We start from the raw sequence: 213,074 nt of genomic DNA, 5'->3' as shown, positions 1-213,074 counted from the left end.
AGAATTGTAGGACTGAAGGGACCTCAGGGGTCATCTAGCCCACATACCCCCCTGAAATGGAAGAAGGCAGCACACACATTCACTGGTTCCATGGACGGAGTCCAACTGGAGGGGTGGCTGGGTTTTATTCTAGCTCCACCAGCTCTGGGAGTTGATGTGATTTCAAAATTTGCAGAGAACGAAGTTAGGGGAAATGGGTTTTAAGTGCTTATGCTCACAATGTTAAGTAATTAAACCAGAAATTAGCACTTGCAACTGTAAGTATCTTATTTTTCCTTCTTTTAATAGTTTCAATGGGGGGTTGACAAAAAAATTTCCGCACCAGGTACCACCTGACCTTGCTATGCCATAGGGTCGACAACTCTGGGAAATGGGAGGCAGAGGGATCTTTGCACCACGGTGCCGGATATGCTTAAGATGGCCCTGTCCCTGTAGCCTCACTTCTCGCAATGAGGCACCCGCCAGAAGGCCCTTGTATCTGGATATCAGTGTCTGGGCTGAATGATGTGGTGGAGACACTCCTTCAGGTGTACAGAGCTGAAGCCATTTAGGTCAGCACCAACACTTTGAATTGTGCTCGGAAATGTACTGGAAGCCAATGCAGATCTTTTGGGACTGGTGTTGTATGGTCCTGTCGGCCGCTCCCAGTCTGGCAGCCACATTCTGGATTAGTTGTAGTTTCTGAGTCACCTTTAAAGGTAGCCGCATGTCGACCACATAGCAGCAGTCCAAGCAGGAGATAACCAGCACATGCACCACTCTGGTGAGACAGTGCACAGGCAGGTAGGGTCTCAGCTGGCATACCAGATGGAGCAGGTAGATAGTTAGTTGCCCTGGACACAGAAAGCTACTTAGTCCTACAAGACTTCAAGCCAGGATTCTGCCCCTTCAGGATTTCTCCAGATGCCAGCTGAGTGCTGAGTGACAAAGCAATCCCAGACACTTGCTGTGACATACTCTAATCTTATGAACCTGGGTTCTATGGGGCTCTTCCTGCTTCATACTGCATATTGTTCAGCCCCTCATGGCTTATGGCAGGGCTTGCCAACATGGTACTCTTCACCTGTTGTGAACTACATCTATCACCTCTGATCATTGGTCAGGCTGGCTGCAACGGATGGAAGTTGTAGCTCACAGCATCTGGAGTGTACCACATTAGTATGGCCTGGCCTGTTGTATGCTCAGGTTCCCATCTAGCTGTAGATGGATACCTCCTTTTCCTGCTTGCGTGTGCTGCATTGCAGTAAAATACACTGTTTAAAAACAACTTGAATTCTTCTCTTGATTTTTTCTTGCACATTAGCAATTGCCAGCAATTATATCCTATTTCACAGGTTCCGACAGGGTAGAATAATAAGAGAGTGCAGTTCCTAGACCATGGGTAGGCAAACTAAGGCCTGGGGGCAGGATCCGGCCCAATCGCCTTCTAAATCCGGCCCGGGATTATTATTTTTTACATGAGTAGAATGTGTGCTTTTCTTTAAAATGCATCTCTGGGTTATTTGTAGGGCATAGGAATTCATTCTTTCCCCCTCCCCCAATATAGTCCGGCCCCCCACAAGGTCTGAGGGACAGTGGACTGGCCCCCTGCTGAAAAAGTTTGCTGACCCCTGCCCTAGACATTTGAAGTTGAATGAAGAAGGTTGGGTTTCCTGCATGAGATAAATAAATCAAATCTCAGAGCATTTTGCTTCCTCCTTGTCCTCCTTTTTTTCTGATGGAGATTGAACTGACTTTCAGCAGCTTGCCAGTTATGGTGGTTTGTGATCTAGCTGGACCTAATGACCAATGAGGCTCAATGAAGAGTTATGACATCAGGTAGTTAGTGGCACACACTTGCCTGCCTGAGAAGCTGCATGTCAAGGCAAAGTCACCACTTCTCATTCACCTAAGCAACACTTCAGCTCATGCAGCTGGCATTTTCTCAAAGCATTAACATCAGAGAATACAACTGAGAAGAAAACAAGACAAGGAGCATTAGAGCGTGTGGAAAGGAGATTTTGCTGCGTCCCACCCATCTCATGAAACAGAATGTCTAGGAAAAAAACTCAAGATGATGATATTTCCAACAACATTCCTGATGGAGCCGATTTCAAAAATCTATTGAAACTGTTTCAGAAATTAGTTGACCAGACAGTTGCTCAGAAAAGGGATGAAAGATTAGGCTTGTATATAAAAGATGCTGGTAAGTAATCTGGTTGTACACGCAGAGGGGTGGAATTTGGGGTGATAAATGGATTTACCCTTCAGAATGAATTAAGTCATCCTAGAAAGAGTCTACCATTTCTCCCTTTCTTGCCCAAAACTTTCTCTAATATTGGGACCCGGGAAGCCAAAGATCCCTGCTGTACTATTTCATAAATTGCGAGACAGAAAAGGGATTCCAAATGAAAATGAAGACAAAACTAAATTCTCCAAACACTGATGATGATGGATTGCAGCACGCAGTGATGGTTGGAAAAGTATCGAAAATAGCTGTACTGATGTGTTAGCTTTTGTATTCTTTTCTTTCATTGCAGAGGAAATTGATTACGATAAATTCTTTGCTGAAGTCCAGAGGCTGTTTGGTACAGATGTGAAACCACAAGATGTTAAAACCTTCTATAGGAAGATTAGCAACAATCCTGATGGGCGTACGGAATGGTGCGAGGTAGATACGTGTTAATAATAATAATAATAATAATAATAATAATAATAATAATGTAATTTATACCCCGCCCATCTGGCTGGGTTTCCCCAGCCACTCTGGGTGGCTTCCAACAAAATATTAAAAACACAATACAGCATTAAACATTAAAACTTCCCTAAACAGGGCTGCCTTCAGATGTCTTTTAAATGTAAGATATAGTTGCTTATTTCCTTGACATCTGATGGGAGGGCATTCCACAGGGAAGGCGCTACTACCCAGAAGGCCCTCTGCATGGTTCCCTGTAACCTTACTTCTTGCAGTAAGGGAACTGCCAGAAGGCCCTTGGTGCTTTAACTCAGTGTCCGGGCTGAATGATGAGGGTGGAGATGTTCCTTCATGTATACAGGACCAAGGCTGTTTAGGGCTTTAAAGGTCAGCACCAACACTTTGAATTGTGCTCTGAAATGTACTGGTGTTGCTGTTTGCGGTGCATAAATTTGTCTTGAGCTCAACCCTAGGTCAAACCAATCCAATCTGCATTCTCACATATGAAACCATTTACAAGAAAGAGAATGCTGATACACTTTTACTATTACTACTGACACAAGATACCAATCTAAGTTAAACCGTAGATTAGCTGATGTCCCTCACTGACCTTAGAAGTCAAGGAAGGAGCAAAGGCCATGTAAGTGCCTCCTCAGAAGCCAGCACAGTCATGGCAAGTTGCTCTTTGGTTTACTGTAACATGCAAACCAGGCCATTATAATAAGGTTACCAGATTTTTTTCAAAGAATCCAGGGACAAAAAGAGAAATCAGTTGACCGGGTGACCAGGCTCTCTCGTTCCTGGCTTGATTTGGGTCACGGGGTGTGTGTGTCAGCGGTTCCCCCTTGGCAGTGGCAGCCGCAGTCTCAGCAGCTCAGAGCCATCCTGGTAGCACAGTTGGCTCTGGTTGGCCTCAGGAGCTGCCCGCTGCCGTGGCGCCTGCCATTTTCATAGATTCATAGAATCATAGAGTTGGAATAGACCACAAGGGCCATCGAGTCCAACCCCCTCACTGGAACTCCCCATATGATGTGTCTTGTGGCGTTGAACCAATCACACAACATTCATTCCCTACTAATACATCTACAACACTTAAAATATAAATCCGGGGACATTCCAGGGACGGATTTTGTCTGGGGACGGATTTGTAAATCCAGGGACTGTCCCCGAGAAACGGGGACATCTGGTAACCATACATTATCATGAAGGAGTCGGTAGGGTGAGACCATGGGGATCAGGAAAGGCTTTACTAAGTGAGGCAGCGAGGATGAGAGGGAGCTATCTTCTTGGGCAGGAGGCTGTCCCAGCACAGAGAACGAACCATTTTTTTGGCCCTTGCAAGTCTTTTGATCAAGTTTTTCCTGCATTCCTACTTATGGAACAAGAAGAACCCAAGGAGGATAGCAGCTCAAGCGAATGATTGAAGGGCTTGCAATCTGTTCAACATTGCACCCGCAGTAGATCATCTCCTCTGTGACTGAAATAATGCATAGTTAGCTCCTAAATATTCGGAGGAGTTGCCTTTTATAAGGAGACTGAAGTGGGCTTTGTGACCATGAAAAGCACTTCATCAGGGAAGTGAACTCTTGACAATTTCTGCTTAACTGATGTTCCAGGGAAGCGCATGAATTTAGCTGATAAAGGCAATTCTTATAATTCACACCATTCATTTTCTGGCTGCTGACTAACTTTATGCTGCTTCAGCTCATGGAATAGTAATCACTGGAAAGTAGCCTGTGGTTTTTGGTGAGGCTTTTCTGAGTGGGAAGGGGGATGATGTTACGAACAAGTGAGAATATTACCAGTTCAGCCATGCTATATACGTAGCACACAGGTTCCAGGGTTATGGGATACATGTGTCTCAAACCACAACTCCCAGCAGTGTATCTTTTGCACTGCTCCAACTTTGCTTTTGTAGAATCATAGAACCATAGAGTTGGAAAGGACCCAAGGGTCATCTAGTCCAACCCCCTGCAATGCCGGAATCTCAGCTAAAGCATCCATGACAGACGGCCACCCAACCTCTGCTTAAAAACCTCCAAGGAAGGAGAGTTCACCACCTCTCATGGGCCTCTGTTCCACTGCCGAATGGCTCTTACTGTCAGAATGTTTTTCCAAATGATTAGTCAAAATCTCCTTTCTTGTAACTTGAAGCCATTGGTTCGAGTCCTACCCTCCAGAGCAGGAGAAAACAAGCATGCTCCCTCTTCCATGTGACAGCCTTTAAGATATTTAAAGATGGCTATCATATCTCCTCTCAGTCTACTCTTTTCCACACTAAACATACTCAGCTCCTTCAACCATTCCTTATAAGGCTTACTTTCCAGACCCTTGATCATCTTGGTTGCTCTCCTCTGCACACGTTCCAGCTTGTCAACATCCTTCTTAAATTGTGGTGCCCAGAATTGGACACAGTATTCCACATGTAGTCTGACCAAGGCAGATTAGGGTGGTACTATGACTACCCTTGATCTGGGCATACAGTACTTGCTTGTATACAGTAGAGTACAATCACCTTTTTTCATTTTGCTGGCCATGTCAGCCATTTTGTGCTGGCATCCACAATTCTGTTGTCAATATATGAGCACTGGTACCTCATTTTCAAAGCTTATAAATATTCATAAAACTTAAATAAAAATGAACTCTACAAGTGGTGCTCCTAAACCATGGCTTTTTCCTGCAGAAAGTAGAACTTGTACCCTGGAGTTCTTTCATCGGCTCCCTCTGATTTTCATGTTTAAAGTATTATGCTGCTAGGGCAATGAAGCAGCTACAGAAGCACTTGATAGGCTGCTCTCCATAAGGTGGAATTTGATTGGCTCCAGAGGCAATTTGGGGTCCATAAAGTTCTCTTCAGGTGAATGTGCTTCTGATTACAGTGCCTTTTTCACCAACTAGATCAGTAGACCGTAGCTAAGTGGTCCATGTATTACACCATTAACCTTTTGAAAGCTGCATTTAAATCATTCTTTTGCCTATAAATCCTTCTTGTCTTCTCTAGGGTTGGAGAGGAATTTAAAAGAGTGCTTTGCTTAGTTCTTCATGTAAACCTTTGCTAGCAGTAAGAAAAAAGGGGGGAAGGAATGAGAAGCTGGAGCCTGCAAGAAAGGGGAAGACAAGATTTGATCTCTTTCTCCATGGGGTGTGGATATGAGGGGTTTGCCCAAGAAAGGATGCTAAGAGGGAAATGTTGCGGATTCATCATTCTGTACCTTATTGGTATTGCTATATCATAGATTAGATGTTCTGTGCAGACAGATTCTATATCTGTCATCACAACAATCCTTGGCAGTAAGTTCTTACTGACCTGGAACTATGAGTTGTATTCACATAGTTTGTGCATTGGTTACTGCAATAAACTGCATGTGGGACTTCGGTTAGTGCAGAATGCTGCAGCAAGATTGCTGGAAGGAATCAAACCCTGTTAGCCTTTAACACGTCTGCTCAGGGACCTGAACCAGTTGTCAGTTTACTACTGGGTCAAGTTCAAGGTGTTACTATTAATATATAAAGCCCTTAACAGTTTGGGACCAATTTACTTGCAAGATCACCTTTCCCCATATATGTCCATTTGACTGCTTCAGTCTGAGGAACTGGCTCTGTTACAGGTGACACATCGTACCTGTTCATCATTTGTAAGAACTTGATATTATAGTGTGGCAGAACCCACCCTTTGGAACTCCCTGTCTATTGCGATCAGGCAGCCACCTTCACTGTGCTCTTTTCAGAGCCTGCTAAAAACATCTTGTGTTGAATTTGCCTTCTTCCACTCATGCAACAATGGATCAAAATGATGGTAGAAAATTGGATACAGAATTACAAGAAAATCAAACGACATCAGCCATGGAGGTTAAGCATCATTAAAAGATAAGGCACTTTGGCTGCAATGCTAAAAGGCCCTTAGGATTTGGTTACATAGCTGAGAAATGCTCAAAGTTTATCTGTTGAAACCACAGCTAAATTTGCTTTTGAAGGCAATGGCCATTTTCCGCAAGGGACTGAAATCATGTTTCTGTTTTCCCTGTGTCTGTAAATCAAAGGCAGACCAATACACTGACTAGAAAGCTTTTGAAATGACTTCTTCCTGTAATGAGCCATCCCATATTTTGTGTGCTGAGTCTGATTTTCATTTCAGTCTTGCCTGGAACCTAATTTTGGAGTCCTCCTGAAGGCTTTCTCCTGGACAAAAAGAACATAGCTTTTTTCCCCACCCCCCATCATCTTGCTTGTTGTTTCTATCAACCATGAACACAGTCTGATACAGCCTAGAGAAATTTCCTTACTCCAAGGGGTGTCAAGTAATCGCTGAGCTGGTTCACATGTAATACTAAGCCAAACTGTTTCTTAGCATGAATTTGCAGGTTCCCAAAGAGGAGACAGCAGTCTCCGAAAAAAAAATTACATATCACTTGGAAAGACAGGCAAACTAATGCCAGTGTACTGGAACAAGCAAAGATCACCAGTGTCAAAGCAATGATTCGTCAGCATCACCTTTGTTGGACTGGTCATGTTGTTTGGGTGCCTGATTATCGTCTTCCAAAGCAACTACTCTATTCTGAATTTAAAAATGGAAAACATAATGCTGGTGGTCAACAAAAGAGGCTTAAAGACCCTCCCAAGGCAAATCTTTAAAAAAATGTAGCATAAACACCGACAGCTGGGAATCACTGGCCTGCGAGCGCTCAGTTGGAGAATGAACTTTGAAGACGCTCAGCATATCCTTCTGGGTTCTATCTAATTGTTCAGTTAGCTAAAATTGCCCCTTGATTGCATAAAGATTTTTTTCTTTGTAATATTCTTCTTTGGCCAGCTTTTCATAAGCCCTTGCCTCTTGCCCTCCTGTGCCTCAATTATTGGTCCATTCATCACCAGGAAAATGGTCAACTTCCTGACACTTCATCCTGAACAATATGTGCTGTGTGGCAGTGGTGACCGGACAGTTGCCTTCTATGCCCTCAAGCCTTGTTTTGGAAAATAGAGTTTAAATTCAAGATTCCTCTAATTTTGAAAGTATGTATGCCTTATCTCTGCATAACCACTTGGGTTCCAATGTTTACACCTTTCTATCTTGCATTAACAGCATTTAGAAGTGATGCATTAGAGAATAAAGATGTCTGTAGTGTTAGCTGTGGAAAAACCCAGAATTGATCTTTCAGTCTATCACATTCTCTATTGGAGTGCAGCAGTTGTGAGGACACACACATACATAGAGATAAATATAACTGTGGCAAAATATAAATACCCTTCTGCCTCAAGTAACCTGGTCCTGAACTGTATAGAACTTGGCCTGGTAGCAGACTGAGCGCCATTGCAAATCCCACAAGCAAGGTGCTACATGCTGTTAATAGTTTGTCCCACAAGCAACCTAGATGTGACGTTCTGTATCAGCTGCAGCCTCCAAACCAACCCCAAGGGCGGCCGCACATAGAGCAGAGTGCAGTAATCCAGCTGTGGTTGAGCTATCTTGATCCAGGATTGGCTGTACAGTGGTACCTCGGGTTAAGTACTTAATTTGTTCCGGAGGTCCGTTCTTAACCTGAAACTGTTCTTAACCTGAAGCACCACTTTAGCTAATGGGGCCTCCTGCTGCCGCCGCGCTGCCGTAGCACGATTTCTGTTCTCATCCTGAAGCAAAGTTCTTAACCCGAGGTAATATTTCTGGGTTAGCAGAGTCTGTAACCTGAAGCGTATGTAACCTGAAGCGTATGTAACCCGAGGTACCACTGTAGTTGTCTTACCAACCAAAGGTGGCAAAAGGCACATCTAGCCGCATGTGCCTCCAGTGACAGAGCTGGCCCCCTCCTCCCCACCCAACTAGCATGAATCAGCCATGAAAGACAAGGATCCAAAGGTAACGTTATTGGGCACATACTCACAGGCACTCTGTCAATGTCATTAGGTTGCAAAACTTGAAACTGATTGCATAAAACATGGCTTGATGTAGCATTGGAATTTTTGTTTGAGAATGCATCAGTCATGGCATCTAGCTAGCTACAGAGATCGATGACTTCACCCTCAAAATGCCCAACAAGCAACTCTTGGATGGTTTCTAAGGTGTCCTGGGTGCCAACCACTGATATGGATGTCAACAGCAACAGACCACCATGATGATCTCTGCTGGCCATATTCTCGAGGAAGCAGTGAAATAGGCACAATTATGCGCTCTAGTCATCTTTGTAGTGGGACTTCTGCCACCTGTTTTCTAGCCATCATCTGACTACTTGTTGTTGTTTAGTTGTTTAGTCGTGTCCGACTCTTCGTAACCCCATGGACCAGAGCATGCCAGGCACTCCTGTCTTCCACTGCCTCCCGCAGTTTGGTCAAACTCATGCTGGTAGCTTCAAGAACACTGTCCAACCATCTTGTCCTCTGTCGTCCCCTTCTCCTTTTGCCCTCAATCTTTCCCAACATCAGGGTCTTTTCCAGGGAGTCTTCTCTTCTCATGAGGTGGCTAAAGTATTGGAGTCTCAGTTTCAGGATCTGTCCTTCCAGTGAGCACTCAGGGCTGATTTCCTTCAGAATGGAGAGGTTTGATCTTCTTGCAGTCCATGGGACTCTCAAGAGTCTCCTCCAGCACCATAATTCAAAAGCATCAATTCTTCGGCGATCAGCCTTCTTTATGGTCCAGCTCTCACTTCCATACATCACTAATGGGGAAACCATAGCTTTAACTATACGGACCTTTGTCGGCAAGGTGATGTCTTTGCTTTTTAAGATGCTGTCTAGCTTTGTCATTGCTTTTCTCCCAAGAAGCAGGTGTCTTTTAATTTCGTGACTGCTGTCACCATCCATCTGACTACTACTGATTTTTAAATATATGTAGAGTTTTAAATATATGCCATCATTTCTCCATGCAGTTTAGGTTCCTCTTATGTGGTGCTGCATTTTGTTTTGCTTGTTTTAGATCTTTGGATATTATATACTGGAGGGTGATGCGCTTGCTGCCCAGCTTGATGAAGAAAATATGGTTTTCCTGGTATCCAAAAAGCAGCGGATTTCAAAAGCAGGTAGGATCTTTTAATGTTCTCTCCCCTTATTGAGCTTCTGCATAATGTGTCATCAGATGTGGGCAGAACAATATATTGCCCCTCCTCCTCTCCCAGTAAGCAACATTAGCCCGCCCGCCGGGAAGTCAGAGTAGTGGCTCCACCCATTCAGTGAACAGCTTCTGGTTGCAAATCTATACACACTTGCTGGAGAGAAAGCTCCATGCGCTCAGAAATGTTTATGTCTGAATAGACCAACCCAGGATTGAACTGTGCCTGCTATTATAGGGTTCCTGTTAGACTCTTATGTAATTAAAGTAGATTTCCCAAACAGTTTGTTGATTTTCTTTTTTTAAAATCACAGCATTTCTGTTGTAACTCTTGAGTTGCATTTTTCTCCAGCCAAAAGACAACTAGCAAACCCCTGCATTGGCAACACCAAAGTCGCACCCAAGAAACTCCCTATATGATCATATTGTTAATATAGCAGAAGTTCAAAATCAGAGCATGATGCTTTTTTATATATATAAAAGTATGTTTTTATAAGTCTCCAAAGATGCCATGTTATATATTTTTAATGCATTCTATGGCTCTGCTGCAACCATCTGTTCATTTGTACTCACCTATGAACTGCCCTTGACATAAACTACTTGTAATTCTATTGTAAATGCACTCACTGGTCTTTAGCCATTACTTATTTTATTTTATTTTACAACATTTATATACCACTTACTCAACAGAAAGGCCCTAAGCAGGTCACGAAGAACAATAGTAATTATCTACTTAAAATAAAGCATTAAAAACAAGTTGACATAAAAGTTTATAATTATTATTTTTTAAATATCAGTTTAGTTCTCACTGAGTTGGTATACTTGCCTCTGGACTGCACCATTTCTTTACAAGTAGGGATGGGGGAGAAATTCTACGGTATTTGTTCACATTTAAAGGTGGATCTCCCTAATTTGCACTTTCCAAAACAATTACATACGATTTTGCAGTGTAGTTTTCCAGCCGACTAACATGTACGAAAATGCATATATTTGGTGAAAACTACAAATTTCTAAAATGAATTATATTAGGGGAAATTCCTCTGCAAAGACATGTCTGTTAGGCAAAATTCCATATAGATGTGTATTTCGCCTTGTTACTAATTGTGTGCATTACCTAATTCCTAGAAGTTTTGTTGTGCAGATTTTAGAATGTATTTTGTCTTTGGCAGGAGTCAAGAGACGTGATGTAATAAAGTGCATAGTGAAAGTACCACAGCTGGATTTTTTAGTAGTAGCATCACAAAAAGGGATGCTGTCCGTTTTCTCCAGCCAGGTAATTTTTGAAGTAAACTAGATTTGTTTTCTCTATGGTACAGAGCACTTTCTAATATGAACAGCTAATTACAATTGTAAATGCATCTGCCCTTTGGTTATATATGAGTGAGATAGTCAAGCAAACGTCTGCAATACAAGAGATATCTGGCTTCAGGTTCCTGAAATACGTAGGCATTTAATACAATTTTCATATTTTATTCAGGCCCAAATTCAAACAAAGTAAGAACAGGTCACTAGAAAGTGTTCTGTGGAAGCTTAATTGAAGTAAATGGCCATTGCACAAACTGAAAATGTGTTATTGCCCAGGCCACCTTAGTTTGGATGATGCATTAGTAGGAAAAGAAGCTCTTGGTATATTGTTTGCTTTCTCTTCCTTCTAAAACATAATGCACCCATCCTTTCCCACTCATTCAGACAAAGGCTTTCAGAAAAATGAGTAGCATACACAGACATTTAATACATATTGTTCAAAAAATTGTATGACTTAGAAACCAGTTCTCAGCATCCCAACACTCTATCGTGACAAAGATGAGAATTATGCAGGTAAAAATTCAGGATCATCCAGATAGGAGCAAGCTTGATGGTCAATGGCTGGGATCTCCAGGAGCAGGTTCAGTCTGACAAGTTAAGCCATTTCCACAGCAGGGTCCTCCATTTCCTTCCTTGTTGAGAATGGTAAAAGCCTGCAGCTGGGCATTTTGGAAAAGGCTTTGACAAGGGGCACCCAACTCCAGCTTCACATCTTTGTGGAGGGACCTGCTGGGATGACATAAGAAACTCTAATGGAATTTACAACAACGATGTAACCAGATTTTTTTTCAAAGTATGTGATGGAAACTGCTAAGAATGTAAAACATGGCAGTTCTACGTACCTGCTCCTTACCTGCTCCAGGTAAACCTAGAAGAAACATCTGTGTCAGAAATGGAGGGGCAATTCAGTGCTGGCAGTAGTGAGCTAGGTAGACCAATTATCCAACTTGGGAGAAGGCAGCTTCTGTCAGAGGCTGGTCCATTAGGGCAAATGGGGCACTGCCCCACCATCCTCATTCTGCCCTCAATCAGTCCCCACCTGCCTACCTTTTTGTTTATAACCTGTCCATGGGTGGCAATGCCCTACACCTTCTTCCTTTTGGGTCTCCGTTTTGCCCTTGCAGAGCGCAGAAGGGAGGAAAATGTGGGCAAAAGCAGGATTGGTTGGCTCCACATCTGCCCATCATGGGCTTAGGCACCACCCGCTGGTGGCCTCCCTGCCTTCCCAATGGGAACCAGCACTGGAAGCTTCCCATTTTCCTAAAACAGAATATTAGAGTACAGGAGTGTACCAACATGGGAATCAGTATGACCGCGCATGAATTGTGTGTGGAGGTCATGAGATTATGTACATATGTATGAGATTATGTATGGAGCCAAGTGAGGATTCCCAGGTAAGATCCTCCCTCTATTGTGTGGGCAGGTAGTCCCTCCCCTACCTGGCCTGGTCTCCTTGGCAACGCTTCCCCCAGGTGGGATTGGACAACTGACTGAGGTAGGTGGAGACCTCCAGGTATCCCACCTGAGGGAAGGCAAGGCCAAGCCTATGCTGTTGGAGCCGCTCCAGATCTAGGGGCTGCACGCGTCCACGCAAAGGGCGCCCCCCGTTTTAAGCGGGGAGCGGTCATTATGTACATATTGGTAAGCTGGTGAAAACCCATGTCTCAAATTTTATTAAAGATTTTCTTGTTTTACGGAAGTATGTGTAATGTCTCTCATATTTTTTCCATGTAACATTTTTACAAATCAGTTTCATTTGTTGAGACATTAGGAAGAAAAGGGGGGGGAGAGATGGGGGGGGTCGGGTGGTGATGTTTCTATTTTGCTTAATGTATGTAGGGTTTGGTGTCAGCGTTGTTCGTGCCGGTTCTCTGCTGTTCACTTGGTGGTGAGAGAGGTTGGGGTTGGCCTAGGGCGTGGTTGTTTGTTTGTGATTGGCTATGGTGATCTTTGTTTTCGTGTGTGAGTGGGGTGGGTGGGTGTTTTAGATCAGCCATATTGATTTGTATGCTGTTGGTGGATTATTGTCATTGTCTTGTTGGGCTGTGGTGCTAAAGGGGAGCCATACTGGGGTAAAGGCGTCGTCTTCTGTTTGTCCCCGTGTCAGTTTCAGTTTATTTGTTAATTTTTCTAGTAAGGCTGTTTCCCATACTATTTGGTACCACTGGTCCATGCTTACTCCTGACAGGTCTCTCCAGTGTCTGGTTATGGTGTTTCTGGCTGCTGAAAGTAGGTGGGTTATGAGTGCTTTGTGGTGTAAATGGGAATTGCTGTCTTGGAAGATGTTGTCTCAAAATAATCAATTCCATAAAACGTTGGCAGTTACCACTTGTATTTCATCCTTTTTTCTTTCTTTTTTTGTAACCCATTTAAGTGAGATGTTGGAAGAGGGGGAAGAAAAGCTATGCTAATAAATCTCCCAAGGATGCAACATCCTTTGTTTAAATGCAGCAGTAAACTACTCTGGCAGAAGGCACAAATATGAGGCTATGTGCTGTTTATTACCTTTATACTTCTGTAGCTCTTGTGCAAGTAGCCTATGAAATGTCGTGACTATGCAGTAATGCAGCAAAACACACCCAGGGTTTCAATTTAATTAGGACACAATACGCATCATAGGCATGTACAAGATAATAAAAGATCCTTGCAGGTGATTAAACACTAAAGCAAGGCTGAGACATTTGGGAACTACTGAAGGAATGTGGGAGAAAACCTATTCAGTATCCCTGTACATTATATGTCTTTCACAGTTCTACGAAGAACTGCTCTAAAAAATAATCCCCCTCAGAGAGCTCCCAGCTGCTACCTAAGATTTTCCACTGATGTCACATTGACATCAGTACTTCCATTTCATTTCCAAAGCTCAAAAAAATATTACCTTACTTTTTGAAAGCTCTGCATGGAAATTTTGAGTCACATTAATATAACAGTCCCTGCTGTTGTGAAAACGGGAATAGGGTATGAGTGTGCCTACATCTTTGGCAGGTTATTAAGGATATAATCACACATGAGAATAAACCACTTGACTGATAGCTCAGTTGGTTGGAGCGTGGTGCTGATAATGCCAAGGTTGCAGGTTCGATCTCCGTATGGGACAGGTGCATATTCAGGTTGGACTAGATGCTCCCCGGCGTCCCTTCTAACTCTGATTCTATGACTGTGAATGAGCATTCTGACAAATGGGAGGTTTCTCTTTGCAGTTTAAACCCAGTTGAAACAAGAGGCACTTGTGTGAAAAGTCCCTTAACATTATTTATTAAATTTGGATGCCGCTTTTCATCCAAAGACCACAGGACAGTTTACAACATAAAACTACAAAATGAAAATACAATACAGGGTGGCCCAAAAGTCGGTATACTGTACTGCTTTAGAATCCACTTTCTTTGTTTTTGACTCAAGCTCTCACCATTCACAATATCAGTAAAGAAAAATAATCCATTTATTTGTTTGTTTGTTTGTTTGTTTGTTTGTATTAGTATGCCTACTTTTGGGCTGCCCTGTATACATAACAACAACAACAAACCAACAACCCCCATCCCACAAACGCATTTAAAAAGCCATAGATTGTTTAATCAAGCAAATGCCTGGTTGTAGAGAGGCAGTCCTTGAGGTATCATGGCCCTGAGCTGTTTAAGGCTTTATAGGTAAAAAACAGCACTTTGAATTGGTCCTGGAAACTGACTGGCAGCCACTGCAATCAGGCCAAGTTTGGTGTTATATGCTCAACCCGTTTTGCCCCAGTGAGCAACCTGGCCCCTGAATTCTGCACCAGCTGAAGTTTCTGAACCATCTTCAGAGGCAGTCCCACATATAATGTGTTGCAGTGATCTAACACAGAGCTTACTAGAGCATAGGCAACAGGCGTTAGGTTATCCCTGTCCAAATAGGAGCGCAGCTGGACCACCAGCTGAAGCTGATGGAGGGCACTGTGTGCCACTAAGGCCACCTAAGCCTCAAGCAACAGCAGAGGATTCAGAAGTACCCTCAAGCTACATACCTGCTCCTTCAGAGGGAGTGTAACCTCATCAAGAGTAGGCAAACTCCCATCCAGCCTAGGGAACTACCCACTGACAGTCTTATCGGGATGGAACATCAGTTTGTTGGCTCTCATCCAGTCCATTACTGGGGTAAGACACCTCCACTGCCACACCTGCGGATGTAAAGAAGTTCCTTGATCAAAATGTTCCCAGCATCAATATGGACATAGCTGATCATTTGACACATTTGCTCATGACGACAAACATCTGGAATACAATGAAATAACAGTAAAAAAAAATTGTCTTTTTATTCTAGAAATTATCTCACCACGAACATTTACCCCCTAAAATAATTTGAGGAAATTGTTTTTTAATGAGATAAATAGTTTACCGTCCACTTTTTATGACTAAACAAATGATCTTCAAATTTCCTGTCTTCAGCGAGATTCAGAAAAATTCCCATATTAGAACTGCCTAAAATCTCTGTAGTACCTCTAAGAGCAATATTTTTTTCTTGCACAAAACAGAATAACATTCAAAATAACCGTTAATATGTCTCAACATTTCTCTTTTTCTGCTTAAATTGCATTTTGTAGGCAATCATCAATAAGTCCATTTTTTTAATAAAAAACAAAAAACCAAGCTCTTCCATTTTAAAAAATTATCTCAATGGTCTGATGTGTTTTCATGAGTAACAGTTCAGTTCAAAGCCTTTGGCATACTGCAAATATTTGAATATGCTTCAGAGATGTTTGTCACAAACAATACACAGGGAAAGCAAACCAATGTCTTTGATACTTTCAAGTACACCAGCCAATTTTATGATTAACAGCTTTGCTCTTGGGAAGTTTTTTTCCGAAACCAGTTACTGGAAAATTTGCAGCCATCTTCCACTGCAGATGCCTAAAAATGAGCATCTTACTGTAATTTAGATCCATGTTCAATTATTTTTAATATCCTGCCTGTATCAAATTGAAAGAATGGCAAGACAAAAATCAAGCTCATATATATATAAGCAGTGCTTTTGGTGACAATACTCACTGGTATAGAATCCTGCCACCTCTTTTAATGCTGCCCATGGCAACCACCTCATTTTTGGGTATGGGCACCTCATTTTTAACTCAAGGAAGCACTGCATATGAGACTGTGGCACTGTGAGTTTACTAAAACAATGTCTGCGTGTGCTCTGCGTGGTTTTGATTTTGTCGCAAACATGCTCTAGCCACACATGTATTCTGAGAGCAGAGCAGGGGAAACACTGACTGCATCTCACACTTCCTTACCTGGTTCTTGAAATGTTTACCTGGTTGCCACCAACCCGAGTTTAAATAATATTATTTTTCTTGCAACTGCATCTCACTTACTTCTATGATTTTTCCTTGATTTTCCAGATGAGGATCCTGACGAGCACAAGCATTCCCGTAAGTTGACTCTTTTTCTCAAAAATTCAATTACAAATTAGACATCAGTGAAGTGAAACAAGTACCTGTGCATGTTGGTGTTTGAAGCTCCCATATAATTTTGCATTGTGAAATACACTGGGTTTGATAGCTTCATTTTTTCCCATTTGAGTATGAAAATACTATCTATGGCATGATTATCTTACATATTTAGGTCAAAAGATGCATTAAAAAGCTGATGTAATTCATGAAATCAAACCTATTTTTTGAGTTGTAAATAGTGGCAATAAGATTATTTTTGTAGTTACTCATCCATCTTTAATTTACAAAAAAAAGTTGGGACAAAGCACTGACCACATTTCTTGAAAGCTTGATTGTATTCTGACAGCAACTTCCTGCAGTTTAGGAAAGTGTAGCTGCAATGTTACATATACTTCCTTGGGAGTAAGTCCACTGAACAATTCTGAGTAAACATGCAAGTGACTTGTTCAATGACTACCAAGTAGTTATTTATTAAAAATCATGGTACCAATGACAAAACAGAAACAGATCTGTGCATTTACACACATACAAACAAAGTTATCTCATTTTAAACAGTATGAGTTGTGCAGCTGTGTTTCTTTTATGTTACCAAAATGCTGAGAAACCAAACTTAACTGAAATGTACTCATAACTATACAGGTGATAGTTGCCATATTGTGTCAGGGCTATTCCCACTACTACAAAGGGAATCCACCTTCGCATCATTCATTCATTCACCGTATAGATTTTTCCCCATCGCTACAATGAAGAATGCACTGCACATTCCCTTTTGGAACACCTTTTTGCCATTTTGGTTCAGAAAACCCATCTAAACTACCACAAACTTTTGATGCTGTGCTGCTAATCCCGCTTGGAGTTAATAGGCGTCTGAAGACAGAGTGAGGTTCCTTCAGATTAGGTGCATCATTTATCTGGGGACTAACTGCTGCCAGGTTGTTTGAAGAGAGTTGAGCTTGCTAGTTAGAGATTATTGTATTTAATGTCCAACAGCTGCTGCTGGCACAACAGTGAGTAATAAATCAATTCATTAGGATAACTTCTCTTCCCTGCTCTTGATTATGGGGCAATATAATTTTCTCTTCTGACTGCATTCCCCAGGTGATCATATTACTTGAACTATGTTCTTATTATAAACATTTTTCCCATAGCAGGCCTGCCGGTTCCTTGCTGTACTCATTTGGACACAAATTATATAATTCTGCCATTGCAACTGATTCTCTTTTAACATGGTTAGATCTGGTTCATAATCATCACAGGCTGTAAACAGAACTTGAGGTTCTGCAATAATTTTGACAGCTATAGCCTCTTAAATTTAATTTAGAATCCATTAGCATTTCAGATTGCTCTATACAAATAGCAGAGCACAGGGCAATATATCTTTGTGTAGCACCCAACACACAATATGAAATTAATTTATAGCTGTGTTGAAGCGCAGAAATGTTAAATGGTTTCCATCATAATCGGATGCAAGCAACTACAAAATGTCTGAAACAGTCAACGTTTCAATTTCAGCTTGATTCTAGGGATATTGAAAAGCTAGGATGCGCATGTAATCGATTATGAAAGTTATATTATAAATTATTAAAATACTTCCACATCTTTATTCCACTGGAATAAAACTCAACTTTTACAACTGTAGTTGATACTTTGACTATAAATATTCCTTGAATTCTTCTTCTTTCTGTAAATCTTTCCTAAGGAGACTTTCAGACATCAATTAAAGATAAAGGTTATTTCTTTGCAAACTAGCAAAGAGGTTGATTCTGCCAACATTTCTCTTTAATCAGGACACCTCCTGGATCACAGGGTGTGATTACCTGAGTCAGCTCAAGCGTGTTGTTGCTGTGACGGAAAGAACCATCATCATCTGGGATTATAAAACACAGGGCACTGCCATGGTAAGACACTGAGTCATGCAAGTGTGTGTATGTGCATATGTGTTTCTGAGGTAGGGGGACAAAACAAAAATCCAAAGAATTTTTTTTTTGTATTGTGCTACAGTTTAACTGAACTATTCTACATTCTTGTTAGCATATCTCATACTGAAGCATTATAGCTAGTAAGCAGCTGTATAGAGACTGGAGGCTGGATTCAGTTCCTACATGCAGCAAATATCCTATCAGATCATGAAGGGATATAAGCCTGGGCAAGAGAGCTGTAGCTTCTCTGTCCAATTAGGACAAAAATAGACTTGACATGGGAAATCTGTGATTGGACAGTCTGGTAACTTTGGGGGGGTGTTATTGTTAAAAGTAGCAGCAGGGGACTAGATTGGGACTACAGCACTGGGGGGTGAGGATAATTCTTCCTTACCATTTCACTGTTTTAAATGGCCCAGCTTCTGTTGGTCACAGCTTCTGTTGGTCACAGACAGGTACCCAAAGCCTCTGCTCTACCACTGTGCTACAGCACTTCACTTCTCTCTTTCTCTCTCTCCCTCTCTCTCTCTCTCTCTCTCTCTCTCATACACACACACACACACACACACACATTCTTTTACAGTGGTACCTCGGGTTACATACACTTCAGGTTACATACGCTTCAGGTTATAGACTCCACTAACCCAGAAATAGTGCTTCAGTTTAAGAACTTTGCTTCAGGATGAGAACAGAAATTGTGCTCCGGCGGCACAGCGGCAGCAGGAGGCCCCATTAGCTAAAGTGGTGCTTCAGGTTAAGAACAGTTTCAGGTTAAGTACGGACCGCTGGAACGAATTAAGTACTTAACCCGAGGTACCACTGTATCTGGATAGTAGTAGTAATAATAATAATAATAATAATAATAATAATAACTTATTATTTATACCCCGCCCATCTGGCTGGGCTTCCCCAGCCACTCTGGGCGGCTTCCAAAAGAATATTAAAATACTACCATACATCAAACATTAAAAGCTTCCCGAAAAAGGGCTGCCTTCAGATGTCTTCTAAAAGCCTGGTAGTTGTTGTTCTCTTTGACATCTGGTGCGAGGGTGTTCCACAGGGAAGGCGCCACTACCGAGAAGGCCCTCTGCCTGGTTCCCTGTAACTTGGCTTCTCGCAGTGAGGGAACCTCCAGAAGGCCCTCGGTGCTGGACCTCAGTGTCCGGGTAGAACGATGGGGGTGGAGACGCTCCTTCAGATATACTGGACCAAGGCCGTTTAGGGCTTTAAAGGTCAGCACCAACACTTTGAATTGTGCTCGGAAACGTACTGGGAGCCAATGTAGGTCTTTCAAGACCGGTGTTATGTGGTCTCTGCGGCCACTCCCAGTCACCAGTCTAGCTGCCGCGTTCTGGATTAGTTGTAGTTTCCGGGTCACCTTCAAAGGTAGCCCCATGTAGAGCACATTGCAGTAATCCAAGCGGGAGATAACCAGAGCATGCACCACTCTGGCGAGGCAGTCCGCAGGCAGATAGGGTCTCAGCCTGCGTACCAGATGGAGCTGGTAAACAGCTGCCCTGGACACAGATTTGACCTGTGCCTCCATGGACAGCTGTGAGTCCAAAATGACTCCCAGGCTGCACACCTGGTCCTTCAGGGCACAGTTACCCCATTCAGGACCAGGGTGTGCTGGTCCCAGGGGGGATAAGGTACTATTACCGTAGCCCAAGATCAGTCCAGAGTCTCTAGCAGGGTAGACGATCACTGGAAGAGATGCGAGGTCCGAGACAGGGAGCCGGGCGGGGTAACAGGAACGCTGGTAAGGCAGAAGCAGGTCGCCAGGCGAGGAACAGGAACACTGGAGAGTCAGAAACAGGAAGCCGGGCGAGGAACAGGCACACCGGGAGTGCAGATCAAGGACTGGGTAAAGCAGATACTCCACAACGACGTTGCTCCCGCAACCTGGGACCGGGCTGCCTGACCTTTATCCTCTTCTAAGGCCGGGGGCAGTCCCGGCCCCCAGAAGCCCCGCCTCTCTTGGCCTTAAGGCGAGCACTCCTCCTGGGAGACACCAGTTCCCTTCGCCTCTCTGCCCTAAGCCTCTGCACCTCTGGGGCCAGAATGGTTTCACCTGGTGCCTGCTCTTGAGTTTCCTCAGCATCTAGGCCTTGCCCCAGTTCAGCCGGCCCTGGAGGCGGGGACTCCTGTGCCGGCTGGGATTCCTCCGGATCGCTCTCAGACTCGGAATCCCAGGCCATCACACCGGGAATCCTCCACACCTGCCCGCCTCCTGTCCCCCAAAAACAGTACTTCTGTCTTGTCAGGATTCAACCTCAATCTGTTAGCCGCCATCCAACCTCCAACCGACTCCAGGCACTCACACAGGACCTTCACCGCCTTCACTGGTTTTGATTTGAAAGAGAGGTAGAGCTGGGTATCATCCGCATACTGATGAACACCCAGCCCAAATCCCCTGATGATCTCTCCCAGCGGCTTCATGTAGATGTTGAAAAGCATGGGGGAGAGGACAGAACCCTGAGGCACCCCACAAGTGAGGGCCCAGGGGTCTGAACACTCATCCCCCCCCCCACCACTTTCTGAACACGGCCCAGGAGGAAGGAGCGGAACCACTGTATAACAGTGCCCCCAGCTCCCAGCCCCTCAAGACGGTCCAGAAGGATGTTATGGTCGATGGTATCAAACGCCGCTGAGAGATCCAGCAGAACTAGGAAACAGCTCTCACCTTTGTCCCTAGCCCGCCGGAGATCATCAACCAGTGCGACCAAGGCAGCTTCAGTCCCATGATGAGGCCTGAATCCCGACTGGAAGGGATCCAAATGGTCCGCTTCTTCCAGGCGTGCCTGGAGTTGTTCAGCAACCACTCGCTCAATCACCTTGCCCAAGAATGGAAGATTTGAGACTGGGCAATAGTTGGCTATCGTGGCCGCATCTAAAGATGGTTTTTTAAGAAGCGGGTCTGGGAAGGCTCCCTCACGGAGGGAAGCATTCACCACCCCACGAAGCCCATCGCCCAGTCCTTCCCGGCTAGCTTTTAAAAGCCTGGATGGGCAAGGATCAAGGAAACAAGTGGTTGGTTTCACTCGTCCAAGCAGCCTGTCCACATCCTTGGGGGGTAACAGATTGGAATTGATCCCACACAACTTGACTAGACAGGACTCTAGCACTTTCCCACCCCGGCCCTGCTCCCACGGTGGAGTCTACCTCTTCTCGAATCTGAGCGACTTTATCTGCAAAAAACTTTGCAAAGTCATTGCAGGAGATCATGTGGCCCATACTGGGCCCCGATGTCGCAGGTTGTTCCGCTAAATTGCGAACCACCTGAAAGAGTCTCCTGCTGCTGTTTTCCACATATGCAATAGAGGCGGTGAAGAAAGTCTTCTTCGCCGTCGCTATCGCCACTTGGTAGGCTCGACATTGAGCTCTAACCCGTCAGATTCAGAATGGGTCAGATTCAGAATGGGTTATCCGCCACCGGCGCTCTAGCCGTCTCAACGATTGTTTCATTGCCCTCAGATCCGTGGAAAACCACGGGGCTGTCCGGGCTCCATGCAATTGGAGAGGGCGCTTTGGAGCCAAACAGTCAATAGCCCTGGTTAACTCCACATTCCAGCGGGCCACCAGGGAATTAGCTGAAAGGCCATCAACATGGGATAAAACATCCCCTACCACTCTCTGGAAACCATTTGGATCCATTAAGTGGCGGGGGCGGACCATCTGAATCGGTCCCACCTCCCTGCAGAGGGGAAGGGTCGCGGAGAAGTCCAGTTGCACCAGGAAGTGATCTGACCATGGCACTTCTTTGGTTTCGCTTTAACTTAGTGTCAGATCACCAACATCCATAGAGGTAAACACCAGGTCTAAGGCATGCCCGTGGCTATGAGTTGGGCCAGACTTATTCAGGGACAGCCCCATGGAGGCCATGCTTTCCACAAAGTCCCGAGCGGCCCCTTGTAAGGTCGTGTCGGCATGGATGTTAAAATCCCCTAGGATAACCAAACTAGGTGTCTCCAGGAGGACATCCGCCACGACCTGAAGCAGCTCAGGCAGGGAATCATTGGTGCAGCGGGGAGGTCGGTACACCAATAGGAATCCTGTACTGCTCCTATTGCCCAACTTCCAGAACATGCACTCAGAGAACTGGGTCTTTCCAATAGGACGCCTGGTGCAAACTAATGACTTCCTAAAAATCACTGCAACCCCCCCTCCCCGCCCACAAGGCCTGGGTTGCTGTGCGTAAGAGAAACCTGGTGGACAAGCAGCGGCAAGGACGGGCCCATCTGCTTCATCCAACCAGGTCTCTGTCACACATGCCAGGTCAAATCCTCCATCCACAATCAGGTCGTGGATGGCAGTGGTTTTATTCATCATTGACCTGGCATTGCACAGCAACACTTTCAGGTCATGTGGGTTTCCCTTGTTGATTCCAGTATCCTTCCGGTCAGGACCAGACCTGGAGGCAGGGATAGTCCTCAGACAACGACTAAGCCTGCTTCCTCGGTAATGACATGGTCTGGTCTTAGCGTAACTCCTCCTCCTACCCATGATCACTGAGATCGGTTGTCCGAGTGCATCCCCCCCGCCCCCCGGGGAACCTGCCCCGGCCATTTTGTTTGCTGGGACCCACTCCCAGGCAGCCCTGACCCCTCCCCTTAAAATCAAATTAAAGCGTATACAAAAAACAAACTAACAGAACAATAAAACTATAAAAACAAAAAACAAAGTTACAAACACAACATAATTAAATTAAACAAATTCCCACACCCAACTAAACACCCACCCCACCCCACACACCCGAGGCCTCCCTGGAGCCCCATAAGTTGCGGAGGTGAGTATGGAGCCCGTCCCCAGGCCCAAGGTGGAGAATGGGCTTGCAGGGGGAGCGGTCCTCCCCACAAACTCACAGCAGAGCGGCAGCAGCCATAGTTACCATAGTTTCTCCCAAAGCATTCTGGAAATCATAGTTTGTTGATATTGCTGAGAATTCTCCTGACAGGTCCCTAGTGTCCCCCTTATAGAACTACAGTTCTCAGGTTTTTTAATGGGGGGGGGGTCAATATTAAACCTATTTCTCTATGGCATAGGTATAACTCGGGGCTACAAACTATTTGTACTGATCGTAAAGCAGACTTTTTTGTGAATGGCGTATTATCAAGTATATTTATTTCGAGGGACAAGGCAAGCACATCCTCTGTCCCCTTTATTATTTGTTTCCGCTATTGAGCCACTAGCTGCTGAGATAAAGGAGAATCAAGAGATTAAAGGGATACAGATAAATAAAACAGCAAAAAAAAAAAAAAAAGCTCTACGCAGATGATACCGTGTTAACTGTAGCAAAGCCTATGCAGTCTTCAACAGTACCAGAGAAACGAATGTGGAAGTGTGGCTGCATATAAACAAAATAAAGCAAAAACAGAAATGATAGGAGTAGATACTGGAAAGGAGGGGGGGGGGGACAAAGGGATAATTTTGATTTCCATTGGTCTACTAAACCAGTGCATAACTTATAGAATTAATGCAAGACCTTCAGGAATGCTGCAAAAATAACTATGAAGAGTTAATTAAGGAATGTCAGTTGCTTACTTAGGCATATTTGACAAGTTAGTATATATATCTCACAGGTTGCAGCCAGGACTTTCGAACTATCTTCTCACATAATTTTCTGAATAGCATCTTTAAGGCAAGAATACTTCTTGGTGGATTAATAGAATAAATGCCAAAACATCTAATTGACAATCTGCTTTATTTCATAGGACAATTGTTTTATCATCAAACCCGTGGAACATTGCATTATTTGTGTTTGTGCTGTTCAGCGACCAGCAGAACTACTAGTGAAGGATGACATCTTACTGGGGGATGATGGGGGATACGTAAATATGTATACCATGACCAGCGATGACTTCGGCCTAAAGCAATCTAAAGCTAAAAAGAAAGCACAAATTATGGTTATCGATTCTAGGAAATTCAAAAGGTAAGTCCAGATACTTTGACAATTCTTGAGACTGAAAGTTATTGTTTTTAAATAGAGCCCATGATGGGAAGTTTCCACACTTCTTGACACAAAGAGAACATAAATATTGTATAGAACAGGCATCCCCAAATTTGGTCCTCCATCATCCCTGACCACTTGTCCTGTTAGCTAGGGATGATGGGAGCTGTAGTCTCAAAACAGCTGGAGGGCTGAGTTTGGGGATACCTGGTATAGAACAATGGGCCAGGTTTTCCTTGACATCAGTAGGCTACGGTTAGAGCAAACCATGAAGAATCCCGTTTCAAATTATTTACTTGGTATAGAGATTATAATTTATATTCCATTTGAGCTCAGTTTCTTATATATGTAGATATTTGAATTAGTATTTTGTTTTATCACGCCCAGCATTAGACGCAAGCTACATGAGGACTGGGTTGTGAAAGTCAAATACTTTCCGGCCTTGAATTGTTTTGGATCCTGCTCTTTGGACAGTGTTCATTCTTTGGTTTTGGATGACCTGAGAAGACTTGAAGACAACACGTAAGTCCTTATAGTACTATATATTATTTTCATACAGATAGTCACACGTATGGGTTAAGTCAAATTGAAAACTTTAAAGGAATTGTGAGTTATATGAGCTGTGGGTTTTTTTTAATGAAATCAAAATTTGTTATCTAAAGCCTACCAAAGTGATCTTTCATACAACTATTTTGCAAATTAGGATGCACTGTTGGTCTGAAATATTGGTTTCTTTCTTGTACACCTTAGAAGTGACATGAAATTTCATTCAGGTAGGTAGCCGTGTTGGTCTGATGCAGTCGAAATAAATTTAAAAAATTTAAAAATGTCCAGTAGCACTTTAGAGACCAACTAAGTTTGTTCTGGGTATAACTTTTTGTGTGCATGCACACTTCACAAAAGTTTATACCCAGAACAAACTTAGTTGGTCTCCAAGGTGCTACTGGACAATTTTTTAATTTTTTAATGAAATGTCATGTTTACAATCTCAACAGTCATTTGAAGATTTTTGTCTTTTTATAATACTAAAGAAGATATAGTACATGCTATAAAGTATAAACAAATAGGTAATTCTCAGAAAAAAGCAAACATCAGCATTAACTATCACCCCCCCCCCAATATCATTCAAACACACAATGAATACCATAACATTATAAAGTTTATACACACACACACACAATGTAGAGTCAAATACAAAAAAGGGTTTGCTCCCACTACATAGGACTATAGGAAGTTGCCTAATACCAAGACAAGCCTGTCAGGAGTGCATGCAGGAGCCAGGCACTGTGACTGGTAGGGCTTTGCAGAACTGGGGCTTTCCTAAGTTTGTTCTGAAGAGGTAAGGCGCAGCTGCACAGGTGAAGCCGATTGGTAACTCACAGCACCTGGTGGCAAGAGCCGGGAAGGGATATAAGGTCAGCATTTCCCTTTGGCTTTTTGCCACAGTAACACGCTTCCTGCCTTGCTGCGTTTGGCTTCTTGACTCCTTGCTGCCTGACCCTCGGACCCTTGGCTTCTGGACTCCCAGCTCTCTGACCCTCAGACCCTTGGCTTCCTGACTCCTGGCTTCCTAGCTCCTATTGCTGCTCCCACCCCGCCGTCTTGCCCCCAGTCCCAACATCCTCAACCGGGACTTCGACTGCCCGTAAGCCGGACCGTGACAAAGCCATTGGTTGATCTAACGCAGTACTGTCTGCCCCAATTGGCCGTGGCTCTCCAGGGTTGCAGGCAGGCTTCTCTCCCAGCCGTACCTGGAGGTGCTGGGGATTGTACCACTGAGCTGTGGGCCTTCCAACTTATTATTATTATTGAATGAGGGAGAAATAAAGGAGCAAAAAAGGGCAGAGCTTCTGCCCCAGCGAAGCCACCAGAGCAGAATACTTATTTATATGGGGTTATAGAGATAAAACAAGGAGACAGAGTGAGAGCCATAAGAGAAAGAACTGTGAGAAAGGGTTAGGTGTGGAAGGATGTCTAAGCTTCCAGCCTTGGTGGCGAGCCCAGGGATAGCAGACGGAATTTACAATTTTTATTACTGAAGGGACTTTGTGATGGGGAGGGGTGGGTCCTTTCCTCCCTGAGGGGTTGAGGACTCACCAGGCAGAACCAGATCTGATCCTGGCTCCGAGGGCTCCTTGGTGATGTTTCGGGAACAAAAAACTGGACAATTATGTACTACTTTGGCTAATGTTACTCATTACTCCTTCCATTTTGGAAGAGAGAACAGGCTACCACCCTTGCATAAGACTTTATAGCCTTATTTAATCAAATGTTTTCTTGTCATTGCAGACCTGTTAGGGAGTTCTCAGTACCAAGGGGAGTTAACGCTTTCACATACTGTGGAAAAGCCAATATTGTTGTTACTGGGGGTAGGTAAAAATGCCTTCAGTCTACTAAATAAGTCTTGGTGATCGTTTCCAAAATTTCTCAGTTGCTAAATAATTGCAATGTTATTGCTGCTGCCTACAAAACATAAATTATTATTATTATTATTTCTATAATTCCCTCATCCAAAGATCAGAGTGTTCCACAACATAAAAACACAAAAATGCATACTATAACAACAAACAAAAACAATACCTCTCACAGGTTAAAAGGCCACAGATTGCTTAAGCAGCCAAAGGCCTGGGAGAAGAGGAATTTTTTTGCCTGGCTCCTAAAGACAGGCAACAAAGGCACTTGGTGAGCCTCCTTGGGGAGAGCATTCCACAAGTGCGGAGCCACCACAGAAAAGGCCTGTTCTCGCGTTGCCTGACCAATGCCTCATTTGGTATAAGGCTACTTCCTATCTCCCTGTGCTGCATCCTGACAACTATGTACTGGCTGCAATTTACATCAGTCTCTGGATGAAGGCAATCAAGGCAATCCTGCCATATTTTAATGTGAAGGAGAAGCAGACGGTAGACATAGTCTTCCTATATAGTATCATTTCAGACTGTTGGTGTTTCTCCTAGTTGTTTGCCATGTTTCATGCCTGGGATGACACAGGTTTGTTATAGAGAAAGTGAAATAACCATCCCAAATTGCAGATGGAACGCCTAGGGTTTGCTAGGTTAGTATTCAACATCACAATGAGCCTCCAGTTGTTCAGATCAGCAGTGTTGTTTGTTGAACAGTAGTGAGCATGTGGAATAATTGACAATAAATACCATATTGGCCTGAATATAAGACTCACCTGAATATAAGCTGCACCTTTAAAATTGGAGGGAGGGGGGAGAAAAAAGAAAAAATACCCGAATATAAGCCACTCCATTCCAGGCTGCATATGGGGGGGGGGGGCACGCTGCATTGCCAGTGGCCTTTCCCCTTCCTCGCTGTCTCCCTTCCTGGCCTTGGGGGAGAGGATGGAGGACCATGTGCAGGGCACTGTTTGCTCCTGGTTGCATACTGTAAGGTCGCAAATATAAGCCACACTTTTAACTTTTCATGGTCGGAATTTAGGGGAAAAGTGAGGCTTATGTTCAGGCCAATACGGTATGTCTAAAACTGAGCACATATGGGTCCAGCTATAGCACTACTCTGGGAAACTCAATCAGCAGAGAAAAATAAAAATGTCTGATGCTAAATATAGTTAGGTTACTGATATCCTCTTATTGATTAGCAGAGAGTGTGGCTGAAGTATTCAACATTTTATTCCCTGTAAAATAAAAATTGACATCCTAGCAATATTTTTTACTAAATTACACAAACATTTGCTGAATGCATTGATCGTGCAACTAAAACAAGAACTTATTTAAGAAATGAGTCAGCTGCTCCTAAATACTAATACTTGGGACTAAAAGCAATTTATACTTAGTATTAATTGCTAGGCTGTCCATGGCTGTTGCCGTACAGTTCTAATAAAGTGCTGTCAAGTCTTGCCTGTCAGTGGAATAATGTTGTTTTAAATCATTTGAAAAACTGAGTTATAACTTAGTAAACCTTTGCTGATAAAACTGTCTTTTCATCATTTTGCTCAGAAGTATTGGAAGAAGGTTGAACAGAGAGTGTATTCTTTTATTGCTCATCATTCATGTCAACATAATTCTTAGAAGTCATAAATTTAATGAATGCTGCAGATGTCTAGCTGCCTTCAAATCCTTTTTATACATTGTTATGCTGCCCAAAGTCTGCCTAACACTTTCTCTGAGCCAGTTCTATAGCACATGCTGTTTTTTGACAAATACAGGGAACTATGTAATTGCTTATGATTTTTCCCATTCACACCTACCCACACCTGATCGTCACACTGTTCTCTGTTTGAGGGACAGCTGCTTCCATGTGTCATCATCAACACCACCAAAAAAATCATCCCTACTGCCTGCCTGCTGGGCTGACATTTGAGATGAAAGATGCATAAGAAAGAACAGAGCTTTATTCTTGGAACTCAAAGAAGTTTCAATGGAAGTTGAGTGCAGTCTTATGCCTAGTCACGGAGACATAATAGTGATACAAAACAACCTTTTTAACTTTGTGCCTTCCCCATGCTTTGAACTACAGCCACCATCATCTCTGACTATTGGCCATGCTAGCTGGGGCTGATGGGAGTTGGAGTCCCAAAAACCTCTGGAGGGCACCAGGTTGAGAAAGGCTGGTATAAGCGTTTCTCAGGTTATTCATCAAAACATGGTGGCTGCTTCCTTACCCTAGGAACAGTAATGGTAGAAGAAGATGAATGGTTTAGAAAAACTAGCATTATGCTAGACTTTCTTGATTTTTTCTTTAAAATGCAAGGTGTGCATCTGTAAAGACTGACAGCAGGTTTTCCTTTTCAAGTACATGTATTGTAATTGGCTTCCCAAACACATGGCTGGGAAATGAAGCACAGCACTTTGCTGTAAAGGCTAACAGCAAACATGCTGTAGCCAGAGCCTATCCAGGTGCCAAATAAATCATTTTAAAATTGTGTTACTGAAACATTTCAGTAAACCAGCCACCCCCGTCTAAAATAGCTAGTCACAAAGTATTAGTTTGAGCAATTTATACATTCTTTGGTTACCTGCTTTCTAGATGTGCCTATTTTTTTCAACAGAGGATCAATCAGTCCTAGTCAGAACAGGCTGACACTGTGATAAGATGTCAGGAACAGAGCATGGTTCCTTAAAACCTCTGCAGTCACTATCAGGGTAGCTGTTGCTCCCCCTAAAAGAGATGGGAGGAAGAAGAAGAGGAGTTTGGATATGGTATCCCACTTTATCACTACCCGAAGGAGTCTCAAAGTGGCTAACATTCTCCTTTCCCTTCCTTCCACACAACAAGCACTCTGTGAGGTGAGTGGGGCTGAGAGACTTCAGAGAAGTGTGACTAGCCCAAGGTCACCCAGCTGCTGCATGTGGAGGAGCAGAGATGCGAACCCGGTTCACCAGAATACAAGTCTACTGCTCTTAACCACTACACCACACTGGCTCTTGTTAAGTTCAAAGGAATCATATGCATGGGAGAAGGATCACCAGAGCTGCATGAAACGTGATGAATAGAGACTCCAGTGCCACAGGGTGGTAGTCAACTAAGTTTTACTCAGAGAAGGCACACTGAAATTAATGCATCCTAGCCCTAATTTCAGTGGGTCTCTTTGGGATATTCTTCTCTCTATTGCTCTCATATGCCTTCAGTTTGACTGAAGATGGTGTGTGCTTCCGTTCAAGGAGCGACAGGGGTCTGTTCCACCTGGCATGTCTCCACGCCAAGACAAACGTGCAGTGGATTCTCATCCAAGAGATGTTGTTTGCAGATGACGCAGCCTTCACAGCGCACTCTGAGGAAGCTCTACAGAGACTCATCAACCACTTTGCCCAAGCCTGCTTGGAGTTTGGCCTCACCATCAGCCTGATGAAGACCAACATCTTGGCTCAGGATATTGCCAGCACTCCACACATCAGCATGGGTGACCACACTCTTGAGGTGGTAGACATTTTTGTCTAACTGGGCTGTAGCATAACCAGCAACTTCCATTGACACTGAGCTGTACAAGCATATTGGCAAGATAGCGAAGGCAATGGCTCATCTTTCCAAAAGGGTATGGAGGAATGTGATGCTAACAACTCCCAAGATGAAGATCTACCAGGCTTGTGTGCTGAGCATGTTGCTTTATGGAAATGAATCATAGGCAACAACTCACTACCCGCCAGGAGCAACGTCTCAATGCCTTCCGTGTGTGCTGCATCAGGAAGATTTTGGGCAGCACATGGTAGGACAGAGTCTCAAACAAAGATGTGCTCTTCCAAGCTCACATTCCCAGTATGTTCGCACTTATGTCTCAGAGACGTCTATGCTGGCTTGGTCACGTACACAGAGTGGCAGATGGCAGGATCCCCAAGGATGTGCTTTACGGGGAGTTGGCTTGAGGCACCATGCCTGTTGGCAGACCAACTCTGCTATAAAGATGTCTACAAATGTGAAATGAAGACTTGCAACACCAAGCTTGCCGTGGAAATTCCTTGCAGATGACCACAGTGCCTGGAGACAGTCAGGTTGTGTATCCACATCAATGGCCACAGGAGGAATGACTTCTGGGAGTAGCCCAGAGAGAAGAATTGTTATGGTGCATCCGTAACAGCAAAACCGGATGCCTTCATTTGCCCCAGCTGCCATAAGATATGTCTCTCCTGTATCAGTCTCGGCAGCTGGCACTGTAACTCTCCAACAGTTTGACTTAACCCTCAATGGTGGACTCTTCCATTGTCCCTCAAGAGCAACGGAGGCCAACAACTAACTCTACATAATATTTAGAAGAAAACCACCCCGAGTGGCACTGCACAATCTGTGACTGTGCTGGTCAGACACGTAACACCTACTACAAAGGTGCTTAATATACAGTTATCTCAGCAGGAATAAGGACATAGAGAGGAAACAGAATTCTCCCCTCCCTCCCATTAGACCAGTTAGCTAAGAATTCCCATGTGGTACTTGCAATATCAACACAGTATTACATGCAGCTACAGAAGAAAGTAATACAAATCCCACAAATTTGCTTCTGACAGGCTAATAGCTCAAACAAACACAGACAGACAAAGAGCTTTCCCACCCTCCAAAATGGAGGTTACATCTTAAAATGGCAACATGTTGGTTTGAGATGCATAGAAAAAATAATAACCATACAAGTGTAAGCACTGCCCTGCCCCCCACAAACTGCTAAATAATATGGTAATAATAATAATCTCATATCATGTACCAGTCTGTGATGATGATGATGATGATGATGATGCCACAGTATATTAATAACTCTACCAGTATTGAGTTGTTGTGCAGCCCAGGTAACAGGCTCACTGGTCCATTCCTTTCTCCAGGAGATGATAAAATTCTTCGTTTGTGGCATCCTAACATCAATACGAAGCCAGTGGGGAAGCTGATGGGACATTTATTTAGCATAACAGAGATTGTCACCAATGAAAAGGACCAGCACATTATTAGCCTTTCGACTGCAAAGGTAAACTACTTTTTCACTTTGTCTTACTGAGAGAAGCTGCTGCTTTCTCCTCTCATCAGTCAGTAAAAAATTTATATATATATATATATATATATATATATATATATATATATATATGCTTTCGTAGATTTTCACGGGTACAGGAATGCAGGTTTTGGTGTCCTCGGGTGTCTTCCCGTGTAAAAGATGGGGTGTCTAGGCGACGTTTCGACGAGGTCTCACTCGTCATCTTCAGGCTGGTGCTTTCGGCTTCTTGTTACTGGAACAGAGCAGGATCTCAGTGTTTGAGTTCCTATAAATACTGTTGAGGAGGTGTGGTGTATAGCCTCCAATGTTCTGGGCAGAGAGGAAGTTCCCAGGCTAGTGTGCCTTTTCTTCTTTTGTTCCTTAATTACTTGAGGGATATCTTGAGTGATTTCTTGAGTGATATCCTGAGTACCACTTAGGTGGGTCATTAGGTGTGGATTAGTTGCTAAGGCCTTTGTGTCTTGACCTCTTGAACTTTGTGAAGAGTTTTTCTGAGAAGATGGCTGTACTGCACTTAGTTGTGCTCTGGCTTGGCTTCGTGTATAGGGGCGAGCTGTGGTTTTGTGGCCTGTGCCAGCCAGATCTGTGTAGGGATTGCAGGGGGGTGCAGCATCCGGAGGTGCCACCATGGTTTGGCTACTGGATGGTGTCTGTAATTTATCTGTGGAGAGGGTCTGGGTTTGGGTCTGGTGTGGTTGATTGGTGATGGCGTTCTGTGTGCCTCTGGCTCTGGTGTCAGTTTTTGTGGGGAGGGCTAATTTCCAGATGTCTGGCAAGCGGGATGTGTCGTCACGCTTGTTCATGTTGTGAGGGTGTTTCTCTATCTCGATGGCTTCCATGATTATTCTCTTGTGGTGATGTTCCATGTTAAAGAGCAATTTGGAATCTGCAAAATTAATTTCGTGTCCTGTTTCTTTCATGTGTTGGAAAAGAGAGGAAGTTTTTTCTTCTTTTTTGACGGCATTCTTGTGTTCTGCAATACGTGCATTTATTCGTCTGTTTGTTTGTCCAATGTACGTGGCTGGGCAGACTTTGCAGGGTATTTCATAGACCCCTTGGTTTTCCAACTGGATTTTATCCTTGGGGTTTCTGAGGATATTGGCTATTTTTTGGTTGGTGCAAAAGGCTGTTTTGATATTGTGTTTATGGAGGATTTTGCTAATTTTATCTGTAGTGCCCTTGATATAAGGATGGTACTCAGGATATCACTCAAGAAATCACTCAAGATATCCCTCAAGTAATTAAGGAACAAAAGAAGAAAAGGCACACTAGCCTGGGAACTTCCTCTCTGCCCAGAACATTGGAGGCTATACACCACACCTCCTCAACAGTATTTATAGGAACTCAAACACTGAGATCCTGCTCTGTTCCAGTAACAAGAAGCCGAAAGCACCAGCCTGAAGATGACGAGTGAGACCTCGTCGAAACGTCGCCTAGACACCCCATCTTTTACACGGGAAGACACCCGAGGACACCAAAACCTGCATATATATATATATATATATATATATATATATATATATATATATATGGATGAGACAATCCACAATTTTTCCTTTGAGGTATCTTCCGCCTTCTAGTTCATATAGATATAGGCAGTGCTTTTTTCTTCAGAAAATGGTCAGGGGTACTCTCATTTTCCTACTCGTATTGAAATACTGCCCCTCAATAAGGCCAAACTTAGATTCACAAAATGTTTAGGGGTATGTGTGCCCCTGTGTCCCCCCCAGGAAAAAAAGCACTGAATATAGGAGGTAGTCAGCTGTACAGTACATTAGTCCAAAACTACTCTTTTCACTGTTTCCCCTGTCTCTATTTTAATCCCTTTCCCCCAATCAAAATGTTGAATATATTGGAAAAGCCCAGGGAAGCAGGATATAAACATATGGGAAATGGCTGCATGAAGAAAGGGATACTATAGAAAATCTTGTTAGCATATATCCATTTGCAAATAGTGAAATTGTTTATTTATCCGGCATTTCTAAAAAGAATCTGCATTAACATCATGGTAACTCCAATACTTTCTTTCCTCTTTCTTTAGTCCCAAAGGGATTTAATGCAGTCTAGAGTCTGGTATGACCTAGCCATGAGTTTGAATTTCTCTGGAGACTTCAGAGAAAAAGTAAACAAACAAACAAAGAACAATCAGTGCAATCTTGATCCTTTCTGAGTTTTGCACATATATTTTTCACTCTTGATACTTGTACTGGAATATAACACTTAAAAATAGTACTGGAATATAAGTTTATAGTGGTGTGTGTTTGGGGGGGAGTAGGCTGTATGTCAAGACCCTTCTAGTGCCTGAGCCCCACTTCTAATTCTTGGAATAGCTTCCCGGTGAGGTGATAGCCTGGGTGATGGGCCATTAAGGGGAACAAGGGAAGTGGATCTTTGCGAGACGGCGAAAAGGTGGAGGCCCCTCCCCCAGCTGATGGGTAGTTAGAAAGACAAAGTCTGAGAGCCGAGAACTGGAGTGATGTGAGGTAGGAGCAATGCTTTTTTAAATAATAATTTTTATTAAATTTTCCATTTTAACAATCCAATCAAATCACATTAAGTATTCCAAATTATACAAATACATATCATATAGTCCAAATATTCTGCCAAATTATAAATTTTTGTTGGGGCTTCCCATGCTTCAAGTTCAGTGGGGCACTAATCCTCTTATGTTTCTACTGCCTTGAGTTTCCAATATTTCCTTCTTTAAATCTCCCTGTTGTTATCCTTCCAGGAGCAATGCTTTTTTCTGAGTTTGCTCAAGGGTACACAGTACTGGCACCCTTTCCCCCCAATGTTAAGTGTAGCACTTACTGTAACTACCGTATTTTTCGTCCCATAGGACGCTCCGTCCCATAGGACGCACCTAGTTTTTTGGGGGGGAAATAAAGGAATTTTTCCCCCTTTATTCCCCCCCCCCAAAACCAGGTCTGGGAAACCAAACCAGGTTGGGGAACAGCGGTATGGTGGCGCTCCGCCTCCCCGCTGTCCCCAGAGCTTGTGGGGCTGGCCGATGTCTGCCCGAAGCGCAGGGCGCTCTGCTTCAGCGCGCCCCGCGCACAGTGCAGCAGGCTGCTATCCGCAGCCTAGGGAGCCCTGAGGGAACTCCCGCAGGGCTCCCCACGCTGCGGATGTCTGCCTGGCGGGCGGGACGCTCTGCTTCAGGGTGCCCCGCGCGCCGGGCGGTAGGCTGCTATCCGCAGCCTAGGGAGCCCTGAGGGAACTCCCGCAGGGCTCCCCAGGCTTGCTGATAGCTTTCTGATTTCCCCTTCATTTTTGGAGGGGGAAAAGTGCATCCTATAAAGCGAAAAATACGGTACTTCATGGTGATTACCATGAAGTATTTTTCTTTAAAAAATGCACCAGGTAGGAGGAAAGCTGCAAGCTGGAAAGTGAGAGAGTCAGAGCAATGTTATAATATAATATAATATAATATAATATAATATAATATAATATAATATAATATAATATAATATAATATAATATAATATAAATCATAATAAATTAATAATAAAAATATAGCAATGTACCTGCCAGGTGTAGCAAGGAGATACATCTTACTATATCCCTATAGTATCAAAAGGGTATTTTCTGTTTTCTCATCAGCCTACCATTGCATGAATGAGCTCTTGGCAAGCCCAGCCAGAGTCCACTGTATTCTTTGTTTGTATCAAGGCAAAACAAAAGCCTTCTGGAAACTATTAGAGGGAATTAAGAAGACTTAGTGTTGATGATGCAAGCGCAACACCAGAGTGGGGAATTGAGTTCCAGTATCTGCTTCCCTACTTACGTTCCATTCACTACCTGCTGTGACTCTGCTCTCCTGAGGGTGAAGAACAGCAGCATTCCTTGTCAGATTATGGCTGCGAATTAATTTGGCCTGATAAAGCTGATAAAACGGGGGCGGGGGCGGGGGGAGTAATTAAATCAATTAAAAGTGTGTAATTGAACAAACCTGAGGAAATGTGAGGTTGGCCACAATTCAAAGAGCTCACATCCAGAAATGAAGAGGCGTGGTGAACGGACTCAGCCCCTGAAATGTCAGTACATTCTGTTATCCGCATCCGTCTCTCCTGAGTGGTGAGAGGTTTTGAAGATTACCTGAGATGGTGGTGTCGTTGTGATGTATGGTTTAGTTACACATTTACACAAGCTGAGTATAAGATGGTAGGGCTCACAGCATTAAAACTCCAGCTGATCATGCTCCCCTATTAGGTTTTTTTTGGGGGGGGGGGGGTTGGAGCAAAGCCATGCTTTTGAACTTGACACAGAGAGGAAGCCAAGCTTATGTGTCTTCCCAGCTCAAAATGAGACTGGCCCAGATTATCTGTGGTCTAAAAACAGATGGAAGCAACTCAGGGAAAACCCAGAAAGACAACCATTTGATGATGACATCATGTGGCTGCCCCATATCAGTGAACAAAGTGCAACAATTCCACATTACGTTTCCAAGGGTGCTTCCAGAGAATCTATATACTGGGCAGTCATCCTGATTTTTTTGCAGGGAGATTAGACAATGTTGGCTATTTAATGAGTATTCTGAGTTGTTTGCAGGAAGGTTTGTTGATGTTGCATCAAAGCAAGTTCTCATTCTACGCAGTGCATTTTCTCATTACTTTCCTTATTGCGAAGTCTGATACCTGTGCATTTTTTTTATTGTCCGAAATGCAGAACTTTGCGTTTGTCGTTGTTGAACGGCATTGCGGGGGGGGGGGGTGTCCAGCTCAGTTTTCTATCAAGATCATTTTGAATTCTATTCTTGCCTTTTGAGTGTTAGGTTTCCTCACACTTTTGTAACCTTCACAAATCTGATAAAGATTCTATCAGCTTCTTCATCCAAGTCATTGATGAACATGTCAAAGAGCATCAGTCCCAGCCCTGAAGGATCCCACTTGAAACCTCCCAAAATTTGACAATGAACTATTGATAAGTGCTCTTTTTCTAACCAAGATACAGTGCAGAACTTTTTCAGATCCTTTGCTTAAATCAAGATAAAACTGTCTCCACAACATTCCCATACCCACTTAGTAACCTGCCGTATTTTTTGCTCTATAAGACTCACTTTTTCCCTCCTAAAAACTAAGGGGAAATGTGTGTGCGTCTTATGGAGCGAATGCAGGCTGCACAGCTATCCCAGAAGCCAGAACAGCAAGAGGGATCGCTGCTTTCGCTGCACAGTGATCCCTCTTGTTGTTCTGGCTTCTGAGATTCAGAATATTTTTTTTTCTTGTTTTCCTCCTCCAAAAGCTAGGTGCATCTTATGGTCTGGTGCGTCTTATAGAGCGAAAAATACGGTAATCAGAAAAATAAGGTAAAGGTACCCCTGCCCGTCCAGGCCAGTCATGTCCGACTCTAGGGTTGCACGCTCATCTCGTTGAAGAGGCCGGGAGCTGGCGCCGTCCGAAGACACTTCCGGGTCACGTGGCCAGCGTGACAAAGCTGCAGCTGGCGAGCCAGCACCAGTGCAGCACACGGAAACGCCGTTTACCTTCCCGCTATAAAGCGGTACCTATTTATCTACTTGCACTTAGGGGTGCTTTCGAACTGCTAGGTGGGCAGGAGCTGGGACCGAACGACGGGAGCTCACCCCGCCGCGGGGATTCGAACCGCTGACCTTACGATCAGCAAGTCCTAGGCACTGAGGTTTTACCCACAGCGCCACCCGCATCCAATCAGAAAAATAGATTATTATTATTATTATATTTTATTTGTACCCCACCCATCTGACTGGATTGCCCTAGCCACTCTGGGCAGCTTCCAACAAATATAAAAACATAATCACTTCCATTCGTAAACATCATAAATACTTTCAGGGTGTCATGTTATAAATGTTACTATTCTAGACAGTATAGTTGTAATGTTGCAAAAGTCTGACTTTTGTAAGCCATATCCACAATTTATTTTTAAATACTCAGCTTCACTCGGTTTCTTCTGGTTTAGCCGGATTCCAGCCAAGTGGCCTTTGTTCACATTGTCCAACGCTATCCATTGAAATGACATTGCAAATTAGACAGATGTTTCCCATAGTGCACTGGGCTCAGCAGGCTGCTTCTACTCACGGAGAGGTTCTTTGTCGAGAGCAAGCAGCAGAGTGCTGTGGGTTTAAATAGAAAGCTGTGGGGCCTATCTGTGAATACAAATCTTTGATAAAGGCTTACTGAATATAGCCATTCTTCTCCACCCCCCACCCCATTGCTCTCTGGATGGAAGACTGACGTACATTTTATAATGGAGACTCAGTCGCAATAAATAGGGTGTGAACTGTAAGAACAATCACAGCAAAATTCACTGTTTGAACAAATTCTAGACTATTTCCTATCTACATCTGGCACTTCGGCCTAGAAAAGAAAATGGACTGAAATGGGTCAAGTGGTGAAAACGTACATTTTTGTTTTTACATATTGGTTTTGTTCAAAGTAGCAGCAGGGAACAACCTTTGTCATGTTGCATGAAAATGGGGCAACGCGACCCACCATTTTTTTCCTATTGAACTCAAGGAACAAGACCTACAGCAGGCATGGGCAAACTCGGCCCTCTAGCTGTTTTGGGACTACAACTCCCATCATCCCTAGCTAACAGGACCAGTGGTCAGGGATGAAGGGAGTTGTAGTCCCAAAACATCTGAAGGGCCGAGTTTGCCTATGCCTGACCTACAGTGTATAGGATGTCAACTTTAAGCATGTATTTAACTATCTCCTTGATTTTTACATATAATCCAGAGGGCAAGACTTTTACATACATACATCATTTTATTTGTATGCCACCTTCCCATTTAAAGCCATGCTCAAGGCAGCTTTCAGCATGGGGGAGGGGAATACCTGAACAAATTAAGCATCAAAAATACAAAACTAAATTGATTAATTTCCACATAAATCATAAGATACAAAAAATATATATAATCAGTAGCAGCAACAACCCTGCCTCCCTCTCTTTACAGAGAGACTCCTAGCAACTCTTAAGAAATTCATTATGGTTGGAGGTCTCAGGACGCCAAGTGGCGTCTATTTTTACGTTTGCCAACTGAAGAAACAAAATGAGATTTGGGCTCCTTCCCCTAATACTGGCAGCCCCTTTCTGCTACTACTTGACTAAATATTAAAGCCATTTCCATATATTAACAAATTAAAACCAGCAAAATAGAATTCTGAATGGAGCCATGTGATATTCAGACTGTAATACTAGACACAGAGGCTCCACTGAACAGTGATCCACTCCATGTTTTCCAGTTGTGTAACATACTAGAATCTGGAGCAGTTCAAACCCAGGACTCAGACCCCATCTGCACTATACATTGAAAGCCGTATCCTACCATTTTAACAGCCATGGCTTCCTCAAAAGAATCCTGGAACTGTAGTTTGTTAAGGCTGCTGAGTTTTCAGGAGACCCCTATTCCCTTCACAGAGTTAGAACTTTCAGAGTAGTTTAACAATCCATCCCTTGTCCTAGGGGACTTTGCTTTAAGTGTATAGTGCCTCAGTCTCTCCCCTCTCTCTTCCCCAACCAGGGAAGCTGTCTTGCTATTAGAAAGCTATGAAAGAGTCTAGGAGGCCTCACTTTTGACTAAAGTCATTTTAATGAAACCATGATCTGCCCTGAGCACTGTCCTTGTCTGTTTTTTTCTGGGGCCCTTGGAGTCTTACACAAAATGGGACTTACTGAGAAAACATACAAAGAATTACACCCTCTGATTATTTAAAATGGCTCCTTCAAATCCGAACAATACAGTAGCACAGCCAGAATTCCATCCATTCCCTACGTAGCCGAGAGCCAACTGAATGGGAGAAACATTCTGTGAGAAAAGTAACCCAGATAGGAAACCTGTACTCTCCAGGAATAGCTTTCAGTGTCATAATTGTTCAGCTAGCCTGTAATTTTCATTTTTACTTGCATTAAGGTCTCCATAGACTTCTTGAATTGTGTAAGTGGACTACAGTGCTATCAGAAAGGCTGTAAAATCCACAGTCAAAACACTGGTGAAAGCCAGACAATTTTCATGTAATGCCGAATAATAATATTCAATAGTTCTGATAGTATCTCATCCCACTGAGATTAATGCGACTTGAGCTCTGATCACTGTTCAAGATGTCAGTCTCCAGGATCAGATGTCCTTCATATTCTTTACAGCATTAGAGCTAATTACATCTCTCTTAAATACACATCTCCGTCTTTTTCAAGCATTTCCAGGTACAGGGGAAAGCAAATAATTCCTGGGCAGGATGAGCTCTTCCACTGGGCTTAGTTAGCACCTTGCTCACACTCATGTGTTCTCCATAGATGAAACAAAGCATGAGTAAGATCAGTGGGATCACATGCAAAAGCATGTGGAATCTCACACGAGGTGCACTTACTTTGATACAGTGTCAACAGTACCAAACTATGCATGGATTCATAGTTTTCCGTTTCAAAAACCAGCACTCACATGGCGGTCTACATGGGTCATTTGTTACTTTGCCCAGGCAAGTTCTCTAATTTGTCAGAACTTAGAATAGCGCTGTTCTCTATAAATAAAAGCCTTCCCCCCAAGCGGTTTGTCGCTGGTCACCTCCATAAGTCCCGAGCAAATGTGCTGGCATTTCTCAGCTGCTCATTGTGCCTGACCTCACGCAGCCATGCGTGTGTGTACATTGTTACATGCACATGGTGACGCTGACTCCCCAGCCCGCTTGCAGCAAACTGTGTCAAAGTTACTCATGTTTAAACTTGTCACTTGCATAATTGCTGCAGCTCATGCCCACAGGACGAGGAAAAAGATCAAGGTGAAAGTGTTTGTTCCTGTCTCTCTCTGTAGGAGCTTTGAGACTTACCTATGAAATGGCAACTTTCTCTTCTGAATGGCAAAGGAATAGTGTGCCCGTCAGATACCACGTAATGAGCTCAAACTGCTATATTATTTATCCATTGCCAAATAATTTATGGCAAACTATCATGCCTTCCATGGAAAAGCATTGTGTAAGACCAAATTCTCTAAACTCATAATGGAATTCTGTTCATAAAATCCTGAAGCTTAGAAAATTGTGTATACATGGCCATCGGGTGCGAGACCCAGAAAAGTTTTACAATGCAGATTAGTAGGGCCAAGATTAGAGCTTTAGACTTCCTATTGTTACGCCAACCCTCAATCTCTTTTGAGCAGTGCACAAGCTTCCAGGCGATTCCAAACACTTACCCTGGGTAGTGTTTGAGAATCGAGACACAGCACAGACTGTAGTGACTTTGAGATATAATACGGCTTATTCATATATATATACAACCTGAGCGTACGTGGAGGGAGTTGCAGATCTTACAGCATTGTCATCTCAAGGGTGACTTTCCCTGCTTCTGCCAGCTGGAGTCCAGAGCAGCCGGCCATATTCCCAAGTCTCTGGGCTGCCGCCTTCCTAGCCAGCAGCCAAGATGGTTCTGGCCCTCCAGTCCCCACTTGGAGTGCTGACCTGACTTCCTTTCTTCTTCCTAGAAAACCCTGCCAAAACCTGAAGCTCCTTCCTGTCACCTCACACCCCTCCCGGCCACCTTGGCAACTTCTGTTTTACCAAGAGCTGGGGGATTCCTTTTGAGGTGACCTCTGCTTATTGTTTCATAATGAGCTACATTCAGCTAGTCTAGTCTGGCTAGTGAGCATAGGCTACATACACCCAGGAGAACTGCTGCAGCTTGTATTTTCCTTTCAGTGTACCAAATATTATCTCAACACTACCATTTCTTGATTTCTACTCTTCACTAATAAACTCTGGCACTCCAAATCTGTAACACTAGAATAGAAAAATGCATTGCACAAAATACCTACTTTCTAAAAAAGCTACGGTAAATCAGAACTCTAAAGCACGGATCATAGGGCACTTGCTAAGGAGTAAGGCTGCAAAAGTCAGCCTTTTTATACCTACCCACCCATTAATGCATCTTTCTTGTTGGTAAAATTTCCTTACCACCCACCAGTGCTCAACAGAAGGAGGATTCAGCTTGTGCTATAGAACCCCTGCCGCCCACCTAGAATCCTGAAACGCCCACTAGTGGGCGGTAGGGACCCGGTTGACAACCCCTGCTATACACACTTACCTGAGAGTAAGTTCCATTGAACAGAATGTGGCTTACCTCTGAGTACTGTAGTTATATGTATGTTTACACTGCACATCTCATTGAAATCTGTCTTATTGATAGACACAAATAGAGTTGCTATTCTATGGTGGAGCTGGCAACATGGTGCCCTCCTGTTATTGGCCTACAACTCCCATCATCCCTGATTATTGATCAAGTTGGCTGGAGCTGATGGGAGTTGTAGTGCAGTGTCTAGAGCAGGCATAGGCAAACTCGGCCCTCCAGATGTTTTGGGACTACAACTCCCTTCATCCCTGACCACTGGTCCTGTTAGCTAGGGTTGATGGGAGTTGTAGTCCCAAAACATCTGGAGGGCCGAGTTTGCCTATGCCTGGTCTAGAGAGCAGCTTGTTGGCTACACTGTGCTATAGCATTTTCACAAGTGATCCTGGGAACAGTGTTTTGTCTAGAATGTGCCACATGTTACTATGCATTCAATAATATAAAACAAAAGAGGCATTTTAAAATTTAAGGTGCGTCTACATTTGAATTAGGGGGACACGGGTGGCGCTGTGGGTAAAAGCCTCAGCACCTAGGGCTTGCCGATCGCAAGGTCGGCGGTTCGAATCCCCGCGGCGGGGTGCGCTCCCGCTGCTCGGTCCCAGCGCCTGCCAACCTAGCAGTTCGAAAGCACCCCCGGGTGCAAGTAGATAAATAGGGACCGCTTACTAGCGGGAAGGTAAACGGCGTTTCCGTGTGCGGCTCTGGCTCGCCAGAGCAGCGATGTCACGCTGGCCACGTGACCCGGAAGTGTCTCCGGACAGCGCTGGCCCCCGGCCTCTTGAGTGAGATGGGCGCACAACCCTAGAGTCTGGCAAGACTGGCCCGTACGGGCAGGGGTACCTTTACCTTTACCTTTACATTTGAATTACTGTTTTAAAAATGCAGAAGAAACCCTTTTAAAGCACTGTTTGTTTATACAGCTGCATATATTTAAATTGGATCTTAAAGGGGAAGAATCCAGTCATAGTTAAGCTAATTTAAAACCATTGATTTCATCAGTGACCAGACCGTAAAAAAGTCATTTCCACTGAATGCATTCCAAGTGGTTCTTATTTAAAGTTGATTTGAGCATTAGAGGCAAAATCTGTCTTCAGTCTGAGTGAAACCATAATGACATTTCATTCAAGTTTTGCCCCCATAAAATTGATTGATGTTATATTTATGTTTTTGCTACTAGTTTCCATCTTGGTGCTAGAGAAAGTGATTTAAAATGCAATTACTTTTAGAATCCACTGACTTTAATCAAAATTTAATGTGTCCTTCCCTGACAAATTGTGGGAAACTCTAGGTCAAGTGCATCCTGGGGGGTGGCAGGCTTGAATGGAAAAACGAAATCCAAAATATAATTTGGATAAAATATAATTTGGTTAAAATATGGTGGTTCCGTTTTTTTGTGGAACAAGACAGCATGGTGACACAATAAACTCTTTAGCTGATGAAGAAATAAACCATTTATCTGCCTTGGTGGTTCAGTTGGGACAGCATGAGACTTTTAATCTCAGGGTTGTGGGTTCAAGCCCCATGTTCAGCAAAAGATTCCTGCCTTGCAGGAGGTTGGACTAGATAACCTTTGTGGTCCCTTCCAACTCTACAATTCTAAGATTATATGATTCTAATTGTTAAGTACAGTCAGTTTAAGAGTGAAAATCCGTTTAGTACTGGGGTGGGTAATCATCTTGGAGACTTTGCATTGTGTTTGTAAGTTAGTGTAGGTCACTTTTTGTGAACCCCCCCCCCTGATAAATACAATTATTAATATTGATAACTACACACACACACACACATTTAAAAGTAGGAAACACTGGGGAAAGGCATTGTGGACACCAAAATATCTGTTGGCACCCTGACATCATAGTGGGATACCAAAGGATCAGAAAATTTAAAAGGGGGGGGGGGATTTTCAGGCCACAAAAAAGTATTGAAAATCAGCTGTGGCCTGCAGACCATGGGCTAGCCCCCCTTACTCTAGGAATTTTGAGATTCTTGGTCCATGCATACACAGCTTAGGCAAAGAAAGTGGCTGAAAATGTCCAGTCTAAAGCAAATGTACAGTATGCATGTACAGTGGTACCTCGGGTTAAGAACTTAATTCGTTCTGGAGGACTGTTCTTAACCTGAAACTGTTCTTAATCTGAAGCACCACTTTAGCTAATGGGGCCTCCAGCTGCCGCTGCACCACCGCTGCACGATTTCTGTTCTCATCCTGGAGCAAAGTTCTTAACCCGAGGTACTATTTCTGGGTTAGTGGAGTCTGTAACCTGAAGCGTATGTAACCTGAAGTGTATGTAACCCGAGGTACCACTGTATAGATGATGGACGTGGTACCCTTGTCCATAATTCAACTGTCCCATAGATTTCAGTGTAGCTTAGACAAAGGGAAACACCTTCAGGATTTCTGGCCAGATATAAGGTTGCTTAGTAATAGGCAAAGAACAACATTTTGCACATGGCAGTTTACACTATGTATCTGATGCTTGAAGTAGACATTGCAGAGGGACGCACTGGTGCCATCACTTCTCTCCTCTCCATATAATATTTAATAATGTAGGATAGTTTATTAATTTCAGTGGATCTACTATGATACAAAACCACTGCACTCCTAGTTTCTCTGTCATTTCCTTGGTTGTTGTGTTTATTATGACACGTTGTTTCACTAGACTTATAAAAGGCGAGAGGGAGAAGTAGAGATGGGGTTTCTGTTTTTGGTGGGAGGAGTTCATCCTCTGTAACAGGCTGTTTTGTACTGATGAGAGTTTTTGTCCATTCAGCTCTCTCTCTTGGGAAGAAGCAGGGAGCAAGGAACCAAAAACAGGTAGCTTATGACAGATGTGCTAACAAAGCCATACAAAGCTATTAGGCAGCCATCTGGCTCTCAGCATGATCCCCAATCTGATTAACTCTGTTCAGCCAAGAGCCCCCAGAACGTTAGTAATTTCACAAATTGAGTATAAAATGATTGCTCCTTGTTTTGGAACTTCTCTTTAGACAACAGGCAGGCTTGCAAACAGAAGGGTGTTTTTAAACCATATATTGCAATGATGAGGCGAACACACTGGTACATCTATAAATATCCCAAAACATTAAATCCACAGCACATGAAGATCTGTGGGGACGTTTTATGTTATATGTTAGTTTGTTGTTCCTGAATTCAATGTCTGGAGAGAACTGTCCATCAAGCCCTGCATTTAATAATGCTCATGAGTACTGTGATCAGCATAGTTTGGGCGCAGTGTATAGGCATCAATCTCTGACAATATCTTGTTCTGATGCAGTAATTGTTACCATTTTTTTTTTTTAAATGCATTGACTTTTAATTGAGAAATCTGTGGCACTGAAACATGAGGTTGTGGTCTTCTAAATGCTGTTAGTCCTGCTGAATAAAAGGCATTAACATTGCTAGGAAATGCGAATTAGGTTTTGCCCAAATGATGCTGGTAGAAAAAAAAATAAAGAAAGTATCCATGCTGGCTTTTAAGAAAAAGTGAGAAATAATGCTGGTTTTTGGTTACCAAATCAGTTATTTTCAAAGCTTATTTTTCAGATAAAAAATTAACAGGTAAGTATCAAAAGCAATAGTTATAAAATATAAAATAACCCATAATTCAAACAAATCATAAAGAAAAATATTAGCATAAAAACCCAATTTTTTTACATATAAACTTTTTATTTATTTTCCACATGTGGTGTACCTGATTTTTATGCTAACAACCACTAGAATTAAAACAGCAAAATCCCAGAATGAGGAAATATTGCACTGAAGGCCTTTTTAAATGCGCATATAAAACAACACAGTGAGGAGGCCTTGAACTGATTCCAAGTCATATACATAACTTAGGCAGTCTGGGCCTTAAAAAATTTTGTGTGTGTGTGTGAGAGAGAAGTTCTGTCTTGTTGCATTGTTATTGTTTGGTTTTTGTTTCTCTTATGCATTGTTTTTTTTACCTACTCTTTGGAAACCACCCAGATGACTTTGTGTTATGGGGCAGCAAATGAATTACATATATAAATAAATGCAGTTATTGTACCACAAGATAACCCATCTTTGTTTTCTTTCAGATTTTCAGAGTGTGGGATATCCAGACACTTTCCCTGATGCAGGTCTTCCACGATTCCCAAGCAGGGCCTAGAGAGACACAAATCTTTACTATGGTATTTGACAATAACCATGGCACACTTATTACAGGTGTGTTTGTCTAATCATTAGGAGCGAAATAACCTCTTCAGATATGAATCTGGGGTGCTGATACATAATTGTGAAAAGTAAATGGATGGCCTTCCAGCTGCCTTGTTTAGACCAAGAGTAGCTACAGAAATGTGAGGAAAACAAACTGGTGGCTTTAAATAATTAAAGCAATCCCAACCTATGATGCTGATAATTCAAAGCCACAAACATCTTGTGTCTTTTTGTCCTTGAGAAGCACTTATTTGGCATCCATTAAAATCTTGAACATAATTATTATGTGAAGTACTTTACTTATATGAAGTAAAGTCTGAAAATAGATTTATCATAGTTCATAGCCACAGAGGCAGAAATTCCTGTAAGATATGTAACGTTGATATACTTCTTCCTCCTCCTCACCACTACAGTGTTTTTAAAAAATTCATTACTAATATTAATTAATTACAGGCCGTGTTAGTCCGCCGTTGTTGAAACAAATTTAAAAAAATCCTTCCAGTAGCACCTTAGAGACCAACTAAGTTGGAAGGGATTTTTTTATTTTGTTTTGATTAATTAATTAGTACCCCACCCATCTGACTGGGTTGCCCCAGCCACTCTGGGCGGCTTCCAACATAAATAAAAACACGATAAACCCTTAAACCTCACAAATCTTCCCTATACTGGCCCTATACTAGGGCTGCCTTCAGATAAGAATACTTGATGGGTCACTGAGGTCAGTGATAGTTCACCGTAACATCTTCCCCTCTCGTTTTCCCATCTTGAAAAAAACGTACAGTACATACGGTATATTTGTCTTTCACTTTTGGTGAAGAAGTGCACTCACTATTAATCTTTCCATAGGTGTTTAGTTCTGCTGTGATATGTGGTGGCCTTTGATTGTGCAAGAGACTCAGTCTTTATATGTTGTATCCTCTCTGCTTTTTTAGAAAGGGCAGGCTCCCATTTTCATTCCTCCTGCCACTCAACCACTCTCTTCCTCTCATACACACACTGCATGATCAAAAGTTCATGGTAGTCCTTGCAGAGTCAAGCAACATTCATGATGGGTCTCACAGTCAGGCATCTGCAGCTTATCAGCGAGGTCTGAGGTGGCAGGGCAGTTGGTGCTGTGTGGACACGCCAGCAAAGCCAACACAATCTTTATGTGTGGTTAGGGCGTACAGGAGTAACAAAGTGGGTCCTGGCCACATCTTCACTGGCATGCTGCCCTTGGAGGGCTGGCTGACCCTCAGCGGAGCCCTTGGGCTGAAAAGGTTTACCCACCCCGTCGGACATGTTTGCCAGAGTGGCTGACAATAGCATGCAACTGGATGCAATAACCCTTATTATATGATTCACAGGATCAGCTGTGATTGATATTTATCCTCTCACGCGAGTTATACAAGACACGAAACAGGTTCCCCAGACGCATGAGAGGAGCATCAATGTGCTGATTTACAACAAAGTCTTTCGCCAAATTTTAACTATCTGTTCCGAATCAATCGTAAAGGTGAGTATGAATCCTGCAAGCTTTTCAAGTGCAAAGCAAAATATTTGCACAAAGGATTTAAGAGCAAGTAGGCTATCTGGGGGGCTTTATCTTCCTACATATTGGCAAGCCAGGTATGGGGGACCAGGTGTTGCTGGACTTTAGATTCCATCATCCTTGACCATGGCTATCCTGACTGAGGCTGATGGGAACTGAATTGAGAAGGCCACAAGTTCCCGATCCCTGCATTAAACCCAGGAGAAAATTTTTAGAATAGGAATTCTTAGCTTTTTTCTTTACACTTTCTCTTTTCCCTTTTCTTAATGTTTACTATATATATTTGAAGAAAGTGACCACTATGTAAATATATATCTGTGTAGGTTGAATTCCATATAATTCACTTTATCTTTAGGTCTGGGAACTGGAAACAGGCCAACAAATATACCAGATTGAGGATGCCCATGGACCTAATGTTGAGTTGACATGTGCAGCAATTGATAAAAATGGATTCCACCTTGCCACTGGAGCATGCGATGGTAAAACTGTGTTATAATTGCAGATTGTAATATCACCACATCTTTATATAATTGCTTTGTGATGAGGGCTGTAAGAATACTTAACTGGAACCTATTTTCAGTATTCTAGGACTTCATAATGAAGACCAGTTGAAGGCTGCTTCCTATATGACAAAGAGAAATCTCAGGTGCTTCCATGTTGAGTGACATTCCTTCTGCTTTGTTGCATTTTTAGGAACTGTGAAGACTTGGGATTTTGGAAGTGGACAGCAACTTAAAGTTTTGCCTTTAATCAGGGAAAGCACAGTTAATGAACACTGGCTGATGCAAATGGTTTACCTGAAGGCTAGTGGAAGTAGACATGTCATCCTGGTCTTGGAGTACAGTGGGACTATCAAAATTGTTCAGGTTTTGTTATAGCTTGTTTTTAGTTGGTTGGTTGGTTGGTTGGTTGGTTGGTTGGTTGGTTGATCAATGAATTCTACATCCTTCAACCTTAGGTCCCAGAGCAAGTTACAACATTAGAACACAATGTTAAAAACCATGCTTGCACTAACAGGAAGGGGTTGAATTCCTCCCATGGTTTCAACATATCCAGTATATCTCAACTAAAGACAACCAACCATGCCCTGCCCTTCCAACCTCTCTCACTGCCAAGGAAAAAAAATAAATGAAAGAGAACCTACCCAAGTGACACAGATGCAAAAACCTCACACATACACTAAGTGTTGTTGTTGCTGTTTAGTCATTTAGTCGTGTCCGACTCTTCGTGACCCCATGGACCAGAGCACGCCAGGCACTCCTGTCTTCCACTGCCTCCCGCAGTTTGGTCAAACTCATGCTGGTAGCTTCACGAACACTGTCCAACCATCTCGTCCTCTGTTGTCCCCTTGTCCTTGTGCCCTCCATCTTTCCCAACATCAGGGTCTTTTCCAGGGAGTCTTCTCTTCTCATGAGGTGGCCAAAGTATTGGAGCCTCAGCTTCACGATCTGTCCTTCCAGTGAGCACTCAGGGCTGATTTTCTTATGAAGGGAGAGGTTTGATCTTCTTGCAGTCCATGGGACTCTCAAGAGTCTCCTCCAACACCATAATTCAAAAGCATCAATTCTTCGGCGATCAGCCTTCTTTATGGTTCAGTTCTCACTTCCATACTGGGAAAACCATAGCTTTAACTATACAGACCTTATACACTAAGTAAAATAATGTAAATTCACCATCCCCCTTCTCCCCCCTCTCTTCTCCCCCAGCCTTATACTGTATGCAACATTAATATCTCACATGGAATGTAACTGATCAGTAGAAAATATTCTACAACCTGGAAATAGAGACAATGAATGTACTTTTGTATCCCAAAAAAATCTTTAATAAAAATCCTTCTCCCAGTGTATCTGAAGTGCCTCCCCAAAACAAATAATTACCGTAGGTTAGCCTCAGTTAGAAAACCCACCACCCCAAAATATTTATATTTGAAGAAATAAATCATACCAAGTTGATTCTCAAATTTTTCTGTGCTAATATTCTTTCAACTCCTTGTTCTCCTAGGGTAATGAAGGTGAAGTTTATCTATGCATTACTTGGGAGCTTCCTGAAGCAGTATCACTTGCTCTGCAAGGCAATCCACTCATGTCCCTAAAACTGAGTCCCAATGCCAAGAAAAGTAATGGATTTTTTCCAGATGTTCAGCTGCTGCTTGATAATGTGCCTGTGAAAAAATCAAAGAATGAGGTGAGTATTGATTGGCAAATCTGTCCATTTCAGTTTCTCTCAGTTTCTCATTTTTTCCAAACTTCATTTCAGTCCGCCACATATCCATACCAGTTGACCATTAAAAAAAAAATCCTCATGAAAATTGAGCATTTTAATTCAAATTTATCCTAATATACACATTTTTGTGTGCAGTTTTCCCTAACAAAATGCATTTGTAAATGTTATTTTCACTTTTGCATGCATTTCAATGCATAGATTATCACTGAATGTGCATTTTTGTATATATGACTTGCCTTGTAGCTTAAATAGCAAAATTTGAAGAAGTGCAAAATTTGATGCGTGGCTGTTTGCTTATTTGCTCTATTGTTTCACTTTGCTTGTTGTTCCAGTAAGTGAGAATTAGATGGGTTCACATTAAAATGCAAACTGAAGTGAAATTATCTTCCATCCCTAGAGGTGGCTGCATTTCCAGACTTTTCAAGACCTGCTAAGAAGGAAGTGTCTTGCAGCCTGGGTACACATTATACTCACCACTGAGAAGCAACCTCGTTTTTACTGTTGAGAGATCTCTTTGGAGAGGGACAGACAAAACTCAACGGGATTATAGAGAGCAGTGCAAGGGACTTTTGTTGAGTGGGTGGAAAAACCACCTGTCAATGTTTGCCTGCAAGGGTGGGGACAGATAAAGATCTGGCCCACTGGGCCAAAAAGATCCCATACTCTTTCTCTCCAATTTTCTCTGCCTCCAGGAGCCTACTTTTCATGTAGGCAGCCTCCTGTGCCATATGGTAATTTTCTCTGGACTGGGTGATGGGAAAATGCCATGACACTTTTGTTTGCTGCTAGCCATGCTTAAATGCACAGTGATTGCATAGTCCTGTGTTTTCACAGTTTGGAACAAGGATTTTAAGAAGCAAAGGCAGGTATTTTCTATCCTTTAAAATGATGAGACTGTACATACCGGCTTTTAAATACAATTTTAACAATCGTCTTCTTTTGCCGTCTTTCAGTTACCTCTGAAAACGGAAGTGAAATGCTTTGACCTACTAAGAGTGGAAGGTTATAATTTGTTAGCTACCGCAAGTGCAAATGGCGCAATCATCATGTGGGATTTTGAATCTGCCACTGCCAGGCACATGTGAGTAATGAAAGCTGTGAGAGGGCTCTTGCCACAATGCTGTCCTTCATGCACCTTGGCTGATCACGACTCTGAGTAAGCAGAGAGACAGACAATTGGGAGCAAGCAAGCGAGATACATGAAGTGGGGAACTTGGGCAGATCATCTCTTACTGCTCACACTGCCAGAGGAGACCAGCTCCTTGCCTCCATCTTGGCTTGGGTCATATGAGCCACTGGGCAGAAGCTATGTGCTACCCCTTTGTCCTTGCTCAGTTCAACATCTGGAAAGGGTTGAAATTAGCTCCCAACCAATGCATCCTTCAGTACACACCTAGAAGGCAAAAAATACTTTCTTTACAGATTTAAAGCTGGAAACACTGTCCAAGATGGAGAAGAATTATTAGGAATCAACGGGTTACTGTTCCTCTACCGAGGTGCTGTCTCAGAGAGGTAGGTGGACTATATATCAGGCATGTACAAGTCATATTAGGCCAACTTTTGCTAACTTGGAGTCCTCCAGGTGTTTGGGGTTGCTTGGAGGGCTCAAGGTTGGCAGATGCTGCATTAGATCTATACTGGGTTAAAGAAACAGTGAGTGAGCTAGGTCTTGGATTTAGGTGAAACTGATGAGCGTTTCTCCAACCTAGTGGTGGCAGCCAGTGTTGCACAAGCAGACTTCCACTAATGCAAGTGGGCTTCTCCTTCTTCCCCCCATTCCTGTGTTTCTTTATTACTGTTAATTGTTTTGTTTTTTTATAAATTTTTTATTAAAGTTTCCATAATTTTTATAACAACAAAGACAAAACAAAACAATACAATAGACACAACAAACAAAAAACAAGTACAATTTCAAAATCTTATTTTCTTATAATTTACTTCCCCGACTTCCTCATACCTCCCCTTTCTGTATTCCAATTTCTAATCAATTATTCAGCAAACCCTTCCCTTATTTTAACTTAAATTTGATCTTATTTATTCTCTTTAGCTTATCCATTACCGCTGATAACCACTTATTTTTTAATGCAACATCATTTTAACATTCATTGATTTTACAATATTTCTTTAAATAGTCCTTAAATTTTTTCCAATCTTCTTCCGCTGTTTCTCTTCCCTGGTTTCGGATTCTGCTCGTCATCTCTGCCAGACCCATATAGTCAAACACCTTCATCTGCCTCTTTATTACTGTTAATTGGGGCAAAGATTTTATTTATTTATTTGCTCGGGAGGGAGTTCCACACAGGGGTTCCCCAGGAAAAAGCTCTGTCCCCAGTGCCCACCAATCTAATTTTAATGGCAGACCAACAAGCTGGTTCCCCAATAAAGGCAGTCCTTCAAATAACCTGGCCCTAAACAGTTTAGGTCTTTAAGTTATTGGTCCAGCCAGTGCTGTCTTCTCCAACAGACAGCAGCTCTCTTAAGTAGATATGGCAGGCACTGAGTATTCAGTACTGGGCTAGATGAACAAAGTCTAACTTAGTTTTGTATATGCCCCTGCTAAGGTAGGAATGTGGGGAAGGGCAATCAGCTCCTTGCATGTTTGGCCTTGTTCATTCACAACCCATCAGGTTACATTTCAGGTTGGTATTGGTGTTGCTCAAATTCCACATGGCAAAGGCAATTGCTTCCATTCTGTCCCATCTCCAAAACATTTGCCATTTAAAGTCATTGGGGAAATCTGCCAGTCTTGTTTTTGAGTAGGCCCTCATTGCCAATACAATGTATTCTTTAGGTATAAGCTTCTGGCATTTCTGTTTGGCATTCTCAAATGCCTATTAACATTCTTTGGCACCTAGAGGCTCTCTTTCAGTGTGCCAGTGTGGTGTAGTGGTTAAGAGTGGTAGTCTCGTAATCTGGGAAACTGGGTTTGTGTCTCCGCTCCTCCACATGCAGCTGCTGGGTGACCTTGGGCCAGTCACACTTCTCTGAAGTCTCTCAGCCTCACTCACCTTACGGGGTGTTTGTTGTGAGGGAGGCAGGGAAAGGAGAATGTTAGCCGCTTTGAGACTCCTGAAGGGGAGTGAAAGGCGGGATATCAAATCCAAACTCCTCCTCTTCTTCTTCTTCTTCTTCTTCTTCTTCTTCTTCTTCTTTCACAAAGGAAACTTAGCGATACTTCCACCGACAGTTTAGACCAACCGAGTGATGTCAACACTACACAGGAGGTGGAAAGCAGCTTTGCAAGCATAAAGAAGGTATGTCCTTTGACGTTTGTACAGCAGCCAAAAACACTTGTAAGAATGTTGTGCATGTTCACAGTTAGATTTGCTAAAAACTAAGGCAAGACAGCAAAGCGTGAAGTGTTTATCTTCATAAAGGCAACATGGGAGAGAAAGGAGTGTTAGCACATGTTATTCTCTCATACAGAGTAACCATACAGAGCTGCCTATAGACATAAAATGTAGGGCTGCTGTCATGCTGCAGTTTGCGCGGTCTCCATAAGGTGGCTACGGCAACTCCAGTGTGACAACAGGGTAGCAGGTGGCCGAGGTGCATTGTTTAACGGGGAAGGCAGAGGTGCTTCAAAGAGCAGCTTGGCAAACAGCTCTGTGAAGCGCCTTCCTCCTCCATTAAACACAACTGCAGTGAGGTTCAACAGTGGAGGGAGACAGTTTAGCAAATTTGGTCTCTGAAGCTCCTCCCCTCCTCCTTTAAAACCTGGTGGGGCTTGTGTCAGCAAGTGGTGGTGGGGATAGATGGGGGCATGGCTAAGATGTAAAGGGAGGGGCATTTGGTCAAGTGTAAAGGAAGGGAGCATTGGAGGAAGGAGTTTGGTGTGTAATTTGGGCTGGTGAGCAGACTGAGCAAGGGCAGCAGCCCCCAGTACTCTCGTGTTATTTCAGATGCACATCAGCAGCATTTCCAGATATAACGAGGAATGCTCAAAGGGCCAGTGCATGAGCAGAATTTCCCTTTCTTCAAGTCCCATTTTAAGAATAGATTATTTGTAGCAATTAATGATCATTGCTGGAGACGGGGTGAGCAAGCTAGGCCAGTTCCCTCTTCCATGCAAAAAGTCAAATATGCAAGCATGTTTTCAATAATCACTACAATTATTGTGATGTGTGCTTCAAAGAATGCTGTACTGTACTGTCTGCTCAGTATCAGAACATGTGAGAAATATGATAGCCTCTGTACTAGCAAAAGCTGGAGATTAATGTTAGGTAAAAATGTCAAAAATGCAAAATGCCACATTAAATCATGTTCTCTGGTTCATAGATAAAGAAGCTGAGATTAGGGGGAAGTGAAATTAGACGCTGGCAAAAACCAGCAGACTGTGCAAGCCTGAGACTTTGCTTGGGCTCCTCCTAGCTCATGCAGAACCATGGTTTAGCATTAAGTGCCACAGTGGCCAGTAAGAACAGGGATTTGTGCACATGCACAGTGAGCAAGTTGAGGATAAGTATGATTCTACAGGGAGACTGCACTGTGAAACTGTGGAATTGCAATACATTAAATGGTGGTGGTGATTGCTGTTAAACGTATTACCTGGCTTTCACCCACAGGTTACAATTAAAAATCAGAATTAAAATTTATTACTGTCACAGGAATAGGTTTATAGGCTATTATTTGTGGACTCTGAATCTGTCAGCATTTCTGGGAATGGAAGTATTTTTTTCTTCTTCCCAGTAGTCAACAACTAGAGTTTACTCTTTATGCAAGCTATTTTCAGTTCCAAACCTCTGTTTTAATATGCATGCTATTGTTTAATTTCAGGAAGCTGTTAAAAGTGAAACTGATACCAAAACAGAAACTTCAGGTATGAACTGGAATGTCAGAGTTAAGTTGCAGAAAATCTTCTAATATAAGACTACGTTTGAGAAAACCTTTTTTTTAAAAAAAAAAGCTATCAGAAATTAAGCAAGTGGTTGAGTAAAAGAATAGTTAAACATGTGTAAATACCACAGAAAAGATTTTGAAAACATGCTCATTCAGTGAATGACACAGAAAGGTTTTGAAGAAGTCCTTATTCAGTTAAATGTTTGAGTTTGCTTATGCTAGTGGATAACTGAAGTTGCCAGAATATTATTATTTAAGACTGGTAAAATGAAGGATTAAATCTTATATACAAAGACTAGGAAACCCATGCATGTTATCTTTGAGCAATTGCTTACCAGAACTGATCCCTTTCTGGAGACCATGAACTTGCATTGAATTGTGAACTGCACTCACTACTAGACACCCAAATAATGATCATGATTATTTACACAAAGATGAAACAAATAGATTGAGCCTTACTTATCTGGAAGCTCTTTTGTCACTATCTACTTGTGTCACTTTCAGTTCAAGTTAAGCTTATGATTGTGCAAGGAAATCAGAGACTGAAACAAGTTATACCTCAGCAGGATACTTAATGACTTAACCAAGATGTAGAGTTCCATGCAAATCTATACCCCCTTGGCAACCACTGCCCTGGAGGCTGTTGATGAAGATGCAGACATTGAAATATTAGTATAAAACACATTTTGCCATAAAGCATGTGTCCATGTTCAAAGGAAAAAAATAAGCACTATTGTGATGGATTGAAAGTTCTTACTATTTATTGAACTTTTCGTTAGTTGCTTGTTGCATGAAAAGATCTCCAAGCTATTTAAAACATGTGCAATTCACAAACCATACATAAAACAACATACACACCCCAGTAGAGAGCTTTGGCAGCCCCCTAACAGGGAAAAGAATGTCATAGTCCATCCGAAGCATGGACAGGGGGAGATTCGTTTTGGCCTGACATTCAAAAGTTGACAGTGAAGGTGCCAGGCAGATGTCATTGGGAAGAGAATTCCTCAGATGGAGAGCCAAAACTGAAAAGGCCTTCTCCCTATAATCAATTATGCTTTCTTTTAGAAGCAAAATTTACAGGGTCTCCCACCTTGGAGAACAGAACACTGGGATCTGCTTTATTAGAACCTCCAAATCAGGAAACAGAACGTCGTTCAAGACCTATACTTGCCTCTGGCCATGAAGATGGTTTTATTTATCTCTGGACTATAACGGTAGGTCCTTTTGCATAACTGGATTGTGGTAGAAAACAATGGGTTCAAGCATCCTTGTATTGTGCTATCAGCCAAAGGATGTACAATCCAAAAAGATTATTCTTCTACATCTCCTGTCCTCTTTCTCCGTTTTTGTAGGAAACACATAAAATTATATTACTATTTATGCTTCATCAACAAAGGAAAGGATTAAAAAATATGTAGAACAAAAAAATCATTGTTTAGAATTCATTCTGATCCAGCTGTTCTTCCAGCAGTAGCCTCGGGAAAGCCACAAAATGGGGCATTTGGGGGGCAGGGGTTCCGCACCAACAACTTTGGATCTGCCCAACAGATTCCTCAAACCACAAGTAGTATAACACAGTTCACACTCACAAGGACGGATATTAGCCATTCATAAAAAAGTTTAAGATTAAGATTAAAAAATTTGGCACTACACTAAAAACAATATCTGATGTCATTATAGAAAATTCTTGTGATTATCAATAATCAGCTAACATTCCGTTCCGTCTCTTGTGCGAGAGGACGGCTGTTAGGAATTTAGCAACCTGTAGGGTAATATAAGGATCCACATCTTGAAGTACCCAGGCAAGCTGTAAGTCTACTGGTTTGTCAGCCATAGGCTGGATTATGGGGTTTAGAATACTAGCACGGGCTGAACTGTACAAAGGGCAGATAAACATAACATGATGTAGAGATTCAGATGTTTTCATTTCACAAGCACACATTGAAGGGACTTGGCCCTTAGTGAATCTATGTCTCAGCACGTTTGTTGGAAAAACATTGAACCTAGCTCTAATGAAGGCATAACGGTGAGACACAGCCATAAGCGATGTTAAGTAGGACGGAGCGCGGTAGATAGGGGTTATGCCGAAATTTAACGGCGAGCAGGCTCCACCACCAGCTACGAAATTTTGGTATAGCTCCACATCATCCAGCCTTTGATTTATACACCTTTTTGCCACATTTAGATCCAGTTTGAGCAATTCAGTGGGCGAGATCTCATAGGACAGCAATTTGGCATGGATTTTTCCTGACCACAAATTTGTGAAGTCATCCCGCCACATGCATTGAATTAGATAGTGGTTCGGGAGTTTATGCCATAGGGATATCCAATAGATCAAAACTCTCCTCCATATGACTAACTCCACTGAGGGGATCTTCATTTCTAAGCGGATCTGGCTGTGGTAGCAACCCCCACCCCCACCCCTGTGAGCATGAGCAGCAGGGTTTAGGTTGTGTTAGTCAAATCTCACTGCCCTGCTGATCCCTAGCCAGGAGTCAGGATTGCTGTGTTAGCCAGGGTGCTAGTAGACTGGTGTGACTCCAAACCCCTAATGTCAGAAAACGCTGCTTTGTTAAAAGAAAGTCCGATTGTGTTTTTGTTTGTGAAGGGAGATCTACTGAGAGAAATTTTGCCTTTCACAAAACATCCTCCAATTCCTTTGACAGCACTGTGCACTGGTGTATCTTCTAAAACACTTTTTGCCGCTAACAAAGGTAAGAAACCATTTATCAGTTAAGGCCGTCATAACAGTTTGAAAGCATTTAAAAAAAAAAAAAAAGATGGGTGCAGACAAGAACTGAACCCTTTCCAAAGCCTGGCCATCGGTCAAATTACTAAAACTATGTCAAACTTTTGAAGATATGACTCCAGTTAACTAAAGAATATCTGTAAGCACTCAATACTAAGCACATGCAAGTGTGAAATAAAATTAAAAAGAAATCCTGCATATGTCTCCTCAGAAAGGAAGGAAAAGGAAGGGAATAGAGGGCTGTAGTCTTAATTACGTTGGTTTAAACATGCATATAAATGCTAAGCAAATAATACTTTACTTTGAGGAATCCCTGAGGAATCAGTGCTCAGCAACAGGGAAGCAGCCAAGTGCTAGATCTTTTTCTTCTTTTTAAAAAAATATTTTTATTAGTTTTTCAGATATATAAAAAGTGCTCGGCTACTGTATAATGTCAAATGAACAGTTATTCTTATAATATTTTTATTAGTTTTCCAGATATATAAAAAGTGCTCGGCTATTGTATATTGTCAAATGAACAGTTATTCTTATCCTGATACAAAATAAATGGTAAATCATGTAACAATTTCTTTAAACAAACAACACAGAACAAATCACATCTTGCAAAATTAGGTCTGTAAACTGGGCACATAATCCAGATTCAGTAATAATTTAAATCAGAACCAGAATCTTAAAACTCTACCATATCAAGGGAAATAGACCACAACATTAATTTTACATTATGTTTAATGTATTAACCAAATCTTCTCATAAACAAAAGGGGCTTCTTGACAGTGGTACTCCTTACCTGCAAATAAGATAAAATTGAACCAAACTGTTACAAATTATCATTGACCTTTCTGAATCTGAACAATCTGATTGTAAGGTGCCAGCCTCAAGAAGGCTCTATCTGAACCTGTATAATCCTATTATTAATTTAAAGACTAATCCAGATCCCATCCTGGTCATTATTTACGGATGTCATAAGCCATGAAATTATCTGTGAATTGCTCCTGATCCATATGTGTAAATATTATTTTTGATGGGGCATTTCTCTTGCAGAGGGGCATGTTATACGGTGGCATATTGGCTCCTTCTTAGAAGATCCACAGGATACCAACAAGGTGAGGCAGCTGTAAAACAAGTGCTTGCTTTTAATTCACTTATTACATGGGAAATAGGTATCCCCTTACCAATGCCATTTTGCCCATTTTCTTTCCTTGCTTGCACTGCAAATCAGAACTTTCATGTTAAATAAATAAAATGTAAAGAACGGTGAAGGTCTAGTATAATCCTAAAAACATGAGGCTTTGTGTTTGACCCGGGGTTTATGCTTGGACCAGGGCTTACTGTATTCTAGAAAATTTATAAAATCTGGCACATGTTTGTGATTTGACAAGTAATCCAAATGGTCAGCCCACCTCACCCTCCAAAAAATCCATTCTATAATCACCATTCTATAATATAATAATCCATTCTATAATATGGTGGTATTTGTTACCACACCTCACTAATTATCTGAATGAAGGGTGTTGTTAGGGATAGCCCAGAGGGCCTGAACCGTGAATCTCTCTTGGCTGGCCTTCCCTTTCCTTCCCTCTCACCTTTTAAAAACTTTTTTTTAAAAAAATATAATTACTTGCTTGCCTTTAGGGCAGCTATGACTGGTGCCACCCACGATTCCCAGAGGCATTTTATACAAAAATTATCCTATGCAAGTTTGTGTCATGGGCCTGCGCCCTGGGTCCTGTACTCTAGGAGGGCCCTCCAGCCAATAGGCCCAAGTTGGCCCCACAAGGATAGTTTTGTGACCTCTTCTGATGGGCACAAGGGTGCAGTTATATCCTGTGTTTGTTGTGTATATCTGTTTCCCAGCCGACAACCGTGGCACTGTCCATGCCAACCTGCATGGAATCCCTTGCTAAAACAATGAAAGAGCAATTCTGAAGCAAGAAAGGGTGTGTATCAGAATCTCTGGCGGAAACAGGAAGGTTTTCTTACCATCGTATTAGGAGGGGATCCCTAGAAACTGCTGCTAAAATGAGGAAAGAAACCATTGCCTTCTAGCAATTTGGCCCACAAGGCCGATCCTGATAAGGATCTGGCCCATGGAGCCAATGAGGTACCTAGCAACACTCCTGGTCTGAAAATGGAGCAGCGTTTTTCTGTAGCTGTGCCTGAGGCCTGATGTCCATCTTTGATGGAGACACAGACAGGCCTGTTTCCTGCCAGACATGATGTACTTCCACGCTGGAGGACTGAACCAGTATTTATTTAAAGCATTCATTTTCCACCCTTCAATTCAAAATGTTCAGAACCGTATGCAGTCTGCACTGGTAGCAAGGTTCCCTGATCATCTAGGTGGTTTTACTGCATTTAAAGTTGGTGTGTTTTGTATTTTTTTCTCATTTTATCTTGTACAACAGTTTGAATCCTTCCAGCTGTGAACCTGTTTCTAAATATGTAAAAGTAAAATAAAGAGTTGGTTAGCTGTGTTGGGATGACTTACCTACACCTGTTCACATCAGCTGCTTGAATGTTAGAGCTTCTCAACGCCCACCAAAGCTGTCTCGCGTATTGCTAACCTCTCTTATTCTGCAGCATATAAAGCAACAAATTTGCTGGAGAGCTCATTCCGCCAAAATAGTCAGCTTGTTCTATGAAGAAGAAAAATCCCTTGTGGTGACTGCTGCTAGTGATAGTTCTGTCAGGTTAGTTACAATTAGTGGCAAGCATTTGAATTTGGCCTATGCCAGAGTTGCTTTGTCCGCTTGATGGGGCATTTAAAAGCACATAGCTTTCCCCAGTGAATCCTAGGAAGTGTAATATGTTAAGGGTGCTGGGAATCGTAGCTCTGAGGGGTAAATTACAGTTCCCAGGATTGTCTGAGAGGAGCCATGGATTCCAAAGTGGTATAAATGTGCTTTAAATGAATGGTGTGAATGTGACCTCTGTCACAGTTTTGCACGCTGGCAAATAATATCACAGCATGGCCTGGGATACTGTATGGAAAACTGCAGAGAGGGCCAGTTCCAGCATTGAGGGGCCACTCAGCAAATGCCGTCCATTTGGCCTTTCTCCTACTGGGCCTCTCTAGAACTTTTTGCTGGCTATGGCTGTCATTTTGGATTTCTTGGTACAGAAAGTATTGATCTGATGTGTAGATATCTTTTCCATTCTAATTAATTCAAGAGGGTTCTGGAAGCTTCTCTGTGTGAAAGAAACAAGCAGAAGCTTCATGGTATTTGGGTTATTTCTTCAGAGAAGCTGAGTACAGCTGCCTTAAACTGGTTCTGTTACCTCTTCTGTCAAGGTCATGCTGACTATAATAACAGGCCAGAAGGAGCCTGGGTTTCACTTTCTCTTTCTATCTCTTTCCTTCTGGTGTGGTATTCTGTATATAGTGTTAAGGTTTAATCTTATTATAAGTTATTGTAAGTTTAAGTTAAGTCTGCTGCAACTGGATTTCTTATGGACAGGGCCAATCCTGAATGTATTAGATTTGTGACCATTATGCTCATTATGCCTTCAGTAGGAGTAAAGCTCTGCTGGGTGAAATATAATTGCCTCTGGTCTATTTTTTGGGAATCCTGCAACGTGCTTAAGTTTTTACTCGGCTAACTATAGGTTGGAGTTCTGCTCTGGATCAATATTGAGTAGAATTCCATGTCAATGGCAGCCATGTTTTTGCTCAAAAGTTGAGTTGACTTCCAGGGTACAGTATAGAAAAATCATGGTCATTTGCCCCCCAAAATATGGCCACTGCTGAAAGCCAGTGAGAGTTGTTTGAGGGGAATTTTTTGATAGAGGGCCCAGGGCAAACATCTACCATGGGCCCTGTTGGAGCACTGTGATCCCAGCAACTGCCAAAGATATTATTGTGCCTGACTGCAGCTTCTGCTCCTGGTGGACATGCTGAATAACTATTTTTCTGTGGGCTGCCACAGGCTAACCCCTACAGACAAAGAGGTCTTTGAGCACTGGTTCTTAATATATTATGCTGTGAGCATTCCAATTCTTCTCAAGTGGAAATCTGTTTCGCTTTTGGTTAGTATTTGGTTAGTAGTCTTCTGTTTAAAAATCGATATTGTTTAAACATTTCTTTATTGGCCTTCTTCCTCACACAGGCTCTGGCATGCACCCGATGGACACTACATTGGTTACTTTGGTCAGCGCAGGTTGTTTGAACTCTTGGAATCCGCAGATATCATTTTGCCCTGTGACGTGAATGAAATCCCCTTCAGCATAAGAGACAACAGCAAATATATGGATAAAAAGCAGAAGTTTGAATATCCTCTGGTCCTTGACAGAGAGAAGTAAGATTGGCCACATATTAGATTGCATGAGGAGAAACACCTGCAGTTTCTATAGGAACTTGTGTATAAGGCAAGGATGGGAAACTTGTGGCCCTCCAGCAGCTGTTGGACTCCAACTCCCATCAGCCCCAACCATCTTGGCCATTGGTCAGGAATGATGAAAACAACATCTGGAGAGTAACAGGTTCCCCATCTCTGCTATATAGAATTACTACAGAATACACTGAACTGAAGCTAAACAATGTGGGTTGTGGCCACAAGTATGGACCCAAATATCCTTTCCACCCACCTACCATCTCACTGTCACAAAACTTTTGTCAGTCACCCCCTCCCCGAAGCTCAGCAATGTCTGTGAAACTCCACAGATGCCACAGCTGATCTGAAGGACAGTGTCCCCGAAACCTCTCCACAAATCAGCAAGGGGTTAACTTTCTTCATATTCTCTCCACCCTGTTCTGATACGACTCAAAGATAATTATTCACATTAATAAATGAAGTTGTGTCTTTTTAAGCAGCTGTTTTTTTAAAAAAAAAAATAGCTGCCAGTTACCTTTATGCCTTTGTAAAGATTTCCACAGCTTGCTCGTGAAATGAAATTAATATTTCAAATGAGTTGTGAGTGCACATTTAAGGTTTAAGAGAGGTATAAATAACCGCCCTTTTGGGTTAGAACCTGTGAAAGCTGTCCTTTGTAATACACATTGCAATGAATGGTAGTCTATAAATAAATAAATGACAACAGTACAATTCAGCAACATGGTGTTAGGTTTAGCACTTTCACTATGCGCATTTAGGGCCCATACTCCTAAGGCAGGAGTCAGCAGTTCCTTCGTCCACAGGGTGAAATCCCCGTGTCCCACCTGCTTTTGCACTGCATTTGATAGATGTACTTACTACCAGTTCAAATGCAGATATCCCTCCTAAGCACACCCACCCACAACTATTAGGCAGCTGAAAACTTTTTTTTATTGTTTAAAGCACTGCTTGTATGTTTATGCCATTAAATGTTGGTTTATGTCCTTTTTTTAAAAGGTAACTTTTTAAAATGGAACAACTGCCCTGCAGGGTAGGGGTGAGGTAATTCATGATATCACAGGCACCTGCCAATCAGCTGTCAGCTTCTGCAAACTAACATGACTTGCTTCCCCTCTTCTCAGTTCCGAAGACCCCACCATTCACATTATATATGTGGAGCATTTACATCCTTTTGAATTTACCTTTGTAGAAAAGATGTATTTCTTAGTTATGGGGCCATCCATGTACAGAGCATTCCTATGTATATTGACACAGAAACAGGTCCCTTTGTGGTCAGTGAGTCTTACTGTGCTTCCGGTTGCAGCCTGAAAAGGGCAAAGCTGTACTGCTTTAAATTTTATTGCAATTATTTTTTTATTGCAAGTTATACTTTATTTTTATCTTGCATGATATCTTGCAAGTTTCTTTTGTTTTGTAAGTACAACATCTTTCCCTCTCTTCTTTTCTAGATGGAAGACTCTGACCAGAAGCTCCTTGTCATTGAAAAAGCCTGGCCCTTTTGAAGTTGATCAAGATTTCAAGTTTTTCAAAGCCCTGGCTTCTCCTATGGTACTAAGAGTCAATTGTCATGTCAGAACTCCCTAAAACTGCCATTACACAGAATCATAGAATCGTAGAATTGGAAGGGACCCAAGGGTCATCTAGTCCAACCCCCTGCAATGCAGGAATCTCAGCTAAAGCATCTATCACAGATGGCCATCCATATCTTTAGTTGCCAGGTGAAAACATTTCCCCTTAACCAGACCTGTGGCTGAATAACATTCTATGTCCCTTTAAATGTGTTTGGGGGGTTTTGGTTTCTTCTTGTTGCTTTTATTATGTACTTTGTTTTCTCATTTTTGCTCTGTGATCTTCAAAGGAAGGGTCCTCCATCTGTAGAGACAATGTTCATTCATGAAGCCACTCATAGAAGTGGACCATGCTAGATAGAGTTGCATGTGTGGACCATGCTAGATAGAGTTGCATGTGTAAATCATGATTAACTGAATTTTTGGGGGGAGTGTCCATCCCAAATACAATGGGTGCTTCCAGTTTGTTGCTACTTTATGGTGCAAGCCATTCATAGATATCACATGACTCCCCCCCACAAATAATCATGGGAACCATAGTTCAGACCCCCTGGAGCTGTACTTTCCAGTACCCTTAACAAGCCACAGTTCCAGCTGTTTTAAGGCATTTGCCTGAACATGTGAAGACTGCATCCATGCATGGGGTGGGGGTAGATTGTCACCAGTTCTTCCAGTGTCACCAGACAATGCAGACTCCTCTTCAGACCCTTGCCTGTTAGCATGAAGGTCAGAAGAAGGTTTCGGAAAAGCACCTTCTGAGCCCTGATTTGACAATTTTGACGGTAGCACCAGATTTTATTTGATTTTTCATTTGTTGATACATGTTTCTGTTCAGGTAACTAGGAAGATCAGTATTGGCCATAATGTTAAATCACTGAATGTACTAAATGCTATACAATTAGATGTGGTGGGCTTTTTATTTATTTCATTATAAGTATTTGTTTTTGAGTTTTTTGCTGGAAATGAAAATACCGATGGTATTGTTTGTGTCTTCTAGATTAACAAACACCCCCTGGAAAGTTTCAAATCTGGCAGCAAAGATACTGGTGTTGTATTTGGGTCTATACCTATATACAGGGTGAGTTCAAAGTAATTTGCTTAAATAAATGTTTCGTAATGGAAGAAACATTAAAATTAAGCAATGTCTCGGATTGTGAATTGCTACCATTTGCTTCTCATTTAAGTATCTCCTTTTTACTGAGCTTGAATTATTCCTTTTCTGCTCTGAGTTTTGTTTCCTTCCTATAAAATATCAACTGTCCTGTAAGATACATTTTGGCTCACCTATTATAGCAAGTAATATTGGACTTTTACTAAGGCCTTGAGCATCACATATGGGCTATAAAACACCTGCATTCAGCATGTTGTCATAATGCCAGGGCTGTCTGTAGATGAGATACTGAGCCACAGTTATATCCAATCCTATGCCTACTTACCCAGAAGCAGGTCCTGCTCAGTTCAGTGGGAATTGCTGCCAAGAAAACAAGCATGTGATCACAGACTTAGACTGCAATCCTGTACGCACTTAACTGGAAGTAAGTTCCATTCAACTCAGTATGTGCTAGTCCCATTAAACTCAATTGAGATGGAGCTTACTTCTGACACACAGGATTGTACTATATACCATATATTTTGACCTGGCTGTGCACATTGCTCCTCAGCTCAGTTTTTCCCCATCCTAGCACCCTCCAGATGTTTTGGACTACAACTTTCATCAACCAGCATAGCCATTCTGGCAAGCGTTCTGCTGTAGTCTAAAACAGCTGGAGGACATCAGGTTGGGGAAGGCTGCCTTGAGCTTTCTTTATCTAAGGAGAACCAATTTTTGCATTCCACCTTAATACATGCTGTCACCTTCCCTCACCTTCTTGTTTCCTCCCGCTATCCTCAGAAGACTTGATTATGCAAACTCAAAGAAGCTCTGCTTGTTGTTATTATGTGAATGAAGAAATCCTGGGTTCAGGCTCCCAACTCTTCCTTGAACTAAATGGCCTTAGGGAAGCCACCATCTCCCCCATACCACAATATAGGCATTAGGTAAGGGCTAGAGGTGCCCTTCTGCTAATGGAAGGGGCTGCAGTCCAGCAGAGGCTCCTGCTCATGGAAGGAAGAGGACAGGCAATTTCCACTGGTTCTCCTTGCAGCTCCCTGCACACATTGCCATGCTGTTCTAGAGGGTTCTCATCTCACAAAGCAGATTTTCAGTGGACGGGGAAATCAGAGAAATTTGCCTCTCCCTCCTTATGTAAGTGGGAGTGGAATGCTGAAATCAATCCTGTTAAATTTTATTGTAATAATCACTGAGCTATTTTATGTGAAGTACATTGAACATTAACAAGTCCTGTATAAGTGCTATTGTTACGATCAATGTTGTCAAATTCATTCACCTCTATTCCAGTTCTGCCACTGCTCAATATCTGCCTTTCCTTCACTCAAGTTTTTTGCCTTCCCATCTTAGTGATACTGTGACTCTTCCCGCTCTCATAGAATCTTGGAAAAGGCACTCAACTGGCATTGTCCTAAGAGATGTTTAGGACTGATGTGTGATATGATATACCAGGCATAGGCAAACTCAGCCCTCCAGATGTTTTGGGACTACAACTCCCACAATCCCTGGCTAACAGGACCAGTGGTCAGGGATGGTGGGAATTGTAGTCCCAGAACATCTGGAGGGCCGAGTTTGCCTATGCCTGTGATATACACTGGATGTGAATAGGCAATGAGAAAAGTTTCCAGGAAAAAAAGCAAACAAACATGAACATGGCTTTGGCTAGACTTTGCCAATATGGTGCCTTCCAAATGTTTAAGCCTTTCTCCCAGCATCTCTGACCTTTCATGGTACAAGTGTTAGGTAAGATGAAAACTGCTATTGTGTGCTGGGGCCTAGCATGACAGAGGTTTGTCCCAGTTGGCTCCTAGATGCTCTAGACACTTGAGCCTTAAAGCTGAGCCTTAAATTCATTTTTCTGTTACACTGTCAGTCTTCCATTACCCGTTATTAGTTTAAAAGAATTTTGTGACATGCTTTCTGACAGAGAAGCAATAAAACCTGAAAAACATTCGCTTCCATTTTTTTCCAACTCTGCAGTTACAAATCAGGAATATCACTGTTACAAAGTCACAGGGAGTTAAAGACGAGTAAAAATAGAAATATAACACATTTCAGTAGTTCTATTTGGGGGAAGTACATTATTCCAAAAGCTGTGTCTTGTTGACTAAGCAGCCATAAAATGTTGTTCTTGCCTTTAAAATAACGCTTATATATTTGAGTGGTGAGAAGCTCCAGGGGCACAGCACTTACCCAGGGTTGGTTCTTTTTAGAAGATGTTTTTTGGAGGTTTAATTGTGTTTTGTTGTACTTGGGTTTATTTACAAATACGCATGTTGATCATAAATGGGGACACACATTTAGCCAAAGTTTAGCCAACATATAGGCAAAGTTCACTACCCCTACAACAGATCTCCATAGAAACAGCCAACACCCTATGAAGCCCAAAACTCTCTTCACACACCAACACCTGAATTGCCTCTTCCTTAGCTGGGAAGGCAGAAGAACTGCTCTCTTCTCTGATCAAGTTTCCTATTCGAAACATTCCCAAAATCTTCCTGCATGGAAAACCAATTTTCTAAATATTGAGTTCCCATGACAATAGACTGCCTGTAGTTTACCTAACAAAAGGATGGATTGGCTAACAGGTTTGACCAACTTTAAGCAACCTTTCTGATCTGCTCCTTTCCAATATTAACAATATTTGGCTTCGAATACTGCAAAGCAGATTCAGAAGTCGAAAATTTTAATACAGTATGACATTTTGTTAAGGATTGGAAATTTGGCAGTCTGCTGAATAAAAGACTGGCACAAAATCAGGTATGGTCCTGATCCTGACACCCTTTACATCTTTTCCACTCCTTCCCATACATACACTATCCCATGTCTGAGACTTTCCTGTTGCTGATAACTAACCCACAAACGGTGCTGCGCTCATGGGACAACTGCTTGGAAAGCTCCAATTGCATCACGTATGTGTTGTTTAATAGGAAAACACCCTAACAAAATGTGCACCAAGCTACAGAAAACCCACATTCTAAAATGTTACATGGAAAAAACAAACAAAAAACGAGGCACTACACTTCTGTAAAACAAGAAAATCCTTAATAAAATATTTAATAAAAAAAAAGAAGAAGAAAAAAGAAAACCCACATTCTCCATTTCAACTCTTAGTCAATTGGGATTTGTGCATTAAGGCCACAGTCCTATCTATACCTGCTTAACTGAGAAAAGGTGCAATTGAACTTGAGTGTAGGATTGCACTGTGAAAAAGACACATCTGAAAATACGTTATATAGAGCTAAAAACAAATAACAAAAGTAATTGCAGAATGTGACTCTCTCGCTTTTCACTGGGGTACAAAATGAAAGTCAACAAGGAAATATTAGACTTTTTTTTAACATACAGGAAAGGAAAATTAAGTTCACACATATACAATGGGAGATACCTGGCATGAGCAAACCACCTTTCTAGAGAAAGATTTAGAGAGAGTAATATATGAGCAATTGAAAATGAGCCAAAATGCAAGCCAAAATCACTTTCCACCTCTACAGAAGTAATAGAAATCCTCCTTCATTCAGCACAGCTAAGTGTTTTTGCTACCACAAGCTACTCTTCATGTAGAAGACAGATTCTGTCAGGGCAGGCTAAAGGCAACAGGTGTATCTTGCTTATAGAAAAGAGATTGCAATCCAAAGCACTCTTAAAAACTTATATGCCGGGTTTTTTTGGTTTTCGTTTTAAACTTAATTAGTGCTTTTCCCTTATCAATCTCAAAGCAGTTCACAGTGTGCATTAAAGTAATTAAGATCAGCAAGTGACAACAATTAAAACATCTAGGTAGTTGCATCACATAATTTCAGTAACGACAGCAGCCAGTCAAGAAATGCCATGGGGAGCTCATTCACAAAATGGGCACAACAGTGCATATTAGAATTACTTATAGGGATAGAGAAGGATTTACTTGATTTGATCCAGCCAGATCCTGATTATCTGGATTGGTTCACTACTCTACTTTAGTCCATTTTAGAATCTGCAGTCGTGGGGGCTGAGAGCAATAAAGTGCCTTCAAGTTCTGTCACTCTCAGTGGGGACTTGCTCTGTTCTACTCAAAGTGCACAGCAGCAAAACCAACCAACCAACCATATGCTAGTAGCTGGATTATTTCTGGAATTTTTTATAGGTGGTGGATTTAAAATGGACAAAGGCACCACTGGAGCTCTCAGACTACCTTGTAGATGTTTTTATTTCATGCTGACTTAAAAGGATTTCCCTTTTAAAAATCAAACAAGACAGGTGTAGTTCTGTCCCTTTGTAGAAGTGGAACAGACAGGACCGCAATGGGTCTCTCCATCCTTAATGACTTCTGAGCAAAAAGGCGCAGGATGGATCTCAAATAAGGAGGGTGGTGTTTGCTGACAGCGAATACTAACAACAAAACAAGGCAGGGAGACAGAGGGGGGGAGACAGCTGTACATGTTGCCCACTAATGACAGCACAAGAATGAATGGTTTTAAAACGAAGGGAGGCAAATACAGAGAACATGCACCACTTGCAGCATCCATGTTCTGGAATAAACATCCATTTTATATGGTGGCAATGGAACTTACAGTTCATGGGTGAATTCTTTAGAGTGTAAAATTGATAGGGGCTTTGAAGAAGAAACAGTACCTCAGCAGAAGCAGCTGTCTTGAGGGGGGCTGTTGGATCTTCTTCCTTGGAGGTTTTTCAAGAAGAGGCCAGACGGGCACAAGCTATATTGTCTTGGGGGAAATAGTTGAAGAAGGTAATTAGCTGGGATTCTTCAAACCATGTAGATGTGACCAAAAGAATGACACTGTTCCAAAAGCAAAAGCCAGAAGAACAAGTTTGCTTTTTTTTGGAAATTATAACCCGACACCATATTGGTAAGATTTTTAGGTCACTACTGGCTGGGTTGCCAAAAGGCTATTTTTGTAAGCAGGAAAATGTTGGTGATGGAGTGGTTTCACTTCAGGCTATCTGTACACCACAAATGGCAAAAATTGGCATGAGAGGACAGGTATATTGGTATAAAAGGCTTTGTAGTCTAGAAGCGTCTGTAGATTTATTTCACAAAGTTCATTATGGCCCCTTAAATAAACGAACACCAACATGACTACATAGGCAAGCAATGTTATCATTCTTATGAGTCCTATCTTGTTGGCACTACTCAGAAAGTAACTTTGAAAAATAACAGATAAAAAACCCGTCAGTTTAACTCTCACCTCAGCACCCACAGCATTTATTTCCCATTCTCAAAAACAGCCAAAGAGCCTTGAAGCACTCTAAATAACTAACTTATTATGGCATAAGCTTTCATGGACTTTATCAGAAGCATGAAGATAAATCTCAGTGGTCAGTCATATGAAGAAGAAATTTATAAGTTGAATGGCTATGAGATGACTAAATTAAAGTCAATGAGACCTTCAATAAATGTTATAAGCACACCTTTAACCTTTCACGGTACCAAGTTGGTGATAATTACTGAGGTTATAGTATTAACAACTGTAGTGGGCAGGGAACCATTCACAGCAAACAGTCATAGATAGCACAGATATGTTGGTATTGACCATTTAATTAACTTGTGAATTATTTATCTCCATTTCACCCACTGCAAGCTGAAACTGCTTGATGCATTTTTGCGTTGTATTCTTCCATTAAAAGTATTCCACAATGGCCACCATAAGGTCAATTACAGAATGTCCCAGGAGTTGGGGATATTTTCTCACTGGTTTATGGACAATCCATTCATGATGTCAGATTTGTGGCCATTTGTGCTTTTGCATAGAGACTTGTCATGTGTGTCCTATTTAGAATGCAGAAGAGCATTGTTGGCATAAATCACACCTACCTCAGCTATGTATGTGTTAATTACATTTCCCTGGCAAATAACTTCTATCTCAGCCTCAGTTTACCTTCTGAAAAAGAAATTATAATATTGACCTACTGCAAGGGGATTGCTGTGAGGCTGGACATGATAAATGTAAAAAACTTGTACATCAAAAGTGTTTTATATAAATAACAGCAAGAAGCTGACTAAGGGATTTTTCCTTAGTGCAGATTTCACAAATGTTGCACCTGTCCACATAATTCTTGATTTTTTTCTAAATTACTTGTAAAAGGTTGCAACTCCTCCGAAGATTAAACCTATTCATACAAAGGATCAGGAAGACTCTGTTGACAGTATTGGCATGAGAAGCAGAATTATTTCCCATTCAGTAAGTGTACTGTTTCTTCGTGTAGCATGCATGTTATGTCTAAGAATGGGAGGCGCGTGGAGGGAGTTTCTGGATTTTAAATTTCAGGCAATACAACCGAATCTGCCTAAATTCAAACAATTCACCTTCTGAACTGACACATCTGTTTGGCTACTTCTTGGTCAATTGGCTGTGGGTCGTTTGTTTTGAAAAAATGAAATTAAGATTGGGACAAATAATAAAGTGCAAAAAGCAAAACAGTAAACTGTTATAACATGGTTATAGCATTCTTTTTTCATCACAGTGAACCTTCAAAGTCTACAAGCCAGGATGGGGGAGAAATCCAATTCACTTTGCATTTATAGGCAAACCTCCCTAATTCACCCTTTCCAAAACAATATGTTGAAATTTGCCCTTCTCTGAATTTTGAAAGGCAGTTTCTAGCCAAGTGATATGTAGAAAAATGCAAATACTAAAGTGTGCATATATATTTGTGAAAATAACATACAGAAAATAGTTATAGTGGGGAAAATTTGCTTTGCAAAGATGTATGTGTTAGGGGAAATTGCATACAAATATATGTATTTTGGGTGAAATTTGCCCTAAAATGCTGGTTGGTTTTTACAACGATTTGGGGGGGGGGTCACAATGATGTGGAAATGTGGAGATCCGAACTTAAGAGTGAAAAAATTACAAAATGGAAAGAAACTGAAATGGACAGATTAGCCCATCCCTCCCTCCAAGTAAATATGCCCCCCCCCCACGAAATGCTGGCAAAGAAGTACAGGGGAGTGTATTGCCAGTAGTGTAAAAGTGTAACAGATGGGAGTGTAAGAAAGCAGACATATTCTAATGTTGCTCTTCTCATCTGCCAAATCAGAAGTTGTCTGACAGGGCCCCATTAGCAGTAGGGTGGAGCAGAGAAGAGACCACCCCTTCTTTCCTGCAAGGCAAGCTGAAACCATAAAGCAAGGAAGACTGACTCTTGTGCCTTTAAGTAGTACTAGTTTTTCAGCATTAGCTGTAGGGAAACTACTTACCGTTGCTGAACCTTTCTACCTGTTTAGAACCCCACAAACCTCTATGTTTAGAACACCACAAACCTCTTGACTACTATGTGCTTGTAGTCAAGCTGCTCCCACTTGCCCTATAGTTCCCGTCAGTCAACCTCCTTAAGCTAAATCCTAGCCGCCTTCCTTTAAAAACTCATATGTCTTTTGCAAGATCTGGACCAAAAGCAAGCAAAGCAATTTAACAAGAGGGCTGCACAAGAATCACGGAAGGTGGGAAGAGAGATTGGGCCTTCTGATTGTAATAGACTCATGTGTGCTGGTACCGCCTTTGATATTCAGGATCTTGTGCAAAGATTGGTATAATGCTCACATACTATTTGGGTTACTTTGCCTTAAAATGGGCATAAGTAAGCATTTGTTCTGCTCTTTCTCTTACAGCCATCGCGTGTCGCCGCTGCCAAAGCTGCCAAAGCTGCAAAAACCCTTCAGGCCCCTCCTTTCTAACCTCCTCTAATGCCAATCCAAGTATGAAAACCATGAAACAGGAAGATGTGTTGCAATGAACATCGGTGAAAATAAAATCGTGATAACACAAAAGGAAAGATCACTGGATTTTTGTATCTGAAACACTAGGCATGCACAAGCCGACAGACATCGATTTCAGCAGTTTCTTTTCCCGTTGTTAATATCATTGTTGTACTCCAACAGAGGAATTTTAAAGTGAGACTCCAGCACACTATACCTGAACTAGAACTAATAACTAAATTTAATTCTGTTTATTTGGGCTTAGATGGAAACCGTGGCTTCCTGTTCCACCTCAGGTGTTGATTTACTGAGCAGTGCTAAAATGATTGTGTTTTCACTAGTTACTGCTGTTGGGAATAATTTCTGTGTTTGTTGGTGTTAATTTAGACTTGAGTTGAATTGTTACAGACTGTGCTTTTTGCATGTCTTTGCCATTTTTACCCCAATGTTTGCAGTTTTTCCTGTCCTCTGTACACTCATACCTGCCAGTTGAAGATACTGTGCCTCTGATGAACTGTACTCTGGTCCATGAAAACTTATATGCCATAATAAAGTTACTAGTCTTTAAGATGCTATGAGGCTCTCTGTTGGTTTTGCTGCAAAAGGCTAAGATTACCCTTCTGGATCATGTTGAAAACTTCCTGCCGATTGGGATGCAGGTGGCGCTGTGGTCTAAACCACTGAGCCTAGGGCTTGCCGATTGGAAGGTTGGCGGTTCGAATCCCCGTGACAGGGTGAGCTCCCGTTCGGTCCCAGCTCCTGCGAACCTAGCAGTTCAAAAGCATGTCAAAGTGCAAGTAGATAAATAGGTACCGCTCTGGCGGGAAGGTAAATGGCGTTTCCATGTGTTGCTCTGGTTTTGTCAGCTGCTGCTTAGTCATGCTGGCCACATGACCCGGAAAAACTGTCTGCGGACAAACATCGGCTCCCTCGGCCAGTAAAGCGAGATGAGCACCACAACCCCAGAGTCGTTCGCGACTGGACTTAACTGTCAGGGGTCTTTTACCTTTACCTAATCCTGCCGATGAGGCACTGGCAGGGGAGGGAAGTCACATTCTCAAACTAGCTTATATGCAAGTACAGTACACACTTTGTATTATGAGTGCAATAAGATTTGTCTGGCATATAGAATAGCCAAGTAAGCCAGTCTTCCTGGCACTGAGAGAGAACCCAACATATATAAATATTTCTGAGAAAACGAGCCTGTGTTATATCCCTTCCAAATACATGAAACAAATGGGGACTCAGGGGAAATCTTTAACTTCTCATGAAAACTAGCAGTGACAAGGTAGATAAACCATTTTCCTTCCTTGAAATAAGAAGAGGGATGCAAGTCCACTCACATTACTGGGCCTCTGTGTTCTACCACGCTCCCTGGGAGCAACCCAGAGGAACAATCTGCCCATGATGCAATCCTTCAAGATGGGCACCTACTTGCTAATGACACTGGAACATGGGTTGGGGCTCTTGTCTTCTGTCCCAGACCCTGCTCCAAGTGAGTCCTGCTATAGATGGGTCACCCTCTACTCTTGCTTTCCCCCAACTTGGTTCAGATGTTTTGAACTGCAACTTCCAGCAGGCCCAGCCATTATTGTCAATAGGCAGGGGTGATGGGAATTGTAGTCCAAATTATATGGAGGTTGGGAAAAGCTGCCCTGCCCAGTCTAATGATGGACTTCTTGCTACTTATCACTGTAAATGCTTTGCAAAATGTAACACTTTATCAGTCATCAATATTTTAATATTACTGATCCATGTTTAAGGGATTCTTCTTGTCTTAATATTATCCTAATGCGTAATTTCTTAAGAAACATCAGTCGATTGATTTACATAGGTATCCATGCCTCCCATTTCAAGGCAAAAAAAGTGTTCACAGAGTGGCTATAAAGTAAGCAGGGGTAAAAATTCTGTGACCCAACCATCTACAAGTCACCTACAGTAGCTGTGAAACTTCAATGTAACACTGTTGTTTTAAGTGTGAACAGACTGGGTTAAATGCTTTTCGGATTGTGCTTCTGGTACTAGCTGGTAAACCTGTGTGTAGGAATCTCATGTCAAAATGCTTTATGCAACACCTCGGAATTTTGTTGAGTGCTGGTTAAGATGTGTTCACCCACACATTTCAAGTGCACACCCTTATTCTGTGCGTGAACTGGCTCTCAGATGAATGCATGGAGTCCTCAGCACCACTTAAGCATCCATTAAAGGTCTCCCAGGTATGTTCTGACCTTGCTTGACACGACCGGTGTGATGCTTTGTGATTACATTTTAGATTTCATCTTCCTGTGGAGAGAGAAAACAGAACCTAATGGGACTTATGTGCTTCTTAAGGTCATTTTTATAAAAGTTAACTTCTAATGGAGAGTGTGTTGTTACGTGCATTAATCCCATAATACTTTTCTATACACAGAAGAATCCTGGCTGTGTTTTGTAACCTTGAAAATGCCTACTTTTGTTCCTTCCTTATGTCTTGTTTTTATGATACTGTTCCACTGTTTTTATGTTTGTATTTTTTGTACACTGTCTTAAGAAATCTTAGACATTTTAGAAGTTTAGAAATTCATTTATTCCATAAAATTTGTACAGCACTTGATTGTTTTTTTAAAAAATTGAAGCGGTTTTCAAAAAGAAAAAAGAAAACCAAGAAAAATTGACACCAGTACTTTCAAACAAAACTGAAAACAGATTATAATTACCTGAACTTTCAAAGCATCTGGGTACGCTTGTCTAAACAACGTTTTTAGCAAATAGCAGGTGTGGAAAGAGTACAGTGAAGGTGCCTGCTTGATCTCAAACGGCAGGGAGTTCCAAAGTATAGGTGCTGCCACACTAAGCAATCAGATTCTTACAATGAATATTACTGGAACAGGTATTATGTGGCACCTGTGGAAGTGCCAATTCTGTCGATCGATACGATCGAATGAGCGCATGTGCGGGTAAGGCAATCTCGTAGGTCTCATAGAAATGCTTTTAAATAAATAAATAATGCTGACTTGGGCTGTGTGTACACACTTCTGAATACTTTGGATGCAGTGCACACCCACCCCTGGTTTGGGAAGCAATGTACACAGGACATTAGTCACAATCTGTATGTATTCTGTATCTATCCTGACATTTCTTATGAAATACAGTGGTACCTCAGGTTACAGACGTTTAAGGTTACAGATGCTTCAGGTTATAGACTCCACTAACCCAGAAATATTACCTCGGGTTAAGAACTTTGCTTCAGGATGAGAACAGAAATCGTGTAGCGGCAGCACAGTGGCAGCGGGAGGCCCCATTAGCTAAAGTGGTACCTCAGGTTAAGAACAGTTTCAGGTTAAGAACAGACCTCCAGAACGAATTAAGTTCTTAACCTGAGGTGCCACTGTATTGCATTTTGATGCATTTCCCCGCAATCCAGTTTTGGTTTTAATCAGGAAGAAGAATGACCTACCCACCCACCCAGACAGACAGAAGACAGACATACACACCCCCTAGTAAAACAAGACAAATAATTGCAATAAAAACAGCACCAGCCCTTTCATTCAAAGCAGTCAGTTCCCAAAAGCCTGTTGGAACAAGAAATTATTCACCTGCTGGAGGAAGGACAAAAATGAGGGGGGAGTTCCAAAATCTAGCATTTGTTGTTTTAAGTACTTTGGGGTTGCATTGGCAAAAAAAGACTAATAAGCGTAAATAATAATAATAATCTGCACAACCCTGTTTTCTTTGGTAATAGGTACAGTCCTGCAAAACAGCTGACCTCCTAGGTTCAGACTTTTATCCCTGTCATCATAGCTGCATAAAACTTCCTAATTAAGTAACTGCCTCTCATTCTTTGTGTTCCATAATTTCAGCTGCTGCTGCTTTCTATTAATCCTGTCAAAGGCAGCAAGAAGGTCACCAAAAGCCACATACAGAGGTTGTCGATTTTGGAACACTGCCTTTTAACGAGGCCAGATGACTCCACGCCACCCTCAACACACAAAGAGAAATTGCATTCCAGTAAAAGAAACTCGGTCACCCCCACTGACCAGGCTTGCTTTGCCTTTCTGAAATTTATTATCTGGCACAGCCATTAAAAGCTTTCCATGTTCTTCTCCCTATGTCAGAAATTGTTTCTGCATCTCTCCCTTTTGCTCCTGTTCTCAGCAGGGAAATTGTACGGCAAATTGTGGCCAATTGATCAAAATGCCAAGTATGAGGTAGGGCTTCAGCAGTGCTTGGGTTTAAAAACAAAATGAAAAAAAGAGGGTGTAAGAGAACTTAAGCTGTACTTATGTCAGAGGTGGGGAAGCTTTTTCAGCTGTGGACCACATTTACTCTTGGCATTCACCCCGAGGTGTGGCAAAAAAAGTGTGTGTGTGTGTGTGTGTGTGTGTGTGTGTGTGTGGCCATGCCATACTCTCACATACCACACACTACACAAGCCACACTATACTCCCTCTGCAGCTCGGAGAAATCACCAGGAGTGGATTTTGCTGCTGGTGGTTGTCAAGCACTCAGGAAAGGTCAGAGTCCTCAACTGCATATTATGGTATGGTAATTATAATGATCTTTGCAGGCCAGTGTCAGCAACCTCTAAGCTTCTTTGCAACCAATAAAAGCCCATACGTTTTGTCAATTTGCGTACTTTTCCCCTGACACATCCCTGTTTCACAATCTTTCAAGCGTTACAGCAACACATTGATTTTAAACTGTGTAGGCAGCATTTGACTAAGAGCTGCAGTTTTCAATTGATGCCCTAAGACTGCAAAAGCTGCAGGTGAGGTGCGAAAAACAATATCTATATTTGAACCACCATATTTGCATATTTGCTGTGGGACATCTTGCACACTTTACATCACTGGTAAAGAAGTGACAAATGTGAATATATTTTTGTCCTTCGAGTGGGTTTGTTAATTTACACCTACTAGAAAAAGAAAGCATTTTGCATATGAGTGACAGTAATATGAAGAAGCCCACAGATGAAGAGTGGGGAAAAACAGTGAGTTCTCTGTTTTCTCACAAATCTGTGAGTTGTATAAAATCTCACTACAAGTTAAACACCCAAAACATTAAAGTGGCTAAGGAATGATTTGTTAAATGACCGACCCCAGCTGTAAAGTTTAACAAAAATAATGACCAGACTAGCCAAGTTAGATTGATGACGTCTGACCAATCTATGACAAGTTATTGCAAAGCTGCATACGTATTGATGGCTTGCAGGCCTATGCTCAGTGGAGCTTGCTTGCAAGTAAACATTCATTGTATCAGACGATATTTGAACCAAGAAGCAAATTAAGCAAATTAGCTTTGTAATGAATATATGCCAGCTATTTATTATATTGATGAAACTGTAATGTGTAAGAGTCCATGCTTAAAAGAATGAGTATAATGTGGTTCAGAGTTGATACTATTTTTTGTATCTTTATTTATTTTAGACCTTATTATGATTTATGTGGCAACAGTTAAATTTGGTTGTGTACTTTTTGATGGTTTGCTTGTTCTTTATGACTACTTGAACTTTGGAAAAGCCAGACCTCCCAAATGTCCCTATTTTTCAGGGGCAGTTTCGGATTTATAGAAGCCATCCTGATTCCTGAGTTGATCCCGGAATGTCCCGCTTTTCCGTAGAACATCCCTATTTTCATACGAGAAATACTGGAGGGTATGAGGTCATCCAACCCCTGAGCCATCTGAAGGCAATCCTGTATAGGGAAGTTGTTTTTAATGTTAAACGTTTTAATATATATTGTGATCTACCCAGAATAGCGGGGGGCAACCCAGTCAGATAGATGGGGTATTACCGTATTATTATTATTATTATTATTAAATAATATTTTCTTTGGAGAAATGTTGAAGGGTATGAAAGGCGGCATGCAAATAAAACGATTGACAAATAAAAAATAAATAACGGAGGGGGAATAGAACGAAACAGTCCTGTCCACCAGGAATTTGCCCTCCTCACTAACTACATTGCCCAGCAGGCGCGAGGTTATATTTGGGAAAACTGGGCCACGCTCCTGGCGGCCGCGTTGCATGCCGGGCGATGTAGTCGAGAGCAGGCGCCTTCGCTTCCTCGGAGGGAGGGAGGGAAGAGAGAGCGGGAGTGCGCATGCGAGGAGGAGGAGGAGGCGGGGCCTGGAGGCTGGGAAGGCGCGCGGAGCTTGAAAATCGCCTTTACGGTTTCCCGCGCTGCGCAGCCGGCGCTCTTCTTGCTTAGTGGACGGAGCCGGTCCGGTCCGGTCCGCCGTCGCTGTCAACGGGCGCTTCCTCCTCGGTGCTGAAGGTACCGGGGCCGGAATAGGTAGGAGCTTAGCGGCGGCCGCAGAGGGGGTCGGCTGTACGTTTCTGAACGCCCCACGAGGGTCGAGTGGGCGAGCCTAATTTGTACCGTTTTCAGAGGGATACCCTGCCAGTGGGTCGTGGAGTGGGTGCGTGGGCGGAATCCAATATACTTTCCTTTTCTGAGAAAAGCAAATGCACGATCTTGGCTCTCCCACTCCGCACACAAGGGTAGTGTGTTTGTTGTTTGTTTAGGCCCCGAACAAGGATGCACAAACTTCCGAATCTACTTGCCGAATTTACTTCGATGATGATGATTATTATTATTATTATTATTAGAACCCGGAGAGCTGCCAACCGAAGCCTGGTGCAAAACACAAACACATATATACATGCAACTCTGAACCCATTGTTTTGTTCTGAGCACCAGAACTGAAGAGAGCTCACAGTCCTTTAGTATAAAAATCCACTCCTGATTACCCCAAGCATTATTCATTTCAGCAGTATATTTTTGGGGCGATGTAATCACTTCGTGTCTGCGTGGGAAATCTTTGCTGCTCAGTTGCAAATCACCCAAATCAGTCAATAGTTACCACCAGCTCACTCCTGGATTACAATGTATGTAAATAAGTTTATAGTCTCCTCTGCCCTTGCAGCTAGAAGGGATTGCTGCCTGATTCAGCTTGCTTACTTGGAAGCAAGTCCCACTGAACTTAATAGTGTGACTTGGACTGGGGGGGGGGGGGGATCCCACTATCCTGATCCAGTTAAGTGGGCTTCTTTATATTCATTGATTTCAATTAGCACATGACTTGCAGTACTGTATTTAAAAGGTGGAATCTTTTATGTGAAATTACATGGGGGAGTGGGGAGTGGAAGAATTCTGCCATCTAACCTTTATGCAAGTGCTTCCTGCCAAAACAATTGTGTTGTGAAAATGAACATGGGTTACTTGTCCTCTGCATTTTTGTGGATCAAGTTCGACATTGGATATTAACATCCTAGGATTTAGGGGCAAGGGGTTTGAACTGTCAGATTTCCAGTCACTGATTCTTTGGCAGAAGGGGTACTGCGTATGCCAACTCAGCAGCTACTAGAATCCCTTGATTCTTTCCCTGAGTTTGTTTTAATAAAAATTGCCCAATTCAGGTCAGATGGGATCTTACACATTGTATAGAACAGGGAGAGATGGAAAGATGTGGATTGGTGAACATCAGATTTTGCTTCACTGTTGTGGCTCATAACATTTATTCCAAAGACTGTTTCAAACATCACGAAATCATTAAATGAACAGCTGTTCTATATGGCACTGAGTATAGAAAATCACATGTATTTTGCAGTGTGTATGCATGTGAGGGAGCCATTGTAGATAGCAGCTTCCCAGTGTGTGTTTATGTTGCCCATATATACACAATGGAGGGGGGAGCAGTCATCATAAGCTCAACCTAACCTATCTGTACCAATGATGAAACTTGCACACTAATTTATTTATGAATGTATTTTGTATCATTTGAACGGTCCCTTGAATGAAAAACATAGGGTAACTATACAAAATTCCTGGCAGGTAACTGTAACTCTAGGATCTCTTACATTGGGGTCAGCACTGAGTATTTTAGCCATGCTCAACCGTTTCATCTCTTGGTGGCTTCATGCTGATATTTGGTTTAGTTGCAGAGTGTTGTTTTGTTTTTGTTTCTCAAGGACTGAGGTTGTATTGACTTTGTTTCCTTCCTAGTTTCCTGGATTTGACTTCGTAACAATGGGGATCCAAGGTTTGCTCCAATTTATCAAAGAGGCTGCTGAATCTGCTCATGTAAAGAAGTACAAAGGACAAGTAGTAGCTGTGGATACTTACTGCTGGCTCCACAAAGGAGCCTATGCATGTGCTGAAAAGCTAGCCAAAGGAGAACCCACAGATCAGTAAGTTTAAAGCAATTTGACGGACAGATTGGGTGTTCATGGGTTGTTGTTGTTGTTGTTATATACGTATTGTTGCTTTTATGTTGATCTTTCCTGAGACCTCCAGGTATAGGACGGTATATACTGTATTGGCCTGAATACAAGCCTCACTTTCCCCCCCAAATTCCGGCTGAGAAAAGTTAACGTGTGGCTTAATTTCGCAACCTTACAAAAAAATTGCTTTTTTATGATATCGTTGCTGAAACAGACATACGGTAAAATGGAATGGGTGTGAGTGCCTGCAGAATTTTAAGGGAGCGGCTTATATTCGGGCCAATATGGTAATTCAATAAATAAAAAAGAATCATAAAATGGGGAAATATTTCCTGTAAAAGAGTGGTGCTGAACTTTTTTGGGGGGTTGAGAACTACATTCACTCTTGACTGATACTTTCGTGGTTACATGTGGGTGAGGCCCCCATGCCCAGGAATGTATGGGACACATAGCACCCCACTCCAGCTGAAGCATGCAAATGTTGTTGCTCCTTCCCCTGCTTGATATGATGAGCTCACTATGACTGTAGGGAGCAATTGCTACCCCCATTCAGGTCGCTGGGCTAGGCAGAGTGACTTGTTATTTATTTAAAGCAATTGTTATTCCACTGCTTAGCACAAAAAAGGCTCCCCCAGTGCAGCTCATAAATGTCAGTGATAAGACAGACCATTCTACAGGACACTACAGAAAAGGGAAAGGGAAGGCTAGGGTTTTCTTGTGGCAAGCAGAAAAAAATTGCATTGGGAACTGGATCAGGCCCCCAGGCCAGGGGCTAACCTCCTGCCCTCTTTGTTATTTTATTAAATGGCACAAGGCAGTATACAGCCTATAAACACAGTACTACAATAAAAACAACTTGAAATGTCAAACAGATCAGTTAAAGCTGTTTGGCAAAGAATCTCTAATTGGAGAGTTATGTCTGAATATAGTAATACAGTTTTTAGAAGACAGTTTTGACTTGCAGTCTTTTATTTGATGTGTAATGGTCAGGGGGGAAATATATGTGGAAAATACTGCCACTAACAGATCTCGTAATCAATTAGCAACAGTTGACAAGAAAAATAGGAAAAGTACATAATGTGCTATCCAATGCATAAATTAAATTAAAAGGAATAATATTAATTTGTGGTTGTGTTTTAAGTTGCTTATGACTGCTGCAGGCTACTTAAACCCCATTTAATCAATAGAATGTAAACAGCTGGCACTCAGGATTGCAGCTAAAATGAAAGCAGTCTGAAAAATGTGGAAATCTCTGTGATCATCTTTGGCCACTGATACCCATAAGTTCATATGTAAGATGAAATTATGACTGTTCCTCTTCTATATAGGTTTAATATAATTACCATTACTGTTTTTTCAACTAAATTCACATCATTAATTTCTGTTGGCTAAGTACTGGATTAGGCATGGAATTGTTACATTTTTATCCCAGCTTTCCTCTAAAGAGCTCAAGGCAGCAAACCTGGTTCTTCCTCACCCCATCGTATCCTCACAACAATGCTGAAAGAGGCTCTGTGTCACTCAATGAGCTTCATGGCTGACTGGGGATTTGAACCTTTGTCTCGCAGTTCCTAGTCCACTGCTCTAGCCATTATGCCACATTAACTCACCTTGGATGCTGTCAAGGTATCTTAATCTTGTGGATATGTTGGAATTGCAAAGCTAAGTGTGCCTTGACTCTTTATAATTAAATTTCCCCTAGCAGTTTACATTTTAGGATTAAGGTGAACATTTCCTAACTGATATATGGCAACTGTGTTTGTTTCTACAGATATGTAGCTTATTGCATGAAGCTTGCTGACATGCTTCTGTCATTTGGGGTCAAACCCATTCTAGTATTTGATGGCTGTACCCTGCCTTCCAAAAAGCAAGTTGAAAAGTCACGACGAGAGTAAGTCTTATGCCTCCCCCCCCATTAGAAATTCAAATTGGTGATTTGCAGGATATGTGTGCTTTAAAGACAGTAGCTTCCTTATGAAAACAATTCAGATGTTATCGTAGTGAGAGCAGAATTTATAAAGCAATGCAGTGCTGAAATCTAAGCAGACATCCGTAATGCTGCAGTGTGGCATATGATCCTGTCAACAATAACATTAGCTAAATTTGCAAAACCTCTCAGTGCTGAACACATCCTACAACCATCTCAATAGCGAACACATTCAGCTTTAACAAAAGTCAACAAATAGAACTTCTACTCCTGTATCACAGACTTTCCTTCTCCCTGAAAAGCTGCTCCAGAAAGTTCCTGAACCTGCTGGAACAGGTAAATAGCATGAGGCACTGCTTTTGGAAGTGGAAATTGAACTTAACAAAGTACAGCCATACCTTGGTTTTCAAATTTAATCCATTCCGGGAGTCCGTTCGACTCCTGGAACAGCTTGAAAACCAAGGCGTGGATTCCAATTGGAAAATCATTTGAAAACCGGAACAATCACGTTTGGTTTTCAATTGTTTGGGAGCCAAAACGTTCGAGTTCAAAGGCTTCCGAGGTTCCACTGTACTTAGGCACAGTCATAGAAATCTTGCACCCTAGTTAAAACCGTGGGGTTGTATTCTAGTAACAGTTTCAGTGCAGTGAAATGCTTATGTTCCATTTCCTTCAATAGGGACTTCCTTCCTAAGGTTTACACAATATATTTTATATATTTATGCTTCTTCTTTTTACATCTGTCTTTCAAGCTCTTACATAGTAGACTCAGACACCATAGTTCAGGCATTAACAACCCTGAGGGCATAAAGTGTAAAGGGAAATGCTCCCACGGTCCCCACTCAGTCCATCCTGACCTTCCCATGCCTGGGGGGTGGGGGAGACTTCTAAGCAAGCCTTAGATCAGAAACCCTAAGAACACAGGGTTCCTGATCATCTAATCGCCCAACATAGGAAGTTGAAACACACAGCGACATTGAGTGTCTAGGTTGTGTGTGCCTCCTTCAAGGCGCTGCCCTCATGCTTTCTTTGAAATGCTCAAATAGGGTTTATGCACATGTCTCCCATGTGTATTGCAATGCTGGTGCTGTCCACCTGTTCAGTTATGGTTGTGTGACACTGAGGCGATGGGTTTGTTTTTGTTATCTTGAAGAAAACGGCAAGCAAACCTCCTGAAAGGGAAACAGCTGCTTCGTGAAGGGAAATTATCAGAAGCCAGAGAATGTTTTGCACGTAGCATTAATGTTACGCATGCTATGGCCTGCGAAGTGATTAAAGTAAGTCGCCTTTTAGCTGGTAGGTTGTTGCTGCTTTCCCATTTTATATTTATTGGCAGAATAACTGCATTTCTTATAACCCTGATGTTTGCATAATACAGGCTTTGCAGAAGGGATAGTGACTCAAAGTTTGTAGTGTTTGTTTATTCAACCATTTGTTGTAGTTAGTATCTGAGTAATAGGAGATATGTAATTATATATTATATATAAAAAATAGGAGAGAGAGATGTTTCTCCTATTTCTCATTGAAGGAGCAAACCCATGTCAGGGCTGCACCATTTCAGACTGCAGATGAGGGCTCATAATAACTGCATTGTTCCCTGTACTCTTTCCCCACCGACACCACCAAAAAATAAGTTGTATCAATTAAAGTAGCCTGGAGTCCTTCACTGTAATGCATCTCTTTTCCTTTGGGAGCAGGAATCATATTTGTATTGAGAAGCTTTCATATTATATAACCCCACAGCTGCAATCTAAAGTGTTACTGTCTGGAAACTGTTTACCAACTCAGCGATCAATGAGCCTAAATGCAGTTCTTTGTATGGAAACTTATTCCATGCAAAAATCCTAAATTCTGCACCTAGGAGAACTTCAGGTGGTCAGGAGAGGCAACTAGGACCATGCAGGGAAGAACTAGGGACTAGACCAATTGGGGAGGGAGTGTCACTTGTAAAGCACTATAATGGGGGCTTGAATTGTTTTTTTGCTCTTGCAGGCTGCCCGAGCCCGGGGAATAGATTGCATTGTTGCTCCATATGAAGCGGATGCTCAGCTTGCCTATCTTAACAAGACTGGCTTAGTTGAAGCTATAATTACAGAGGATTCTGATCTTCTTGCTTTTGGATGTAAAAAGGTAGGAAAGATCTAGCAATTCGTTTCTAAAAAGGACAGCACTAGGGCTCAGCTATACATGGAAACCCAGCCCTCTAATCCTATATTTGATTTATTTATTTTTTCTTATTATAAAGTCTTTTATTGCAGCCCTTGAGAAACGGGGGTCAGACTCTGGTGCATAAGACCTCCCCATTAAAGGCGGCAAAAGGGGGCCTTAGCAGAGAGGCTTCATTTGACGAGGTCCTTCATGTACTTCCATCCATTCTGGGTATATTCACAGGCCCTGGTGGGGGTTACGGAGAGAGCGCCGATTGTCCTCTGAACCTTTGAGTTCCAGTAGCTGCAGAGAGAGAATTCAGTCTTTGGGGCAGCCAGAAGCTTCCAGCCAAAATATTTTTCCCATTCTTCCACAGCTGGGGGGGAGCACTTCTTGGGCTTTTCAGAGGGCTCGGGCCCCCTCGTCACCCCCGCTCAGCAAACCTTGGCTGTAAACCACGTAGATGGCCCCCCCATCAGGCCGCCTTTGACCAGGAACTTGACAATGGGGAAGATGCGGGGAGCCATGACTGAGCGACGTCTCCGCGTGCGGTGCAAGGCCCCCCCCCCCTAATCCTATATGACCCAGGGCAGCTATTATTCTGTAAGTGTGCAGTGAGGCATGAAGCTCCTGCTTAAAAACCTTCCCCAGCCATGAATTTGCATGGGGACCTTAGGTCAGCATCTCTCAGTGTTGGCCTCTACTTCCTCCGTCTGGAATATATTGAGAATAATATTGGTCTCCTGAGAGGTCCTGATTGCTGAGAATAACGTAAGCGAAGGTCTTTGTGCATTCAAAAAAATGCCATATAAATGCTAAGTATTACTGACATTAGGCAGGCTGTGACCGTTGGACAGAATTTGACAATGTCTGTAAGGGGGAACAGGATTGCTGGGTTTGCAAACGTCACAGAGATGCAACAGGTATGTAATAGAAAATGCAAAGTTGCATTGCTTATTGATGAAAAATTGTAGTGTAAAATATACAAGAAGTTTATATGCTGATGACTGGGAAAGAATTCTTTGTTGGGCCACCATTTGTAGAAATAGTACAATAATACAAGGACTTGTCCGTTATTTTGTTTTAAGGTATTTCTGAAAATTGACAAGTGTGGAAACGGCTTAGAAATTGACCAGAGTCGGCTTGGAATGTGCAAACAACTTGGTGATGTGTTTACAGAAGAGAAATTCCGTTACATGTGTATTCTGTCTGGTTGTGACTACCTTCCGTCTCTTCACGGTATTGGATTAGGCAAGGCTTGCAGGCTGATAAAAATAGCCAATAACCCTGATATTATAAAGGTAAAGTTTATTGGCTCTTGAGTTAACTTTATGTTTTCCAAAAGCTCCACAGATAGTGAGGCCAACTCTGGAGAGGAGGAATTCTGGGGAAAATACTCGATTGAGTTATTATGTAGATACCTGTCAAAAGAAATTTGTTCACGTAAATTGGGAAAAAATATGTTTTGTGGACTCTTGTATGTTGCATGTTGACTAAAGCTTAACTCTTCCTTGTTACATTTACATATAGGATCTTTCCAAATGAGTCCATTTGGCTGAGATAGAAATACATTTTTTGGTTTTAATAATTGTAAATGAGCCAAGATTCGAAGCAGCCCTAGACTTTAACTATATACAAGCTTTATCATTATTAAATGATTTATCATTATTTTCATACTGGCAACTATAAAAGGCCACAGTCCAAACTCTTGTTTCAGAAATCATGCCTACTCCTCAGCTTTCCAGGATGATATTTTTTATTTTGTTTTGTTTGCTGTACTATTTGAAGAGAGGGAGAATAAAGGCAGAAAATAACATTTGGTCCAAATTTCCAGTGTACGTCACTCACTCTGAAAAGATACTTGGGACTCTGGGGAAATATCAGATCTGGGTGTGTGTTTTTTAAAAAAAGGAAGTTTGTCAAAGGTCTTAAAACATTACTCGTCTGCCCCATGCCTCTTTTCAAGAACCATTTCAGCTTTGGAGTAATAATAATAATAATAATAATTTATTATTTGTACCCTGCCCATCTGGCTGGGTTTCCCCAGCCACTCTGGGCGGCTTCCATAGAAACCAAAAACCCCACTAAAATATCATACATTAAAAACTTCCCTGAACAGGGCTGCCTTAAGATGTCTTCTGAATGTCAGGTAGTTGTTTATCGTTTTGACATCTGATGGGAGGGCATTCCACAGGGCAGGTGCCACTACCGAAAAGGCCCTCTGCCTGGTTCCCTGTAGCTTTGCTTCTCGCAATGAGGGAACCACCAGAAGGCCCTCGGCGCTGGACCTCAGCGTCCGGGCAGAACGATGGGGGTGGAGACGCTCCTTCAGGTATACTGGGCCGAGGCCATTTAGGGCTTTAAAGGTCAACACCAACACTTTGAATTGTGCTCGGAAACGTACTGGGAGCCAATGTAGGTCTTTCAAGACCGGTGTTATGTGGTCTCGGCGGCTGCCCCCAGTCACCAGTCTAGCTGCCGCATTCTGGATTAGCTGTAGTTTCCGAGTCACCTTCAAAGGTAGCCCCACGTAGAGCGCATTGCAGTAGTCCAAGCGGGAGATAACTAGAGCATGCACCACTCTGGCGAGACAGTCCGCGGGCAGGTAGGGTCTCAGCCTGCGTACCAGGTGGAGTTGGTAGACAGCTGCCCTGGATACAGAATTGACCTGCGCCTCCATGGACAGCTGTGAGTCCAAAATGACTCCCAGGCTACGCACCTGGTCCTTCAGGGGCACAGTTACCCCATTCAGGACCAGGGAGTCCTCCACACCAGCCCGCCCCCTGTCCCCCAAAAACAGTACTTCTGTCTTGTCAGGATTCAACTTCAACCCATTAGCCGCCATCCATCCTCCAACCGCCTCCAGGCACTCACACAGGACCTTCACCGCCTTCACTGGCTCTGATTTGAAAGAGAGGTAGAGCTGGGTATCATCTGCATATTGATGGACACCCATTCCAAACCCCCTGATGATCTCTCCCAGCGGCTTCATATAGATGTTAAAAAGCATGGGGGAGAGGACGGAACCCTGAGGTACCCCACAAGTGAGGGCCCAAGGGTCTGAACACTCATCTCCCACCACCACTTTCTGAACACGGCCCAGGAGGAAGGAGCGGAACCACTGTATAACAGTGCCCCCAGCTCCCAACCCCTCTAGACGGTCCAGAAGGATGTTATGGTCGATTGTATCAAAGGCCGCTGAGAGATCCAGCAGAACTAGGAAACAGCTCTCACCTTTGTCCCTAGCTCGCCGGAGATCATCAACCAGTGCGACCAAGGCAGTTTCAGTCCCATGATGAGGCCTGAACCCCGATTGGAAGGGATCCAAATGGTCCGCATCCTCCAGGCGTGCCTGGAGTTGTTCAGCAACCACACGCTCAATCACCTTGCCCAAGAATGGAAGATTTGAGACTGGGCGATAGTTGGCCATACTGGCCGGGTCTAAAGATGGTTTTTTAAGAAGCGGTTTAATGACCGCCTCTTTCAGCGGATCTGGGAATGTTCCCTCACAGAGGGAAGCATTCACCACCCCGCAGAGCCCATCGCCCAGCCCTTCCCGGCTTGCTTTTATTAGCCAGGATGGGCAAGGATCAAAAAGACAGGTGGTTGGTTTCACGCGTCCAAGCAGCCTGTCCACATCCTCGGGGGTAACGGATTGAAATTGGTTCCATGCAACTTGACCAGACAGAGCTCCAGCACTCTCCCGCCCCAGCCCTGCTCCCACGGTGGTGTCTAGCTCCTTCCGAATATGAGTGATTTTATCTGCAAAAAACTTTGCAAAATCGTTGCAGGAGATCTTGGGGTCTTTACAAGGCCCCGATGTTAAAGGTGGTTCCGTTAAATAGCGGACCACCTGAAAGAGTCTCCTGCTACTATTTTCTGCAGATGCAATAGAGGCGGCGAAGAAAGTCTTCTTCGCCGTCGCTATCGCCACTTGGTAGGCTCGACGTTGAGCTCTAACCTGTGTCCGGTCAGATTCGGAGTGAGTTTTCTGCCACCGACGCTCTAGCCGTCTCAGCGATTGTTTCATCGCCCTCAGCTCCGAAGAAAACCATGGGGCTGTCCGGGCTCCATGCAATCGGAGAGGGCGCTTCGGAGCCAGACAGTCGATAGCCCTGGTTAACTCCACATTCCAGCGGGCCACCAGGGAATAAGCTGAAAGGCCATCAACATGGGATAAAGCATCCCCTACCACTCTCTGGAAACCATTTGGATCCATTAAGTGGCGGGGGCGGACCATCCGAATTGGTCCCACCTCCCTGCAGAGGGGAAGGGTCGCGGAGAAGTCCAGTTGCACCAGGAAGTGATCTGACCATGGCACTTCTTTAGTTTCACTTTTACTTAGTATCAGATCACCCACGTCACTAGAGGTGAATACCAGATCTAAGGCATGTCCATGACTATGAGTTGGGCCCAACTTATTCAGGGACAGCCCCATGGAGGCCATGCTTTCCACGAAGTCCCGAGCGGCCCCTTGTAAGGTCGTGTTGGCATGGATGTTAAAATCCCCTAGGACAACCAAACTAGGTGTCTCCAGGAGAACATCCGCCACGACCTGAAGCAGCTCGGACAGGGAATCCTTGGTGCAGCGGGGAGGTCGGTACACCAAAAGGAATCCTGTACTGCCCCTATTGCCCAACTTCCAGAAAGTTGTACATACTAGACAATGCTTTTAGAGTGACAAAACAATGAGCATAGATCCTAATTCCGTGAATGGGTTTTTGATCCTTCCTTTTCCTGGTGCAACCGCTGAAAATCTGCTCTTGGAGTTTGAGGGAACCTTGGGAAGGATGTGAGGGTTGGCATAGGGAAGGAAGTGTTGGCGGACATTGTCCTCTCTGTTACATGAATGGGTCCAAGCAATAAATGGTCCAAGCCGTTGTGCCTGCTGTCTCGCAAGTATGCTGTGCATTGCATAACATGCCCTTTTCTCTTCCAGGTCATTCGGAAAATGGGGCAGTATTTGAAGATGAATATTTTGGTACCAGAAGAATACATACAAGGTTTTACTCGTGCTAATAATACTTTCCTCTATCAATTGGTTTTTGACCCAGTCAGGAGACAGCTTGTTCCTTTGAATGCTTACGAAGATGGTGTTGATCCAGAAACACTGCTTTATGCAGGAAAGTATCCTTTATCAAATAAAAATAATAATGTCTTTATAGTCTCTTCCTTTTCATGGGGTCTCTGGGATGCCAGGCAAAGTTAAGCACTTCTGAGGCTGTGGTCCTGTGCATACTTACTTGGAAGTAAGCCCTACAAAGCTTGAGACCTTTCGCTGCAGGGTTAAACATGCCTAAGATATGGGTATAAGTACCAACAATATCAGAGTTAAGATCATGCGTAGAAATCTTTGGAACTTATAAACTCCTTAAATTTGACTTACTGGTGCTAGCCATTGCTCCATTTGAAAAAAAAATGGGTGCCTTTAAGTATGTTTAAAATATTGAGGAATGTAATGTAGACCTTCCTCCGCATTGTTCAAGTCAATTTTGCAAGGAAAACTAGCTGTTTAATGGCTTTCTAACATTGAATAAAGTTTGATATAAGTGAGCTATTGAGTGGGCCATCTGATCTCTTGCCTAAATGTAGAAATTCTTACAAGTGGTTTTTCATTCATCCAATAGTTCTTAAAATCTCAGTTAAAAGGTCCTAAACTACCATAATTTTAAGAAGGCTTTCTAAGCTGTTTAGCGCCTCCACCATCCATTATATAAATGGTGGCTATCTTGAAATCTTCAATTATCATGGACTCTTTTACTATAAAACAGAACATAACTGTTGTTTCTAAACCAGTTCATTTCATAGATTCCGTTTAGCACCTCTTCTTTCCTTTGGGAGAATGCTAAACTTATATAAACAGTAATGCAGCTTCAAATACCTCAGGCAACTACGAAACTATTGCCTACAAGAACGACTGCTCCTACTCTTAGCACAGAGTCTTCCAGGGATAAAGTTAAGAAGAGCTAATTCTGATGTAAAGCTTTAATATCTTGGCTAAGCTGTTGTGCAAAGTGGTTAGGAGGCATTCATCCATTCAAAGAAGAAGATGTAGAATTTAGTTTTGATTATATAGAGGCTAAATCTCTTTATAAAACGCCGCTTTCAAGAAAAAAAAGCATCAATAGAAGAACTGCATTTCCCCCTTAATTTGATTAACTTAGGCACATCGGTGATAGCGCTGCTTTTCAAATAGCACTTGGAAATAAAGACATCAATACCATGGAGCAAATTGATGACTACGACCCTGATGCTCAACAGGTAGTGTTTTACTTCTAAATGCCACATCACCTTTAGAGACTTTGCGAGGAATGTGAAGTTGCATGTTGGCCTGTGGTTGCACGCTCAAAGGCAGGCATCCCCAAACTCGGCCCTCCAGCTGTTTTGGGACTACAATTCCCATCATCCCTGACCACTAGCTAGGGATGATGGGAGCTGCAGTCCCCAAAACAGCTGGAGGGCCGAGTTGGGGGACGCCTGCTCAAAGGACTGTTGCCTGGATGACCCAAAGCAGACCTAATACATCAACACTTCCTCCTCTTCCCATGGGGATAAGAGGTGTATGAGGTAACAGGAAGAGCATTGTTGCTTTCTAACCACTTGTTGGCTTGATTATGTCCCTGGATTGTTCCTCCCACACTGGCCAATGGCCAGCAGTAGATTGATGGAACAGAATTGAAGAACGATCAAATTATTTGCATCGTTTTTTACAGTCTCAAGAGAAACAGGCTCCAGTCATTCTTTCCTCTATTGTACATCTTCTTGTTTCCCTTTCCTATAGTCTATACAGCCCAGAAGTCGTGGCTGGGACGACAAAGAGCAGCCACCCAATTTAAAGAGCATTTGGAGCAGAGACTACAAACCTGGTTCCACTGCCAAGATTACATCAAATTCAGCCTCAATGTTGGAGAAACCCACAACCAGAGGCCTGGAGCGACTAGTTAACATGAAAGGGCTGAAGCATCCCAGCAAAGCGCTATTGGCAAAAAGACCAAGGCATGGTATGATAGCTAAATCTCTAAAGAGATTGTATGTGAAAAAGAAAACCTTCCTCTTATTCTAAAATATTCTCGAAGGCTTAAGACTTGAAAGTTTTCCCCTCATAACATATTTATTTTGTTTATCCCTTTCTATAAACACTTTAAAGGAATAGGATTCTTTAGCATAGAGAATCCGATCAGTTTAACAATGGTTGGTATATATTTTTAATATCCCGTTTTTGCATAGCAATCCAATTTTCTGCTGCTGCTGCAAACTAATGTATTAAAGTAATATTTGGTGACTTAACGTTTGTTTCTTCTACACTGAAAGGGAATCAAATTAAGATCAATATATCTACATTTCTTAATGGTTTTCTTCAGTTTTGAAAACTTTTTTAAAAAAATATTCCTTAGTCTTTTTCTGTTGTGACCTAATTACAATGTGTATTTTTCATATATATATTTAGAAGAGCTGTCAGAAGGTGACCTGCTAAGCCAGTATTTTTCAAACACCAAAAAACCTAAGATGGAAAGCGGTGAAGATGGTGAGTATCCTGGGTTTGTTGGTGCCGTGTCTGCGATTGCTGCTTCAGAGGACTCTTGCAGAGACAAAGAAAGTTCAAGCTCCCATCCTAGGCTTAGAAATAAATTTGCCTTCATCTTGCGGAAGAAGAATGAAGAGAGTGATGCAGTTGTTGTTGTTCCGGGGACTAGAAGCAGGTATGCTTTCTTCAAGTTCAGTATGTAAAAAGTTACATTCTTGGGGAATTTGACTCTGCAGTTTCCCTTCACTACAAAAAGTAGAAGTGGCATACTCAAAAGCAAAATATAATATAAAAATATATAATATATTCAGCACACTAGGCTACCTTCTAAAAGACCCTAGGGGACACGTCAGAGAAAGTGACACAATAAATCTAGTTGGCAAAGTCTTTGGTTCCTTTGAAAAACTATTCACATGTAAATAAGCAGTTACCTTTACATGCTCATAAATTATGTACATGTACAGTACTAGAATTTGGATTGATTTGCTTCTTCATATATCCCCCCCCCCCCCCCGAAGGGAAGCTGAACAAGGGCAGGATGAATCATAATCTGGTCAAAGCAGCCTCTGGACCAGCTTTACATATAAAATCCTCTTTTTAAAAATTGACTTAGGAGTTAACAACACAAAACAAATGTGACGTAAATTGCCCGAGGAGCAATATTAAACTGGCATCTGAAAGTAAAAGTCAAAATTAACAGTGTGCAGAAGCTTTAATCTGGTGGCCTCTTGAGACCCTTCCCAACTCAAATTAGTCAAAACACACTGTAATATCAACTGGGGAGGAGGGTGTGTCAGTAAGAGGTTGGTAGGTCAGGTGAAGGGTGGATTTCTACATCTTTGCATCACCAAAGTCCCCAGTGATTTTATATTCTCGTTCTGCATGTCCCACTCCTCCCATACAAAGCAAAATTGAATATGAAAGTTTGCTCTTGGGAAGTACTGTACATGGAAAATGATTCCTTGGTATGTATGCCTACATACATACACACACACACACACACACACACACACACACACAAAATAGATTTCAGCACATTCTAGATAAGTGCAAATCATCTGGAGAAGACATGGGAACCTCCTAGTGTTTTCAGCAAAAAAAACCTTTTCTTTAAGGTTGAGAGAGTGATTGGGGATTACTCAGCTTGCCTTTTCCCACAGCAGAGTGTTACTGCTCTCCTCAAATAGTTCTCCATATTTTATCCTCTCCTGACATTTCAAGAACTAGAGCACATTTCTGGAAGACTTTGAAGATTTCACTTAACCCAGAAACAACAAACATGCCCCAAAGTCTGCCACTTGATTATGAAAATGTGTTTTTCTTTTCCAACAATGTCAGCAGCAGCAACAAAATTACCCAGGGCTTCCGTAGTGCACGTTGTGTGCATCAGGTTCTTTGTTTGGTTATTCATTAAAATATTTGTATGCCACTATATATTCCATTCCATTCCATCATTAGTGTGATTTACAGCAATAAAACCTTAAAAACAAACTTTCCATTTGCATTTCCTCTTTTTGCACTCTTTTTGCACTGTCCATTGGTTACACATAGAATAGTGTATCCTTAGCACATAGTCTGACAGTTGTGTATTTAATTATACGAACGAAAAGTAAGAACAACGAGAGGAAATGAACGTGGCATCACAAAATGCCGGCTTGTTTTCAAGTTGCTACTGAATGGATGATGAGCCTTCTAGCACACTCATCTGCAGGAAAAAAATGTCACGCCAGTGCTTTGTGGTATATAAAATACTGCCATGTTCAGTTTCTGAAGCAGGGTATTAGTCACTGCTCTAGGATTATGCCGGTGGACTGTGCAATGAGGCTAGAAAGCAATCTCTGGCTTTCTGACTATGACATCTGTGATCTCCTATACTGTGTTCAGTGATGCCTCTAATACCTCCACTAAAAGCCCGTTCTCTTAGTATGCTCGTACAAAGGAGGTTTTAGTTATGCTGGCACTATTAGGTGGAGAGTCTTATTGGTCCATCAGTGTTGGTCTTCTGCCAGCTCCTGAAGAAACACCTGTTTAGGCAAGCATTCCCCACCCCCCAACCAAACATGTGATTTTACCGTTTTCACTGTTTTAATTATATTTTTAATTAAGGATGCTTTAATGTTTTGTGTACTTGAATTATCTGTTGACTTTATAGCTGTAAACTGCTTAGAAGCCATTTTGGCATATGAGTGGTATATAAATTAGTAAATAATAATTACTGCCGCTACATTTTGCAACACAATCAGTTGAGTACCTATCCTCTTAAGAGCTGTGAGAAGCGTAGGCCTATCTGTTTGGTATAATTTATTAACGTCCAAGTTCCTCCTTGTTTTACTTAGCAAGTGTCCATAATAACAAACGAATAGTATCAGTGACACCTTAACAAATATTCCTAGTCGCTTCCTTTTGGTGGATTTGTGCTGTTTTAAATTGCAAAGAGTCCTTCATGCTTGCAGCCATTTCGCTTTATCCCTCCTTCCCATTTATTACCTCTGTTCTTCCAATGCATGTTAGGTTCTTCTGCAAAGCGATGGATCAGCCTGAGAATACATCAAAGGATGAAATCCATGAATCACCGCAGGGCAGTGAAGTGGATTCTCAGATTGTGGAAGCAGGAAATACAGTAACAGAGGATCTTGGTCCTTCCTCTTCAGAGAGTGGAAAAACTAGAACTGCCTTGCTGTCACCCAGGACAACACAGACAAGCTGTTTCAACTGGACTCGAAGCTTTGCAGATAGGCCTGGGACACCCAGTCCATTGCAAAGTATAGCATTGCTACAGCAGTTTCGCCGACGCACACCCAGCAAAGTCACACCCCAGAGTTGTGAGGTGTCTGGATCGCAAACGCTAAACACCACGGCAAGTAAAGAGTCGGATGAAGAGTCTTCCCCTTTGAAAGAACTGCAGCGCTCATCAGAACAGGAGCTTGACAGAGTGTCGCAAAATAGCCTGGGCACTTCGGAATATTCATGGATGACCAAGAAAAAGGCTCCTTCTGGCAGAGTAAGATCATTACCCTGTGCTTCAGTTAAGCAGTTAATTAAATTGCCACTTGCATCTCAAGGGAATAGTCTACAGCTCTTATTTATTCCAATACATCTGGTTCTCCACTGTAAAATGAGTTCTGCCGAAACTCTTGGTCCCCCTGCCGGTCCGTCTGGCTGTTGTTATCAACCAGTGTGTCTAGCCCTATGTACCCCACCCCCATGTGGTTGGATTTCTTCTTTCATTAACCTCAGCCAACAGGGCCACTAATAAGGATAATGGGAGTTGTAGCCCAGCTCTACTGTAAACCAAAATACTGATTTTACTTTACTAAGAAAGACAAGAGCAACTTACATTTATTATTTTATCTTTGCCATTGGGACATATCTTCAGTCACTTAACTTTTAAAAACAAGCATGAAATTCTCTGTTTAGATTATGATATACAAGCCAACGTTAAATTATATATAAAATAACACTTGCCTTTTTCGCTTTTTTTGTACCATAGGAACCTGACTGCAGTCCGGAATCAAAATGTAATTTGAATTCCCAAATCTTTCAGTTCTGTGACTCATTGTGTACTGAAAATAAGGATATGGAGTTCAATAGCAAGGTATGTCTTTTTTTTCCTCTTTAGTTTTTTATGTTCAATTTTTCTGTTCTTTTCTTTTTTGGTATGTAAACACATACCTGTGCATTGAAATGCAGCGGGAGCACAGCGGAAGAGATGAAACATCACCCCCTGCCCCCCCATCTCTGTTGGCTCCTTTAAGAATAGCACATGTTGGAGATCATCACATCCAAGCTCTAAGAAATCTGATTGTCATATCTGTCGCTTGGCACTTTTGAGGAACTGTCTGCTGGCTATATTATTTATTAATGCCTTGGAAAGTTTTATCCTATCTGACTCTGGTTTATATATTTCAAAATAAACAGTATCAATTTATAGGTGTGTAAATTATTGCTGTTGCCTATTTTCATAATACATTTTTAATTGTTAGATTTTATTATACTAATTGTTTGGATTGCCAGGTTATGTCTTGAAATGAATATTTATTAGGCTATTTGTTGTAAAGATGCAATGGTATATATTTTGCTGTTGTGTTGTGAACCACTTTGGGCATATTTTTGTGGAAAAGTGGCATTCAAATAGAAATACAGTGGTACCTTGGGTTACATACGCTTCAGGTTACAGACTCTGCTAACCCAGAAATATAACCTCGGGTTAAGAACTTTGCTTCAGGATGAGAACAGAAATCGTGCAGCAGCAGCACAGCAGCAGCGGGAGGCCCCATTAGCTAAAGTGGTGCTTCAAGTTAAAAACAGTTTCAGGTTAAGTACAGACCTCCAGAACGAATTAAGTTCTTAACCCGAGGTACCACTGTAATGAGTCTTACGGGTAAGACCTGGATTGTAAATTTTTAGAACTAGGGACCTCGTCTGACATTTATTTTATCTGCACATATTTCCTATTGTGACTGTTACAGATCAGAGACTATCCCCGATCTTATTTCTTTTCACACCCTGTGATGTAAATCAGGCTAAGAGTTTACTCAAGGATGCTGTTTGGATTGTCAGATTATGCCTTGAAAAGAATAGTTATTAGACTATTCGTTGTAATGATGCATTGATGTGTATTTTTGCCCACACGTTCGAATAAGCCAGTCACACATAATGTATAAAATTGTGGAACTGTGGTTTGCTCTAACCAAAATTAAGATGAACGAGAATGAAACTGTGGTTTTCAGATCCTTGGTTATTCACTAACCTGAGAGTTGCTGCAGTGTAGTAGTTAAGAGACTGAGCTGGGAATCGGGAAGTCCCTGATTCAAATCTAGCCTCTGTCATGATTTAACGGGGGGGGGGGGGGCGTTAGACAAGCCACTCTCACTCAGTCTTGTAAGGTAAGTCGCTGACATCGTCCCTCCCCACTGAAAAATCTGCAATATTGTGGGGGGTGGGGGATAATAATATCAACTTACCTTACAAGGTTGTTGTAAGGATTGCAACTAAATAATGCATGTGAAGTTATTTGGACACTTAATATATTAATTAAAATTATTCTCTTGTGCATGAAGGAGGAAGGGATGGGGAATACAGTGGTACCTCAGGTTACAGACGCTTCAGGTTACAGCCTCTGCTAAGGGTTAAGAACTTTGCTTCAGGATGAGAACAGAAATTGTGCGGCAGTGGCAGCAGGAGGCCCCATTAGCTAAAGAGGTACCTCAGGTTAAGAACAGTTTCAGGTTACGAATGGACCTCCAGAACGAGTTAAGTTCTTAACCCGAGGTACCTCTGTACTAGCCTGAGCGGCTGCAGCTCATTTCCAGTAATCTAAACCCTGGCTGAGTTGTTGGATTCTCCAGTTTCTCTAGTATGGCTCCCTCATTGCATCAGTCATCTTTCTATTTCTTTTGGGAAGACAATATAGGCTGTGGATTCCCTGGTTAATGATAGGCTTGAACTGAGAACAAATTCTGCAGTGGTTCTTTGTGGTGCAGATGGAATTTCATTACTGGCAATGACGCCAAAAAGCTCTGAGAAACACCCTTCATAATAAAGAAGGCATGGGAAAGATTGTACTGGTTGATGTAAACATCTCTGGATTTTTTATGTAATTGATTGCTTAAAGGAGAAGCTTCTGTACAGGTCTAATGAGCATCCTCATGACTAGTGTTTACTAGCAGGTCATATATATATATATATATATATATATATATATATATATATATATAAATATATGAGAACTTCTTTATAAAACATGTTACTAAGACTCTAAATAGCATTCTGTATTCTTCAGAATTATAGTGACCTCTTGTGGTTAGTGACTTCACTGTGTGGGGACGGATTCCTTTTCCTAAAAGTGTGTATAGACATGCTTGCACAAAATGCTTTCTTAGGGATGGGCGCACAACCCCAGAGTCTGTCAAGACTGGCCCGTACGGGCAGGGGTACCTTTACCTTTACCTTTTTATATATAAATGCACACAGAGAGAGCTATTTAGAAACGGACAAGTTTTTGTTGGTAAAAAGATCATTTGGGAGAGAGGGGTCAGAATATAATGAAGCTCTAGATTGAGTTTTTGAACGAATTGCACTTGTTGGTGGTGCAATGTGATCATTTTACTGACAAATCATAAGGACTTTAATGGAACAGCAGCTGCTATTTCTCTCCATCTCCAGGTTCCTGGATTACTTAAAGCCAGTTCTGCGAAATCCCACGCTGTGACAGAACACAAGAGATTGCTGCCTGCCAAAGTTAGTGGTCTGAGCAAGAAAACAGCCAGTGCAAAGAAGAAAAAACATCACAATGCTGAAAATAAGGCAGGGTTGCAGGTGACAATTAATGAACTTTGGAGGACCTTCCAGTTTAAAAGGTGAATGCTTTTCCTATATCTCAATACGACAGTTTCCTTCTACTAGATCTTCATCAACTTTATTTAAATATTGCATACTGATGAAGATGATATATGACCGCTAAGCACTTTGTTAGCTTTTGTAAACTGCTTTGTAATAGGATCTCAATCAAGTGTTACATAAAAGTTGTGAAATAAATAATTTAAAAGTGTCTTTCTGGCAAAATATTAGCTGTTGCAGCTCTTGAAGTAGGCATGTTGGCATCATCAGACCGCTGAGATTCATAAAGGCTACCTAGACTAGTTCAGACTGCCCAGAGTGGCTGGGTGGTATATAAATAATAAAACTAGTGTTAGTATTAGCTGAAGGAGGAAGATTGAACAAGAATGTTATCAAATAGACCTCATTCTCATTCCTCTTCACCTAAGTCAAGGAGTAGATCTTTGGGATTTTCCTCCTACTTAGCATATTCTAGCTGGGTAGAAATAAACATTTTCTAGGAAGCAGACTTTGATCTTCTCTGGTTGTAGAATATGTCTCGTAAATAATTTTTAAACCAAGTATAAAAAAAATTAATGGACATTTGGGCAGATTTTAAATCACTTGCAGCTCCTGTCAGAATGTCCTATCAGAGGCTCACAATGCTATAAATACACTTTGAACTAGATAAATAGGTACTGTCTGTAAGCACTGTTAGTTAGTACTTCTGGGCACTAACAGTTTGCTTTCATTTTGCAGGGATTCTGAAAGGCTACCGTCCTGTAGAAAACCAGAGCCACTGTCTCCAATCAAAGATAACCAAGATAACATCCAGCTCACTCCAGAGACAGACGATGACACTTTAAATAAACTTGAATTCAGTCATGTACAGCGGAAAATCTTTAAATGAACTGATCTTGCAGATATGAGCAAAACTATAGCCATTGACCAACGTAATGTCCAGGCCAATTTGCTTCTGGACACACAAATCAAAATGAACATTTGTATATATTTGGATGTGAGCTGTATATTTTAGTCTTATCAGAGATCTTGTCCACTTCTGTTTTGAAAGAAGTAAAATGAACTACAATGTTTATATTTGCTTTAATAAAATAAATTTGGCTACAAATCTATTGCTGGACAAGATTTATCTATCCAGTATAAAAATAAAAGCCAAATGCTATTAGAGAACAAGCTCAAAAGGAAAGTGAGCTTGGGGGGGGGGGTTAAAAAGTTGTGGCTATTGGTTCTTTGGTAAATATACCACTTCTAGATGGCCCAGGAAAGGGGGGAAAGCTTAAGGGAAAGTAAGTGTAAAAGATTTGTTGTGTCCTAAGGTTCTCGAAGCTACAAACATGAGCCTGACCAAACTGCGGGAGGCGGTGGAAGACAGGAGTGCCTGGCGTGCTCTGGTCCATGGGGTCACGAAGAGTCGGACACGACTAAACGACTAAACAACAACAAAGGTTAACGGAAATTGTAGATCACAATAATTTATCTGAAAGCCCATTTTGATCCAAAGGGCCACATACAGCAGTAGGGCTTTTGAACGTCGACCCCCTGTCATTTTTGTTGAGAAGCACACCCCCAGGTTGCAGAAGGAAGCCGCTGCTATAAAACATGCTTGCTTGCAGAAGCAGCTTCTTGAGCTTATGGAGAGAAGCAACTCATGGTAGAGGCTGGTCCATCAACCTCAGTCTTCTGCCCTTAACTGGTTCCTTCACCCGCCTGCCAGGGGGGTGGCATTGCCCGTCTGCTGCCTCCTCAGTCTCCTTTTGTACCCAGGGGTATGCTTCAGTACAACTAATGTTGGAAACACTTGTTTTTTTTATAATATACTGTATTTTATGAAGGGGGGGCCTCTAGCTGGTGGGCCAAAAACAGCCCTCCAGGCCATTCTTTTTGGCGATCAGGACCCTCCCCAGGCAAAGCAACTCACCAGCCATGCCCCACACCCTTCTCAAGTGCCTGCTTAGGCTATTTCCTTGAACCCTGATTATACTTCTTGCTTAACTTGTTTAGGGAAGTTTTTAATATTTAATGCTGTATTGTTTTTAACACTCGATTGGGAGCTACCCAGAGTGGCTGGGGAAACTCAGCCAGATGGGCGGGGTATAAATAATAAATTATTTTTTATTATTATTTATTATTATTATTAACTTGGTGCAAAGAAGGCTGGATGAGAGTCACATTTGTCACTCCAATACCTTTTTGCCTCTTGCCTCCCCTCTACCCTCTGAGATCTTGGGGTGAAGGGTGGTATACAAGGTTAATAAATAATAATGTAGCCCCTGGGATGCTGGGCACAATCTCTGAATTGGCATCTTAAGAACAACTTGCAGAATCCATGAATAGGCCATATTAGAGCTGGTGCACTTGTTATCTTTTTTTAATGAGAGAATGGATGGACTAAAACTCACTGCTGCTTTTGGCTTCTGGAAACTGGAGAAGGTTCTCTTCCTCCAGAATAAAAAAGAGCAGGCAGGGAAGTTCACTCCAGGTTTATCCATGTGAGTAAGAACAGTCTTGGACGATCCGTGGCTGTTGGTGCAAAGGAATCGCTGCCTTTTCACCCTGGCCAGTTCCCCCATTTAAGGCTCTTCTTAATACCACAAGTCGGACCTACACTGCATGCCACATTTTGATGTATCATCACTTTCTAAAAGGAGTGCTCTTGTTCATGGAGCCAGCCAGTCATGCCTGCCTTCAGGACACTCCATTCCCTCTCCCTTTCCTTTTCTGTTTTTATTTTCTAACTAACTCGCAGCATTCTGTAGCTTTGGAGTACAGTGGTACCTTGGGTTAATTCATTCTGGAGGTCCGTTGTTAACCTGAAACTGTTCTTAACCTGAAGCTCCACTTTAGCTAATGGGGCCTCCTGCTGCCGCCGCCGCGCGATTTCTTTTCTCATCCTGAAGCAAAGTGTATGTAACCTGAAGGTGTATGTAACCTGAAGCGTATGTAACCTGAGGTACCACTCTATGTATGTAACCTGAAGCGTATGTAACCTGAGGTACCACTCTACTCATCCTGTAACCTGAAGTGTATGTAACCTGAAGCGTATGTAACCTGAGGTACCACTCCACTCATTCAAGCTTGGGGTGGGGTTGCAGCCTGACCTGGTATGTTTTAAAAGCTTTTTGTACTTCTGCTCTCCAAGCCTTTTGATACATCCCTCTTGTTTAAGTGGTTCTGGTCCTATCGGCATTCACCACCTGAGTTTGCTTTTAGAGAAAGTGATGTTTTGCATAGAAATAATTTTGTTTAGGGACGCGGGTGGCGCTGTGGGTTAAAGCCTCAGCGCCTAGGGCTTGCCGATCGAAAGGTCGGCGGTTCGAATCCCCGCGGCGGGGTGCGCTCCCGTTGTTCGGTCCCAGCGCCTGCCAACCTAGCAGTTCGAAAGCACCCCCGGGTGCAAGTAGATAAATAGGGACCGCTTACTGGCGGGAAGGTAAACGGCGTTTCCGTGTGCTACTCTGGCTCGCCAGATGCAGCTTGTCACGCTGGCCACGTGACCCGGAAGTGTCTCCGGACAGCGCTGGCCCTCGGCCTCTTAAGTGAGATGGGCGCACAACCCTAGAGTCTGTCAAGACTGGCCCGTACGGGCAGGGGTACCTTTACCTTTTTAATTTTGTTTAAAGTGTGTTTCCTGTTTTTCATTTGTGAGAGTTTCTGCTTCTTTTGGTGGTTCTGTTCTGGCTGCACACAAAAGTTGTCAGAAGTCCTGTAATGGTTAACCATTTGGACTGAAGCCCAAACTGCTTTGGTCCAAACCACTCAGGTGCCAAAAACCTGTTCTCATCCTCCCTGTCTTGGACTGCATGATGGCAGATGCAAATGGTGGAACTACAGTTTCCTGCTTTTTGTGTGTAACATGTACATTTCCCATATTTACACAGCTGGAGACAGTAAATCCTATGCAAGTCTCGCTCTCGCTCTCTTTTACCAACTACTTGCCAAATGTTATTTACAAGAAATAATAAGCAAAAGTGAAGTGTGAATATGAATTTCCTGTTTCTTCCCTTTATCATATATTTAGATGAACTAAAATAGCCATTACTGATGGAAGCTCCAACACACACCCCACTTTTACTTAAAAAATAATAATCACACATTTCTCACATAGTCTAGTTTGGCCAATAAAGAATATGTAACTTGGAGTATTATTGATCTTTTGTCCAAGGAGCAAGATGTTGGTGGAAGTATTTAATGTGTGCTCTGGTATACTGCTAGATCTGAAAAGGGCAGCTGCCTTGGAGGACATTCAGTCAAGCAAACCTCTTAATTTGAATTGCTATCATTCTTTCCTTACAGTCCATCCATCCCTCATTTGTACGCATGCATTGGTTTTCTAAATTACCACAGTAAGTTTGCTTTATTCACAGAATCTGATGGAGAAGACCTTAAGAGATCGTGCAGTTCACCCATTTGTAATCAATGCAGGATCCGCAGTACGGAAAACAGATAGTTGGCCTGAATGGGTCATCGGCCTGATTCAGCAGCCTATTCTCATGTTCTTATGAGTTATCATTTCAAATATTTCAGTGGTTTTAAGGCAGTGGGGTGGGGGGAGAGAACCAAGTAATCTGTCTTGAGTTTCTTGGAGGAAGAGTAGACTAAAGTTGGCATCTGTCCTGTCTCGGGAGACAATGGAGGAGTGTGCCTTTGTGGATGAAGTCAAACTGTTGGAAGGCTGCTGTGGCTGTAGAGACTGATACAGGAGAGACATGTTTTATTGCAGCGGGGGCAGATGCTTCTCTCTGCACTCCTCCCAGCGGTCATTCCTCCTCTGGTCACTGCTATGGATGGACAACCAGACTCTGTTTCCAGGCACTGTGGTCATCTGCAAGAGATTCCCACACGGTGCGGTTGATATTGCCAGCCTTTGTGTCATGTTTGCAGACATATTTGTAAAACACAGTTGGTTTGCCACTGGGCCTGGTGCCTCAAGCCAGCTCCCCGTAATACTAATACTACTAATAATTGTATTCTATGTTGTCTTTAAAAAGAATTTAATTGGTTTTACATAGTATGCTTCTACTGAAGAATTATTAAGTTCTTCAAAACGTCAGCTTTGCACCAAGCAAAAATCCAGTTCCCTCATTGTGGGTATGTGGCTTAGAATTTTTTAGTCCAAGGCTGAGGTAATGTTACTGCAGGCCTGGCACTTCTAAAGAATGACCACTTTCCAAAGATTGTTGCAGTTGCTAAGCAACCAGCAGATTGCCTAATGGCTCCCAAACTTAATCACAGCTCAGCTGGAGTGTGTTGTGTCTAATATCATGTGGGATGTTCAAGACTTCAAAACACAAATTAATATTTGTGTTGGATTAGAAAGCAAGTTCACAGAGGTCAGCTGCAATGAACACATCCATCTTTTCACTCAGCTATAAACATGATTTAATTTCAGGGGGTGCTGTGGTTTGTTGCTGAATTGCTTTTGGTTTCCTGTGTCTGACATACGGTCTACCAATATTATGCGTCTCCCAAGATCAGAATGACACAGAACCACATTAATGTCTGTGGAATGGGTAAAGGGGTATACAGAAAAGAAAAACTGGCCTAAATACCTTAATACAGAATCAGCAATGTCTTCTTCCTGGCTATTTTTATTTATCTTTTGATAAATATTCATTTGATACATATTTATATCCCACTGTTCCAATGCAAACACATTACATGGGAGTGTAGAGCAATTAAATATTGTGGCAAAAGTTCAAAACAGATGATATGGAATAAAGGCTGTTTCGGGAAGCAAAACAAAATCCCACTCATAAAACCTTTACTGCCTCCCATGGCAGGACTGCCAGAATACAAAAATCAAATGGGGAAAGAAACCAAGAAAGAGGTCCAAGCAAACTTCATGAGGCAAGATGTTCCAACCATAGATGGGACACAAGCCATATTTACATGTTATAAATACATGTGGGATGGGTTTGGAGGCTTAGCAGAAAGAAACGCATTCTCATTAGCTTCCAACTTGTGAAAAGTAACTGCCTGAAGAAGGGAGGCCTTTGTACTCAGCAATCCCACCCACCATTGAACCCAACGGCTTTTGACTATACAATGGTGCCCCGCAAGACGAATGCCTCGCAAGACGGAAAACCCGCTAGACGAAAGGGTTTTCCGTTTGCGATGCGCTTCGCAAGACGAATTTCCCTATGGGCTTGCTTCGCAAGACGGGAATGTCTTGCGAGTCTCACCATTTCCCCCCCGCTTCCCCCCTTTTTTCTATGCCGCTAAGCCGCTAATAGCCTTTTAGCAGCTCAGCCGCTAAGCCTTTAATAGCCGCTAAACCGCTAATAGCGCTAATCCGCTTAGCCGCTAATGGGGTTGCTTCGCAAGACGAAAAAACCGCTAGACGAAGAGAATCGTGGAACGGATTCTTTTCGTCTTGCGAGGCACCACTGTACGCGATTTTGGCTTTAGGCGAAATCCCCAGAATGCAACACAACACACACAGCACGTAAGTTACAAGCTTGCTGTCATCAGCAAGGCGTGGAATTCTGCCTGGAAACAAACTGGCAAACAGTGCAGATATCACACGATAGGTGTGATATCGCCACAGATTGTGAGTAGCCATAACACTGTGCTACTCTGTCTCACTTTAACAACTCGTCAGCTCCCTCAGTTGGGAAGGTGCGTAGAAAGGCAAAAGAGTCTTGCCTTCCCCTCCCGCAGTCAATTCCAGCTGTGTCTCCCAGGCCAGGGCTTTAAGACAAGCAGAGCAACTGGGAAGAGAGAAGAGTTTAGGGGGCGGGAAAACTTTTAATAATTTTATAGGTTTGTGACCTTATTCCTCAGTTTGATATTTTTACATGGTTTTAATGTATTGTAATTTTGCTGTTATTTTTACTTATAATGTAGTAATGATTTAGCAATGAATTGTCGATAGTGCATTTCTGTCTATTATTTGTTGATAATTTGAGAGTTGATTTTATTGTATAATGGATTATTGAATATTACTTTATTTGATATACTGTAAATTGGTTATTTTAAGCCACAATTTTTATTATGATTTGTATCGGTTTGGATTGTCAGGCACGCAATCTTGTATATTTTGTTGTTTTTTGATGTTGTAAGCCACCTTGTGTATAGCAATGTAGAATATATGGTATACAAATTAAAAATGAAGCAAAATTGAAAAACTCCCATGCAACAGGGAGTTACTAACATTGTTGCTGCTGTGGTCTGGACCAACTGATGCTTCTGAAATCTCTTAAACGGAAGCCCCCCATATAGACCATCTTGCAATAATCCAATTTGTACATAACTAATGCATGTGTCACCATTGTTTAGAAACATTATCACCATGTAGACAAGCTTTTGAAGATCATGCCACACAAGTATTAATAGACTTGCAGTCGTGCTTTAGTTTCCACTGCCAGGTTGTTCAGGTGGTATCACAAATAACAAACCCATCAGCTGTAAACAATGGAATAGTACTAGACAAGTTTTTGAGAACTGGAGAGAGATTAGATATCTATCTGCGTGTGTTGCTCATAAACCTGCTATATAAGCAGTTACCATGTAAAATATTAACAGCTTCATATACCTCAGCAAAGATAATCTTATTCCTTGCTTTAGATTTTTTTAAAAAACATTCCTTGACCAATTCTCCTGGGTTTACGGCATCGTTAAGGGGCAACGAGGTGTAATCTATGTTGCACTCTTAAATGTATTTTTGCTTTGCCTCTAAAACACCTTCCATTCTCATTAGGGAGCAAAGCCTTTCATAAAAGTCAACATGGAATCTACGTGCCTAAGGGCAAATTTATGCAGTGACAGAAACATTTGCTTAGGAGTAAGTCTTGCTAAAATCCATGAGACTGCTTCTGAGCAAATGTGTTCAGAACAGATGTGTTTCATTTAGGCAGGAAAAAAACTGTCCTTAAAAAAGATATCAAATATGTTTAAAATAAAGCAACCTTAAAAGTATATTTCAAAATAGGGGTGCCAAAATTGTGCGCCTCTACTCTGCCTCAAGAGTGGCTAGGAGGGAAAGCAGCAAGGAGAGGGAAGCCAGAAGTCACTGGTGGAGCGCAAAAGGTGACAGAAAGCAAACTTTTTGAGTTTCTGGTCCATGGTCTCTCACATACCTCCTTGCCAAGGGCACAAGGGAGCCTAGGTGCGCCTCTGCCCATAGCCAGGATATCTTGAACATTATACTCCCTCATTTGATGGACCGTCTGCAGGATTGTTGATTGAAAACCACCACTTGCAAATCGGGGGAGGAAAAATGCTCCTTCGAGAAGCAAGGAAAATGTAAGTCCGCTCTTCAGTTATTAGCTGATAAGCACAGCACTGGACAGATGTAAAACTGCAAGGAAATGACGGCTGGAGGGGTGGGCGGGCTTGGAGTGCCTGCTTAAGGTTATCAGTGGGGCCAAGGCTTCTGCTGAAGAACTATTAAGAGTTGAGATTCATGAATTATTCTGTGTGTCTTCCTTTCATTATTGACTTACGCACTTCTCGATTGACGTGGCTTTATTTTTTGCAGGGAAACGTTAAAATACGTGGCACACAGTCATGTCTGCTTTTCCTGAACCACAGTCATTTTCAGGATTGCATTATCAGCATTACAGATTCTGGCCCACACTTTCTATTTATTTGTGCAGTGAATGTGCAATTGGCCCTAGCTACTTAAAAGTAGAAGCAGGACTCCGGCATACACACAGACACACATGCCTACTACATTCTCTTACCATTTTGCAGTTGTTGTGATGGAATTTCCTGCAAATTGTGTTGGACAGGCAGGTAAGGCATATTCACTTAGCAATGCTCTGCCTCAGGTTTTACAGACCAACAAATACAAAATACCCTATGCCCACACACGTCGTCATCATCATCATTCAGCCCAGCTGATTTGGCAAGAAGTGTTGTAAACTTTTTCTGTGACCTGCTTATTGGAGAGGCCCAAAGCAGGGATGATTACTCACTTATTGCAGCTGAACACCTCCCTCCCTGCCTAGGGAAGGCCAAACAACCTGGGCTCTTTTTCTGCTGTTGAAAAACATTAACAGCTGTGCCAAATTAAGTGTAAAATGCTGGCTGTAATCATGGGAGCATTTTACACCTATTTCAGGATGCCTTAGGGGCCCGAGGCAACAAAAAGCAGGCCTCCGCTTAGAGAGATCAGTTGCAAGACAGATTTTTTTTATTAAGTCATATTCATGGGGGGGATGCTTTCAGGTTGCCTCGCAAACTTGCTGTCAATCAATTTGTAGAATCATAGAATTGTAGAGTTGGAAGGGACTCTGAGGGTCATCTAGTCCAACCCCCTGAAATGCCAGAATCTCAGCTAAAGCATCCATGACAGAGGGCCATCCAACCTCTGTTTAAAAGCCTCCAAGGAATGAGAGTCCACAACTGCTATTATTATTATTTATTGAATGAATGTACATACCGCCCTATACTCAGAGGTCTCAGGGCAGTTCTACTGTCGAACAGCTCTTACTGTCAGAAAATTCTTCCTGATGTTTAATCAGATCAGAATTTTCTTCCTTGTAACGTGAAGCCATTGCTTTGGGTCCTACCTTCCAGAACAGGTGGCTGCATCTTCTATGTGAAAGCCGGACACGGAGCAATGGATCCAAACTACAAGAAAGAAGATTCCACCTAAACATTAGGAAGAACTTCCTGACAGTAAGAGCTGTTCGACAGTGGAATTTGCTGCCAAGGAGTGTGGTAGAGTCTCCGTCTTTGGAGGTCTTTAAGCAGAGGCTTGACAACCATATGTCAGGAGTGCTCTGATGGTGTTTCCTGCTTGGCAGGGGGTTGGACTCGATGGCCCTTGTGGTCTATTCCAACTCTATGATTCTATGATTCTATGAAAGCCCTTTATATATTTGAAGATGGTTATCATATCTCCTCTGTCTCTCATTTCCAGACTAAACATACCCAGCTCCTTCAACCGTTCTTCATAAAGCTTGGTTTCCAAACCCTTGATCATCTTGGTTGTCCTCCTCTGCATACATTCCAGCTTGACAACATCAAATTGTGTGCCCAGAACTGGACATATTAATCTCTAATCTCTATTACATGGGATGTATGTCTTTTTGGACCATTTTTATTAGCACACTGGATGTACAGTTACAGGGAAGACAGGAGAGGGATACATCTGGAGGTCCAGACCAAGCCAGTGTTCAGTCATTCATTCCTGTGTATAATCAGCAGAGGATGCTTAACCTCCCCAAAGCTCCACCACATTGGTTTTATTTATATTTCTTGAAAGTGCAGTAACTCTTTATTCCCTTTCTGCAATTTTTGATCATTTTAAGGTAGAGAACCGCTCTTGGTCATTAATAAATCCAGCAGCCAATCCACACTAAAATATTATTTGACTGCTCTCAATTGTTTGGGAGAAAGTGACCCATGCCTTTCCCTTTCAGCATTAGCAAATCACCTCAATTAACAATTAACCCAAAGGGTGCTCATCAATGGTTCCTCTTCATCCTGGAGAAGAGTGACTAGTGGGGTGCCACAGGGTTCTGTCTTGGGCCTGGTCTTATTCAACATCTTTATCAACGACTTGGATGATGGACTCAAGGGCATCCTGATCAAATTTGCAGATGACACCAAACTGGGAGGGGTGGCTAACACCCCAGAGGACAGGATCACACTTCAAAACGACCTTGATAGATTAGAGAACTGGGCCAAAACAAACAAGATGAAGTTTAACAGGGAGAAATGTAAAGTATTGCACTTGGGCAAAAAAAATGAGAGGCACAAATACAAGATGGGTGACACCTGGCTTGAGAGCAGTACATGTGAAAAGGATCTAGGAGTCTTGGTTGACCACAAACTTGACATGAGCCAACAGTGTGATGCGGCAGCTAAAAAAGCCAATGCAATTCTGGGCTGCATCAATAGGAGTATAGCATCTAGATCAAGGGAAGTAATAGTGCCACTGTATTCTGCTCTGGTCAGACCTCACCTGGAGTACTGTGTCCAGTTCTGGGCACCACAGTTCAAGAAGGACACTGACAAACTGGAACGTGTCCAGAGGAGGGCAACCAAAATGGTCAAAGGCCTGGAAATGATGCCTTATGAGGAACGGCTAAGGGAGCTGGGCATGTTTAGCCTGGAGAAGAGGAGGTTAAGGGGTGATATGATAGCCATGTTCAAATATATATAAGGATGTCATATAGAGGAGGGAGAAAGGTTGTTTTCTGCTGCTCCAGAGAAGCGGACACGGAGCAATGGATCCAAACTACAAGAAAGAAGATTCCACCTAAACATTAGGAAGAACTTCCTGACAGTAAGAGCTGTTCGACAGTGGAATTTGCTGCCAAGGAGTGTGGTGGAGTCTCCTTCTTTGGAGGTCTTTAAGCAGAGGCTTGACAACCATATGTCAGGAGTGCTCTGATGGTGTTTCCTGCTTGGCAGGGGGTTGGACTCGATGGCCCTTGTGGTCTATTCCAACTCTATGATTCTATGATTCTATGAACAGTTTGCTATTAGTACATACAACCCTTAACTACTTGGGACCAGTTTACCTATAGGATCACCTTACTCCAGGCTTCCTCAACCTCAGCCCTCCAGACGTTTTTGGCCTACAACTCCCATGATCCCTAGCTAGCAGGACCAGTGGTCAGGGATGCTGGGAATTGTAGTCTCAAAACATCTGGAGTGCCGAGGTTGAGGAAGCCTGCCTTACTCCATATATACTGGATGAGGGGCGCATTGTTACTATGGTATGCATTTTTGTGTGTTTTTTATTGTAAACTGCCCTGTGATCTTCACATGAAGGGAAGTACAGAAGACAATCAAACAAACAAAACATACCCGCTTGACCATTTTAATCAGTGGGACTGGCACCATTACAGGGGCCACAGAATACCCGCTCCACATTTGTACAAAATTAATATTTTAGTGTGGCACTCTGGAACTCTCTGCCTATTGATATCAGGTGGCTCCCCTCCTCACTGTATTGTTTATCCCCGCGTAAGTTGTGAGGCTTACTGTACTTCAAACTGCATTCACTCACAGGAAACCAGAAACATGATTAGAGACAAGAGATGTTTAGGCATGTTGCTTTAATTCTCCTTCAGTCCATCCTTCCCATAGTGACATCACCATTGTTTCAACCCTTTACAGTGGTACCTCAGGTTACAGACGCTTCAGGTTACAGACTCTGCTAACCCAGAAATAGTACCTCAGGTTAAGAACTTTGCCTCAGGTTAAGAACAGGATGAGAACAGAAATTGTGCGGAACGAATTAAGTTCTTAATCCGAGGTACCACTGTACTTTAGACAAGTAAGGTAACTACTCCAGAGTTTTAAATGCTTAGCATGTCCATTTAAGTCTCTCATACAGGATATCAAGAAGCAGATGGCTGGAAAGTGAGAAGCCTCCTGCAGGAGGTATTTGAAAACTACCATCCATTCCTGCTACTCTGACTCTTCATCTTTTTATACGCCGGCAGCAGCGGTGGAGCCAGCCAATCGGGCGCCTGGGGCGGCGCACATGGCCTGCGCCTAGGGGTGGGGCCAGCCGCCCACAGGGTCAGCCGGGGCAGGACATTCCGCAGGGTCTCCGTCTCCGAGGAGTCTGCCTGCCTCCTCCCACTCAGCCGCCCTACAGCTGGGGGGAAGGCATTTTGTCACTCCCCTCAGTGGTGACACCCGGGTCAACCCGCCCCCCCTTCCTCTGCCCCTGGCCAGCAGTGACATCGGAAAAGACACAAGAATGCTGCTGTTGCTAAACAGGTGATGTTGCCTTAAGCTCTGCAATGGCAAAAACTCCATGGGTTTGTTTGTTTTTAAGTCCCACCCCCCCTTAAAAAATGGCTTTCAACAAAGTACATACAGTACAAGTACACACACCAGCTGCAGGCAGAATCATAAAATGTAGACTAGACAGCACATACCCTTAACATTTGCCAAGGTTCTCTTTTCAAACAGGAACGCTGGTAGGCCAGCACAGCAGCTTCTTAAAACAAACAAATAAAGGACGACTCATACATCAAGGATGCCAACAGAGAATGGCTTTTGAGAGATGTAACTGGTAGATGAAAACTGATCTTAAGATGGGGTTGCAACTCCACTTTAACAAGTCTAAATCCATATTTATTTTTTGGGGGGGGAAGCTAACAGATATACTGCAATATATATATATTTCTTTATTTACATAACTAGTGATAATTCAGCACCACTTAACATAGTGATACTGTATACAGAATCCAGGCCCTTTCCTGGTTCTTAGAGCTAGCGGTCCATTAAACCAAGTTGTGTGCCATATATAGGAGGAATTGTTGTCCACACTGCAGGGAATACCTATTTAAAATACTGTTTGAGCCATGAAGGTGTTTTCCAAGGGTGTGGTGGGGACCTGTGAACCAACTGATGTGATTTGACTCCCATCGATCAATAGTCAGAAATTATGGGAGTCATATGGGAGGGGCTGCAAGTTCCCCATCCCTGGTCTCTTACTCTGATAGTCTTATGCGAGACTAGGACCTGTCAACTCAAGAGAGTCCCCAAGTCAGTTAAGTTCCCTTGAGAGACAGGCGGCCATCTTAAACATGACATTGACACAAGAGGCTCAGGCGGTTAAGTTTAGCAACAAGGTTTAAGGACCAAGGAGCTTCTAATTGCCTTGCACTTTGTTAGCTACGGACGGGAGTCATGTTTTTAACAGGGTGCCCTTTTTATGCAGCAATCTTATCTTAAACCCAAATATAGAAAGCTCAGCACAGAGTTCAAAAGGCAAGAACACAGCCTCATGATAAAACTACTGTTGGAGCTTCAAGGATTGCTGCCTCAGCTCCAATGTTAGTTAAAACGCCTGTTCCCCACCCCTCAATTTAAACAGCCACAAGATGGCACAGTAAATATTCACATACTGATCATATCTCCATTTGGAGAGCTGTGCTCCTGAACTCCCTACCTGGCCAGAGCTCTATTTCACCCTACCAACTCCTGCTTTTTTTTACAAGTACTGCGCAGTGGGATCCATGTGCAGCAGTGCTGCCTGAAAGAGGCCCATTACATGCCATTGCCTCAGCCCTTTCAATAAAACTCACTTCCACATGGATTTGTGTGTGTGTAGTATCATGTAAATCCATCCTTAGGGGTATTCCTCCTGGAGGTATATGTAGACAAGAGCAGGAGCATAGAAAAGCCAGCTATGGCTCTGTGTTTTGCAGTGCTCAACACCACGGATTAGAATCAAAAGAGTGCTACAGTAACTCTGAAACAGTTAGTAAAATCTTTAGTGCATACATTATTCTTAGCTGCTAAGCAGATCATTCCTGCCCAGACCATGTGACCTGGTTTTAAAAATCCCTTTATTTTTCACTGGTCTTACCCAGTGGGGGCATTCTCTGCACTTGTGTGCATCTTCCTTTGGTGTGTGTGCCCCCTCAAAGATGATGATGACATAGCCATGGATTTGTACTGATTTCAAAACTGACCACAGTTACTCAATTAAAGGAGCTGTTTGCTGACCATCCAGAAATACCTGTTTTTGGACCAGAGATGCAACCAGAGTTGGAAGCAAGCAAGTATTCCAGTAGTGGTTTTAACACCACCTTTAAAAGCAGTTACATCATTTATTATTATTTTAAACACTGAAGTGCATCCCCTGCTACCTTGTTTTGGGCAGGAAAGGAGCGAAATACAAAGTACTTGTCCGTGTCACTCATTTAGGATGGTTTGTTCCATCACGTGGTTCTTTGGTCGGGTCCTGCCAACTCCTGGACCATGAATCCTTCGAGAGGAGCCCACATTTAGAGAGAGCACCTTTCATTTTCAGGTAGCTCGCATGATTCACAGCTGCGCTGTCTAGCCACATAGCTGTCACCCGAGAGAACACTTATGTTTTCTGGAGACATTCCTTACATTTCCCCTTGCCAGCGGCTAAGAGGCCTCCAAACATCTCTTGGGAAGCATAAGTCATGTACACAAACCCATCTTCATCTTTGTAATCCTGGTAGACTTCTGCCAGCGTTAGAGACATGCTTGCTAAACTCTTGTTGTTTACCAGCATATAGAAAGCTTGCGTAGAACTCAGCGCCATTCTGCTTCTGGGTTAACAAAGAAAAGAGAGGGAAAGTCTTTAAAATGTGCAAGTTGTTTCATGCTATGCCAATACAATCCTAATCCAGGACAATGTACTCAGTGATTTTGTACCCTTGAGAATACTTTATAACTGGGCTCATTTATTATTGGCAGGCTTCACTCAAGGGAAGTTTACACTGTTTTCACACCTACAGAAGAAAAGTGGGCTGTACGACATCACAGTGACACTGGGTGATTGACAGGTGGGTAAATTCCTCCAGTCCATCAAGATGGCCTAGTAAGGGTGAGGGAATCCAGAATCTGGCTTTTTGGAGAAATTTTTACAGCTTGTGTAAGTTTTGCCACTGAAAACTGGGGTACCACTTTTACTCCATGTATAGGATGGCTGGTGGTAGGCAAACCTTAAACAAATTCTCCTTAAATAGATATCTAAGACAATCCATTAGGAATTGGAAAGGGGGAATCAACCATCATGCACCCAGTTGTGCACATCAGTGACCATTCAGACAAGTTTTGGGACATTTAGATATTCAGAAAGGCCAAGTGAAATAGTAAACAGGTTGATTACAGTTTCCCTAGGGTCCATCAAGTTAGTTATGGATTGAGTGGGAAAGTCATCTGCAGCATTGACCTCAGCTACAGAAACTGGTAGCTAAATGTCCTTTAATACATAGCCACAAATGATACAAGATGGAACAAACAAAATCCATTAAAGAAAATCCTCTCCCTAATTTAAGCTCATCACTTTTGGGAAAGTTTTTGCTTACTGTAACTCCTGATCTTTACATTTTGTCAGCAGTTTAGCACATAACATTGGTGCAGAGTCAAACATGAAGTTTAATAAAAATTTGTATCCCATCCCCCAAGAAGCAAAGAATTATATTTGTCTAATAAACCATGGTTTACTGGAATGTGCAGGCACTTCTTCTTCCCTTTTATATATCCATTCTCTCTTGCACTGCTGTTAGACAGATTTCAGTGTTTGTTAAAGCACAGTTTCTAGTTACATCCAAGCTATGTCAGATTATAGTTTGGAACCAGAACTAATTCTGGTTTATAAGATTAAAGCCACAGTTTCTCAGTTTGGATGCAACAGGAAACTTTGGTTTAAAATCCCCTAAAAGCTTTTAAATTATGGTTTAATTATGGTACATGAGGGAAAAAGAAGGGGATATCAGGCAGGTACAATGATTATTTATTGGACTGAGATAGTAGCAACTGAACAGGGCTGATTTGTGAAATGGTTCCAAGATTCATAGTTTAAGCAAGTATTTGAACCTAGGCTTATTGGTAGTAGGACAGTTGGCTGGTTTCCAGAGGTTTATAGAAGTGTCAGACCCCAATACTTACACAGATTATCTATATCCTACAGCTAGATCAGCAGAAGCGAGGTTTAGGTGGTAAAGGAAATACCTAAAGTTATGACAATTCCTAGCCTTCCAAGAGGAATACACCAGAAAAAGGGAGACATTTCTAGGTGGTAGCAGAGTAGTGCAAAGTTACTCCTTCCCCACTGTCTAACTGAAACAAACAAATATCTATTGTTACAAACACACACAGTCTTTTTTTTTAATGTAGTTTTTAGGGAAACCAGTAGACGCTGCTCTGCTTCCTCCCCCCCCCCCAAAAAAAAGCATTGCGGAAAAGTTTAACATGTTTCTAATAAGGTACTAATTTTCACACAAAGAAGCTAGTGAGTGGAATGTTTATTGGGGGTAAGAACACTGGATATGTGCCAACTTCATCAGCTACTATTAAGAATGTACAGTAACAAATTACATGCAAACAAGCTACTACTGACATATTGTAGGATAGGAATTGTAGGATAGGAAAGCTATCCTACAAGATAAATCCTAGAAAAATCCTAGTACTCTGCTCTGTATTTCACTCCACCTTGGAAAGGTTGTGAACTGAGAAGGCAAACAACTGTATCAGTCAGAGAGGTCAGACCGCTTGCTTAGGACCAAGGGCAGATTGCTGAAACGTAGCACATTTCCTAAGCTGACTCCAGAGAGGCTGTAGCTCAGGGCCATGTCTGACATTACTTTTCTCCACTTGGATTCTGAAACAAGCTGGAAAGGTGCCGCTCTAGAATGCCCACAATCTTTGTAATGCGCAAGTAGTTAGAAAGCATGAGTCACATCTGCGCTGGGTCTGTCTCTCACAAAATTTACAGACTGCTGCCTCCTGTCTGAAGCTCTCCAAGGACCTCTAAAAGCTCCAAAACAGCAGAGTAAAAAGGGCTGAATGTGACGCAGTCTGGGTTTGAGCCAAAAGCATCCCAGGAAAAATGATATTGTGCAGCGAGGGTTGGGGAGGGCAATCTGTGGCCCTGGACAACTGCTGCTAACCTTAATTAGCTAGACTTCATAATGCAGGCTCCAGGGGTGCCAACTTGAATAGAATACTGTGGGGGGCCAGGTAAGCCCTGCCCTGCATAATTGATCACATGATACAGTGCCCACATACACACTCACCATTTGAATAAAAATGGCCATCAACTTGGGGCCCCCCAATCCCTTTCAAATATTTTGTTGTGGGGGCCGAAACCCCCACAGCCCCTAGGAGTTGTCTCCTATAGCAGGTTCCTTATATCCCCAAGACAGAAGGGTTACAGACAAGAAAGGCTTGGAATACTATGACTCAGATGAAACACACAAACATACACTACACAAATAATTCTGTGTGCTGTAATTATGGTTCTTGAACTGTTCCCCCACCCCTTATAACAAACAGTTCTCGAAACTGGGGAGGATTTAAAAGCAGCTTGCAATATGTCTAAGGGACACAGGTGGCGCTGTGGGTTAAACCACAGAGCCTAGGGCTTGCCGATCAGAACTTCGGTGGTTCAAATCCCCGCGATGGGGTGAGCTCCCGTTGCTCGGTCCCTGCTCCTGCCAACCTAGCAGTTTGAAAGCACGTCAAAAGAGCAAGTAGATAAATAGGTACCGCTCCAGGGGGAAGGTAAACGGCATTTTAATGCACTTCTCTGGTTTGCCAGAAGCGGCTTAGTCATGCTGGCCACATGTCCCGGAAGTTGTACGCCGGCTCCCTCAGCCAATAAAGCGAGATGAGCGCCGCAACCCCAGTCACGACTGGACCTAATGGTCAGGGGTCCCTTTACCTTTACCTTGCAATATGTCACAAGTAATCAGTTTTTTCCCCAAATACTAGCAGAACACTTTGGAACCTGGTCTCCAAGAGGTTTCATCAGCAGATCTAGGTTTAGAATAAATAATCCGAAGCCTTGCTAAAATATTTTCTTATTTTTAAAATCTGGGAACTACAAGCTTCTTCTTCTTCTTCTTGTGTGTGTGTTTTAATCACCATTGATACAAACACTGAGAATATATCTCAAAATTTTGTGTGTGTGCGCGCGCGCAAGGGGGAGCGGGCAGTAGGAAAGACAACATTAATCTAACAGATTTCTTACCACAGCCTTGTGCAAACAAGAAGGAATCATTTGCAAGGCAACTCAAATGATCTGAGCCCCATCAAAGCATGGAGGGGGAAAATCACAGAAATGTGCTGAGTAATATAGTACATATTATCACATAGTTTCCAAGTTCTTTCAGAAGTCTTGCTGCAAAAATAGATTAGCAAAAGAAGCAGGCAGAGGAGCAGGGAGAGTCAACAAAATTAGAAGCCTAGCAAGACCTTGCTACATACCTGATGATAGTTATAAACTGAGTCATGGTCAGCTCCTGAGGCACAAGAAACTTGGTTTTGTCTAGCAGGGGAAGGTACTTTTCTTTCTGGTACCTTTCAACAATAACCTGTTTTTAAGAAAGAAGGAAACAGATTTTAAAGTGAAGTAGCAATAGAGCATGCTGCACAATAGTACCCAAGAACTAGGACGGCAATTCTAAGCACACTTCCTGGGCAGGAAGATCCATTGATGCCAATGTGACTTGCTAGTGACTAAATAAGCACAGAATCCTCGATAATTTGAAAATGTGCAATTATCAGTAATTGGCAAAGGAAAAGGAAACAGAATAGATACTTACTGGGACTTTTGTTGGGAACTTTCCTCGTATGCCTGCAACTTCTTCAACTCGGGTTGCTGTGCAGAAGAAAAGCAAGGATCAATTGTCTGTATTTCTGCATGCCCAACCTTGAACACACTCGGAAGCATATGTCATTGCTTTTGAGTGCAATCTGTAGCCTAGTCCAAATCAGTAGCTGTAATCCCATAGGCTTGATACACCTAGGCTTCACCCTGCTCCTAGAGCCCACCGTGCCATCCCCAACATTATTCCAGTTGATCTCATTTCCAAATAAATGTGCGGCCGGATTGGAGTCTGGTCGGTTAGTAAAAGGCTCCGTCTGCAACAACTTACCAAAACTCTTTCTTTGTTTAAACGGTCTGACATGCTGGCAGCTATGTAAAGGCTGCATTTCCCCTTTGGAACGCAGGCTGCCTTTGCTTTTCCTTTTTAACCAGCGACTCCTGCACCGGATCAGCTGCCGTCAAAATGTACCGTTCTTAAAAGGAGCCCCCTTATAAAGACCTGCTGGTGACATCAGCCTCGTTCCTTGCCCTCCCTCCCTCCATAAGCGGTGAGGGGTGGGGTCAGGCTGGCCTCCGCAGGGTTAGGGAAGGCAGCAGCAGGGTGCCTCGCGGCCAGAAGAAGGCACCGTTTCTAACCTACAGGGTGGGGAGGGGTCTCTGCCCCGCGCGCAGCGCATGGCTTCTTTGACGCGCTGTGGCCTGTGCTGCTGCCGGGCGCTCTTTGGTTTAGATCTTCTTGGGAATAGTTTGCTGTGTGACACAAAGCTCGTGTCTTTTACAAAATAAACCCGTTGATCCACGCTGCAACCTGGAAGAAGGGGAGTGCTATTGAACCCGGGGGGGGGGGGAGTTACATCTTAGGAAACATGGCTGCAAGTCCAGCAGCTCGTTGCTATTTGCTGCGCTTTGCAACGGTGCAAGGAGATCTTCTCCTTCAGCTTGCTTTCGTGTGGGGAAGGGGGGGGGGGGTTACACAGCTGCATGCATCGCTTGCTTCCTCCTCCCGTGCCGCTACCGTGGCTGCTGTGCAGGTTTAGTCTGGAGGAAGTCCCCTTCCACTGCGTCGAGAGGGGTAAACTCCCATCTCACTCTATGTAGGATCGCGCCCTTAGCAGTGACGTTGCTTCCTTTGGAAATGTTGCGCAGGCAAAGCTCTTGGCGCCATGAATGGTTTTGCTCCAAGTTACTGAGAACAGGTCAAGGTAGGACTCGCTCAAGAAAGCATTGTGTAAGCTTTACAGCTACAACACTGCCCTGGTTTATTTGAGGCTCAAGTGAAGTGGGACTTCTACCTAAATGGGCAAAGGACTGAGCAGCAGGTTTCTTATTACCATCAGTTTGTTGTAGGTGCTGGAAGAGCCTGGATAGCTCAGTTGGTTAGAGCTTAGTGCTGATGACACCGGTTGCAGGTTCGATCCCCTATGGGACTGTTGCACATTCCTGCATTGCAGGGGGTTGGACTGTAAATGATCCTTAGGTTCCCTTCCAGCACTACAATTCTGTGATGGAAATGTGTAAAGCACTCTAGTCTGCACTTAGTCCTTAAAAAGGTGCTGGCATTGTAAGTTGCTCTATCCCAGCTCCTTAAAACCCAGCAGTTCAAAAGCATGCCAGTGCAAGTAGATAAATAGGTACCACTGCTGCAGGAAGGTAAACGGAATTTCTGTGCGCTCTGGCTTCCATCACGGTGTTCTGTTGTGCCAGAAGCGGTTTAGTCATGCTGGCCACATGACCTGGAAAGCTGTCTGTGGACTAACACCAGCTCCCTCGACCTGAAAGCAAAATGAGCATCACAACCCCATAGTCACCTTTGACTGGACTTAACCATCCAGGGGTCCTTTACCTTTACCTTTATAGTAATTCAAAGTAGTGGCTGTGTCTGGGAAAGCAGGAGCAGAAAAACCAACCTTTGCCAAATGTTTTGAACACCCATCGGCCCTCAGGGCACCAGGTTGTGATAGGCTGGAATAACCCAAGAGGAGCAGCTGTTTTATTATGGCTATTTCACTCCTCTCCTGGTCTTGCAGCTGCTGTGCTACCTACTGTATTTTTCGCCCCATAGGATGCACCACCCTATAGGACGTACCTACTTTTTTGGGGGGGGGGAATAGTAAAAAAAAATTACCCCCCCCCAGGCACGGGGCTGGCGCGGGGGAAGCCTGAGCTTCCCCTGACCCCAGCCCCAGAATAGCCTGCTATCCGCAAGCCTAGGGAGCCACGCCGGTTTCCCCAGGCTTGCGGAGAGCTGTGTGAAACCCGGGCACGCTCTTCAGCGCGCCCGAGGCTTCGGAATGCAGGCAGCTCTGCGCAACCTTTGGGAGCCTGGCGCGGCTTCCCGCCGGGCTCCCGAGGGTTGCGCAGAGCTGCGGGAAGCCCAGGAGCACAGGCAGCTCTGTGCAACCCTCCGGAGCCGGGCTCCCGAGGGTTGCGCAGAGCTTCCTGAAGCCTGGAGAGCGAGAGGGGTCGGTGCGCACCGATGCCTCTCACTCTCCAGGCTTCAGTGAAAGCCTGCATTCGCCCCATAGGACGCACACACATTTCCCCTTCATTTTTGGAGGGGGAAAAGTGCATCCTATGGGGCGAAAAATACGGTAAATCTAAACCATGGTTTCACTGTTGCATGTGGACACAGGCTCATGGCCTGCCTCCCCAAACACAGCATGAGCAGTTGAGCAAGATCAACCCTTAGTTACAGCTCATGGTTTGTTTGGAGCAAAACAAACCAGGAACCAAGGTTTACATTTAAGGGGTAAAATAGAATGGGCTATGTCCACTCAGTATCTCATTCTAGAATCAATGAAGACTACCGGTAATTGTTTTTTCTACATAGCTATATATCTAGATCTACTGCATACATTTTGCCCATGAAAAGTGTTTTAAGAAAATATTTTCGTTCTGAAATTAAAAGCTCATTGCAGATACTCTGCAGCGTGTCACTGGAAAACCGAAGTGGTCCTGGAAATGTGTTTATCCACCCCTGCCCTATAACCACACTGACCTGTGTGAGGGACATAGAATGGCTTTTTTATGGGGTGAAGGCAATGAGAGAGTACTGTCCTCACAAACCAGGCCTAAGCCAGGAAAAGTTTACAGTTTAATTAGGCCATGGCATTTAGAAATTAGGTGTGGAAGAAATCACTGGGAGAAGAAATCACAGGATGAGTAAAAAATTGAGAGACATGAAGAGGGAGACATCTCTGGTGAAAACCAGCTGAATTTCTGAAGGGTAGCTTTTGATAGCACAGTAGAGCTTTCGGGGGTGGAAAAGGAGATTTAGAGGGCTTGTGTGCACTTTAACTTTTGAATTTCCTCTTTTTGATTGTACTCTTTAATACTTGCCAGTTGACCCCCCCAAAAAAACCCAGCCTGGGCTGTTTCTGCATCTTTGACTATCATGCAATAGACAGAAATCAGCTGGGGTAACTGTAGGGCAACCAATATGGCGTCCTGTTAATGCCACCCATGGAACTAGAGTTTGAGGCAACCCTTCCTTGGCTTATATCTAACATTTAGCACTTGTGATTCCTTAATAATTTTCCATTTTAAGCTAGTATTCTGGATTACAGGAACATGGAAAGGCATGGGAAAGTCCTTTGTTTATTTATAAGACTTCTTACCCACGATAAGGTCCAAGGATTAGGATTGTAATGGTAAAAATAAAACCAGTGCAATTATAAAACATGTAAAACCACGTTCCAAGTGGGACAGAACAATAGAAAAGGAAAAGGAAGAAGAGGGAGAAAGCGAGATCCCCCAGGCATGAGGAAGCAAAGGAAAGACTCGGGGTGGGATATAATTTTCATTCATAAATGAGCTTTGGTGTTCGAGTGGCAAGAATTCGAGAGGAACAAGGGTCTTCCAGGACTGCAGTAAGAACTTGTGAGAGTTAGGGGATGGAGAAGGATAGTTGCTTTCTGCCCAGAGTGAATTGTATATTTGTTACAGAAATTATAAAAGAGGAAACTATTATGAGAGAGGCAACGTCCCAGTTATTTTAAGGTAAGGCAGCTGCAAGGGAATAAGGAGACTGTCTGAGGGACAAACAACAGCGAGCGGCTGAGTTACCGTTGAGCTTTTGCCCTTTTCTTACAAGACTAGGCCCAAGTCCTTAGCTGAATGATTATCAACTAAGGATTTATTCACATTTGGAGAGCATCATTTCTATGCCATTTTGTAATTTTGTGGCAGAGAGAATTTTTGCAGAGGCATCTTTCATATACCTTCATGCCAGAATCCTGCCTTCTGGAAAACAATCATTATATCAATATTTCTTATTTCCTCATTTTGCTTTTGCGCTGAAGGGGATAACCATGAAGCAAACATTCTTGAAAGAAAACAACAGCATGGAAAGGTTCTTGAAAGAGTATGTACTTGTCTCTGGGCTGCCCCAAACACGAGGGAGTGTCAGGCAGGGTCCTGGATACTGAGGGTCATGAAAGGGCAGGAAATGGATGGTTATTTAAGTGGCTATCATTGAATTTTTACTGCAATGGAAGGAGAGAGGTAGTTATGGAATTTTCTGCCTCAAGTTCCAAACTAACTTGGCTGGTCTTGGGTATTATTATTATTTACAGTATTACATTTGTTAGTTGCTTTATCTTGCCCGAGGCAACCTGAAGCAACTTACAACCAACCCATCAACCAACGCTGCCCCCCAATAGAGACACAAAAACCAAGGGAGGCATACATTCAAACTATCCCACCTACTTCTAAAAGGCCACAAATGGTTAATCGCCCCAGGCCCGGTTATAGAGGGAAGTTTTTGCCTTGCACCTAAAGATATATAGAGATATGTAATGATGGTGCCAGGTGGGGGCACTATAAACTTTGACTTTCAGAAGGGGGGGGGCAAAGGGCCCCATTTGCTGCTCCATCTCAGGGAGCCAAATGCCTTGAGCAGATCTTGATATTGATGTGGGGAAGGGATTGTACTGTCATTCCTCAAATGTAAATGTAAATGGTTACATACCGAGGCACTGTGCAGGTCAGGGAAATCGCATATACAATTGTACCCTGGAAGTTGAACGGAATCCATTCCGGAAGTCTGTTCAATTTCCAAAATGTTCGGAAACCAAGGTGCGGCTTCTGATTGGCTGCAGGAAGCTCCTGTAGCCAATCTGAAGCTGTGGAAACAGCCATGGACGTTCGGGTTCCAAAGAACATTTGCAGACTAGAACAATCACTTCCAGGTTTGAGGCGTTCAGGAGCCAAAATGTTCGTCTTGCAAGGCGTTCGACTTCTGAGGTACGACCGTAATTGAAACATATTGAAGAACACTCATCCCCACCCTTTTAGTGACATTTCAGTGACATCTTTATGACATTTCTAGGTCACAATGCACATATACACATATACACATATACACATATACACATATACACATATACACAATGCACATATGCACATATACACATTGGCACAATGCACATATACATGGTCACACACATATTGAACATGCACAAAGGGGGAGGGCCTGCCTGTACTCTACTCTTCTCAACTAACTCCTGGGATTGTCTATACAAACCTGCTTACTCTTTGTTTTGAATTTGGCCACCTGATTAGTATTACTATGGCTTCATATAAATACAGTGTCACTTAATGTGAGTCAGGGATATGGCACAAGACCCAAGAATATTATTCTAATGGCTGTGGATGTTTCCTTGAACTGGCAATTCATCTGCAGGGGTGGTGTCTTCAGACAGTGTGTGTGAAAAAGCAATTTAGCAGTTGAAAGGAGAGGGACTGAAAGAGGCAGACAAAGCGAGAGCTGAGAGTTTCTAGCAGAAAATGGATGGTGGGCAGCCTTGGGTAGGCTGCCTAAGTTCTCTGGGAATTCAATGTAGGAATCAGTGAATCTGCTGCCTGTTGTAGAAGTTCCTGGGTGCTCCCCCCTCATGCTTTCCTGTATATATATTAATAGATAAAGCAAATATTACAAAGACAATGCAAATCTTCTCTGCTTTCCCATAAGATCATAAGGAAAGTCGTTCCGGCTCAGGCCAAAGGCCCATATTGTCCAGCTTTCTATTTCCACAGTGGCTAATCATATGTCTGCGGGAAGCCCACCAGCGGGACATGAGTGCAACAGCACTCTTCCAGGAAAAAACCTGAAAGGAAACTGAACTTTGTAGCTGTGTTCTTGGAAATAGGAAAGTGAGGAATTGCTTTTTACCTAGGGCCTGGCAAAGGGCACATGATACAGCAACCTTGCTAAAACTAATCAGCTCTAGATCTCATCAAGTGCCTGGATAGAAGGTTGTATTCTACCTTCAGTTCCATGAAAGAAAGAAAGGATATAGATATTACATCCCAGTCATCCACTAAATGGCCCAGAGGAGCATGCTTTTACCACAACAGTCCTCTGAAATGGAGAGAGAATAGCTTTCAGAGATAAGGTTGGCTTACAATTCTAAACCCGCAATACACGTACAATATATTATGGAAAAGTGGAATTGTTTCTGGTACTTACTGCTAGTGCCTGGTTCTTCCTTCCTCTTGGTTCTTCCTCCCTCTAGGGCAGGGGTCAGCAACCCGTGGCTCCGGAGCCGCATGTGGCTCTTTTGCACCTTTGCCGCGGCTCCGGGGCAGACACTAGCGAGGGGAGGAGGCGCATTGTGTGCCCCGACACTCCCCACTGTTTTAAATGTCGCAATGGTTTTGCGGCTCCCAGTTGTTTTTTCTTCGGTCCAAGTGGCTCTTTTTGTCTTAAAGGTTGCAGACCCCTGCTCTAGGGAATAAGCTGGCCTTGTAAATACATTGGTCCCAGGTTCTTTAGGACTTTATATACTAACACTAAGTCCTTGAAAATGGCTTGGTAGCATCCTGGCCACTGGTGCAGCTCCCTCAACACAGCTGTTATTCGTGATCAGTAACCAATGCTCAAGTGATAGCATCCAGGCTGTAGAATTGTGCTGCACTTCTGAACCATCCACAAGGGTAGCACCACATGAGCCCACTACAGCAGTCTGTCTATGAGGTTACCGGGACTTGAGCCACCCTATCCAAGCCACTGTAAATATAAACTGATTTTTAAAGCAACCTATCAGTTTTGAGATCAAACTTATCTCACGTTCTTTCAAACTCTGCACATCTGGGAAGCCAAAAGCTTAACAGATCTGACATTGCACAACTTCCTATTTTATCATTTATTTATTTTTATTTTATGGTACAATAAATAAACAACTCAGATGAGAAGTGTATATATTGTTGCAGAAGACAATTACATCATCTATACATAAGTGTCATAGCCATAACATACATAGCCATATACATACATGCCTATACATATATAGCCATAAGTGTCATGCCAGAGAGTCCCATGCATTACTGGAGGACAAAATACATGCTCATTTAATTTTTCCCATTCAGGTAAACTTTTTCATCAAAGCTAAGTTGCGGAGTTGCTGCTGCCAGACTTCAGGTCTGCTTTCCTGCAGTGTTTATAGTAAGTGTTGTTGTTGTTTAGTCGTTTAGTCATGTCGGACTCTTCATGACCCCATGGACCAGAGCACGCCAGGCACTCCTGTCTTCCACTGCCTCCTGCAGTTTGGTCAGACTCATGTTTGTAGCTTCGAGAACACTGTCCAACCATCTTGTCCTCTGTCTCTCCATCTTTCCCAACATCAGGGTCTTTTCCAGGGAGTCTTCTCTTCTCATGAGGTGGCCAAAGTATTGGAGCCTCAGCTTCACGATCCGTCCTTCCAGTGAGCATTCAGGCCTGATTTCCTTAAGAATGGATACGTTTGATCTTCTTGCAGTCCATGGGACTCTCAAGAGTCTCCTCCAGCACCATAGTTCAAAAGCATCAATTCAATAGTAAGTGTAGCTGCAGTTAATATAAATATAATTAAAATCACAGTGCTACATACAGCATAAAGTTGCTCAAAGTTTGGTTTGGAACTGAACAATAATTTTTGTTCCCAACTACTAAATGCATAGTGTCCCTTTTTTCAGCAGGAGGAGGACTTTAAATTCCATTATGTTCCATTTACAGGCATAGACAAATCTGACCCACATCTTGGAGCCACCTTCAGAAGGTAAGAGCCAGGGCCAATAACTGACAAATGTGTACTGTCCTCAGGATTGCCTGCTCTCTCTCTTTATTGGCTAAGAAAAACAAGACCCTCCCCTCCACATATTTACATAGTCTCTTGTGCCACCAGCTGGTTTTCTGGATCCTTTCAAGCAATGTTTTCTTCTAGAAAAAACGGTGCCAGTACTTACCATGAAGTTGCCACAGTGAGTGCCACAGTTTTAACTAGTGCTTTTCTTCTAGGAAAAACAGTGCTGGTATTGCATACCATTGAACACCCCCAGAAAAAAGCACTGCTTACAAGTACTAGCTCTGGTACGGTACTGATGCAATAGCCCTACAGTATTTCTAGCCTGTGGAATGATTCTGGGAAACAGACACACCAACACATGTGACAACTACCTGCATAAATGGCCCTCTTATGTTCAGAAAGGCTTGCATCTGAATTTAGCCTGCCCATGAATGCAATATATCTCCCCTCACTTTCATCAGTGATCTCTCTCGCTGGCAGCCTGATCACCTCAGCCCTCAAAATTACCATTGCTACTCTTGTTAATTTGCTCCTAGCCCTCCCCTGACTTTACAAGGGTGGCTGCAAAGTGTTAGGAAAAAATCTAGGTGCGAGGCTGCTCAGTCACCCAGCTCGTCGGGCAGAGCCCGCGGGTCCCTGCGGAATAAAGGAAGGAGTCCAGCCAACCGGAGCAAATAGCTGTAGACCAAAGTTTATTGCGCAATAGGTTCAAAGAGCAATTTTGAACCCCAAGGATGGGGTGACAAAGACTTTTAAAACTTTCCCACCATATCCCAGAATACAGTTCGTACAGGATCATTGCTACATCACTGACATGTCACAAAAGGGGAGGGGTTAACCTTGGCAAAGATGCCCAGACAAGTCCTTGGTACAAGATTAGCATAAGCAGACATGGCAGGGCAAGATTGAGGTATAAGATTAGCATAGACAAATATGTATTAAGTACCCACCACCCAAAAGTACAATAGAAGTTCCTTTGCATGTCTGGATCCTGAGGCGAGTCAGGTAATGAGATTTGGCTTCCTTTGGCTAACAATGAGCCCAGCAATTGTCACCTCTGGGAACTTCCTGGAGTCCTTTTTCAAGGGAAAATAGCTTTGGAATGGAGGAAACTGGGAAAGGAGATGATTTTATACTATTTTTAAAGCTAGGTAACTTCCCTGAACTGTCAAGTTGAAAGGATACATTCAGGCATAATATTTGTAATATTTAACTTTAAAGATGTGCCCCCCCGTAATTTCCGTAACAAAAGGAAATTAGTCCCTTATATATACGGACACACCTTTCTTGCATTTATATGCCATCTTCCGTCATGGAACCCAATGCATATGCAGGAGGTTCCCAGGCAGTCCCCCACCCTGGCACTGACCAGACCCAGACCTGCTTAGCATCATCAAGGTGGCGGGGGCCTCATGTGTGTTTTCAGACTGTACTCCTGGCACCAGGGTAAAATTAGCTGGCTGTGAATGAAATGCCGATTAAGCAGTGTATAAATCTTGCTAAATAAAAGTGGGTCCAAGGACAATGGGTGGGATAAATAAGGTATAATTCTTGCAGTGAGATTTTACTGTATCTCCGCTAAAGCAACATATATCCAGGAAGCACTACATCTTATTTTGTGAGGTTGCGTTCAGGAGAAAAGTGCTCATTATGCAAAAAGACACGGGTAAGGAGTAGGAATCAGACTACAATGATTCTAGCAAAAACCTCAAAAATGAACAAGAGTTTATCTGCACTTGTGTCATCAAGCTGCTATCTGAAGCATTTAGCTATCAGGTTCAGGGGATTTCCCAAGAGTTAAATTAGGCTGAGCATGTAAACGAAGAGATGCCGACTTTATTTGAGATGGAAGCTCCTGTTATTTGTAGTCTTGAACCCGGGCTTAATTTTTAACTCCTCTGGGTTTTCCATCCAGAAATTTAGTAGCTTTCGGCCTTTTATTTGTGCAATATTTTTTATTTTCTCAGCTTTCTTTTCACCTTCATTGAAACAAATTTATATCATCCTGTTAAGGGGTGATATGATAGCCATGTTCAAATATATAAAAGGATGTCATATAGAGGAGGGAGTAAGGTTGTTTTCTGCTGCTCCAGAGAAGCGGACACGGAGCAATGGATCCAAACTACAAGAAAGAAGATTCCACCTAAACATTAGGAAGAACTTCCTGACAGTAAGAGCTGTTCGACAGTGGAATTTGCTGCCAAGGAGTGTGGTGGAGTCTCCTTCTTTGAAGGTCTTTAAGCAGAGGCTTGACAACCATATGTCAGGAGTGCTCTGATGGTGTTTCCTGCTTGGCAGGGGGTTGGACTCGATGGCCCTTGTGGTCTCTTCCAACTCTATGATTCTATGATTCTATGTTTGTCCTTTGAAATAGCATGATGTTCACACAATTGATGCTATGCTCATGACATAGAAGGAAATGAACTACGAGCTCGTCCAAACTAAATAATGTATTGCGTTGTCATAATGATAATGATAATAATTTTTTTATTTATATGCCGGCCATCTGACTGGGTTGCCTCAGCCACTCTGGGCAGCTCCCCACAAAATATTAAAAACACAATAAAACATCAACCATTTTTTAAAAAAGTAATGTGTCAGTAATGGAAATCCCACTGTGGCCCCGTTTAATGATGGCTGGTGGGAGGGATCATGGCTCCCTCCCTATTAGAGAAGGGGGAGAGATTCAATTCAGTTCACATTTAAGAGTGAATCTATCAGATTGTGACTTTCTGAAACTATGACTGAGAACTCAAACACAGCCAGTCTTCACACAAAAAGTTCGCACTTATTTGAATTTTACAATATAGTTCATGAGGATTCTTTTATGAAATATATAAAAAAATGAATAGCGACAACCAATTCTGTTAATGATATTTCTTTCAATCTGGGCATTAAGGCCATTCTCCACTCCCACTCTGATACTTGGAATGCTGCCTCTGACAATTCCTTGATTATTACCTACATAATTCAAGCTGAATGCAAAATTGCAATATTTATTCCAAGTAAACTTTGTGCCCAAACTGCAAATACTGAGAATGTAAGGGGTGTGGCTGGCAGATGTGAGCAGTGTGGGGCATAGAGAGAACTCCCACCTTGGTGTGTGTGATTTCTCACCTCACAAACAAGGTGGCTGCATTTCTGGGCACTGGAGGGACGTTGTCCAACAAACAAACAAACAAACAAACAAACAAACAAACAAACAAACCAGATCTGTGTATTGAATATCAGGTCCCCTTATCAGCTCCAGTCTCATTGCTGTATTTTATGGGCCTTTCTAAAGTCCTCAGTTTGCTCTTGCATAATTGAATTCTGATAGCTCTCATGTGTCTACGTAAGCAGTTGAAGCATCCATTGAAAACTATGCTTGCATAATGTAGATGAGTGTTTGGCTTAAGTGTAATTCATCGTCCTGTTGCCTGAAAACAGCATTTTATTTTTGCTTTTTGTCTTGTTCTGCTCACGCACGAGATCATTCATTATTCTCCCCTGAACTGTAGCAAAGCTTGACTTGCCAAAGGCTTCTTTGGTGGAGCCGGCACCTGAACCTTGCATCCCAAATCAAACCTATTCTTTAAACTGCATATTCTGTCTAGTTCATGCCATCAGAAGTCTATTCATGCCTCAGTCCTATTGAAATCAATACAACTTAGCCTTAGTTGTGATAAGTTGGATCCTCCTAACAGAGGGTCCATGTTGTGCATGGCCCTGGAACTCTTCCCCAATCGGCTTGTGGGCGGGACTTGCCCCGCTCCAGCCGGTGGTGCTACAGTTATGCCACTGGCCTTTAGCCAATTGGCAGTGTGGCAAGGTTGGGGGTATTTATTCAGCAGTGCTACGTGGGGACCCTCTCTTGCTTTGCACTGCCGAACACCTGCCCACTCACCCGTTAGTTAGGTCGTGTCTGGCTTTGCTTTGGACCTCGGTTGGTCGCCTGTTTTGGAACGGGGGCTGGGTAGGAATTTTTCCAATGTGGCAAATTGGCTGTGGCCACTTGGTTTTTGTCTACCTCTTAGCAATTGTCACAACTCTGTAAGGTTTGGCAGTTAGGCATTGGTTTAGGGGAATGTGGGGAGGGGATGTGCGGCCATCACCTGCCCCTCCAATGAATAGGGTATTCTGTTAAAGGAATCCGGGGGTCTGGATCTCGTCCGAAGCCAGGGAGGGGCTAGGGCCATGCCAGGAACCCCAGGGGTGAGCACCAGTCAATATACATTGACGAAGCTCCCCCTGCTGGTTGTTTACCCTTCCAGGCTTCCTGCAGGATGGGCAGGAGCCAGTTATAGTTTTGATACCAATGCCTAAGCCAATACCAGTCACACTTGTGTATTTAATAAAGTTGTGGACAAAATTTGCCCATTAACCTTTAAACTAAATTCTGTCTCCACTGTGTCTTTATTTCCATGGGGGATGGGTTTAGGGGTTCAGAGCATTCCCTGTTTCCAATGGGGTTTAGATGCAATCTGCGTATTCCTACTCTGCTCCCTTCTGTCTCCATTTACTATCTGTAGAAAGGCTTTTTGTTTCTTTTGTAACACGTGGAAATGGCCACTTGCCCCTGCGCCTGGGTGGGCAGCTGTTGGGGCCCCTTGTTGATCAGTCACCATCCCTGGCAGCTGGGACCCATGATCTCAGCCAGCTGTTGGGAATTTCTCTGGTTAGCTGCGCTGCAAGACGGGACTGCCTCCCTCAAATTCTTATATTCAAACTGGCCAATTAGGGGCCAGCTAGTGGACAGAGCTTCACTGCCAGACAGTGAGTTGGCTGCTCCTGCTCTGGTCTGCCAGTGATGCATAAAAGCCAACACACATTATTTCCTATGCAGTGCAAAAAGGATGAGATGGCTTGCAACCAGCACACCATCATGAAGTTGCAGCGTTAGCCATATGAGGGCATTCATGAGTTGGGCATGTCCTGAAGGGATAAGACAAAGGGACCGCTGGCCATTAGGTCCAGTCGTGGCCGACTCTGGGGTTGCGGCGCTCATCTCGCTTTATTGGCCGAGGGAGCCGGCATTTGTCCGCAGACAGCATGACTAAGCTGCTTCTGGCAAACCAGAGCAGCGCACGGAAACGCCGTTTACCTTCCCGCTGGAGCGGTACCTATTTATCTACTTGCACCTTGACGTGCTTTCGAACTGCTAGGTTGGCAGGAGCTGGGATCGAGCAACGGGAGCTCACCCCATCGCGGGGATTCTAACCACCAACCTTCTGATCGGCAAGCCCTAGGCTCTGAGGTTTAACCCACAGCGCCACCCGCATCCCTGAAGGGATATGATGCAACAATTTCCCAAAGCTTAAACAAGTCTGTTTGGATAGGAAACCACCGGGGAGCCTTGTTCATGCCACCTTCAGCTTCATCATGGAAGAAAGATTGGATGCAAGTGTAATAATTGTAATGTGAAAGCAGAGGATGGCGTAGTAAGGAAAGAGAGTGAATGGCTACAGTAAAGGCAATCCTAGCCATGTCATCAGAACTCCTTACACACCACCTCTTTGTGCAAGAAAACAAATCATGAGTATGAACTCCAGAAAGAGAGCCAAAACTCATAGTCCAAACAGATCACACAATTGATGACTACCTTATATCATCAAAGCCTCATGTCTGTCAGGGTTCTTGTACTTTTCACAGAGAGAAATATGAACAGCTGGAGGGAGCATTTCCTATTAAATGAGAGACATTGGTGGAAGGGGACAATTCCTCTGCTGTAACTTTGCTTGTTGTACAGCTGCGAAGCACATGGAAGCTGATGAGACAGCAACTCTATAGGGAACAAACTGGTAGAGTAACACTTCAGCATGGGACTACATTGTCCATCAGAAGTTATGTGACCTCGCCCATGGGATCTTCAGTCCTAATGACTATATTTTGCATGTTACACTTGCAACCGTAAAAGCTATTAATACAGTTCATAAATGGTGATGAAAACATCTCCTGCTTTATAGCAGGGCCATAACTATTATTACAGTAGCAGCTTGGAAGAGTTGGAATTATATGGGCAGGTAATCTCCCTTCCCTCTATTTCCCTACTCCCTAGAAATTAATGAAAAGAAAAATCAGTGCAAAGCTTTCTATGTCACCAAACGTCTTTGGAAAATTTCACAACATCTCACAATCCTTGTTGCATTCTGTTTGTCCAAAAATGGGAGCGAACTGAACAACAGCATTGTTTGATGATAGTGGGATCTTTGCAAATTATAAAAGGACCTGATTAGTGCAGATAAATATTTAACTGAGTCTTTGTTTTCAGATGGGTCTAAACAAGAGTTAACACAAATGCTTGATAACAAAAACTGTTCTCTTTCTGCCTGATTTCTTTGTTGTTTGAATGCGTGAGATTATATAGTTGTAAATACCAAGGAAGAAATCTTGAAATTATTTGCTTTAGGGTTATGTGGACTAAAATTGTGTGGGTTTTTGTTAAATGATTAATTGGCATTAATTGGCAATACTATATAAAATCTTGTGCTTGTAATTGCCCTATAATGCCTCTTATGACGGTAGCCCCTGAATAGCTGTTGATAATTTAGAAAACCTTTTAATGTGGAATCCTAAAATGTGACCTTCATCCATGCTTGCTCCTTATCTAATGAGAGGCCATTAGAGCTATCAGGGTTTTTTAAAAAAAATAAAAATGCTGTTTGTTAAAACAGCAGGAAGGGTTCATATTTTAAAAGAAAAGGGGCTTATTATTTTGCACTTTACTGTGCTCTGTGCTGCAATATGCTGGAGAACTGAATTTTGGCAATCACTTGTAGCCGAGTAAGATTGTCTTCCATGAACACTGTCTTAACAGTGAGTCTATAAGTGACTGTGGAGACCAATTCTGGATCCGCAGTGGGGACATAGGTTTCTGGGCGGGAGTGGATCATGGTGAGGGTTTGCCAAATGTGCCTTCCTCTTAGCTCATATCTCCTTTTTGCCCTGAGTTCATGCTTCTTCCAAGTCCATGAAACCTTTTGGTAAAGGTTGTTCTCCAGTTGGAGTGCTTGCAGGCCAGTGTTTCCCACTCATCAGTGCTTATACTACATTTTAAAGGTTTTCCTTGACAGCATCTTTAAATCTCTTCTGTTGTCTACCATTATTTCGCTTTCCATTCTTGAGTTGGGAATAGAGTAAATGCTTTGGAAGACGATAATCAGGCACCCGAACAACATGACCAGTCCCATGAAGTTGATGTTGGAAGAATCATTGCTTTGACACTGGTGACCTTTGCTCCTTCCAGTACACTGGCATTAGTTCGCCTGTCTTCCCAAGTGATGTGAATAAGTTACTGCCTTTCTCTTTATGCATAATTTGTAATGTACGATGTGAATGTAATTCACAACCTCAGTCACTAGGTGGCATAACATACTTAGTGGTCTAGTACAGTATGGGGATGAAGCTTCAGTTTTAGCAATTTACATCCAGATTGTATGCTCCTGTATGTAGGGTAAAGATGAGCTGGTATTAAGAAATGATTTCCCATTCCAGATGCTGGAAGGAAGTGTTTTGCACTGATGAGCAATACAGTGCTGCATCCTGGCCCATGTGGCAGGACATCCACAGTTCCCAGTGGAAGAACCACATATACTACCCATGCATTTATTTACCATATTTTTCGCTCCATAAAACACACTTTTTTCCTCCTAAAAAGTAAGGGGAAATGTCTGTGCATCTTATGGAGTGAATGCATGGTGCCTGGAGCCGAATTGCCCAGGGGCAAAAAGCAGATCATGCTCTTTTTTTTAGAAAGAGGGAAGAGGGTGTTGAAACAAAGCTGCTAAGCAGCTGATCAGCAAGCGATCGGGAGGGGAGCTAAGGGACTCTAGCGATAAAGGAGGCTGCCTGGGAGGGGGGAGGTAAAGACAGTGAACTTGCAAGGAGAGGAGACAGGAAGATTAAAGCAATGAGGAGAGAAATTAGAAGAAAAGGAGGAGCAAAAAACTGCTCCAGCTAAGGAAAAGACACTAAGGCAAATGGGGGACCCCTGATCATTAGGTCCAGTCATGACCGACTCTGGGGTTGCGGCACTCATCTCGCTTTATTGGCCGAGGGAGCCGGCGTACAGCTTCCGGGTCATGTGGCCAGCATGACTAAGCTGCTTCTGGTGAACCAGAGCAGCGCACGGACACGCTGTTTACCTTCCCGCCAGAGCGGTACCTATTTATCTGCTTGCACTTTGATGTGCTTTCAAACTGCTAGGTTGGCAGGAGCAGGGACCGAGCAACGGGAGCTCACCCCGTCGCGGGGATTCGAACCGCCAACCTTCTGATCGGCAAGTCCTAGGCTCTGTGGTTTAACCCCCAGCGCCACCCATATCATCCTAGTTATAACTGAATTGTGACTATGTGCCCCTTTTACATTTATTTTACCACTAACTCCACTGAGTACACTGAGTACACTGAGAGCCAGTGTGGTGTAGTGGTTAAGAGCGGTAGATTTGTAATCTGGGGAACCGGGTTCATGTCTCCGCTCCTCCACATGCAGCTTCTTGGGCTAGTCACGCTTCTCTGAAGTCTCTCAGCCCCACTCACCTCACAGAGTGTTTGTCGTGGGTGAGGAAGGGAAAGGAGAATGTTAGCCGCTTTGAGACTCCTTCGGGAAGTGATAAAGCGGGATATCAAATCCAAACTCCTCCACCTCCTCCTCCTCCTCTTCTTCTTCCTCCTCCTCCTCCTCCTCCTCCTCCACAACTGGTGTATAAATACCTACCAGCTAAGGTGCTGGAAAACACTTTATACTGTATTTGCTGTAATACTGTGTACCTAGAAGTAGTGATTGCTTAGGTACATTCAATGAAATGAACAGCGCCATAACCAAACTCTCCATAACAAACACAGCACTGTTTGTCTAAATTGAGAAGAAGTACATTTATTAAGGTGGTGACATAATGTGGTGATGCATATATGAGAGCAAATCCTAAGGAAAGCTATGGGATCCAATAGCAGTTGTCATCACAGAAGTGAATGCCTTTTCAAAAACTTGCTTCCAAGGGGGAAGGAGACACACTGTATGCTACGACATTACATTTTCCTCCAGGGCCTCTCATGAGGCAGGCATTTGAATTGGTATTTGTCTTTCAACCTTTTCTGTTTGAACTGTGGACATCCAAAGCCAAATACAAAGGTTATAGGCCTTCCTCCTGCTTTGCATTGTCTCAACGGACTGGCCTTGATACCTGTTTGCTCATCAGCTCCCACCACTGTTCCTGCTACTACTACTTCCAAAAGAAACAAGCGTACCATGTGATTCAGCTGTGATTCCTGCATTGCATGGGGTTGGACTAGATTACCCTTGATGGTTTTCCTTTCAGCTCTGCAGTGCTGTGATTCTATATCACCATGTTCTCTAAATACAACAGCCATTTCTGGGCCAATGAAGTTCTTGTTGCACCCATGTAAGAAGTTCCTTAGAGCTTTTTAAGAATTTGTGGATGCAGTTGGTGCAATAGGTAAAGTAGGAAATAGCCATTTGACATTCAAATGATTGCCCCTGCCTGACTGGCTATTGATGTGTTTCTTTGTTCTTATGAATAAATGCAGGGTGTTGTTGTTTTTTTACGAAAGATGCATTATTGCCAATACAGACTGTTAAAATATCTAAGCTCTCCTCCTGGAGCACGAACTTTCTCATGCTGAAAGATTCCAGGCGGAGGAGGATGAGAAATGTCCTTATGGCATCATGGCAGTGATGCACAGCATTTGAATAACAATCATACCGTCTTCAGATAAAATAAAAGATAGCTGATTCTGTTGTGATGCAGGAGATGGGCTAGCTAAAACATCTACAACTGTCCAGTAGGAGAAACAATAATCAGATCTGTATTCATGCCTTCATGTGCCCATTATCTATCTATCTATCTGTCTGTCTGTCTGTCTATCTATATCTATCTATCTATCATCTATCTATCTATCTATCTATCTATCTATCTATCTATCTATCTATCTATCATCTATCTATCTATCATCTATCTATCTATCTATCTATCTATCTATCTATCTATCTATCTATCTATCTATCCAGCTATCCAGCTATCCAGCTATCCACTCCCACCTTTCTTCCATCATGGGACCCAAGGTGATATACATTGGATTCCCAAGAGATCCCCTATCCAGATACAAACTGGAACAAACCTGCTCAGCTTCAGCATGGCCCTGGTCTCCTGCTGTGGGACCCATGGATTCTGTGATTCTCTCTTGTTGAAGGAATTGTAGTGGTGAGAGGAAAAGCATACTCTCTGGTTTGAATTCCCTCTGACCTTGCTCTGAGAGTTTTGTATGTCTACTCATCAAAATCTTTGGAGACTTTTATAAAGGAAATAAATATGCTGAAAGAAACTGTGTGACTATTGGAGGTGCAGAAAATAGCACAGTGGTCTGAGAAACACAGAGAACTAATTTTGCATTAACAGAAGGCTGCCAGGCTTTGAACTCCTGATTAATTCAGTTCACATTGATCTTGAGAACATTCAAATCCGAACCTCGTGGAGCATGAAAAGGAAATGTTTTATATGCTATTCCATTTTCTTGCTGCAAAGCCTTATGACAGACATTTGGTGGAGCAGAGTTGTATGTTCAGGTGACATTTCTCTGTACTGGAAAAATACGAGAGGCTTATAATGTAATAGACTTTCAAATGAATTTCAAAGCTTTTTTTCTGCCCTTATCATCGAGTTCCTTTGTGTATCTGTTTGCATGCAGATGAGGACTACAACCAAACACACAAATAATTGCACTTATACAAGTGATTTTGAATCAGACCCAATTGATAGGTTACTGGCAGTGCTATCAGTCTGTACATGATGGAGGAGAAGGCAGCCATCTTTTCCCTCTGCCACACACAACAGAGCCACGGCTGCCACATTGACACCCAATTCGCAATGGTAGCCCTGCATACTTGTCCATTGGCATGGATGTCTTGACTTTCATGTCCTGCGAAATGAACAGTAGAAGAGACAGATGCCTGCCACACGTTCAGTGTGTGGAAATCCTATCCAGTGTTAGTGTTGTGACCAACAGGCCTAGTTATGGCATGCCGTAGAAGAAACAATCCTTTCAGTGTTTGCTCCCAAACAAGCAAAACATCTCCCCAATTCTGAATATATACAAATATTATTTTCTGTTGTGGGCAGCCTTGTTCTCAGTTTAAAGAGAGAAACAGCTGAGTATTTGGTGGGGAGATGGAACACTGGGCACTTTTGCTGTTGCAGAGTAATTTCAATGTGCATCTCCTGTCACTTGGCTCAGTGACAGCTCTTATATGTTCCTTAAACTCTCTTGAAGAGGAAGCTCCTTTCAGAAAGGTGTGAGTCACTCTCCTTACAAACACATCTACAAGATCTCGGTTCTAAGGGACAGCGATTTGATTCTTTCCTCCATTATCCAAAAACAACGTTGCTCAGCCTATACTAATGGGGCAATGGCATGCTTGTGTTTCTCAATGAGATTCCATTCCTTTGTCTTAGTGGCAGACATGTAAGGAGTTAGAAACTATGAAATAGCCTTCACCAGGCACTTCTCAGCTAATGCACCCAACAAGCACTGTCACATACTGTGATGGTTCTAGGGGTTGCTTGTGCGTAAATCGGCGCCACCCTTGGTTGGTTGCCTTAGTGAACCCTTTCTGTCTGGACAGCCACGCGCCCATGGCTGTCTCAGTCGCTGGCAGAATCCGTTAGTGGGTGTTTCTTGAACTTCTTCCAGCATAAAAGCTCTTTGACGCCTAGTCTCCACCTACTTTCCCTGCGCGGAAGCCTTCTGCGCAGGGAGGGTGTGGGCATCGGAGGACCCGTGCTTTCCCCACTGGTCCCCGGCAAGGAGTCCTGGAGCCACCTCGCCGATTCCCCCATCTGCCCCCCTTCTCCACTGGTGCTACGCTGATTTCCTTCCCCAGAAGACGTGCTGCTTCTCTCCCTCCCGGGACGCTCTCCAGCATCCCTCTGGAGCCCTCCCTCTCCCTCTGGCTCCGATGGCAGTTCCCTGACACATACAAAGCCTTCTCAGCAGTAATTGCTGGCTTTGCAGTCAAGACTGTTGACTGAGTAAAAATAGAATTACAGGGCAGGGAGGGGGCCTCCCTGGTGGAAATATGTGTTGTTTCATTTCTAAGCCCTTTGGAGAAATAGCACCCAAAGATGCAATTCTGCTAGTCGTCCATCGGAACAAAATGAGTTCTTGGACAAGCCCTGCATTGTACCAGATATAATAAGGGTCCAGAGAAGCAGCCTGATAAGAAGGAGAAAAGAGCCTTTGTCCCCCTAACCCAAAATTTAATTCATCCAAACTCTGCCCCATGACTTTGTCTGGACTGGACCAAGACATTTTCCTACCCGAGGTGAAGATAGGTAATGGAAAGCTGGCTTAGAGGATAGTAGTGTGAAGACTGCTGCTGCCCCCCCAGGCATCTGCTGCCTGAGTCAGCTGCCTCACGCTGACTAAAGGTAGGGCTGGCGTCTACTTGATCACCTGTCGTTTCCGTTTTTTGTTTTTTTAAAAAAGGTAAAGGGTCCCCTGACGATTAGGTCCAGTCGTGACCGACTCTGGGGTTGCGACACTCATCTCGGTTTATTGGCCGAGGGAGCCGGTGTACCATGGCCAGGTCATGTGGCCAGCATGACTAAACCGCTTCTGGCGAACCAGAGCAGCACACGGAAATGCCGTTTACCTTCCTGCCGGAGCGGTACCTATTTATCTACTTGCACTTTGACGTGCTTTTGAACTGCTAGGTTGGCAGGAGCAGGGACCGAGCAACTGGAGCTCACCCCGTCGCGGGGATTCGAACCACCGACCTTCTAATCGGCAAGTCCTAGGCTCTGTGGTTTAACCCACAGCGCCACCCACGTCCCATCCTCCCTAGTATCTAGTTAATGCCTGGACTGCAAACCTTTCCCTGAGCTCTGCAGGCCAGTTTAATCAGGTAAAAAACAAAATTCTGGGGAAGCAGATTCCTGACTCATTGCTCAATACAATTATTATTATCATAGAATTTTAACATGTACACTGTGAACAGTATCAGTCAGTATTCAGCAGCACTGACCTTTAATGACTATAATGGATTTTTTTGTCCTGCCGGGAAAACCCGCTGTTTCCCGCTGAATTGGAACAAATGTCCGTTGGGTTTTCTGCAGATTGTCATTTGTTCCAATTCAGTAGTAAAGAACGGATTTCTCCAGGGAAGTGTCAGAACAAAAGACCCAGCAAGAACCCTTTGGACCAGTGCCTGGCAAGCATAGACCTGTGCCTACAAATCACAGCACGAATTGGAAGTCTGAATGAACCCATCCTAGTCACTCCTAGACATTTTCTCCATGATCCACCCCATTAATTTAAAGCACCTTTATGCCATGGCTTCCCACAGAAAGCTACAATGCTCAGTACCTTTAACAAACTCCCAATGTTCTTTGGGGGGAGCCACACAATTTAAATGTGCTTTAAAATGAAAATAAAATCTAAGCAAAAGGCACAGGTGAAGCAAAGGTGTTACACGTCTCCTTCCACCCTTCAGACGTTCCAGTTGTACAGAACATGTAGAGGGTTGCACTGTTGTCAATTTAAGCCCCCCTGACTTAGCTTTTTCTGCCCATGATGTAAACAGATCATTGAAACACCAGTGTACCATGGAATACTTGACAGGAGTTGCTGTCTCCTGACTTATATTCAGCATTTCACATAAAGATGCTTGTGGTTCCATAAATGGCAATGTTACCAAAAGACAAATGATCACAACTGGGAATAAGCATTCAGGCAGGGCTGAGCTCACTTCAGACCTGGGCTTTTGAGGTGTATAGTACTCTGGAAGAGATCCCAGGGGCAACAGATAGATGAGCAGCACTCGCTGTGAACATCCATCTCTGCCAGCTAAGGTTTCTCAACTAAGGCCTCCCAGATTGATCTGGGGAAGACAGAAATAGCAGCTAATGAGTTTTTGCACTTTTTAATTATTATTTTTTAAAGCAAAAGCTAATTAAGATGCTGAAGGGTTGTTTTAACACACACCTTCTGCAAGTGAATGCCAGGAATTATTTTATGGCAATTTGCAGGACTTGCCTACCATTCTTTTCTAATGAGGGGGAAAAAGTTGCTTGGCATTTTGTGGACCTACAATCTAATTAGGGAGAGTAGCAGTTAGTTTCTGATCTTTGCCGTGCCTCTGAAAATTGCAACAGTACCCTGAGAAAGCATAAGTTTTCATGGGGAATTTCTTTCAAAGGCAGCTAATGTCTTCTTCTTCTTCTTCTTCTTCTTCTTCTTCTTCTTCTTCTTCTTCTTCGGTGATCACTCATAGCTGATTAAGATTGTCTTCCATGAACATGGTTTTAACAGTGAGTCCGTAAGTGACTGTGTGAGGCTAGTTCTGGATGCACACGTCCTTCCACAGTGGGGACATAGGTTTCCAGGTGGGAGTTGATCACAGGGAGGGTTTGCCAAGCGTGCCTTCCTCTTAGCATGTTTCTTCCTTTCGTCCTGAGTTTGAGCTAATGTATGGAACCCTTGTATGGAGAATCATGAGCGTACACCAATATTTCACGGCATGCACCCAATAATGGATGTGACTTCCCAGCATGTGTGCAAAACATGCAAATATATTTACAATTTCAACTAGCGCTGATGAGAACTTTAAAGTTATTCTGATGCTTATCGGAAGACTCACAGACGCACTAGCCAAGTTGCTACCAGCAAGGACACTTTTTGCTCTGGCAAGACCATGGAATCGGGAACCATTCCAGTGTTCCTTCCATGCCTAGACATGCACAGGGTCTTACCCTGATGCCATATGGACTCAAAAACCAAAGGTATCTTAAGTATATTTAGGATTAGTGTGTGCATACAAATCTGCTGCTTGTTCTAGACTTTGAAAAAGCATGGGTGAGGGGATCAGAAGTAAATGGAATGGGGTCAGATCAGGCAGAGGGTTGACCTACTGAATCTTAAAGGGGCCCTGTGATTGGGATCTGTTGGCATGCAAAACATTGCTTCTTTGCTATTTGTGGCAAGCTGCCCACCCACCGCCAGCATGTTCATTAAGGGCCTAGAGTCAGCTGTGGCCACCTGCAACAAGACAGCTAGTTATTTTTGCTTGGGGCTATTTTGGTGTTTGTTTTGCTAGAGACTGAATATCACCACCAAATAGGAAAAGCAAACCCATCGTACTGTGTTAGATGGACGAGGGCAGTATCTCTCCAACAGGTCTGCAGCTGTGATCAAAACAGCAACCCTCTGCAGGGTCAGCCCAAGACATCTGGCTGCCTGAGGCATAAAGTGCTATGAAACGAACTTTATGAAATAAATAAACAAAGCGGCCAATGCCCCAGTCCCCCAGTCATGGTACACAGCTCCCAAAGCTGGTCAAGTTATTTTGGCACCTGAGGCAAATAAATAATAATAATAAACTCCCAAGCCCCTCTTCCCCCTCCTAATAATATTATCACCTAATAAAGTAATATTAGTTTGTTGCCCTTTCACAACACTCAGAATTAACTGCCTGAGGCAGCCACTGATCTCAGTCTGCCTAATGGTGGGGCCGGCCCTCAATGCTTGTTTGTGTGTGTATCTGTTGAAAGAATTAAGCACATGTTTAGCAGTGGTTGCCTTTTTCTAAAGGCAGGCTTTAGGACTGAGTTCAGTGTCTTGGTGTTTGAATGTATTTTCTGCAGTGAGTGAGGGCAAAAGGAAATGGGGAGAGCAGTAAATGTCTTTAACTCTTTCCCTCAACATTCTGCATGTTTTCTTTGGGTACCAAGTACTAAATTCAACTTCCATCACAGATTCATTGAGTTGTAGAGTTAGAAGGGATCCCAAGGGCCATCTAGTCTGACCCCCTGCAATGCAGGAAACACAACTGGAGAATCCCTATCAGACGGCCATTGAATTGCTGTTTAAAAACCTTCAACGGGGAAGAGTCCACCGGGCACCAGATCCTTCTTGCCTTCATTTACCTGTGGAGACTAATTTGGTACTTCTGAGTGCAAGCAGTCACTTGTGAATTCTGTCGCAGCATTGAGTATTCAGTATGAGCAGAAGCAAGTCATTTCCCTCTAAGGTACATAGGAAACTATCTTATCAGCCTTCTCTTTATTATTTATTAGATGCATAAAAGTATTATTTATTTTTTAATGAATGCTTCTGTTCAGTTTTACAGAAGTATCAAAATGATGCTAAATACAACAGTAAAGATTTATTTTTTAAAAAATAGAGCTTCCCCCCCACCCACTGAGGAAGAAACCATATACCTTGCAAGCCGAACGGAATCCGTTCCGGAAGTCCGTTTGACTTCTAAAACGTTTGGAAACTAAGGCACGGCTTCTGATTGGCTACAGGAAGCTCCTGCAGCCAATCAGAAGCTGCGGAAGCTGTGCCGGACATTCAGCTTCCAAAAGAATGTGCACAAACTGGAACACTTCTGGGTTTGCGGCGTTTGGGAGCCAAAATGTTTGACTCGCAAGTCGTTCATTAACCAAGTTACGACTGTATTTCACAAAGTACATTGCACCACAGTTGTCTATGTGTAGATGGAGGGTGCCAATTTGAAGGACTGTTAGACAGGAAAAGTAATAAAAAGATACCCAATTTCCATAAAATTGTTGGAGTCTTAGGTTCCATTTAGAGCTTTCCCATATTTTGAAAGTTTCTCTGTTAACACTACTGTCCATACTCTTTGTCTCCACAAGGAGAGTTGCAAGTTCATGAATTGTTTTCAGTTTTGCACCACCAGTTTTCAGGCTGTCACAAGTAGAAATATTACTGGCTCCTCAGATTGTACCTCCTTTTGTTCTCTGTGGAAAACAGTCAGTAAAGCTAAGTGTGGTGAACCATGGATGCTACAGTTTGTAATGAGACTTGTTTCATTGAATACTTCTGTCCAAATCTCATAAAAAATATAATGGTGGTGTAAAACGGCGGTGTTCTGTCCATCTAGGGCAATAGCTCTCCAGGGTCTGAAGCGAAGACCTTGATATTTGATCCTTAAACAAAAAACCAAAAACCACCCACAACTACTGGAGCCAAAAAGACCCAGGCATCTTAATATGGATGGAACTGGGATTCTGAAAAATGGGGTGGAAGGAGGGCAGAAGTTGCTCCTCAGTCTCCTGCTGGCTGGAGTTGTGGTCCAAATCTTTGGAAGGCACCATATTGACCATTACTCCAGATACAATGTTGTTGTTCTTTGTGTAGTTGAACCTCTGCCTTATAAACCCACCACTTATGATCACATGAAACTGCCCAATACTGAGGTGTTCCATTGGTCCAACTAGCCCAGCATTGTCTCCAAGCTCTCAGGAGAAGAAAAGGTATTTCCCAGTCCTGGCACACGTGAGAGGTTTTAGCTGGATCTGAACTGATGAATGCAAATATAAACAAGCTCTCTCCTAGCTGTCTCGTATTTCTTTGCCGCTTCTCTGTCTGTTATCTTTGCATTGGGCAACTGAGGAAATGTGCTTCTTTCTACAAAGACATCCCCTCCAGCAGCCCAGAGAGAACGTACACTGGAGATTCCCACGCATAAACACACACTCACTCAGTTAGAAATAATGGAAGCCTTCAGGCTTAACACTGCAGTTTAGGCTTCTGCCCATTATTCGCACATGCCAGAAACGACTAATTTCATGCCCAAGTGAGCCTCTAATCATTAACAGCCGTTACTTGAGGGAGTTTTATCATCGTGCAGTTTCTGGTGGACGATTCCCCTCCCCCCCCCCAACTGCATTCACTGCCAGCAGACTTTTACTCAAGATTCAGGAGGTCTTGACATCCTCTGCTTACAAGCATGTCATAAAAAACAATTTAAGTAAAAAATATCGAATGCCACCTCTGAAACAGCTGGAACTTCTTGTATAATAAAATGCCCCAGGGTGTGGATTCCATCAGTTAACTAGCAACTGCACTACTGACTGCAGTATGGGGAATAAAGTATGCTTTTACGCAGCAAGAAAATAGTAATTAGGCTATAGGTATAGTATAGATTTGTTTTACACTTAATAAGCTGCCTTGGGTGTGGAAAGACAGGATGAAATGCTTAAAACAAATAACTATGCAGGAGTTTATTTCCTGTAGGTTCAGGGTAGGCGAAAGGAAGTACTGCTGGAGAAAGAGGAGAGATTGAGTGTGTGGCCTTAATCTGGCAACACTCAATACTGAGAGAATTAAGGCTGTTATCCTATGCATGTTTTTCCTGGGAGTAAATCCCACTGAACTCACTGGGAGTTGCTTCTGAGTAGAGATGCACAGGATTGCCTTGTAAGAGTACAGAAGCCCCCAACTGATTTCTCACCAGTGGGTTGTCTGGGATATTTGAATTGCTCTCATTTGCCAATGCGGCAGACCATTTGCACACAGTGTTTTTGCAGGTCAAGTGTATAACTTATGACTGGTGTTCATTATGTAATTTTTAATGAGCTGCCCTTTTAATGAACAGGCAAAAAAAAAAAAAAAGCCAGTTGTATTGGATCCAGCTTTTTGTTGCCAAGAGCATTAACACATTAACAGTAGTGTTGAGGAAGCCAAGAAACATAATTTGTATAAGCAAGTAGGTGGGGTTGATGAAAACTTGGAACCAAGTGGCTGAAATAAAATGATTCATTTCTATCCGTTGTCTTGTCTGGAGAATTGATGGTAAAGGGAGGAAATGTCGAAGGGATACTTTTGCAGGACACCAACAAGCAAGTGTAAGGAAGAGCCCTTTTCTGTGCTTTGCAGTAAATATCCCACAAAGTACAAATTTCAAGGGGTCTGCATGGTCCCATAGGTCCGTATGGAAACAGCCTCCTGAATCATTTGCCAGTCATCTGCTCTACCAAGCTCCTTCTCTTGTCTCCTTTACGTGTTACCTGTTCTTAGTATGAACTAGTGAGACTTGCCGTAAAATGTCATAGTGTGAAATGTCATAGTGTGGCAAGCCAGCCACAATCTCTGATAGCTTCCTTGATTTCATCCCCGCCTCCCTCTTTTCCGCCTCTCCCTACTAACAGATACTCAGTATTCTGTGGCAACTAAATCTGTATGTGAAAACATATCCTTTACCACTATCTAAAAATCTCAGATTCAGTGGAAGAGAAGATCAGCCGAGAGATCCAGGGGGAAGGTTGTGCAGAGCCTGCTACAAAGCAGGGGCTGTTTCATACACTACATAGCAAAAAATCCAGAATCTGCACTGCACTGCATAGTACAGGGACTTGCAGTCGATCCTAGCTCCATTTAAAATAATAAAAAAATGAACAAGTAAGTCTTCAAATAACATTTTGCCATCACCACAGGGAACAGTCTCTCTCTCTCTCTCTCTCTCTCTCTCTCTCTCTCTCTCTCTCTCTCTGTCTCTCTCCCCCTCTCTCTTTCATTTCTATTTCAGTCTGGGACGAGAACAGCAGTTCTTGGTGGGATTTCCTATCAAATCATATGCATTTGTTCACCAGACTGAACTTTTGGAGCAGAACAAAGACAAGGGGAGCTCATGCCATTGGCAGGCAGGCTGCCCTAATTTTGCACCAAAATAAGAGGCACCGCAATGTACTGAAACACGTTTATTTTATTTCTGTGAAGTAAAGAGAAAGTTATTCTGCTCGGCATGAAAACTTGCTTTTTGAAAATAAAACAGAGGCCTGAACGAAATGCTAGGTGGAATACATTCTGTGGAATATCAGGTATATCAAAGCGATGGAAAAAGAAGTCGATAGTACCGGCATGAAAATCAACTCTTACACAGCTTGAAATCAATTCAATACACAATACTTTGATTTAGTGTTATTTCATTAGTAACTTAGTTTGCAGCAGTATAAATATATTACCAGCCCTCTTTCAAAAATTTTAACACCAATTTTCTGGCCACCTCACTCAGTGATTTTTCAGATATGAAAGCTATCAATACAATAAAAAGCTATTTCTGGATCAATCCAACCCTTTGGTATTCCAATTTTTGTTCAAATGATCTTTGGTTACGTTTAGTAACACTGTAAACAATGGGCCCAGTTCACAACCAGTTTTCACCACTGTAACTTCAGTGGAGTGATGATTGCACCCCCTGGCCCTGATCCAAGGCACCTGGAGTGAAGAAGGACACTCCATGCCCTTTACTTTGATTATCCTTTAGACCCAAAATAGATGGATAGTCCATTCCCTCCTTCTGCCTCCCCATTCTGTGATGGGCGCCATGCAGTGGAATAACACTCAACATTTATCTTGTCATTAGGTACAGTCTTTGCCCCTCCCCTCAAATTGTACTTTTCACTCTGGTGGTAAGGAAGTTCATTTTAGAGAAACCTGTTTGTGTTTACACGTTTTTCAAACTTGATCAGGATAAATGTGTTATAAAGGTAAGAAATACAGTAGGATCCAAAGATGCATGAAAACCTGTTCCGAGATTCCAAAGGGACAATCAAGCATATTTCTTCTCCAAGAGCTGCTTTGCTGAGTGTTATATTGCTTTAGAAGCATCCCTAAGCTCTTAACAGTACAGTGGGACCTTGGATTACAGACGCTTCAGGTTATGTGTTTTCGGGTTGCGCACCGCACCAAACCCAGAAGTACCGGAATGGGTTACTTCCGGGTTTTGGCACTCACACATGCGCAGAAGCGCTAAATCGCGCTTTGCACATGCACAGAAGCGCCAACTCGTGACCCGCGTGTGCGCAGACGCAGCGCTGCAGGTTGCGAACGTGCCTCCCGCACGAGACACGTTCGCAGCCCGAGGTTCCACTGTACTTTGCTGTTCAAGGAAAAAGTTGCCAAAATTTTCACTGAACATGAACCAAAGCAGCTGTTCGGATCCCCGAGAATTATTATTCATAAAGAAAAATGCCTCACATATTCAAGAGTGCCTTACCAAATGAAATATTTCTGTTTGGAATTATCTATTTTGCAATATAAATGGAATGGAATAATTTTTGCAGATCTATAGTAGACCTATTTCTACTACATTTATTCCTGATAATATTATGCACAGTTGCATATGTCAGGCAAAATAGTTACCACTTGCTGTGTGGCAATGTCTATGACAACAACTAAGGATATTGCTTATTCTTCTTATCTCTTATATCAGACAAAGTGGTTTTGCGCCAATGTATCTGATATACAGGTTTTATCCAAACAGATCACACCTTCTTGCAGATTACCCTTTTGATTTTGCAAACACTAATTCCTGTACAGCCCTACTGGATTATGCAAGTGTCTCCAGGATCCGATAAGGCCTCTAGTCCCATTTATACAAAATCAACAATGTTACAGACACATAGATCACGGAGTCATGTATTGCTGTGAACCAAGCCCATTGCTGGTAGGAAGCCCATTTCCTACCATGTTTTGTTTCTTTAAAATGTCTTGGTGCAACCATGTCTTGTAATGGATTAAGTTGACATTGAACTTTGTATGTTATAAAATACCACATGTTCCTTGATTGTACTTTATGGGGACAACAGAACCATGAAAAGAACCATGCAATAAATAGAGCATAATTACAAAAAAGGGGTACAAAACATTCAGTATTCTAATATTAAAGCATTTACAGTGCATAGGCATTCATAAAAGTTATATCATAACAAAACTAATGTTATATAAGCATGCAGCAATTGCCCTGTGTTTTGATTCCCCCCCCCAGTCACAGCACATTGATTGCTCAAATAAAAAAGAGGTAATTAAAAATACTTTGCAGTGGCAAATTTCATTTATCGTGTGCACTAGAAAACAGATCTATGCAACAGGTCTAAGCAATGCAAATGACTCCTGCTTGGAGACTCTGTAAGGCTTGCCTCAAGTAAATAAAATATTCACTGTGTTTTTCTTAGGCTTATAGTTCAGACATAAAAAGAACTAGAATTTAAGGACTAAAAGCAAATTGCAAAATAATGCATGCTTTTTCATAACTCCCTCTTGTGAATTTCCATCAGCCTCTCTAGGTGTTCTCGGTGTTGTGGTTGTTGCAAATCCAGGTTAAAAGGAACCTGGGAATGCTTGATACTGCAGGTAGCCAGCAGCATGTCCACAACTCTTAAACCCTGATTCTAGCTACATGTCCAAACTACACATTATAGTCTTAGAAAACAACACAGTAGTCTTATCACATCAAGTTACTGCATAAGCTAGCCATGCAGTTTTCAAAGAGAGCTTAAGCATCTCTGCTCTTTGATGTCAGAAGAATACATAAAGTAACAGACATACATTTTGTGGTGCTATACAAAACACTACTTCCCCCTGTAAATTCTATGCATGATTTTCAAATAGTAATTTAGGGGTGGGGGGAACAGCATCCCCCAACCTCTTTGTCTTATTTGTTTGTATTGGAGTTGTTGTGGCAAATCACAAGTTTCCTGGGTTATTAAAAAAACACCACCCACCCACACCATACTTTCCTAGTTTAGCAAAGAAGATTTTCCAACCCATCAAAAGGATGATGGTGTCAGAATCCATCACTGATTGGATGTCTTTATAGACAGTCTAACTTCACATGAATCTCACTGTAATTTGATGGGGAAAATAGAGTAGCCAGGTAAACCTGCTCTTTGATTCCTATGATATTTGTTGTGTCTTAATGATGAAGTAAGAAAATGGGTAACAGAGCTATTCTAAGTGGGGTTATAGCGAGGAGAGGAACAGCAGGTTCATCGCCACATCTCAAACCTTGCCAGCTGTTCTGTTTCAGATTTGTTTGTTACTGTCAGTGAGGAATTTCAATCTTCCTGGGCACAGGCAGCAGTCCTATGCAATATTGTACCCTATCCCCAAACCATCAACATTGGGAGATAGGATTGCCTTCTCTGCTTGCCAAGATAACACATATATTAAGCTTCTAAATTGTGGTAGCTGTGACAGTACTTAAACAAGCAAAAACAATTCCAGATATATCTGAAACCTCACAAACAGACATTACCTTTCCCCCCCTTCCAATCAATGCATGAGTTTGCATGTGTTTTTTGCCTGAAAGAGCACAAGTATTAAGGTTGGTCAATATAACAGAAGAGAAAATGAGCAGGAGGGGAAAACACTCTTTGTTCTTTCTTTTTTAAGCTCCCAGGTGTTGAAAAATTGTGATTTAGGTTTCAGAGGGAATGGTTGGTCTTGTTTCTATGAAATAGCAAGAATTAGAAATTGCTTATTAAAGATTGTGAGAAAATTCAGAAAAGTGGCAATTATAAAATATGACATGTACATTAAAGTTTGTTGAATGGAACAGATGAAAAAATTCATCCTTCTATGAAGTTGTTTAGATTAAAATTCCATTAAATGCCTGCCCTTTAAGAAATTGTTCTCCCATATATTTGCAATGAAGGAATTAATCTCATATGCCTGGTTTCATGCAGCCAGCCTTATATTAATTCAAGGAGGTACCAAATGAGTTCCAGTCCACTTAAAATAAGGCATTGACAGGAAAGTATTTGGGCTCTAATTTACTCGACTGATCCCAAAAATTCCTGTAGAAGAAATATAATAAAGAAAGCAATTCTGACTGGAGGTTCCTCATAATGCACTTGGATGTTCCTGTATATAGTCTCTGAACTTTGAAATTTGAGATGTTTCCAATGGAATCTCTTACTGAAATTTATTTTTAATTTCATTTCAGATATTTTTATACTGCTTAATACTTAACACAGTCTTTAAGTGACTTTTTTGCAGATTTATAGACTGCTTTGCAGTGAAAGTACAGAAGCAGTGTATGTACGGTAATACATGTTAATTCCCTTAATACATCCTGACTTCAAAAGTCAATGGGAAGCTTTATGGATGTTCGCTATATATTGGCCAGGAAGTTCTTAGTTACTTCCAAGGAGTAACAGAATATGATGTTGCCAAGTTAACTCAGAAGACGGGGTTCCGTGAGACTCCATTGTTTTACAGCAAATGCTACAATAGTACCCCAGAAAGCAAACTCTACCTAAAACCCATTAGCTGCAATAGAAAGAATTGCTCTGTCATTCTACCTAAAACTGATTCTTAAAAACAAACAATCTGCAATGTCCATGTTATACTTGATACAGACTACCTGTTAATTGAGCTTGCATCCTGATTTGATTTTTACAGTTTGTGTGGCTCTTAAACGATGTCTGTTGTTTATTGACCAACCTAAATTTGCCAGTATATGGATGAATTCATTCTACAAAATAGTGACCATCTAGAAGTAGTTGTAGCCCAAAGGTAGGAGACAGGAGAAGGAGAAATTGAATTTCACATGGAACAGAAGCAAATATGTTTCTAACAATGCGCAACTATATTGACAAGGCACCTGTTTCTGAGCAACCAGAAGATCCCCTATCTAAATCAGCTGGGTGTGGGAGCTCAAGTGTCTAGCTTGCTTACACTTCATAAGGCTCAAATCTGCCATTGATTCCTATGTTAATGCATAGGCTAGATCCTTCTCCATCCACAGAGGTATATTATAAGATAAAGGCGCATAAATATGGAAGCCAAAAAGAATCAACTGCTGAACTCAGCAATAGGCACGTATTTGTAATCCATACTAAAGAAGCAGGCATGCATGGCTCCAGCAAGGGAAAGAGACATTTGAGAGGCAGGCTAAGCGACACCACAGATTGCCTTCTTAGAAAAGAAGATGCTGTTCATGCTATGCAAAAACCCTGTGAAATTATTCCTGGACCTAGCCTTAAGACTTCCTCCATCCTCCATTAACAAAGATGTAAAAATTGGGCAGACAGGCTAATTGTCTGTCTGGTCTTGGGTCACTGTAGACATGACCAAGGTCTACAGTCAGGATGGTCTGGTCTCATGTTTTCATTGGCAATAAAGGACAAGATGGAATCACCGGGACATGTGGTTTCACTTGCAGCAGAACTGTCAATATTTTGGTGCGTAGTGGCATCATACAAAGCTGCCACGTTGCATATGTTTGGGTGACAGCACAGTAGGATGGTTTGGGGAGTTCAGATGACTTCTTAGTACCAAGTTCATTTCCAGGACAATCCAAAGTATTGGTTTTGAACTTTATAGCCCTTTGCAGCTTAGGACTACAATATTTGATGCAGTATTTGTTTCCATATGTATCTTCCTGAAGCTTAAGACCTTCTACAGCTGGTCCTGCCATCTGAGATAATGCAGGTGGCTACCACTGAGGGTGACTTTTCAGGGTAGTGCCTCGGTTATGAAATGCTCTCCCAAGAGAAACTCACCAACGTCATTGTTTTGGGACCAAGCAATCCCCCCCATTTTTAATCCTTTATGAGCTTTTCTATTGTTTATGCTGCTTCAGCTTTAAAGAGGCGTATTAGTTATTGCTTTACACATATTTATAAATATTTTGCTTAAAGTGCATTTTCTACGGAATTTTATTGTAAACCACCCTGAGAATTTTATTAGATGCTCATAATAAAATAAATAACACTGTCAGAAGAATATCACGAATGATCGAGTAATTGGTGATTCAGTGAGATTCTGCCTTCACAGCCATGGATTTATCAGTTTGAATAAGGTGGATGCCTTCTAATATAAGAAGCTGCACTCAGAATTCTTGGTCTTATTTATTATCTTATTAATATTTATAAATGACATTTTCTGCCCAAAGGCAGCCAAAGCAATATCCCCAGAAAGCGTCAAGACATGTGATCAGATCACTTAATGAAGGGAAGCATTTTGGTGCAGTTTGAATATCTGGTACATTATCTAATGGAAGCACCGAAAACAATAAATAAGGAAGAAAGAAGCGGTGGGAATGGGCTTTTCTCTCATTTTCTGAAGAGATTTACATTATTCTCTGAAGTATCATGAAATTCCTTTACTTCTTTACTTCTCCTATAAATCATTCTCAATTATATATTTTGGACAATATGCTAAAATCAAATTTTGGAGTAACTGGAACTAAGGACCAATCTGATATCTGCAGAACTCTAAAGACTATTGTGAACTAGATCTTGGAAAGGAAAAAGTTATCAAAGTTCTACTGAAACAGATAAACAAGAGTGGCAAAATGAATTTGCAGACTCAACACATCCACAAATTTAGAAAGGAATTACTGTGCTCTGTTTGGTTGAAGACAGAAGTAGTGAGAACAGCAGTCCTTGTGCAACCTGAAATCTACTAGGTTTTGTACCTAATTAGGACTAACCTAATTCAGTGTAAGCAACACCTCCCATGTTATCTTACAAACTTGCAAAGTCTGTAAAGAACGACAGACTTTTGCATTCCAACATCATGCCCAGTTTTTCCTCTACTTATTTAACATACAGCCCGAATGAGCGTTCTGGAGCACTAAAAGACAGTATTTTGCATTATGCACAGTATTTTGTGAAATTTAGTTGGTCCAGATAAAGGTATTGTCCACCTGTGGCATGTGGATTTTTCTAATGGATGAACATGGCCACTTAATGATTTTTGTAATTATATCTAGCTGCATATTAGCTCTGCTGAGGATTTAAGGCGTCACAGCAGATGAACTAAACATTAATCAGCATGATGCTATGGAACAAAATATAAGCACAGTTTTTGGGTTGCAATGCCAAAAGTATCGGATTCAAGACAAAGGAATTAATAGTCTCCTTCTACTTGTTTGGCACATGTAAGATACTGCTTGGAGAAACACCTTCTCCATATTAGGCTCCATATTAGAAGACAGATGCTTTAAAAAGTGGAAATAATCCAAAGGAAAGCAGTGGGAATGATTAAAGTTTTAGGAAAGAAGAGAAGCCAACAAAATTATTGATCTGTTCAGTGCTTCAGAACTGTCAGATCGAGTTGTAAAAGTACAATAATCTTTGAAGATAAATGCAGTCGTACATCAATACTATTGCATGCTTAGAAACCATAATTATAAGCTTTGCAGTGCAATCCTGTACATTTCTACTCAATAGAAAGTACCACTCAATTAAATGGTGCTTACTTGCAGGTAAGTTTGCATAAGGTTGCAGTCTTAATGCAAAATTATGTGTTATCTATTCCCATTTTTTTATTCATTCTCAATACAACCCAAAATAGTTGTATTATAAATACACCAATCATGGCAGGAAGCAGCTGTTCCCAAGAGTGGACAAGTGTTTTGATTAATGATAGCAGGAAACAAGAAATTGTTAGATCTATATCAAAATACAGCTGCCTACCAGAACAAATGCCTGCTGTTTTAGCCAGTCAGTGGAAAACAGTAAGGGAGGTCTCATTGGGTAAGTTATTTCTCATCTGGGCACGCTCACCAATAAGGCCTTACCAATTATGTCTCAGCAACAGATGGGAATGGAAAATACCTCTCCAGTCAAGGAGCAGGCATGCTTAAATGCAAGGAAACAGTCCCTCAGGAACCCTGTATCCAAGCCATTTAGAGCTTTAAAGGTCATCACCAACACTTTGAATTGTGCCTGGAAATGAATCAGCAGTTAGTGTGGCTGCATCGGTACAGGTGTTATCATCATCCCATGGCAAGCACCCACTAACATCCTTGTTGCAGCGTTCTGGGCCCCAAGTGATATTTCTGATGACTCTCTAAAGGTAGTCCCCATGCACAGCACATTGCAGCTATTCAGCTTGCATTACTGCAGATTATATGGGGAAGACATTGGAGCTAGAGGCACACAAACCCTGACATAAAGCTATTTATATTGGCACCATACATTGATCTCCAAGCATGTTAAAAATGGAGTCACATTTTGGCTGCTGCGATCCTGCCCCCCCCAGCTTTTTTTTCAGGGCTGTGGTCTCATGCGAGTCACAAGACTCACGTTACAACTGCAGCCCCGGAAGTTGGCGTTCTGGTTTTCCATTGCGACATGTTGGAAGGCATGCATTTCTAGCAAGCAACAGTTATAGCTTATATTAATTTAAGAATAAAGCGGATTTCTTTTGGAAATCAGTATTGCAATATGACAGAACACACCAGAATTCCCAGCAGCAATTAGAAGGCTTTTGTGGGAGTGCATTGATGGGATTCTGCTTGCAAGATCATTAATGCAAAACCCCACCAGTAGTCTCAAGTCATATCACGCAGCCTTTTATATACTAGAAAACGGTGAGCAGGATTGTGATTGTGACTTTTCATCTAAGGTCATCTGAAATTACTGATGGTTTGTTGACTGTCTTTGAAATCAAATATATTTTCATTTCCCTATTCTTTTTTACTGCCAAGGATGCTCTGTGGTTTGGACAACATGCTGTATCAACAAAACCTTTTACAGATAGGTAGCCGTGTTGGTCTGCCATAGTCAAAACAAAACAAAACAAAAATTTCCTTCCAGTAGCACCTTAAAGACCAACTAAGTTAGTTCTTGGTATGAGCTTTCGTGTGCATGCACACTTCTTCAGAATCTGAAGAAGTGTGCATGCACACGAAAGCTCATACCAAGAACTAACTTAGTTGGTCTTTAAGGTACTACTGGAAGGAATTTTTTTTGTTTTGAACAAAACCTTTATTACACTGGAGTTGCTACAATTCTAACACTGTTCCTCACATCCAGCATTCTGCTCAGCACTTGAGAGCTCTGCCTGGTTTCTGTGTTCATTGAAAATGAATGTGTACACAGTGCAGTTGGTCCTGCTGATATGAATGTGGATAACTGAATGCACCAGAGGTTCATTGTGCATCTAAGTGCCCAGAGATTTGTATGTGGCTGCAGTCCTACACACATACAGATTCCTTAAAAATTGATGGTGCACAGACATGTATAATTGCTTTTAGGATTGTAGCTTACAATTATTACACTTGGGTGTGTTTATGCCTGTTAGTCTCACGGCAGCATTACTATTGATAAAGCCATTTAGCAAACACCATTCAAGTAGATAAACTATGAAAAACACTAAACAAACCACCCAAATGCACAGCTGAAACACTGGCAACCTTGGCCTGGAACCATTGGCATAAGTGTGGGAAATTGCAGTCAAATGTAACTATGCGTGAGTGGGTTAAGACATAGAGCTGGATTATTAGATTCAGCTAGGTCACACACCTTCTTTGATTAGGAAGAAAGTGAAGCCATCTCTGTTCCCTCTCCCTTATGCCATGTAACTGACCAAGGAAGACATGCCTGAGCAAGCTCCAAGCTTAGAACACATGTTTGAAGCTCTCTTTCTGTATTTTGTACCAAAGAGTATTCTGCCTATGTTGCACTTGCTGCTGCTTGGATAAATACATAAATCTGACCCTTGGAACTTTTGTAAGTAAAGAATTTTAAAGTTACTTAACAGTGTGTGGTCATTGCAAGGGGAGTAAAAAGAGTGGAGTGCTGTTTGCAAGTGGACTAAATGTGATAAAAGGGTCCAACCACCTATATTACTAACGCTATACCGTTGCTTGACTTTTGTGAATTCAAACTCTGCTGCTGGGAGCTCTCTTCTGCTGGAAAGTGAGATTAGCCCTGCATTTTGAATCCAGGTGTGCGGCTGATTCTTTTGTTATTTACACCACACGTAGGTCATAATGATTCATATTTTTTTCCTACAATAAGAACATTGCGCATTTGGACTTGCTGGCACTAGCTGATACAGATTAATTTTGGTCCAACTTTTGTAGTGGGAATCTGCTCTGATAAATTGTGCTAAAATGATTACCATGGACTAGCATCTACATTGTAAGCTATGCATTTCAGTGCTAGAAGTGAACAGATGTATGTATAGATAGACAGAGATTTTAATATCTTGTCAGGATTGACACAATCTATGATTTCAAAATTAAACTGGATTCTTAGAATCAGAAATTCTATAGGTCAAATTGTGATATATTACAAACTGCTACTTATTAATGGCATCACTGATGGCATTGGATATTAGGAAATAAATCTGTTGTTTAAAGGGAAAAATATGCCTAGAACTTGCCAAAGTGATGCCTAGAACTTGAGGCTAAAAACATTTACCTGGAAGAAAATAAAACTGTAATCATTTGGACCCCCTCCCCCAGGTAACCTAAATGGTAAAAAGAGGACTTTTTAAATAGTGAAACATCTCACACTGGGGTCGCCGTTTTATGGGTGAATCCACAACGCTTCTTTGCTAACAGAATCTCCAGTAGCTGTAGGCAAAATCTGTTTAATGAAATTGATTTCAATCAGTATCCCATTACAAGCTTTTTCCAAAAGCTGCCATTTCAGATGTGCGTCAAAACTTCATGAGCACAGTCCATTTGCACTACGATTGCAACAACCTTCTACCAGCTACCTGTGTATGCAGACGAGGATGTACAAAGACAGCTTGACACTAGGAGAAATGGAGGTCTGTGCACGTTTCTCATATCTCTGTCCAGCAATCCATCATCCGCACCATGTGAATTATTCATGCTCCAAACATAAGCAATTTGCAATAGGCAGAGAGAGCAGAAGTAACAGGGAGAATGGAGACATGCTCAAATGTCTCATTTTCTCTGTTATGATCTGTTGCACTGCCAGGGTAGGCAGAGAGGGCAGGAAACAGGACTCTATCAAGACCTTTGGGAAGCCTCCATGCATGGGCTCTGTGCTTATGCTGGGTAATGCCCTATTTCATGAAAAACAAAGCAGGGGAACCAAAGGAATGCTGGTACATATTAGTTCTACAGAAACAAAGTTACATGTTTACTTTAGTCGAATGGTAATCATTACCCCCCAAATTGACAAATATGCTACTTTGAAGAAGAAAATTACATATACACTATTGCTGCCCAATGTAAAAAAATAAAACAAAACAAAAATATTTTTAACATACCTACTTACAGTGATGAAGCAAGAGAATCATAATAAAATATTTGTCAGGAATCAGAGTTAGTTGGTCTAGTGTCCCATTGACTGAACAGTTAAAGTTGATTCACTTGTGCCCTTTGCATCATGACTGGAGCAAAGCAAGAAAATAGATAAATTTCAATACATTTGGACTGGGCATAGTGGGATAAATCAGGTCAATAATGCTGAAACAAAAAAATTGCTTCAGGATGGTCACATAATGGAGATATATCATAAAAAGCTTGCTTATACCTGTATCTTTTCCTTCGGGTAAAATCTGTACTTTAATATCAACCAATCTAAGAATTTTGTTTAGTAATCAAACTTGCCTTGTTTATGCTAATCAGAAAAGAGAGGTAGGAATAATTCTAAAACCAAAGTATCAAAGCATGCTTTTAAATTTAAATGTGATACCTCCAAACCAACAATAAAGCAGAAATGACATTCAGTTTCAGCAGTAACAAATCTAATATTTGTAAATAATTCAGTATAGAGAATATAGTTTAAAGAACATTTTATATAAGTGTGCTTTTTCCTATAAATTTTCTTTTGCTTTGTTTAAAAAGTCTATTGTCTGTAAATATGAAAGGGGAGATCAGTATCAGTCCCATTCTATTTCTCCATTAGTTGCAGTGAACAGCAGAACAGGCTTCAATTCACATTGCTTTGGGCAGTCTTATTTGCTGCTGCTTTGTTATGTTTGAAGCTTAAACAGTTTGGAATTTTTGTGGTCGAACTTTTAGCATAATTTGAATACCAATCCCTTTCAAACACAGCTTTCAGTTGCTTGATGATGCTGGTCTTGTTTCCTGTGTCTGTTTGGTTGATGACAAGGCCAGCTCCAGCATTACGATTAAAATAGGTCCCAACCCAGTCAAAATTACCTGCAAATAAATGAAAGCACATACAAGGATATGGTAACATTGGGTGTAAGCTTTCTCTCTCTTAATCTCACCTTTCTCCATTGAAATGCTTTCCTTTATGCATGTCACTATGCTAAAAGTAGCTGGACCTTACTTTCCTACATGAGGTTTTCAATGACTCACAAGTAGGGTGAGAGGGTGGTGGATACTGTTATATATTTCTGATTTTTTGCATTTAACATTTACCAACAAGCCGAAATTTATCTAATTCTTAATTGTGCAATCAGTTGTTATTTTAGATTTGTACCGTATGTACAAACAACAGCCTGGAATCAGATCATTCAATTCTTTACTTACCAATATAAGCTGCTGTGTCAGTCACCACATATTTGTTGCGATTTAGTTTAGGAAGGGAAGAGTTCTTCTGTTCCTTAAAATAACAAGCACTTTCTTCTTCAAGGTCAAAGAATTTCTGTATTAAAGAATATCAAGATAGTGAAAGAGAATGTGTTGTTTGCACTGCAGAAGGAAAACTTAAAGATGATAACATACCGGTTTTGAAAAAGTGAAATTATAGAATAAAAAAAGATCATGAACTAACCTCAGTTTAAAAGGATTTTATGGGAAATGACACGTTTCCTATACCTTTGCTGATTGCATTCTGGAAGATTTCCAAAGAAACTAACAGGTTGCTTTCAAAAGCCTGGTGTCTAATTGCCTACATGTAATTAAGTAAGTAATGACCTATACGGAAGGGGGATTACCTGGGAAACACCTGAAGGCAGTGACAAAGGCAGAAAACTATCAGCATCAGCATTCTGCAGGTGTACAGCTGCAGGTAAACCCAGAATGTGTGCTGACTACTGACAAACAGAATACCCATACACCCTTCTGGCTTGCGATATCCCACTCCTAGCTCACTGCTCTTCTGGGTTGTACCAGGCATTCTGAATACAGATGTGAAAGAAGAAAAAATATAAATGGATAAATGGTTTAAAGACATTGGTAGGCTGCCACTTGCAAGATTTTTGTTCAGTCAATGTTCTTTATTCTCGGCACCCTTAAGCTATAGAGAAAATTGTTTTATGATGGCCACACACTGGCATTTAATACGCTGGAAAATGTACAACACTTGTCTCATTCTGCACCCAAAACTGTGGCTAGACTTAACTATCTGAGGGGAAAGTATCTTCATAAACTGTGGTTTGAAGACGGCTTGTTTCCCTCAGTCATAGTTAACCCTAATCATGGTTTGACTGGTTTCAGTCATAAGGTAAAGGTAAAGGTACCCCTGCCCGTACGGGCCAGTCTTGACAGACTCTAGGGTTGTGTGCCCATCTCACTCAAGAGGCCAGGGGCCAGCGCTGTCCGGAGACACTTCCGGGTCACGTGGCCAGCGTGACATCGCTGCTCTGGCGAGCCAGAGCCGCACATGGAAACGCCGTTTACCTTCCCGCTAGTTAAGCGGTCCCTATTTATCTACTTGCACCCGGAGGTGCTTTCGAACTGCTAGGTTGGCAGGCGCTGGGACCGAACAATGGGAGTGCACCCCGCTGCGGGGATTCGAACCGCCAACCTTTCGATCGGCAAGCCCTAGGCGCTGAGGCTTTTACCCACAGCGCCACCCGCGTCCCTTCAGTTTCAGTCATAAGTGCAGTTAATTAAAAACTGAATTGAAAGCTTCTAATTTCCTCCTTGTGGCTATGCTAGATGAGGAGAGTGGGAAAGCAACAAGTCCAAGGGGCATTCATATCAAGCAGCAGTATGTCTGAATGAAGCATTTGTGTATTACGCAGAAAGGAAGCAAGGTTCTGAGGAAGCTTCTCCCTTCATGTAATTAAGACAAAAGGTGTAAAAGATGCACAGAACATTTCTGGAGCCAAGAAATACTTGTGAACCCAATACTTTTCAGCGATATGCTGTTCTTCAGAGCAATTTATATTATCAGCATTAATGAAAAGAGCCACATATCGGAGCCACAGAGTATGGAATTGTCAATACGAAAATTAAGTGCAATCTAAGCAGAGAAGGTGCATTGAATGGGTGAGATTGCCCATTGTTAGACAGAGGTATTTGGCACTAGTCTGCTATTATTTTATGTTGACAGAAAAGAAGACACTGTGTTACACTTTAATAATCCGCTTCAAAATGTAATTCAGTTATTTGAAGTCAAACATGGAGTCCTCACTAGGCAGCTGAACAAATTTACTTGGAAATTGTTTTAGGTTTATAAGAGACAACATGAGGAATACTTACAACTTTTAACCTACAGCCAGAAACTTCGGTGCAAATTGCTTTAAGAGATGAAACAAAGTTAAATGTGAGTGGATTTGTGTCTTTTGATAAACTTATGAGGAGTCGTACTTTAATATTGCGTAAAATCAGAGCTTCTCTTATCTTTCCATCCAAATATGGCCAATACCTAGGGAAAGAGCATCCAATGTTATTTACATAATTTTTAGAGAAGGATTTGCTAACTCAAGGAAAACTAAAGAAAACAAGAACCTCACCCAGCTGTGTCTACTGTGGTGCAGCTGTTAGCAGAATACAGAGTTCTGCATTATATGACTGGCCAGAGGACTAGAACTCAAGAAGGATAATTCACCAGCTGCATCATATAGAACTGCCATTAGGAACTCTCTAGGTGGTGAGATACCAGGGACTGAAAGGGTTGGCAAGGAACTTTCCAACTGATAATTAGTATTTCATTTATTTATGAGAATCTCATAAAATAAATTGTCTAGGTGTCATACGAATAAAAACAGAATAAAAATGTATCAATAAAACCATAGTACAGAAAAACCACAATGAGCTTAAGAAACAACCAGTGTGAAAACTGAAATTGAAAACCAGCACAATAAAATAATCTATGTAGCCACCAAATATATAGATTAAAACTACTATACCATAGGAACTTAAAACCAGATCTTAAAAGACCTGAAAGAAAAGAAAAAAAGTCTTAACTTGGCACACAAAAAGATAGCAATGTGGGTGTTAGGTGGGCTTTGCTAGGGAGAGAACTCCGTAGCCGAGTGCCACCACTGAAAAAGCACTTATGACAACCTCCAAACTTCTGATTGAGAAGGCACAGGGAGAAGAGCTTCCAAGATGACCTCAGGGTATGGGTAGAGCAGAGTCACTAGTAAAATCCCTCTCCAATTTTTAGGGGATATATATATATAATTTTATTATTTATACCCCGCCCATCTGGCAGGGTTTCCCCAGCTACTCTGGGCGGCTTCCAGCAAAATATTAAAATATAATAAAACGTCAAACGCTGAAAATTTCCCAATACGGGGCTGCCATCAGAAGTCTTATAAAATATTTGTAGTCCTTTATCTCCTTAACATCTGCTGGGAGGGCATTCCATGGGGAGGGCACCACTGCCAATATATATATCTCCATAGCTATAAGAAGGTGCGTAAGCACTGAAATGGGGGGATAGAAGCTGGTACTTCATAGGGCTCCACAGTTTTTCATGGTGCCTGCCAGGGAGCAGGTAGCCCTTATGTAAGGACTACACACCCAACATGGAAAAATAAATCCTTCTTCCCCAGGCGGTCACTATTAATAGGCAGGTTGTGATGGGGAAATTATGGTACATGCAGTGCTAGGATTAAAAACTTTTAAACTGTTGGAAGCTTAAAATCTAGTTGTCCATTTTGAATGAGTAACATGTTAGGAAAAAACACTTGAGAATTAAGCTTGGGAAATAAACAGCATGTCAAATGGCATGTTACCTATTTTTCTCTGGCTGTGGAACATTTTTGCCAGTCTGGTGATCTAATCAAAAAGAAAACATTTCAAAGTCTTCTGTGGATAAATATTGGAGATGCTCAACTATCATCTTCTATTTATTTGTTTGTTTAATGTTAAGAGACCCATAGCTAATAAATGATTGTGCTCTTCTCAACTAGTATGCTATTTGAGCAATTTCTGTTCAGGAGCAGACATGATTTGTTACAATTACATTTATATCACTCCCTGCTCTAGATTTGATATTTGCTCTAGATTTTATATTTGCAAACTCATTGACATCCAAGAGAAGAACTGCCCCATGGAAATCTCTAAATAGCTGTCGATTTCAGAAGCAACAGTTTTTATCGCTTGGTACACTGTCAGATAAATGTAGATTTCCAGTATTCACCAACCTTGTTTGATTTGTGATGTTGATAATAGGCAGATAATCCATAACAGCTATGTACACAAATTGCTGTGCATTATCAACAACACTATAGATAGCATCAACATCCAAAACCCTGTCCTTAGGGCATAGGAGTTTGGGAGAATTCTGTGAAGATAAAGAGGCTGAAATTTATATCAGAAGTTGTACAAAGGATAGGATTTACTTTTTCATATTTCTTCAGTGTAGAATTAATACAAAAGCTATTACAGTTCCTCAATTTTTTTAAAAAAAGTTTAGCAGTTACATCCAAATTAATCTGAGGAAGTTACTGTCTGATGTGCCATAGGATTCCGCCCAACCTTTTCAAATATGAATACAACCCTTATCTCTGATACTGAAATGTAGGATCAAGTAGACCCAGGAAAAGACCTAACAGATTTTTTTGTATTCCTTACATTTTAAACAAACCCCCATAAAGAGCCAGCAAGTGTATCCTAATTTTTTTAAGTGCTAAAACAACATGTTACTTCCTGACATTCCTGCACAGAAGCTACTGCAACCAAACCACTGTCAAAAACCGTATTTTTTCAAATTAGGGCTAACCATCTATATCTGCAGGTACATGTTGAGCAAGATAATGATAGTTGTTGCTGTTGAAAGCCATTGTTCTATGAAACTTGAAAAATTTATTGTTGGCTTAATGCAACTGGCAAGCTAAGCCTTCAACACTTATGTTACATTTTCCCTTGTGTTACTTCTTTTTTTTTTTTTTTTAGGTTCTATCCATTTCCTTTCCTCCTTGTCTGCAAAAATTATACCCAGTCTGGCATGTGTGGTGTGTGCCATAGCTATATCACTGTTACACCCTGGCTGTCTGTGTGATAATAATGCAATAATAAATAATTCAAACAGTAAAGTCATTAATACTGAAAAGCAGTCAGCAGCTTCCACGACCTTACACAGAAAGTACATGTTCTTTTGTGTTTATCAGAGAGATGATTTTCTGTTGCTTAGCAACTATACCACAATGGTTGCTGAAGATAGAGCACCCAGACTTAAAATTGCAGGCACAAAGCATAAAAAGGAGAAAGAGGTAGTCAAGACATACAAGGTAAAATACTCTTGCTGGCATTCTTTACCACATGATAATGTATGCACACTGTTGGTGGGTTTTTTATCCAGAAATGTGTTCTCTGATGGCTATGAGCTGTCTTGTATATTAACAGCAAACTTCTTAGCCCCATGTTAGGTGAGAGATTCCTCAAACTCGGCCCTTTAGATGTTTTTGGGACTACAATTCCCATCATCCCTGACCACTGGTCCTGTTAGGTAGGGATGATGGGAGTTGTAGTCCCAAATCATCTGGAGGGCCGAGTTTGGGGATGCCTGGGCTAGAGGATCCTCGTGGCTCTTTCCAAGTCTATAGCTCTGTAATTCTACATGTGGATACAGTCGTACCTTGGAAGTCAAACGGAATCCATTCCAGAAGTCCGTTTGACTTCCAAAACATTTGAAAACCAAATTGTGGCTTCTGATTGACTGCAGGAAGTTCCTGCAGCCAATCGGAAGCTGCAGAAGCCCCGTTGGATGTTCAGCTTCCAAAAGAACGTTTGAAAACCGGAACAGTCACTTCCTGCTTTCGATCATTTGGGAGCCAAAACATTTGAGAACTAGGTTGTTTCTTCCAAGGTACAACTGTACTTATGCAGCCACAATAGCACCATCCTCACATGGGAGGGTGATACCAGCAGGCTTGAACTTGCAGAAATACATAACAACTCTTCAGGGGACAAGCCCTTTGTAGGTGGGTGGACTTAAAACCTGATGATGACTGAGCATTCTCAGTAGATGTAGACTGCTGACTGACTGGAGGGGGAACAAATAGAAAACTGGGTGGGGTGGGGATTGTATGTAGTATTCTAGAAAAGGTACTGCTGACAGGCTGGGACAGAAACACTTGAGACACCATATTTTTGCAGGTTCTACTTGCTTAAGAACTAATAAAAGAGAGGTTATAAGGGATCTGTAACGGAAGTTGCATGTGACATGTTTTTGTTCAGGTGGATAAGTCTCTTTTCTTGCTGATTTAAATCACTGAATGAAATTGCCTTCATTTAAATCAGGGCTGGTAAGCTTTTTCAAGCTGAGGGTCATTTTGACCCATGCTCAATCAGGTGCCACATGTTAAAGTGGGAATGGCAAAAGTGTAGAAGTAGGCAAGAACAATTTGGGAGGTCTTAGGAGGTTACAATATGCTTTTTGTACTTGCAAGAGTGGTCCAAAACTTTAAAAAAGGTTTTGCTTTTTTAAAAAACCCCTCAATTAGGTTTTCTTAAAAAAACTAAAAAAAATGTTTTTGAAATGGACAAATTTAAAAACCTTCTGTATAACAGTAGGTACCAATGGGATCAATAACCTAGAATAACTAAAAAATAAATTAAAATAATTTTCATTTTTTAAATGACAAATCTGGTGTACCACAAAAAATTGGCCACTGGGACACTATTGGAGCAGTCATTGATAGATAGATAAATAAATAAATAAATAGATTTAAATCAGTGTGGCTAACCTGTGGCCATGAGGTTTTTAATACTCTCTCCCCATGCCTGAATCATTGGGTTGTAGTCTTCTTTGAAGCTATAAAAAATGTTAAATGGGTTCTGAAGAGAGCAGGAAGTGGTTAGTTTGTGTGTTACACATCACACATTTCATTCTTCTTAAGCACATTTTAGCAAGGCAGCTGTAGATTGGAATTGTGGACAGCTTCTAAATAATAAAAATATAGACTGTGTCAGAGATCAGTGGCAGCCAAGTTCTAAGGCGTTGATGGGAGCCAGTCAGATGTTATTTAAGAGGAAATGTGAAGATATTAATTCAACCTGAACTTACATAGGGCTTTAACACCTCAACCTGTCTAAAAAGAATATAATAAACAAAGAGCACAAGCACACAAAACCAAAGCAAACCAACACAAATGCGACTCACCGAAACAAAGACTTCTGATTTGGTTTCATTCAACTCAAGGGCCAGTTTATTTTCAGTGCCATATACTGCATACAGTCTCTTAGACCAAAGAGGTGGGATTTTGCTCTTGGATTTTAGTGAGCTGTACAAGGCAAATATCTTTTGTAAATCTAACACCAGGCAGCTGCAGTTGTATACAATGACTCCAAGCTCTTTCATCTGTGAAGGAGAAGTGCATATAATTGAGAGCACATTGCCCAGCAAAAATACCTCAACTGGTCAACATAATTTGGTCAGAAGTTCATTACTCTGAGTAGTCTCAAGTGTGATTGCCCCGAAATAAATGCATTATTAGGCCAGCACCTTACTGTAAAGAAGTTTCAAATATATTGTTAATATTGTAAATATTCTTCTGAATGGCTAACACATTGATAATCTGTTGATAACAACAACAACAACAACAACAACAACAACAACAACAATAATAATAATTTATTATTTGTACCCCGCCCATCTGGCTGGGTTTCCCCAGCCACTCTGGGCGGCTTCCATAGAAACCAAAAATACACTAAAATATCACACATTACAAACTTCCCTGAACAGGGCTGCCTTCAGATGTCTTTGAATGTCAGGTAGTTGTTTATCGCTTTGACATCTGCTGGAAGGGCGTTCCACAGGGTGGGCGCCACTACCGAGAAGGCCCTCTGCCTGGTTCCCTGTAGCTTTGCTTCTCGCAGTGAGGGAACCGCCAGAAGGCCCTCGGCGCTGGACCTCAGCGTCCGGGCAGAATGATGGGGGTGGAGACGCTCTTTCAGGTATACTGGGCCGAGGCCATTTAGGGCTTTAAAGGTCAACACCAGCACTTTGAATTGTGCTCGGAAACGTACTGGGAGCCAATGTAGGTCTTTCAAGACCGGTGTTATGTGGTCTCGGCGGCCGCCCCCAGTCACCAGTCTAGCTGCCGCATTCTGGATTAGTTGTAGTTTCCGAGTCACCTTCAAAGGTAGCCCCACGTAGAGCGCATTGCAGTAGTCCAAGCGGGAGATAACTAGAGCATGCACCACTCTGGCGAGACAGTCTGCGGGCAGGTAGGGTCTCAGCCTGCGTACCAGGTGGAGTTGGTAGACAGCTGCCCTGGATACAGAATTGACCTGCGCCTCCATGGACAGCTGTGAGTCCAAAATGACTCCCAGGCTGCGCACCTGGTCCTTCAGGGGCACAGTTACCCTAATCAGGACCAGGGAGTCCTCCACACCAGCCCGCCCCCTGTCCCCCAACTTCTGTCTTGTCAGGATTCAACTTCAATCCATTAGCCGCCATCCATCCTCCAACCGCCTCCAGGCACTTACACAGGACCTTCATCGCCTTCACTGGTTCTGATTTGAAAGAGAGGTAGAGCTGGGTATCATCTGCATATTGATGGACACCCAGTCCAAACCCCCTGATGATCTCTCCCAGCGGCTTCATATAGATGTTAAAAAGCATGGGGGAGAGGACGGAACCCTGAGGCACCCCACAAGTGAAAGCCCAGGTGTCTGAACACTCCTCCCCCACCACGACTTTCTGAACACGGCCCAGGAGGAAGGAGCGAAACCACTGTATAACAGTGCCCCCAGCTCCCAGCCCCTCTAGACGGTCCAGAAGGATGTTATGGTCGATTGTATCAAAGGCCGCTGAGAGATCCAGCAGAACTAGGAAACAACTCTCATAATGTGATAATGTGGGAGTCCTGGTTTAACAAAGTAAATCTTGGGACACAACACAAGTATTTGATTTTTTTGAAAGTTAAATTTATATCCAGCGGAACATGGTGGAAGAAAGAAAATTTTCTACACATCACTAATAATGATGATGATGATGTTGTTAATAATTGCATATTACTCATTGCCTAGTCCTTTATATCCTCAAAACTACTGCTCCTTATGAGAATCAACTTGGTTCAACTTGATATTCACAGCTGAATATCATGTACTAACATCAACTTCAATATCTACTTTCTATTTCCTGGGGAAAGTACTGTTTGCTTTTCTTAGCCTAAGCCTACTGCAAAAATCCTGTTCAATATAAATATGAATGCAAAATGTTTTTATTTTTCCTGCTACCTACTGTGATTGGAATAAAAAGCCCAAGGAAGTTGAATATATTAATATAAATATCAGCTAATGTTTCATCTGTGTACAGCTGCACAGTATATTACTTTAAGTAATAAATATGTATTATTCTCCCCTTGTAGCAGCTAGATTGCATTTTTAGTCATTTTCTTAGATTTACTGTAGCTTTATACTACTCTGTTTTATTGCTTTGGTTACATCCCACATATATTGCTATGCTGCATTTTCCACAACACTTTTTGCAAATACTTCCAAACAAGGGTTACCAGACGTCCCCAGTTCCCAGATTTGCTAATCTGTCCCTGGACAAATTCCGTCCCCGGAATGTCCCCAGATTTGCAAATCTGTCCCCAGGAAACGTGGCAGCGGCAGCCTCAGCAGCCCGGAGCCAGCCTGGTAGCGCAGTTGGCTCTGGCTGGCTTCAGGAGCTGCTCCTGAAGTCAGCCGGAGTCAACTGCACTACCAGGCTGGCCCCTCCTGGGCAATGGCCGCCCGCCCGTGACTCCCGAGCCTCCCTTGATCTGTCAAAACAAAGGGGGAAGGAGACTGGGGAAGGCTTGGGAATCACGGGAGGGCGGCACGCCGTTGCCCAGTTTAAAAAAAACCTGCGCATTTATGTTTCACAGGGTGCAAAAGAAGGGCTTTGCAGTTTTATACAATATGCATGTGTGCTTGGGCCTAGGGTCTTTTGCCTCACCATCCCCACTACTACTCAGCTTCAGAAAAAAAAAGTGTCCCAGGATTCATTGAAAAAAATCTGGTAACCATATTCCAAACACAAGAAACATCATGCACTTAGAGAGAGCCAGGGATTGTTAACGCATTGCTAACGGGCCATATACTCCCCCAAGGCTTTCGCAGTCTACCAAGAAGAAGAAGAAGAGTTTGGATTTGATATCCCGCTTTATCACTACCCTAAGGAGTCTCAAAGTGGCTAACATTCTCCTTTCCCTTCCTCCCCCACAACAAACACTCTGTGAGGTGAGTGGGGCTGAGAGACTTCAAAGAAGTGTGACGAGCCCAAGGTCACCCAGCAGCTGCATGTGGAGGAGCGGGGAATCGAACCCAATTCACCAGATTACCAGTCTACCGCTCTTAACCACTACACCACACTTAACCACTACACCACACTTAACCACTTAACCACTACACCACACCAAGGCTTTTTGTTGGTGGGGCAGAGTTTTGTCAAGTTTTTTCACTGACTGTTATGTTCTGCATTCCACCACTATGATGCTGATGTGTTCCTTGTTGGGGGGAGATGTCGCACGTTGCCCTCAAGTCCACTAAACATTGATGCAAGAAGTGGCACCACCATGACTTTTCTGCTTTTCAATCTTTAGGCATGAGCACATTCACAAAAAATTCTGTTCAAAAGAGGAGCGCATATCCCATTAGCAGTGGCTCCATTTCCAGTGCTTCATACTTCTGAGTCCACAAGACAATGACTGGAAGTAATTGTATCTCTTGTGGGACATCAAACAACTGAATATGAGAGATGAAAATACTGTAGCTACAAAAAGAGAGAGAAAGAGGTTGGAGGGAGGGATGCTGGGAACTGGGAGGAAGAAAGGAGGGGCTGTAATTCTATTGTAATTCTGTGAAAACCCTAATAAGCCATAGATAAAAAGAAAGGAAGGAGGGAAATGTGATGTCTTGTAGCTGAAATCAAAACGGAGAGAGAACATCATCTTAAAAATCACTTGAAATAATTTATTGGTAATAATTCTGTAGAAAATCTAGGGACAGCAGGTCCAGACTGTGGCCTAAGTCCTCCAGAAAGGTAGGCTTGCTTAGGGCCATTGAAACCAATGGGTTTAAGGATGTCTAGCTCATGTTGAACTTAGATCTGTACTTTTAAAAAATTGCATAGAACAAAAAATTAACATCTCCTATTTACAATAACAGGAAAAGCCACATCTGGTGGAATTTTTATTTTATGTAACTCATTTTATGCAAGCCAACTCTTCTATGCAAGCCTATCCAGACATGTGCTTTTTCTTTAGCTACTGTTTATTTTTATCATCTTTTGAATATTTTTACATACCTGTTTTTATAGATAATTTTAATGCTCTTATGTTTTTTTAAAAAACCGATCAGAGGTTTTCTTGCAATCATGCGGCACATGAATGCTGCCAATACAACTTGTAGTAGACAAGCCGATCTCTCATTTCATAATTCTAATTCTAATTTCAGAACTGGAAAGGAGCCATCCATCGTGAGAATGATATAATGCTTGCATTAATTAAAAATTTAAGCACTGTCTAATTATAGTTCTTTGAAATACTGTATGGAGGATTAATGGACACAATTATGAAAACATCACTTGCAACTTCACAGTCACCCTGGCATTAGGAGAAAAACATAGTTGTGCAGTCCACGTGTATATGATGGATAGGGTCTAGTCTACGGTTGGAATCCAAAAGCTCTAGGGTAGGGAGTGTCAACTGGGTAGAGGTGTCCCTCCATCCAGACCTGCTAGCCACCGCCTACAGAGTGAAACCTGTGTGACTCTTCTAGCACAGAGGTTTCCCTTCTGTCCATCAGGACATCCCAGGGAGGAACAGGTGTTCCCTAGGTCAGGTTGGGATCTTGGGTTGTGGGCAGTGCTGTGCCTAGTCCTAAAACTAGCAGATTACAATAACCATTCATAAATCTGTTGTCGTTATTTAGCATTCCAATGCAATGCCACATATTTTAAACTAGTATAATGAATAAACTAAACTGATCAAGCAGTATAGCAATGACCTGATTATAATTTCAAGGCACAGGATCTACACTGTTGTTCAAAGTCTTGTTATTATTGTTTTTATGTTATTATAGTACAGTATATATATATATATATAGTTTTGTTTTTTTACTGTAAACCATCCTGCGATCTTCAGATGAAGGGCTGCATAGAAATTAAATAATAAATAAAAAAATAAAGAAATTTGGTAGTTTGTCTTTCCAAAACCGGAAAACAGGCATTGATGTGTGAAATTATCATAGTCATAATGGATCAAATTCCAACATAACAGTATCCCAAGTGGAAATGTGAAAAAAATAGTTCCTTTCAATCCCAGTATTATTTGATGTACAGTAAAAGAACTTAATTCAGCTGACTGTCATTAATGTCCTATCTTAAAAGAGCCAGCTGGGCCTTTTCATAACTTCAAAAAAACTCATTAGCTTCAAAACAGTAAAAGACTGATATAGTGTTCTTTTCACCATATATATTTCCATAATGATAAGATGCAGCTCTCTTGAACAGAACAAATCCTGCCTTGGCTAACAAATCATATTGTAAACTCTGGCTTGGAAACATTATAGAGAGATGAATTGTTTTGTATATTTATAACTGGCCCTGCTCCATAAGCTCAAGAGGTTTTTACTTGGTGCCACTTGTACTCGGTCACATGTGAGACTTGATGCTAGAGATGGACTGCTTTAAAGTGATTATTTGTTGAAGGAAACTTTATTTGATAAGTTGAGTCAGAGCATATAATAAAGCTCGCACAAAGCAAAATCACAGAGTCCAACTCATTTCCCAAGTTTATAGCTCTGTACAATCTTACTCAGATGTCCAGGACCCTTGTCCTATAAGGTCAAATAGGAAGCCTCTATTTGTGGATGAACAACAGCCAGCATTCATACATCACCCAGGGGACTTGATCAAGAATCATCTCATCTCAGAAGTCTGGAGAATATCAGAAAGAATAGGAGAGACTCTTACTGTTTTTATTTTCTCCAAAGTGCAATGCAAATCAAAACTTGAGCAGGGATGGGTAAGGAATGTGAGCTATGGAGTATTCTTTTCACCAAATAGTCTGGGGCACTTGCCCCTGGTTGAATATATTTGTTGACCATGCTCTTACTACCCCCAGATCTCCTCCTGCAATGTCAGCTCCTCGCTTGCCATGACTTCTGATTCTGCTCTTCAGCCAGTCCATATGCCCAGACCACATGTGGGTTCCAGGACAGCCCCCACTGGGGAATCATGCTTTAGTCTGTGTCATGTTAAAACTGCTTTGCTGCCTAATTAGCAAATCAGTAAGCTGCATTAGCTCCTTCTTTGGTTTTGCTAGAATGCAATATACAGGCTAGTTAGAACGAAAGGATTCACTTCTGGTACATCTCCAGGGGAGACGCTAGAATGATAGATGATAGCTTCCCACTGCATGGGAAGAGACAGATTATTGGCACTCACCCAATGAGAGATACCATATTTAAGTCTAGAGTTTTCTTTAAAAATTGCCCACTGCTTACAATTTAAACTATTGCTTCTGACAGGAATTTCAAAAAAGGAACAGAATGAAAGACATTCAAATACAGAGATGATTTGATAAAATCTGTTATTTAGAACACTGCAGTATAGTGTGTGACAAATACAAAGTCAAAGAGCACTTTTCAGCATGTTACCACAACCAACAAACATTACTGAATGGGTTGTTTTTCACAAATGAATACATCTGAAAACAAATGCTGATCAATAAGAATGGTTCCTTGAGGGATTTTAAGATGCCGAAAATACAAGCTCAATTTCCAATTTTTTAAAATCACGTAGTAGGTCTTTTCTTTAAATCCATCGGATCCTTACTCCTGCATATTTTCTGTAAAACTAAAGACTGTGTAAGTTTAGCATGCAAAGCACAATTTTCAAGAATATCCTTAAGGAACAAAGACATTTGCATCAACACAATACAGATAAAGACTTGAAATGCGACCCCTAGACCACAGACCGTACTTAATTTACTGCCACAATGCAATATGTCATAATTAGAACAAATTGGGAACTAGTATCGTTTCCACTAATTACAATGTTTCTCAGTTTTAGCTGGGTAAAGAAGCAATAGCTCATAGGTTCTGCCATAAATAAGAACAATCTCCTAGAACACAGCTAAGCGCCAAACAGTTTAAAATAAATAACCAGTGCAGTGAAGAGGGGCTGAGCAGGACTGGGCCCATTAGCTAAAATGGTACCTCAGGTTAAGAACAGTTTCAGGTCTTCCAGAACGAATTAAGTTCTTAACCCGAGGTACCACTGTTCTAAAGTCTGTCCCTGCTGAGAGCCCCTCTGACTGAAGAGCAAGATAAAAAAATGCTCTAAATAAATAAATAAATTGAAAGTACCTGCCACAGTGACTTCCATTCTAAACTGGCACTTCCAATGTATACATGCTGCCTATCCACAATCCAGAATGATGTCTGCAGATGGCCATCATTGTAAGCTGTCATGTTTATAAAAATCACTTCAGCACCTGAGAAATACAAGAACTTAACAGTTAAAGTTGTGCATAAGGAAACAAACAAACAAACAAACAAAAGCTTACATTGTCAATCACTTCAGAGTTTCACAATGCCATCTTACGCATGGAGTTCAGTGAAAGTGGACTTAGGAAGGCATACTCAGAGACGCAGTCCAACCCTGTGCATGTTCACCATGTTCAGTGGGCCTTGTTCCATTACAGGAACTTTCTAGCTACATTTTACACTGTACGGTAAGGTAAGTATCTGGGAATCTTGTCAAAAGCAAAGAATTTTAATAGTCATCAGCTACAGCTCTTCAGAAGCATGAGCTGAAGTAATAAGAGTCCTTCCGGAAGGACAGTTGGCTAGAAAGAGACAGAACTCTCTGGTCATTAAGAACCACACACTTTCTTTCCAGTTCTTTTTTGTGCAGTGGTCCATGTCCAGTCAGGAAATTAGTTTTTAATCTCTCTAAATCCATTTTCTTGCATGACTTAGAAGGAGGAGACAGTTCCTCCTCTTGACAGGCACCACAAATTTTTCTGCTGATCCCTGGCCTGGATGGTATTAAGGACAGGGGTAGGCAACCTAAGGCCTGGGGGCTGGATGTGGCCCAATTGTCTTCTCAATCCAGCTCATGGACAGTCCAGGAATCAGCGTGTTTTTACATGAGTAGAATGTGTGCTTTTATTTAAAATGCATCTCTGGGTTATTTGTGGGGCAAAGGAATTTCTTCATTCCCCCCCCCAAAAAAATATAGTCCGGCCTACCACATGGTCTGAGGGACGGTGGACTGACCCATGGCTGAAAAAGGTTGCTGACCCCTGATAAAGGACATTTCTTATGCAGAACTGGTGGAACTAAACCCCCTCAAAGGCCATCTACTGACATTATTTACAGTGTCAATTGTAAATACATTAACTACAATAGCTACAATAACTAACATGCAAAGATTTCAATGTTTAATTAAGGAAAAGTGGGTTTGATTGAACTACGCTTCCTAGAAACCTTTAAAACAAGGTGATTAACTCAAAGCCTGTAGGCCACATCTGCACCCAAAGGCTTTTTGTAGCCTCTAAGACTATCCCAACTGCATTCTGTCTGTCCCTTACTATAATGCCATATTCATAAATGGTTCCTTGTGGCAACTCAATTAAAAATATAATAATATTAATTAATGAGTGCTCCTTTTGGTCTCCCTGCTGTGATACTGTGATTGTATACCAGCAGAATATTTTTGTGACTCCTCCAACCCCCTTCAAAATGTGTCATATATAAAACATTATTTAATTCAACAATGCATAATTCCCTTAGAAATATATTAAGAATTAATATCTGTTATCTGCCCCATAGGGAGTTGGACTAGATGACCCTCAGGATCTCTTCCAACACTACAATTCTATGATTCTGTGATCTACTTAATAATAAACTAAATGTGTAAGGCAGACAAAGCATCTCCCTGTTGGAACTAGCCTGCCAAGACTCTCCAACTTTTTTCCCCTCAGAGAAACAGGGAAAAGTAAGACATTGTCCCCATTGGAATCATTGAAATCCCTTGTGGATTGTTCTGCTCGTCCACCTGAAAGCAGTTACTCTCACAAGCCATCCCAGCCATATTAAGATCTTGCCACTCTGCATATTGTAAGATGATTTTCTACACACACAAATGACATGGCCTCCCACTTATAATTCTCTATTCTTAGGAATACTTGAGAATCAAACGGTCAAGAGTTTGAGACACCGTGTTATTCTTGCCTTGTGCTTAGTCAATATGGCTAGAAGAAATATTCGCAGTGCAGTTGAAGATAATTCAGTTGCAGATGCTTTATACTATGAGATCTCAATATGTTTACTTGGAGTAACACATTACGGATTTCATGGAACTTACTTTATAGTATGCGAATTTAGTATCATTGGGTCTTATTAGAGGTAGCAACTAATAAAGAAGTGCAGGGGTTTTAAAAAATATCTTTATAAGAAACAGAGTACCGTATTGGCCTGAATATAAGCTGCACCCGAATATAAGCCACACCTTTAAAATTGGAGGGGGGGGGGAGAAAAAAAGAAAAAATACCCAAATACAAGTTGCTCCATTCCTCGCTGCTCCTGGCTGCATACTGGGCAGGCGGGTAGGGGAGCCGCACTGTGTTGCTGGCGGCCTTTCCCCTTCATCGCTCTCTCCCTTCCTGGCCTTGGGGGAGATGGCAGGGGACTAAGCCTCACTTTAACTTTTCACGGTGGGAATTTGGGGAAAAAGTGAGGCTTATATTCAGGCCAATACGGTATATATATATAAAGTAGATTAATTGCTGACAGAAGAACCATTTCATATTGGATATTTTCCAGTGGCACAATGGTAAAGCAACTCATCTCCAGGCATTTTAAGCTTTCTTCTTAGCTTTATGCCAAATGTCTGGAGGTGTTCCAGAAGTTCCATTAGTACAAACCCTCTGCATTCAAATGTGGTTAAGTGTAAAATGGAGGGATGCACAAGTCAATAATACAAGGCTATGTATTTTACTGCACATCTGACTCAAACGTCTAAACTGAAAAATGGGCTGTTTTTGTGTTCTTCAGGAATGCAATATTTTAAAAAGAGAGATCCTGGCAAGAATGATTTCAGACTCAAGGGAAGTCCAGCAGGACATTCCCAACATGTGTCCTGCAAGGAGTGGAGCAATGGATCCACTGTTGCATCTAAAGCCATGCCAGCTTGCGCCAGCCCCCCAAGGAGGAAGAGCCTAGAAAAGCAGGGAGGGTTGCTATGCCAGCTTCAAGGCTCAAGGACTGAGCCACTGGCTCTCCACAACTCTCTCTTTGATGGTCTACTGCCAGTAGGAGAACTGGTAGTAGCAGCTCTCCACCACTGGAGGGAAATTTACTTGCCATTTTAACACCTGACCATTGAAAGGGTGTGGAGAGGTAGGACTGTTTCCAGTCTCTGCTACATAAGCATGTGAAACCCACAGAATATTTCAATATTTCTGATCCTTTCTTTAACTTTACCTTTTTTTAAAAAAAGGAATGTTTTAACTTATTATCCTCCTTTCCAACATATATACTCACCACTTTCAGCTTAACATTTAGTTTCATTTATTTTTCCATACCCTTGGGTCTCATTCTTTATGGTGGTTCCTCACCTTTTGCCAAATTTTAGCTCAAAAACTGTCTTTTTAAAGATTTTGCCAAAAATCTTTTTGTGTCTGGATTTTCACTTTTTGAAATATGGCAACCTTACCAATACCCTCCCTTAACGATTATTGATGTCTCTTCCTCAAAATATCAACAATTTTGCAAAAGAGGTGAAGGGGTTTCAGCCATGCATTTGCACAGCCACTATAATAGTGTAATGATACAATTTAACTTGCATATTATTTATTTTATTAAATTTTAAAAAATGCCATAATTCATAGCATTTGGAGAATTTATGTGAGTTAACATTACCTATTTATATTGCAAAGTTGCACTAAAAATCTACACTGGTCTATAAAAATGCTTTAAAAACGTAATATAGCTCTCAATGCAATTTTCCATTGACGATGGATGGTGTCACATTTTTATAACACATTTTTAACATTTTAACTGACTGGTGTAGATTAGTCCTAGGTGGTGGTAGTGAAAAATACTGCCACTTTTCCAAATCTCAGATTACATCATAATACTCAATTATTTTGTCTTTTGTTGGAATGCCACTGAAGCAACTACAGGTAACTCGTAACGTGTGTATTTAACTTGTGTACATTAAGCTATACACACTCGGCAAAAAACAAATGAAAAGGAGCCGGAAAGGGAGTGGGTGTCCAGGAAAAGAAGCCTTGGCAATTCCACCTTCCATTGAATCCAATGTGTTTTGACTATACATTACTTTGGCTTTAGGCACTATCCCGGAACATGACCCCAGCATAAGCTGAGCATTGCCTGTACAGTTATAAGGATGCTCTTGATGGCTTCTGTCAACTTTGCTTAACAGAAAATTATGCTCCAAGGAACTGACTACATTTGTTGCTCATGCATTTCAGACAGCAAAGCTATTAAGGATGTCAATCAAAACCTTAAATAGAACATCTATGAAAATCTGCCCACATTTTATTGCATATCTGTTTACAGAAAACAAAATCAAAGCTTTGAAAAATGTAACTAAAACTTGGCTCCCATACATACGACTGTCCCATTTCTTAATTTGGTACCAGAAAATCCTGCTTTACACTATCAACCTTCACAGTAATAGAATACGTTTTCTCAGCTTAGGAATACAGCTCCCAAAGGGGGAAAGTCCCTTTTATAGTGACTTCTTTGGTAAAAGAAACAATAAGAGACAAGCGTTTAAGTGCATTTCCAATTTGGAGAGACTTATGTTCCACTGTGGATCCCTGTGCCCTCTTTGTGAGACATTAAGATTTTGTTTTGGCCCCATTTCCCTAGAATAAAGACTGCAGAGATGCAGAAAAAAGTATTTCAAGGGTTGTAAGCATGAAAACCTGTTTATAAATACTTAATTAATTAATAGCTTTTATTTTCCACTTTTACAGTGCAACCCTACCCATGCTTACTCAGACGTGAGCCATACTGAATTCAATGTACAGTACTGCAGCCTTAGCCTTTGATATTGTTGCTGCCTACTTACACTGTAAACTTAGAGACTCTAATTTTATTTTTGTAAAGTGTCTTGCATATGTTTCACACCAGACGAACGCCAGATTGAAGCAAACACTCACACACAAACTACTGTTTTGAAGCATATGGGCAGTGTGAACTAAGAAGCAGCTCTAATCACAGAAGATTAACAACAAATTGAGCTGTTAAAACAGAATATAATCTAACTTTTCATACAAATACATTATTTGTCTGGAAGCACAGTATCAAATAATGCTAGAAAATATAATTTCTTTCAACGCAATCTAACATTCCTTAGGTAAGCAAAAACGGAACTATCAGCAAAATACAAAAAGAACAACAAGAATAAAACTGTGTGTTCTAACTGACCAGAAAAACCTGATCCTCTCTTTTACACAACAGCTTGACTTTTGAACAACAGTAGCTCAAGCTGGTGTTAAGGGCACATGTTCAGGTAAAAAAAAAAAAAAAGGAGTAAAAATGTAGTACTACTGCTAGTTGCAGTAGTAGTAGTAGTAGTAGTAGTAGTAGTAGTAGTGTGTGTTCATTCTCATTGTCCCTTTGTGGGTTTAGCCTACTGGGTGTTGAGTACCAGACAGTTCTCTCTCTGGTCTAACTCTCCAGCTTTGGAATTCACTTCCCAACCTAGAGACACAAATGGCAGAGACCTTGCAGGTTTTCCACCGCCAAGTAGAAACATTTCTTTTTCTCCCAGGCACTACTCTGGATTGCTGCTGCTGCACTGTTCTTATTAGTTGTTTTATTTAATTGCATTTTAAGCTGATTTTTACATATATATATAGTGTACAGTGACACACCATGAGGCTCCACTGTTCAGAAATATTCCACTTGACAGTTTGTGGGAAGTGGAGAAATCTGTACTGTGGTGCCTGATATGTTTAGTAAGATACTGCACACAAATGGCTGGCTTTCTCAGAGAGCTACCATGCTAATTAAATTTCAGGTGGCCTCCATGCTGCTTGTTGAGCATTTGAATGAGTCTTAATGTTGCCCTTTATTAACTGAGGCTGTTAGAAATGGAATCTAGTTCACTCTGCAAGATCTATGGGGGAGCCGGGACCAAAGTCTACCACAATCCATTGGGTCACAATGAATTCAGAAGTGTCAACATTCATATATGGAAGCTCCATGGGAACATAAGGATGATTTTCATTTTTTTTTTCATTTTTCCAAATTTGTTTTTCTTTGCCTCTTTAAAAAAACACCACCCTTTTATTTTATCTTTATCTAACTTTGCACATTCTTTTCTCATTCCAGGGTGACTTACCCTCATTCTCTTGACCATCTCATCACAGGTTCTGGGTTTCACACTTCCCTGCAAAGTGAATGAGAAAATGAGCCTGATTTTGATGCTGCTAGTGAATTACAGAAAAAATATATTTTAAAATTTCTAAGGTGGGAGTTTTCATTACATTTCACCTCCCACCTCCCAGATAGACCCAATGCATCTAACCCTGGGCTTCAGAATGATTTTATGTTAAAAGCTGTGAAACTGAGCCTACCTCTTTCTAGCTTTTGGCTCTCAGTGGAACTTTGGCAAGAATAAGGTTACGTTCCCATAGAGCGTCTAATGTATTGAATGTTGACACTATAATGGTTTAAAGCCTCACTGACCTGAATGCTTATTGCAGAGCATGTAAAATCACTACACATTGCAGAAGGACCTTTTCAATACATGCACTTTGACATAATCATCATGAGATAGAAGAAGTGAAGCACTCCAAAATCCACAGTTGGGCAACACAGTTATTAGGACAAACCACAATGTCTCAAAAAAGTGAGTAATTTTTACAAGTTCTCCAGAGCTGTGCATTAGGCTAGATAACATAAATCAAGGGTTAGAGGGATGACGGAGCGGGAGTACAAAAGTTAGGTTGGATGTTGAAATCTGGAGGTCTGTATACTCAGTCTGTAGATGGAGATTGCAAACTGAATTAGTCATTGAGAAGACTGCTTGCAGGTGTCAGAATTCTGGGATGAAGAATCAATGACTCATATTCATTAAACAAACAAACAAACAAACAAACAAACAAACAAACAAACATAAACCCCAATTGTTATCCAAATAAAAAAAGCTAAAAAGGTTACTAAAATAGAGCCATGCATTCCAAGCATATAACTGATTACAAGTAAGGGAAAGACCTGGGGAGGTGTATGGGGTATATGACCTTTCAACTTTCCCAAAACCTATTATTTCCAGGATTAGATTACAATTTCTACCATCCCTGACCTTGGGCCTATCTGGAGGATTCTGTGCTGGTTACCCCTATGATTCTGTGATTCTATATGCTTACAAAGAACCACCAGTCACCTTGATCATTAGTCTTTTGTGGGAGAAGTGAAAAGAGACAAGTATTGGATTAAAAACAACAACATTGCAATAGCACTGTAGCAAAAGTATTTTCCCACAGTCAACATAACCATGCAACCCTCCTGACTTAACAGAATTATCAAAATTATTGGAATTGGTCTCCCCTTCCTCAAACTTTTGCTCATGTCATATTAGTGATCAGCCAGTGGTTAATTCATGTCTCAGAAATTATGCAAGCAACAGTTTTAGTCTCTAGTGCATAACTCTAGGACATGGTTAATGCACACAGAAAGCAGCAGTGGGCCATTTTAAAATCAAATGCATGTTCTAACTGATGTGGTTCTTTCATTCGGCACATAGGCATTGAAAAATATAATGGCTGTGGTATAAGAAATTTATTTTTCTGTAAATTTGGTGAAAATCTGATTTTGCTGCCACACAGAGGCACATGAGTACGTAAAAAGAGCCCGGCTGGATCAGACCAAAAGCCTTTCTAGTCCTGCATCCTGTTTCCCACGGTGGCACACCAGGATTCTTATGTGAAACCCACAAAAAGGACATGAAGGCAATAGCTTTCTCTTGCATGTTGTTCCTAAGCAACTGGAATCCAGAGACATGCTACGTCTGATTTTGAAACATAAAAAGGCCCAGATGTTGTAGTCTCTCACCAGGGAGTTAGTTTCTCCATTCTCCTGAGGAAGGAGAGGGTTGAGGTGGTGGGGAGATTGGCATGATATAAACACACCACCAGGAGCACTGGATTGGCTCTGCCGTTGCACTAGCACTGTGCCAAGCTCCTCATTGACACTTGCCCTCTCCCTACCAGTGACCCGTCTGCCAAGGAGCTAATGGCTTTACCCCATGCAGCAAGCCACTTCTGATGTAAGCAAAGAAGGCAACAATGTCTGGTGCTATCTTGATATCAAGGAAACAGCTTAAAATTATCACCTGGGAAGTTTGGAATCATGTGATACTGACACCAGCATAGTACTAGCGGGCTTACATTGTATTTGCCTTATCATATAATGAGCAGGACACAAACTTGCTTTATCTCTTAAGGATAACAGAAAATAAATATCTGTTGCACTCCTATTCAGTAACCAATCTGTCTTGAAAAAAATGAGCCTGAAAGTCTCAACAGTGCTGTTATAGCAACATTTCTACTAAACGAAACAATTAAAACCAATTAAAATTCTTAACTGCCAGTTACAAGCCAACTAAAAATGTCAGTTAACTTGGCTCCATATGGCTCACATATTTGACTTTGGCTTGGATCCTAAAAGAAGTTAACTTAAGTAACTTTGAAGCATGCAGTATTGGTACATTAATATTTATCCATTATAGTGCTGCCCTAACACACAAACCATAAAAGCTAATGGATGTATACAATACCCACATAAGGTATATTATAAGTGGCACAATGAAGATAAACAATTTGGCTGTAGGAATAATTCCAAGAAACCCGTATTCACCAGCAGTCATGTGATTACAATAGATTTCTAGAAAATGTAAGAATAGCTCTGCTGGACCAGGGCAGTGGCCCATGTAATCCAGTATTCTATTCTTACAGTGGCCAACCAGATATCTATGTGAAGCTGGCAAGATGGAGCTGAGTGCAACAGTACTCTCCCCTCATGAGGTTTCCAGCAACTGCTTCCCAGAAGTATTATTATTAAAAATGAGGACACAAAATACATGATAAAAACAAAAACAAACAAAAACAAAACAAATAACCCTCCTCACACAAATGCAATTAAAAGGCCGACATAGGCTGTTAATCAGCCCAAGTCCTGATGTTTTTGCCTGACACCTAAAGTTATGTAATGAAGGTGCCAGGTGAGCCTCCCTGAGGAGAAAATTCCACAAATGGGGAGCCACCACAGGAAAGGCCTGTTCTTGTGCTGCCATGCTCTGGAGCTTTCATGGAGGAGGCACACAAAGAAAAGGCCTCAGATGATGATAATAGGATCTGAGTTGGTTCGTATGAGGAAAGGTGGTCCTTGAGGTATTGAGGTCCTGAGCCGTTTAAGGCTTTGTAGGTCAAAACCAGCACTTTGAATTGAGCCTGGAAACTAATTGGCGTCCAGTGCAATCAGGCCAGGAACTATGTAATATGCTCAAACTGTCTTGCCTTGGTGAGCAATCTGGCCACCGAATTCTGCTGAAATTTCCAAACCACCTTAAGAGGCAGCCCAACATATAATGTGTTGCAGTAATCTAACCTACCCTTACAGAAGCCATGCTAGTTCAGCAGCAGCAAGACTTGTTCTTCTATATGCTTGGTTATCTTATCTTTAACAATACCTTTCACCAGTTTTCCAGGGGAAAAGTCATAGAATTGTTGAGTTGGAAGGTATCCCAAAGGTCATCTAGTCCACCCCCTGCAATGCAGGAATTTCAAACTTAAGCTAACTAACATAATTTCCAGGAAACCCCATCTCCCATTTCCCTTTTTTAAAATTGATGTTAGAGTGGCCACTTTCCAGTCATTGGGTATTGAGGCTGATCTTATGAACAAGTTGCTTTTCTAAAATATAGAGAACTCTTGGTTGGATGCCATATGGATCCAGCAATTTGTCATTCCCCCCCCCTTGTCTATTAGGCCTAGAACTTCAACTCTCATCAACACTATTTTTCTCAGTTCCTCAGACTCCCTTTCTACAGAAGTTAGTTCAGGCACAGTGGTTTGCCTTATATATTCTGCTGTGGAGACAAATGCAAAGAATTCACCCGCCTTCTCTGCAATCTCATTATCCTTCTTTATCACACATTTGATTCCCTTGTCATTCAGGGGTCCAGCTGCCTCTCTTGCTACTAATGTAATTAAATATTTTTGTTGGTGGTGGTCTTTATGTATTTTAGCAATATAATATGCTCCTCAAATTCTTTTTTTGGCACCCTTTATAGCCTGTTTGCATTTCTTTTGCCACAGTTTGTGTTCCTTTTTTGTTTTCATCATTTGGAGAAGACTTTCATTTTTTAAAGGAAGCCTTCTTGCCTCTTCTTCTTTCTTTGACTCTGCTAGTTAACCATGCTGACATCCCCTTGGTACTTTCCCTGATTTGTGATATACAATACAGTGGTACCTTGGGTTACATACGCTTTAGGTTACAGACTCTGCTAACCCAGAAATAATACCTCAGGTTAAGAACTTTGCTTCAGGATGAGAACAGAAATCGTGCAGTGGCGGTGCAGCGGCAGCGGGAGGCCCCATTAGCTAAAGTGGTGCTTCAGGTAAAGAACAGTTTCAGGTTAAGAAGAGACCTCCAGAACGAATTAAGTTCTTAACCCGAGGTACCACTGTATTAGAAGCTCAACTGGAGTGCATTTTAAACAACTGCCAAACATTTTTGAGTGATTTGATCTGCTTGACTTGCCCTTCAACTTCCTTTTTACCAGTTCCCTCATTTTGGGGAAATTTCCTCTTTAGAATTCAAATGTTACTGGATTTGATTTTTGTAGGCAATTGACCATTTAGATTTATATTAAATTTAATAGCACTATGGTCACTGCTCCTAGTTGGCTCAAAAACACTTATATCCCACACCAGGTCCCGAGTGCTTTGTTCCTCTGGTCAGTTCCATGGTCAACATTTAGGGTATCTAGAAAATTTTACCTCTTTGTCATGACTGGAACACATACGTAGCCAGTCTATGTAAGGGTAGTTGAAGTCATCCATCACTGTATTTTCTCTTCTGGATGTTTCAGTGATTTCATTCTTCATTTCAGGATCTCCCTGAACATTTGGATCATAGGGACAATAGTATGTCCCCAGTAGTAAATTGCTCTTGGGGACTGGTATCACCACTTACAATGCTTACTGGAAAAGTCTTGCCAATCATAAGCATTGTGTTAAAAACTTTTAATCTAACAGCACTGCTTCCATATTGAATACCAGTGCTTTCAAAAAATCCAGCTGCTTTTAAACATTTTGTAGTTCAGTTTATCTAAGTGGGTAATAGTTATGCACGTGTTTAACTTTCCCTCAAAAATTAGTTAAACTTAAAAAGGCTTCATTTTTTAGGGTGCAATCCAGTCAATGGTTTTATGCATTTAACTTGGGCCTATATCAACATCCCACATATTAAGAACAAGCAAAGGCAACTCTTATATATTAATGTGAATATATAGCAACATAAAAACCGTGATCTTACCCTTGTTTTTCAGGTCATTTAATAATTTGGATTCCTTGTGAAGAATATCACTCACTAGTTTGATCTCTACATTTTGAGACAACAGGTCTTGCAACTTCTCAAACAGATGCTGCCCCTTGTAGGAAAAACAACAAAGGAAACATGCTTGGGAATGATGATTAGACACACAAAAATATACAAAATCAATTAATATACATTAAGGTGTCTATTTTGATATAATGTTTTATGCTTCAGTGGAACTTGAATCTGTCTTCTGAAAGAAGCATTTAAAATTACTAAATCATGAGCTGGGCATGTTTTAGCCTGGAGAAGAGGAGGTTAAGGGGTGATATGGTAGCCATGTTCAAATATATAAAAGGATGTCATATAGAGGAGGGAGAAAGGTTGTTTTCTGCTGCTCCAGAGAAGCGGACACGGAGCAATGGATCCAAACTACAAGAAAGAAGATTCCACCTAAACATTAGGAAGAACTTCCTGACAGTAAGAGCTGTTCGACAGTGGAATTTGCTGCCAAGGAGTGTGGTGGAGTCTCCTTCTTTGGAGGTCTTTAAGCAGAGGCTTGACAACCATATGTTAGGAGTGCTCTGATGGTGTTTCCTGCTTGGCAGGGGGTTGGACTCGATGGCCCTTGTGGTCTATTCCAACTCTATGAATCTATGACGTTCATAAGAGGCATCATAACATTCTGTGTCTACAATAAGAGCACTTTGCAAGGTATGCAACTTCTTAATGCCATGCAGTTAAAATAATTTGAAATCCCTGCTCAGCCATGAAGGTCTCCAAGAAACCCTAAAAAAGCAACTATCTCACAGCCTAGCTTATTTCGCAGAGTTGTCATAAGAGCAAAACAAGATAAGGGGATACTGCAATCTTCTCTGAACTCTCGGAATAGGGTGATGGTGAAATCTAAATAAATAATTTCTCTCGTATATTTTGTCACTTTGCAGTCTGAACTCCAGGGAGATGCTAAGATCCTCACGTAGGTGGAATTTCACTCTGGATTTATTTATTTTGCTTCAAAAATTTCCATTGATGCAATAAGAGCATGGCAATGATTTAAGCTGAAGTGCTATCTTACACAGCAATGTGTTCTAAGGACAAAAATAGATGCAACTGTGGGAGACCAGTTCACTGTTCACATATTTTAAAGAACTGGAACTCACTTCAGAGGAAAACAGAGCATGAGAGGTTCCAGCTCTGCTCAGGGGCTGAGCCATTCCATTACAGCCTCTGCCCACCCTGGAAACCCCTTGCTTTACATGTGAATGGGATAAACACATAAACAAATGTGATATTGCCATGTCATTGTATATAATTTGGCCCTGGGATGCCCAACTGCTGGTGGTTTTTTTCCTTCTGATATTTCTGAGAATCAAGCTCTTATATGGTGGCTGTGGCTATGAAGCTTTAGTCGCTGCTCTCTGAATGTTTTTAAAAAAGTTTTATTAAGAGCCCCTTGTACCACTGTGCAAGGACTCCCTTCTCTTTAAGACAATAACAAACTGCTGTGAGTGTCTTACATTTCATGAAAATCTCTCCCCCCCCCCAATGTCAACTTATAAAAACTGGGAGGAGGATATAAAGTCAAGGAATATGAATTTTCCACGTATTATTGAACCTTCTATAAGAACGCTTAACAATGTTCCCACTGTTAAAAGGTGTCATATTTTGTCATGCAACAAATATGGAACATGCAACCCAGTATCAAATGAAAAAGAGTATACTATTGCAAGTTCTATCCTAAATACCATATTTTTCGCCCTATAGGATGCACTTTTTCCCCTCCAAAAATGAAGGGGAAATGTGTGCGCGTCCTATGGGGCGAATCCAGGCTTCAGGAAGCTCTGCGCAACCCTAGGGAGCCCGGTGCGAAGTCACGTCGGTCTCCCAAGGGGTGTGCAGAGCTGCCTGCAGTCCTGGGCTTTGCGCAGCTCTGCGCAACCCTAGGGAGCCCAGGCTTCACGCAGCTCTCCGCAAGCCTGGGGAGACCGGCGCGACTTCCCGCTGGGCTCCCTAGGCTTGCGGATAGCAGGCTGTTCTGGGGGCTGGGGTCGGGGGAAGCTCGGGCTTCCCCTGTGCCAGCCCCGCACCTGGGGGGGGGGAAATAAATTGTTTTTTCTTTATTCCCCCCCCCAAAAAAACCTAGGTGCGTCCTATGGGGCGGTGCGCCCTATGGGGCAAAAAATACAGTACATACATACATAATTTTTTTTGTATGCCGCCTTTCTGTAGTTCAAACCATGCTCAAGACAGTTTACAACATGAAAAAATATGTAACTACAATACAACAAAAGTAGTCATAAACAATAAATTTAACATTATAAGATACACAACCAAGCTGATCAATTTCCTCATAAATCACAAGATCTAAAATAAAGAAACAAAAAACCAACAACAAAACAGCAACAACATCCCAGCCCAAAAGCCATCCTTGTCCAAAGGCTTCTTGCATTTTCTGAAACTGGACAGTGCATATAGATCTTTGCACATGAGCAAAGGTTTTCTTCTTCATTTGACTCTAGAGAAGCTCCACTTAGTTCTGCTTTTTTGAATTGGATCTTTATACTCCTTCACAACTTCCACAGTAGCCCTTGCACTAATGACATCAGCGCCAACAATGTCATCATTATAGCTTTGCATTCTACTGCATTTGTTTCAATGGACAATGTGCTATTGTTTGAATCCAATAGTGGTAAACAAAACTTCGAAAGAATGTTCAGTTAGAGTAACCAAATGACTAACATCTGGACCTGAAAGTTTAGTTGTTATTCCTTAAAAATGCAATCCTTCATCTGATTGCATGTCACTTAAATAGTACTGATCTGCATCTGATGTATTACAGTTGGAAAAAAGAAATGACTGCTTTTGTTTTAAATGCTATTATTAATTTTGCCCCCCCCCCTTTTTTTGGTAAAATTCAGCAATTAGACATGCAAAAGATGCAAAGAATTGTCCATAAAGGGGCAGGCTAAATAAGTAAACTTATTGATTCTAAGGTATTCCTGATTCAAACCCTTTGGATCTCAGTTAACATGTTATACAGTTATGATAAATGTTATGTGATAGGAGGGGATAGAAGGTAGATTTGGATCTGCTGGATCTTCATGGGTGATTTGCAGGAAATTGGAAAGGGTTTTTGACTCCCAACTATCTAACAACAGCTGAAAAGCGCACCCTACCCTAGTTTGGTTGAATGCGGGGTGTGTTTGATAAAACAGCAGTCAGCATGTGTGAACTTGGTTCAGGTACTGATTGCAAATTTGTGCGCTTAGCATGTGTTCAGAGGCACGCTGTTTCTTAATTCTTAGTGTTCTTCCACTTCCTGGAGCCACTATTTTGCATCTAACTCTGTTTGGTGGATCTCAGGGGGTCTGGTAAACACAAATTAGATTCCATGTCTGCCCATTCCTGGTAGATGATATATGAAAGCATGAATATGTTTACCAGTTGAAAGTGCATGGCAGTGTATGCAGGGTTGTTGTTGTTGTTGTTGTTGTTGTTGTTGTTGTTGTTGTACTCTTTCTTTTCATTTCTTTTTTAAAAGAAAATATCATTACAATAAAATATGAAAATATTTCTGTGCTAGAATTAGGGAGTGTCTCTCTAAAATCTGTTTTCCAGGACTCTCTCCATTTCAGCATTAAACTGTTCATGTGATCTGAAATTAGGAAGAAATTTAACTTGCATTTTAAAGTGAATTTACCAAATTCACAAACTGAAGTGCAGACTTCCTTTTAAATTGGAGGTTCTCTGAATTTTGCAGTGCTGTTCTCCAGTCAAGTAACGTGTACGAAAATGCATATATTAGGGTAAAGTGTGCATAAAATTCATATGTTGGTGAAAAAACTGTATCTCAAGAGTTCAGACACAGAAGAGGATGAACAGTAAAATGCAAACCAAGCACCTGATCAAGGCCATGAACATTTAAAATAAAGCATACCTGGAATGCAGATGGATGACTGTGACTGAGGTCCCATTGGGAAGATACTATGTCAACAGACTTTTTAGCCATATTAAGTAAATTCATCCAGCCTTGGAAAAGAGACAAATGGGCCGGTGCACTGTCTGAATAGTTTATGCCTTCAGGAATATTTTCCACAAGAGCAACCCTGAGAAGACACAAAGAAAGGAAGACAGTTTACAAAACTGATTTAAATTTTTCCAATTTCACAGGGGTGGAAGTGTTGGTTTCTTATAGCCCCCCCCCCCAATCCACCTCTGGCCTTGAAAGTATTTTACTTCCAAGGCATTTTAAAGGTATGTATTGCCGCATGCTTGATACATTTATATATTTATAAAAACATTTACCGGTATATATTTTTCTTTACTTCAATTTTTTAATGTTTCAAGAGATTTGGGGACCCACAATAGTAAAAACTTTATTTTGTTCCCACAGCAGATTTAGATGTTAAAAAAAGATCTGACTTAGTAGCATCTATCTGGATCTTGGAAAACCTCTTGAAATAGTTTCCTATAATTTGCTGACACTTTCCAACTACGTGTGGCTAAACATGTCAGAGAGTGTAGAATTTGTTCTAAAAATTGCTCATGATCCTCCCCTCTCTGTCAGGGAGGAGGTGATGCATCCAGCTTACACATTCATTGCTTAACTTTTCATAGCTATTGGTCTTTTCTTTTTCTTACTTGGAATGACAAAGAGAAGGAAACTCACGTAGATATTAGGACTCGAACTCTGGCTCAAAAATATATCAAGTCCTAGCACCGAATTAAAACAACTTGTATTTCTTAGCACACTTAGTTCCTCTAATGCATAGTCAATTCATATGCCCCCTATTTTTTCCTATTATGATGCCCGTATTTCTGTGAAAACCCTGCTGTCTTCTTCACAAGAATATGCACACTCTACCGTCCCCTGGTTTTCATACCTTGCACGCCAAAATGCTTGGGTGAGTCATCTCACTCCAATCTTCCCTTCCTTCAGTCCCAGATGCTTCCTGCTCCCTGCTCTATAGCCCACCAGTAAGAGATATTAGGTTGATAGGTACTAGGGATTCAGTGGTAGCTCTTTATTCATAGAATTCCCTCCCCTATGAACCACTGGTGACTTTTAAAAGACCTCTTAAGATGTTTTTTATTTCAATCTGATTTTTATTAATTGTTGCCATTTTAAGTGAATTTCAATTTGATCTTATACGCTTTTATGTTTGCTGCGTAACTGCTTTGTACTTTGAGCATAATAATCCTGAAAATAAGTTTGTAAACCTTTTAATAAAATAAAATAAGCCACACCAGGTGGCTCCAGATTTGCAGGAACAGAAAAGGAGCAGCAAAACACCCTGTTCATCTGGCCAGCCACCTTGAAGGTATACTGTCTAGTAGCAGCTTTAATAAAAATGGAATGGATAGTTGCAGTTTCACCAGAACAGTTTCTAGAGAAAGCATGCTTGCTCATTTTCTGTTTCTTTATTTTAAACGCTACATTTGAAAAACAAATGTTACCTCAAGGCTGGCCATAAATATTTTAAATAAATATTATAACTAGCTCAGAGGGGTGTTACAATGATATATGAAATGTGTTCTGAAAAGAGCTATTAAAATAATAAACTTGAAGTGAACGTAGGAGGGGTCAATAAATGACATAGATGAGTACACAATTGGTACACAATTGCAGTGCTATGACGATTGGTTCTCATCTGAGAGACCAGTTCACATTCCAGCTCATCTATGGACATACAAAATAGAGATTATTACCTTTCTGTAAAAAAATAAATAAACTGGAGCATCTTATATGAGCACTTTCAAAAATAAACATACTAGAACAATAAATAATGCTGCTGGTAAAATTATACTTCCAGGTTCTTCTGCAATGGTGAACCTGTTAATTTTTCTCTCACGTCACAATGAGTTGCTGGGTTTTGTATGAAATGTAAAACCAGAGAAGTCTCATGGGAACAGTTCGGTCTCATCAGCCATGTCACAACAACTAGCCTTAACAAAAATGGTGGCTAAAAAAGAAGAAGAAACAATGGAAGAAAAGGCTGCTCTGCTCAAAAATATGGCAACAAGTAGAAGGCTTTTAGAAGGATGAAGCTGTTTAATACATAACTTGTTCCATTTCCCCATTATCTACTTAAACCCTCAGAACATTCTTGTGACGTAAACAGACGAGCATTATCGCCCTCACATAATAGATTGGGAAACAGAACAGAAAGGTTGAGCAAGAGGGACAGTATGTGACCTAGAATTTGCACTTCTGTTCCAGGATAAAAATAGAGAGCAAGTTTATCTCTACCAACCGTATTGAAAGAATAATGGAACAATGGAACTAGGCCTCCGTAGGAATAACATTTGTCCTCTGCAAGAATACTCAGGATTACTTATAATGTGGCTTTTCCTCCACTCCTGCAGATAACTGCAGATAAAATAGCTCAATTGGTTAAAGCGTGGTGCTGATAACACCAAGGTTGCAGGTTTGCTCCCCCTCTGGGTCAGCTGTATATTCCTACATTTCAGGGGGTTGGACTGGATGATCTTCAGGGTTCCTTCCAACTGTATGATTCTATGAAAATGGGGTTTATGCTCAAATATATTCTGGGGTCACACACACACACACACACACACACACACACACACTATATGAATGATACGGATATAGATATTTATCAATATATCACAAAGCAATGGGCAAAAAATTATAGTTAATTTTGTTAACATGAAATGAGGGTTTAATTATCAATCATGTGTCTTTGTTACATTTTCAGCTGTGTATCTGGATGTCAAACTACATGTGCCTGCACTTCTCCCTCACTTTAGGAAATGTATGCTGCAGACTATTTCTTTACAGCTGGAATTTGCTATGGATTAAGTCAACAAATGTTACACAACATATATAAGTGCTTTGCCATGTTATTAGGCGGTAACACATGAAACATTCCTACCATGTAGATATTCTTACTTGAGTTAAGTTACATAGCTCCCTAGGAAATTACCACTGTTGGGTAGTCACTGCTCACAGGCATTTGAATGTCACTTCAGTCATGTAAATTGGCAAAAGTTAAACTATATGCAGAAACCTCTTGAAATATGCTCAAGGGAAATGGCAGTTTGGAATATGAAAGCTCCATGACCTAACCTCATTAGCTATTTAATCTGTTAGCATTCTGTCAGGCTTAACTTTACAAATGGCTTTTAAAACAAGCACCACATTTTTCCTGTGCATACTTTCTGTCCTGTTCAAAAAACTGTTTATATGAAGTAGTGATAAATTGTATTCACTGAACAAGAAGGGGGATATTTATTACAAGAGAAATTAGATGTATGCACCAGTTGACTGTCACAATCAGTATTCATTCTACAGTGAGCTGGAGCATGTCAAATACTAAATGCTTCAGAGGCAAAAGGTTAAATGCTGTAACAAATATCCTGCACTCATGGCTGTCTTTGTAAGCAAGATATACAAGCCTTGGGGACCTGTGTGAAATCTATTTAATGAACAGTATTAAGGATGTTTCTGGCACATAATCAGTCCTCTTTTTTCTTCCATCTGCAGGATTGTAAACAGCAACCCAAAATGCTCAGAGTAATCATTACTAAGCACAACGATTTGGATCCAGACAGACTGAAATCCCACTTACCTGTGATTAAGCCCCTTTGAATTCACCAGGACCTACTGCTGAGTAGACATGGTTAGGATTGTAAGTAGGTGCAGTGAAATCACTTAAGTTCCATTGATTTCTAAGCACGACTAAATCTGAATCCAATGAATATTCTGAGCACTGATTCCAACCTAGTATATTGAATGGCAAAGGTTCTTTCTTTCATGGTGTGCATTTTTATACAAAGAATATAGCAACACACATCTAATGAACTTTAATATATAAAAGGGAAAGGACCCCTGGACAGTTAAGTCCAGTCCAAGGCGACTGGGGTGCAGCACTCATCTTGCTTCAGGCCGAGGGAGCCGGCGTTTGTCCACAGACAGCTTTCAAGGTCATGTGGCCAGCATGGCTAAACAGCTTCTGGTGCAACGGAACACCATTATGGAAGCCAGAGGGCACGGAAACACCGTTTACCTTCCAACCGCAGTGGTACCTATTTATCTACTTGCACTGGTGTGCTGTTGAACTGCTAGGCTGGCAGAAGCTGGAACAGACCAACAGGAGCTCACCCCTTTGTGCAGATTCAAACTGTTGACCTTCCGATCAGCAAGTCCAAGAGGTTCAGTAGTTTAAACCACAGCGCCACCTGCTCCCTTATACCTTAATATATATTAACTCTACAACTGCCATAGATACCTATGGTAGGTCTCAGGACATAACAGCCTTAATGGTTATAATATTTTCAAACGTAGGTGCTTTACGTGGGGTCAGGCAAAGTTAAGGAGTTTTTCTCTAAGGACATCAGGACTCTGGACAGTTCCCAGTGGACCATGTTGGCCAACCTGTGAAAGATTTGTCTGCTAAGAGCTAGAACCATTTGAAGTCTTATGTAGGTTGCAGAGTCCTGTAATGCAGCTGCCTCACTTACCTGAGGAGCTGACTCTGGTGACTGAAATGCCATTAGTTTAATTCTGTAGCTGCAAAGGAGTCAACTCCTAGAGGCCATGGGGCAAGGCCATTACAAAGTTGATGGACATTCCCATCCACATGGTGTGTGTGCACTGTGTCATGTGATTGATTATGTGGGGTGGGGCTTACCTGTGCCCCCACAATATTTTATTCAAGTTGGCACCTCTGTGCAGGTGTCAAGGATGTTGCTGAGGGCTCGTCCTGTGAGTCTGAGGAAGGCAGGAGAGCTGTCTCCTCAGTTCTGGAAAGTCTAAGAGAAGCTGCTCTGCCTGCCCCTGAGTGGTGTAGCTGGTAGTTCTTGCTCATCTGGGCCTTCCTCAGGATACTGCAAGGGGCTAGGTTCTGGGATCATGATGCCACAACCCCACCCCTCAAGTTGGTGCACAAGAATCTAGCAGACATGTTTTGGAGAAGTTAACACTCGCTTCCTCAATCCCAACCCAATTAGGCCATCATTCTGTACTTTAAGTGCAAATGAACCTCTTGGTCTTAGGCAGATATCTTTCCCAACCATGCTACTAAGACACTTTCTGTTGGAGAGAACAGGGATAAAATTGTGGCATTATGCATGCACACAAATGTTCTGCTGCTGAGCTATGTGGTTAACTTGCAAGAATTTTCTCAAGGAAATCAGTCAACATTACTGTAGAAGCAAGGAACCTCAGGCATTAATTTATCTGTCATCCAACTTAACAATGCCTTTGGAATAGGGAATCAAGTTATCAAGTCTGTTTGTATGGATATTTCATCTGTAAGTGTTAGCAAAATACCAGCATTGAGTTTAAGCTAAGTGCAATTTGTCCTTCACATTTACCATAATATAAATGGGCACAGATGCTATTTTTTAAGTTGAACATTCAAACTTTGAAGTGGTAGCATATTTAAAGCAGCATTTGTTTTTATACCTGCATGCAATTATACATGGTCATGAGACCTCGGGGTGCATTTAAATATACCATTAATGCTGACATATTGCACCATAATGGACGCTTTCATGTCACTTTTGTTTCAGTCCCATGCTTTTACTGATTTAAGATTTTAAAGTCGGGAAAGGAGCAGGGAAGCAATAACTTGGGAAGGGGAGCTGTGGGCATACGTTTCAGAGCAATATTAGGGAATACAAGCGAGAGAAGAGGGAACAACAGTGCTTATTTTCTTTCAATTCAGCCTCAGTGCAAAAGAACACTATGGAAAGTTCCCATGGAATTGGGAAGCCCTTGTACATTTGGAGGATGTACACTGGTACCCTTGTGAAAAATGAAAATAGAATTTTAAATATTTTAAGGTTTGACAAGGGGCACAAGTATTAAATGTACATGTGAGGGGGTAAAGTGGTGGGTGATCCACTTGCACTAGCCAGAGCAGTAGGCTGGAGAGATGTGTTTATTTCTATTTGGCCTGATAAGTCGTCGTTATTATTATTATTATTATTATTATTATTATTATTATTATTATTATTTAAAAAACCCCGCTTTGAAACCAATGGGTGTAAATTACCCATGCCAGCTTTAGGTTTGCCTAGGTAAAAGGCCTGATGTTGGGGCCTCTTGAGGGAATGGGTGGTGGGGCTTTGAATCTAATGGATGCATGTCCTCCTCTGCTCCGCCTCTATAATACTTAACCCGAGCTACTGCTAGCAGAAAAAACACAGGCACTACTAGATCTACACCTGTAGACTTTTCTGTGGGCATAGCAGGTTATGGCAGATAAGTTCCTTCAGAGCTCATCTGCACCATCCCAACCCTCTCCAGACAGGAGATGTGGCAGCTAGCATTATTATTATATGATGTGTACACAGAAGGTCTCCATTTTTCACCCCCAGGCACCTGCAGAGCTGAGGAGGGAAATCCCTGCCTGAAACCCTGGAGAGCAATTTTCTGTTAGTAAAGGCAATGTTGAGTTAAATGGACCCAATGAACTGATTTGGTATAGCTTCTTATGCTCACCCATCCCCAAACAGCAACTGGACTGTTTGGCATTTCGAAACTATACGTTCCAGCTGTATGTGTGAAGCTTCATGTTCACCAGGGAATAGAGAGCTGTTTTGTGCCTCTATCAAAAGAAAAATTATCATTTTACTGTTGTCTGCACAAAATTGTTTTAATAAACATTATTATTTCCCTGCACAAAGAGTGTAAAGATGGGCAATGGATTATTGCTGAAAGTTTCCAGGGAGAAAAGTGAAGAAATGTTCATGAGTAAAACTCTGAGCCAGCTGTACTATACACCACAGGTTAGACAAAAAAGAATAAATGTTATATTTGAAAAAGAACAGGAGCAAGAACCTTCATAAGCTGTCAGGTCAGTGAAACTTGTGCTGCAGAACACATTAAAACATTTTACTTTGCATGAACAATGGCAGAAAGGAGAAAAGCAACTCACTTGGTTTTATATTTTTAACACTGTCACCTTGATCTGGAAACAGTCTGCAGAAAAACATTCTGGAAGCAGGAACATGCAAAAGCCACGTGAGTGGAGAAAAAATAAACCCTACACCCAGCACACCACCAGTGGCACAGAAAACTATAGAGGATGCAGTTTCTGGGCCTGCTAAATGCATACAGATTTGTGACTGTGTAGAGATCTCTGGACCCAATCAGTTGTTAGATTAGGAAGAAGATAATAATATCTTCATGGCAGCGATAAGACACACTGGGTGTTCCTTTTCCTCTTAGTAAATATTCAGGAGTTTCCAACAGCACTAGTTCTTTATGTGGTAAAACATGTAGTTAAATACAAATCAGCAATCAGATTTTTTTTTAAAAAAAGCACAGATTATAAGAAAGTAGGACAGAATGGACTTATTGAACAAAACCACATGTGAAATTGACATGGACTAGGAATAGACTGCTCCATCTGTACTTGGAGCAATAGCTATATAGATTGTATTAGTTCCTCAGGTCACTGTGACTGGCTTCGCTTAAAGAAAGTAATTCTTTCAACAGCAGAGCAATGTGCTTGGTAATATGCTGCTCAGGGATCCAGCACACTTCCATGTGCCCTTAGGCTTTCCCCTGGAAAAGCCCACAGTTTAGTGCTGAATTGGAACAAACAGCAATTGGGAGTTCCATGGATTGCCATTTGTTCCAATACAGCACTAAAGAGTGGGTTTTCTAGGGAAAAGCTGCAGGGCTAATGCAAAGATGCTCAGATTTGTGCTTTCTAGGCACAGGACAAGCAGAAGTATGGACGAGCCCTCAGAGAGCAATCAAGATGCTGCATTTTGCACCAGCTGCAGTTTCTGGACCTCAAGGCAGCCCCACATAGAGTGCATTGCAGTAATCCAATCTGGAGGTTACAAGAGCATGGACAACAGCAGTCAGGCTGCTCTGAACCAGAGTTAGCCATAGCTTTCATGCAACTAAAGTGGCAAAGGCACTCCTAACTGCCAAGGCCACCTGGACCTCTAGTGACAAAGATGAATCCAGAATCACATCTAGACAATGAACCTGCTCCTTCAGGGGGAGTACAACATTCTTTCAAAGCAGACAACTGACCAAATATCTGGACTCAGGACCAGCCAACTCACAGTACCTCCATCTTGCCAGGATCCAAGCCCACTGCTGTGTCTAGGTGGCCATCCAGGGCTTGCACAACCTTTGCTAATTTAGATGCCACAGAGAATGTTTCACTGGGTTTCCAAAGGGTCTAAAACTCCCTTGCCTACAGTAAATGCTAACATATACTGGACAATACAAACAAGCTTCAGTCAACAGCTCCTTGAAGATGCAATGTAGGCAAAGAAGTAGGTTACCATGCACTAGGCACCATGGTGTGGTCTCACTCATGTGCTCACACATGTGTACATCCCCCTGAACAATATGGAGCTTTCAGCAACAAGGAGGACCACTGTGGCACAGCCTCTGCTAATATATGTGTGTTCTGAATCCACCCCACTTGGCCACTTGTCTTTGAAGACAGATACTAAAGGAATTTTCACATACAAGCCTTAAATAACCTTTGGTGGTTTTTTCTGGAGTTATTTATGTGAATGTGTATTTAATAATTAGGTGGAACATATATTTCTGTAATATGAATGTGAAATCTGGTCTAAGGTTACCAGACATCCCCGTTTCTCAGGGACAGTCCCTGGATTTACAAATCAGTCCCCTGACAAAATCCATTTATTTAGTATGAAGTTGAAAAGTGTCCCCGGATCAATTGAAAAAAATCTGGTAACCTTAATCTGGTCAGACTGTAGACAATATGCACCAGTTGAAACTTAAGGTGGTATATGAAAATGCTCTCCATCAACAAAAAAGAGTTAAATAGCTTGTGGATTGGGCTGTCAGGTGAGAGACATTTTGGCAGTAAGTATGGCATTCTGACTGTTGCAAACATTTTGCCAGCACAGCACAATACAGTACTATCTATTCACTTTGCCTTTCCCCCTGTGAAAACAGTCAAAGAATGCTCATACTCTACTTATAACCATGTAACGTTCTAATTTTCCCTCGCATATTAACACTGCTGCCACCCCAAAAGAGAAGTTTTGTTTGTTACCTCTTACCGACAGTTATTTCGACAGTTCTTTTCTGAAAGACCATCCTCATCTTCTCCAACAATATCCACAGCTGAAAATATCAGTGCAACGAGAATTGCAAAGCAGCAAACCAGTGCAAAGATCACAATGCATTTTTGCTGGGACTGAAAGAGATTAAAATGGAAAAAATAAAAATGCTAGGAAGTGAAGTAATAATATCACAATTGTTATAAAAGCCTTTATGTCATAAATGTAGGCATAACCATTTTATTGAATACAATTTTCTTTCAGAATGCAGTTGGTTTGATCAAGGAGGTTTCATGAAAGTAATAAAACACAACAAAGTAGTGTCATAAGCCTGACAGAAACATTCACATTCCACCCCCCTTCTCTTTTTGTCTCAATACAACTGTATTAAAATATCTTCTGCATATATTACTGGGAGTATTTTTTTATTAAGCATTGCATACACTAAAGTATGATATGGAACAAAGCCTTTTTTAAAATAAAACTTTTCAATCTTCCCAAATTTGAGGTGAAAATTGAATCACTGGCACCAAGGTGTGAGCGTACAAAAGAGTACCTTGAAAATGAAAGATGAGCCCTAGGATAACAAATCCTGTCTATGAAATTAATTTTAAGTATGCAAGAAGAATAAATAATAGGGTAAGATATTCCCCATGCTCACAGGGAGGTGACAAAAAATCATTCTCATGCCAACCTCTCTTATCTTATGGGAGCATCACACTGGATAATGTGGTTGTCACACAGCAAACTCCATTGCTTGTTCAAAAATACACCAACTAAGTTCAAGGTCAATTTTACATAAAGTACACGTGAGAAGTGTATACTTCTTTCCATAAAGAAAAAGAAGGAAAAACAGGGGCTACCAATAATTATCAACTCAATCCAGCTGCATCAGGCATAACTGCAGACATAAACTAGATGTGCATCCAAGTACATATCCGTATGAACAATTGAGGGTAGGTACATCACTGTTGACAGTGACACACACACACACACACACACACACACACACTCAGCCTCTGAAGTCTTATCTTTAACTTGTGTTTCTTCATCTTCAGCCTACCTCATGGCTATTTAAAGATTATTTGCATAATCCTGCAACAAGTTCATGCAATTCAAAAAATATATTGAACTGCTGTATTTCCTGTTAAAAATGAACTATCATGAATTAACAACAGAAGCTCAAGCACAATATTTTAATATATTAGGGGCAAATAGAGGCCATAAAAATCAATGAAATTTTGTACTTTTTTTTAACAGATGAATTCACCCACTGTACAGAGGTATTATGTATTACACTTGAAACAGGGTCAGTGTTATGTTCTTGTTAAAGAGAGGCAAAAACATGCTCCGCCAACTTCCTGACTTCCTGACTGAATTACTACAATCTGAGAATTAAATAATGTAGAAATCAAAATGGATACCTTAGCCCGGAATAATTATTGCAGATATCTGCTTTAGCTACTTCTTATTCCTTCAAATGGCACTATCCTGACACAAAGAAACTAGTACTGGTGCTGCAATAGAGTGTTGATAGCAAGACAATTAAAATAACTAACCGTCAAGTTCAGACGTTTCACATCTATATATCCCCAGAGTGGAGACCTCTTCCTTCATATAGGTGGGACACTGCCCACTATAAAGCCCCCTGCCCAAGTTATAACCAAGTCTAAGTAGGACCAGAACCACCACAAAATGATGCCACCAACCCCTAACTCGGACAGCACCTCCAGAAGGATACAATGGCCGATGGTATCAAAAGCCACTGAGAGGTCAAGAAAAATTATCAGGGACACATTTCCTCTGCTTCTCTCCCAACAGAGGTCATCATACAAAGTGGGAACTTATATAATTAACTACAAAGTTCCTTATTCAAGCACTGCCTAGATCCAAACCTGCTCAGCTTCAGCAAAATAACAGGTTCATGCACTTTTGGACTATAGCTGGGGGCCTTCCCGCACAGGTGAAAGGTAAGCCTTTATTAAGTAAAATATAAAACTGATTCCATGATCCTGAAAGGCAAAAGCCAATAGGAAGTATATGGAAATTTGTACAAAGGTAATGACAGTCTAAACTGAACATCTTCTACTACTACTAAAAAAATAAACAAAAAAAGCAATTAAAGTTGGATGTGTTCAGTTGTAGATTCATGCAAGCTTTCTTTCCCAATTAGTTCCCACCAATATGCATTTATATTCTAGCCCTGTGAGTGATTCCTCATGTATTAAGTTAACAGGACAGCTGTCATGGTTCAGGATTGAGGGATATCAGTGTTTCTCTGGATAATCTTTCATGAAAATTATTGGGATTTAAAAGTTTCTCTTTTTCTTTTTTTTTCTTTTTTTGCAGATTTTGTATAGTACCAAAAACATGGAAAAAAGAAACAACTGAAGAACAAAAAAAATATCAAACACTATAAATACTTTTTTATGCTTACAAATAAATTAGATGTTGTAATTTCTTAAGAACATAAGGGCAAGCCTCAAACATCATAGCCATAAGAGTTAGAGAGCGAAGTCGAGCACTGAAAGAAAGAGGAAACTTGTGTGATGCTGCTTAAAGCTGCATGCTGGAAAAATACTAACAGAAACCCACAAATTAAAAATACGTAAATTTTTAAGACAGACTATTTTGCTATTGATAAGTCCAATTTATTATTTATAAACCCTTGTGGTCAACTGACCATTACTGCATCCTCCTGATAAATATCTTATTCCATCTTTTCATATCAGCACAAAGCAGAAATGTCCTTCTAAGGATACTTGCTGATGAGATTACAAGAATTATTTTAATTGCACACCTACCATCTGAAAAAATTACTGACTGGTATGGCAGATGGGCACTATAAAAAGTATCTGCTTCTGATTTTTAAAAAAATCATTTCAGCATCAAACATGCTAATTGCACTTTTTCAAAGCAATAAATGAGACATCTGGAAATCTGGAAATAGTTGCACATTGTTTGCATTAAAGTCAATGGATGGTTATTGCAGAGAAGTTGGTAAAATGTGGGCTGGACAAAGGAATTGAGAGGATGCTCATCAAATCTGCAGATGACGCCAAACTGGGAGGGGTAGCCAATGCCACTGAAGACAGAATCAGGATTCAAGACGTCATTAACAGATGGGAGAACTGGGCGCAAACTAATAAAATAAATTTCAACAGGGACAAATGTAAGGTTTACACTTAGGCAAGAATAACCAGATTCACAAATATAAGATGGGGGACACCTGGATTACCTGTAGGACATGTAAAAAGGATCTAGGGATCTTAGTAGACCACAGGCTTAACATGAGTCAACAGTGTGATGCAGCAGCAAAAAAAGCTAATGCTATTTTCAGCTACATCAACAGAAGTGTAATGTCCAAGTCAAGGGAAGTAATAGTACCACTCTGTTCTGCCTTGGTCAGACCACACCTGGAATACTGTGGCCAGTTCTGGGTGCCACAATTTAAGAAGGATGTTGACAAACTGGAACATGGGCAAAGGAGGCTGACCAAGATGATAAAGGTTCTGGAAACCAAGCCTTATGATGAACTGTTGAAGGAACTGGGTATATTTATCCTGGAAAAGAGGAGACTGAGAAGAGGTGTGATAGCATCAAGCTTGTTTTTGCCTGCTCCAGAAGGGAGGACCCGAACCAATGGATTAAAGTTACAAGAAAGGAGATTCCGACTAAATATCAGGAAGAACTTTCTGACAGTAAGAGCTGTTTGACAGTGGAGGTTGTGGACTCTCCTTCCTTGGAGGTTTTTAAGCAGAAGTTAGATGGCTATCTGTCATGGATGCTTTAGTCAAGATTCCTGCATTGCAGGTGGTTGGAGAAGATGATTCTCAAGGTTCCATCCAACTTTACAATTCTATGATTCTATGAAAAGCAATATTAAAAAGAGACAGCAACAGAAATCAGCACAACGAACTTATAACCATGCTCATAACTAAGGGATAGTGAACTTGTGGCCTTCCATTTATTGTTAGACTACAATCAACCATAACTATTGGCTGGGGTGATGCGAGTTGTAGTCCAAAACATCTGGAGGGCCATAGATTCTCCAGGAGTTACGCAGGAATTTAACAGGCTCTGACCCAGACTCTCAATAGTGATAGGAGAGGAATACAGAACCGAGCCTTCAAAGATGACTTAAGTGGGAAGGCAGGGTCATAAAGGAGACAGCAGTCCTTTGTATTATTTTCAGTGTGCTAGACTGTATGTTGGGAGATATATAATGTTATTTTTTATGCCCCTGAAAAGGATCACAGTAAGTCATTAAATTACTCTTTTTGAAAAATAAAGGTGATCTACAGAATATGCAGACATTCCATTAGCTTACAAAAAGACAGTCTGTGCAGTTGCCATAAATAGTATTGCAGTTAGTCTCATTCCACATTGCATCCATTAGCAATCTTTTAACCTTTAATCTCCCGTCTATTTCCACTTTATTTTAAGAACATTAACTGGCATACCAAGCATGACCAGTGTTCCTTTTAGCTACGTATCTTCTCCTAAAGGGACCAATACCATTTGCTTTAAATGGCTTCTTAAAAGATATCATAAAGTAGCTAGAGTAATTTATTTAAAATATTTCTGCATAGCAAGGACACAGGTCAATATTAGGGGGCCTAAAATGTAGTATTTGCACATTATATAAGATCCCAATTTGAGCCTTGTAACCTCTGTTGAAGGGAAAACCAGTACTGCTCTTAACCTCCTAGATGTTTCAAGACCTTGCGGCTGATCAGGGTTGAAACCTGGTGGATGGACAATTGGTCCGGATGCAATATAAGGGATCTCTATATAGTTTAAGTATGCAGACATCATACTGCCAAATTGAACATGAATGGCTTCTAAATACAATCCTACAATCCCAGTGACAGTCTAAATGTATGCTCTTTAGTGGAAATCTTTATACCAAACAGCTGCTTAAAAATGGTGTCAACATTTTCTTGTTCTGGCATCTGCTCTTCAGTACTCAAGCACATCACTCAACTCAATGAAACTATATTAGCCATACTATATTAGCCTTATCTAGAATGGAGGCTGAGCACAGAAATTATCTTGAAACACAGGTTTCAAGACCTGCGTCGAGCCACTAACCACAGCTAAATCTGCAACAGCTGTGTTAGCAAACTCCTCAGCATACCTGGTGGGTTCTTTTTCTCTTTGCTGTTTGATGCTAGAGAGAGGGGGAGTCATGTTGCAGTGCTCCGTGTGTGTTTATATGTAAATAAAGTAATTAGTTGAAATGCTGAGTTGCTGAGGTCTGTTATGCAAACTGCGAACACGCTGCAGATCCCTAAGTGTGCCAGTGTCTGTTGGCATTGGTCACTGTGATGTTCGGGCAGAAGTATGAGTATGAGATCAGCTTGGTACAAACCCACTGGTGGATCCAATCTGAAACACCCACCGTTCCTTTTGCACCATGATGACCTTGCTGCTGCCTCTCCCCTCCCCTTCTCCATCATGACATGCAGCAGTGACGCAGACAACCAGAGGTCAGGTGAGTGCCTCCATCTCACCATCCACAACTGCCTTTGTGTTTCCCCATTCACTATAAAAAATGTTATTGGTTCTGTTATGTACTGAAGTTCTCACCCTGGGCCAGCAGGGGGATACTGTAGATAGTTTTCACTCAGGTCCACGTCAGTTATTTTAGGCGGGAAACCCTGGGTTGTTGTTGCTACAATGTTGATAGCTGGCTGCCTATAAAAGCAGGCCGGCTGAGCTGTTTGCTGTTCAGTTTTCTGTTCCAGCTTACAAAATAAAGAGCTGCTTTGGAGAAATTGCTGTGTCGTCTGCCATGTCTACCCACTATTCAACAGGTTCCACCCCCTTGGCCAAAGTGGGTGAAATTTACAGAAACAGGATCCCCTTCAGGATGTTACCAAGTCTGCCAAAACTGAAGACAAATAGACCCAGGTGCTATTTTTGTGGACAGAGTAAATGGGATTCACTTTCCTCCATGATCCTTTATGGGAGAGTGGAATTTGTCTCTTTCTTAACTTAAAAGACATGGAAGACTGGTGTTTATTCTTGCTTGCACAGTTTTTAAAATTTTGCAACTTCACACCAAACTTCATTTCTAGTATTGTTTATTTCCTACAATAGGCCTTTACAGGTTTAAAACAGGGCTGGCAACAGGAAGCTGTCTTAAAATGCTGCCTGTGGAATTCTGAAGATCTCTGGCATTGGTTTTTTGTTTTTGTTTTTGTTTTTTTGTTATAGCTGACCAATGTAGATAGGATTTTTTTTAAAAAACAAAGCCTACACCAGTGCTTTAACAACAACAAAAATCCAGGTAACATGTTGGGTAGCTTCACTTCTTGCAAAGCCTAGTGGTCTAGAAAAAAAATTGAAATATACAGTACTGTAAAGGAACTGTATCACTGAAAAGAACAGAAATAGAATTACACAAGGTTTTGGAGGAGGAGGGAAATTTTACTCAGTGGGAAGTTATTGAGATTGCACTTTCACTTGGGAGGGGGAGAGACCCCCAAATCCCCCAGTTTGCCTGTTATTCTATTCATATAGAGAGCTAATACACACCCTAGTATATACCTAAAAGAAACATGGATCAGCAGCTAGCGCCCCCCCCCCCCCCGCATGCTACACTGGTTGTGAAAAACAATCGGGGAAATTTCCACAGCATGAAAGGTGTCTGCCATTTCAAGGAAAACATCTCTGTCATGTTAGCATGCTAGAGCCCAGATGCCCCTCTATCTATTACTATTTCTATAATAAATTATAGGGTTGAGGGTGTAGAATTTAGTGCTGAACTAAACTGCTTCTGAAGTGCTACCAGAGTTTAGTTAAGATAAATTTATCTCCTAACACTTCAAGCAGGACACTGATATAAAACTAAAATTAGACCAGCACTCGGGCAACTATCAACTGAGGTCTTCACTAACTGCAGCAGGAAGGAGGCAGTACCTTTCAATACACTATTGAAACAATATGGCCATTGTTTATAGTTGGTAGTTAAAACAGTGTGTGTGTGTGTGTGTGTATGAGAAGAGGCATGCTGCATGGGCCTAAAAATCTAATCCAGCACCCTACAGTAACAAACCAAATGCATATGAAGAGCCCACAAACACATAAGGGCAATAGGCTTCTCCTGTTCAGTGGCGTAGCGTGGGGGGTGCAGGGGGGGCCGGCCGCACGGGGCGCAACATCTGGGGTTAGGGCAAATCCACGGGTTAGGGGGCGCAAATCCACGGGTTAGGGGGCGCAAATTACTTGCCTTGTCCCGGGTGCTGACAACCCACGCTACGCCACTGCTCCTGTTGTTTCCTAGTAACTAGTATTCAAGCTCTTAAACAGAGGTTGGGTGGCCATCTGTCATGGATGCTTTAGCTGAGATTCCTGCATTGCAGGGGGTTGGACTAGATGACCCTTGGGTCCCTTTCAATTCTACAATTCTATGATTCTGTGACCTACAGTTCTGAACCTGGAAGCTGCATATAGCCATCATGACTAGCATCCACTGATATTGCCCCATGACTAAATAAAGTACAATATCTTGAAGTATGTTATGTGTGGCTTGTTGTTAGGTGAACTCGTATCAGTGTTAAAAATGACTATAAACCCCGTATCTGAATTATATTGTGGATTATAACATGGTAAGTTCTTATATTTTTAATATAGAGGAAGCTTGTTAATTTGTCATTTTAATTGTTTTGTTGTATTTTTCATATAAATTGCCCTGGGAATTTGATTGAAGGGTTGGGTCGAGGGTATATAAAAGTAAAATAAAACTAGCTCTGTTTCTCTCTTACACAACATTGAGATACCTTCTTTTCAGCCTTTAGAATTAACATGCTCTATACAACTATTCTGAGCGTGTGGCCTTGAGATTACTGTACTCAATGCTTTTATCTGCCTTCGATCTTGTTCTTCCCTAAGCTCTGTTGTTGTTTTTTCTTGCCCACCAAGAACAAGAGTTAAGAGGATCCCCTCTCAGGCTATGTGTTGGTTACCATAGCAACTCCCTATATTCTCAGTCTTCAGAATACTACAGTACAAGTTCGGTTCCTATAACAACATTATAAAGGCAATAAAAATGAATCTGAATCTCAGGTAACTTGAGACTGAAGTAACAAATGCTACAGGAGAATTGGTATTTGGAGAAATGCCACTTTGTGAAACAGAGTTTCAAAACATAAAAGAAACATCTTTCCAGAACAGCAGTGTAGAAAAGCTCCTGGAGTGTTTTAGGTCAGAATATTTTATCTGTCTGGTAGCAATAGCAAATAATAAAGACAACTGGACTATTTCTTAAGTTACTTGTGAAACCTAAAAATCTGATGAATGTTCCTTTTTCCCCTAACACAAACACTTTACCAAGAATAAATCCCAGGTCATATATTTTGATTTCCCCCCTTTAATGTATGGTATTTCAGTCTGTCCCAGTAATTAAGAATACTAAATTTAGATATTGCTTAAACACAGAAAGAATGTATACACATCCAAAGGAAACTCAGTCTTATGCTTCCTGCCCTGCCCATCCTCTCTCACCTATGCACACATGGATGGGAATCACTTGCTTCTGGTGCAATCTCATACTGCTTATTATTGCAGATCTTTCCCATCAAGTTCCACAAAGTGCAACACAAGGAAACCTATGCTCCATGGGTAGGAAAACTAAGGGCCAGGGGCCGGATCTGGCCCAATTGCCTTCTAAATCCGGCCTGCGGATGGTCCAGGAATCAGCGTGTTTTTACATGAGTAGAATGTGTTCTTTTATTTAAAATGTGTCTCTGGGTTATTTGTGGGGCATAGGAATTCGTTCATCCCCCCCCCCAAAATATAGTCTGGCCCCCCACAAGGTCTGAGGGACAGTGGACCAGCCCACGGCTGAAAAAGTTTTCTGACCCCTGCTATACTCCATATTCATTTGGCCATTCATTGCAAACACCACGTCTTGTTGGATGCCACTTTGAATAAGCAATAGTAGCCACTTGATTTAGTTTGAGATATGAAAAGAGTGAGTTGGGAAAGCCTCTATCGTTCGAAAGCTTCAAATATTCCATAGTACTGTCTCACAATCATGTATTTTATTCCTGGTATTATGTGTTATCTTCAACCCATGAAGTTTCAGATCCAATGTATGAATGTAGAAGAGATGCTTTATTAACAAGCAAACACCCATCTATGTACGGTATCCAACAACTGAACTTAACCTTCTCTAACGGAAGAAGCTTACTGACCAGCTTGCTTTAAAGAGTCTATTCATCTTACAAAGATACAACAATGTATATCAACATGGTGTGTGTGTACAAAGGGGGCTACACAACAGGAGAGAGGAAGAGACACAGAAACGGCAGTGATCTGTGTACAAGGGAGAGTTGAGAAAAGGGGAAGAGTGGAGGGGGAAAGTGAGCGAAGGTGAACACGAGAATGCAAAAAGGGGGTTACAAAAAAGAGAGAGTAGGAGTCATGGGGTTGGGTTTGAAGATGAAAGCAGGAGCATGGACAGATCTGAAGAAGAGGAAGTGATAGTGGCTTTATAACTGGGCAGAAGACACAAAGGGTGCAATGGTTGGACAGAGGAAGATGCAGGAAGTTACCATGGGGGTGGTTTGTGTGCAAGGTGGAGGTTGCACAAAAAGAGGTGGGGGAGAATGGACATAGTCATGAAAGGGGAAACAGGAGTGCAAAGTTGTGCTGCAAGAACAGAACAGAGAAGTGGCTTCGGAAATGGGGTTGGGAAAGTGAAAAATGAGCTCTGTAGCTACATGGGGTGGTAGGAAGGGGGTGTTCTAAGGGGTTAATGTGTGGTTAATGGCAGGAAGTGGGTGAGCAGAGAGAACGGGGATGCAGCCCCTAGTTATTTTATATTTTGACAGAAACGGTATTCAAGTATTATTGATTTAGTGCCATAGTATTTGATATGATAAATCTTTCAAAAAAGCCACACAACAAATGCTATCTTGAATGTTGCCCATGCCCTACACTTTCCATCACTTGACATAGGCTGCAATCCTATACATGTCTATTCAGAAGTATAGGATTCTGGTGTGTTGGGTATGAACGTTTGTACAGTGGTACCTCGGGTTACATACGCTTCAGGTTACAGACTCCACTAACCCAGAAATATTACCTCGGGTTAAGAACTTTGCTTCAGAATGAGAACAAAAATCATGCTCCAGCAGTGGGAGGCCCCATTAGCTAAAGCAGTGCTTCAGGTTAAGAACAGTTTCAGGTTAAGAATGGACCTCCGGAACTAATTAAGTACTTAACCCGAGGTACCACTGTATATCTTTGGACAAGTATCCATAAAAATAGATATTAATTCAAAGAAGAAGTAAGCTTCACTGAGTTCAATGAGGCTTACTCTCAGGTAAGTGTTATAGGGTTGCAGTCCTGAGGTCACAGTTCACTTTAGCTTAGCTTAAAAATGATTTCGCTTCAACTTTACGCTCAACAGTTATTTTAACATTATTTGTTGATTTTAGCACAACACTTAGTACAGTGACCAAGTACAATATTTGGGGGAAAGCACTACTGTAAAACACTCTAGTCTCACTGTGTTAGGGTCTACTTTGCAAGCAGAAAATTTAAATCCTTCAAGAAAGATAGGATTCTTAAACATTCAAAGTAGGTTTTATTCACTTCAAGTAAACAGTCAGAAGGGCTTAGCTTCTGCCAAAACAACATGTTGGCATTCCAACAGCTTTTTTTATTATCTGTTTCCCTTCTAATACATCCACTCTTAAATCCAGCCATACCTTGACAAATGCCAGCTAATTTATTGGGCACTGCATTCCTGGAATCTATTGAAACCACACCTGGAATTGTGTGTATATGTGTCTCCACGCATGCACTTGCATCAGAGGCAAAAAAATCTTTAAGATATTTATTTTATTTGGTGGTTTGCATGATACATCCTGCACATTTAAAAAACATGCCACATATTTTCTTCTTTCATTTAAATGACAAAGAGAATAATATATTGTCAGCTGTCCAATAAGCACATGTTAGTGCTTTCTGCTAAATGTTCATGCTTTGTATTTCTTCTGCCTTGGTGCTCTTATTATTTCATTATCATATTTTATTCAAATAAATTATTAAAACAAAGGGTTAAATTTTCATACGGAAGACTGCCTTCATTGCATATTTAATGAAGAAATCCTGTGTTTTCCTATTCCAGTTAGGGTGGATCCAAAAGCTTACAATGAAGGCGATGCAATTTTCTTTCCCCTGCCCCTAGTAATTATTTTACACCAAAGAGTCTAAAGATTTGTTTTGAAAGAAAACAGGCAAGCATTTCTTGCAGTGTGGAAGATACTTTTACTGCTCTGGGGTTTGGGGGTTTGTTTGTTTGTTTGTTTTTTTGCCAATTTTAAAAACATTTACACACCCTAAGCTGCATTTGTTTACTTACTGGAATACTTCACTTTATGGTTTAACATATTACAAATGGCAAGAATACAGAATTCATCCACTCAAAGTCATATGCAAGGTAGCAAAATCAATAAATGCCATTAAGCCACGAGAAATAAATCTACACCAGCCCTGTTCTTGGAACACTTGTTTTATTTACATCCGAATCTACCAAATTATACCTGACTATGTTACTGAGAACACCTACACACCTGCTCTTCTGAATCAAGATTCCTTTTAAACAGCAATCTTCTCATTAGAAAGGCTTTTGTTAAACTGTATATTATCAGTGCCAGAGATATTTGTCACAAACTTGCCTTCCCCCTCCAATAGCATATTGATAGTGATACTGTTAGCCACTTGCAGCTTGGTTTAAATAACTGCACTCTGCTGTTTTCACTAGCAAGTTCTATACATCATATCCCTGTCTAGCTTGTAATATTTTTTCTTAGGCTGCTAAAAACCAAATCGCTTCTTACCATTCTGATCCAGTAGAGTCGAGCAGTGCTAAAGGAACTGTGGCTGTAGTGCTGCTTAGAGGAGCCAGCGGAGGCTTTAGAGGAACAGAGTGTTTTATGTGTGGAAAACGCATCACCACCTATTATATTTCAGTCATTCAATTGCTAGCCTTGATGTTTTGGAAATCATCAGCCAATCCAGGCAAGGAAAAGGGAGGGCTTGGAATGTTCATATAGCATAGTTTTGTGCAGTTCGAAGAGGAAGAAGATACATCTTATTTGCATTTTTATTCACTGTGTGTAGAGAATGACTCCCTATTCTTTATTCAAAAGCAATTCACACATAGTTTTTAAGCTTCTTCAGTGGGCTGATTGAAAGCATGTATTATGCAGAATGGCACCGGGCCAGATGACACAAAGGTTTGCCATGCTACCCAAATCCTGACTTGCAGTGCTCAGTGAATCCAAACTTGATATTCTCCTAAATCCCCAGGGCCTCTAACTAAGCCAGAAAATGTGTTGGCAATCAAAACGTGCATCTACGTGCTACCAATTGGTTATTATTTTTTTCTTGCACTATGCTTCTATTTAAAATAAAATAAAAAAATTCACCTGACAAATGCAAGCAAGTAGATGACTCAGAAACTCAAGGGAATAAAAAACGATCCTGTATACCAAATAATTATCTGCTTTTGCTATGAGACAGTGTACTAACTGGTCAAAAGCCAAATGGCTTTGTGACAAACTATGTTTCTTCTTTACAAATCTCAGAGTCAGTTGGGTGGCTGACATTGTCTGCTCTGATGCAAGAGAAGGCTGGGTGGAGAACAATAACCTTATGCTACAAGGAAGTATAAAGAATGAATTGTTCTTTAAAAAAATGAACAAACTCCATGGAAGCAGGCAGACTTTTGCCCTTTTAACACAACCATGCCCAAGTATGCTGAATGTACAACAGGCAGCAGAATTGTGATCACTCTGCATGGGCCCTGTGCACTTGGGCTCAGCTATGTAGGATGTAATATAACATTGTGATGTCCACATACATAAAGCCTAACATATGTATCTCAAAGCATACTGCCCATATTAGGGTAAGGATAGTAAGTTATCAGACCTAAGCACTTGGGGCTCTAACTGCAGAGACATCACTACACATTAAATTCAGTGCACATGGGTGTGACAGGCACAGATTTGCACAAGTGGGTAAAGTCTTCTGCTATTCCATATAAGTGCACCCCAATGAGCTAAAAGGGGTATATTTTCAAAATATCCAAGCCAAGGCACTAAACCTCAGAGGAGTCATAGAAAAATAAGCTCATAGTCAAGCATTCTATATTTTTCAATGAAACCCAAATGCTTGAACTTCTTATTGTCACATATTCATTATGTGAAGCTTATGCAAGCAGTTTGGACAGGAGCAATTATGGAACTGGATTGACGTCCACACCTTGATGTAATATTTCCCAGTGGAGGCTGGTCCATTAGAGGAATCAGGGTCCAGTTGCTCAGCCCTGCTTGGACTCTTCCCCTTTCCCACCAATCCTGTCTATTGAGGCTAGGAGGGTCGAATAAACAAACTGAGGTCTAAGATCCTGCCTGAAATAAGACATTGGCTTGGGAAGTCTATTGCTCTTTTGGATTCTCTGGTTAGAGCTTAAAAAGCCTGCATAGAAGGAAGTTGGAAACTTTGATCCTAGGCAGGCTTTCTCCTTGTTTTAAAGTCCAAGCATATGTGAGGGGAGACCGGGGGTTGGGGTTGGGGTTGGAAGCCTGCCACTCCATTTAAAAGGCAATATAAGAGCTGAGTAAGGATTACATTAGACACAGGGTATGGGTGGCTTTAAAACAGGATTAGACAAATTTATGGAGGATAAGGATATTAATGGCTACTAGCCATGATGGAGCAAGTCTTCAACCCCCACTGTCAGAGAGAGGATACTTCTGAACACCAATTGATGGGAGGTGCAGGTAGGCAGAGTGCTGTTGCCCCCAGACCCTGTTTGCAGGCTTCCCATGGGCCTGCAGGCTGAGTACTGAGAACAGGATACTGGCCTGGATGGGACCAGCGAGTCTTCTTATGTTCTTAAGGGGGCATAAAAGTGAATGAGCTGGGGGCAGGGGCAGCCCGGTTAATTTCACTGCCCCCCCCCCGTTGAGAGAAGTAACTATGACAGAAGGGATTCCCTTCCAAAACAACGCAAAACAGTTTTCAGTTAAGTGCTAATTATTTGTACAACTGCAAAGCTTAAGTGTCCACAGAATCTTTGCAAGGGAAGAGGATGGGAAGAAAGCCAGAACAACTTGGCTATGCCTTGGGAGCCTATTTGCACCTCTGGAATCTTTTTGGTTTCCAAGAAGCGCCTCCATGTCCAGTGTCCACCAGCTGCCACTGGGACCCAGACTCTGAGTTTACGCTGTTTTTTTGTTTTGTTTTTAAAGTAAGTTTCTAGCCCTCAAGGCCAGCTCAGAACTTCATGGCCACTATAACAACCATGGCTTGCCTCTAACATCAATGGTATACAACTGACATAAAAATAAAGCATTTTGTACCCCACCCTTGTCTTTCTTGCTCTTGCGCTGCCAGAAGGGCAGGAAACCCCACAGCTTCCTCCTCTTGCTGCTAAGGACAAGCACTGCCTGAGAGGATTTCCAGGAAACAGGAATAGCATCTCCTACAACAATACCAGCAAGGAAAATTCAGAAGTGAGCAAGCTGGTGCTTTTGCACAGGAACAAGTAGCAAACTCAGCTCTCCTGTGCTGTGGCCATTCATGTCTGCTGTCAGTTGCTACTCTGGGTCCTAGCAGGGAGAAGCGCAGCCAAGTGAGTGAGTGAGCAGGTAGCCATCACATTCTAGGGTCAGGTGGCTGAATCACCCCACGGTCTTCATGGTCTTCCAGTTGCTGGGTTCCCAGGGCTTGCCTGGACAGATGTGGGCAGCAAGGAGCTGATGTGGCGGCAGCATTTTCCCTGTTGGAGTCCTGGAGGGAGGGCAGACAGTGGGCCCCTTAGATGCCATCTGGCCCCTCCCGAGCATCAGGCCTTCCTATATTGGCCTGCCCAGGTAATAAGATCAATAGGAAAGCTCTCCAGGTCATCCTGTTGATGTCAAGCACATTTTGTGGTGACCCAGTTCTTTTCAGTGGTGTTGTCTCAGCTATGGAACTCCCTTCCCTAAGTTTTGCCTAGCCCTGTAATTGTTTATTTTTTTGCTGCCAGCTGAAAACCCATTTATTCACCTGGACTTTTGTGGGAGTCAAATAGGATATGCTGTGAGTTATGAAATGGCGCTGCTGTCTGTTGTGTGTAGATATTTTTTGATGCATATTAATAATAGAATCTTAGAATAGCAGAGTTGGAAGGGACCATAAGGATCATCTAGTCCAACCCCCTGCAATGCAGGAATCTTTTGCCCAACATGGGACTCAAACCCACAACCCTGAGATTAAGAGTCTCCTACTCTACCAACTGAGCTATCCTTCCTTTAACAATTTGCTGCTTTATTGGAGATTGTCTTTTTTCTGTAACATGTCCTGGGATGATAGTATGATGCACAGGGGAAAATAAATTATAATGAAGGATGAATGAATCAACAAACAGAATTCTCTCCATAATTATCACCTCCATTTAGAGCAGAACTGAAACTAATCTAGTACTGTAACTTTATACCATTGTTTCCAAGTTACAGAACTGAATCTGAATCTTCATCAAAGCTTTGGGGGGACTTAAGCATTAGGTACTGAGCTGTTTTGTTGACCCCACCATTACATTCATGTGCATTTCTTCTGGGGCCATTCGCAACCATAATGGGAGACTCTTGTTTTTTGTCCAGGTAGGTGTTCTGCAGGACAGCATTGGAATAAATGAAAGTGCCCTTGCCTTTATTAAGCAACTGGGCAGGATCTCAAATAATTTCATCATCGATTGTAAAGCTGTTCTTACTACTAAAGACAAGTGGGTGTTAGTGCAAATCCTAAAAGTATCATGTTAATCTAGTTTGATCCTCAGTTGAAGATTCTAATTAAATTTTATGGAAAGAGATATATCCTGCTATATAAAACTGAAGGTTCCGTCTCTCTAAAAAGATAGACAAAAACTTTCCCTGCAGAATCAAATAAATCCATGGAAAGCAGAAGCCAGGGGACTCTGCATACTCATAGCTTAGGAAGTACAAACAGGCCTCTCTTCCAAGGCTTAACTGAAGTGGTTGGGAGCTCTGGTGCAGTTCTCAAAATAGGGTCTCCCCCCCAAAAAGAAATTCATGAAATAAGGTATACTGGGCATGTACAGTTTCATATTTTAAACTCATTTCCCATTGTTTTTGCTCACTTCCTAACTTGGGCCAGTCACCAACTCGCAGACTAACCCACCTCACATCTGTTGTATTGGCATCTGTCTGTCTTGTGAGACAATGGAATGTGCTTCCAGGGGTGAAGTCAAACCACTTTGGCTGCATCAGTATTATTATTACCATCATCTCATAACTGCTGCCTCCCATGTTGTTTTTGCTGTGTTAGCAGCACTGAAGTGACCTCTCTGGGGTGCAAGCCTGGAATGCTCAGATTATAAGGCCCTACTCATGGCCTCACTGTTGTAGTCCAAAGGAAAGCATAGCAGTACTGTTGGCACCAGTTTGGCTGCAAGAGTTGCCTGAAGAAGGTGTACAAGACACCATCCATCTATCTTAGGGACCCCACTCCAGATTTGTGTAGGGTTTACTCCTTTACTTCTCCCAAAGATGTCCCACAAGGCACCATCCTCGGGGTTTACTCCTGCAGCGTTTCTCACGAATGAGTATAGTCACAAGGCCATGGGGATTTAGGATCAGAGCTTTCCTTCTCCTAGATGGGCTACCCTCCCAGGTTGATGAGCCCCATGTGCCCCTCATTTCCCTCTACAGCATGTGCAATAACTGCCTTCTTGACTGTTGGACCCACTATTGGTATTGTCTGCTCAGTCTGCCAGAGCCTGCCTTTGCATGCAGGAAGTCCCTAACTCACTGAGGCTTTGAGACCCACTGGCTACGCTCGTCTGGCCAGCAAAAGCCATTTCCAGGCGCATGGCCACTTTCACATGCTGACAGCTTCTAGGAACCACAGGGACAGCTGACTGCAGGGTGAGGAACAAAGGTGGACAAACTACCCAAGTAGGAGGAGAACATGCCCCCCACCAGAGGTACTTCCTTCCCCCAAGACCACGTACACAGCACATGACTCTTGTGAATATATAGGAGGCATAACATGGCTACGAAATGGGTCTTATTGCTTGTATCATAGGCATCAAATTTTGGTTTCTTTATCCCAGGCATAGGGAACCTTTGACCCTCCAGATGCTGCTCGACTACAATTGCCATCAGCACCAGCAAGCATAGTCAATGGCCAGGGATGATGCGATTTGTATTTGAGCAACATCTGGAGGGCAGAAGGTTCTTCTCCACACATGCGTTAACCAGAGTGATATATCTCTGTACTACAAAGATCCTTGCTGTAAGGCTCCAAGGTTCCAAGGCTTCAACTAATCTTACTTTGGCCTGATTACTGCATGTTTTACAGATGTGCAAGTCCTGCTTGCGTTCAACATGAGACTGATTCCTAGGGGACTTACAGTACCTTAGGCCTGTAACCACCGGGGAATGGAAAGCAGAGTGATGTACAGTGGTACCTCGGGTTATATACGCTTCAGGTTACTTATGCTTCAGGTTACAGACCCCGCTAACCCAGAAATAGTACCTCGGGTTAAGAACTTTGCTTCAGGATGAGAACAGAAATCGTGCTCCGGCAGCGCGGTGGCAGCAGGAGGCCCCATTAGCTAAAGTGGTGCTTCAGGTTAAGGACAGTTTCAGGTTAAGAACAGACCTCCGGAATGAATTAAGTACGTAACCCGAGGTACCACTGTACTTTAATTTCAATTTTTACTATTGTAATTGTACAGGTAACATAGCAAGGTGTCAGTAGTTTTCCAAATTGCC

At 41.9% G+C, this 213,074-nt stretch overlaps 4 protein-coding genes and 1 long non-coding RNA gene across 9 annotated transcripts in view; 2 read left to right on the top strand and 3 right to left on the bottom strand.

Annotated features, from left to right (window-relative positions):
* Positions 1–1,580: 1,580 nt before the first annotated feature.
* WDR64 (WD repeat domain 64) lies at positions 1,581–72,691 on the top strand. The gene is made up of 28 exons (XM_028724115.2): positions 1,581–2,185; positions 2,520–2,650; positions 9,579–9,681; positions 10,880–10,983; positions 16,384–16,413; positions 18,222–18,332; positions 24,065–24,282; positions 24,688–24,822; positions 26,590–26,669; positions 31,566–31,705; positions 45,881–46,007; positions 47,345–47,493; positions 47,885–48,008; positions 48,223–48,395; positions 49,531–49,713; positions 50,706–50,833; positions 51,175–51,264; positions 52,913–53,006; positions 54,529–54,571; positions 55,657–55,805; positions 57,200–57,305; positions 58,382–58,443; positions 59,921–60,030; positions 61,447–61,635; positions 63,120–63,219; positions 64,237–64,317; positions 70,431–70,526; positions 71,957–72,691. Exons 1-28 carry the CDS (start codon positions 2,032–2,034, stop codon positions 72,020–72,022), a joined length of 3,276 nt encoding a protein of 1,091 aa, XP_028579948.2. The 5' UTR covers positions 1,581–2,031; the 3' UTR covers positions 72,023–72,691.
* On the bottom strand, positions 10,970–16,725 carry LOC114594435 (uncharacterized). Its single transcript, XR_003705979.2, has 3 exons — positions 16,357–16,725; positions 15,013–15,165; positions 10,970–11,744 (listed from the first exon to the last, which is right to left on the bottom strand). It is a non-coding gene; the product is annotated as an uncharacterized LOC114594435 (long non-coding RNA).
* Positions 72,692–78,143: 5,452 nt separating the features above from the next.
* EXO1 (exonuclease 1) lies at positions 78,144–99,296 on the top strand. Of its 2 annotated transcripts, none has more exons than XM_028724117.2 (14): positions 78,144–78,314; positions 80,028–80,212; positions 82,017–82,136; positions 83,326–83,449; positions 84,165–84,302; positions 85,409–85,621; positions 89,260–89,447; positions 90,485–90,581; positions 91,102–91,321; positions 91,768–92,020; positions 94,357–94,846; positions 95,336–95,440; positions 98,011–98,204; positions 98,923–99,296. In XM_028724117.2, the coding sequence occupies exons 2-14, from the start codon at positions 80,052–80,054 to the stop codon at positions 99,071–99,073; spliced, it is 2,454 nt and encodes an 817-aa protein (XP_028579950.2). In that variant the 5' UTR covers positions 78,144–78,314; positions 80,028–80,051; the 3' UTR covers positions 99,074–99,296. The 2 variants fall into 2 exon arrangements, with proteins under 2 accessions (XP_028579950.2, XP_028579951.2); XM_028724118.2 differs by lacking the exon at positions 78,144–78,314 and adding an exon at positions 78,620–78,910.
* A 13,408-nt stretch (positions 99,297–112,704) lies between these two features.
* On the bottom strand, positions 112,705–117,899 carry MAP1LC3C (microtubule associated protein 1 light chain 3 gamma). The gene is made up of 4 exons (XM_028724119.2): positions 117,528–117,899; positions 117,195–117,250; positions 116,857–116,963; positions 112,705–113,192 (listed from the first exon to the last, which is right to left on the bottom strand). Exons 1-4 carry the CDS (start codon positions 117,583–117,585, stop codon positions 112,982–112,984), a joined length of 432 nt encoding a protein of 143 aa, XP_028579952.2. The 5' UTR covers positions 117,586–117,899; the 3' UTR covers positions 112,705–112,981.
* A 26,845-nt stretch (positions 117,900–144,744) lies between these two features.
* The window catches only part of PLD5 (phospholipase D family member 5), a 95,330-nt gene continuing 27,000 nt past the window's right edge, over positions 144,745–213,074 (bottom strand). Inside the window, exons 1-11 of one of the 4 annotated variants that reach the window (XM_077925745.1) lie at positions 207,129–207,315; positions 195,271–195,407; positions 186,173–186,341; positions 182,233–182,347; positions 171,016–171,143; positions 163,814–164,011; positions 160,854–160,993; positions 158,959–159,124; positions 157,060–157,174; positions 153,561–156,723; positions 144,745–153,322 (exon numbers count right to left, since the gene is read on the bottom strand). In XM_077925745.1, the coding sequence (XP_077781871.1) occupies positions 156,491–156,723; positions 157,060–157,174; positions 158,959–159,124; positions 160,854–160,993; positions 163,814–164,011; positions 171,016–171,143; positions 182,233–182,347; positions 186,173–186,341; positions 195,271–195,407; positions 207,129–207,131 (1,404 nt within the window). In that variant the 5' untranslated portion in view covers positions 207,132–207,315 and the 3' untranslated portion in view covers positions 144,745–153,322; positions 153,561–156,490. Of the gene's footprint in view, positions 153,323–153,560; positions 156,724–157,059; positions 157,175–158,958; positions 159,125–160,853; positions 160,994–163,813; positions 164,012–171,015; positions 171,144–182,232; positions 182,348–186,172; positions 186,342–195,263; positions 195,408–207,128; positions 207,316–213,074 lie in introns of those variants that run through there. The other 3 variants (XM_077925746.1, XM_077925744.1, XM_077925747.1) reach the window with 3 other exon arrangements.

This window comes from Podarcis muralis, chromosome 3 (assembly GCF_964188315.1).
Source record: "Podarcis muralis chromosome 3, rPodMur119.hap1.1, whole genome shotgun sequence".
Lineage (NCBI taxonomy): Eukaryota > Metazoa > Chordata > Lepidosauria > Squamata > Lacertidae > Podarcis > Podarcis muralis.
The sequence above is the reverse complement of the archived record's forward strand: the minus strand, read 5'-3'. Positions and strand labels throughout refer to the sequence as shown.

Coding starts and splice junctions, on each gene's coding strand:
- WDR64 (XM_028724115.2), top strand. CDS start 2,032: ATGTCTAGGAAAAAAACTCAAGATGATGATATTTCCAACAACATTCCT. Junction 24,823..26,589: donor AGAAGACTTGAAGACAACAC/GTAAGTCCTTAT, acceptor TTGTCATTGCAG/ACCTGTTAGGGAGTTCTCAG. Junction 60,031..61,446: donor GCTAGTGATAGTTCTGTCAG/GTTAGTTACAAT, acceptor TTCCTCACACAG/GCTCTGGCATGCACCCGATG.
- EXO1 (XM_028724117.2), top strand. CDS start 80,052: ATGGGGATCCAAGGTTTGCTCCAATTTATCAAAGAGGCTGCTGAATCT. Junction 85,622..89,259: donor ATAACCCTGATATTATAAAG/GTAAAGTTTATT, acceptor TTTCTCTTCCAG/GTCATTCGGAAAATGGGGCA. Junction 98,205..98,922: donor AGGACCTTCCAGTTTAAAAG/GTGAATGCTTTT, acceptor TTCATTTTGCAG/GGATTCTGAAAGGCTACCGT.
- MAP1LC3C (XM_028724119.2), bottom strand. CDS start 117,585: ATGCAGCCTTTACATAGCTGCCAGCATGTCAGACCGTTTAAACAAAGA. Junction 117,251..117,527: donor TAAACAAAGAAAGAGTTTTG/GTAAGTTGTTGC, acceptor TCTTCTGCACAG/CAACCCGAGTTGAAGAAGTT. Junction 113,193..116,856: donor CAGTTTATAACTATCATCAG/GTATGTAGCAAG, acceptor TTGTTAACCCAG/AAGCAGAATGGCGCTGAGTT.